Below are 220,405 nucleotides of genomic sequence, written 5' to 3'. Positions count from 1 at the left end.
TATTGTACTTTAGATTCTGGTAGGTCTTTGTACTGTTTCCACCTTTGATTAAAACTGAAGATGTTTCCAACTTTTAGAAATCCTCTTAAAGCAAAACAACTTAATGTGGCTATCTGCTGTTGTCTTTTTATTTTATCTGGAAAATTAGGATATTGACACATTTCTTTTCCCAAACTTTGATTGACTGAGGAGCTTTCTGACTGCTCATTGAGGTCATATACTTTCCATTAAATTTTGGTGTACCTCAACCCAGAAAAATACCAGCTTACATGCAATTTAGTGAATGATATGACATTTTTTCAACTCAATATATCAAGAGAAAACATGCATTTTCTTGTTGCAAATAATGATTATGCTCAATCACTGCACATGGCTGAATTATTTTTTTTTAGAGGTGGCATATTGCAGAGTGATGTAGTGGTTAATACTGTCTTCCAATGGCAAGAATGTGACTTATTTAAGTATAGGTTGGGCTTAATGGCCTCTCATGTGCAGAGATTGCATGTCTACATTTGGATGTTCTTAAATTTCTTTACACAGCCCCCAAAAAATTCAAAATTTCCTGCAGGTGTAAATGTGTTTACTTGTCTGTCTCTCCATATTTATACTTGGATTGACTGTTGACCTGTACAGTGTGTCCTCTGCCTTCACCCACAGCCAGCTGGTATGTCTTGGATAAAACTTTACAGAAGATGGATGACGGGAACAAAGGTGACATGAAAAACATCAGCATTTACTGTTTAAATGCATATTCAGATTTTTTTTCCTTAATACACTGGAGCTGATACTGTTACCCTTCTCTCTGTGTTTTCTGTCATCTCTCCAAAAACACACAGCATATAAAGCACATTCAAAGTCGGATTTATGTATCTACACAACATACTTTTTTTTTTTTTAGCATTTTCTATGGTTTGTAGAAAGTTTTGAAATCAATTATGACGAAAACAGCCACAGGTCAGAAATACACATATTAACTTACAAGGTTCTGTGGATTACTAACTATTCACTGGTGAAACAGATTTTTTTTTTCCTTTCCTATGATTGGTAGGACACTGCCTTTGTTGCTGCTTGGTGCAGCTTTAAAGTACTGATCTTATTGTCCAGCTCATCCATAAAGCCTTCATCCACAGACTCGCTGTCTGCCTCCTCTCCATCTGTCTCACTGGGAAGAAACACATGAAGCTGAGTGCAAGCCACACCACTGGCAGCAGGTCCAACAGCAGCAGAGCGATGACTGGAGCTCAGGAGACACGGTTTCCCGACAACAGACAGAGGCTCTTCCTCAGATGAACAGTTACGATACTGCACGACCAAAGGTCGCAGGTCACCTTGCACCTTTTCTGAGCTCAGGGTTGGGTTGTGCGAGTGTCGTCTCGCTGGTCTCGGCCTGGTGCACGGCTGGATGCCATGGGAGAAGTGAATATAGGTCGGTCTGCTGGAACTCTGAACCTGCAGGGGCTTCGGCTGATGAGGATTGCTGGTCAGTGGCCGGGGAAAGTTCTTGCTGGGGAAAAGTGTGGATGACTTGCTCAAGGAAAGGAGAGGTGCTTGTTGCTTCTTTAAGACACTGGAGCGACGACTGCAAGAGAGTCCCTCAAATAGGTTGTTCTCCTTTGGAGTGAAGAGGGATGGCTCACTAAGGCTGTGAAGACAAAAAGAAAAAAGTTATCAATAGAGTATAGCACAAGCAAGATTTAAAGAACAAAGTCATGGCTGTCACCAGCTCAGTTCCAGAGAAACTTTCCAGATTTCAATTTGTGACTAATCAATACATCCTGCATGCCGATGTTTCCCAACTCAAGAGTCATGCGGCATTGTAGCCCATTGTGCGGGTTATGGGTGAAGGCAGGGTACACCTGGGGCAGTTCACGAGCCCATCACAGGGCAAAACCACAGAAATACTCACATGTTTGTGGAGGACATTGATGAACTTGTAAACTCCACACAGACAGGCCCCTAAAGCATTTATGTCTGACATGAACAGAGGACAAGAGGCCAGAGTGCTAACCATTCTTCCACTTTGGTAGTCCTGACTTCGTGATGTGCCTCACAGTTGAATATCAATGTAAGACAAAGTACACAAAAATTTACCAATAAAATACGAAAAAATTCAAGATAAGCTGGTGATAAAGTTGAGGAAAATCTCTACATTTTTTCCCTTAATTAAATTGAACTTAACAATTCTTATTGGTCTGTGCATAGAGAGTATTTACAGACTGATTCATACTGGGGACAACTAACACTTCTGAGTACTTCAATTCATATCAATCAATGGTTACATTTATATTTTAGCTACTTGTGTATTGAAGAGAATGTAAAAGAAATACAGTTAAAGTTCATTTCCATTCAATATTAATGAAATGAGATCATATTAAAAAGAACTTACACATCAGAGCTTTTAATTCCACCTCATTTATGTGATGGTTATTCAAAACCTGCTTTGCTTGGGTGCCTGGAGGCCATCAAATACTCTACTGAACACCGAGGGAGGTGTGTGTTGTTAGTGTCTAAGAATCAAGGTGTGTGTGTGTGTGTGTGTGTGTGTGTGTGTGTGTGTGTGTGTGTGTGTGTCTGTCTGTGAGTCTCGCTCAGGTTTCTCCTGTGAAGCCAGCCAAAACCGCTGGGTGCTGCATCAGGCAACAGATCAGTTTCCACACCTGAGATTTATGACACGTGTGTCCCTCAGCGCTGAAGTGGCCTACATGAAGCCGTCAAACTGGGACACAGCAGAGAGGAAACAATTACAGTGTAATTCCAGTCAGGCGTTCAGCCTACGCTTTGACAGCTACTTTTGCTGAAATAGACAGTGGAGGCGGGAGGTGGAGATGACATACGGCAGATTAATCACATTATCAGAGACAGTAACTCAGGTGCATGGTGGTTATTAAAGGCAGCTGAGTCAATTGGACTTCCAGGTATCCTTTATCTGATATCCTGTGTTTTGTAGACTTTTGAAAGTTTAATGGAGACAAAAAAAAGAAAAAAAAAATCACATGACATGTGAAACATTACATTTCATAGAATCACAACATTATTTTCTAGGTCATTTTTATACCCGAGATGGTTGGAGAATATGAGAAGTCAGGTGAAAGTAGAACATTTTACTTGGATCTTCACTGCAGTGTTTGTCCCACCTACAAAAAGAAATCTTTGATTTTCTGTGTTTATTGTCTACTCTCAGTGGATCATGCCACAATGAAAGATGAGTATTTATTTGATCCTCAAGTCTTCCAGCTTGATAACACACATCCACATAAATAAATTGATAACTGAAACTTCATAAGATAATAAATATTGGATCCGCCAATGGTGCAGTACATTTTACCAATTTAAGTTAGCAGGCAATTGTGGCATTATTTTAATGTTGTTTAAGGTACTAGTACTAATTAAGGAATAAGGAAAGTAAATTAAGTAAGTAAGTAAATCACCCAAAAGCACAGGACAGATATCAATCCATCAATATCCCATTTAAGATTAAGTGTAAAGACAGTTTATGTACTGTATAAACACCATTTTCCAGTTTGAAAGGATGCAGGCTGTAGACTTCATTCTGGAATGTAAAAAGCATATGCAGGGAAAAAAACAGATTGAAACATGTGACTAATGGTTTCCTGAGAAAATGTGCATTTTTGCTATTGCAAATGTAAATATAACTGTTTGATTCTTTATAGGTTGTTGACTAGTGAAAAAAAAAATACTCCAGATTAGGTGCAAATACAAAGCATAACCTTTTCCTCCTCTCTAAAATCTAGGGAGCCCAACTTCATTATCAAGTATTTAATGTTTTGAGGAAATTGTACAATTTCTTTGTACCGCCTTGTTCCTCTCACTTGCATTCTAGAAGATTATTACTTCACTGTGGCAACTGAATTAAAACGTCTGGTCAATGTATTCAAAGGTGAAACTAAGCCCAACTCCACCGACAGTGATATTTTACATAATAATAGAAATGACATTTTAATTGATATCCATAGACAGAATTTGACCTCGGCTCAGTGCCGTTGTACTGCACGAGACAAAAATCACCTGAGACGAGCCATGCTGCTTTTCCTGCGGGGCCCGACGACAAGAGACGGCAGCCTCAGAGGGGTCTTGGTGGGCTGGGTGGTCGCTGCGGAGGCGGGAGGGAGCACGAGGGTCTGCGCGAGCCGTCCGCTCCTCTGCTGCCACGCGCCTCTCACGTCCAAGCCCAAGCCGAGCACGGCTGTCGGCGGTGCAGCTCCGGCGGTGCCGCTCATTTACGCTCCGGTGGGCCACACCTGGTGGAGAATGTGCCCGAAAGCGTTTCCCTCAGAGTTCAAGTATAAACTGCTGCTGTCACTGACGCACAGCCTTGAAGTGACCGCATGGTCGTTATAGAACCGTGTAATTTAGAAGGGGATTAAACCATGGACCTATAGTCTGTCTGTACAGGCTGTAGGGGGTAAATGCAAAGGGGATTGTAGCGATCCACCCGCGGCCAGCGGACGCCATCAATGTTGCATGCTCATGAATGATGCATGGCGAGAAGTGGCCAGGTGGATGCCACCGACTTTACCTCTTGTCCCTCTCTCCCTTTCCCTGCTGCCCGGGTCGGTTTACAGAGGAGGGGACAGCTGGCGACTGAGGAGTGGACGACTGAGCTGGAAACTGCGAGAACGGTTCTCTTACTGCGCCAAATAGCGACTGAGGTTTGTTATTAAAACTGAGAAGTCAGAGAGAGAGAGAGAAAAAAAGTGTTGTTCGGAAACAAATTCTCTACCAGTAGTGAAAATATGTATAAAAAAAATTTAGACTAAAAATTTAATGATGCAGAACAATGGTTGAAAATTAATGAAATTTGGTTTATGAACTTACATTCATATTTTATTGAAGTATTATTTAATATATGTATTCTATAAAGGATTTTTGATTTGCTATTTTTAAAAATTCTCTTCCTTAACCCCTGACATACCTTCAGGTACCCCCATTCAGAACCACTGATGGAGAACACCGTCAGAGCATACATTCAAATGAATATAAAATATATATTCAGTGAATCACATGTGCATTCACTTTTGTGTGTTCTTGACAGTTAAACATTTGAGAACTTGATGAGACAAAAGTCAAACCCATCCGATTCCTGAATCTAAGAACTTGATAATCTGAACTGTAACAGAATAACCAAGGATATCACACAATGGTTCAAGTCCATGTTTAGTAGCCTAATCGTGGCCACTTGTCCACTTTGCAGATCCAGATATGGAGTGTGGAATTTCATTCTCTCGCTTGGTTTTGGTAATATGAGAACACAGAGTGAAAAAAATAATTTAACAGGATTGTGTGACTTCAGGTTTCAGGTGCTCCTTTGTCTAACCAACTAGTTTTGTTATATTTCAGCCACTAAAACATTTGGTGTCGACTGTGTGGTGAGAATGCAAACCTGACCCACATGCAGCTTGTGCCACTGGGGCTCCTCCGGATTGTTTTGCTGCCTTTGGGTTGGCCAGTCTCCAGGGCTGACAGCCAGGCCTCCAGTGTGGTGGAGCAGGGGATACATAGCACCTTTACCCTTAATTGTATCTCGAATGGCCAGAGGAGCTCCAGCACAGAAGTACTGAGGTAAATGAACAGGCAGGTAGTTAATCCAGAGGTGTGAAAACTGTTACGGAATTGGTACATAAATAATTATGAGATACATCGGGATTAATAAAGTATCGATCTATAGTGTGATGAGGACAACCATCACTTTTTATAAAGATTTACTTTGGTTCTACATGCCTGACTAGACAAGCAAGAAAAACTGAACACAAAGTAATTTTTTTCCCTTATTTTATTAAATGTCAGAACCAGAGACAACAGTGCATCCCTCCTCTGGACAGCAGCCTGTCAGGTCCTCTGCTGGACGTGTCCTGGTACTGCATCAACACCTACCACTGAGTCTGAGAAGGAAAAGAATACAGTGAAATAAATTCACAAGGTCTCAGTATGACTTTCCAAATAAACCATTGAACTGAACACACACCTTTGACGTCTTCACAGTAGATGAAACGGCACCGGCGGTATAAGGCATCACCACGGTGTAGCTGCTGTGACTATTGCACCACTGGCAGTCAGTCTTCATTGAACCTGAAAAATAAAAAAGGAACTACTATGAACAATAATCTTTCAACAAGAAACATACCATAGTCAGCACAGGGTATGGAATCTAGCACTAATTATTACCAGAGTTTAAAGTATGCTAATATCAATATGGCAGCCAACAATGTAGTATGAACTCAAAACCATGACCATCTGCTAAAAAGGTTCTTTTAATGAGTTCAAATAAGAGAAAGATGAAGGGAAGGCTTAACTGCCAAAAGGACAACCCTTCTATTCGTATGTTTTGGGAGTACATGTGGTTGCCGTGTGCTACTGTTGAATCGAAAGTTCTAGTATTAAAGAGAGTACTCATCATAGTCTTTTCTGCCCTATATGCTCACACATAAGCTGGAGGAGTGGTGGAAATTTGTTCATAAATGTAAAAATACTTCAGCATCACTGTGAACTAAGAACTAAGATTTTTTTTTCTTTAAAAAACAGGGGTCAGTTTGGTAAAGCTTAAGTTGTAGATATTTATCGAAATCTGTCCTTGAGGACATAAATCTTAGGGACGCTTCAAAAAAACTGACATAGAGAACATAAAGTTTTGAAAGAATGATTTAATTAATGTATGGCTAGCAAAGTTACTTGCACATAGTGCCAACTGTACTATGAAACTAAATTCAAGTAATCATTTAATACTTGTATAAAAAAAAAGATCACATACAATAAACCATAATGACAGAGCTTACCCTGGATTACTGCCATTTACTCTCAGCCTCCTGCAATCAGTTGATGATCCTGCGGTGAGAAACAAACAATGAGAGCCCGGCAGTGGACTGGCAAGTAGGTTTACTAAGAAAAACTAAAGCATTATGTATTTGAATCTGCCAAGTCTAAAAGGCAAGTGTCAGCAAGAGAATCAGTTAGTGTGTAGAAGTTTTATCTGTCCTTGTGTGAGGTGTGAGTAAGGTGAAAATTATGGTCATGATTTTACAGTGTTAACATGCACCACTGGTGAACATCTGTTCAAGTGTATGTCATTGTGAGCAGAAGTTCTAAAGTATGAAGTGTGTCTGAAAAAAATGTCAGCTGGGTGAGGTAACTTTTCTTTTGAAACTGCAGAGGGGACGAGAAATTCATGACAACCACACTCAAATCTATTACAATCCTCGGCATGTTACAAGTTGAGTCTGTTACAGCATGTGGCACGAGGCATGTGAAGCGTCATACTGACACATCAGGGGTTTAACTGCAGAACTACCCCAAGAGGAGCTGCACCATAACGTCGCCCAGCAGTACACAGGGTCTCTTTCAGTGTCAGAGTTTGGGGCGGTACCCTTTCGGATGAGGCCATTGGAGGCTTAATGGGACATTCTGGCATCACACTCAAAGAGGACATGAACATTTGGTCCAATCAGGGCCGATAAATTTATTAAAAATGGATCACAGTGCAGAAATATATACCCCCACAGCCTTCGGTGGCTGAACCCAATGCAATCTCCTGTTGACCATGAGAGTAGGTGAGAACCATGAGCCGCGGGTGTCATCTAAGAGAAAACTTCTGAGACAACACAAGAATGGCCACAACCACAATATAGTGCACCATATCACAATGGAGGCTTGTCACTGGCACCATGCAGCATTCAGGTGCAATAACAGCAGTGAATAAATCAGAGGAGCGAGAGGTACTGAAAGATAACAGGGAAGGAGGTCAGCGTCAAGGTCTACTGCACATGACGGACAAAATCATCTGACACATCTGCACTGAGAGCAGAAACTTCTCTGAAGGTTTTTCAGAAAGTCTTTCCAGTAAGTAACCACTGAGTTCGAGGTGTGTCGTCGAAAGACGAGTTAAGCAGGAGAGCAAACTTGATGGAAATAAGATTAGATTGCAAGAGTTTTACCACAGACAGGCAGTTTTGACAAATGCTTTATTGTACATTTCTCATTTGGTATCAAGGAACTGCTGCAAAAGCATGTGAGAAAATGTTGCATTTCTGCACAGAACTTAAATATGAATGGAATATAACCAACGGGAAACAATGTCATGAGACAGAGCAGCTAAAGAGAAAAAAGGGTGTTGAACCGAGAAAGTCGGAAAGTCCTCCCATAAATACGCACACACCGTTCGGACCAACTCAAAATGTCTGAAGCCAAAGACAGTACAAAAATAAAAAAAAGAAGAAGAAGAAGAAAACTGCACTGAGCACTTATTTGGAGACGTTAAAATTTCCCACCCAAACAGACCCAAACCGTACGATAAATATTGTGAAGACTCCCAACCCAGTACCAACATTACATGTTTACGCATTATCAGGTTCATTTTACAGACAGACATGGCACGTATCGACAGGAAAAAGGGGGGAAAAAAGTTGTAAATACTAAGAAAAATGTAAGTTTAAGGTATAACTTTACCCACCAAATATCTGTGGGGATTTGGGGAAATAGCTAATAATGCTCACTCACCAAAAAAAATTACAGAGCTAAGTATCCTTGATAACCCTTTGTAAGAATACTTGGTAAGTTTTCATGTAAAAGATTCACCAATGTTTAAAAATTCTTTAACTCCCACAGATTTATGGTTTCCAGAACCTCTCAACTAAACTGTTTTTTTTCTAGTGTCCATGGATGTACATATGACCTGAATGTTTCACAGAAAAAAGCAACTGCATAGAAAGAGAGATTCAGACTTAGTAAGATAAACAGACATGTCACAACACAGAAACCCAGAGCTGAACAGCTGACCACAGCAGAATGCAGTTGTGGAAGCCCGCTAGCCTTTTGCTGGTGATTTCAAACTGGCATGAAAGACACATTATGAGGGACAAGCTTTTGCAAACATTCTGCAATGAAACTGGAAAACATGGCTACAATTAACACTTTAACAGTGAGGGTTTTCCAAAAAAGTGCAATGTTGCAATTTTTTTCTCTGTGCTGTTGCACAAAGCTACTGTTCAGATTGAAATCAGCTTGAAAGCTGTTTAAAGTATATTTCACTAAGATAAAACCCTGCCAGAGTTGTCTTTCAGCAGAGCAAATTAACACATTCATATGGATTCACATTGCACAATAAAGCTCACTCAACAAACACCATTATCAGTGGCAGCGAGTTGAACTTTTTAAAAATGTTTCAGCAAACCAGTTTGTGAAGGAACCTCCTCTGAGATGATAATTCACTGGGCGTTGAAGAAACTTTTGACAGGAAAGGCAGGAAAAATTCCAGGACAGCCATTTTTCAGACCAAACTTTGTAAACTACAAAAAGAAAAAAGTACAAACAAAAATGAAGCCACACACTCACTGCATGAGAACATCATTGTGGATATTATAATGAATTGCCTTTTCACGGTCTGGCAATTTTCAACCAGCAAATTTCCCAGCAAAATTTCCAAAAAGTCAACACATGACAGCACAGATTTCAGTTGTCTTGTACAACTGTACAAGATGTCTGCTTTCAAATCATCAAAAACACTTCACTATGACAGCCAAAAAAATAGGTAAAAAAAGTGTTATAAAAAGTTCATTCAGCAGCATCTTCCACGCATCTCCATTTTGAAGGTTATGTTGATCCAGCGACTCAACCATCCACACACTGGTTGTCAATCACACGGGAAGAGAAGCCAAAGAATCCCCTTCCATACACACACATACACGCACTCTGAAAAGGCTCAAGAGTTTCCCCCCTCACAAAACGCACAACAACAGATCTGCACTGTGATGCCATTATTTTGGTCAGTGTGATGCCAGAAGCCCTGAAGGTGTCACCATGAGCAGTGACGAGGAATGACAGCAGAGGAGTAAAGTTGTGGGATAACTGTGCATCTGGTATTATAAACATGGATGGGAGACTTACCTTTCTTGTTCAGCTGTTCTGTGTAAGCATACCTCTGGCTGCAGTGCAAACAAGTCCAGGCTTTACTGTCCACTGACTTCTGCAGAACTACTCATCGTCAATGTAACCCAACTGCAGAGAAGAGCTTCTACTGTTGACTTGGGCAGCCTGTCCTTGACAAGCCCTGACAGCAACTAATGCACCTCATTTACCCAAAGACATGAAACACGCACAACCACACAGGCACAACACACCATCTGTAAGGTGCATGGGACTTCCTGCCTCAGGTATGCAGTAATACCTACACCAGAAGTCTTGATTGGGTTTATAATCAAAGTCAGAAGTTGCATTGGATGAGAGTCGGATAATGGCATGGTCTTTGAAGTTAATCAGAGAAGCGTAAAGTGTGTAATTACAGGTGGAGGCAACGGTACACAGAATTCACCATTCTCAGACAAGTTGGACGCTGAAACAAAATGTGTTGAAAATTGCCAATTAAAAAAAAATAAATACGAATATATAAAAACAGGAGTATGTAATTGATCAGCCAAAGTAGAGCAGCCCCACCTCGACATGGCATCAGGGAGAAAATCTAGTTTCTTCACTGTATAGCATTTGTCTTAACAAGTGCAATCACTTACTGGATAATATTTCGAGCGGAAAGTGCAGTTTGATATTTGCACAAATAATTGAAGTCCTTATTAGACAAAAGCCAGTACTCAACTTCAAACAAAAAAGAAGTATTGCTTAATCACATGCACTGGGAGATCAAAAATTTAATAGAAAAGGAAAAAAGAAAAAGAACTGTAGTGAATACTGGTACCGTTACACCCCATGGAGGCACATATCTCCCTATGGTGTTTGGTGCTGCCAATACAAAGTGATGTTAAAAATAGGTTAGAAAGCTTTGATTTCATTTGTAGTTATTCAAAGTGATGCTGTCTGTTCATAGCAGTTGCCAATCTGTAATCCAAGTCATGTTGTTTTTTTTTTTTTTATTAAAAGCTGTATTATTGATATGTGCCATTTCAGACACCCCTGGTGTAGCTGCAGCTCTATTTGATAAACTGAACTTTAGTTGTTTTTTTTTTAATCCAATTTCATTAAAATCCTTTTGCAGTGGGATCATATCTGTACTTCAATGTGGAATTCAAAATGAAATCAGGAAGTCTGTGGTGGACTGTCAAATGTCTTTAAAGTTTTCAATTTTCGGTCTGAGTAGGCAATTCATAATTGTATCTACTGCGAATGAATTGCCGGAATCCTCTACAATGACTGAGTCTTGTGTGTGCATTAACGTTTTCAATTGGACAAATTCATGAATCACAGATTATGAACCGATTCTTAATCGCTACTGAGAGGACTTCATCATGCTGTCAATTATCGTTACATAATGTTGAAGACATTTCCTCTATGAGTGCAGCTAATCAGCATGTGGTAAATGAAGGCCCTCCAGGTCTCGGGACTTCTTAATATAGCGACTTTAACCTCTTTAGTTAAAAAAAAAAAAGAAAAAAAAAAAACTTTTTTTCAAAGTCCTCTGAATGTCAAATGTCACATTTCTTGTGAAAAATGGAGGTAAATCTAGAATATTTGGGTTTTTTTTGGGAGTGTATTTAATTATTCAGTCATTAATACCGTACTTGCAAAGAGCAAGTATTTATATGTAAAAACCATTTCAAATGGCTCCCTCTGGTCCAACCTTTAAATACACCAATTAGGAAATACATACTTTTTTAAAGAGATGCCAGTGGATCCTTCAGTGTGGAGGCATTACAAATATAAAGCTAATCCAAAGGAATACTACACTTGCAATGTCTTTGGAAAGTTGCTTTTCATAGTCCAACACCTTAATAGATGGTCAAACCTGTTAAAGAAAAACAAATTGTACACAACACCAAAACACACATGACATTACAAGCTTCAAAGTTTATGCTTAGTGTTAGCCATCTGAACTGTTCTGCAACAAAGTTTAAACTGTAGAAGTTCTTCAGATTAAATACACTGACCTAATGATTCTATGGTCAACATTTAATATTGACTGAATATAATTTTTTTTTTATTATGGTAGTTTTATATGAAGTTAAATATGACATTGAGGTGTCCTTTAAGATTTTCAGTCTGGACTGTTTTGTTTGGGCTTCACTTGTGAAAATCCAAATCACTGTCACCCTCTCAAAAAGATCATCTACAAGGAGAGTCCTGAATACCAGTCATCACACTTCCATGATGGTTGATTCTTTCCCTAGAAACTTCAAAATCTTGAGTAAATTTCTATGTTCATGGTCTCGAAATATTTAACTGTATTATAGAAATTAATTACCTGAAAATAAACCTAACAAAATATGTACATATTAAAGATGCAAAAAGTAAGAAATTTACTTTAAAAAAAAAAACCTGACCATAACATTGTTGATGGAGAAGACTGAATTTTTAAAAGGGAATGTTTCTTTCACATCTGGCGACAGATGGGAACGTTTTGAAATGTTTTTAAAGTTTTTTTACAGTGCGAGCCCGTTACTACTTCAGGGTTCAAGAGACAATCATATGCGAGTTTCTAAGGTTGCCAAACAAGCAGTGGTTTATGTCTACGCTTTCCCTAAACAGTCTAAACTCTCTTAAACTGGCAACCTGCGCGACCCTGTGAATGGGAGGAAGAGGAAGAAGGTTATGTTATGCAATATTACTTATCTCACCTTTATCTGAAAAGGTTGCTTTGGTGCTTAAACTTGAGTTTTTGCAGATGTTCTAACATAAATGTGCTTTATTGCAAAATGCTTCTTAAAGGTGTATTTATATATAACAAACTTTTAAGATGAAAGGTTCAAGTCGGCGCTGCTGCAATTTTGCTGAAGTCAATTAATTCTGAAAATGATAACAGTTGAATTTTTCAAAGAATCGCTTTAGGGAAAGAGCACTCTCTCCATGCAATAAAGGACACCATTTTAAGAATGTGCTATCATAGGATTCACTGGATATGGCTTTCAAAAGATAGTGAAATTATTTGACAACACAACAATATAAAAAAGCTTTTACCTGTGCAATCAATTAATTTTCTGGCTTAAGAAAAAAAAAATGCCAGAGGAGGAAAAAAAAGCTGCATCAGAATGCCAGCCAACAGCCAGTGTAAACAACATCCATCCACAAACTATGGTTATGTTGTTTAAATTGGTTATCATTTTCAAAAGATCAGTTTCGAGTTTCTTAGCTAAACCACTTCAGCGTCCATACGACAAAGCCACAACTTCCTCCATACTCCATAATCTTTAAAGTTGGTCAGACCTGTTAAAGAAAGAACGTACATAACACAAACACGTAACATTTGAGATCAACAATTCATATCATTTTTTCTTTTTGCCAAATTCATGGAAGCAAGTAAGTCTTTTGCTTTGCAATCGGTGTAATGCAAGGGGATACCAAATTGGTGAGGATACTTACTATCGCTGGCATTTGCTCATGATAGAAATACATTCGACAAGCAGAAGCCTACCGACGATGGCATATCATGAGATTATACTGTTGTGCCATCAATTTCATTAAGATTAAATAAAAGTTGAAAAGGCAGAACAGACAAGTGAGAATAGTTCTGTGAAAAGCAACAAAGCTAACGATGCAGTTCAATGTGCTTCGAGAGTTGCAATTCAGAAGAGTACTTACACTGACTTTAGGAGGCATCTCCTTTTATGAAAACTTCGACCCATTACTGTGGTTCTTTTGGGGTGAATAAAGATGCCTTTTTACTCCGAATCATGCATGGATGCAATTAGTTCAAATTAGATTACAGTGGGACAAATCAATCTAATAAGCAACATGACATTTACAAAGTGTCGCATTCTTTCCTCTATAATCAACCAATGGCTAAAATTGACGAAGACCAGCTTTTGCTATGTGGTCTTCTATTCGACGGGATATCTGCATTTACTGTACGTTTCCTTTTGACAGTGTTTAATGCTCCAAAAGTGCTATGGATAAAATATGACAAATACACCTGCTGAAATGGAACACTGGTCAAATGACACCAACACCACTCATGATGGCTCCAAACAACCGAGAGAACAAACAGTTCCGGGAAAGAAAAGGATTGATCCTGTCAGTATAGATGTCGCAGTACTTCATGGTTGTCTTTAGTGATGCCAAGGGACTCTCCTCAAAGCTGACATCAGTCACATGTGCATGTTCATCGGCACAATATGACTGACAGTCATGGTGTGGTACATGATGGCCATAAAACCTGTTGCTGTATGAGCCAGATATATGCAACTTGAAAGCTACCAAGATCTTCAATAAAATAACATTTGTCATCTTGCTAGTTCAGTTCTGATGAATTCCTCTATCCAATTACTCTTAATGAAATTTGAACATAAATTCCTTCTTTTCAAAGCCAGTATTAACTCTGCTCAGTAATTAATGCACACTTGTGCCATGTACATTCAAACTGAGTCCAGAGCATCGTGGACATTGCAGTTCTCCATTTGGTCAACCAAATAAATGATAGCATTGCGAGTCGAATCACTTATTACAGAAGTATATTTAATTGGTCCTTTTTTATTCAAACATTAACTTGACCTCTGCTATACTCAAAATAAACTAAGAATTGAAAAAAGTGTCTTAGTTGAGAGTTATTTTGTGCACTATAAATGTGTTTACTACACAGTAACCAGGTGCACAACTATATTTTTTCAAATTCAGGGTAATTTTAAGGGTCTGCTACATGTTGACAAACATCAGAGGAGCAGACACAATGTACAACTTGGATTGATCAACTGCCGTTAACTCGACCAGAGGCAAATTTGGGGCTGATCGCTTCATTTCAGGAACATTTCAGAGTGAAATTTGCCATACAGAACAACTTTGAAAGTCCTTTTCCATACGTCAGCAAAACTAACTGCATTTTTAATCCATTTGTTAGGCCCTGAGGATCTAAATAATTGAAAGCAATATTTAGTATATTACGGAATGAAGTGTATGTAACCACAAACTAATTTTCAATCATGCACATAAGATGCACACAAGCAGTTTGAATACTGTAAGCAGAACATCTTTCAAGAGATCAGAGTTTGTCAGCTAGTGAAAAAACACGCACACATTTTAAAGGGTCTATGGGTATTATTTCTGCTGTCCTGAGGCACTGCATGTCAGTGAATAAACAAGGTCACTCAGTCGATGTGTCCATTTTACGACAGTCTCGGATCTTAAATAAAGAATGCTTCACAGTGACAGGAATAAAGTAAAATGACTGTTTCCGTAACAATTATCCTCCTGGATTTAAGTAAGCTTCAGAGTCGCACAGGCAATAAAGTTACCAATTTTTTTCCCCCCAACATGTTTCAACCTAAAAATGTATTCATCATGACAGCTGTGGACAAGCACTGCTCATCAGAAAGCCATAGGGAGAAACTACAGAAGCAAATAGGTTCTGACGAGCCATACAACACTATCTGGCAAACACATTGCTGACGTGAACAGGTCAGGAGAAAGATACCACATAGACCCTTTAACACCTGTCATGGCACACACAACCATTTGTGCCAACAGCCCACCGTTTAGAACTGGTAGACATTTTAGCATTGTGCGGGTTTTAATTTAAGTAATAAAGCTAAACGGTGTGTCCGGATTCAACCAATGTGACTTTATTATAGTACATGCTTTGAGTCCAAATATCTGGCACAAAACAATGCCTTAGGAAATTGAGAAAATGTAACAATTATCACTTCACGATGACTCACAGAATTATACATCTAGAAAAGAAAATACAAGGTCAGATTGAACTACTAGAACTACTAGATCACTTCGATGTAATCTCTATTCATACTAAAGACAATACAAAAAATAAAATGAAAATATTGACGTCATTAAATGAATAAATTTGCTAAAATGTTGCAACATCGTAAACTTAAATACAGAAAAAAAATGACTCAACATGTTCACTTTGGAGAATGTATACAAATGGTGCTGCGGGAAGCATTGTAAAGCAGCTTCTAAAAACGAGGTTTCTTAGCGGGACCGTCAAACTCCTCGCGGACCCTGCCGTATCCGGGGTTACCTGGACCCATCCCCCTAGGACCGCCCTGGTTGAAGCGCTCATTGCGCTGCGGGGATTCAATTTACCGGGAAGGTAAAAAGAGGGGTGGGGAATATGTATGAGATGGGGTCAGTGCAAATGCACACAGTTCATGTCCATGTGGAGGTGTGTAAAAAGGAAAGGTAGCAATAGGTGGTTGGTTTTATATTTAGATTTACAAAACAACCAGCAGGAGACACGTCCGGAGAAAAGGTTCGTTCCATTATGAAGGTCCACAGGTGCCACAGGTTCCATACAGAAAAGGAAGAAAGGGTAATGCTTTCGTTAGTCAGTGCCTACCTAGTGTGGTCTCTCTTCTCCAGTACATGCCAAGCTAATCCTTTAGCCCTTACTCCTCATAAGGTCTTGCATTCATAAATGCTGACCACATTGATCATTTTAAACTTTTCATTCATTATGGCATTAAAAACATGCCCATTTGTCTAAAAGGAGCAGTTCCCAAACAATAAATTACTCCCAATATTACTGCAATTGGTTAAATTAGGTTTATTCAGTTATTGCAACTAGAATTCATGAGCTCTTACAAACAAGCATTGTATATAATATTTATTAATCATTATTAAACTATGTGACTTACATTTTCGAACAAAGAGGATGGTTTATAAATGACTCACTCCACACTAAACTGTACCATTTTGTTACAAAAAGGTCAAATTTTAAATTGTTGATTTTCACATTTCTTCTCTATTTTTGAAGCTTTGACTTTATAGGATGAGAAAATTTTAAAAAGATAACTCTTACTTTTCGGATTTATATAGAGTAATGTAGTATAGAAAAGACGCATTTTTTTGGATGTAACAGGGGCACGAAATTGAGTACAAAAGTGTATATAATGTAATTTTTAGTCGGGCATCCCATTCGGGCAGCTATGGGGTCCTAGTGAGATACTGACGGAGCTAATCTCCGGTGCTACAGCTGATCGTTTAGTAGAGAATGGTTCAGAATTTGCAATAGCAAGTGAGAAAAATGTTTGCAGGACGTAACTACTTTTGGACGTAATGAAGTGGACATAAAACAAACAACTTACCTCTTCTAAACATCATACGCGCCAGCTCCCACCATGTTGTACGTGCCTTTGCGTAATAACAAATAAATAAGCGCCTCCATGTATTTTCTGGTTTGCATTAAATAAAGTCACCTTGTAACTGAAAATGACCCGAAACAACATTCCAAAAATATCAAGACAGCTTCAGAAAAATGTACACGCTCTCTGCTCTGCATTTTAATCAGTTTGTCAACTGAAGAGGGCAGTTCTGAAACACTGATCAGCTGCTCACCTCGTAACCCCTGGGGGAAACAAAGGATTCCACAAGGGGTCACTGCCCCTGCAGATATTAAACATCTTATTACATTATGCAGAATCCTTTATTTGAAATTAATTTTGGATATTTCCCCTACCAGTTAGCAACCAAAAAGTCATCCCTGCTTTGTTAATTAACCCGTACACAAAGTCCTAAACATGTTTGGCCGTGCATGTAACAATTCTAACCCCAAAATTCAATACAATTTTTGGAAAGGCATGCAGATTTCTTGAAATGTGTTTTTGCTACCCATCTCATTTTATTATAAGTATATCTTTGAAGTATATCGTATGAAAAAACAATAAGATTCAGACATTTGTGTATCAGATTTTTTTTAAATTGATCCTTGAAGTAAAGTGTTATGTTTGGTACAGTTTAGTGTGGAGTGAGCCATATGCTCTTGTGAGTTATCATAAAAGCAAATGTATGATTTCCACAATATGGAAAAATCTAGATTGTGGAAAATTGCAAAATACAATTGTATTTTATTTATATATAGAGCTCATTTTTAAAAAATTGCTTCAGCTTCAATTTTTTTTTTTCAGCCAAATGAACACAAAAACATGCAAAACCTTCACTCAGTCTAACATGTATCTACCTGTGACTGAGTTCATCCTAAGAAATACTTTTCAGTTTCAGACTTCTGCTTATGACAGGGATGAAAACCAAACCAAATTTAAATCATGTGACTGTGACTAGAAATCAAAATTCAGGAAATGCACCAGAAAGGTATAGAATATCTTGGCAGTTATAGCATGGTAATCATCTCACAAAATACTCAACTGTTTTCAAACCAGAAAACAGTTTATGCTTTTTCCATTTAAAATACTCATTCAGACAAATCCCGGGGGAAAAAAGAGCTATTATCTTGAGCATCTCACAGCCTTATTTGCAGAGGAAGAAGGCTTTGATTGAAGGAAAATATACTGTAGTACTAGGAGTTTACTTGAGGGAGATCTTGATTATTAAGACCCCTGATGAGTTTCACGTTCAATGGTGACAAAAACGTTCTGTTAGGGATGCACCGACACCAGTATCAGTAACTGCACGAAGTAATCCTACTCGAAAAAAGGTCCCCGATACTATCCGGCGCGCATGTGGCATCATGCCTCAGCACTGCTGCCTGCAGGTATGCAAGACAGTGTGAGCACTGTCAGTGGTTTGGACATTCTTATGATTAATGAGAATGAAAAACAGAAGACCGACTCAACTATGGTCACCACTTGAACAAGCAGAGTTGAGCAGATGCCGCTCTGCACGTAATGCCAAACCATGCAACATGTTAAAGAGTTTCAGGGCTCATGCCTGCTCAGTGAGAATCCTACACATGATTTAAGTATAACTGATACACTAATTAACGGCAATCTAGAGAATGTGGCAGCACAACGAGCTTGGTTCCTCAGTCTACTGTATGCACAGATCAGTATGCAGATGGACTGTTGGAGGCGCGTGTAGTGTCGACGCACAGGCTGTGTGGAAGTAGTTTTTGGTGGCACACGGCCTTCACAGATCACTTGTGTTATGTAGCGAGTCTGAATTAGACTTTATGGCATTTAAAAACTATCAGTATAGTGTATCAGTAAGAAGTTGAAGTTTACTGCTTGTACTCATTCGTAAAAAAAAAAAAACAAAAAAAAAAAAAAACGATATCGGTGCATCCCCACATACTACCTGTCAATGTTCAAACTTTGATATACCATTCTGCTGCGATCCACAAGGCCAACAAACCTGACATGAAAATAAAGTAAATTAACCGGTTTTAAAAACAATACTTTTCTATTCCAATTAGTGAATTAAATTCAAAGAAAAGCTAAAGCCTTTTGGAATTTATTGATATAGGTAAAAGGACAATTTTTCCGATACAATGATAACTGGCACATTGCTGTGGTCTGGGAATAAAGCTCATATTAATGAGACAACTCTGCCAGAATCATAGCTCGAAGTCACGACCTCGTGTCCACCTACAAAACCCTGATGACAAATCACTAAATGTTCAGCCCACCCCTGTCAGTTACCCAACGCTTCATTAAACAAATTTGTTCCAATTTGATGCTTTTGTCGTCATCCTGCACTAAACAAATTAAAAATGCTCAGTTAGAAAAAAAAAAGTGATGAGAAGGTGAAGCTTGTCCAAAAAAAGCGAAGTACAACCTTGACTCATGTCTGAAAACTGGCTTATAGAGCAAAGGGAGGTTTCCACTTGATTCCACACATAATGCACATAGCCTGTTTGTACGCAACATCATGTTTTCTCAAACAGATCCAAGTGCTGACAGAGATCGAAAAAAGTGATACGCACACTGTCGACACTAAAAGAAAAACACGCTGCTTCATGCCATCCGTTCTTCAGTCAGCAAAAGTGCCTGTCCAGCTCACAAGAGACAGGGCTTGCAATGGAGTCCAGTACCAACACTGTGTGATAAAGTGAGCAGAGCCACTGCAGTTTGCTTTCAAACTTTCGAAAACACACTTAAGAGCAATTTCTGATGGTTTAGTGCAGGTTGACGATCATGTAGCTTGGGAACACTGCTCAGTTGGGAATAACTGGGGGCTCCACTTTCCATTGAAAGAAAGGTGAAGGTAGGCAGCATCCCTGTCTCAGTCAACAGTCAGCAAGCCATTCAAATATGACAGCAGAAACGATTCACATCCTGCTCAGCCAGGTGGCCTTCATGTTTAAAAAGAGCTGGGAATCTTTCCAACAACAAAAAAAAACAAAAACAAAAAAAACAACAACAACAAACAGACGATAGCTAATAATCTTCCCAAAAGCGGGATACGTTACCATTTCGTTGCCCATCAGTCCTGCAGAAGATGGTCCCTGCTGACCCTCAAATCCCATCCCGCTCATTGGGAACTTCTGGTTGGACCCAAAGGACATTTCTGAAAGAGATATCCATTTTTTTGTGTTTAGCCAATCCCATAATGCTGTCTGTGGAACCCCATTACAAATTCGTCATACAGTTGACCAAATGACCACAAATAATGTCATAAACTTATACATATACGACACATGCACTTTTTAAACCTTAAAGAAATAAATGGCCTCTATGCACAACTCAACCACTCCCTGAACTTCAGGAGGCTCCTTGTTTCCTGTCTTTCATGATAGGATGAGCTGATTAATGCAGGTGTGTCTGACCTTTACTGTTGTGGTTACAAAGGTCAGGGACACCTGGACTAATCAGCTCGTCCTATCATGAAAGACAGGAAACAAGGAGCCTCCTGAAGTTCAGGAAGTGGTGAAGTTGTGACTGGAGTCCATTGCAACAAAACTATTTCGACTACGAACCACTCATGCCCATAGCCCCACCTGGGTGCATTCTCAGTTCCCTCTCCCTCTGTGAAGAAAGAAACAAAAGAAAGAAGAGATAATTAGTCAATGCCAACTCTAATTAAGTACTTCCTGTTAAAGCTCACCAAGAAACTAAACTCACATCCATGAAGTTGCCCATTCTGTAGTTCTCTTCACGCTGGCGGCGAACCTGCTCTTCCATCTCCCTCTTCCGAATCATCTCCTCTTCACGCCTGCGTCGCTCTTCCTCTTGTCTTTGAAGTTAAGACAATTGTATTTGTACAGCACAACTCAGCAACGCCATTAAAATTCCAATAACATTTTCAAACAAACAATAACATAAAACTGAATTAGATGAGGAACAAGAACTTAAAAAAAAAAAAGAGAGAGTCAAGAACAGCGACTTCCCCCAGAGTCAAATAGGATCCTGTAATTGAAACCGAATGAAACCATCATTCTGCTGCCATGCTGAGGTCAGAAATAACATGTCAGAAATTGAGACTGTGGTAGCGATTCTATAAGCAGATGGTAGAACTTGTCTCAGAACTTGCAGGATCAAGGACAGTGGAATTCCACTGCTACGTGAAGCTTTTACCAAGCAAGCATTAATTGGCAGCATTCCTGAAAGTGCAAGTAAGTGAACATAATTCAATACCGGAGCTGCATCTCCTTTCTCTTTTGCATCTCCTGACTGTGCAACTCCTCCATGCGCCTGAGTTCTTCTTGGCGTCTGAGTAGATCTGGAAGAATGAGTAAAACGAACATTTAACCGTCATCCTTGAATACTACACCTTAATAGCACACATTTTCAGTAGAATGTAGACAGCTTCCAAGTAAACAGAAAGCAAGTATGTGTGTATGAGAGATGTTTTTACCTTGTCGGAGCAGGTTAGCCTGGTGCTCGTGGTAAGCATCATCCATCTCACTCTCCAGCTTTTCGCGAGCCTCCTGCATGTTTTTCTCCACTTGCTGCCTTTGCTGCTTTTCCATTTCATCAAGGGACTTCCAACGTTTTGAGTATTCAAACTCAAATGTGCCGGGGCGGGCAAAACGAGGTGGCTCATCACGCTCTCTACAAATACAACACATATAGTGTTCATATAACGACATTGTTAAAAGTGTTCAGTCCAACAAATTCAGAGTCAAAGCCCATAAATGGTCACTCATTAGAACTAAAACCCAATGTAATTTTTTCACCAAACAATAATAGACTGAAGTATGCAAGTTGAAATTAAGGACAAGCAGGTTAAAACGAGCTACTCAACAATCCTCATCTTGATTAACACAAGTAAATATCTAACTCACAATGGCCCCCGTTCACATGAACCCCGTATAATCGAATTGTAGGGTGAAGAAGACTGCAAATGTGTCATATACACGCCTGAGTGGATTCGCGTCCTAACGGATTGTATTTCGGACCCGATTGTACGAGGTAATCTACACCCATCGATAATCCGCTCCGTGTCTCATATATATTGTCCTTGACAGAAGCTCAAAAACATAGTATTTAAGTTTGTTCGCCCCAAATTCATCCTTTGGAGTTTCAGTGGACTAAAAGGTTGCTCTGACGAGCCCTCCTCAGAACAGGCTGTTTCTGAGTCTGCTTTCCAGTGTGCACTTGAACGTGTCTGCGCGCACACACACACACACACACACACACACACACACACACACACACACACACACACACACACACACACACACACACACACACACAGGTGGATAAGCAGACCCAACTCATACTCGACTGTTTCAGCAGGCATTTTCCCAAAATGTGTTGTTGCAAGACAGGGAGGAAACAGACCATTTTAAAATGTGAACGTAAATGAGGCTACGGCAACACATACTACTATAAGAAACTCTTCACAAAGTGAAAAAAAAGCATTATATGTCGCCTTTAAGATCAAATAAGAGTCGCCACTACAAAAGGAAAAGAATAAGATCAAAGGTGATGTGCTTACGCCTGATATCTGGGATTCTTTTGTGCCAGTTTCTCTGGGAGACCATCCTCACTGTCAAACTGCTCCAGCGGCTCAACAATAACAGGCCGAGGTGACCTAAAAAGACAGCAAAATCTATTTCAGACATTTCCTTGGTATATGACATAACATCAAACTGTCAGACACTTTTAAACAAACAACCTATTACAAGTGAATTAAACTCTTACGTGGTCAGAAGGAAGACACCCTCATTGCACCGTTCCAATGCCTTCCTGGCAGCAGGCCTGGAGGCAAACTCCACAATCCCTCTCCCTGTGGAACGCCCACGATCATCCACAATAACAATAGCTCTCTCCACCATCCCAAACTGTGAGAAAGCTTCTTCTAAAAGCTCGTTGGAAACAAACGGCGACAGATTTTTCACAGACAATGCTGCAGAGTGTGTAGCAAAGCGAACACGCAGAGGTCTGCCTTTCATTGGTGTGTCATCCAACTCTGCTTTGGCAATCTCAGCCAGGGCACGAGATTCCTATGGATAAAGTATTCCATGAAATTACTTTGGGAATCAAAAGTTAAATTAAAACACAAATAAGATATCTTACCAGTCTGATGAAACCAAAACCCTTGCTTTTGTTTATGAAGACCTCACTCGGCTCTCCATATTTGGCAAAAAGCTTCCTGAAATCTTCTTCTGAAAGGTCATTGGGCAGGTTGCCAACGAACAAACGACACCGTTGGGTGTATGTCTTCTCCCCAGGCTTCAGTAACATGGACAGTGTTGCCTTAAACTCCTGTTGAACAATGAAGCAACATTACACTTCCTCAAAACGGACAATGGTAATAGAGGAACATATTCATGGATATAGGAATTGCCAGAGTGGTTTACACGAGACAGCTGAATTAAAACCGAGACGCCTTCAACCTTAAACACAATTACACAACTAATCAATCCCAACCCGCCCATCCCCCACCATCTTTGTGTCATAAACAAACATGACCTACATTTAGAAGTTCGGTATTTCAGACAAATTTTCGAACTGGACGCCTCCTAAACACTCGAAAAAACATTTATGGCGCCAGATAAAGCAGCTGAAGAACAGCAAACGTTGCTTTGTTGTCGTTTTCGCAATATGGCCGCTAGCTGTAGCCACAAGCTAACGTGTGCGTGGCCGCGGCACAGGAAAGGCTGTCATGGTATGAAGCAAAGACGATTTTTCAACACCCGTTCGGAAAAAAAGGTGAAAACAAAAGATGCAAACCTTGGTTTCCTGCTCCATTGAATCGTTTCCAGTGTCTTCCTCTAAGTTCTGCCTGGATTTGGACATCGGCGGCCCTAACTTCTGGCCCTGGTGAGGCCCAGACTTCTGGCCCTGTTGAGGCCCTGATCTGTGTCCCTGTTGAGAACCGGATCTCGCATTATGTTGAGGACCGGACCTCGGGCCCTGCTGAGGTCCAGATCTTGGACCCTGTTGAGGACCGGCTCTCGGACCCTGCTGAGGACCGGACCTCGGACCCTGCTGAGGACCGGACCTCGGACCCTGCTGAGGACCGGACCTGGGACCCTGCTGAGGACCAGACCTGGGACCCTGCGGATGGCCGGATTTCGGACCTTGCTGAGGTCCAGACTTCGGACCCTGCTGAGGTCCAGATTTCGGGCCCTGCTGAGGGCCAGCTTTCGGACCTTCCTGTGGACTAGATTTGGGGCTTGGTTGCGGTTGCTGCTTTTTTCCATTCGTGTTGCCGGCCGGCGACTTCAACTGCTGGTTCTGGGCGTTATTGGGCTGCTCCGGTTGAGGAGAGGTGACATTGGGCTTCGGTGGTGGGGACTGAATCTTGGGCTGAGCAGTAGCAGTCGGGGTTGTTGGTTTCTGTTTGTCCTGTAGCTCCTGTTGTGTCGGTTTAATATCCTGCTGCATCGGACCTTTCATGGTCAGAGCCGGGCCGGGACTCGGCGGAGGAATGATCGGAAGCGACTGGTTCTGCTGTGGCTTCTGGGGGGTCGTCTGTTCCCCCATATTTTGGGGTCTGTTGAAGTTGTTACCCGATCCTCTGCGGTTTTGGTTGTGATTTGCGAAAGGATGATTCCTGAAATGTGGGTTTCCCATTAGGCCACCACGCATGGGGCCGCCGGGGCCACCGCCTCTTCGTGGCTGAAATTGATTCATACCCAAGCCACCACGATTATTGTTGAAGCGAGACATTGATCCGTTGTTCCGTGAAGAATATCACTGAAACTCGAGAGAAAAAATAAAATTGTTCCGCGTTAAACTCAGCTCCCACTTGAAACGGCGAATCTTCAAAATGGCGACCAACGATCGAAAATTGTGATGTCTTTCTTTATTCAAGGAGAGAAGCTGAGCTCCACCTCCCTCCAGCTTTCGATGCTGATTGGCTAGAGGGTGAAGGGGCGGAGTCATTACAGTTTTGAAAGATCTATCTTCCTGTTTAAATTATTATTGATAGACGTTCATAAAACATCAATTAATGACACTAAACATTTATTTAACAATCAACATTTTAATAAAATATTATTTCTTTAATACTGTTAAGATACTACTTATGGTGGCCAGAAAGAAAACCCATGCACAGCACATATACAACAAACAGGCTATAAATATACAAAACATTAAGTGTGTAATTTAAAAAAAAATAAATAAATAAAAAATTTCTCTTGCTTTGCGATGGTCAATAAAATAAGGTAAAATTAATCCTTGATATGATAAAACAAGGCTGACTGATTCCTGGATAGACGTTTTTTCAGTATAGGGTTTGGATGTTCGACTGTGCACGTTGAGTTTTTCTTTCCCAAAGATTCTGGTTCCCTGCCTTGCATGGAATTGGTTTGACTATACTTTCAAGTCAACAAACATGTAGCTGTGTGTATGCAAATGAAAGCTGATTTCCCAGAATAGTGTGAGTTCGGAGCATTTTTTATCCGTGATTTGCATGAATGCTAGTTTAAGGATAATATGATTACTGATTAATATAACTGATTAGTTTAACTTCTGGCAACAAAATTGTGCACAGCAGAAAGATATTGTGTGTATTAACCGTGTATTAACCGAGTAATAGTTTTAATGTTCTGACATTGTGTTCATACTTGATGAAGGCAGTTGTCTAGCTGCATAAAAAAGTACTCTCCTCCAGTACTGTTTCATCTAAGAAAAAAATGTCCTCTTGACCTTTCTAAAATACTCTAACCCTACCATCACTTGCTGTTTTTTAATCAATATCGATTTTCAAATGTATAGATACAATTAAAACAAGTAGATGTAGTACACAATTAAAAGACACTCGATCAGCCTGACTTTTTATGTCATTTATTCTGCATACAGGTGTTTTGGAAAAAAAAGAAGACAAGCAACATCCAATCTCACCTCAAGAAGTTTTCTTAATGCTTATTTTAAACACACAAAGGGTGAAATGACAATGACAAAACACAATCAAACAAAGAAAGCAAATGCAAAAAGATTCATCAATGACAATATGCAACTCAAGAGAACACACATTAGATGAAAAACACCAGATTAAAAAAAATGAAGGTGTCAAAGAGGACAGAACCTAAATAAAAGGCAGGGTTGTAATCAGAGATTCAGACTGACAGAAAAATAACAATGGACATAAGAGAATAAGAGAGACATTCATTGATTGCAAACAACAATCTATATTTCCTGTTTTAAACGCCCCCTCTCCCCCAAAGAAATTACAGCAATAAAGAAAAAAAAATCACGAGAGTAAAATTAATATTCACAAAGGAAAATGTAGTACACCTGATATATATATTTTAAGCACACAAGTCCTTTGAGTTACACTTCTATATCCAAGGAGCACAAGTTTTTCAGGATTATTTTTTGTCATCACCCTTTTTCAATTGTTGGAAAAGCTTTCAGCCAAAGCACTCCCTTTGGATAGCCATTTTAACATAACAGTGTAGAGTTAGACATTGAATCTGGCCTTTTTATATTCTGAAAGTGAGTTACAGCAGGAAACAAAAGGAGGGTGCCAAAAAGTTAAAATGTTTCTTCTGAATAAACTGTATACATTGGTTTTAAACTCAGGACTGTTTTGGTGACATGAAAGAAAAAATGCATTTTGTTTGTTTTTTTTTTGTTCCAGTTTCAAACAATTGTACTTTAAATTTTAGCTGGGACTCATGCAGAGGAGGCTTTCTGTGGGGTGAGTGGTGCTGAAATCGATCAATGTAGATGGTGTTGGTGGGCATTACGATGAAGTAACTCAATGTGTAGTCTGAGCAGATCTGGGAAGAGACGTCATTTCATACAATGCCTAGAGACCATTTATGCACCGCAAAGTCTTTTCTTATCAAAAAAAACCCAACAGGGGTATGTTCACAGAGTCACGTGAAGTTAAAGTAGACCACAAACAAGCAGTTGTGAAAAAAACAGCACAGGGTAGAAACAAATAGTTTTGTTTTCTTTTATTTAATTTGAGTTTTGATCATGACTGAAGATATTTATCACACCCGATATAAAAACAATATGTGTTTGGATTTGGATAGTTCACTCAATGGACTTTTCATGGTTAGCTGGCAAAGACTGAAGGAATTTGACACCCGAACAGGCGCAAGTGCTCATTCAGATGGTGGAATGGTGAAAATATATCTGAAAAAAATAAAAATAAAAAAGTGAAGTCCAGAATTTAATACATTGAAGTCAGACTTTCTATTTGTATTGTCAAATGATGCAGAGGTCCAATAATGCACATCCATTTTGAGTCCATGTCTTTTAAACACACCAGGAATCATCCAACAGGGCTGGAATCCTCACGAGTGTAAACTGCGGCTAGACTGAACTCATGAATTTAGAAAAGCCAATCTATATGTCAGCAAGAGAAAATGCTGCCTCATCAATAATAAATAAATGGGAACCACAATTAGGTTTTTTGGTAATAAGTACAGTTGAAGACCGTACCAGGAAAATGTTAACCAGATTATCTAATTCAGTCATCAAAAACAAAAACAGCAGTGTAAGAGGGGAAGGTGAAAAAACAATGATTGATAAAATTAGGGAAAACAGGGTAAAGAAATGCTGTAGAGGCAACAGACAGTGACTGTTCCAAACCAAAAGGAATGTTTTGCATCTCGGTGTTTCTCCCTCTAAATAGGCTAAGACTTGTGAGAGACTGTTTTCAGTATGAAAGTTGTTGGACTGGATTATAATAAAAGCATCTGTTTTGTTAAGCAGTGTTTATTATTATCATTTATCAAGTGTGTGTTGTTTCGTGGAGGTGTGTGTGTGTGTGTGTGGGGGGCGCTAATGGCTGTTTCCTGTGGGAGAATGGCAGATCAAGGGTGAGCTCAAAGTAGGTCAGTGTCTTGGAAGGTCACAGTGGAGATGAGGCGAGGTCAGATCCGGGGCAAATACTTCTCAATAAAGTCCTTTACACTTGCCATCTCCTACAAGAAAGCAGATTACATGTTGATACAGATCCTACTATATTATAGTTTCACCATCACCACTGATTTATACACCAGACATCAGAATCGTTCATGATCATTAGGCTAGTCACAGGAAGAACAATGGTCTTAGCATGAAACTATGAGAGAAAACCAACACTAGAGCATTAAATATGATCAAAATTGGTCCCAACGGATAAAACACTCTGCATTTTAAAGTTAAAAAAACTATTTCTGGAGAGGAGTATTTTATTCCAGAATGCAAGGTTCAGCTCTTATTGTGCTAAAGTGGACCGAGACTAAAGTGAGTGAATGAATGTTGTATGATTAGTTCCATCCAGTGTTTTCATTTCATAACAACTTTACACATGGCTTCCCCACGGTCTACAGAAAAAAAAAATATTCGCAAAGTTTTTTTCCCCCCTTTCTTCCTTGTGTGTTATCAGTCACTTTTATGATATTCGGTCCTACCATTCAGAATCTGTATGATTTTACAGTGAAAATTATAATGCCATAAACTGTTATCCCAATATGAAACAGTACAAATAAAGCAAACCTATGAAAATACAAATAAAGCAAAGTCTACGAAAATTGCATAAGAAACACAGAAATAAAATTTGGTGCTGAAAAATTACACTGACAACAACACTATGATTTGTTTAGTTTGCAGTGGAGAGCAGTATTCTTATCAAGAAGCTTTCTGTTGTGAGACGGTAGGCAGTTTGAATGTTCTCACTATGCAAGTTATCTCTGCCCCCCTTTTACTGTTCAAGCATAGCTGTTCTTAAGATTGGACGTCATTAATTGCTGGTTGCTTGAGTGTGTTTGGTTGATTGTTCCGTCTGTCCGAGTCCGTTTTCAACTGCCGACCTGGGCAGAGGTTTAATCTGTGTCTTAACTGGAGGGCTCCAGCCTTCCTTCAGTCCTACCATGGAATAACTGATCATAGAAGATGGACGAAAAACGGATGTCGCATCTCCGACTGGATTTCATGAAGAATTCTTTTTCTTTTCTTTTTTTTTTTTAAGAGGAAAGATGTTTTGGCTTTTAAAAATGGTCTAAATTTTATAGTATGTGTTTGAATAATAATTATTGTGGATTTCATATGAATATTATGTTTGTTCATAGAAAAAAAAAAGATTTGCAACAGGAACACATTCCAGCAATTTGTTACTGTTCTAATGATAGGCAAAAAGTTCCATATAAAACATAATAATGGCTTTTACCTGAGGACAGGAGCTATGAGAGAGCCCTGGGTAGGTTTTGAAAGAGATCATGTGTGTGTCGACTATGATTTTGAGCTTTTCCGCTGTCATGGCACCAAAATGACAGGGGATCATGGCATCCATCTCACCATGGCACTGCAGGATCGGGAGGTTCTTGCTGGCATTTGACGCCTACAAAATAGACATCACAGAATGCAGCTACACAATGAGGATTCAAAGCTTATACCTTCTTTAGCTTGGTCCAAATAACTTTAAAAACATATCAGTGTATTGTGACGAGAGACATAAAGGTAGCCGGAGAGAAAATAAAAGCAGCAAATGTGAAATTGAGGGAGGAATGGAGGAGTATGATGTATGTTATCTGAGACTGTACCGATGGGAAGGTCCTATGGAGTGGAAGCCAGCAACTGAGAGCCACAACACCAGCCAAGTTGTGCTGACAGGTCAAGGCAGTGTACAAGGCCAAGGCCCCACCCTTGAAAGAAAAAAGAGAAAAAGCAGAAAACACATTGATACACACGCTTAATGTTGTTTGAAAAGTAAGAGCTTGATATTACATTGTGAAACTTCCCACCTGAGAGAAGCCACCAAGGATGATACGGTGCGGGGGAATCCCATTTTTGGCCTCATGTTCGATAATGGCCTTGACTGGAGAACAGGAAAATAATCATGTGTGATAGTTCTTTTTGGAATAAATTATAAATTCATTAACCTTGAAACCAAATTCTTCAAATGTTTATTGATAGTTTAAGTAATTATTAAATGGAAAAAACAAAAATGCTGCAGTCAGGAGTTAGATCTTTGCCTTGACAGTTCAATGTCAAACGAGGCATTACTGACATTATGAAAAACATGCAAACCCTCATTACTTGTTTGGTATTAAAGGGGCTGTATCATGCAAAATTCACTTTTTGTATGTTCTAACCTTGTTATGTAGTTACGTACTCACCTAAAACACCCCCAAAGCGTTTTTTCCTTCGTGCCTGCATGTTTAAGCTTTCCTAGTGTTTGTGCTGCTCAGAGAGGCAGCCCCTCCCGCACCCGTGAAAACGCTCCGTTTCCCATGTTCACGTCACACAGAGAAGATGGCTCCCTGAGCCTGAGCCCCCACCACCACCACCACCACCACCAGGCCCTTGGCAATCAGCGTTGCTGCTTTTTGTAACTCCGATTTCGAGGATAAACTTTGACCATCGTCTGAAAGCAACAGTCAAGCAAGAGCAAGAGTCTGAAGGGTCTGAAGGGTCTGCGCTTGGTGAGTTTCTAACAGGGAAAGACATTTTTGTGTGTGGAGAAGCTAGAGCTAAAGAGCTAAAGCTAGCTAGCGTATTTGTTTTGAAGCGCTGATTGGTTGAAGTAGCTGTCAGTCAAAGTCCACAGGGGGAGAGGCGGGATTTTCAATGAAACGGAGCGTTTTCTCTTCCGGGTTTCAGAATTAGTCCCAGAAAGTCTTTTATTTTCACACAAAATGACTTTTCCTTAGGGCCAAAAATAAACTATTACCATGTTAATGCCATTTCTAGGGTTTGGATTAGCTAAAAAAGCATGATACCTTTAATTTAAAAAAAAAAAAAAACTCTACTTACTGCTATCTGCTGCCTTCTTGATTCCAGATTCGTCCTCTGGAGAATCAGCACTAAGACCCATAAGGTCAAACCTGCACACATGGAAAAGTCAGTGTAAAGAAAAAAAAAAAGAAAAGAAAAAAAAACCACACACACACACACACACACACACACACACACACACACACACACACACACACACACACACACACACACACACACACACACACAGAGTACTGTCGGGGGTAACATGGGAGGTGACATGTGACATGAAGGGAAACAATCACATCCAGTGTTGAGCTAAATGCCACTGCTTTCATGACACCCACTCACCACGCGGGCATCGTCATTCTCATGTTGAGAGTGACAGGCATCTGGGGCCTGCAGTCGAGGAGGGGAAAAAAAAAAAAGAAAAAAAAAAAAAGAGGAAAACATGTCCGTCAAAGTATTAGCGACAGAGTCATTCACATTCGTAAAAGACAGAACGATCGGTCCGTTCATTACGGTCACTGTTGGTTTAAGACGGCTAAAATAGCCTTCATGTGGAAACAGAAAGTTAAGTGAAGGAAGAGAGGAAAAAACACTTACGCGTGGGGGCAAATAAACTTGATGTAAGGCGGCTGGATCCCTGTCAAAGTGTCTGCCCACCCATGCCTGACAGGAAAAAAAAAAAGACAGCAACTCTTAGTTCCTCTTTCAGTAACAGCAATAATTCCCAACATGGTGAGCATGTAGTATAAACAAATGAGACACCTAAAATTAATGTGGGGTGTCTGCGAGCCTTATGTAATGTAAAATATATTTTAACTATGCTGTATTCCCTTTATACAATTGGCAATATTATTAACTCTAAAATGTGTCTAATTGTCCAGGTCTCTTAAACTAGACTGCAGCCCTGAGGAGGATTTATTTTTCATTTCAAGAAACATGCAGTCCTTGTTGCTTGGATCGACTACGCACCTTTTGAAATTTTATTTGCAATTGTACTGTCGTCTTAATTTGGAAAAAATATTTTTTTTACTGTAGGCAGGCAGCAATAACCTTTATATATCTGTGTAAGGACGAAACTAAGGATAATTTATTTTTTGAATTTGTACTCTTTTTGAATTTGTATTTTAGCATGAGCGAAGTAATCCTAAAATATAACATTTAACTTATCTATTTTAAAGCGATACTTCAACATTTTGGCAAATTGGCCCATTTAGCGCAATTCATTAGTCATTTCGAACAGCATACTTACTTTTTTTTTTGTGAGGGCGAGCTGTTGTTTATTCAGAGGTGAGTCGGGGAAGGTTTTCGGGACGGACACAATGGAAGTGGACGGTATTTTGGTTCCCCCTCGTCAAACTCATCAAATACACAATCCAACAACCCCAAAACACTTTGGTGGGCAAATTATAATCCGCACATTCACTACGCTGTGAAATATTAATGCAAAATTACCAGATTGAGTTGTTTATGCGAAGATTGCTAAGACGGAACTACTTGTCTGGGCGTAGTGATTTCAAAAGAAAAAGTAGTTCCCAGTATTTGCTCTAGTGTCGTAACGCTACAATATTATTTGTTGGTGTTCCACAGCGTAGTGAATGTGCGGATTATAATTTGCCCACCAAAGTGTTTTGGGGTTGTTGGATTGTGTATTTGATGAGTTTGACAAGGGGGAACCAAAATATCGTCCACTTCCATTGTGTCCGTCCCGAAAACCTTCCCCGACTCACCTCTGAACAAACAACAGCTCGCCCTCACAAAAAAAAGTAAGTATACTGTTCGAAATGACTAATGAATTGCGCTAAATGGGCCAATTTGCCAAAATGTTGAAGTATCGCTTTAAAGATGAGACTGGAAGAGGATAGCAAATTGATTGATTATGCACATAGTTAATAGACTGAACAAAACAACCAGTTTATTTCAGTCTGCCTTAATTTGAAACACAGTTCAAAATCACTACTAAGATCAAATTTTTTTGACATTGTCCGTTATTAAAAAACATTAAAAAAAGAACCACCGAAATTGGTAATATCACATTTCATTCTTTATTTGTAGCGTACAACAAATTTTTTATTTTAAATTGCTTTTCATCAAATTTGTTATCTTCATCATGTGATTTTCTTCCATTTTTTATTTCGCATTGTGAGTACTTCGAATCGTTTCAGAGCTTAGCAATTTGTTACACCTTGAGCTAAAATGACACATCTTAAATACTCACCCTGAGTCTCCCAACCCATGAAGAAAGATCACCTGCAGCACAAACAGAAAGGGCAACACGTTAAAGTCAGCCAGATACAAATACACTGGAAACGGTTCCTTTTCAATCCAGTTGTAGGTTCTTTTCTTGTCATGTGTAGTGACTGACAGAATGGCTGATGATGAGAAGAACAGTGCATTCCAATTTCATAGTGCACTTCATAGAATGTAGAAGCAACTGAAGAAAATTATTATTGTGCTTTGAGACAAATTAATAGCTGTCTGTACAGGGCGTACTCCTGCCACAGGTGCCAAAGTGGCATTATTAAAAAATGAAAAAAAAAAAGAAAAAGAAAAAAAAAAAAAAGAAGGCTCACTGCCAGTCTCCACATGTACTACTCCCAGAGAGAAACCATGAGAGGGGATGAGGACAATTTAGAAAGCTGGCAATTCTCAGCTCGCAGTTGGCTCTAAGTCAGAGTTATGTAGATATAAATACTCTTCTTCTACGAGCTGGAGCGAGTGACAGCCAGCTTTGGTTCTTCAAAGCATCTGGCAGATGCTCGATAAAAGAGACGTTAATTACTTCACACGGAGACCTTTCTATGAGCGCAGACACAATGTGCTGCTTCGCCTGTTGAGCCTAAAGGTGTAACCACAGGCGGTGCCTCTGAATAATTACACTAAAGTAAAATGGTAGGAATATTAAATAGGTGGAAAACTGTTAAGTGACATGAATTGGATTATAAAGATGCTGTCTGTGGTCTTCCCAAAAAAGCAATAAACTCTCCGTAAGTATAACTCGGGCTGGAATGTTGACCAACACCAGGAGTAGAGAAAGCACATTACACCCGTTTTAAAGCTCCCAGAGCAGTTACCATTCCCTATTAAGAATGAGAAGTTTTATTTTATTGGTTTTTAAAGCAGTGGCTCAGCTAGTGCAACTATAGGACGCCCCAAAACAACAGACCCAAAATGTCCTTCAGCTCTTCCATTACAATGGCAGAAAACCCAACTCTTTATATTGTTAAATAATTAAAGGCTTATTTATACAGTTGTATTTTTTTTTACATTTTGATTCACTTTTTTTGCTATTATTATTGTATTGTTACCCTGAACTGTATTTATTTATATATTTTATTCCATAACTGTGCTTTGAGTTCCATTTGATTTTTAAAACTATTTTTTCCTTACTTATTTCATAACAATTATTGTATTATTTTTAACACTGTTGGTTTCACCTTCTTTGAAATTTTCATAATTTATCTTGTTTAGAGTTTATTATGTTCAATTAACTTGTAAAAATGTTTTTTTTTTTTCCATCCTAATATTATCTTGTATTTGCTATTTCAACACAACAAGCCAAACTGCCATTTGTTTCTTAAAATGACTATTGCAGGTTTTAAGTGGGACTCATGTTTAATCTTCGGTTTTACAGTGAATTAGTTTGCCTTCATGTGCTTTGAAACAGCTTTGCGGTCATTTTTGAATCTGGGGCGAATGAAGGGGAAGTTAAGCTGTCCACACACCAGCCAGGCAGCTTCAATGCCACACAAAACATCCCTTTGTCCCAACACTGTGTTAAATGCACACAGAAAGAAGCTTAGGCCAGCACGATGGTGACTCCACACCACCACCAATTCTCAAACGAGCTTCTGAGGTTGAATTTTAAAAATCCCCAACGTTCAAGATTAACATTAGATTAGGCATTGTGACTTGACTCACCGCTGCGGTCTCCTTCTCTGTCCCGGACAATGTCACGGCCTCGGCGAGCAGCGGCACAGACATGTTGTTGCCACACATACACTGTAAGAGGTGCTGGAGGTGGGAGAGACGCAGAAACCAGAAGTCAGCTGACTGCCCGACACACAAAGCGGAGCTGCATGAAACATGTTGTCATGTGCACTGAGGCCAACCCAAAACCTGTTTCTTACTTTCATACATTTTCAGACACTTGGCGGCTATTTCTTATTTATGGCTTACCGTTAACCCAAAACATTTCACATGGCAGATTGAAGAGGAATTCTGGTCACAGTTTACTACATTTAATTCATTTGACGGTGTTGATTTTTACATGTCAAGTTTAACACACAGATTGCTGCACTTTGCCCAACCATAGAGTAATTTCATTATGTTTCTTTATTGTCAGTTTAAGCTCTTCCATCCAACTAATAGTCTGCATTAGTTGAACTAATACATCAGTGTTGACAATAAAGCGCTTCTGTCTCTCAGTTGCAATTCTGTCAGGTTATCAATGCAGTTATTCAGTGAGCAGACGAGAACAACAAAAGGTGGAGGTCCCACTGTTAAAGAGGCTGCTGCTAAACGCAAAGTAGCTGCTGCCAGGGATGGAGAGAGAGAGACAGAGAGAGGGAGAGAGAAAGAGAGAGAGAGAGGGGCAGGTTTCTGAAGTCAGTGACGGGATTCATTACAGAAATTAACCCCCCCTCCATACTGCATCATGCTCTTTATTGTTGCTATGACTGTTACTAAGAAGATATTTTTAGTGCCAATCGAGTACTTTCACATTTTAATTTACATATTTATTATATTTATGTCAGAGGACCTTTTGTGTGTGTTGCTAGAAATTAAATTTGAAGGAGTGGGACTTCACCCAATTACTGAGAGAGTGTTTTTAGTCTGGGGAAAACCCCAATCTGAATGACATTCTTTAAGTTAGATGACTAAAAGGTTAAGGAATCTGTATTAAATGCCCTTTATAAGATTTACTGCCAGCACAGTTTTGTGTGAGCCACTTTCAGCCCACAGTGAAATTTGTCCGGGTTGAAATAGCAGGGCCTTTCTGTTCGGAGTTTGCATGTTCCTCCCCCTGAGTGCATGGGTTTCCTCCCACATGTGGATGTGAGAGTGGGAAGGTTGTTTGTCTCTCCGTGTTTGCCCTGTGATGGACTGGCGACCTGTCCAGAGTGGTTCCTGTCCTTGCCAATATTAACCTGGAATGGGTTTCAGCACCCCATGACGATGCACAGGATTAAGTAGCATAGAATATGGTGGATAGTTTTGTGTGGAAGAAAAAAAACCTAAATGAACTAATGCCTTTAAATGTGCTTTGATCTCTGAAACAGAATCTCAGGCTCGATGATGAAGAACGCTAAACAAAGATATAAAAACAAAAAATAAATAAATTAAAAAAATAATCCTACAAATTGTTGACTTTGGTGTAGAGTATAAACACTGGATAATCTGAAGAAGTCGGGAAAGCACATGTTCTTATCCGCCTGTTATCGTAACAATCGCCCTCACACAGAGAGGCAGCATAAAACACTGGGTTTTCAATGTACGCTCTAAGAAACAATAGCTCACTCTCTACAATCCTGGAGGAGGCTGATGGTTAAAAATAGTGTCAGGCTGTGCATCTGAGCACTTTGTCCAAGTCAGTGTGCAATAGAAAAGAAAAGAGGAAAACTTAATTTCATGCATCACTGTACAGTTTCTCTCTGCATACATTTACTTTCTAAATGAAAGGCTAAAGGAATGCAAATACAACCTGCAAGTTAATTACTACTCAAGTTTTTCAGTGGGCTCATGCCATAGAGGGTCAAAAGGTTAAGATGCCAATGTGTATCCATGACATTCAAAAATAATTCTGATTATTCCTAAATAATTGTGGTTTATTTGGCTGCTCACCTTTTTACAGGGATCAGCACAGAGAGTCACTAAAACATGAACTGAACTGTAGAACTACCCCTCCAGCCGAGATCAACATCTAATCTGGTGTGCTTTCAGGGAGGAAACATTTGATTAGCATAGAAATGTCATAAATTACTTGATTGATGATATTGCAAGACTGAAAATGATTTTTTTTTGCATTAGTGTGGTTGAAAATCTTACAAAATTGGTAATAAAACAAATTCCAGATATGATAGAAATAGAAACATATATTGGGTCAGCAGAAACATTCTTTTTAGAAAATGACTTTCTGACAATGAGAACATTAATTTTCTTAAAGTGAGCTTTCAAGTACTTCTTTCATTTCTTTTTAAAGCACTGTGAATTTCCTTATGTGTGAACAGTGCCATATCAAAAAACATTTAACTTGCCTTAATCAATTTCAATAGATTATCAAACCACATTTTATTACCAGTAAGCGCTGAAACAGTTGAAATCTGTATCTGTAAACAGGACATCATGTTTTGCATTCCTGCTTGCGGACCGCCATGTCTTCAATGCTGTCAGATGACTCAGTAATAATATTAAGTCAGTGCTAACGGCTTAATGCAATACTCTTTTTTTTTTTTTCCACGAAACCGACTAAAAAAGACGGTAAGTGTCGCCGGTGCTGCAGTCAACTTAAAGCACATCACGAGGCTTCACTCTACGTGACTTTAATTCCATGAAGAGCAAAAAACAAAGACGTGCTGCGGTCTGTGTGGACCTCAAAGAACAGGCTACTGCACTCCGGCTGCTCTTTGCTCAGTGGCTCCGGATGGCTGGCAAACAACAGGATAATATGCGGCACTGAGTGACAGCCCCCACCCCCCGACCCACCACCACCAACAGCGCCTCACACACACACACACACACACACACACATCATACAGCGGATCGCCCCACTCCCCATACACTGCCACTTATTCTGTGCCAAAGAGGCTAACAGTTCAGTCAAGGGGTAAAATAAAAATTTACATAATAATAATAACAATAATAACACGACCAGAGAAGGAGAATTAGCATACGTGGTTGCAAGTGAAGCTGCGGGCGGCGCGGCTTGTCGAACAGGAAGGGCACAATGAATGGCTGAGACCTAAAAACGATATCATCATCTCATCCTCCTCATTCTCAGCAGTGATGACATTCAGCAGGGCAAAGCCTCTACTGTCCCCAAAACACACAGTGATTGACTCCTGAGCCTCGCTGTCGGCTTAATCCCGGTTTATCTGGCCGCGCGCACATACACACATTCACACAAACACACGCACACATCTACACAATAAGCAGGCTGCTGCTGGCGGAGCGGCTGCTAGCTAACAGCACACACATTAATTGCATTGTCTCCTGTCGAGGTTCTCCCTTATGCAACCGCTACGATTCGAATTCACGCATTAAATATCGACTGATTGTTGGAAGACTGTTTCACTAACAGAAATCTGCGAACAGGTTCAACTCCTATGTGGATATTATGTAAAAAAATCCACAATAGAGGCCCGTTAGCCGACACAGATTCATATACTCACCGCTTGCTGTCCCAGTTCACGACGGAGCGGAACTTCCGCTACTGTCCGCCGCACACGAGCAGAGGGCGGGGCAACGGCGTGATGACGTCTGCACGTAGCAACGCCCTATCGACCTTATCTCTTTGTAGTTGTTATTTAATTCTGGCGCTAATTTCTCAAGATAATATCAAGAAAATAAATTCAAGTCCCTTTATTTCCGCTACTGAAAGTCAAAAATGTATCTCATTTCAGGGACATATGAGAAAGGAGTGAGAATAAATGAGTTTTACTTGTTCATAGTTGATGATTTTTAGTATCATAAAAAAACTATAAAAATATGTCCACATATTTCTAAGCTTTGGTTTCCCTGAGGTGTTCATCTTTTAATCAACTTCACTGCTTTTAAAGTTGAAGTTGAAATTCAGCACAATGCGATAGTATTGATTACAAAAAGATTCTGAATTGGATCTTTCATTGTAAACTGTGACAGACCAAATGAGATAAGACGCAGAGCTATCTCAACTACAAGAGGATTAAAAAGCCTATCATGAAAATGAAAATGCTTAAGATGAGTGTTTTTGTTAAAAACAAACTTTTCAAGAATGTGATCTTATCTGCAAAGCCTTAGTTGCTCTGCCTGCAGACCAGACATTTCTTTCACCAGTAGAAAACTTTTGTCATATCATAAAAATCCTAAGGCTGCTGACATGTTGACAATTCTTTTCAACATTTGATTTGTAGTTCCTTCATTTGTGACTTCATAAAATTGTTGCCAGAGTTTTATTTCAATTTACGTAACAGAATGCTTTGCTGAACTGAAATGTTGTACATAAATACTTGCAAGCTAATTCAAACTTGAACCACTGGAGTGGTGTAGTGGTTAACCGGTCTCGCCACTCTGTACACAACCCTGGTTCAGCTCTTGGTTTGGGAGCCTTTCACTAATATTGCATAATTTTCTTTTGTGCAGCTTTTCTTTAGGGACTCTTGCATCTCTTATCAATCCAGAGAGGCTGATTGGTTGCTATAAGTTCATGCAAAATTGTAAGTGAACGTATGAAGTCATGTCTCCCAGTGTCAGGTCTGTTGTGGACCATCAAACTGTACAGACAGCATCTTGCCTTGTGCCCTGAGTAAGCTGAGATTAGCTTGTGATCCTTGTAACACTCTGTTGGATAAAGAGGGTGGAATACATGGATGGTGCTTTTACAATTTTTCTGCAGGAAGAGGCAGCATAATAAACACTTCATTTCACTATCTCTACTCTGTGTGGGTCTGAATAGTTTTCTCAGAAAGAAAAACAACCAACAAAAATATGACAAACTGTGTTTTAATTATTGCATTTTATTATACATTTGCTTCATTAAAAGCCCCACCTTTGGAAAAACACTCACAAAAACGGCCTTCCATACTCATCTCACACATTCCCATCTATAACTCAAATGATAGATGACATGGCTGTATCATATTGACATCACATCTTTGCAGTTAAAATGGAAATGGATAGAAATGAGATTATAACAAGACACAAAAGCTCAAACACTCTGGAAAATGTCAAAGTGGATGTGGCATGGGTTTGTGTTCTCTTTTCGTAGAAAATGTTTAAAATGACAGTTGACATATATTGCTGTTTTTCCTTTTTTATATAATTGAATTTCCCCCTTGGGGGCAAATAAAGTATCTTGAATTGAATCTTGAATTTCCACTAAACTACGATCCAATAAGATGCCTATAAATGTAGTTATGAGGAGAGACAGAATTTCAGAGTAAAACACCCCCTACTGCTGCTTATAGAAAATGCAAATGACAGATTATCTGAACAGTTGAACCTTGCGGCTTGTGGAGTATGAAGTACGAATCCTGCCAGGGTGTAAACGTCACGCCTAATGTCTTGAATTGGAAAAATACTTATTTAATTCCAACTCTTGTCTGTAGTGCACTGCTAAAAAACTTAAAGGGAACACTTGCTCTTGATGAATGGAGTATTCTAGTGTAAAATGCTTTATCGATCATACTGTGTAATTAGCCGAGAGGATGTTGAAAGCCACAAAACATTCTCCATGGTGTCTCCAGACTCTGTCGTGTCTGCCATATGTGCTCAGTGTGAGGAGAAGGATGCCAGTGGCAAATTTCATACTTTGTGTTTTTTGGTAAATGCAAATCCCACTTGTGGATGTTTGGCCTTCATGCCACATTCAGATTATGTTTCTGACAGTTGGGGCAAACACATGCGCAGCTGTGGCTTGCTGGAGGTCATTCTGGAGGGCTTGTGCAATGATCTTCCTGTTCCTCCTTGTACAAAGAAGCAGAAGGCAATTCTGCTGCCGGGTTGCTCTTTTACAGCCACCCTCCATGTCTCCAAGCGTACTGTCCTGTCTTCCAGTTATCTCCCCCATTCACGGCAAACCTTCTGGCTAGTTATGCTACCCGAGCAACTTCTGCGAGTCAGGCGATTAAACTAGTGGCAAAAGCACAGGAAAAATGTCAAACAGTCAAAGTATCAAACGGAAATGATGTAAAGAGGGAAAAGGTCTGTGGCCACAACATGTAAAATCTCTCTGTTGTCTTGCACATTTCCTCTCATTTCCACCTGGTTTCACCATTTCCAGCGGGTGGAGTTGATCATGATTGGTATTACTGATTAACTGGAGAAGCCGACTTTCCTGGAGTTTGATTAACTTGGAGTCACACTGCTGTGTTGGTCACGTATTCCCTTTAGTCTTTGAACACTGTGTTTTTCAATTGTATGATAATTCTACAAATGTGCCGAGTGCATTACCTCAAAGATTCACATTGAGAACAGAGAACAGTGTCAAATATTTCATGCGTTTATTAGTAAGTACTTTGGCCACAAGAAGCCTTCACTCTTAATGACCACAGAAAGGAGACACTTTCAGACAGATCTGAAGCGCTATAGTTTCCAGGTTGCTGAACTCGGTGTTCGTCCAGCGGGACCAACCTGCTGGTGCACAGCGCAGAAACTCATCTTTGACTTGCGAACAGTCAGCGGACGTCACTGGAAAACTCCATTTTTCCCTTCTCCTCTGCCTCCTCTTCCCAATCACCCAATCATCGTCTCATGAAATGAAGTTGGTTTGTGGGATGATGCTCTCCACTTTGTGATCCGCAGGGTTTGCTGCCGCCTCATAGTTACAGATCGTCACTTCATGTCTGTGAGCCTAAAAACAGAAGATGGGAAAAACACTGTGGATGGCAGGATTTACAGTGTTTACAGTCTATTCATCCCCCCGGCAAGCTTTTAAATACAAGTGGAGGCAAAATCATTCATTCATTCAACTCTGACAAAAAAGTCAATCACAATCTCAATGCAAAATAAGGTATTTTACATCCAGTTGACTCAATGGTGTGATATTCCTTTAGGTTATGTGCACATTTCAAAGTATTTAGAAATTGCCGAGATCTCGTGAATGTTGCTATAAATAAAACACCACAAGAGAAAGAGAAACTAGATCTTACAGGTTACGAAAGAAACTAGAGGACTGGTGAATTCTGATCTGACAAAAATCCTACTACAATCATCTCACATGATTTGTGTTACATTCAGCTACACACGCAGCACTGTTATGATGCAGAACATATCTCCTCTGATTAAGACAAAATTCACTTTCACCGAATTATTTTTGTCACTGGAGAGGACAAATTATACGATTAAAGCCCCTTCACTAGCAGTCTAGGCAAAGCACACGGAATTCATCTATTTTAAAATCCAAGTAGCTCACAGACAACAGTGAAAGTCAGATTATTAACTGCCAAGGTCACACAAAATCTCTTCATGTGAAAAGATTTTGCTGTCCGCAGCTGTTGATCTCTAGGAAATCAAAAGAATCAAAAGCTAATTAGACGTTTTAGCTTTGAAAGGAGGAAGACATTTAGATCCTTATTAACACCAATCTGTATGGAGTTGCATGTTTGGGTTTCCGCCGGTTTCCTTTCACAGTCCAAAAGCATGTTTGTTTGTTTTTTTAGCAAAATGATTACTGTAATATTATCTGGACATGTGAATGTGAGTGGAGGATTGTCCATCTGTGTGTGTGTGTGTGTGTGTGTGTGTGTGTGTGTGTGTGAGAGAGAGAGAGAGAGATTGTCCAATTACAAAATCCCATCTAATCACACATAAAACAGAAATTAAAAAAAAAAAAATCTGTAAACTAAGACTGATTGCGACTTTCCACTCCCATTGGTGCAGTGCAGCAGGAGGGATAAAATCCTGCTGTCCTCTCACAGCAGCTCTGCTTTCATCAATAGTCCTCAGTCAGCTGGGATGGGTGAAGGTGATTAACTATGGCACTGCTTCTCAGACATTTACCATATCCTCGTGTTGAGAAAGGTGTCTTAAACCTTTAATATTCTAAAAAAAAAGTTTATTTCAGTGAGATTTCATTGATATTGGTATCTTAAATGTTTGTTTTAAAATAACAGAGGATTCAATTTGAAGCACAATGTAATAATCACATAAAATAAGGAAACAACATACATAAATTGCTTTCTCGGCTGCATTGTTTTATTTGAGACAGCTAGTCAATCTCATCTGACATGTGTAGAAGCCAGTGTTGGAAAGCAAAGGACACGCAGACAGGATTCATCTCACCGATACTGTTTCATGATAAAGGATGCAGTTACCTCTGAATACTCTCCTCTGAGACCAATGTAGTACACTCGGGTGCTTTCTGCGCCAAAGTTCTTCGATATGTGGATAGAGAGGTGATTGACGTTGGAAAAACGAGAGATCCTAAAACATGAACACAGATGAAAAGACATTTCAGATCAAAATGGCAACGAAAAATACGCAAATCAAGCAACAATACTGTCACTATGGGGTGTGTCAGAGAAAAACGTGCATTCAGCTGTGTGGATTAAAAGGAAACTGGCTTTTAGTAGTAAAAAAAACTGATGCAATACACTTTTATAGCTGAACGCAGGCATGAAAAAGAAAGGACGATCTGCTTCTTTTCCTTTAAAAGCTTCCTTGATCTGATTTCACAACACAAACGGCATCAGATCTCCATCTGGATCATGTTGGTCCTTCACAGGAGGAGATCGTGAGCATCGAAGGGAGCATGAAGCCATGTTGACATGGTCCAGCTTCAAAAAACATCAAATCTGTCTCAAATAAGGACTTTTCAAACTAACAACAAGGGTGAAAAATGAATATGTCAGGAAGGAGAGCAGACTGCTGCCTCCAGCTGAATGACGATTCTTCTTCTACTGTCAACCAGAAAGCTGCAATACCAGTGACGAATGCCAAAACCAAACAGAGCCCACTCAGGTGTCCTGCGTTAACAGACAGATCTCACAATATATTTTTAAATTAATTTATTTGAATTAAACCAGGGGGCAGCCTATTGAGATGCCCATGTTTAATGCCCATTTTCCCCACAAACAGGTGATGGAAACAACATCAATAATGACTTTTATCAGGGGTCATAATGTTATGGCTGATGGACCTCTGTGTGGTTTCTTTGTCAAACACTCACTTTGTTGGGTACTCCAGCTCTGCGGCGGGGTCTCTGTTCAGCCTGAAGGCTTGTTCAGGCTCTTTTCCCGTGTCGTCAAAAGACATCTGGGGGATGTTTTTGTAGCTGGGAAAAAAGAGCAGGAGAAATTTGCCTTCTGCAGATAGGCTGGCAATTTTTATTGCCTACTTATACAAATGCTGGATTTATAGTTTTGATCTTAAACTAAAAGCTCATGCAAACAGATTACACTCATCTTAAATTCACTTTGCAGGTGACCTAAGAATAGATAAGAATCATCCTGTTGTTGACTCTGCTTACTGCTGTCTCAGCCATGGACAGACTGGATGGAGGGGAAATGAACTTTGATAAGACGGAGTTTAAAGTGATGGTAAACTGTACCAGAGAGCATGCCGATCTACATCTTCTCTTCAACAGTGTTGACACAATCACATGCAACAACAGTGCTCTCATGTGTTTCAGATAATTTGATACGAGAGCTTAAATGCCTCCCAATATTTCAAAAGCAACTTTTAAGTTGCTTCTAAGCAACTTCTAAACCCAGGATGTCTGCTTTAAAAATGTCCAGTCATCTCTGCGTCGCCGACCAGAACGCTGCAGTGCAGCAGCTGGTTAATATCCATCTGCTCGACTTTCGACAGCTGAGACACACACAGACACACACACTCACAGTCGTATCTCAGCAGGATGAGAGTCGTCGTCTTCTCCAGAGATGATGATGCCTTTTAGCTTCACGCTGCCAGTGAAACTGAAAGAAGAAACAGCAGCTACTTTCTGGATGCTACAGTTGTGATAACGCAGTGGGGGAAAGCTTCAAGCCGCTCTCAGCCATGACGAACCAGAAAAAAAAACCATGTTGGAGCCAAAACACACGATGTGAAGGGTTTTTCAAGTCTTCAGACTGGGACCCAGCTCTCTGAAGGAACAGAGGATCTGCTCCTTTCTATGAACTGTTCAAAAGACTGGCTCATTTTCAGAGTTCAGTATTTTTAAGAAAGTCGTCAAAGTAAGTCGTATAAATTGCACTACCAACAGCTCGTTTCTGCACTGAATGCCCCTCCTGTCTCTACTGGGTTTTGATCAAGAGTCCCTCACAGTCAAGGTCAAGCCTTCAGCTGATGCACCGCAAGAAGACAAAATAAGAACAATATTAGTTATAAATAATAATACAGTAGTATGAAGGAGCAAATTGCCATGGTGGTTTTGTTACTTACGGGATGTTGAACAGTAGCTCTTCATCTGCATCGCTCTCAACAAACTACGAATGAAGAACAGACAACAGTTTATACAGTTTCCCACCCACAGCTTTCAGTTCAGAGTTGATCATACAATCATCTCATATTACCAGTATTGTTTTTTTTTTCCCCACAGTTGGCAAAAAACTCATGCTTGCCACTTCAACTTACAGTAAATTAGAGCTGCAATAATTAATCTTAATGACTTAAACAGTCAGTGGAAACAGACATAAACAAGCCTTCACAGATTAAAAGACTTCCTACACTGAATGGCAACAACAGTTGATACTTTTTGACAACTTTATGAGTCAAGCTATGGTGTTTTGTTGCATCTTCCATGTTTTATGGGGAGTTTAATTCAGTGTTTTATGTTTTCATCAGTATTTATTTGAAGTGTCTTTTAAAATATTTGTGGAGATTTCTGTTGGTCTCTGTGATCAACTGAATTGTTCCTTTAGATCGTTTGAGATGCGATATAAGGGGCCTCTGGTCTACGGGTGCCTGTTAATTAATGGAACTACCTCCACTCATTGCTTTGTTTACCTTTTCCCAACTGTTCTGCCTGCACTCCCTTTATTTCAGTTTAATACATCTGCTTTAAACAAAAGTGTTAGACAACACAGAACATTTGGAAACTGGAACACAAAACCCGTCAGTGGTCTTTTCTGTAGTAGTTCCTTATATTTAGGTGTTTTGGTCCTGTGACTGCTTCAGCCTCACAGACACGCTGTCCCACATGCTGGCCTCTGAAGCGGGGCACAGAGCTGCGAGCTGCCCGGCACAGGCGCTCCTCCCTGCGGTTACCTTGTCCCGCTCGTTCCGCCGGTCCCAGGGTTTGAACACCTGCTTCCCGTCTCCGTCTCTGCTCTCGTTCAGACACTGGAGCTTCTCCAGGTCGATCCGCTGATACAGTCCGTACTCCAGGCCCCTCTCGGCGGGTTCATGCTCCCCCTCACACCCGCAGCCGTGACTGTGTCCGTGACCGTGTCCGGACATCGTGGAGCTCAAGCCGCCGCTGCGTCCCTCCTCAGCCCGGTGAAGAAATGAAACGGACGCGAACTTAGCAGACCGCTTTTATTAACAAAATGAGCTCAGCAAGTTTCACTTACAGCGTGCGGCGTCATGACGTCAAACGCACAGAGTGATGCAGCTACTTCCTGTAAGGATTATTTCAAACTAAAGTTCTCTACTTGATTGCATTAATGTCTGCTGAGTTTGTTTGACTGACTTTAGACGAATTCTTATTTGGAGAATGGAAAAATAAACAATCATAGTTAGTGAGAAAATAATTAGATTTTTTTGTGTTGTATGTCAGAAGATATTGGAAAATATATCGGTCTTTCATTAATTTGTCTGAATGCAATGAATTGTGCGTTATTATGCTTAATAGTTCTTTTCACTAATAAAAATTACAATAGTTAAGTCGTATTTTATTCAAATTAACAAATATAAGATATGAGACATTTTATATTTCAGTGAGGCTGTTGTGAAATTTTGAATTTGATGGTAACAGCTTGTGAAAAAGCAAACACTCGAATTTAGATGAGCGACATGTTTGATGATTATGCAGGGCTACCATCATCTAATGCAGTGGTTCTCAAACTGTGGGGCGCGCCCCCCTGCGATGCCGGGGGGGGGGGGGGGGGGGCGTGTGACCGTGTGGAACATGCCTTTTTTTTTCCGCCGGACTAAAATAAAGTGTAATTGCATTCAACTCCAGTAGTTGGCAGTGGCGCTCTCGCTGTCAGAGTGCGATGCTCTACGGTGTAGGGTTTTTTTTTGCAACGAGCTGCGATGTGAAGCGCAGTAAACAAACCCTGAGACAACATGAAGACATTTTTAGCAGGGATTAAAAGAAAGGCAGAGAGAGACGAAGATAGTGAGTCAAAAGAGAATTCTGGCTGAGTGTAGAGAGGCAGGATCCACTCTTAGGGCACAGGTCTGTGGGCATTATGCTTCCTTTTGCAACATCTTACCTTTGTGAAGCCAAACCTCGCTTTGAGAAGCTGTGCACTGCAAAACGTCCTCGATTTGAATTTGTTATTATTTATTGATTTTGTTTAATTTTATTTTCCAGCAGCAAATGGTGCAATAATTCTGTCAAAAATGTTTACAGTTTAAACAAGGATAATTATTTTTTGAATTTCAGGCAAATTGATGCTCTTAAAATCTTTTTTTTTACAGAATAATAAACAATGTTAATAAAGTCACTCTTGTAAGTTGAGCTATATCTCTTTCTTTTTTGTTTTCTTTAATGTTAACAAGGATGTTATGCAGAGGTGTACCTACAACAATTTTATAAACAAATGCTCTCATTTATAGTTGGGGGGGGGGGGGGGGGGGGGGTGAATTGTTTTGCTCTTGCTAGCGGGGGCGTAACAGAAAAAGTTTGAGAGCCACTGATCTAATGTTACTAACTACTCTGTTAGAAAAGCAATATTAAGCATCTCCATTTTTATAAATTATTTTGAAGTTGCAAAATAATTACTTTTGGTAATAGAGATTGATATATAATTTCATAATAAGTTGTATATTCCCTTTTTTTAGTCCATACTTCCATTTACCAGGACACTTGACAACAATTAGCATAACATTTATAAAGGATGTTGTCTGCCCTCTTGTGGCCACAAGTGGTACCTACAATTTGACGCAAAGTTGGACACAATACATAGCGTCTATCTAAATCAACATTCAACGTTGTTTCAAAGCCATGTCGCATAAGAACAAAGAATACAGTCTGTTCTACACTGGGAAATGAATTATTAAACCTAATGTATATCAATTCATGGGGATAAAATAGACATATCAGCAGCCAAAATTAGCTCATATATTGTATTCAATGTCACTCACGTTTTATTCTTTTCTTCTCTTTATTGTCTTTTACGATCTGCAACAGTTCGAAATTGAAAACGAATGAATTTCTTGATTAATTTCACATAATTATACAAAAAAAAAAACAGTTCCGCAGGGCCTTCAGTATTCGTCTGCCACCTTGTGGCCACGAATGGTAATTACATGCAGTGACAAAGCTAGACATAATATAAAACGTTATGACTTCCGGTTTAGTCATTCAAAGTAAAACAATTCGGCCGCGTGTGCAGCATTAAAACAGAATCTGTTTACACATTGAAATGGGTTTAAATCGACAAGCGTCACGCAAAACAATCAATAAGGACAGAAACTAGACATACTAATAGCCTAAATTAGGTATTATTTAGTCGTTAATGGGACTCGTGTTTTTTTTTTCATCTGTTCAAAACAAATGTGATTAATTTCATTTACTTCATTGAAGCCAGTGTAATCAGGCCACGATGAATTATTGGTCAAAAGAGAAATTATAGGAAAAAAAATTTAATGCTTCATTATAAAAAGCCACACCTCAGTTTAGGATTACAACTTTAAGATACCACTCAAAAAATAAATAAATAAATAAATAAAATTAATTTTTGGGTCAGTTTAATGTGGTGACTGAACTAATTAAAAAAAATCAAGTGTAGTTGGCTATCTGGAAGCCTGTATTTAAACCACTTAAAACTCATCTGTTTATAATTTGATTTTGACGAACTTGATTAACTTTCGCTTATATTGATATTCAGCTCGAATAATCACAGTATTCATGAAAAATTGAGATAAACTCAAAATTCCACTTTGTTATGATACGAAATCTATACTTATGGACAGATTTTTCTGTGAAGACAGATTTTTTTTTCTTTTACCTTTTCTAATTCCATATAGTGAATACAAACACGTTTTTATTCAAATAAACATTACAGTAAACACCTATCTGGAATTGTTGCTGATCATATAACTCCCCACCAGTCAGTTATTTCCTGTAGGAAATCTACAAGTGGATTTGAAATGGTGTCCCTAAAAATGAACATTATTCTCCCCTATGTACGAAGTGCAGAAAGGACGCGGCCTCCTGTATAGGTGCATCTGGAGCAGCCATCTGATACTACAATTAAATGTCACAGAACAAAACAACACAATTTATAACAATAATTTTCAAACAAATTCTAGGTAGTCTCTCCTGAAACAGTGAGGTTAGGGGACTTTTCTTTGTATTTAAAAAGGCCAGCAATCATTGGAAAGCTTAAGAATAATAAATCACCAGGGGCGGATGGGTTCCCCGGGGAATTTTACAAATGCTTCCAAGCAGAACTCATCCCTGTCCTACACAGAGTTTTTAACCATGCTTTGAGTGCTAAAGAACCTCCAAAAACATGGGCTGAAGCTATAATTTCGGTGATCCATAAGGATGGAAAAGACCCTACACATTGTTCTTCCTACAGGCCAATAAGTTTATTGTGTAATGATGTCAAAATACTAAGTGCCATTCTGGCCAAAAGGCTACAAAGAGTTATAAATAAATTAATTAACCCCGATCAGTCAGGATTCATTCCAAAAAGGCTAGGCATTAATAATATCAGACGCACCCTAAACATAATTTCAACAGCTCGAGAGGATATCCACCCATCAATGCTTCTCAGTCTGGACGCTGAGAAGGCATTTGACCGAGTGGATTGGATGTTTCTAAAACAGGTATTGGAAAAAATGGGCTTTGACAAATGTTTTACCGATTGGTTTGATGTACTGTACTCAGAACCCACCTCTAGAGTACGTGTTAACGGTCATATGTCGGAAAAGTTTCCTTTAAAAAGAGGCACACGTCAAGGATGCTGTTTGTCACCAATTTTGTTCGCTATTAGTATAGAACCTTTAGCGGAACTAATTAGAAATGACCCATTAATATTAGGAATAACAGATAAATTCAGGACACATAAGTTATCATTGTATGCGGATGATATCATATTGTACATTAGAGATCCTCAAACCTCTATTCCCGCACTTTTAAAATGTTTAAAGGATTTTACTATTGTCTCAGGATACAAGGTAAATGAATCAAAATCTGAAGCTGTGATGATCAAGGGTAGCTGGCCCTCAGAACTATCCGAAAAAGTGAAATTTAATTGGCCCCTCAACGGCTTTCGATATCTTGGAATTTTTATCACCAAAGATGCTTCGCAACTGTACAAGTTAAATTATGAAAAACTTATTGATCAAATGCGAAAGGATTTAGAAAGATGGGAATTACTGCCACTCTCCTTTTTTGGACGGATTGAAACTGTTAGAATGAATATACTCCCCAGATTTCTTTATTTGTTTATGTCCCTTCCTATTTGGATCCCAGCAGTTAATTTCAAAAAGATAGAGAAAATGATTTCAACTTTTATTTGGCAACGAAGAAAACCGAGAGTGAAATTTGTACAGTTGACAGGAAGTAAAGCAAATGGAGGCTTAAATTTACCAAATTTAAAACTATACTACTGGGCAGCTCAATTACAAGGCGCAGTGGAGTGGGCAAAACAGAGTGAAGAAACAACATGGTTAAGTCTAGAGCAAACTTCATGCGCTGGACTCTCACTGCAAGCTCTTATATTCTATTCTAAAGAAGTATGGAATAAACACAAAATTTCGAATCCATGGATGAAGTGTACTCAAAAAGTTCTTGCAACAATTAAGAAAAAGATAAAAGCACCCCAATTAATTTCCAGAGCTACAAAAATTTGCGATATTATAGATTTTTTACCAGGCCAACTGGATTTAAGATTTCAAGGATGGAAATACAATAATCTTATCTTTATAGATGATTTATTTGAAGGGGACACTCTAAAATCATTCAACCAATTGCAGGAGAAATTTGGACTGACTTCAAGTGATTTCTATCGGTTTCTACAGTTGAGAAGCTACTTAATGTCACATAAAGAATGGTCACAACTACAAGCACAACCCACAGACCTGGAAAGGTGTTTTATCAAGGTTATGAAAGAAAGGAAAAGTGATAAGATTGTATCATATCTTTATAAGTGTTTACAATCTACTATTTCGGGGAGTGCTCTGGAGGCAAAAGAAAAGTGGGAATTAGAGATGAACGTTTTGATTGATGATCAAAATTGGGAACAAGTCTGGGAAATTGGTCACAAACTAACCAACAGTCCATCTTGGAAAGAGTTTTATTGGAAAGTGAACGTGAGATACTTTAAAACGCCTTTTTTAATTTCTAAATTTGACAAGACAAAAACAAATTTGTGCTGGAGGCAATGTGGACATATTGGGGATCATACACACATTTTTTGGGACTGTCCAAAACTGAAAACATTTTGGGAGGGAATCAGGGGGGAAATTTCAAAATTATTTCAAATTTATATCGAGTTCGACCCGCTGATCTTTGTGTTTGGAGTACTCCCTGTAAAGGTGTTAAATAAGGATGAAAACTACCTTCTAAATGTAATGGTTTTGGTGGCAAAAAAAATGATAACAGTTTTGTGGTGCAAACCATCTCCCCCTACAGTGAATCAATGGAAAGAGAGGATTACAAAGGTATATTTGATGGAAAAAATTACTGCACAGTTGAATTTGAACATTGAATTATTCAAAAAGAGATGGAATCCACTGATAAAACACTTAAATTTAGTATGAGGGTTATAAGTTCTAGTAAGGAGAATTTAGGTTGAACTGGGTATCATATGTGTATTACTTTATCAAAGTGCTATTTGTGAACACATTTTCATGACTATTTTGCCGAACTGTTCATTTTTGGTTACATTTGTTTTTATTTTACTATTTGCACTATATTGAAGCTGTTCTTGAAGCTTTTTCTTTTACACTGAAACAGAATGTGTATGAGTGAAGATTGTGAAGCTTGAAATATCAATAAACTTTGTTCCAAAAAAATAAAAAGGCCAGCAAAAATCACTGGTGACGTTTAAGCTCAAGGCAAGAAGGAAATAAAATGTTATTTGATAAGTCGTGGACACCATGACCGGAATCTCTCTCAAATGACCAAGATCCCGTTTTTTTCCTTCTTTACTTCATCTGTATCGGAGGATTTGTCGTATTTTCTGTCATGTTTGTTTTGATTTCATGTCTGTTATTTAAGTTCAAGGTTAATAAAACATTGGTTTAAAAAAGACGGCTGGTGTTTCTTTTATTGTCAAGGCGGTGACGGGAAGTACTACCCTTATGTAAATAATTGAACTTTAGTTGTATTTGTAGTTGCAGCATGTAACCGCAAGAGGGCAACATTACACATTTTTTCATGGCCGTCACATTAGACAGTATTATATTAAAGAAATCAAAGTTATCCTTCATTTTAAAAAATAACTTGTTTCACAGCATTAAAGCAATTCGTGCTAACAGAGAAGCTAATAATCATTCCAGCTGGCCAGAGGCCAAATGTTGCTGGACTCGATATTCTGCTGCAAGGTGATGCCCATTAAGAAGATATGTACCCATCACATGCATGCACTATTAAAGCTAGGGTTGGCGATTTGGATGAGATACATTTTTTTAAATACTGATTAAAATGATCTTTATGACTCGATGGGGAGCAATTAATAGCGTGTTTTTAAAGTAGAGCGGAAAATATCCCGCTGCCTACAGCAGGAGTAAAACGGGAAAAACAGCAACCAATAGTCTTGAGGGGACACCTTTTTTTAAACCAATCAAATCCCTTCGCCGTTCGACCTGCCCCCTGCGCGTACATGTCAATGGCGTGCACTGACCCTGGTTCAGTGCGCGCGTAGAAGGATGGAGCGTCGTTGCAGAATGGCGGAGACGAATGTTTGGGACTGTGTCCGCGCAGCAGCCAGATTTTGACACCGCGTTGCGCATTGCGCGCAGGTAGCGGAAGTGTACGCATGCGCCAGAGCGCCAGAGCGAACAAAACATGACGGTAAAAGTGAAAGTAGACGGAGCTCTAGCCTGATGGCTCCACTTAAAGACACGGAAAGAGTGAAAAACTCATAGAAAGATTGAGAGACTCTGTCTGGAGGGAGGAGAAGGTCCGCAGACAGAAGTGAAAGCAACTAATCGCTCCGGCGCCGCCCCCGCGATTCAGAAACAGAAAAAAAGGCTAAATAAACTTTAATACTTAATGATAATGTACTGACAGTGTATGTGCTTAATTTTCTCTAAATAATCCGTAATAAAGGAGCAGGCAAACAGTCTGTAGTTCCCGGAAAAGCTTCTCGAGGCTGCGTGGATCACCGCGCCGAGATGGGACGCGCACAGCGGAGCTCAAAATGTAGAATGGGAGAAATCGCGTCCGCATCGGTGGTGCGCGGACCTTCCAAAGCGGACGCGGAAACGCGTACATGTGAAACATGGACCAGCCTTTATACCGTTGAGTGCGCCATAACTTGGTGTAGTGCAAAGGAAGAAACGAAGCGCTGAGGACAGGTTACGCCAGGGACGCACTGGAAGCGGAGGAAGTGCCGCGCGCGCCGCGAACGTCTCCGCGTCTCCGCTCCCAACGGGAGCTCCTCCAATGGGGTGGGAGCTGGGCGGAGCTAGCTAGGCGGAGCCTTGGGGAGGTGCTGCATGCTCATGCTAGTTTTCCAAGATCGCCAACCCTGGCTTTAATAAATACGAGTCAATATTTGCATTGAATCAAACATGTTATTGCATCAATATTTCGAACTTCAACAGCCCAGGTGACGGTGTGAATAAAGACTCAGAAGTCACTCACATTGTCCATTTCTGACCAAAAATATGTTTGGTCATTTTTCTTCCATATTTTAAACGGCTCCATCTCTGCATAACACAAAAAAAAAAAGCACACTCTTTCAGGGCAAAAAGTCAATTTTAATAAAAATGACCATATAACATTTATTAAAATCTAATAAAATTACAATTTTTATTCTACTTCCATTCGGGCCCATGTTGTGGGGTTCCAAGGTCCCAGTGTTGAAAATAAATATATCTCTCATCAGGTTGAAATGAAGCTGCAGACATCCTATTGACTTCTTTCCTTATTGATCATACAGACTTCTCATCCCTCCCTCAATCCTGCCTGTCACAGTGAAGCACACAGAGAGAGAGACACATATTCAACAGCAGAAAGAAGGTGATCTGAAGCCACTGGAGGGAGGAAACGAGTCTATGATGTGTGTTTGTGTGAGCGTGTAGTTCATCGACACCATGTGAGGCTTCCACAACCACACCAGGAAAAACCATCTGTTTGTTTAAAAAAAAAAAAAGAAAGAAGAGGAGACCAGAGCTGTGTACCAGCCGGTCAGCGTGTCAGGAGGAGCACCATGCAAGACACCAACGTACGAAGAACAACGGAGGCTTTATAGCCTTTCAATGTAGTTTATCATTTGGTCATAAAAGAAAGGAGCAAATGACGAAAATCTCTGCCTTTTCAATCAAAGGACGAGTTTGAAATTTCGGAAAATTCTTATTTACTCTCTAGCAGAAAAACAAACGAGTCGATCGGTAAAACTCTTCAAGCTCCATCGAGCAGGAAAAAGGACTGAAAACAAAAAGAAACAAGTGATCGGACTCAGTTCAGAGAGCTCGGAGCTGCTGAAGTCTTCCTGCCGATAACTCCACAGCTCACAGTCTCACACGGTAAAATGTACAGGAAACAAAGTGTAAAAACAGAAGATCAGTATTGTTGTCACTTCACATGAGAAAGTGACCATAGCCGGCACCTTTAAAAAAAAGGATATTCTTTTTTTTTTCTTCTTTTTTTTTCCACTCAATCTTCACGCCTGTCTCTTCGAGGTCAGGTGTAACATTTCTGCATTTCTACTTTTAAAACTCAGTTGCAATCATTTCCCATCAAAGACATAAAAAAAAAAAAAAACAAACAAACTGGAAATCATCTAAATTGAGTGCGATCGTATTTCACTTTATGTTGTGGCTGTCACCGCTCAGGGCTACAATTAAATAATAAAGAATAAATATCAATCTAAGAAATGGTATTACTCTCCCGGCTGTGAAGCGTGCTTCTGTCGGTGTTCTGTTCGCCCATTTCCAGTTTTTACTTTAGTCTACGTTTGTGAGTTGCTGGAGAAATACAGCGAGAAATGAACCCTGTGACACTGAACATTGACTTGACGTCATTAAACAAGTCTGCTGAAAAAGCAAGGAGACGTAACAGAATTCATGGTCGTCCATTTTCTAAAGGCGGACGTGACAGGAGTCGACACTTCGTGATTTAAAAAAGCAACCGTTATTTTCACTGAATCGTGTGAATTCGTCTGGCATGTTGGGTAGGTAGGGTGTGTGTGTGTGTGTGTGTGTGTAGGTTTTGAGGACCTCCAGTAAAATGCTGCTAAAATTAAATTATAAACACAGTTGGAATTCAATAAAATACATTCAGTCTCTTTCACACTATCGACGGGAGAATCTATTCTTGAATGCTTTGATAGTTTTGGCCATCATCGGGGCGATTTCTGCAAAACAGAGAACACACCACATTAAAAAAACAAACAAACAAAAAAAAAACTGACATTTTCAGGTCTGACTAAAACATCAAATGTTTTTAAAGTAAGGTCAGTTTGAGGCAACTCAAAGTGCTGCAGAAGAACTTGTAAATGTGTAAAGAATAAAACTAAAGGATTGTTCACCCTTATTTTAGCATATCTGGTAACTTCCACATCAACACAACAGGACAGAACTTAGTTCAAAACATTTTACAAGCAATCAGTGAATTCCACTTTCACCCCCCCCCCCCAAGAAAAACGTAGAAAAAATTATAGGATTTTTTTTTTTTTTTTTTTTTTTTTGCATTTTCAATTTTGCATTAGCGGTATTTTCTTGAGTGTCCTATCTTGGATTAAAGTTACATTTCAGCTGATTAACAAGAAAGGTAAAGTCAGAGTAGGAGTAACGTGTTTACTGCAAAATAATCAGTCAAATGAGGCGAAGCAACAGCGATGCTGCTATTTTAAAACAAAGAACATTTATATTTTCAGCAAAAGCAGAATATTCACTGGAATATACTCAACATTATCAAAACATAGAAAACTTTAAGAAAATTGAATCAACTTACTTTTGACCTGTGGCTTATCGCGGGCAGCGTGTCCTCCTCCGCTGCCGCCGCCGCCGCCGCCGCCTGGTGCTGAGGAACGGGATGAGCTGGGAGACGGGCTCTCCTGGGATGAGGAAAGGCGGCTGGATTCACCAGAATAATCTGGAGCTGGCCTCATTCTGCAGGACACCAGAGGAGGAGACGGAGGCTAAATGAGCCGTGATCAGCATCTCAAGGTTCCACGTCTCTCCTGAGATCTGGGTGATTCATGTTTTTTTTTTTTTTTTAATTTCATTTGAAAGTCAATAAAATGCTGCTAAAGTATTGAGAACACATTTCTTCAGCTTGCTGACAGAAGAAGCAGAGCACAGCCACATCCTGTGGATTTCCTCACTTGATGGGCGCGGCAGCAGCGATGGAGGAGGCCGACGAGCCGCTGGTGGTGCCAAACTTCTCCTGCCGGCGCCGGACGTCACGCGGCGGCTTGGCAACAGAGTTCACGTACGCCATCTTCACCTGCCGTCCTGTGGGAGGAAACACACTCATTCAAACGCTGGATATGGACTTTCGGCTTCTGACTGACTGTCTCCATTCAGAATCCGGAATCCTTCCTTCTTAATTAAAGGTCATTTAAAAAGTGAAGTCCCTATACCTAATTTAACAGTTTACATGATGTGTGTCAAATATTTTTTTTTTAAATTACAAGATTATCATCAGAAGATCTTCCATTTCCATAAAATAGAAGCGGAACTGAAAATCAATCAAATCTGAAACACCTCTATACTTCCAAGGGTTTTACTGGAAATGTGGAAATACATGAACTCAAGCTTCACTGGACTTCACAGGATTTTGAAAGACGGGATGTTTTGAGTAGAAACTAGATAAAAACACAGAGGAGTTGTTGATTTGTGCAGAGAGGTGCAGTGGAAGCAGCGCTTGCCTTTGGGCTTGTTGGCGTGCGCAGACGAGATGTGGGACGTGAGCATCCTCAGCCGCTCCTCGCGCTCGTCGTGCAGCCGCAGATACAGCTCCCTCCAGGACTCGTACTCCTGAGGAGTCTCCCGCTTGAAGTCACGCTTGCAGTGACGCATCCAGAGCTCGTCCGAATCCTCAGTGAAACACTGGCAGAGGGAGAGGAGCAGACCTGTCAGGACGGACAGCTGGCGGGCTCAGAGCGGCCTTGACTGTGGGCAGGCGGGGATGTTCAGTTCAGCTGTGTGTTGTGAAGCGGAGACAGAGGGCGAGCTGGGTCGCCGTACCCTCTGTGGACACGTACTTAAGATGATTATGAGTTTGTGCACGCTTTAATGAATTGATTATTAATATTATTATTTATATTTTTAATAAATGCGCAGTGAATTCCATGAGAAGCACGTCAGACAGTAACAGGCCCGCCGTCAGTCTCCCGGCGACTCTGTTTCCTGAAGTCGCTACAGTTTATTTTTCCTAAATAAACGCTCTTCAGTGCGGTCCTATCACAAACATTTTGTCAACTTAGTTTCATCCAGCAGTTTGTAAACAGATTTATTGATGACAGCGATGCTAAATAGCCAGTTTAACTATATTCTGACAAGAACTATTACTGTCAACATGTGTAACCAGCCTAGAGTGATATGCTTTCCTTTCAATCCAGCCAATGAGCAAACATTTAAAATCAGGATGTAGAACACAAAGTCCAAACTCCAGAGCACTTCAGCTCAGCCTGTAGTCTGTCACCACCTCTGCTATCATTCCAAAGCCCTGAGCTCGTCCCGGTGGAGGCGTCTTGTGGTCGGAACGCAGCTAACAAGTCACCTGGTTGCTCTGCTCGATGCGGTACAGCTGCTCTGGGGTGCATCGCTCCAGGACCGGCTCCAGGATGTCGAAGGGGACCCCTCCCACCTCCGCGATGGCTGAAACACAACATGCACCGCAGTGTTTGTGCAGGTTCACTTTGGGAAGAAAATGCAGACGAGTAGATTGGGCGTTCTCAAAACTGCAGGCATTACGGCTGGCCTTATTGAGTCTGGGGACCGGATGCAGTGCAGGTTTGAGATAGTATTTTGATGTGCACTAAAGAAGACGCCTAGACCTGGAAAAGCTCAGGCAGCTTCAAAGCGGCTCCAGTTGCTCTACTGTATGGTGTGATAGCGTAAAAGCAAACACTCTGAAATAACAGCAGTCAGAGACACAAAAGCATGTTATGGAAACAAGATGAGAGCTCTGGCGCCACCTGCAGAAAGGTTCTAGAACTGCATTCAACAGTCAGGCGACAGTCAGACATAAAAACAGCATGAAGCAGCTCCACTCACAGTTGATGTTGTTCTGCAGCACGCGGATACACTGCTCGTACAGGGTCATCATCCTGGGCAGGTAGGACGTCTTGGAGCCTGAGTAAACCACCATCTTGGAGTTGAATCGCTTCCCTGTAAATCCGGCGCTGTCCTCGTCGTTGTACGCAGGAACTGAATGTGAAAAAAAAACAAAACAACATCAGGTTATATTGAGCTCTGCTCTGTTCTGGCATCATTCACCGTGACACGGCGTGCGGTGCTCTGACGCGAGGCCTGACCTTTGCGTCTCTGAGGGGAGAGCGGCGTGACATCAATTGAGGGCAGAGGTCTGTAGTTGGGTTGAATTGCCGGCAAAGGGATTTCAGGGAGAGTCGGAACAGCTTCAACAACCTGCACGACACAAAAAAAAACACTTCAAAAAAACCCTGAAACAACCTAAAGCAAAAATATAGTAGTTTGATTCAGACAGAAGGAAAGTGAAAATGTGATTCTTTTTATAATCTAAACACTGAAAGTTCACACGACAGCAGTAAATTATTTTTTTATTAACAGAGAAATTAAAATGACTTCCAATAAAACCAATAGAGAGCTGCAACCTCAAACAAATTACAAAGTGAAAAAGAATTTTGGATCTTTAAGTCAAGATCGTTTTGGCTACAAAGTATTTTTGAACCTGATCACTCAAGGTGTTAAATATCTCACAAAACTAAGCTTTGGATGGCTTAGATTGATTGATTGACTGATTGAATGCAGGGCTCCAGATGAAAAAGCGTTTTTAACGTCTCACCCTGCGGCGTTTCTCTGATGTTGCCCCAGCTGCTGATGAACTGGAGCCTGAGTGTGACCTCTTGTTGCTCTGCGCACCGTTCGCCTTGCTGGCTTTGCTCGTCTTGGAGGAAGAGGAGGAGGAGGAGACGGGCGGAGATGTGCGGCTGCGATGGGAAGATGATGTGGAGGAGGAAGACTGAGAGGGGCGACTGTGCGATGAAGATGACGACGACGGCGGGGGAGGCTGTGATGGTTTCTTCTTCTTCTTGACAGGCGTTGGGGCGTCGTACGTGAGGAAGGACTCAAAAGACATGGTGGGCGTCTCAAAATCGTCTTCCTCCTCCTTTGATGGGGAGTCCTTCGGCGCTCGTTTTAACCCTGATGGCACAAGATGGAGAAAATGGTTGAACTGTGGGGAAATACTTGGCCGGCTCTGATCTTTTCACAGACTGCTCCGCTACTTGGCTTCTGCTTTTTGTGAGGACAAATTCAAATCTCATTCAACATGGGGACCACAGCGGCTTTCAACTGGCCATGCGAGTAGAGCAGCTCAGGAAGAATCCTGTCCTGGCAGGTTGATTAAAAGAAAAAAGAAAGAAAAAAAAACCTTTGAAACTGATTAAACCTGGAAGAAAGTACAGGTATGTCTGGCAGCAGCTGAGCTGTGATGAAAGACTTGGAAAAGCGACACACACTCAGGAACGGGGACCAGGACACAGGTTTGTTCAGCTGGGAACTTGGGTAAAGGTGTCAAAATGCAGGTCAAACTCACCATCATCGCCTCCTTTCTTCTTCTCCTCCCTCCTGCTGTCCTGCAAGGTCGATTTCTTGCTGTGTTTGGCAGATTTATGGACTGGACTCTGCTGCCTCTCCCGCTTCTTCCCCTCGCCTCCTCCTCGATCGGCACTCGTCTGTGCGTGACGTTGTCGCCGTTCCTCATCTTTGTCCCTGCTGTGGTGATGATTCCTACCGGGGTCCTTGTTTGGTTTGGCATGGCGTACCTCTTTGCGAGGAGGAGGAGGGGAGGGAGGTGGAGGGCTGGGCTCGGGCTCGGGCTCGGGTTCAGGCTCAGGCTCAGGGCTCTCGTACTCATCTGAGTGGTATCCGGCTCGCTGCGGGGGGCTGTACTGGTTGTGTCGAGGTGGTGAGGGTGAGTAATTGGTGTGGTAACCTCTCTCCTCTTCTTCTTCTTCCTCCTCCTCCTCCTCTTCTTGTTCTACTTCCTCCTCCTCCTCCTCCTCCGCCACATAAGAGCGCTCTTCTTCTGGTGAGGGCTCTCGGGGATGCCTGTGCCCATCGCCTCGAGAATGTGCATACGAACGAGAGGCCTCTTTGGTGTGGGTGTTAGACCTGGGAAGAAAAAAAACTAATGGCTTAATATATCTATTAGACCTTAAATCTGCATGTCAAGGTCTTGATCAGTGGATGAAGCGTGCTGCGTTCACTGACACCGCCAATCATCATGACTACTTACTGCACCAAACACTGAAAAAAAGGCACTGAAAACATGAGAGCCCTGACAGAGATATCAGAAACGGAAGTGTTATGTTAATGAATTTCCCATTGAAAGGTTGAAATCCTCAACTCAGGAACAGATTTTAAATCATATTGAACATTGAGAGATGAAACATAGGAAGGAACCGACTCTCATTCATTTCATTTGCATGTTGAGACACGGGGAATGCAGAAAGTACCTGTCGGCAGATTGAGGAACCAGTTTCTTCCATTTGGCCACAAGGCTTTTTGCAACTTCTCCGGCTGCTTCATGTCTCCGAAAAGAGTTCACAGTTTTTCCCACCCCAGTTTCCTACAGGTGAGATAAGAAGAATAAAATGAGACTGGAATTAACTTGACACTATCCTCAAACACGTGGGAGACATCAAACTTTCAAAACAAAACAGAAACAAAATCTACTGTGAACAGAAGCAGCATGATCACAGCATGATACAAACACTCTAAACCTGTACAGCGTGATAACACAAATCAAAAAACAACAACAACAACAACCACGTCATCTGGGTTTGTGACTGCTCTGTGTTTCAGTCTTCTAGACTTGGTCCCCTGTCAAATGAGCGAGAGGCCTTATAACTGCCTCATGCGTGTTTCTAGCAGCTTGTTTTGTTGTAATCTGTCCATAACAGAGAAGTAGATAATATCTCCAATCTGAAATACGACTGGATTTCTAAACAGCTAATCAAAATGACATTCCAGATCTGGAACCAGTTGGAAAAACAGACTTATCTGCACTATAAATCCAGTGAAGCTATCAAACGTGCGAACAGGCTGATAAACAGTACAAACTGCACGAGGAGTGTGTGACATTCAATCTGCACGTGCTCACTTTACAGCTGCTGTCGTATCTTTGGCAGCTTCAGCTGAGAAATCTGATTGGTCACAGGCATGTTGAGTCTGTGCTGACTGAGCCAAGCACATATTCCTCAAGAAATACTCCTACGTCTTCCACTACCCAGTAAGTGTGTGTTCAATCCTCCTGGCCCATCAGTTCAATATCACAATGAGCCTTTGCAGCTTCACGGATTTCACTTTGGAAGTCCTCTTTTCTTATAAGGAGGATATTTGTGTTTTACAAGTTGTGATGAACACATTCTTACCACCAGTATGTCCACAGTCATAGGAAATTCCCCCAGTCTTCTGAGAGTTTTCAGTAGCTAGAAACACAAAAAGAAATTATTCAAGAAAAGAATACACATCAAATACAGTGCTCAGGATTTATATTCTTCAAGAATTTTTGACAGTTTGATTAATTAGAAAATATCCTTTTGTCATTTCCATTTACCTTATTCCTTTTTTCATTGGTTGATTGCAGCTCAGCTGTTTTTCAAATATCTATGGAAATACACACCTAATTTCTTAACTCTTATTTTTGTCAGATTTGTTTTAATTTGTTGGATATAGCACTGCTGTATGACCAACATGTCCTTTTTAAACATGTTATATAAATGAAGTGATTTCTTCCATCCACTCTTTTACCATACTACTTCAGTGAACTTAGGATCGTAGGGTTAGGGTTAGCATCGAGGTAACCGTTGCTGACTATGGATGAAACAGTTAAACACCTTGGACAGGTCAAGAGTTCTTCACATAACAAAAACCTGTGTGTCTGGCTGTGTGAGGAAAGTGGAGCAGCTGGAAATAAATCCATGCACACACAGCTGGACACGGCCATGTGTCTTGAGACATTTTGCCCCTTGGTTTATATCATGGTACCAGTGGCTTCATCAGTTCAGGATGAACTGAGCGATTTCTTTTTCGATGCATCCTATCTCGACAAATGAGAATATGCACAGAAAACAAACAAACTCCAAACAGTAAGGCCTCAAGCCTGGAGTTGAGTCTGGGACATTCTCAACACCGTGCAGCCTAATACACTCACTTGAAATTATTTGTGTTTTGTACTGCAAAATCTTTACCAAAACATAAGTGCCACAACGGAAGAGAAGAAATAAGGGAATGTGAAGAAATAAGAGTGGTGTATATTCAATGCAGCTGCAAGAAGCAACCACTCTTGCTTCAAGGTGAGAACGAAGTGATTCAGTTTGTGGCTCAGAACCTTTTTGGGCTGAGTCCCATATTTATTCTACCCTATGTACTGTATATGCGAACATATGTTTCATTCTGGGTAGCTGACTTTCATCCTTCCATCCAATCACTGTTAATTAGTGATCTAAATTGCCCGTCAGTGTCTTAAATGGTCTATTATTGTGTGTTTGCCCTGTGATGGGTTGGTGTTCTGTTCAGTTTGCACTTTGTGACGCAAAGGAAAGAAAACCTGTGCAAAGTGTAGAGAAAAGATTAAAGATGGATGGACGCACAAAAATAGGATACACCCTACACAACTGTGCTCACTTGACAAGGTATTAAAACGATTCTTTACCCAACATTACAAGATATGCTGTACTCAAGGCCCATAAAATGAAACATTTAAGTTGAGAGAATTTTATTCACTGTTATTCTTTCTATATGCAATGAGGTCTTGTGATTCTTGTTTTGGGAAAACTTCAATTAATATTGAAGAAACATAAAACCTACTTATTTGAGTTTGAAAAAACTAAACAAATAAACAACAACAAAAATCATATCATACAAAGCAATTTGAGGGTCCTAAAACCAGAAGAGTAATTCATATACATCCATCTCTTCCCCTTCCTCACTTTCAATGAAATAGCTAAATAACCACATCCAAGCTTTGTACCCAACAAAAATATTTCTAACATTTTTCTCCTGTTTAATGGCATGGAATAAAATACAGTACCTTTTGGATGTTTTCCTATTTTACAACAAATCTCCCCAGATCTCAATTTTCTGAAAACTTTTTAAAAAATCATGACTCAGACTTTCCCAGTATTCTGAAGTTTTAGTGGCTCTTTCCTGTCTTCATTTTAGTTCAAACTGGATTCACTGTTCTCACTGTTGGTTGATACACAACAACATGAAAACAATCAGCATGAATCACACAGGCCGAATAAATCTGAGGCAGAGCGTGGCAGATTTGTAGTAAATATATTAAGATCTCTCTCTCTCTCTCACACACACACACACACACACACACACACACACACACACACACACACACACACACACACACACACACACACACACACACACACACAGCTTTGTTACACCTCAGCAGTAAACAAAGGGGACCCCAGAGGTGGCTATTTCTCACGTTAACGTGGTTGAACGTGTGTTTTCGCAGCAGACCCGGGTGTTCGCACCGGAGAAGCCGCGGTTCCGCTCAGATGACGAGCCTCGGCGGAACACCAGCGGCCTGCTGTCGCTCATCTGTCAGGACTTTCGTTGGTTAGCTGAACGGCTAACGGCTACTACAGCTCCGACTTCTGGGACATAAAATGTTGCGTTTGTGGGGTTTTTTTCAATTAATGATGGGATGTCTATAACCAGTTCTGAAAACGACCCGACAGGTGACAGCTGAATCCAAAGCGAGGGTTTAAACAGACACGTTATAACAAGTTAAAATCCTTTAATTATACTGACGTCTCCTATGACGGGTTCAAGAACTGTCGGACATTTTTTTTCCACTGCAAGACGAGCTCCGAGTCCCAATTTCAATTTGCCTCGACATAAATGCTCCCAAAATTCTTTCAACGAAATGCCCCCCCCCCCCCCCCCATACCTCATTAATTATTTTTCTTCTTAAGATCCATTTAACTTTTTTCCAGCAAACCAGATTGTACTTTTTTTTTGTCATTTTAGATTTAAAAATCAAACTATAACTTGCAGGTTACTGTTACATGTTACATCAGTTACTGTCTTGTTAAAAAAAAAAAAAATCATCATATTCTTTAAACCTCTGAAAATTAGGGTTTTTTTTTTTAGTCTTGACAGCATGTTAATATTTTCTAACCTGGGCCTTAAATCTGCAGCTCAACTCCAGATGTGAAGGATCCAATTTCTTGTTTACTTATTTAGCAGCTTCCAGCTACATTCATATGAATGTTTCTGGTTTCCTTTCTGCAGTAAAAAGAACGTCCTCTGAATACAGCCTAGGAAACATCCTTCATCTACTTAAATTTTAGGAAATTATTTTCGACATTTTCACCATCATTTTATTTTGTTGAACTACTCAGGGGAAATAGATGATTTGCACTACAGTTATTGTTTGCATCTTTTATTATAATGCAGGTAACACGTAGGTACTGCCACAAATTTTGTTTCTTTTGCACTGATAAAACACGGAGAGCAAATGAACGCTCCTTTAAAAGACCGAACCCGACTAATGTCCCTGAACGCAGCATTTAAAAACCATTGCGACTTTCAGAGAGCCGCCGTGTCCACGTCTTCACGACAGACATCTGCTTTAGCGACACTCTGGGGCATGATCACTGCTAAATCAACAAATCGTGCTATATAATCCTGCTCAGTTTTTACCTTTCGGGGCTCCGGATTCTCCCGGAGCCGGGAATGAAGTCTCTGTGCTGTTTCCAGCAGTTCGTCCGCCATATTTACTGCTGGCTACCCTGTCGCCCGGAACTGATTTCCCCGCAGAGCGAACAGAGGAGAGAAGTTCCGCTTCATCTGCGAGGGGGGGGGGGGGGGGGTCAAAAAATAAAATGAAATCCAAAATAAACAAAGAACTCCAGATGGTTATTCATCAGGTTAAATATCAAACAATACCCAGCAACAAGACAGGACATGCCTTCATTCCAATCTGAAAGTGTTTTTTTTTTCATCAGAAACATAGAATAGAATAGAATAGAATAGAATAGAATAGAATAGAATAGAATACATTTTTTTTTAATCCCAGAGGAAAATTCTTTGCTCCACACAGATTAAATAGAAGTTAAAATATCAAGGCAGAATACAAAGTAAATCAGTAATAATAAACATCAACATATACATGGCAAAGTGGTGACTGGTATAAGCATAAAACAATAACACAGAAAAAGAAAAACACAGCAAGCACTATCTATAGGAAGATGGTATCAGGAGAGTTTTAGAGTCTGATAGCCACAAGAAGGAAATATAAGAGTCGATTTGGGAATCATGGACGGGGTGAGGTCATTGTTAGGGACGGACTTCCAGGACATTCTGGACTGGCTCCTCTTCGCTGAGACCACCTGTACAGAGCCCATCTCCGACCCGATGGTCATAGAGTTGGAGATGGACTCTATAGGATTCTCTTGGCTTTCTTCTGATGAGTTTCTCTAGTGTTTTGTTGTAGGCCACCCTCAGGCTCATAATTGCATTTTATTTATCGCTGAAGAAAGTCACACAATTGTTAAAGTGAAAAGACTCAGATTAGAAGTTCATTACAAGAAAAAAAAGTGAGCAGCACAAGGAATTCAAGCCCAAAATCTGAAACCTTGAGGCCCCCCTGGAGAGTTGGGAAGAGGAGGGGCCACATGGGATATAGCTGGTCTGGTGCAGGATATATTTGGAGTAGGCTCTATTTGGAAATGGAGGTGGAAAATGAAAGAGGAGGGTCAGCTGGAGGCTGGAGGTTTTGGGGGGTGTCTAAATCACACGTCACAGATTTGGATGGTACCGTGATACTGACACATGAACCCTCACGCACACAAACACACACACACACACAGCACAGCAAGACGGACAGAGGACTTAAGGACGAAGCAAAGAGGAACCTATGAGAGAACATACACAAAGAAATAAGAAAGAAATTTAAAGAAAGAGTAAAGAGAGCCACTGAGAGAACCAAAGAAGGGAAGAACAGCAGGAATCACATAGGAGAAAGAGGTAAAATTCTTAAAATCTTCTCAAATTGCACCTTATTCACCTTATCAAAGTTGAGAGTTTGTGCATCTCAAAATCTAAACTTGCACATGTTTTGACTGCAGACAAATGAGCTAAAAAAAATCTCAGAACATGAAAAGTAATGGCATTACACTGACATTAGTGCACTACAAAGAAAAGTCACTTAAGTTAAATTAAATCATACTTCTTGAAAGATAAAGAAAGTAACAAAAAAACTCCTCACATTAAAACTGAAATGCAGAATGGAAACATGTGAATCAGCTGCCAGTTGCAGCTGGGGCAGCATTGTACTGCAGAGGGTGTCAGTTGATCTCTTTACCTTGTCAAACACTCTCCAACACAAATATAATGTGTGTGTCTCAGCGCCTATAAATACTCTGGTGAGACACACAGAGGCATCCAGGCACAGATGAGAACTGATAATAGAGAAGGGGCTGTTGTGTTTTCTATATGTTTAAATGTGTAAATGCCAAAATGAACAAAGCTCAGTTACATTACCGTCTTGCTTTGCCGTCACCATGCAAATTTCAATGACTCTGTATTAAATCTTGACTCTTTTGTGTTGGAAATGCAAGGATGAGTTTTTCGTTGTTGGTTACTTTCAACTCTGCAGAGCACTTTAAAGTCACTAAACACATTCTTTTTTTCTCCTTCTCCTTATAATCAACTATAATCTAACCCCCACAACTGAAAACCACTGTATCTGATGATATCAGTCCAGATGAATTGTTCTTCTGTTGTTCCTGGTTAGTTCTGCAGCCCATTGTCCCGGTATGCAATTTTTGTGGCATCATCATATCAAACATGTTATAGTTTGAATATATTTCATCAAATTTGTGAAAGCCCACCATGGGCCCATTTTAGTGGCTAATAGCTTGGTAAAATGGGAAAAGAAATGCTGCTTTTAAAAACCTGAGTTTGTAGAGAAGTTTCAAGTGATCTGGACTGTTGCGCTGAACAGCGATGGCAGCTCATGGTTTGATGATAATCAGCCGAGCCAAGGTCAGAAATGATCTCAGAGTTTTGTTTGTTTGAAGGAATTGAAAGTAAACACAGGACCACACCTCACAGTCAGCTTGGATTTTCTTATACAGCATCTGCTTTATTGTGCAGGAAAATGTGACATCAGGCAAAGATGCTATTCAAGCAGTTTCAGGGTTCTGGGGAAAATATAATCATTGAAATACCTCACATAACTGTTTTGTTTACACATATCATCAAAAAAAGAATTTAATGAAAGTTCAAACAGAATGTTCCTGAAATATAATCTTGATATCAGTCTCAAACTGTAATATCTTCCTTTTCAATTGAATTTACAGTCACTAGATATCGATATAAATCTTTATTACATTCTGACTTTAGGTGCAATTGTACTCTGTTAACTCATTCAGCTATATATTCTTTTCAGTTGATACATTTTCAAATCTTTCAATTTTGGAGTTCTTTTTTAATTGAGATAAACTTGCTTTTTTTGAGAGTTAACCAAAGTTTCACATGTAAAAGAGAGGACAATATCCATGTAGAGCCACAAGAATTAAGAAAGCTGAAGAAAATTGCGAGCAGGACATCACTTACCTGCATGTTAAGCTTGCTAAGCAGCCAGTTAGCATATTTTGTCAGTTATGACAAAAGTATGTGGACAGCTTATATTCAGGTATTATCCCATGGAAAGATTGTGTAGATAGGATCTAAAGAAGCTAATTCAGATGTCTTTGTAGTTCGTTGCCTGTAGTAAACTTTGAGCACAAGTTAAAACATTAATTGATGGCAATAGTTGTAGAAAAAGGGAACAAAAAATGTGTTTTTAGAGCAGGTTAAGGATGTGAATCTGTAATGAGTCTGTGACATCAAGATTATGTTTCAGCAGCTGGTAATGACTTAAATGCTCCTCTATTTCTGTGAAGCCTGACGTTAGCATTAATAGATTTAGAAAAGATCTGGAATACATATTGAACAACTTCAACCTTGTAGTTATTTCATGCTCAATAATTTCCAGTTAACTTCAGAAAATTTGGATTTGTGATTTTTGAGCCTTGGGGTGGACGGTGGTGTGGTGGTTTGTATTTTCATCTCATGGAGGTCATATCCTGAGTTTTAGTCTGACTTGTCTGCGTGGAGTGTGCTGGTATGGGTTTCTTCTGGTTGCTCTGGGTTCCTCTGAAAGTTCAAAACGTGTTGAGTATAAGCTGGGCATGGGTGTGATTGTTCATCTCAGTGTATTCGCTCTGTGATGGACTGGTGGCCAGCTCAGGGTCTATCCTGCCTTCGAACATAGTCAGCTGGGCTGGACTTGTTCCTGCTCCCTGCAAACAAGTTGGATAAAGCAATGAAGAAGATGAATATGGACAGACTGATGGATGGATGGATGGGTGGATGGATGGATGGATGGATGGATGGAACTTTTTCTCTTCTTGTCACTGTGTTGTTACAATGTATGTTTTTAATGACTTGAGTACTACATTTAATCTCGTTCAGGTATGTGTGGATGTTCTGGGTCAGCAAACAAACGTCTGTCCTGCTGGTGACATCTGTCACCTTTCAGGGTTTGGTTACACTTTCAAAAATATTCCAGACTGAGCTTCTAAGATTAAATTAATAGAGTAGTTTATGAGCCTTTATGATATGAAATAATGCAGTAATAAATGTTTTTAATCATTTCTTACGGGAATACATCTTTTACAATGGTTTATCAAACGTTATAGTGCTTTAGTCATTTTAAGGGGTATTTATATGCAAGTAGATCATTTTCACTTCTACGTTAACCAAAATAAAGCTTAACTTCCAAGGTACTAAAATAACACTCTAGTGAATACTTCAACAACAACAACAACACAAATACAATGTTGATAGCAATTATTGTACGCACAAAATTGATATAATTTATTCATTGACTGTTTTTCACATGTGGCTGTTTGTAGTTTTTATTGCGATTGTTCAGAAGGAAGGTATATTTGTCTGTGGTGATGATGACGATGGTGATGATGGTCAGAGGCGGGAGGCTGAGGTCTGGTTCTGGTGGATGACGGAGCTGATCCTGGCTCCAACCTTGGACCCAATTATTCCTGACAGCTGATCCAAGCAGAGCAGTGATCATCTTATCACCGCCAAATTGCTGGGGTGCAAAGTTTGTTTGAAATGTTACACTTTACTTGAGCTAATGCTGTAGATATGCGAGTGACATAAGTGAGCATGTTTGTTTTGCAAATACATGATTTGTTCGTCAGTGATCTATCTTGAGTGCAGAGTGGAGTGTCAGTCTGGTATTTATTTCGTTTAAACGCAGATTTTATCTGAATATCTAAAAGGAATGAGAGGACAAGTTACAAATTTAAAAAGTGCACAGTCATCAGATTTAATGCCCAACTATTGAACATCTTGATAAAATACTATAACTGTGTTTTTACAGTAAAAAACAAACTGTACAAGTCTTCCTGAAATCCAATTTATTCTCTGTAACTGTTAAAATACAATCATGTAACTATATATTCTTATATTTTATTGTGAATTTACAGAAATTAAATAAATAAATAAAACCGCAGGTTTGAATATGAGATTGTGGGTCTTTCTGTGAGAAATGTACATGTTCTTTCTCTGCTTTTCTGCTGGTACTCTCAGTCTACAAACATGTTTTACGTTAATTTGTATCTCTATAATTGCCCGTGTGTGTGAATATGAGCAAGTGTGGCTGGCTGTCGATCTGATTTTGCTCTGCGATAGACCAGAGATGTGTTCAGGTTTTACCCTTCCTTCACCCTTTGCCAGCTGGGATCGGTTCCAGCAACCTGCAGCTGAAAGTTACATAAAGTTTTGCAGAAGATGGATGGAATGAAGGATGAATAGGTCAAATGAAAAGCCATGAGAATTAATACAAAAAAATAATTAAAATAAAAGACTGACATGGCATGAAAGAAAACCTCTTGAGGGGGTTTCAAAAGTTCCTCAAGAAGATTTTTTCAGTCCCCGAACCGGCCTCATCTCGCTCAAACACAAAACATGTGAACGCCCTTTCTTCAAGTTCTACATGGATCTGAATCTCAGGATTGAGGGAAAATTCACAGTCACAGAAATCTCCCCACAAACCTACAAATGCAAAGTTTCATCTTTTATGTCTGGATTGCTTTACGTGTCTGTTGCACTGTTTTAGTAGGGATTGCAACATCCAGAGCAGCCTATACCCTCCGCTTCATATGATACCCACAACAGGTGCTGCTGCTCTGTCCTGTACTGTCCTGTCCCTCACCCTCCCTGGCTCGGTCCATGTGTGGAGCCTGCTGGCCTGTCAGCCAGTATGTGCTATTTCAGGGAAGTGGAAGGAGGGAGGTGAATCATTTGTGTATCTGTGGCAATGATGGTTTTACTACAGCTACTACAGCTGTGTTTGACTTGTCTGTATCTCGGTCCATTTTCAGCATGAATAGAAGCTTACAGCTAATGTCGCAGCCACTTTAGCGGAGAGATCTGAGAGATTGAAGTTTCAGAATTTATTCAAATCATTATTAAACAATATTAATAAAGGGAGATTCGTCACCTTCTTCAGCTAAAGACGTGATGATATTAAAATGAAGAAAATACATGCACTGAAAGAGTTATTTTTTGCACCGCTCTCTCGTGTGTGTTTTAATGACAGCCACACGGTAGAGTTCAGGACACAAACAAAGAAAGTCCATGTCATAGAGAAGGCTGGCTTTGATTTCACTCAGGAGTTGGCGGAGGAAACCAAAACCAAAAGTAAATATAACATTTTATTACACCAATTATTATTGATAAACATGTCATGCTTTCCTGAATGTAGTTAAGTAGTTTTGGCCTCTATTGTCACGTTAGAGAGTCGTGAGACAGGTTAGTTTTACTCTGCTGCTGATGTGTGTGGTATACAAAGGTAATTCTGTCTTTCAGTTTTTGGTAACTACCAAATGAAAGGAACTTTCTTGATTTTTTTTTTTTTTTACTTTAATAGCACTTGTTCATTTTTGTCTGAGTCAAACAAGTTAAACAAATAAAGAAGACATTTATATCCCTTCAGATACAGGATACCCCTCCACACGGTAACATTTGTTTATTGAAAGCCACTTTAACCCTCCTGTACCACCCCAGGACTCTGGACTGCTCTGCTGCAGTTTGCAGACCCCGGATCATTAAGAGCATGAAAAAGATTCCCCAGTTGCTCTGTGCTGGTGACACCCAGCAATGAATGCTGCTATAAACCACAAACCTGACCCTGAGCTAAGCTTAACTACCGGGCGGCCTTGCAGAGGACACTCGCAGCTGTCATTCACGACAGACTGAGCAGCAGACACACAGTGTGTCCTCTTCTGATCCTCGCTCGGATTCAGGAAAGGTTGTTACTCAGCCGGTGTGTGTTGTGTTATGTTGCCTCAGAGATTATCACAGTCATGTTCCTCTGATGAAAGCATTGGTCTGCCCCTCAGCAACTGTGTAACAACACTGAAATTAAAGTGTGATGATTTCTGGAGTCTTGTTGATCAAGAGCGCACCATCTGATAAATTAAGAAGCTCAAGATTTTGTTGAAACAATATAACCCCACTGATCATTCAGCGTTGAACCCCAAAACTACTCTCTGCTGCACCTTTTCCTCTCCGGTGCGATGGATCTCCCAATTTTAACAAAGTTTATTTGTTGTGTTTTTAACCTTTATCAAATGAAAAGTAATCTGTGTCCACCTTAAATAAAAGGAAAAAAAAATAAAGAAATTATTTTGTCCAAAAAAAAAGAGAAAACAAAAAGTGATATTCATGAATGTTGTTCGGTGTTTCGAGGGGCAAAAATAACATCTATTCATAACAGTTGAGTTCATTTGACCAACAAGATTTTATCTCTTGTAAAGCTGGAAATTAAAAGTTTATACACTGGAAGCCTTAAGACAATGGCTGTTTTCCCTCTTCCTCCAGGTGCTGTGTGCTGTGTTGAAGTGAAACTTCAAAAGAAATCCCAGACTATTTCCACACATTGATCTAAAGTCATCAGCCCATTGAGTGCTCAAGACTCCGAAAAGGCTGTTCTGTTTTTTGTGAAGGTGAGTTCGTCACTGTTTGGAAACCCATTAAATAAACTACAAAACCGATCAATTGAAGCAAATCGTTTAATCGTCATCCTTAGTCAGTCAATGGCTCCGAAGAAGAAGGCATCCCGTCAGAAGAAACCTGCAGTGGAAACCATTTCCCAGGTCGCCATGGAAACCGCCTCCTCCGAGCTGAAGGTGGAGAGCCGCGGTGACGGCGTGGTGGTTGTGGAGAGTGGGGTGAAGAAGATCGAGCAGATGGCTGCGCTGGACATCGCCCAGCTGAACAGCCTGAACCTTCCCCTGCCTCCGCCTGTCATCAAGCCTGGGGAGCGAGGCCTGGGCCTGGGCAGCGAGCTCACACGACCCCTGCACGGCAACGCACTGCTGGAGGAGCTCAGCAAGATGCGCCAGGAAAAGTCAGTCCTGACAATAAATCACTGCTCGCACTATAGAACAACTTCTCATAGCCCTCCCCTCTTACAGAGCTTATCATTGTGAGTTTTTTTATTGCTGTTTCCTTCACAGATTCCTGACTGATTTGGAGCTGGCCTGTAAGACAAAGGCCTTTGACGTCCACAAACTGGTCATCTCCTCAGTCAGTCAGTACTTCAGAGAGATCCTGGCCAAAGATCCTGGCATGAAGCGCCTGGAGCTCCCTTCTCTGTCTCCTCTGGGTACTTTCGTTTTTTTCAAAGTCAAAGGCCATAGAAAAATTACAACAGTATGTTGCTCTGAACAACAGCACCATTTTGATGAGATTTTTCCAGAAGAACTAAGAAAAAGAAACAATAAGGTGCTCTATCTTGTTTTTATGTCAAATATTGCTCATATAGATTCAACATAAAGAAGTAAAATACTGTGAAACAGACAGCTGATAATCATTTTAATATAGATATTGTGAAAGTGAGTATCTGTCTCTCAGTATTTGCTCTTACAGGGGGTGAAGGATCTGGTTATCGGCTGCAGTACTGTAAAATGTAAAGAAATCCATTTCAAATGTTTCATTCCTAATGAGCATTATAAAGGACAAGGGATGGAGAACAAGTTCAACTGCATTCATTCTCCCCCAAAAATATGTAACTGAAAAAAAATGTGTAAATGTAAAAGCTTTTGTGAAGCTTTCTTTCCTGAAGACAGTTGAGTCGAACGTTGCTGTTGTCCGTCTACAGGCCTGGCCAATGTCATTACCTTTGCCTATCTGGGACGTGTCCACATGTCCCTCTACACCATCGGCTGCACCGTCTCCGCTGCCGCCACCCTGCAGATCCCACAGCTCCTCAAGATGTGCGTGGACTTCCTGCTGGCCGAGCTGAACGTGCACACCTGTGTATACGTCTGGAATATCGCGGCCGCCTATGGCCTGCTGCCCGTGTGTGACGCGGCTCGCCGTTTCGTCCTGGAGAACTTCGTGCAATTCGCCGAGACGCCGCTGTTCACCCAACTGACGCTGGAGCAGATTTCAGCCTTCCTGCAGGACGACTCACTGATGTTGCCTTCAGAGGTCACTGCCTTCCAGGTCAGAGGTCACATAACATTTCATATCTTGAAATCTGAAGCATAACTTTCACAGAGTGGTGTGGCTGAACTTCTAATACAAATCTGAATCTGAACCCTCTTTCTATGAATAAGTGAGGTAACACCCGCTTTCTTGAGAGGAAATGCCAGGTCCTCTAGAAGGCCACTGCCGACGCTTCCCGTATTAACTCGTCCACCCTCTGGAACTTCCTTCTATTTTCATCCAGACCTAAAAAAAAAAACCCAGATCAGCTGCTCAGGGCCCGACACAGAACCACAAATCATAACCTACAGCACTCACTCATTATAGCTCACACTGTATACTTGAAAACCCTTCATATTAATATAGAAATCCAGTACAGACTTAAATATAGAAGCATGTATGAACTAGTTTTGTATTTATAAATCTATCTGTATGTGTGTCTGTCAGTAACCCAGCTGCTCTGGAGAAGTAGGACTGCACTCTGAAGGGTTAAAAATATCTTTTAAAAACAGCTGAGGAGCCATTTTTCAAATTCTCACACTGTGACAACCTAAAAATAAATGCCAATTTATTTACTTGTAAAATGTCAATAAAGTCAGGATGCAATAACATGCAACCTTCAAGCCCCACAACACTGCCTATGTAAGTCTTTTTATTGTTTTATTTAAAATGTTAAGTCATTTTTAATTTCAAAAGGGGGCACGATGAGACTTGCAGAAAGGTGAAAATAGAGTTCTAGAGATAAGAAACAGAAGAGAATTTCCCCAACTAGCAAAACTCAACAGCTCAGTGACATACAGGTAGAAAGAATAATACATGGGTGTGTGATATTTGAAAGGGTTGGATTTTTCTTATGTTGGAATTAGTGCTCCACTTAACTCAGGGTATCAAACGTAAACTCCCAGCAAAGCCAAGCCTAAAATTTTCAGTCGCAACTACAAACACGTCCATCTTTGCAATTCTCAATAAACATAAATGGATTTACACATTTGTCCACTGAGTCACCCTGATGAGATTGGTATCACCCTATCCATCTCTGACACCAGTCTAATTCAGTGCAAACACAGGGAGACAGCCACACACACTCACATTCAACCCGACGGGCAAATTAGAGGCACAAACTAATGTAAAATTTGAGAAAGCAAACAAATGAATATACGAAGAATATCAAAGCTCCACACCGAAATGGCTCTAATCAGTCTCAATCCAGGGATGCTCTGGCTGTGAAGCAACAGACCTGACTAGTACACCATCCAAAAGATGAGCAGACCTTCTGTAACACTGAGACCCAGAGAGCATCATCGTATTGCAGCAATTTGCTTCAGTGAAATGAAACGGCTCCATGCCAGCAGAAACACTTCAGCACCAAATCCATATTGTGACGTGTTACTCCCTGAAAACAATCATTATGGTATGGAAGATTTCACAGTGAACTTTTAATGTCTGTGTAATTGTTTTGAACCTCTGTGTTTCTCCAGCTCGCCATGAAGTGGCTTGACTTCGAGCCGTCTCGTCAGGCTCAGGCCGCTGAGCTTCTGTCCCACGTTCGCTTTGAGACCATCCCTGCCACTGAGCTGGTGAGCCAGATCCAACCAGTCCCTCGCATGATGCTGGATCCACAATGCCACCGCCTCCTAGTGGACGCCATGAACTACCACCTGCTGCCGTACCAGCAGAACACCCTGCAGTCCCGCCGGACTCAGGTCCGAGCCGGGCAGCAGACTCTCCTCACCATCGGAGGCCGTCCGTCCCTCACCGAGAGGGCTCTGAGCCGGGAGGTCAGTCTGAGGATGAACTGAAACAACACTGGATTCAATTCAATTCACACACTGTTTTTGAAGCACACAGCTTGAACATCCTCTTAACTCAGTCATGTTCCAGAAATATACAAGAAACGAGGAAACACGGGCAGTCCCTAGAGCATTTTATAGTAACACTGCACCAACGTAGAATGTGGAATTCATCCATCTAATTATAACAAAGAACTTATCTGAGTTTTGACGCTGCTGTCCAGGTGCTGTGGAGGGACCCTCGTGATGGAGGGGCCTCCTGGCGCCACCTGACCCAGCTGCCCGCCAAGAGCTTCAACCAGTGCGTGGCTGTGATGGACGGGTTCCTCTATGTGGCAGGAGGAGAGGATCAGAACGACGCGCGAAACCAAGCCAAACATGCTGTGAGCACCCTGAGCAGGTGAGAGGACAAGAAGTTCTTCTTCAGGCCTTTTCTCATTTGGGTTAGAGCAGATCATCTTTATTCAGATGATCTCTGCATGTGACAGCTGACACAGACGACTTAAACTGAAAGGAATGATAAATAACATGCAGAGGGTGTTGTTATTATCATTTATTAACACTAAGATGTCTTCTCTCTGCCTCCATCAGATATGACCCTCGCTTCAACACCTGGCTCCATCTGGCCAGTATGCGTCAGCGCCGCACTCACTTCTCGCTGGCCGCCAGCGGCGGCCGCCTGTTTGCCATTGGTGGGCGTAATGTGGAGGGTCTGCTGGCCACCACTGAGAGCTACCTGCCCTCCTCCAACACCTGGCAGATGCGCGCGCCCATGGAAGTGCCTCGCTGCTGCCACTCCAGCGCCACCCTGCCCTCCGGGGACATCCTGGTGACCGGTGGCTACATCAACTGCGCCTACTCCCGCTCGGTGGCCTGCTACAGCGTGGAGACCGACACCTGGACCGAGAAAGCCCCCATGGACACCCCTCGCGGCTGGCACTGCTCCGCCACCCTCGGAGACAAGGTGTACGTGGTGGGAGGAAGCCAGCTGGGGCCCGGTGGCGAGCGGGTCGACGTGCTCTCTGTGGAGGTCTTCTCCCCCGATAGCGGGGCGTGGAGCCGAGCCGCCTCACTCCCCCTCGGGGTGAGCACTGCCGGCCTGTCCCCGCTGGCTGAAAAGCTCTACCTGCTGGGCGGCTGGAACGAGGCGGAAAAGCGCTACAAGGCGGCGGTGCAGAAGTACGACCCGGCTACTGACAGCTGGTCCCAGGCCGAGGATCTGCCCGAGCCCACGGTGGGAGTGTCCTGTTGCACCTTGACCCTGCCACCCCGACACGCTCCGCGCCGGCAGCAGCACCGCAACACCCCGGGCAACGAGGAGCAGCAAGGCGGGAAGAACCGGAGCAGAGAGAGCAGCACGGCTCCGACACAAGCCACCACGGCATAAACCAGGAGAGGAGAAGCCAGGAGAGAGGACAGACGGGTCAACCTCAGCACAACATCTGGATCATGTCTAATATTTTTTTCTGTTTGTGTTTATGTGGAAAATGTAACTATAAACTTTAGTATTCTTATGACACATATAAAAAACTGAGGTAAATACCTGAAATTAAATTAAGATACAACCAAAGTTTTGCCAGAAAACAAACAAATATAAAAATCTATTAGAATGTTCTGTCAGAGAGGTAATGAGGGAGTGAGGCTGCTGAGCAGAAACACTTCCTGTGAATGTTTTTAACTTGGATAAACTGCGTTTCTCCCGAAGGGAGAATATATTTGTAATTCAGGAATTTAACCCTACCCTTGAAAAAATTCAATCTGATAGTTCCTACAAACACATTTCCAGTAAATACCAGTCTTTACTATTACAATTCAAACAGAAAAAAAAAAGTTTCAGGTTTATTAAGACAGTGAGCAACAGAGCCACAAAACCAAACCCATCACTGCTGGTCTTGCGTTGAAGAAAAGAGAACTTGCATGGTCCAAAGTGGTGGTTTCAGGCTGAGAGAAAACAAATAGAGGCTAAAGGTGGAGGAAAAGAAGAAAGGAAACAGGGTGCAGCTGAAGTCAACAGGTGGATGATGAAGGATAGGAAGATGGGAACACGGATAGCGATCAGAGTCGGAGGTGGTGTATAGTCACTGTGAGTCTACTGGGAGTTCATGTACAAAGAGCAGAGTGTGTGGATGTAACAAAACAAATAAAAAAAGCGTGAATGTGAGCGCGTGAATGACCGCAGAAGCGCGTGCTGGATCAACCTGGTTCGACATCGAATAATTTGTAACCTTGCTGCCTAAAAAGAAATGTGATTTCATCCTGGATTCCCCTCAGTCAAATAAAGAAGATATGTTAAAATATCTTAATCTCAATCCGCAATTGCAACTGAAAAATGGAATTATATTTTAACTGTTTTTAGTTATCAATAGAAGCTGCATTTTGTAACCATCTCGTTGAATGAAGTTCTTTTCAGGCAGTCCGGTTACTTGCTTAAGGTTTTTTTTTTTTTTTTTAATTCATTACCTGGACTCAGGAAAACTTCAAATCCACATTGCTTTGAAGCTGACTGATTTACTTGTGAATGATAAATTCTTTTTTAACAAGACAAAGAAATTTATTCAAACTTGTTATTAGGAAACTTGTGATATCTCTCATTAAATAAATAATGCAGTTTTGTGGGGATAGGTATGTGAGTAGAGTAGCTTAAATGTAGAAAAATAAACAAAAAAATGCGCTTCAAAATAAACATTTCGTAAAGGTAACAGCAAGGAGAGAATAAATGAATGTACACACATTGGGTTCAACGGTGTACAGATTACCTGAACATGCAATAAAAATAAACAAAAAAAAAAAAAGGAAAAACTAAAATTCTAGAAATAAAGAAGGTAAAATAAGCTGCTGCAGCTTTTTCGTCCAACTAGAGTTGCATTTTTATTGGAACAAAGAAAAAGAACCAGTGAGACTCCTGCAGATGAAACGAGCTGTGGAAGACTTTGCTAGATATGAACTAATCTTCCTGACAGAATGAAAAAAACTTTTTTCCAAACTATTTGAAGATAACGCAAACTGAAACTAAGTGCAAAACTTAAAGGAACCCACCAAAAATAAGTTCTGTGTAGATACTGAAATCCCTTTAAGCAGTGTAAATGAGACTGAAACAGCTAAAATGTCATAATTAAACATTATTTGGTGCACCTTCAAAGACTTACTGCAAATAAAATGAGAAGAGTTCTGTCACAACTTTGGCATGTTTGTTATCTTGAAATGCGGTGGAAAATAGTTCTTTTTTGGTTTGCTGATTCTTTGTATCTGGTGGTTTCTGTGGAGTTTCACTGAATAAAGGCAATCTGATCAAAAAGCCCTTTATTTTCATTGTGTTCAAACTTCAGAGGCCTGCTGCGCCCATTTGAACATGTAAATCTGATTGGCTGCAGTGTCACATTAAATGCAGAGAACACATTTTTAAAATCCCAACATTTCTTGCTCCAAATCTCTTAAGTTTAACCTCAATCTTCTGTCCAGTTCAAAGTCTCCTCAATGCGTCACAGAAATGGTTTGAAAATTAAAATTTTGTTTCTCCTTCAGCATCATCTCTTCAGACCACATAGCTTCGTGCCTCCATCCGATGAACCAAGTGCACCAAAAACTGGTTTTGCTTCAACAATTCTTTGAATTCAACTTTTCAGTTGATCGTAAGCTTTGAATTCTCTGAAACGCTCAGCGTTTTTTTCCCACTCACTTCAAATTGCTGAAGTAACACACACAGGACAAAAATTGTTTTTCCCATTTTATTACTTTGTTACAAACAAGATGAAAAGGTGGTCCTTTACTTGCCGGGGAGGATGATGCCATCATACTGAAACAGAAGAGAGACAAGATCAAGTTAAATCTACAGAAGACAATTTGTTCACTTGACCTCAAACGAGATCCTGGGGAAAAAAAAAGGTCAAATTGACACAATAATTAAGAAATCCCATTCATTACATTAACAAGCTCATCAGTCATTTATCAGGTACAATCACCTCAGACGTCCTGATCTGTTCCAGTTACTGAATTGGATTAAATTCTGGTATTTTGTCCTGTAAGAAGTGTGGGGTGGTGTTACACTGAGTATTTAATACTGCCTCGAGTACGGCAGCATTATTTAACAGATATGCCGATGCCTGATTGTGCCAAAATCAGCTGCAGGGTAAAGCAGCGGCTTAGTGATCATACTGCTTGGATTACAAGCCAGCATCGAGGTTCTGAACTTAGCGGTTTACAAGCTGTTCAATGGCTTGTGGAGAAAAAAAAAAAAAATTCTTGCGAAATCCAAATCCAAATAGACTTGTAAAAAAAGGCACAGTCTTAAGCTCCGTGTGGTCCTATCTTTAGATCAGTATGGTATCACCAAGTCTATCAAATATAATGAACAAGAAACCAGGTTGTCTTTGGAAATATTTCCCGGGAAAAGTTTCCTATTGGCCCATTTTTCCAAGTCAACTTTAAGACGTTGAAACCGGATGCTGTGACACCAGTGTATTTATACGGTACATTGAAAAAATAAATGTGAGATGAGGGGGGTAAATTAATTCACATGGTCTCACAGACAAAATCCACTAAGACAACTGGCTGCATCCTGCCTGCCTGCGTACTCACTTTCTGCTGGAACCAGCGCATGGCTTCCTCCTTGCGGATGCGGTGCTTGAAACCGATGCGGCCTCTTTTCCGCTTCTTGTCGGCAATGCTGAAGCCGGGTCTGCCCAGAACCTTCACAGGAGAGAGGGAGGAAAAAAGCAAATCAGACACATTTCAAGTCAACATAAAAAAAAAAACTAAAAATAACTGGGAGGGGTGTTCAGAAAAGAATCACATTACATATTTACAGTGGTTACACATTTCAAACTAAAGAAACATTACTCCAAAATCCCATATGCAAAAAAAGCATTTCACCCCATTTGTTCAAGCTGCTTGAGAAATAAAAGGGCAGAAAAAATATGAATTCAGTACTCAAGTCCCAAATTCTGGGTGAATACTCCTACCACATGTTTTGAAAGAAGTATGGAAACTAATGTGAAAACATCTGTTTTGATCACTGTGCCTGCATATCAGTCTTGTCTTGAAAAACAATAGTCATCTGTAATAATTTTTTCAACTGATATCTGGCCACAATGTCCTGAAGATGACCATCATCAACATGAAAATAATCACAGAATGTGACCCACATACAGCCAGTTGTCCAAGTCTCTTCAATTCATTATCAAATACTGGATGAGTGCACTTGCTCTGCGTGAAATAAATGTCTCAATTTAAACACCCTTAATTCCCATTTCAAAGTAACCCTCAGATTCCATATCATGGTGTAAATTATTAATGTAAATCCACATAAATTACTTGCTGTTTTGATGTAAAGATGTTCAACCGCCGCTCCACACCAGTGTCAAAATCAATCCATCTTTTTACAAAGTCACTCACCACGTAGAAGTCCAGTCCGTAGATGCCAATGCTGGGGTCGTACTTGATGCCCAGATCGATGTGCTCCTGGATACCGAAACCGAAGTTTCCGGTGTCTGAGAAGTTGTTCTTCCTCAACTCATATTCACGCACCTGGAGGCAGGAGCAGTCAAAAAGCCTTTTAAAACTAACGTCCTCCAAGTTGTGCCACTACAAAGGTTCCTTCTCATGCTGGAGATGGAAATCGGAGGCAGTATGTTCACACTATTTGTGAAGCACATCTTGCAGAGAACATTACATTTGCATTGCATTTTGGGAATGACAAAATGAAAGAATCACATACATAAACCTTCACTTCAAGTCCGAACAGCCAGACTGACACTTAAATTTGTTTAACAGTTTCAAAATAATGAATAGTTCATTTTGCTAATTGTGAAAATGCTTAAGTGAGAGAATGACAATCATCTTAGGAGGTGACGTTACACTTTCGCTCCTTCAGCATACCTTCATAAAAGTGAACGAAAAGACAAGATGCCAAGTCATGCTGGTATAATGACATTATCATTTTGTTACTTTTAATAGATAAAATACACCTGCACTTCTGTACAAAAATAACACAAAGCTAATGACTATTAACTATTTTGCAAAGACACAATGCGTAATGAAATACCTTGAGTCCTTTCTCCAGGATTTCCTCTGCCTTGGCTCCACGGACGGTGCAGTGGACAGCAATCTTTTCATTTCTGCGGATACCGAAGGATCTCACGGTGTAGCGGGCTGCAAAGGAAGACAGAGGGTAAAATAACTGATTTGACATCAACACAGCAGCGTCTACAGAATTTCAGTTCACATCTAAGAAGAAAACAGAGAACATGTGCACTTACCTTTGGAGAAGACAGGGGTCTGTCCGGTGAGCTGCTCCAGCACCTTGGCAGCTCTGGTCAGTCTGTCTCCACTCTCACCCACACAGATGTTCAGGCAGAGCTTGCGGATGCGGAGCTCTCGCATCGGATTCTCCTTCTTTTCACCCTGGTCCTGAAGGAGACAGCGAAAAAATAAAGTAAAATAAACACCCAAAAATTAAACAACGAAACGAGTGGAAACTTCTCAACTTTATTAGCTAAGAGCCAGCGCACCTGGTTAACCACAGCAGGCATGCTCATCAACTACAGAATACTAACAGGCTAAGCGAACCAACCCAAACTTAACACATCAATCGCGGGTCTTTACTCTGTGGCGATGTTTTTCTTCAGTTGTCTGACGTTCATTGAGGTGCTTCCAGCAATCACAGAGCAACACATGCCGACAGGAGGACATGTCTGTACATAACCCTGCTAGCACCGCTGTAGAAATGGAGTTCTACTACTTAAGACAACTGAAAATCCCATTTAATGAGACAACCCAGAAAGAAAATGCACTGACTTGATCTCGTATTCACGCTGTCGCATGACCAACAAAATTTTTTAAAGTGGATATTTTTAAGTATTGCACTAGCTTGGGCTAATCAATTAGCATCATCCGGTAAGCTACAATAACCTCATCCTGTGACGTTTATTGTATAAATATGACCTAGTTCCTACAGTTCAGAGTGGAACACAACTCTCGGAGTAACACATAGATTATAAGATGGCCATGACGCTTCGATGATTGTGGATTTTGTCGGCAACTTCACAGTTCATCGTCATCGTACGATGTGACAAGCTACTCACCGCCATGTTGGATCACTAGAAGAGGACGTGACGTTTCCGGCGACAGTCTTTTATACTACTGTGTTCGAGGAAAAAAATATCCGCGAAACGACGACAGAGACAGAAGGTTCCGCATGGTCTATCAGCGATTCCCAAAATGTTCCCAACCATTTGGTGGGGGCGGGGGTGGGATGGGATGGGGGTGTCGGGTGCGAAAACGCGAATCCCTCCTGATTTCAAAGAGTATAACATTTGTTTATGCGTTAAAACTGGGGTTGTCGGAGTTAACTGCTTAAATCGTGATTATTATGGATTATAATGTGGAGATGACCAAAGATTAATTTTTTTAAATTAGAAATAAAATCAGAAATAATCACATAATTAACCCGTTTGAAAACTGTATTTTTAACATAAACATTGTATTAAGTTGGTCCACATGGCACTTCATTTTGAAAGACAATCCAACAAGGTCAAAAAGGAAATTATTTCTCTGTGTCTGAATCCCAATCACGATGGTCTGGTAAGAAATCAGTCACTGCAGAAAGCCGCAACAATTACAATTTCAACAACTACTTTAAATTCAGTTTTGAACTGATTGTTTGGACTGATGAATGCTTTATGTTATGGGCTGAAAACTGCCTTGAAATGCAAAGCAATACAATTTTAAAAAATGCCATTCAAAGTGTGATTAAAACTGTCATTAAAGGTGCTGTAGGCAGGATTTTGCTAGTCAGTGCTAATTTTTCTGTGTTTTCTTTGGATTAAATGTTAGAGTACCCATTGATAATCCTTTAGGAGTGTAGCATAATTGCACTACCGCGAGGGCACAGCGTTTCCATCTGTCTCTGTTCTGAGCTGAAAAGGAATCTCGACAGTTCCAGGTATCTTTGACCAATCAGAAGAGCACCTGAGGCTCTAACCGTGATTGGTTGAGGGGCGTTTGTTGCAGGTTCTTGTGGGAGGGGCTTAACTTGCATAAGGGCATGATGTCAGAGAAAAAAAGACAGGATTAGCTGTGCTGGGTCTCAAATCACCATCTTAGATGGGTCAAATCGCCATCTTACTTAGGTAACCCTAAGCAAGATGGCGGAGATGCGGAATCCTGCCTACAGCACCTTTAACTATGGAAATTGTGTTATTAATCTTTTGGAACCCCTAGTTAAAACACATAAAACACATGAGCTAGCATGTAATCACTTATGTCCTAAGATTATTCAGTTTAGGTGTTTTGCATTAGAAGTGCATCATTCATTTAAAGCTAGGGTCGACGATCTTTGAAAACTAGCATGCAGCACGAATGTAGCATCTCCCCAAGGCTCCGCCCAGCTCCCACCCCATTGGAGGAGCTCCCGTTGGCAGCGAACGCACTGGACGCGGAAGCGCCGCGCGCACGCACGCGGGAGTACCACTCGCACAGAGTTTGTGATCGCCTCCAATGTTATTAAAGCTATAGTGCGTAACTTTTAAATGTCTATGAATGTCTGTTTTAGCCAAGCCACTGCTAGTGGAGATGACAAAGTGCAGATTAAGCCGATCGGCTCCTCTAACATGTCGCGGGATTTTTCAATATATATAATTCTTGCTTTGCATGTCGACCGGCGACATTCCCGCGCTGGCGTGCAGGAAATTACGCATTTTACGTCATAACAAGAAGGGAGGGGGAGGACGCGCAGAGGGTCTCATAGCAACAGGCAGAGCTCAGGCAGAATGAGGAAGCGGCATGGCGGATAATCCAAAGAAACAGCCGAGAAAGAGTCCTGAAGTGGATCCTACCACCAAAAAAAAAAAAAAGCCTGGATGGTTGGGAGAAGGAAAGTGACCGACGGAGAAGGCAAACCTGTCAGGCACCTTGTATCCCGTTTGTAATAAGCTATTTGCGTTTCTGTGGCAAAAAAAAAAAAACAACAAAAGCAAGAAAACAATAATTACCTCTTCGGAAGAGTCCATCTTTTTTTCACCAGCTGTCCTTATTCACACAGAATAAAAACCGTTTATTCCAACCGATGATTCGCGCTGTGGAAACGCGAATCACCGTGGCAGTGGTTGGGGGGGGGGGACGGACGACGACGACGACGACACCGGGCGTACATCATGTGGAAGCGCCGGCTTTATTGTTGTAAGAACGCAGAATTCCGCTAGAGGGCGCCCGAAGTTACGCACTATAGCTTTAACCTTTCTGATTGCCCGCACACAAGGCGCATAGGAGCGCAGTGCACCCACTCCGCTTCGTTCTATTTTTCACGCGAGCTGCGAGAGCGCCTTGGCAACGCGCGCGCGCACTGAACCAGGGCCAGGGCACGCCATCGAAATGTACGCGCAGGGGGCTGGTAGAACGGCGAAGGGATTTGATTGGTTCCTGAAGAGCGGTCCGCGCCTTCCGATTGGTCGGAGTTTTTACTGTCCTTTGGCCGCTACTGTTGTCAGATTTTTTCCGCACCCTTTTCCGTCCACATAATGTATTGACTTCTCCCAGAGGGCAAGGAGCATTTCATTCAGTATGACTAAAAGTGCTTTTGGACAACATCGTCTACCCTAGCTTTAACACGCTCAATAGTTTTCAAAAGTGTCTACAATGCACACATATAGGGGCTATCAAAGTAAACTGTAGGAGGAACAATAGTGGCACATCAGGCCAAAGAGAAAGATCAATCAGTCAAAAAGAAAAAAAAGTGTCCCAAGAAAGTCTTAAAAGAAGCAATGGATAAAAAAATTTGGGAATAAAGTGTTCAAGAGGATCAGATTCAACAAGCAACAGCATCATGCAAAATAATTTATTTCACCTCATTTATTTCGTCAAACTTTATTTGTATGAACCGTGTGTGGTTTATAGTGTAGCAACAATTTCTTCAGATAGGCTCTAATAATTATTAAAAATTTTTGTAGCAGATGTCGTTTAGGGTTCATTTAGGGTTCATTTTGACAAGATTTTTATGGTTCAGTCCACTCAAGATCAAATCGGACTTTATGCGGCCCCTGAACCTATGAGTTTCACAGCTGTATATGTAATGTTTTCCTGTGTAATAGGACACTTCACCCGATGATTCATAGACAGTTTCTGGAGGCAACCTAAGCTGTCCTTCAACAACATGTTTTTGCCTAAAAATCCTTTTTGGGAACATTTTTTTGGAAGTTTGAGCCAATAAGTCCTCCTCTAGAAAGTTTGATTTAGAAAATGTGTAAGGTTTGATTAAAAACCGGTAGTTGTTGGTTAAGTTGGCAAAGTTCACACTTCCATAAAAGGGATCCAATGAGACAGCAATCACACAATACAACACACTGAGATGAAAAAAGAAAACTTCTTTCACTAGAAATGCATTTTTCCACTTGAATGATATATACATTGTCAAATAGAGCTTTCCATAAAAATGTGAAATTTGCCCTTTTCAAGTCAGAAATCCAGTGACCCAAGAAGTTATGGATCAGTGATAACACAAATGAAAAAAAAAAGCTATCCAAGAATGAGACATGAAAAAACCAAGGTGAAAGGAGAAAATACAAAAGTGTAAATAGACAAAAAGGCAACAGCAAAAAGCAACTTCACCCAAAAATTAGACATGAACCGAACGAAAGCAAAATATCTGCAAAAAAAAAAAAACACTCAAGTAGCATAAATATTTCTTTCATGCAACTAGAGATCAAATAAAGGTGAAACATAATGATCATGAAAAATAAAAAAGTGACACAGAATGTGTTCAAATTTATGTAAATTCACCATATGAACAATGAGTAATCAAGAGCTACAATGTAACTGTTTTTGAATTTTTGGTGAATTAGAGCCAAAGATGACGATCAGTAACGACGGAAATAAGAAATCAGATATCAGTAACTACACTGAGAAGTTTTCAGTTGACCGAAGAGATGGTCAACCAGGGAATCTTTCAGGAGTTTGATTGAGAAAACATTGCTTCAAAGGAATGCATACTACCTTTTTAACTAAATGTCCACAGTTAGAGCATGATCGCAGGCGTCATAGACTTCACCTGCAGTTTAACCACAGCCAGTGTAAGGAAGTGCTGTTCATCTTCAGGCTTTAAGAATTTCTTGGGCCAATTTCAGCCATTCAGTGTCTATCCTGATTTCCCTTCAGTGCTACATGAAATAAAACAGCTAAGAAAACCAACATTAGCACTGGGATTATTTTTGTGATGAATGAAGAATCCACTGAAGGAAACCAACTGGGCGAGAAGGAATTTTCAGCGGCCAGCTCAGCAAACGTCTCCGCTGAAACAGTCTCTGGTTTTAGAGGTGGAGCTGGAGCTGGAGCTGGAGGTTTCAGCAGAGGCAGACCTTCTTTCTTCTGCTCTTTCAGGACATCAACAAGGAATGTCAGCGCCTTGCGGGGGAACGCATCCGGGGAGAAAAGGTTGCATTGAGGGACGAAGAAGTGAGGGAGGACACCTCGGTGCGCATGATCCTCGAAAGCATCAACAAGGTGAATGAAGCAGATGGGGAGGTCCTTTTTAGCCCACTGGGAGTCGCTGTATCTGATGAAGAAGGTGGAGAAATAAAAATTGTACAACAACTGGTATTTAAATTTTGACAGAAGCCCATTTACATGGTATTGATGGATCATGGTCTGAGTATGTTTTTTAAGTTGTGCAGCATTTTATAAACAAAATCTCTCTGTGGTGGCTTTATTTATTTTTATTTTATTTTATCCAACTTTTATTTATACAGGTGGGCTCCATTGAGACCCAGAGACCTGTTGGTAGTGGTTGACTTATTTATGATTTAGATGGTGTAAATTGCACTTACTCGTGAGTGAAAGTGCAAATGTCTCAAAGCAGTACTTGCTTACTGGAGATCACACTGTTTCAGGAATAGCAGATGTAACGAGACACTGAAACCCCGCAGGGCTCCAGCGGTGAACAGTAGATACTTCATCAACGCCAAAGTAGTATTTTCATCAAATTATGCTTAGCCTGGGATGGTTAGTTTGTGAAAACCAATTGAAAGCTGCCAAAACTGTCTGTCCTGAGAAGCATCAGGTTTTTTTCAAATACAGTGTGAAGAGAAACTTGATGGGGGACGAGATTTCAGATCTTTAGGCAGATAGGGATGTTAAAATATCATTTTTGGCGACATACAGTTGAAACTGAATTTTTTAAAAATAGATTTTTCAAGGCTTTGCAAAATATATTTCAGTTAATGCATGTACTTGTACTTCATTTTACCTAAAAAAAAAGACAATATGCAGAGTTGATTATGACATTGACATTGTTTTGGTCTGGTCCAGTCAAGATGAAATTGTGTTGAATGTGGTCCCTGAACTGATATGAGTTCAACACCCCTACTCTATGTCAGCTCTTACTGCTTAATACGACACTTTACCTGAAAAATGTATCCATAATATACTGTTTCTGGAGGTGACCTAAGCTGTCCTCCAACAATATTGGAAAAAAAAAACCTGAAACTTTACAGCTCAAGAATACCTAGGGCGTGTTATTCTTCACCATGTAAAGGGAGATCAGAGTACCTGGCAGAGAGGGTGTGGAAGAAGGCCGTCTTTCCATGGTACGAGCAGAGAGCGTCCAGCTCTTTGGGAAAACAGTGTTTCAAACGTTCAATCAGCAATTTCAGCAGCATCAGGCACTGCTTCCTGTAAGTCACAAAATAAATTTAACAAATGAACAAGGTCGTTTGGAAATTGAAGTCAAATCAATCTTCTTTTTATTGTACAACACTGTTGTTAATTGTGTGAAAAACATTCAGAATACTCTGTGAACTCGAATCATGAAGTCAAAATGTTTAAGACGTGTAAACACAGAACTTCAACTACGATCAGGACCAGATAGAAACTGGGTCACCAATCCCAACGTAATCTGTCTAAATGCGTGACTTTCAAATTGAGGACACGACAGCAAGAACAACCTAGTCAACTCGATGATTCTATGCAGGACTTTATTCCTTTATAATTTTGATAAGAAAATTATTCAGGCATTTTCAGAAGATATTTCATATGACTGTAGTGGAGATTAATTGAAATGATAACTCTTGAGCTTGTGCAGCACTGAGATTTATATCTGACTTCAAAAGTTTGAGAAAAGTTGATTATTGTTTGGAAGGGGATCAAGATCTGTTTTTCAAACAAACTAAGTCGGCTATGCTGTAAATAACATGGTTCAAATGGACTCCAATGAGTCAACCATCACACCACGGATATGTTTATTTTCCAACCAGTGTGAACAAAATTCTTCAAAAACCAACAGTTCAGTCTCACCGGCAGCATTTAGTGGATTTACTCTCACAGCAGGTTTTCTTGTTGCCATGTGCCGCCATGAACCTCTTCTCAATGTGAGAGAAAGATATCCTCCAACTTTCTGATGAGGAACAACAAAACAAAAATGTTTGATACTTTGTTCAACAACCAGGGAGCTGGGGTGGTGTGTGGTGCATGGTGACACTGAAAGGTGCACAGTGTAGTTATATACACTTACATTTTGGTGAAGGATAGAAGGAATTTAGATTGTACCTTTGGCATCACTCTTGGCTTCCTCACTGAGGTTTCGTGCTAGTTTGCGCCTCTTTGGTACAAAGTAACAGGGCAAACTTCTGATCTCTTGGCGAGCTTTCTTCCCCAGCCAGTTTTCCACATTTGGGCCACCGCGAACGGCATTCGGCCAACTTTGAACCTGGAAACAGATACAAAAATGAATGATAATCAAACTGCATTCATAGAAACTAATATTTCGACTCTTTCTCTTCAGCAACCTAACAACTTATTCCAGTGCTTTGAAGCGTGTTTGCATGGGTTTCACTGCAGATCTGAGCTAGACCATTGAAAAATAACAAAAGACAAAAAAACAGTCATTTACCATATCAAAGCCTGCAAATTTGTCTGGACTCTGGTGGTTCATGAATGAAAGTATGCATTTATTACAACCAACAGTAGTTCATTCAAAACTGATTTCTGTAACATACACATCAAGATTATGTAAAAGTATGTACTAGTATGAATTGATCATCAACATCAATTAATATTTTATTTTCTAAAAAGAATATACTCTGTCAAATCTGATTTTTCCAGATTATCTGCCCAAATTGTTGCCACATTAAGGGCTTAAATCAAATGTGAGTAGTAACTGTTGGTGTTTAATTAGCTATTGTCAGAGTTGTTAACTAAGATTTAATAAAACATGACATTTTTGTGTTGGCCAAGAAAGTGAATGAATGAGTCTTTTGGTGTTTTCTCACTGCAGAACCTTTAGCACTATTTTGTGGAATAAGAAGAAATCCTGATCATAAAGCACTGCCACTCAGAGTATCTATATACTCAGATAATGTATTTCTTCACTACTGAATACAGTTGAATCACAGATAATCCATAAATCTCCAAGGTAGATCAATAAAACATTTCTTTATGTTCAGGTGAAGCAGGCCTTTAACTTTTAGCAGAATGATCCACCTGACAAAATGTTGAATTCTTCAGATTTCTGCCACTATGCCCACCCTGAACACACAGCAGCAGAGTCTTAACTGTATTAACTGTGGACAGTTTTCAAAGGAGACATGTTTTCTACCAGTATACAGCATATTGATCGGTAATTTCTCCCAATCACCGTCACAATTATAACAGAAACTTAATGCGATGAACGAGAGAGAGCAGGCTGATATTGAGAAAAATGTGAAAGATTATATTGCTATAAATATGAATGGTATGCTTCATGTAATTTTTTTATTCAAAGTTCTGTACTATTTTGATAACGTTGTTTTTAAGAGTAATATTATTTAACTCCAGGGACCACTGGAGGGAGCCTGTGGTCTGATCAGGCACATTGGGTCTGGCCTCCTGTTGTATTCTGACACTTTGCATACTCTTATACGTCACTTCCTGTTTGTCACTCCAGTGATCATCATCTCATTACTAGTCAGTCACTGAAGCTACTTTTAAGCTCACTCGCCTGTTGTTTGCCAGATTGTTTTTATGATTTTTTTAATTAATTAATTCCAACTTTTTTGTGTGTATATCTTGGGTTTGTCATTTTGCTTGCCCTTTTCATTTTGTCTTTTGGATTTTTCATCCTTTGCCTCACGGACCTTGAATGGACCTTAAATAAATAAAGTTACATCTTTTCTGGATATTAAACTGATCTCTGAGTCTCTGATATCACTTCCATTATCATTATCACTATTTTGTCAACATTCAGTCGTTGTGCTTTAACGGGCAACCTGGCGGATTGAACGTTCACCTCAAGCGCAGGAACCACGTCCACAGAGATCAGCTCATCACTGCCGTTCTCAGGTTTGCACAGGGACAAAGTGACGGCAGGAGAGTACGGTTTCTTCTTGTTCACCTCCCAGTGGTAACAATCGTTCGGCACTGAGGACAACGAAAAGAAAAGTCAGACATGAAAACTTTTGCAGTCCATCACAGACAACCACACTCAGGCACTTTTACTAATCTCAATAAAACTAGAAAGTACCAGGAGAGTATGGACTGAGAGTCACGGCACTCTGGAGGCGGCCATTGTTGCAACTGTCCATCTACTCATGCATGTGCTGGAGAATTGTGGTGCACATACACAGTTACACGAGTCGTAACTAGACTAGCTGCATCGTCGGTGACTCTGAGGACCATTTTCGAGTAAAACGTTTCACATTTTCACTTAATAAACATTGTGTAAAGGGAGCCACTGTGGGGCAATCTGAGGAGAGTAGTTTCGCTTAGAAAAATGTTGTCCAAAGCCAAACCGTGAGCAACTGAAGAAAACCCATGTGCACACAAGGAGAACCCCATGTCCCCTGAATTAAACAGGGTATCTTCTCAGTGCGGGGTAAATACTAAGAACCATCAAGACAGTGCAGCCCCCATTGTGATGATCGACACTGATGTGGAATAATGCTTTGTTTTCAAAGTTCTCAGGAACACAGTGTGAAGGCCGCTCTGTTTTGTCTGAAGTCACTTGGAAACAGCGTCTGCTAGTCTGGTGAGATCTAGCTATATGAGATGGCGTGGCCGGAAGTCATGCCAGAGTCGGGTTGGATTCTCCTCGGAGCAACAGCCTTGCTCTCAATCAGCTGATTTGTGTGTGCTTCCTCTGCAATCCTCAATAAATCCTCCTTGTGCAGTGTCAACACCTTGACTCGTCATCTTTGGCTCTGATTCACCACAACAGACACATTTAAAACCTGTTCAGTTTTATCATCTTTCAAATACTCTGCTTCAGACGGAATCAGAATCATTTTCAAACAGAAATCTAAAAGCAACTGAATCAGTACAAGTGGACGTGGTTGGTCATGTCTTGAAAGATGTTTCATCCCAAGAAAGAGGAAAACAATCACATCTACAGATTTGTTAAAAAAAAAAAAAAAAAAAAAAAAGTTTGGCTTGAATTAGCATCCAAATATAAAAAAGGATGGAATGATTATTGCATCTTATGAAATGCAAGATAAACACTATCAATGGCAAGTTTTCCTTCATGAATATGATAAGTGTAATCCAGATTCCAGAAACACTGGAAGGACTTTCTACTACATGATCAATGGGCACAATGTGATTTACTACCTCTGAAAATGTTTGTGTTTTTGTTTTTGTTTTTTTTTAAATATGGCCTCTCTCTGTTTTTTGTACATTTGAAAAGGAGGTTAAAGGAGGCCCAGTTTTCAGCAAGCATGCTGCTGTGATTGTGTTATAATTTACAACTGATCTTCATATAAATGGGTATAAATCACATAAAGTCATCATTTGTGCAAAATGCCACTCATGGTGTTGTTCTTAGCAAACCATGTACAAAAAAAAAATAAATACAAAAAAAATACAAAATTTAAGAGTGATGTCTCAGTGTAATCTCCTTGCTCCCTGGCAGCGGCCATGTTTGCAGTGACCATGATTGATGTTTCAGCTGGGTCAGCATTTTTTTTTTTTGAAGCAGCAGCTCATACAACTTCCAATCAGAGTCAGGTGTGATCCATTCTAGAGGGCAGACAAGTCAGCCGATCCTGCTCTCCATGCTGATTAAACCCACTGACTTTAACTTCTCACCCCACAAGAGGGGTTAGAATTAGTATTTTCTTGGTCCAATGTGAAAACGAGTTTAACTAGTGACAAAGAGCTAGAAAGTGAGGCGAAGTGAAAACCTTTGTAGGTCTTGAGGAACTTGCGGACCAGCCTATACATCTCTCCTAGGATCCTGCTTGAGGACAACGTGAGCTCATCCTCCATGAGAAAGGCCTGTATGGGGGTCCGAGTCGGTCGAGTGAGGTCGATGCGGTAGAAGAGTCCATCATCAAGTGGCGTCAGGTTGAGGCGCGTTGACACCTGAAGCGTCAGCATCATATCGAACTCATTTGGACTGGAGATCTGCGAACAATGAAATGAAATTAATCCAGGTTAGGAAACTGTCTTTTCTTTACCGCTTGTCTACTTTATCAAGACTACATTGAACTTTAGGCACATTCAGTACCTTCACCTCATCTGGACTTACTGGAGTAAAGAAGTGAAGCTTCTCTGTTAACCAAGTTATCATCACAACAAATTTAAAGTAAAAAAACCTTTATTACTTCTGTATTTATGGGACTGATGATGGTCTCCCTCCTGGGGCAGCACCATTACTACTGAATGATACAACCAATCACAGTTCAAATATTAGTGGTCATTTTTCATAGCAGTTTTGACAAATGCAACCTAAAATAGTCTGTTTTTTTTTCATCTGCAAAGGCTGTGAACTCAGTGTAGCTATGTGCACTAAAATAAGCACAATCAATATAGTTATAAACACAAATTTGTTGCTATTAGCACATTTGCCTCACTCTAGGAACCTCACTTTCTAAGCCTGTATGTTGTTTTGCAGGCTTTCTATTTGTTTTCCTTGTGAGTGTCTGGGTTTTCAAATGTAAAATATTTGTTTAGTTTAACTGAAAACTCTAATTTGATAAGTGTATGTGATAGTATCTTTGTGTTTGCCCTGTGATCTACTGTCCGGGATGTGGTCTGTTTCTGGCCATTGTCAGCAGGGATTTGGAGAAGATTTCTGTGACCCCAAGTTGGATAAAGTTAGGACTGAAGATGGATGAAACTGTGAGCTCTAACTGTGATCCACCCACCTTCACTTTCTCAAAATAGCTGCCAGTGTTGAGGAAATCTGCTGACTGGAAGATGGGTTGATCAGTGCTGCTCCTCAGGAACTTCAAAAGATTTTCCCGGAAGTCGTTGACCAAATCTGCAGCCCAGGACCGATCTTCTTGCCGGATCTTCAGGTCATTGACGGTAGATTTAATCTGATCAGCAAGTTGTGGGGAGTTGAGGATCAGCTGCTCAGGGTCCAAAGGTTTCTCTGCAAAGTGGAAATCATCAGAATTCTGATGCCTGCTTTAGGAGAGCATATTGTTATTTTTAATTCCCAAAGAACAAGAATCATTAAAAAAAAAAGAAGTCCAAAGCAGTAGTAATTTCAGAGACTCAGTAGCCACTTCAGAGTAAAGGTGATACATTTGTTAGTTTCATCACCTGATTGTTCCTGTTGAGCTCTCTGGACTGGTCTCACTGGTGTGACATTAGGAGGACTCTCCTTTTTATTGGCGTCCCCATTTTTCTGCATCGTCCTGTTTGACTTAACGATAGGGCTCACAACTCTCAGGATCTAGAAGATATAATAGAAATTTACCTGGTTTGTAATTAAAACAGTTTACAAATCGACAATAAGTTTGGAAAAGAAAATGGCAATTTCACAAAACAGAAACACTTTTAATAGACATGGTCAGGTCGGAATAAATCAAAAGACAGCACAAACATATCTTTTAAAAATGTGAAATGTATATTTATGATTACAAAAAACCTTATCTGGATTGTGTTTTGCTTCAAGTAGGTCTGAGTGTTTTCATGTCAGTTGTGGATGCACAGGATGTACATTTTTACATTTACACATCTTAATTATTCGGTTTGTTCGAGTATATCCTGCCTTCACCCACAGTCAGCCTCTGCAACCAGAAGCAGGACAAGTGTTATAAAAGCTGGATGGACGGAAATCCATCAATAAACATGCTACAGTGATTATTATTATTATTTAACATTTATTTATAGAGGAGTAACCCCTTGAGATGCATCATCTCGTTTTCAAGGGGTTCCTCTGAAAGAAATGACAATTAACATAAAGAACATGACATAAAAAAGGGCCAACCATAATAAACATAATTGTTTCATATAATTTCAGTTACTCATCTGTGAAACCGTTTTAGTTATAAAGCATTCCTGTAAAACATGACACAACAGCAAATACAGTGTCACACAGGGACAAAAGGACATACAAACATTTCCTTATAAGGTTTTTTCGTCTGATGCTGTTGCTGGTTTTTCACAACTTCACACTTTACTGTGATTGTCTGGGTTTAAGCTGAATTTGGAGACAGAAAGATAGCGTTTACATGTCCATACCGACTGATTTCAAATAGATTATCAACAGACTGACATCTAAGAAAATAGGAAACTCTGTTTTGTCAGAATGGAGTACAATCCTCAGAAATAAAAACAAATAGAGATTTTTTACTGAACAGCAAAAATATTAAAAGACAACGAATATATTTCTGAGACAAAACGTAATAATGTGGCACGTTTAGATTTTCCCCTCATGAGGAGACTGTCTCATTCTGTCTCATGAGAGACAAATTCCTACGCGTGGGTGGTGGAGTGCGGTGAAGTGAAGTATTTAATCACAATCTCAGAGGATCCTGCTGTTGATACAGTTCTTTAAACGTGGTATTAATCAAATTTTAGAAATCAATTTAATTTTAAAGTGCTTTTGGGTGATTTGCGCGATGTACCTGCGCACTTACTGGATCCGTTGTTTGCGCAATGATCAGTCAATAGCGCTACATTAAACACAAATTATCATGCGACCACAATCTACCATCGATAACCCTTGGGTAACCTATCGATCTCGCTCATTTCCTTAATTTTGTATGAGGGTTGAGGATCTATTTTTTTGCGGTAGATCCAGCACTTCAGCAAACGCCCGGGACATAAACACGGTAGGAATTGAATAAATGACTTTAAAATGCAGTGATGTCAAAAGTCATCAACGTTCCATCGATCCATCGTAGTCACAAAGCACAATTTCAATTGAATTGGACGTTAAAAGCTTCTTTTCAGATACAAAGCGAACTCACCTGAGAAGCGTCCCTAGTTTCTTTTGTTTTCTCCTTAATGTTTTCCTCCTTCTGGTCTGTTCCCCGGTTGATCCTTTAAATATCACCTGTTCTCCACTTTCACTTTCTTTTCCCAGGAAACCTCTTCCTCCCTCTGGTCTGACGTTCCCTGTTTGACGGTTTCGGCTGAACAATTCCGAGGGACAGTTCGAGAAAACTGAGGGCACAACTCAATATTCGCATGTTTAAAATAAAATAAGACCCTTTTTAGCCAGGGTTTTGTCTAATTTGTATTTATTTGTTTTACTGTTAATTCTCCGCCAAGTATAAACTTTGCAATCTGATTCACTGTTTTAATGTTATTTCATTATCAGTATTATTTTGCTTTAAATCTCAGTTAATTATCTAATTTCTATATTTTTTTTCTCTATAATATATTCAACGTGTCGTTCTAATCCCTTGTGTGCGTGCGCGTGCGCGTGCGTCCGGCTCAATTTGCAGACTGGGTCGTCTTTCATTCCCAATTTAAAGGTAATTAATGGAAACATGCTTAAAGTCCGAGTTAAGCAGAAATAAATTTGTGTTATGAGTTTGTCACACTGCATAAACATGTGTCATTAACCACTGAGCCAAATTTGAATGATTAAAAAAAAAAATTGCCAAGTATATAAAATAAGGTCTCAAAATCATGTAAAAACAAGCACTTCTCTCTGCTGTGAAACGCTGGGGGCGTGTCAGCTAGAAGCGCTGGAGTGACGCCCACAGCGGGAGGGGAGCCGCCTCCAGCTGGGTCCGTCTCGTGAGGCTAGCGCCAACAGCCTCATGAGACGGACCCAGCCCTATCAATTTGAGCCATCAGAGCAAAAACTGACTCTGAGTCAGATGCTGGGAGTGCTCAGCCTCGTTCCTCACAGTGTCCATCAGAATGGTCATTTATTTGTTTTAATTAAACAGTGGGATTCCCCCGGTCCGCACCAGTTCGAAGCCAGCTGCTAGGCGCCAGCCGAGTCGACCCGCGGCTCCGGGCGAGGGAGGGAGCCGTGGGTCCGCGGCTGGGGAGATCCGCGGGAAGGGCCCGGCGCGCGTCCAGAGTCGCCGCCGCCGACCGCCGACCCGACCCCCTCCGAAACCGACCCGCCTTCCGCGGCGGCGGCGGACACCGCCCCGCGGAGGAACCTCCGGGACCCCCGGGGAGAAGGCCTCCTGGGCCCGGGGTGAGCCGACGCCCCCCGGGGACGAGGGCAACCCGCGAGGCGGGCCGTGCGGGTTTATTTAGCTAACGGCATCGTTACCCTGCACACTGTGGCACGCAGGGAAGATGCACGGGTGACGTGGAGGTGACATGCCTGGTTAGCTGACTGGTTGACTGGTTAGCTAGCTGCAAACTGTCGTACGAGATGCTATCCGAGACTCGAAAGCTAGTGGGAAAACCACCGATGCTAATACGCTAGATGTTTTTATATCGCTCAGCATCCGGGGGGCGGGGTTATGCCAATGAGGGCCGCGTTACGTAACGCGGCCCTCATTTCTGACCCGCCCATTAAATCCTGAACACAGAAGCGGTGAAAAAAGTCTGTGAAGTCTATCTCCAAAATTAAATCATAAATGGAGGAATGGCTTTTATATGTTGTAAAGAAACACATTTATGACTTATTTAAGGTGTTTAGAAGAAAATGGATGATTTTGGTTAACTCGGACTTTAATCTGAGGAAGAATGCCATGAGGTCAATTCCATTTCACATGTTTACTCTTATTTACTGCCTGAGCATTTAATTGGCATTATCAACCCAATTTGTTTGTCTTATTAATGCGTACTCTCGACAGCTGTCGTCACTCTTTATTTTATTCCATATTTGATTTTCTATTTTTACAGTAAATCAATTTACTGTAAAATCCACCTTTAAAAGTCATGTGATGTTATCAGTTTGTGATAATGTCATGTTATCGGTGCCTGTCATGACTTTGGGGAGGAGTTCTCTGAACCAACATCATTTTTGAAAAGATTTTAAACTATTTTTGGTGCCATTAATATTTAAAGAAAGATTGATTTAGGCACAATCAGTTAGGCTTGGTATCCTTTGAGGATCCTGAATTTGTGCCATTGAGTTAAAAAGACATGAATTAAGGTTGTAATTGTAACCTGGTAATTGTAACTGTTATTGCGGTCTGTGGGAGGATGGGAGGAGACTGTTTCAAACATGTAAAATATTTTGTGCTGAATTTTTATTTGACAAAAAGTTATTTACAAATAAATTTCTTTCTATCACCATCCCTCTTTCAAAACAACTAGAGAAGAATAACAAGGTGATCAATCTTGAGCTGAAACCATGGAAGACCAGGCAACTGTGCTGAGCAAGTCAGTGAAATAAAAATATGACAGTCAAACGCTTGAGGAGTAATTAAATGTGATTGCAGTATTTAGAACAGTGCTTTGTATCAACATGTTAGTAAATGTAATTACTGCCTGTGAAAATCAGGTGTTTGGGGCAAAACAGGTGCATTTCCAGTGAAACTGGTTTAGTGTGATTTAAAAAAAAATGCTTTTCAATATTATATAACTTCAAAAAGTCCTCAAAATCTGGCCTGGAAGTTACAGCAATGTACAACTGGTCTGAGTGGTATGTGAACAGTATACATTACATGTGAGATTCTTCCAACACGGACCGAGCACCAAGCATGAGGCGGTGTTCTCAGAATACAGATTTTAAAATTGTCTCCTAATTCTCAAACTCTCTGATTATGAGAACATTTACATTTAGATATAACATGTTCAGGTCTCTGCACGCACACACACACACACACACACACACACACACACACACACACACACACACACACACACACACACACACACACACACACACCATTGTACCAACTGTAACAATCTTGAAGCATCTTGAGAGGCACAAAACACAAAAGAAACATTTTCACTTGTAAAGTTGAGGATTTTTATTGTTCTGGCTTCAACTAAATCAAGATCCCTTATCACTGAAGATGACATTCTGTCTTGTGGAAACTTTTACGATGGCACTAAGCTCCAGGACAGGAAGGGAAGGTGCAGCCCACTACAGCTAAGACTTAACTTTTCAATAAAGGTCTTGCATGAAGATTCATTTCCTCTTTTCGGCCTTCTGTGCGGCTTTGGTGACCTTTCCCTGTGTGGCGGTAATCTTCTCAACTTTCTTGATGACACCGACAGCTACGGTCTGCCTCATGTCACGCACAGCAAAACGACCTAAGAAAAAGAGAGAGCACAAAGCACAAAACAAAGGTTTAAATCTTAAACTGCTGTGACAGTTCTCCTGAACAGCATTGTTAGGCATAAGTACACCGTTAGTAAGCCCCAAAGTGACACCAAAGTACCACAAAGAGACACAAAACAAAAAACACAAATTTATAAGACAAAAAAAAGAAAAACAAAAAAAGAAGAAATTAATTGTCCTGAACCAACACACTAACACTGATTAACTCCAAGCAACTATTTAACACAGAAATTAAAAAAAGACAATCATGACATTAATCACATACAAGAACATACAGAGGAGGAGGATGAGCCTTTCCTTTTGCCTGTACCTTTTTTCTTTATGCATGTGTTATGAATGTTATTGCCACTGACAACAAGCCTTCTGATTGAAACCTTACACAAAAACAACAACGACGACAAAAGTTTAATAAACACTCTCTCACATACCGAGAGGAGGATATTCAGAGAAGCTCTCAACACAAATAGGTTTTCCAGGCACCATGGTGACAATGGCAGCATCTCCAGACTTCAGAGCTTTGGGGTTGTCCTCAATCTTTTTGCCAGAACGGCGGTCAACCTTCTCCTTGAGCTCGTTGAACTTGCAGGCGATGTGAGCAGTGTGACAGTCCAGCACAGGGGCATAACCCTGGCAGATCTGCCCGGGGTGGTTCAGAATGATGACCTGAAGAACAAAGTGTTGATGAGCTGTTTGGTCCAGCAATGAAAGACACTGATTCTGAGGTCCCTCATGTTTAATTGTCAATTGAAAGCACATATGCACCCTAAATCATGTAATAACAGACATTTGGAGATATAGTGTCCCCTGTTTTACTGACTGCATGATATGAGAATGGCTTTCTCCAGCAGCCAGAGCCAGCTCACTGAAGAAGTCACATTCATGGGTGTGCAGTGAAAATAGTTGAGGAATGTAAATACTTTGGCACTGTTTTTGCCCACCTTCTTCAATACACCTCAAACACTGAAGAGATTCTGAGGAAATGTGTTTGACGTCAATATCACCTAACAAAGCTAAGGCCACTACCCAGTCTCTCAGATCACTGTAAGCTGTTAACTATTAAGATAAGTCACAGGACATTAGAGGACCAGTCATATATCCAGGTTCTCATGTTTCAGTAGAGCCACTGACTGCACAGAGGTTTGTCTCTACTGTCCTGTCTCCAAAAATGAGACGAGCTGGTGAACTACATTTATGGACCTTTTTAGAGGACAAAAATGCCTTCTCTTTCTTTATATCCCAGTGTATGAACAATGTTTTTATGTCCCAATGCATAAACATTGTTTAAAAATATCTCCCGCTCACCTGAGCAGTGAAATTTTCTGCTGCCATCGGTGGGTCATTCTTACTGTCACCAGCCACGTTTCCACGACGGATTTCCTTGACGGACACGTTTTTAATGTTGAAGCCGACGTTATCACCGGGCAGAGCCTCGGGCAGAGACTCGTGGTGCATCTCCACAGACTTCACCTCAGTGGTCAGGTTGGGAGGAGCGAAGGTGACAACCATACCAGGCTTGATGATGCCGGTCTCAACACGGCCAACAGGTACGGTTCCGATACCTGAAAGCAGGAGGAGGTAAGGCATTTGTTTTTGGCTCTAGAGATTATTGTAAGTTAAGACCAGGCATCCAACCCTAGCACCTCAGACAAAACACCCAATTGTGATATGAGACGTGGTGAAGTAAGGTAGGGAGGCTGCAGGTGAAGACATGGGCCCCCAACAGAGCATTTGATGAGATATTATACATGAAGCACATTCAACGTTCAATTTGCTTCATGAAAAAAACTTTGTGTCTTTAAGAGTTGACAAACTTTTCAATTGCAACACACGACACTGTCGTTCACTCATGACAAAATCCATGTCTCACTGTCATTCTGTTATTGATTTCATTCACAATTGTAAAATTAATTGACAACTCTACTCACCACCAATTTTGTAGACGTCCTGCAGGGGCAGACGAAGAGGCTTCTGAAATGGCCGTGTAGGTACCTGGATGGAGTCCAGGGCATCAAACAGAGTACCGCCAGTGACTTCGCCCTGCTTGCGGGTAATAGACCATCCCTTGTACCAGGGCATCTAAAGACAGAAAATAATCGAGTCAGTGTACAATTAAGATGTTGACAAATACTGCATGAAATTGTTGAGCAGAGTTAGATCTATTAACCTTTTCAGTTTTATCGATCATGTTGTCACCATGCCAGCCAGAGATGGGGACAAACACAACCTCGGCAGGATTGTAGCCAATCTTCTTGATGTAGGTGCTCACTTCCTTCTTGATCTCATTAAAACGATTCTCGCTGTAAGGGGGATTAGTGGAGTCCATCTTGTTCACTCCAATAATGAGCTGCTTGACACCCAGAGTGTAGGCCAGCAGGGCGTGCTCACGAGTCTGACCGTTCGAGGAGATACCAGCCTCAAACTCACCGACACCAGCAGCAACAATCAGCACGGCACAGTCAGCCTGAATGGAGTAAAGTTTTGACAAAGACAGATTTTTAGACTTTCTTGCTTCATATCCACAGACTACAAAACGAGTTCAGGATTTGAATCGAACATGACACGGTGGTACGGTGGGGCAGTGGTTATGGCTCACACCTCACAGGGAGGAGGGCCTGGGCTCAAATACCAGCTGGGGGTCTATAGTAATGTTTACATATTCTCCTAGTGTGTGCAAGGAGTTTCTTACAGGTTCTTCAGTTTCTTCCCACCATGGATGTGAGTGTCTGTGGTTGTCCGTCTCTGTTTTTGTCCTGTGATTGACTGGTGAACTGTCCAAGGTGTATCCTGCTCTGACCCAGAGTAAGCTGGGTTTGGCTCCACCGCCCCGCGATCCTCAACAGGATAGGTGGCATACAAGATGGATGGGTTTGAAAAGGAACAGTTACCTGAGAGGTACCAGTGATCATGTTCTTGATGAAATCCCTGTGTCCAGGGGCATCAATGACAGTCACATAGTACTTGTTGGTCTCAAACTTCCACAGAGCAATGTCGATGGTGATACCACGCTCACGCTCGGCTTTCAGCTTGTCCAGCACCCAGGCGTACTTGAAGGAGCCCTTGCCCATCTGTTGAGTTAGAGACAAAGTCATTAATAGGTGGAAAATAATTTATAGGGTGCCATTGCCCTTACATCAGATGGGTTGTTTGAGCAAATCCATCAATGCTATTTTTGACACAATCTGACAATTGACTGATAAAGAGTGTTTGCTCATGCAAGATATTTATACAATGAAAGGAGTGAAGACATGAGACCTCAGAAACAATGTGGACATTTCTCTAATTTATTCATTAATATATCATGATTAATTGTGTCAAATGCTTTTTTTAGTCTGTAAAATCACCAACATTATATTCCGTTTTATCTATTGCTGCGGAAACCAGTTCCACAAGTTCCATCACTGCCATAGAGGTGGAACTTTTAGCTCTAAAGCCATACTGGCTGTCACTTAAAAGACTGTGCTGCTTGTCAATAAAAATGCCAAGTCTATGAATAAATAATTTTCTAGGATTTCTGAGAATGGTGGGATTAGGGATATTGGTCTGTAGTTTTGAAACTGATACTTTAATAAAGTAAAAATCCTTCTGATTTATTGTAAACAGACTAGAAAAATAAGCTTTTTATTCAAAATGATATTCTACACCAGTGAAACTAATACAGCAAATATAAAAAGTCTTCACACCCCTGTTGAAATGCCAGGTTTTCGTGATGTAAAAAAATGACAGCAAGACAAATAATTTCACATCTTTTTCCACCTTTAATGTGACCTATAACCTGTACAATGCAATTGAAATAAAAAAAACTAAAACCTTTCAAAGGGGAGGATATAAAACAAAAAACTGAAAAAACCTGGTTGCATATGCAACTTTAAACTAATATGCCACACCTTTGGCTTTTATGACAGCACTCAGTCTTTTCGGGTAGGAGCCTATCAGTGTGGCACATCTTGATGAGGCAATATTTGCCCACTCTTCTTTGCAAAGCCGCTCCAAATCTGACAGATTGCGAGGGCATCTCCTGTGCCCTCTTCAGCTCACCCCACAGATGTTCGATGGGATTGAGGTCTGGACTCTGGCTGGGCCTTTCCAAAGCCTTAATCTTGGTGAAGCCATTCTTTTTGTTGATTTTGATGTGTGCTTTGGGTATTGTCGTGCTGAAAGATGAATTTCCTCTTCATCTTCAGCTTTCTAACAGAAGGCCGAAGGTTTTGTGCCAACACTGGCTGGTATTTTGAACTGTTCATAATTCCATGCACCCTGACTAAGGCCCCAGTTCCAGCTGAAGAAAAACAGCCCCAAAGCATGATGTTGCCACCACCATGCTTCACTGTAGGTATGGTGTTATTTTGGTGGTCTGCAGTGTTGTTTCTGCACCAAACGTACCTTTGGAATTGTGTCCAAAACCTGCAACTTTGGTTTCATCAGACCATAATACATTTTCCCACATGTGTTTGGGAGATTTCAGATGTCTTCTTTCAAAATGAAGCCTGATGGGATGTTTTCCTTTGTAAGATAAGGCTTCCGTCTTGCCACCCTACCCCATAGCCCGGACATATGAAGAAGACGAGACATTGTTGTCACATGTATGACACAGCCAGTACTTACCAGAAATTCCTGCAGCTCTAACTGCAGTGTTGCTGTTGGCCTCTTGACAGCCTCCCTGACAAGTTTTCCCCTTTGCCTTATCATGAATTTTGGACGGACGTTCTGTTCTTGGTAATGTCACTGTCGTGCCGTATTTTCTCCACTTTATGATGACGGTCTTCACTGTGTTCCATGGTATGTTTAATCCCTTGGAAATTCTTTTGTAGCCTTCACCTGACTGAGATCTTAGAATAATGAGAGCCCTCTGATGCTTGGAATGGAATGCTATTTAATGTTATTGAAACAAGTTACAACAAGTTACAAGTGCAACGAAATTACTGGGGTTTGAAGACGCCCAGGCAGCCAATTACGGCGCTCCGTCTTCGGACGCTTTGGACGCTCTCTGGCTCTGTGGCTTGTGCTGGAAGATGCGGCTACAAAAATGTCAGGAAAAGCCTGCTAGAATAGCTGAACTTTATTTGGGGTTGATCAGAGGCACTTTAATTGGTGACAGCCGTGTGCTGATGTAGTAGGTATATGTTGCAGACATTGTTTAGAGGTTTGTGGAAGTTGTTGATTATGGGATATTTCATGTTGTTTTTTTCACATTTTGGATTCCTGTCTGATTAGTTTATTTTATATGCATGATTAGAGGGAGAAAGCCATCAGGGCCTCCTGCGTGTTTTGCTTGTTTACGTTTGTGGTGTTACCTCGGAGTTCCAGTAGAGGGGAGTAGCGTCCTTCTCCCGCCAGACGAGTGAACAGGAGAGTGCCTGCCTGCTTTTTTCACTTCCCTCATTCTCACCCTTTTACAGACTCCAGTTTAACCTGTTTGAATGTAAGTGGTTAATGCTGAACACTGCCACATCACCAGTTAAAAAAGGGTGTGCCCATTGTGCAACCACATTAATTCAGTTTTTTTTTTTTTTTTTTTTTTTTACTTTCCCTCTCTGAAGGATTACTGCTTGTTTTTTCAATTGCGTTATGAAGCTTATAGGTCACATTAAAGGTGGCAAAAGTTGTGAAGTTATTTGTATTGCTGTTATTTTTTTACATCATGAAAACGTCGCATTTCACTAGGGGTGTGTAGACTTTTTATATCATGTATATGTAAAATACATAAACTTCAGACCAACCTCAGCTGCCTCTTTCTCGAACTTCTCAATGGCTCTCTTGTCGATCCCTCCGCACTTGTAGATCAGGTGGCCGGTGGTGGTGGACTTGCCGGAGTCCACGTGGCCAATGACCACAATGTTGATGTGGTTCTTTTCCTTTCCCATTTTGAGTCACTGGTAGTCAAAAAAGCATTATTTGCACATATGTTGTGTAAGACAAACATCTAAAGAGATGGTGTTTCCGGGATCGATTGAGGAAGTGAAAAAAAATCACATTGCAATAGAAAGAATGAGTTATTTAAGTTGTCTCAAAACAGCATTAGCTTTGTGTGGATAAAATTTGTTTTGGAAATAATTGGAGTTTCACATGGACAATTCTTTAAGAGTGACAAATCTAAATTCCCCCAAATTTCCCCTGTGCCTTTTATTTTGATCAAAACCTGATGCGGCATCTTGTGCATAAGAATCCATGTGACTTTCTCAAATAAATTTGAAATGTTAAACAATTATTTTTAATGTAACATGAGTTTCTGTCAAAACATACAAACAGTATACAGAATAAAATACTGCATGTAACCCAGTCCAGCATGTTTCAGATCGCTCCCTGTTTCACACATGATCATGTAAAAAAAACAAAAACAAACAAACAAACAAAAAAAAAAGTTTCTGTCAAAATAAGCCATTCTTCGGTTTGACTCACCTGCGATGTGTCCAATGCAAAAAGACTGTCTTTGTGACTACTGATTGAAGATATCCCAGCAAGGACGCCTGGCACCTCCCCTTTAACTCCTCCTTTTCATTCCAAAAAGACTGCAAATTCTTATTATCATACCAGCAGAGCAGCGCTTTTAACCACTCCTTTACTTGTGTGATGTCAAAGTTGCCATAGCTCTAAGTTGTGCAAGTCTTCATCTCCTGTGTCTCAGACTTATGAAACGGCTAATTTAAAGCAACGCAGGAAGAACAGACCTGCACAAAAGGAGGAACATGTTACTGCCACTCACCTACTTTAGTTTGGTTGTAAAACAGGTTTGGGTTCAACCGTTGTTTGTTTTGCTTTGTTCTGTTGTTTTTGTACTATGAGCTCATTACAAACTTGTTCTACCATAGAGGTATAAAGATTGAAATATATCATTTTTATTCACATTTATAAAAAAAAATGCCTTCATGCACCTTATTCATCAGCTAGTCTATTCCTGTAACAGCTAACCTGAGTAAAGTTCAGACACACCTGCACGCATGTTCATGCATGTGTATGCACACACAAACCCACGATTAGGCATCAAACAACCCGCAACCCAAGACTCAAAAAGAAAATGGAATGGACACCAAGCAGCTCATAACAGCCACATCCTCACACTTGGAGAGCAGCAGGTGAAGCTGGTGCTGAGGGTGTGAGCCTAAGGAAGGCCGCAGGTCCTGATGGCATCTCAGAAGAACACTTGCTGAGGGAATGAGCTGATCGGCTGTCTGGGGTCTTCACCAACATCTTCAACCAGTCCATAAGCCAGCCTGCTGTCCATTTAACACCATCGTCCCCAGCAGATTGGTAACAAAACTGTCAGGCCTGGGAGTGTCTCACTCGAACTGCTCCCAACTTTTGGACTTCCTGACAGACTGCCCCCAGAGAGTGAAAGTAGGCCCCCACCTCTTCTCGACCATCAGCCTCAGCACCAGCTCCCCCCAGGTCTATGTGTTGAGCCTCCAACTATTCACACTACACCCATGACTGTGCCCCCCCCTCCACCACAACAGCAGCATCAAAATTTGCAGATGACACCACGGTGTTGTGGCTCATGTTTTGGGGAAGGAGACTTCTTACCAGGAAGAAGTGGAGGGACTGTCAGTGTTGTGTCAACAGAGCAACTTGATCTTGAACACAACCAAAACAAAGGAGATCGTTGTGGACTATAAAAAGAAGAGACACTGTTCACTGGTGGGGTCTCTGTGGAGAGAGTTTCTGGTATGTGCTTCTTGGGTGCACATATTGACCTCACTTCGAGCACAAACTCTATAACCACTGTGAAGAAGGCCCAGCAGAGATTACACATGCTTCAAAGACTGCCGGTGGAATTTTAACTTTGCTCCATCGAGAGTATTCTGACTTACTGCCCGTGTGTTAGGTTTCCCAGGTGCACAACAACAGACAGGAAGGCTCCAGATGTTTGTTAAAATGGCCCAGATAATCACTGGCTGTCCCCGGCCTTCCCTTGGTAAACTGTACAATTCTCGTTGCCTGAGGAAGGATCAAAATATAATCAGACACCCCTCCCACCCCAAACACCACTGGTTTGAACTTCTGCCATCAGGCAGACGTTACAGAGCACAAAAAACAAATACACTCAGAAACCGTTTATATGCTGAGGCCAATTACGCACTAAACTCAGGATACATATTCTTGTGCTGATGGCTTTTAATGGATGATTTTATGATCGCTTTTATTTTGCATGTTGAATGTTATATTTGTTCTGTTATTCATGCACTTTAAAGGTTTACTGGAAGATGTTCTATTCTATTTGCTTTGAGTTCTGGGTGGATCGTCAAAATAACTGGTGGTTCTGTTTGTCAATCATTCTGCTGAGCTGCCTTCATAAAACCGTTGTACGTGCGCGCTCCCAATAAGGTTCTACTTGTTGCGCATGCGCATTCAGAGTGTTTATGTAGCCGGTGAGCTTCGGTTTCAGCTAGTACTTACCGATGGCGAGTCTGACATAATGAAACTGTTACTGTTTCTGAAAATAAGCTTTATGAGCGAGGCCGCTCGCAGAAACTGTAAACAGAGCCGTGCACGCCCGGGGAAGATGGGCTCGCGCTCGCACGCTTCCGACATTTGATATGCGTTTCCTCGGAAGAAGCAGTAGAGCAGGTAGGATGGTCTGGCGCATGCGCGTTTTTCAAAAAGCGAGTAACGGACGTTTGGCTTCGTCTTTTTGAGAAAATCGTCCACTATACCTTTAAGGATTGCACTTTCAATTTAATTGTTCTCATACAATGACATTAGAGACATTCTGATTCTGATTGGTGCTTTCATTGTGGTCTATGGCAGGATGGGAGGGAACTCTGTCTTCAAAATGTAAAACACTGTGCTTCATTTTTATTTTATGAAAAGTGCTTTATAACTAAAGCTGTATTTAATTTGATCACCAACCCTCTTTTAAATCAGAAAGAGCAGGATGATTAACCATGAACATCTCTGTATGAGGCCAGAATGCAAAACACTACTTTGCTGTGAATGCTCAGAAATCAATGAAACAAAAATGTTACCGTCACAAACTGAACAGCATCTATTGAAAATAAAACATTCAAGAGTGACTATAATCACAACATTTACAACCCATAACAGTAGCCTACTGGCAAGTCAGTAAATGCAAATATGCAAATACACACCCAGCCGGTAAAAAAAACAGGTGTGGTTCTTTTCCAATGAAACCGGTTTGCTGACTCCAAACATGCATTCAAGTACTAAACTGCTCCAAAATTTCTCAAGGTGTGGCCTGAGAGCTCCACTAATGTAGCCACTTGTCTGAGTAACATCTGAACCGTTTGCATTTCAAAAGGCTTTCAAAACGTCTAATCCACACACACACACACACACACACACACACACACACACACAAACAACCTAGAAGGAATCAACAGGAAATCAAAAGGACACAAAAAGATTCAGGATTACCACAGACATCAATCGCTTCCTCAAAAATATCAAAAACCTTTTACTGTCTCTTGAGGATAGTAAAAGGTCACTTTTTACATTTTTATTGCTACAGGTTTTCCTGTATCAACGTGTCAAATTTGGAATGACACGACGTTCAGGCCACACCTTCAAACAGTCAAAACCAGAAGGATGACTTTCATGGAGGTTGATTTTGCTCAGCTTGACACGAAGATGGAGGCTTGAATGTTCACTCGTGAAGGTAAGTGAAGCTGACAATCAGTCTCTTTTCTTAAGGAATGCTTGTTTTGGTGAGTCAAACTTATATTTTTATATGAAAGATTTCCTTTGACATAAGATGATGATTGATGACATTAAAAATATGAAGAAAGATGAGGAAATTTGAATGATGTTTGCAGAATACTGTTGGCTGCAAACTGTAACCAGATGATTACTGCTTTCATTGTGGTCTATGGGAGGATGGGAGGGGACTTTGTTTTTAAAATGTGAAACACTTTGTGCTTCCTTTTTATTTTTTGTAAAGTGCAAACAAAGTTGTACTTGATTTGATCACCAAGCCTGTGTACAGTAAAACAAAAAAACTCCACAGTCACAAACTGATTTCCATCTTTTGAAAATGAACCGTTCAAGAGTAACCGTAATTGCAATGTTTAGAACTCGTATCTGTATTGGGTCTCAACAAGTCCGTAAAAAAAAATATTCATACTCTGTCTGTAAAAAAACAAGTGTGGTTTATTTCCAGTGAAACTGGTTTGCTGATTCCAAAAATGCATTTAAGCATGAAATAACTTCAAAAATTCCAAGTCCGGCAATGTGCTTGTCGTCTACGTTTTACTTGCAATGTAATTGTCAGAGTGACATGTGAACAGTGCACATTGTGAGTTTTCCAAAACATCTAATTTTCTGACAGCCAAAGGATGGCGCAAAACGCAAAGAATGACGCATTAAGGGTGCCTCCTCAGACAGTCCAGGTGTCGGCTTGTTATGCGCCCCAGACGAGCCAATATCTCAGCCAACCGTTGTCCATGCCTGAGGAAACACTGGACAGTTTTGACCTGGTTGACACGAGGACTCTTGGTCGCGTTTTCTCCCAAGTAAAATCTACAACCTGCCTTTTAGATCCCATTCCCACACCACTTTTTAAATCATTTTATAGATCCCTTGAGGAACAGATTTTAAATACCATGAATAGCTCTCTTCAGACGGGTGGCTTCCCCACTGCCTTTAAAACGGCGGTGGTGAGGCCCCTTCTGAAGAAGAGCAATTTAGACCCTAATGTTCTTAATAACTGCATACCAGTATCCAACTTCCCATTTTTAAGTAAAGTTTTAGAAAGACTGGTTTTTAACCAAGTCAATGAGTTTTTAATGATAAGTAACATTTTAGAAAGACATCAGTCTGGTTTTAGAGGGAATCACAGTACCGAGACGGCCCTATTAAAGATTTTAAATGATATCAGGTGGAATTTAGATAAGAAAAAACTCACAGTGTTGGTTCTGCTGGAGACCATCACATTTTAATAAATAGATTGAGTCACCTGGTGGGCCTCTCTGGTACTGTTCTTAACTGGTTCAGTTCTTATCTCACAGGTCGATGTTTTTATGTAAGTATGGATACTTGTTCGCCACAGTCCGCCCGTTTCTCTCTCAGGCCAGTACAGAGGTGCTGATGCATGCTTTTATCTCCTGTAGATTAGACTACTGTAATGCCTTGCTCTCTGGTCTTCCCAAGAAGAACATTTTTAACCTACAACTGTTACAAAACTCAGCCGCACGCGTGCTGACGGGGACCAGGGGGCGGAGCCACATTACACCGGTTTTACAGTCGCTGCATTGGCTCCCTGTCCGCTTCAGGATCGACTTTAAAGTTCTCTTATTAGTTTTTAAATGTCTTAACAGCCTTGCGCCTTCTTATTTAGCTGATTTGTTTTTACCCTATCGACCCTCGCAGGCCCTGAGGTCCTCTGGCAGTGCCTTACTGTGTGTTCCCAAAGCTAGAACAAAGACCCATGAAGAGGCGGCTTTTAGCCACTACGGCCCCCGCCTGGGGAACAGCCTGCCGGAGAACCTCTGGACCGCAGAGACCGTTGATATTTTTAAAGCACACCTTTTCAATCAGGCCTTTGGCTGACCTTTTATAGTCCTCTTATTTCCATCATTTTTTATGTAATTTTATTGTATTTTATTATATACTTTCAACTTCTTTTACTTTTTTTACTTTGTAATCCTATCTTATTATTTTATTTTAATTTCGTATCATATTTTATCATGTTTTAGCTGCATGTTTAACTCCAGTGTTTCCTGAGGGGGGTCCTTCACACCGGGAGTTGGTCCTGGTCCAGTGTTGGGGTTACTGTGCCCGGGGCCTCTGGTCACGGCTGGCCTGGGAGGCTCCACACTTCGGTGTGAGGGTTCCCTTGGTATGACGGGGTTGGAGGTCGGGCGCTGGAGCCCCAGTATTAACGACCCTCGATTTCTCCTGGTGTGGGTGGCCCCACTGGTGGTGTTTTCCCAAGATGCTCAGTGCCATGCCATGTCTCCTCTGTTCTGTGCAACATAATGGGAGTGTGTGTGTGTGTGTGTGTGTGTGTGTGTGTGTGTGTGTGTGTGTGTGTGTGTGTGTGTGTGTTGCATACTGTTTGATGGCGTGGTTTTTTAAATTCTTTTTGTTTTTATGACTGTTTTTACTGTTCAGCACTTTGCATTGTTTTTATAAATACGAAAAGTGCTGTATAAATAAAATTTGATTTGATTTGATTTAATTTTTATTTTTTGTAAAGTGCTTTACAAACAAAGTTGTATTTGACCAAGCCTGTGCACAGTAAAACAAAAACTCCACAGTCCCAAAATGATTTGCATCTTTAGAAAATAAACCGGTCAAGAGTAACTGTAATTGCAATGTTTAGAACTCATATGTGTCGGATCTCAACAAGTCAGTATACTCATACTCTGCCTGTAAAAAACAAGTGTGGTAATTTCCTGTGAAACTGGTTTGTTGATGCCAAAAATGCATTTAAGCATGAAATAACGTCAAAAATTCCAAGTAGGGCAATGTGCTTGTCATGTAGCTACTTGTCATCTACGTTTTACTTGCTGCAATGTAATGGACTCTATGCACAACTTCACCACTTCCTGAACTTCAGGAAGCTCCTTGTTTCCTGTCTTTCATGATAGGATGAACTGATTAATCCAGGTGTGTCTGGCCTCAGTAAATCGCCAGACACATCTGCAGTCAAGCCAAAGGATGGCGCAAAACGCAAAGAATGACGCATAAGGGTGTACCTTCCCGGCCCGGGCTTGTTATGCGCCTCAGACGAGCCCAGGACGAGCGTCCTCACCGACCCGGACGCGGGGGAGGATGGGTGGGGTGCTGCTGCCGCACAACACCGCCACCTCGCGTCATTCTCTGTATTTGAATGCACTATTCTTCCATGCATCCACTAGGGGGCGCAGGATGATGTCTGATAATAACAGCCCACCTGTCAAAAGAACATTTCAGAAGGCAATTCGGTTTCTAAATCCTCAAACTCTATGATCATGAGAAAAATACATTTTTATCGAACATATTCAGATTATGACACTTAGTAAACACATACACGTGGTCAGTGTGTGTTTTGATGGCTTTGCATGACTGCAACAGCTGTGTTCAACCTTAAAACATTTTGAGACGCACAAAACACAAAAGAAACATTTTCACTTGCAAAGTTTAGGATTTTTATTGTTCTAGCTTGAATTTAATCACGATCCTTTCCCCCTGAAGATGCACACCTTCCTTTCCTGCGGAAACTTTTACGATGGGTTTTAATCAGCATAAGCCAGTCCTTGAGTAGAGAGCTCTGCCTCAGAGAAGACGGCGCTGGGTGACAGGGGAGAGGAAGGGAAGGGGCAGCCCACTGTTGCTGAGACCTGACTTTTTGATGTAATCCTTGCATGAGGATTCATTTCTTCTTATCGGCCTTCTGTGCAGATTTGGTGACCTTTCCTCCGGAGGTGGCCTTCTTCTCAACTGACTTGATGACGCCAACAGCCACGGTCTGCCTCATGTCGCGTACGGCAAAACGACCTGAGAAGAAGGGAAGGATGACGTGAAACAGGAGTAAGTGGGAAGCTCAGTGCAAAATGTGTAGATATAGTAAAGAGGAGTAAACTGCACACAACAGCCAAAAAAACTTTCCTCTGGGGTGACCATAGCATATCATCTGCCTCCATCTTTTTCCTCTTCTCATTAGCCATCTCCATGCTCTGAGGTCTTTTAACATCCTTTGTCTAATGTACTCAATTTCTTCCTCCTAACATCCTCAGCACATGTCCAAGCCACTTAGCACCTTTAAATTGCTTAATCTAAGTTGTACCTCTGATCTCCTCATTTTGAATTTTGCTCATCCTGATGTCCCCACAAAGGAAATCTGAGCATCTTCCTGTCTGCCAACTGCAGTTCAGCCTGCTGTCTTTTTTCGACACTGCCACTATCTTCCAACCACAACATCGAAGCAGGTCTCACTCGTGTCCTCTTCATTTTGGTCTTGATTCTATCTTTCTGTCACTCATGAGCCCAGAAACTTGTCCCCACCCACTCCATCCCAACTATATTTTCTTATTCACCTCTCTTGTGTATTGCCAATATTGTAGAGATGCTCTGAATGGTGTAGCCCAGGTGCTTTAACCCAAATACCTTTACGATTTTCACTCTTCACATTTCTACCTCTCATAGACTCGCAAATATTCTCTCTTGTGTCCACTGACCTTCAAAAACCCAATACAGCAGTTTACATAGAACAAGTTAAGCTTCAAGGCAAAGTTTTACTATCGATCTGTTACATACCGAGAGGAGGATACTGGGAGAAGCTCTCAACACACATAGGTTTTCCAGGCACCATGGTGATAATGGCAGCATCTCCAGACTTCAGAGCTTTGGGGTTGTCTTCAAGTTTTTTGCCGGAACGGCGGTCAATCTTCTCCTTGAGCTCGCTGAACTTGCAGGCGATGTGAGCAGTGTGACAGTCCAGCACAGGGGCATAACCCTGGCTGATCTGCCCGGGGTGGTTCAGAATGATGACCTGCAGGAAAACAGGGACAGGTTTGGATTGGTGATTAGAGAAGGAAATCTTCGATAGGATGAAAGCGGGTGCACTGACAGGTCTCTTAGTAAAGTATGTGTGTTTCATGCACCACATCTTATGCTTAATTTTTAAATATTGGAGGCAATTTTTAAATTATTCAGATACAAGATTGTCAAGTTCTCACCTGAGCAGTGAAATTTTCTGCTGCCATAGGTGGGTCGTTCTTGCTGTCACCAGCCACGTTTCCACGACGGATTTCCTTGACGGACACGTTTTTAATGTTGAAGCCGACGTTATCGCCGGGCAGGGCCTCGGGCAGAGACTCGTGGTGCATCTCCACAGACTTCACCTCAGTGGTCAGGTTGGGAGGAGCGAAGGTGACAACCATACCAGGCTTGAGGACGCCGGTCTCAACACGGCCAACAGGTACGGTTCCGATACCTGGGAGAACAAGACGCAGAGTATTTGTGTTCGGTTCTTTTGATTATTCACTATATGCAGCATAGTCAGTTCCAACTCCTGTGTGCATCAGTTTTAGGACAGTCATGCATTATTAATTACTAAATATCAGTGAAATTACTGGCTTGTGTCTCATGGCAGCCTTGTGAACAACATTTTTTATTTTCTGACCCCATCAGATCTCACACTTACTTTTAAGAAAGAAGCTGAAGTACTGTTTTTTTTTCTTTAATTCATAATTCATTTCAGACATGTCCAAATTCACACAAAACACACATCTACAGTAAATGAATGGTAATCACACCACAGCACAAAATATACAATCATACACACTTATGCAATTGTATTTACAGTGTTACAGACATAACCACAGGTTTTCATTCCAGTTTCTTGATTCATATTTCAAGATTTATCGTGTTATTTTTTTTCTTCACTTTGCTTTATTAATCCTAGTGATATGGATCTTTGTAATCTCAGTCTGTTACCCCGTAGCCACATTGGCTTTAAGACAGCATTTTATGCTTTGTCAATAAATTTATCAAGTCTGTAAATAAAACCTTTTTCTAAGATGTTGGAAAATTGTTGGAGTGAAGAAACAAGCCTGTGGTTATTGAGCTGGTGTCTTTCTCAAGTTTTGTATACTCTCAATCAAGTGTGCTTTCAAACATTTGTTGAACAGACAGCACCATCCAGTGGCTAATCCAGGGGCTCATTTGGCCAACAGTACTTGTGTCTACTAAAGTAAAGTTTGTCATTCAGGAACAAACTTTATCAACTTTACTCACCGCCGATTTTGTAGACGTCCTGCAGAGGCAGGCGAAGAGGTTTGTCAGTTGGCCGAGTGGGTGGCAGGATGGAGTCCAGAGCCTCCAGCAGGGTGATGCCTGAAGCGCCGCCTTCCTTACGCTCAATCTTCCATCCCTTGAACCAGCCCATCTGAAGTGTGATTTAACAATGAGTAGGTGAAGAAACCAGGAGAAATAAATTTGAAAATGACATAAGAAATCAGATCGATATGTATGAATGTATGTATGATGTACATCTGCCTCCCCTCACCTTGTCACTAGCCTCAAGCATGTTGTCACCATGCCAGCCAGAGATGGGGACAAAGGCAACCGTGGCAGGATTGTAGCCAATCTTCTTGATGTAGGCGCTCACTTCCTTTGTGATCTCCTCAAAACGCTTCTGGCTGTAGGGAGGCTCAGTGGAGTCCATCTTGTTGACGCCAACAATGAGCTGCTTAACACCCAGAGTGTAGGCCAGCAGGGCGTGCTCACGGGTCTGACCGTTCTTGGAGATACCGGCCTCAAACTCACCGACACCAGCAGCAACAATCAGCACGGCACAGTCAGCCTGAAAGACAGGTTGCATTTAAGTTTTTGCCACTGAATTGAATTTCATTCTCTCACTACAAAATGATGTGACAATTTCAGCTGAAAAAACAGTTACCTGAGAGGTACCAGTGATCATGTTCTTGATGAAATCTCTGTGTCCAGGGGCATCAATGATGGTCACGTAGTACTTGCTGGTCTCAAACTTCCACAGAGCAATGTCGATGGTGATACCACGCTCACGCTCGGCCTTCAGTTTGTCCAACACCCAGGCGTACTTGAAAGAGCCCTTGCCCATCTACAAGGTTGAAAGGACAATTATTTTGATATTTGTCTTTGAGAAGAACTTTGAGTTTTAACAGACACATTGCATACATGAAATTCAAGATGTTGCCAGCTGTAAGCATGGGGAATATGAAGCATGATGTGTGATTTTCTGTCTCTTTGTATTTGAGTTGTTTATCTGTCAATCAACCTTTCCAGGGTTCCTGCCTTCACCCACAGCCGCATGGGTTCAGCTCCAGCACTCTGCAATGCTGAGCTAGATGAAGTCATGTCAAAGAAGACAAGATGGATGGATGGTTGGAGTTCAGGTAGAAGGTCAGTGACTATTTTCATCATTGATTTTAAGCTGCAGTGTAGAAAATGTCTGACTCCATCTTAAACGACTGCTCTGTAGATCTGAGAATATTGATTGTTGATCAAATCATTTGACACTCCAATATGCTGCAGATATCTTGCATTTTTTTCTAGAAAGCCCAATATTTAAAGAACTGACGATATTAGACTTTATCTTTTCTTTGTGGCCCTGGAGCCATAAGTCAGAAGAAACTGGAAAATGAAAATGGTGACTATATTTTATTTTTATAGTACTGCACTACCAGTAACTCCCTGTAATAAAATATGTTAGTCAACCTGATTACAATGACAAACAACAGTAATCACTGGGTGTATCTTGAAAACACATGCCAACTGGTAGGTCATGGCATGTTATTCTTCTCATTCTTTGTGACCTGCAAGCCATTTTACAAAAAATATTCACTCATTAGTTCCTCGGGTAAAAGAAAGTGGAAATCAATTGCAAGAACTTGTTTGAAGAAGGAATTATAATTACTATGATTAATCTGCTTTACTGCATCATCTACTTCAAATGAAAAGATCAAATATATGCAAGGTGATTTATCAAACCTAATTTTCAAGCATCCATTTGTCTTGTGTACATGTTCAGACTTGGGAAATTCTTGTATTCTTTTAAATTTCTGTATATATTATGCTATACTATATTATATGGGGGGAAGGGGAACATTTAACACATTTACTTTATTGTCAAAGTGAGGGAATAAAAATGTAGGGTTCATTTTTATATCATTTAAATGAAAAGGCTGCTCCAAAATACACAATGAAAACTAATTAGATCTTCAAGTTTTCTCTCAGTAACTGAGCCAAATGCAGACCTCCTTCAGTCATGCTGAAAAAAGCTCCACATTTTTTAATGTGATGTTTCATTTTTCACAACAATAGCAACAATTTTTAGACAGTTTTTCAACGAACCACACAAAGTGTGATTCTTGGATGGATATAAGTAACTTTAAACTTCATAATTAACAATTATTACAATATTATTTACTTTGAGGATTTAAAAAAACAGTTCACATATTCAGTCAGTAGGTGGCAATTTGAGACCAGGCAGCTCCTTCCACCACACCTGCTCATTTTTTTTTCAATGACAACACTGCCCCCTTCATACCAAATGTAGTGAAACGTCCTGATATAAAAGACAATTACATCAACTTCAGACCAACCTCAGCTGCCTCTTTCTCGAATTTCTCGATGGTTCTCTTGTCGATCCCTCCGCACTTGTAGATCAGGTGGCCGGTGGTAGTGGACTTGCCGGAGTCCACATGGCCAATGACCACAATGTTGATGTGGGTCTTTTCCTTTCCCATTTTGAGTCACTGGTAAGAATAATAATAACAATAATAATAACAAATCATTGTACATGCGTTGTCATACACATGTCTACATAAGGTGGGGTTCACAGGATCGATTGCTGATAGTCGCTATAGGGAAATAAATCACGCTGCAATTATAAAAATAAGTATAAAACTATTGTACTGAATTTGTCTCAAAAGAGCATCACCTGTGTGTGGACAAAATCTACGGGATATTTGCAGTTACCGTGTTTCACATGTAGGACGATTCTTTGAAAAAAATGTAAAAAAAAAAAGTTATTTGTGTTTTGAGATCTAAACCTTGTTTTAGAATTGTGCACATGACCTTGTCAATTGTGAGAATGTTCAAGAATTAATTTCATTGTAAACATGAGTGAACATTGAAAATGCAGTATTTTTTCTGTAGCGTCAGTGTGAGGTCTTCAGTGCAGATCAGACATAGGATGCTATTTGTAATCATTCCAATGACCCTGAACCCAGACTTCTCCCTCCTTCAACACTCTTCAACCTAAAGTTTATGCCGCCATTCAATTTTATTTCTATAGCACCAAATAGTCTCGCCCAAGCAATTTAGCAGAAGACCAAAAAATTCCACATGAGCAACATAAAGGTGGGAAGGAAAAACTCCTTATAAAAAAAAAAAAAACTACACACCCAAACTGAGATGTTGTAAACGGAGTTATAGAAATAAAATTGAATACAATCCGATGTAAGCACTAACCTAACACCCATTGTTAGACTATATGCACATCTGAACAGGTCCGAAGTCAAAGCCATATTTTTGTGGTTTTAAACAAAACGTGTTTTCTGAAAGCTGATGAGTCAGGACATCCTTTTAACTTCAGCTGGGAAATGACCGTTCCTGAGTGAAAACTACCCGTGCAATCACCGGATAAAAGTACTGCCAGAATTACTGTCTATATTAAGAATTTTTTTTCCGACTACATTTCTGCTCGCTCCTGATGCGCGCTCACACACCCAGTCAGACGCGGGCGGGGGGGGATGAGTCACGCGCCATGTGCTGCACCTCCATGTTGCGCCGCAAGCGCAGAACCGCCGCCATGTTGTTAACTGATGTAAGCGCGCCTCACCCAGACTGCACAGTGATTATGCGCGTTCACGAGAGGAGAGAAACAGCACCAGCATGACTGGCAGAAACAATCAGACAATTCAAGTCCAACACCATCTCCCCTTCCTAGAATTTAAGATAATTTTGGAAAAAGCAGAATAAAGAAGTGGAACGTTTGGATAGATTTTAAACAAGGTGAGCAGGCATGTTTTTACCTTTTAAAGAACTATTTAACTGCATCCGATTCAATTCAGATCATTCTGAAATCTAGGGATTCAATTCACATCATTTTGAAATCTAGGGATTTAACTGCAAGAAGACAACTCCCATTAGAAAGCATGCATCTTTAATTACCAACCTGTGCCAGGCAACTACCAAGACGTCCCCTGATTTAGAGCGGAGGCGAAAAAGGACCGAACATGAGCTGTACAGAGTTTTTATAGCAAACAAGAGGAGAGGGAGGGCTGTGCATGCGCTTCTCGGTGTCAGGCTAAATATAAGGGGTGCTATTGGCTGGGGCAGCGTAACTCCTATCAAGACGATTGGACAGCAAGTGCATCACAGACAGAGTCTAAGACAGCTGCAAGGGGGTCGCATCTGTCACAGCTAAAAAGCTACACCAACTGCAACACTTAAGGATGAGAAGAAGCCCATTTCAATTTTTTCAGAGATATTTATTTTATTAGTTACCAGCAGCTTCCTTTCCAATTTGTGGCATTTTAACTTTGAGATACAGTTCTAAACCATTTCCAACTTAAACTTAACTGAGAGGGGGCACTGCCATGTCATTCAGGTAAGTGACAATGCCACAGAGCTTGTTTTTCCTGCGAAAACTTTTGCGATGGGTTTTAATCAGCATAAGCCAGTCCTTGAGTACAGAGCTGTGCCTCAGAGAAGATGATCCAGGGTTGGAGGAAGGTATTGGGGAAGGTGTGGCCCGCTGATGCCGGCACACATCTTTTTGCTGGATGTCCTGCACATCCATTCATTTCTTCTTCTGGGCCTTCTCTCCAGCCTTGGTTGTCTTTCCGGTAACTTCCTTAGTCTCAACAGACTTGATGACACCAACAGCCACCGTCTGCCTCATGTCACGCACAGCAAAACGACCTGAAAAGATGGGAGAGGAATTGTACATGTCAATATTGTGACGCTTCACCTTTAACCTAATGAATTGCTGTTGATGACAAAATTACCAAGGGGAGGATACTCCTGGAATGACTCAACCACCATGGGCTTCTGGGGAATCATGTTCACAATGGCAGCATCCCCAGATTTGACGAACTTGGGGTTGTCCTCAAGCTTTTTGCCAGAACGACGGTCAATTTTCTCGACAAGCTCATTGAACTTGCAGGCAATATGAGCAGTGTGGCAGTCCAACACAGGTGCATAACCTGCAGAGATCTGGCCAGGGTGGTTCAGGACAATGACCTGTGGAAACAATACAAGTTAGTAAAAAAGGACTGCAAATATCTTATATTAGAGCATTGGGGCTTTAGAGCTTTAACACACCTGTGCGGTGAAGCTAGCAGCACCCTTGGGTGGGTCGTTCTTGCTGTCACCAGCCACAAAGCCACGACGGATTTCCTTGACGGACACGTTCTTGATGTTGAAGCCAACGTTGTCACCAGGGACAGCCTCCGGCAGAGACTCGTGATGCATTTCAACGGACTTGACCTCAGTGGTCAGGTTGGGAGGAGCGAAGGTGACAACCATACCGGGCTTAAGAATGCCAGTCTCAACACGACCAACGGGGACAGTTCCAATACCTGAACAAAACAAAAATAATCAACTATCCACTCAAGATTAGGCTGCCAAATAATTCTCTTTCGATACTGAAGAGTTACTTACCGCCAATTTTGTAGACATCCTGCAGGGGCAGACGGAGGGCCTTGTCGGTGGGGCGGCTGGGAGGCAGGATGGCATCCAGAGCCTCCAGCAGGGTACCACCTGAAGCGTTGCCCTCCTTACGCTCAATCTTCCATCCCTTGTACCAGGGCATCTAAAGATAAAAAAAAAAATAAACACAGAAATAGAACAGAGTCAGTGTGCAATTAAGAAGTCGAGGAATAATGCATCAGATTTTTCAATAGTCATATTTCCTCACCTTTGAGGATGCCTCGATCATGTTGTCACCATGCCAGCCAGAGATGGGGACAAAGGCAACTGCGGCAGGATTGTAGCCAATCTTCTTGATGTAAGTGCTCACTTCCTTCTTGATCTCATTAAAACGAGGCTCGCTGTAAGGGGGCTCGGTGGAGTCGATCTTGTTCACTCCAACAATGAGCTGCTTGACACCAAGTGTGAAGGCCAGCAGGGCGTGCTCACGGGTCTGACCGTTCTTGGAGATACCAGCTTCAAACTCACCGGTACCAGCAGCAACAATCAGCACGGCACAGTCAGCCTGAAAGACAGGTTGCATTGAAATTTTTATTATTGAATTTCATTCTCTCACTACAAAATGAGACCGTTTCAATCTGAAAAAAAAAAAAAGAAGTTACCTGAGAGGTACCAGTGATCATGTTCTTGATGAAGTCTCTGTGTCCAGGGGCATCAATGATGGTCACGTAGTACTTGCTGGTCTCAAACTTCCACAGAGCAATGTCGATGGTGATACCACGCTCACGCTCGGCCTTCAGTTTGTCCAACACCCAGGCGTACTTGAAGGAGCCCTTGCCCATCTACAAGGTTGAAAGGACAATTATTTTCATTGCAGACTGAAATATATTCATCTTATGTCATTTGTTTTGAAGTTTATAAATTATAATATCTAATTTATGAGGTTCTGCTGTGAAGCACTGTGAGTTACAATATATAGGTGCACAGCTAATAAGATGTATACCGACATTAAGGCTTAACTGGTATATCTAGCATGTAACCCTTTAGCAGGCAAAACAAAATCCCACTGAATGATTAACGTTAATTTGAATCGTTTCATTGTGTTTTCCAGAAGCCAGAGGACTCTCTTGGACAAACTGCACAGTCACGACCAGCGGCGCTGCCTGCGTTAAGCCCCGCCCCCGCCGTGCGCGCTCCCGACTGCTACACCCTGATGCCGGGCAGCTGAGAGGAGGCACGCTGACGCCGCCATCTTGGACTCCGAGATAACGGTAGTCGCGAAAAGACAAAAGGGGACTAAATAACGCACAAAATCACAATAAATAGCGAGCGGTTTACCTCAGCTGCCTCTTTCTCGAACTTCTCGATGGTTCTTTTGTCGATTCCACCGCATTTGTAGATCAGATGACCGGTGGAGGTGGACTTGCCGGAGTCGACATGGCCGATGACCACGATGTTAATGTGGGTCTTTTCCTTTCCCATTGTTGTAGTTTCTTTGAAGAAAAAAGAAAGAAAAGCACGTTCATATTTGTATAACACATTAAAACTGAACCACACCGCATTAAACCGTTACAGCGGAACATTGTGTGACACACAGCATGTCGGGCCCAGCTTAATGGTTTAGCGTTTTCAACATGACCTACATTACAATGTTACAGTTCACAAACACTTAAATATCTCCCAGCAGTCTATAATGGTTCGCTTATGCAGCTTACGTTTTGCATTAAGCGCTATGAATGCCGGATAGGAGCCGCTATCAGGCGGCTCCGACTAGGCCGCACTCGGCCACAGGCCAGTAGAGACACGTGTTACCCCGCGGGCCACGTCGGATAAAGTTACAAAGATCGCCAAATATTCCGGGGCTATCGCCACCAGTCCTCAGCACCTGTCGCTGGCAAATGCAAGAGGTCGTTTCCCGGAGGAGAGTCAAGAAATGCCTTTCAAGCATCCCCACATCTCCGCTAATCAGCCTCCTTCTTTGTTCATTTTCTCTCACATATTCTCCTCCCTCTTCAGGGTTTTTCGGAAATTGGATATAATCTCGATAAAGACGAGCATCTCGCATCAGATATCGACATCAGGCACCAAAATATTAAGGACTAATATGTAGCATTCATATGACATTCACAATTCCTTAAAAAAATCCACAGGTTAGTGTAAAGTTACATAACCAAAAAGCTATAAAACCGCCAAACTTCAGTAAAATTCCGCACGGAAGTAACAACAAACCAAACCGCATCCGACAAACAAAGTTCCCGGTTCGCTGTGGTTCAGATAAATCAGAGCTTGACTCACCGGTGTTTCTGGGTTTTCACGGCCAAAGCTGCTGCCCCTTAGCCAGGTAACAGAAAGAGGAAGAGCTTGGTCCGACCGGGAGGTTTTATAGTGAATGGGAGGCGGCCTGACTTCCCGTCCCCCTCCCCGGTGCAGACCCTGCAAATCACACACATTCCTGCAAAAAACGTCAGCAAGCCGCGGCAGGAAGCGCCTGAAACATGCATGAACTCTCACCGGGAGGGAACGATTACAACGCCAGAAGAATAAACTAAAGCGACGCAAAACAGACAATAACATTAAGTCAGGATGGAAATCAAGCCCGCCAACCTCATTCTTCAAGAACAACAGGCGGTTTCTGGCTCTTTAAATACTGAAGATATGTACTCCGCTAAGTTATAAAACTTGAAATCAACACCAGATTGAATGTATATAAATAAGTTGTGGTGCAAAGTCAGTTTATGGCGCAGGATGCATATGAATTTTTACCAACTAAAATTTAAAAACTAGGTTGTTTTCCTCCCCAAATTTTCCTGCTCGTTTTTAGTAGTTGATACGTTGTTTGCTTGTTTTTTTTTTTTTGGTTTTTTTTGTATTTCACATTTGTTTTGTCAGATAGATCAGTCCAGAACCAGTTATAATTTGCAACAACAACTTAGCCCATGAAACAGCAATGCGGTACATAGGAAAATCATCAAAACAAATATGTCAGTGCAGAGTGAAACTAGGTCACATAATCTGAAATGAGAAGACGGAATATTTCCAGCATTTACATTGATATATGTTGAGATGAGAAACAAATTGAGACAAGCAAATAACGTCTGCAGTGTTCTGTCACTGTATTTGTGAAATCGGACAATGGGATAAATATATACAAATGCACAATATTAGTACTTTTTTTTACATATAAAATTTATGGGTTTATTCCGGGTTTTTTTTCACGAGATTTAATCAAATCTCTGTCCCAGAAACATATTTTTTTTGTAAATACTGCTCAATCGTTAAAAAGTCAAGAAAAAAAGTGTATATTTAATTTAACTCTTGGTAAATAATTCTCTCTCTCTCTCTCTCTCTCTCTCTCTCTCTCTCTCTCTCTCTCTCTCTCTCTCTCTCTCTCTCTCTCTCTCTCTCTGTATGAGTGTGTGTTTGTTTTGTTTTTGTTAATTTCCTTTTCTATGCTTAACCTTGTCACCATTTAGCCCTCTATATATTAACACTCAATATAATTTATTTATTTTTATTCTGTTTCATAGATATTTTAACTTATATTTTTGTGTTATACTCTGTGTATTAATTTGAATTAATAAATGCATTTTTATTGTATGTGTTATATTCGAGTTTCAATGTAAAAACATTGCCATTGATTTTGACATGTCAAGTATATTTCATAGATTAGATAATTTGTTGGTAAAATTCCCTGTCTTTTCATTAATTCATTGAATAGTGAAAAGGAAGAATGTGAGTTGGAAAATAATGTATGCCTTTGCCTATGGATATGTACCTAGAATTCGAATAGCTACAACAATGACCTTACTTCCCCTCCAAATAACCCACCCTTCCTCCCACCGACCGGTAACACCAGGATAACTCGTCTACCTGATGAGATTATCTAAAGACTGTAGAGATTTACATTCAAACAGGAGCTCGACTGCATAAAGATGAACTCCTGCTGTTTTCTAGACACTATCTCCCGATCATTCACATCTATAGTAGACAAATAGTCACACCTTTCTTTGATTTAACAGTGTTGCTGAAAACAAGGCAGAACATTACTGATTGGATTATTCACGGCTGATTAATGATACTCTGACTCCTCCTGATGCAGATCTATTTCTTGCCCAAACAATGTGGTCACTTTGAAAACATGACCTGAACAATTTTGAAATCCATACAAAAACAGGAATAGATCCTGTTGCTTTGATATTGCAATACATCAGGTAGCATAAATCTGACAAACAGTCCTATCCTGTTGTTGGGATGCTATTAAGTGGTCAGGAGGTTAGATCTGGCCTCTCGACCATCACTTTGGCAAGCTGCCCAGTAAGGATCAATATACTGACACATTGATCACTTTATTAACTGACTTTCTTCACAGTTCAGGTTCTGCTCTGACTGGGCAGCTGCTGTTTTCTCTCAGGATGAAGTGGAGCTATGACCAAAGGGAAAAGTAGAGCAGGGCCCCATGAGGTGGGGAGACAACCAGGAATGATTAGTGGAGCTTTTGAATGTGTTGCTTTGTGATGCATTTAAGCTCAGATCTTGTTTGACTGGATACAGTTCCTTTACTTTATTTCACACACACACACACACACACACACACACACACACACACACACACACACACACACACACACACACACACACACACACAGGTTTGTATTTCTATCCTTGTAGGGACCTTCCATTGAAATTAATTGATTTAGGGTGATTGATCAATGTCAAGTTTTGCAGGTTTTCTATATCAACCATTGCAATAAATTATTTACTTTTTCTGAGATGCTACTTATCCATGAATGGAAGGCTTTAAATAAGACTTTTTTTTTTTTTACTGCAGTATTAATTACTAACTTTAATAACAACCCAAACTGTGAACTGTGATACTTCTGTGGTTTTTTTGGGGCTATTATAGATAGCAATTAATTTTGTGCGCAGAAAGAAGACAACAGGCCTCTTTTTCCTCAAGGCTTAAATGACACCATGACTGTGAAGTTATCCATTAACAGACATTTTGGTTAAAATAAAAAGGTCTTGAGCTGTCTCACTGTATATAATAAAGTACATTTACCTACCATCAAAAACTGGGACTCAATGCTCAGGGTGACACAGATTTAGTTGCCGGATACAACCAGGCCTGTAGGACCAACCCCACTTTTATGACTGTCATTTAACACGTATATCAAGATCTCACGACCTTTGCCCTCATAATTTAGGTCAAGAACTGATCTGTGCTAATGTGGTGAAGTCACATTCACATGTTAGCTCACAAGTGTTTATGGTTTCCGGGAGCTAAACCAAGATGGCCTTTAACAAAGAAAAGTGAAATAAAAAGAGTTGTTTCTTGCAAAGTCATAGCAGATTCAAAACAAGCTCCAAACTCAGTCTTAAGTTAATGAAAACTGTGTTAAACTTTTTTTTTAAGAGACACCTCACTGAAAAGCCTAAATGTGTGTGAATTAGTAAAGTAATAATTCATAGTTACAGATTGGGGACTTTCCCAGAGTCTCAAAATACCTGAATGTAGCCTTTTTATATCTATGGGTAGTAAAGCTACCTGAAGAGCAACACTGGGCAGATTCCAACTTTGGAGTCTGTGAAATCAAACATCATATATACTGACAGTGCTGTTTTCCAAAGCTTTGTTGGAAGAATTGCTTTGTGTTTCAAATTGTTTATGACGTTAATTCATCCAGCATTTTGAAATTTAATTTTAGCCCGTACCAAAGATAATATGTAACTTTTCATTGAACATAGTTCAATACAACACATCACTTAAAATTATGAAGTGGAGTGACTACTTTTCAGACCATTAAACACTGAAGTTGTTTGAAATTCACAAGTCATCATACTGAGCAAAAACATCATGAGTTATTTTGGAAATGGACCAAATTTATTAGAGTTCTTATTGGGAGACAAGTTTTCAAAATATAATATTGACTGTCTGGCATGTATATATTCCATATGTAAAAAATAGTAAACATTTTCCCAACAACATAAAATAAGTCTGTTCCTTTAGCTATTTGGTCATTGTGTGTGTCATTTTATTTTATTTTCAGGAAAATAAAAATGAACGGGCCACATTTGATGGATTTCAGTAAACTAGCACATACAGTACTTGTGTTTCACGCTCCCAGAAACTAGCTCATGAAAGCCTGTCAATGAGTGAACAGAGCAAAGTACAACAGCTGTGATCTTATTTCAGGCACTTCTTGGGGAGAGCTTGCAGTGTGAGGGAGGAAGTGTCTGTGTGTGTGTGTGTGTGTGTGAGTGAGAGAGAAGTGGAATGTGATTCAACACAGTCCGACTGGCAGTCAATCCATTCAGCACGTCATTGATGAGTCATCCCGTATGAGCGGTGGTCATGGCAACAGGAGAGCTGAACATTGGTGATGGGGAAATAGATAGATAGATAGATAGATAGATAGATAGATAGACAGACAGACATAGAGCATTGCATATTTAACACCGTCTAAACCAGATAGATCATAAATCAGAATAACTTTCTCGGTTCTCACACAAAATATTTTAGATTGAAATGATGAAGTCATTTCATTGAAAATTTTAATCATCATTATCAAAACTTTTCAGGAGAAATCATTTTGAATAATCACAGAATTGGGCAAGTGATCTGAGGAATCACAGCTTTTCAGATTTTAAACAATGAATAAATAAAAACATACGATTAAAAAAACCACAAAGCGTATCTGCATGGTACCTCAATCTTTGGTAGGGCAAGTTGTGGCATACCAAGGACGAAGTCAATATTTTACTTGGATATGATCATTCATAAAAATGTTGGAAAGACGAATAGCAAGAAGTAGAGTTACTATTTTTCTTTATAAGTGTAACATTTATCTTCATTATAATACTTTCAAACTATGAAGGTTTCCAGACAAAACCAGTGATGAGTGGGCAGCTGCATCTTTGTCGTACATCAGACCATCTTTATCTGCCAGTTTTACAAAACTCGGCTGCCTGTCTGTGTGGGTGCAAAGAAAAAAAAAGGCTGACTGTGATCTATGCCAACACCCTTAAAAAAAACCCACATGTTCTGTATTCACTTGTATACCAGCAGTTTAAAGGTAAAGTACCCTGAAATGCAGCGTCAGCATCACACATGCAAATCTGTATCAGAATGACAGTTGATGCGAATAAAGCACATTTGCAACAAACTGCCTGACCTATAAAGAAACAGTTTACACTTACAAATATCATGCCCAGACTACCGTCTACATTTGGTTGCTCTCACAATCTGAATTCTGAAGGACCTTTCATCATATGTATATCACAGCTTCCAGGGTTGAGTGACTACAGGACATTTCTTCTAGCCCTCTCAGGTTTTTACTACATGGTCTTTGTGTCACTGTACTGAAATATTGTATCTGACAATAAACATAAATTCAACACTAATACTGTTGTGTAGTGAAGTGTGTTGCTCTAAATGTGTTAAACATTGTATTGCATGAAGGAATAGTAAGTTTGCAATAGTTAAATTGATTCATGTATTTTTGGTACTCAAACTGTTTAAAGGTGTTTTTTGGGTATGTAATGAAGTAAAATCGCAAAATGCATAAAAAGAAGAAGAATATATGGATTGAATGAAGATGTCATTTACTCAACAGACATTGCAGATTTGTTATGAGTCTGGATCAAATATCTAAAAACACAAAGGAATTTAACAGGTCTGGTTGAAAAATGCCATGAAAAAGTAATTTTTGATCCAAATGAGCTCATGGAGAGCAAGCTATCTTCATATATTCATATTTCTTAGTTTTAATAATATACAATTTTATAATATACAAATATTACAAAAGTATAACTAGAAAAAATGAATAGTCCTAAATGAAATTAACTGAATTTGCTAGGATGTGGAATTAAACGTGTCACTGCAGTTATTTCCCATATAGTAAAAGATAGTGCCTGGTTAATGAAATATGGATTAAGTTGGATTAGTGTGCTAGTTTTTAGTCTTAATGGGGGAAATAGCTCCAAGTGAGACTAAAAGTTCATAAGTTAGATGCCTAAAACAGCATTTGTACAAATTGTTCATTTTAATAAAAAGAATAATCTTAAAATCGTCACGGAAATATGTATCTGTTGTAATGTGAACGTTTAATGGGAAAAGGAAAATAGCTGAAATTAAAATAAACAAAAGAAAAACCATGACTGAGGACGTCATGGGGGGCGATAATAAGTGTTACACCGCACCGGCCGGCTTCGTCACATGCTCCGTCACAAATGAACGTCCGGGTCATTCCCGGTGTCGTGCCAAAAAGTGATTCCCTGCCATAAAGTGATTTCCGGTCCGCGGGCAGCTGAAAAGCGCAGCTCCTGTGGCTCTGCAGCAGTCTTAATCAGGCTCAAACAAGTTTGTTTCTGATCATCCAATGATGTTTATTTGTGTTTGCGTTTGACAGCCTCCTGTACGTCCAGTTGCCTTATGTCGCTGTTAAATACCAGTAAGCTAGTTGACGATTTTAACCGGGCTTGTTGTTATGCTAATAAAGATATGTCACGGAGGTGACACGTTTTCTTTTCTTTTGTTTTTTTGCACCAAAATTGCTAGATTGCTCGACAGAGTAATTTCATCCCAAGCAGTGCGTTGTACGATTTGAAATTTAAGAAAAGGGACATTACAATGTCAAAATCAGCTTATTTTGCTTGCCAAAGCTGATTCATGCCTCCGGTATTGTATATGGATTGATATTTTGCCTAAAAATGATTTAATATAACACAGCAGAGTCACATTTACAACATTTGAGTAAAACCAATACTTTATACTACTTAAAAAATGAGTAAAGGCACATTACAATGTCAAAATCAGCTTATTTTGCTTGCTAAAAACTGATTCCGTGGACTGGAATCAGCCAAAACTTGATTTCTGCCAGAAAGTGATTTCCGTACGACGCACTGCTTGGGATGAAATTACTCTGTTGAGCAATCTAGCAATTTTGGTGCAAAAAAAAAAAAAAAAGAAAAGAAAAGAAAACGAGTCAGCTCCGTACACATCTTTATTAGCATAACAACAAGCCAGGTTAAAATCGTCAACTAGCTTACCGGTATTTAACAGCGATATAAGGCAACTGGACGTACAGGAGGCTATCAAACGCAAACACAAATAAACATCATTGGATGATCAGAAACAAACTTGTTTGAGCCCGATTAAGACTGCTGCAGAGCCACAGGAGCTGCGCTTTTCAGCTGCCCGTGGACCGGAAATCACTTTATGGCAGGGAATCACTTTTTGGCACGACACCGGAAAGTCTGATGCAAGTTCCAACTCTGTCGTGTAAGAAGGGTTCCGCCCTCAGAACAAACAGTCCTACGTATTAACAACATACCTGTTTAACAGAAAACATCTAATCGTATTCAAACGTCTATTTTCTAAAGTTCTTGTGAACTTTTTTTTTTTTTTTTTACAAAAATATCTTCCCTATCTTGACTAAACGTGAGGATATTGCTTCTTGAAACGTCTGTGATGGTTGTGATCATGTATTTAAACAATCTTCATCAACATTTTTCCATCCACATTACGAAGTTTTGAAAAATCAGCTTAGATTAATTTCAATTGACTCCATTAATAGTTTTAGTTCGTCTTTTATTAATTTTTCCACTCAGAAAACTCATAGATCAATTCTGTGTTAAACTATGTTCTTGTCCCATCTAGTGGCCATATTGAGCAACAGGTCAGATACACTGAGATTAAACACCATTTATTTACAAAGTACAAAGGCAGGAAAACCAATCCACAGGTAGATAAACTACTCTTTGTTGTAATGCAGCTGCTCAGCAGTGGTATAGATGCTGGTGTAGCGGTGAGCAATCTGGCTCCACAAAGGCTACTGTGTCTGTGTTTGGGGGCATTCCTGTGCATGATTTGCATTTGAATTTCTTTTCTCCCCTACTTCAAAAACATACCCTCAAGGTTCATTTGTGGCTTTAGGAAATGCCTAACGTGTGAATGAGCGCAAACATGCTTTGGCCTATGGCCTACATAAGTGAAGGTATGAATTGATATGGCCTGGTCCTTTTGCAAAAAAAGCTATACTTCAGTGATTTCTCAGTAAAAAAGAAATAATAACTATATGCAGCACATTGTATGCTGCATACATCCAACTTACACATTGCATAAACTAATCACAGCTTTTACTCTCTAGCATGATTTGTTTAACAATGATATCATAAGGGGATGCTGGCCTGTAGGCACTTTCAAATGATCAGTTAAAAAACAGACTATTTTACAAGGAGGTGCAAATGTTTTTATTTATTTTTTTCCAGTGCAGAATACTGCATAAAAACGTAATACAAAGATTTGCGAGAACCCCAACACCCCCCCCCCCCCCCCAAAAAAAAAAAAAAGAAAAAAAAATGTAGCAGAACAATTTGCAATTTGCACTATGGAAATACTTTTAAGATATTTCACTGAGTTTGATAGTGGATAAACAAGTTATTTCACATACACCTCACGCAATATTTTCCAAATAAAACATTGCATTCTTAAAACAAAATTGCACACAAAACTTAAAAAGATATATAAATTATTGTATCCTTTTAAAGACATCATATATTTACAATCACAGCATACTGAGATAGAATGATACAAGTTGACAGAGATGAAGAGACATTTAATACAAATGAGAATATAGAAGAAGTTTATAACAAGATTATGATGTTGGATTGAATAGTGAATCAACATCCATAATTTATGCAGAGTAACTGGAGTGTTAATGTTGAGCTGCTGAAAGTGGAAGGTGCTCTTTAACACATGTAAAAACCCCTGTGCTAGAACCAGGGGATCAAACATACAGCTCTGAAGTTAATACTGGCCTGCAGGGGGGGGGGGGGGGGGGGTCTATTGCAGCATAGTAGCAACAATTATGACAAGAACATTGAGTGAGCAGCAGTAAAGCTAAAGCTACCCCATTATTATCTTATTCAAGTCACTGTGAGGATGACTTTGCATCAGGAGGCACTGTCAAAATTGCATACTGTCGAAATTACACTTACTTTAATTTAAAACTTTTAAATCGTTATGGTTTTATACTACAAGACGCTTTTGTCCAAAGCGACATACAACACTGAGGGCAATTTAGGGTTCAGGACCCTTCGACATGCAGACAGGGGGAGACGGGAATCAAACTCACAACCTCCTGATGGAGGGACGACCAGTCTCCCCACTGAACCACAGCCGCCCTTTATAATTAATTGTTCACTCAAATGTCAACATTTTTATTGTGTATTTGTACTTCTTCAAACCTAAGAGAAAATCTGAAGAAGTCATTTAAGCTGTTTTAACAGGTTGTCTTGTAAATAGGCTCTAAACAAAAACGTCTGACACCCCTGAACTGGGGGTGCCCATAGCTAGAAAATGTTTTCAGCACCGGTATTAGATGTAAGGCCTTTGTTAGATTTTTGATGGTAAAAAGTGCTGCTCTTGGTCCAACGGGACAGTCTGCAGAAGTGGTCAGGAAACATGTCGCTGTGAAAAACAATAGCCGAAGACCACTCCTGCTGTGTAAAGTGGCTCTATCTACAGAAGCTTTAAAACATTAAAAAAACAAACACACCATGCACTCGCTTGCAATAAAATGTTGAAAGAAACTAAACATTCAAAAAAAATAAACAACTTAGATTTATTTTGGTCTCACTTTTGGTGCCAAACAAGTACAAAACACTACAAATGTCACCCATTCTTTTTAACAACAGCAAATATATTTCCTTATTTTTAAAGGCAGTGTGAATCCTGATCATGTAACAACTCTATAAAAAAACAAACAAAAAAAAACTACTGTAAAAAAAAAAGTGAGTGCAGCACCAAATGTGAGGCAGAACATATGAGAAAGTAACATTTTTGTTGCGTGCACTGTCATTACACAGTGTTTTAAGGCTGAAATGTTAAGTTTGAGTCTTTCAAACAACAGAAACAACTCAAAAAACAGCAGCAGCATGCTAACAGTTGTTTACATGCATAAAACGAGACTCTAAAATGTTAGTTTTAAATTCCTTGCTATAAAAAAAACACAGGAATTTAAGTTTAAAGGAGTGGACCACTGACACATCATAAAAAGTAAGTACAGTGGTGACTATAGAGACACACATTAAAAAAAGAAGTAGATACCGCTTTGCTCAAACTATCATAGAAAGTGACAAGTATTAATATTGCTGGTTTTGATGTGAACGAGATGATAAACTAGTCCTCAGTTTTATATGAAAATGTTTGGTCTTTATAATTGCACGTCTTTTCACACTTATCATTACAAGTAGAAAAAAAATGCTGCTCATGGAGATAGTTTGTCTTAAGTATTTAGAATCAAAGATAAAAATATTGCTGAGTTTTCGTTAGAAAACAATAATCAATAGTCCAGGTACAGTGATGTCAAAGTGCTGTTCTTGGCTCCTGTTGTCTGAAAACTGCATGTTTGCCTGTGACAAACACATTGATTTACAGAGGCTGAATTCCCTGAAATTAAGTTAATAAACATTCCTCCATGCCTGTGTTGTTCAAACCTATTGTTCATTCATATTGCCTGTCCTATGTAACGCTGTATTGTCCTATGTACCGCTGTATTTATGTTCTGATTTCTTGTGGGATAGACCTGCTCCTCGTCCTGTCTGTTTCTGCTCTCTCTTCCTCTGTGGCAGCCCATGGTTGGACCTCGCCGCTGCCGAATATTGTGTAGAAGAGTGCTCCGCCCGCGTTGATCCCAGCAGCGACCCAGAAGACCTTCTTCCAGCCCGCCAGGGTGTGCTGGCAACACAGAGAAGAGGCCGTGTCAGCAAGGAATTAACTGCGTCTGTCTATCACCATCTACCACTTCACCAGTTGATGAGTAGACATAAACGCGTGAAGCTTGTCAGCATCCAAATATCTAACTGATATTCAGATTGGGAGCATAAAAGAATAGCATGATGTAAGGATGCAACAGCTTTTTTCTTAAATTTCAAATGAGCTTTCACATCGTCTTAGCTGTGTGTGTGCATGTTGTAAGAGTTTTAAAGTAATCCTGGGTTTGGATTTTATGAAAAAGGTTTAGATCAAAGTCAATAAATCAAACTTGACTGAAGCATGTGGTTTATGTCAGTAAGGTTTAGCACTGTGTGTGGCTGGCAGTTTGACTCACATCTTTGGTAAAGTACCCGGTGGCGATCGGAGCCACGACGCCTGGAATGGTCCCAAAAGTGTTGGTAATGCCCAGCAGGAACCCTGCATATCTTCCCGGAGAAAAAGGAAAGATCAAAAAGCTAATCTTTTTGTGTGATTTAAGCTTTGCACCATTATATTTACCAAAAGCAGTCAAACGTTTTATGCCAAGTGTTTATCAGATCTCTACTAACACTTTAGTTTCAGTGTGAGATCTGTGGAGTGAAGTATCATTTACTGAACTTATCGGCACCCACCGAGGAGCGATGTCTATCTGATTGATGAAGACTCCCGAGGCACTCATCCCTCCTGAAGTGGTGGAGAGCGTGAGGAAGGTGACGGTGAGGATGTGATTGCAGCCGGCACAACTCACAGCTACCAGAAAGGCGGCAGGCAGCAGCAGACCTGCAGGAAAGGTGGAAGATAAACAAAAAAAACTAAATGTGAGACTACTACAAGAGAAAGTTGTACATTGTATATTTGCAGGAATTAGCCATAGTCAGTTTTTTTCACTAATAAAAATGATTTCAGGATGTTTTAATTTCCCAGAGTGATCATAAAAGTGTAAAACCTATCATGCTTTCATTGACACATGTACATATCCCATTTACAAAAAAAAAATACGTACAAAAGAAAACAAAAAGAAAAATGTCCTTTACCGGTGACTGTGAAGAGTTTGCGGACTACAGTGACGCTGAGGAACTTCCTCTCGATGAGACTGTCGGCCACGACGCCCGACGCGATGGAGAACAGCCAGGCGCCCAGGTACGGCAGAGCGGACAGGAACCCGTTCTGACAGCAAGACGAAGACAGGGAGATAGCAGGGAGGGAATTCGATATGCACAATTTACCTCAGCAGCTGTGCGTCTAGATTGTGGAGGAAACACTGAGAAAAGCCATGCGGACATGCAAACTGCGCACAGAACACAGGAGCAGGTTTGAACCAGAAAAGCCTTTTCCTTTTTCTTTCATTCATTCATAAATAAAATCAATTCAATGCAACAAAACAATGTGAACATTGTAAATATTTCAATTTTACACAACAAATACACAAAAAGCTGCAAGCACATGAATATCTGGGAAATTGTAATAATGAAAGGACCATCTCCAAAAAACAAAACAAAAAAAGAGTTAGCATGTAGCCTCAGCATCGATTGCTCACCGACTTCAGGTCAAAGTGCAGGATGTTGTCCATGTATGTGGGCAGGGAGGTGAGCAGCGTGTAGTACGCCCAGTTGGAGCACATCTGTGTGATGATGATGGCCCACAGAGGGACAGACAGCAGCATGGACAGCAGCGGCAGGGACCAGCCGTGACCTGTGCCCTGAAGCAGCAGCACAGATTATTCAGGACATTTACTGATTTGAATGAAAGTAACTGGGAAACACAAAGGGAGACTGCAGAGAAACGGTCCCGGTTCAGCAGCTGAACACTAAACAGATGAAGCATCAAAATCAAAAAGCTGCTCTTTGGATGCATTGAGCCAAGTAACAACGAATATCTATCTATATATCTATCTATCTATGGAATGAAAAAAGGAAGTGCCATGAAGGAAATGATGAGTTCTCTGATAATCACAATTCTGAACGATCAATTAAGTTGTTTAGCAAATAAAGCCTTTCCAAAAAAATCAAAAACTGAGCCTTAACAGGACAATATCATTAAAAGTTTCACTATGTATAGAGATCGGATGCATGATTACAAGTTGTTTTTCTGTCCTGTAAAACGCTCTCAAACTGTCACAGAAGTGTTTTTCTACATCATGTTCAACTGCCATACGTATTCTAAGGAATAGTAAAGTGTGTTCTAATAAAATTACCTTCCACTTATTGACTTTTTATCATGTCTTTGTGAAAATTGAAAAACTGCATCCCTCTGACCTTCAGATCTTTGGATTTTTCCACATCGACAAATCAAACTTTTAAAAATGTAGGATGGGGAGAAACACGGACGAATGTCAAAGTCTTTAAAATTCCCGTTGATGTTTGACGCGTACCTGTGGTCCCAGTGACTTTATGATGTAGTCTCTCTCCTCTTTGCTGATTCGACGATGCTTACGAGGATCATCCGAGACCAGAATAAACCAGAACACAGCCCAGAGGCAACCAGCACCACCTGAAAGAGTCACATTCACATTTACTGGTTTTATGTGCAAACACCAAAGAGCAAAACACAGTTTTTTTTTTGTCACAGTTAAAACATTTTTTGAATTCAGTTGTCTACCGTTTAAAAGGACAAAATTTGTGTCATTGGAAAACTTTAACTTTCAAATGAGCAGGAATTTACAGCATTGCATTCCAGTTTTATATTATATTTATAAATCTCTCCCAAAGTGGAGTGATACTGATCAAAATCAAACATTTTTAACCATTTCTAAGTTGAAACGTCAAAAACTGATTTTTTTTTTTTTTTTAATTATGTACAAAAGAAAAAAAAAATAAGATTTCTGTTTGTCACAAAAAAGGGGCAGCTGTGGCTCATCTTCCAATCTTCAGGTGTACATTTGTCCAAGTGCCTTTGGGCAAAACACTGAGCCCCAAACTGCTCCCAAAGGAGAGTGACATTTTTTCAGCCGAGTGTGTTAACAGAGCTTTAATGTCTTTCTCACCACAGAGGTAGAAGACGGCGGGCCAACCCAGCATCTCGCAGATGTACCCGGTGAGCGGCAGGGCCAGAAAGGCGCCGAAGCTGGCCCCGGATCCTGAAAGGGTCATGAGGCGGGACCGCTCCAGAGGAGGAGCCCATCGCGCCCACATGGCCATCATAGCAGGAAATGTCACGCCCTGCAGAGACACGCGGACGTCAGAGGGCAAGAGGCAATGGTTCACCTCGTCAGATCTCACACGTCACCTGAGGAGTTTGGATGAAGAAGCTCGAAAAACTCGTGAGATCTCTGTCTTGATGTTGCAAATGTTCACTATCGTGTTTTCTCTTCCTTTTAATGGCCTGACGAAAGACTAGAAGCTAGAAAAACCTAATTCATCATCATGTCCTACAAAACATTATTAAACAAGATGGCCTTGTTCAAGTCGATACCAGAGATAAGATTCCTGATACCAGGAAATTGTAAATGACTCCTGTTTTGAAAGGAGGCAAAACACAATAAATACACTGACACAAGTTCCAAACGTGTATGTATGCACTTCATGTGATAAAAAAAAATGCTCAGAAATATCTAATTACTGAAAAACACTCATAAAATTTGTGTTGAAAGTGCACTTTTAAGCTGTTGCGAAAGATGTCTCTTAGATTAAATAATTTGCATGTTCATTACAACAAGCCTTTAAGGCAGCAAAAACAAATGTGGTGTTGGTGTGTTTCTTGTTGCACGAGGATCCTTGTGCCAGCCTCCTCCTACCTCTCCAAAGCCCTCCAACGCCCGCAGAGCAAACAGCCAGTAGGATCCCCAGGAAGCAGCCAGGGGGGTGAGCAGTGTGAGGCCCGCCGTGCCCAGCACGCCCAGGCCAAGAAAGAGGCTTCCTCCATAATGACCTGCCAGGTATCCGCCCGGGATCTGCGTGCACAGGTAGCCGAAGAAGAAGGCCCCCAGGAGCCAGCCCTGAGTTTCAGAGTCCCAGGGGTACTGCGGGATCTGAGAGAGTGGAGGTGTCAGACGTGTTAAAAACAAGGAGTGAAATCTGTACATCAGGGCTCTGCAGTGGGGGTGATTTTTCATAGTCAATAAAGAATAAACTGCATAATAAAATAAGATACGCTGGGGATCACCTGGTGCTGTTGGGCAGCTGTTGCACAGTGAAATTATCACCTGTAGCTTTAGAGAGTCCTCGTTATGGAGTTTGCATGTTCTCCCTGAGTGTGTGGGATATGCCATGTATGTGGTTCTATTTCTCTATATATCTGACATGAAATGGACTGGTGATCTGTTTTGGATGCCTTTCCTACAATATCAGCAAGAATCGGTTAAGATTACTTTGAAAACAAAGACAATAAACCCAATAAAAATAAAAAGAGACACGCCATAACAGCCAGCAGGCTTAATGATTCAAATGACAAAGTATAGGCTTATTTGAGACAACCAAATAATTATTAATAGGTATCCGTATCTTGTAAATGTTTTTTTATTCTTTCCAGATCAGAGTCATGCAGTCTGGAGCTGAACTTACTCAGATAACATGAGCAGTTACAGCAGATACACTCTGTACACACCACCAGTCCAGAAAAAGACACACTCACACAGGTCTCAGAGCTTCCTTGCTCTTGCTGTGACAATCAGGAGCTACATCTGTTGGCCTATAAGTCTCATCTCACACTCCAGACTGCCACTGGCATGAACCGCGCTTTCGCTTGGTCTTCAGCCTCTGCGTACTGCTGCCGGTTTTAGGAGATCCACTTGGAATCCATGACACTTCATCGACGGGACAGGTGAGAAGAAACTGTACTGGAGCGAAGAGCTTCGCTGTTTCCAGGTTAGAGAAGCTCCTTACCCCATCTGGCTGCTGTAAAACATCACTGGCGTTATCTGCTCCCGACGGCGGCGGACAGGCGTGGATGATGGAGCTGTTTTTGGATGGTTCGGGGTCTGTGGAGTTCACCATGGCAACCATGGCAACGCTGAGGTTGACACGGAGACCGTAGACCACCGAGAAGCCGAAGAACATGAGGACAGCCAGGTTGAGGCGAGCCGAGCAGCACTGGGGAGGAACTGTTCACACAAAGAGTCAGAGCACACCTTCACATTTACCTCTGCTGAGAAACCCATCCCTCTTTTTCAATAAACATCAGAAAAAATATCTTTCTAAACACAAATCCAACAAACTGAAAAAAGGCAATGAGGATTTCCCCACAAAAATCACATAAGATTGATTGGATCCTTTTTGGAGGATAAAATTTGGATGAGCTTTAATCACTCTACAATATTTGAACAATTGGGTTGACACACATCTCGTATTGATATCCAAACTCATATTACTCAAATTGTTTGGCGGGTTTCCTTGAACTAAATGTAATTTTTTAACATCTAAACTGCACTTTTACCCTTTTTATTTCAGTTGCATGTGATTTCAGTTCACCAGCAGACACCTCATTAAGTCTTACATAATATGTAGTCTTTATCTTTACCCAGAACACTGCTGGTGTGTGTGAGTGCGTGAGAGAGTGAGACTGAATATCTGTAGCTCAGTGTTTAGTTTTATTTTTCTGCACTAGTACCAGCTGCAGCAAACCGTTACTGTAGTCACACTCACTCAAGTGTTCATTAAATGTGACCCAGCTGCTGTGCACTGAATTAACAAGGGGACAAATCCAACATTCTATACAGATTTAACATATAATTTAACATTCAGAGGTTAGGTCGCTCCCTCTTACATTTCCCAAATTGTTGATAAACTGACCTGCATCACTCTGGATGAGCGGCTCGCTGTCCTCGCGGTCTTCTGAAGCGGCTGTGTTGATGGAGTGGCCATCTGGCAGTGGCATGGCAGATGTAAAGACCAGAAGAAATTGAGTCTATCGAACAATGTCAGTGAGCCATCCAGTCGTGGGGATCCGTCTGGGTCGCGAACAACACGAATAAAAAAACACCACACATGAAAGAGGATGTGAGATAAGCAGCATGTGACAGATAAGTAAACAGAGGAGGTCAGGTGAAAGAGCTCATCATCAGCACATTTAAATAGTTATTAAAAGGCAAAGACAGCAGGTTTTTTACATTACCACTGCTTTCTTGGTAACATGCTGACACATAGATAGGAACACTTCCTGATTTCACCAGAGGCTTCAACACATTTGAAGACAGCTCAACAGAATACACCCCTGCTCTGAGTCGCTCAGATAGAGATGAAGACGGAGATGATCTCTTCAAAAACATTACATAAAAAAACAGGCTGAATATGTTGTAAAGAGTAAAATGTTCCCAACATTATTCGAATATTTAGGAACTAAGAAAACTTATTTTCAGAGGACCATATGTATTAACCTCAGATACATTCTATGGACTGAGGAAGAAAAGAGTATCTGGAGAAAACCCTCGCACATACAGGGACACCATGCAAACGTCACACAAAGTACTCGATGAAGAGGCTGAGAAGCTGTGGAGGAGGCTCCAGAGCCAAAGCCACAGGTCACAGACATCCACACTATTTTTTAACAGTCAAGTTAAAGATATTTACAGAAAACGGGTAAAACGTTTAAATCTGGTGTCATGCCCCTTCCTTCATAAACGCACAACTTATAACAATTAGTCTTAGTAAACTGTAAAAAATATCAACAAATGTTTTAAAAAAAAGAAGTTTGCTTTTTTCCTCATCTGTCCAGCTTTACAGTAAAGGTTTGTTGGATGGGAAGTAAAGAAACTAGAAAAACTGGCTGCGCGAAATACATCAGACGCCCTAAAGCACTGAGCTCTTCCCCATACAATAGATTTTCTTTCATTATGATGACCTTCTATCTGAAGTCGTGATTGCCATTTACAAAGATTTGAGTGTTATTTTAATGCAACACTTTTGTCAGCAACATATCTAACATAAAAGCAAAAAAGATGAAAGAATTGAATGAAGAACACCATGCTAAAATGCTTAAGATAGCCGAATACAATACAGAAATGCTCACAGGTGAGAAATTTGAACCTCAAAAATATCCCAAAATGAATACTCAATGACAGAGGAAAACTGCTGGATTTCAATATTTTTACCCTACTGTGTGGCAAACTATTGTATGAGCTATTTCCTGATAACCATTAAATAAGTGCTTGTACTTAATCTTTTCGTAGCTTTGTGTAAATGACAAAAGCATATTTACAGTTTGGCCACAGCATGTGACACAAGTCTGCATGTCTGGGGAAGAAAGTGAATGTGAGGATATCATGAGACCCCCTGGGCTCATTTCACTTCTCTGGGACAAATAGTACATTATTGATCTGCCTATTTATGCTCGGACTGATTGAGATTGAGAGGGGACATCAATCCATTTTACAGCGAAAAAGTGGATATTGACAAGGACAGATAAGATAATCTAACACTGTCTCTTTGTTTGTACAGTGGCGAAGTTGACAACCTGTCCAGGCTGGACAATGTCAGTGACCTGAGCTGGCTTCACACGACGGATGGACGGAAATGTGACTTCAGATGTGAACTGTTTTCAACAATAGGCATAAACAACAAGCATCAACAAACGGTAGCGAAACACAAACAGGTTATGAACATGACTCTTCAACTATTAGCAAGCTTAACTAAAAACGATCTTCAACGTTGATCAAAGTATGATAAAGTTGATATATGTGTCTACTGTCAAAGCGATTTCAGTAAACTTTTTTAATCAGTACATGCTGAGATCAAAACCAGTTATTTATAATGAATATTAGCTGGTTAACTGTCCAGCTGCGCTTAATGTATTAGTCTTAAAAGACAACCATATGAATATTTTTTGGACACAGCTTACCTTGTAGTTGACTGGAAACAGGAGGCACTTGTGTAGGTGAAAGCGGAACCACATCAAACTGAAAAATCGATGGACACAGCCGGCATGACCACAAACAACCTGCGCTTCAGTTTTTTTCACAACCCGAGAAAAGCAGTCACATGAACGCCGCATTTCACATGCGACGATCTATAAACAACAGGAATGGTGACGCCCCGTTTGAAATGTCATGGTGTAAAGTCCACGGTGTGCTTTACAGCTCTGTGCTTCGGTGCTAACCGGAAGCATGTGACAAAGTTTTCGTTTCTCGTTCGTTGCCAGGTTTGAAGTCAAGCCACAGAAGTTTCTAATTAAACTGTCACAAAGCATTTGAAGATGACATTTGACAGATACATTTTATCTTTAAAATATAGCATTTGTTTCATTTTCAGAAACAGACTCCCAACTAGAGTGCTTTCCCAGTACGTCAGTTTAGAAATCAGGACATCTGATGGACTGGAAGAATGATCCTGACAGAAAACTGGTCAATTTTAAGTTGTTTTGCAGCATCAACATAATTTTGGAGTAGTATAGGACTCTGAATACTATATTAATATTAATAGATCCCAACTGAATAAGCTGTAGTTGTGTCATATCTCAAATTATTAACAAACATTGGGAGTAAACAACAACGCCTTCGTTATTCAAACCTGGCAACGCAGCCACTTCCGTAAGTTAGCTTGGAGCTCGCCGGTTGCTGCTGCGTTGTCATAGGGTTAGCTGTAAACTTAATGAGAGTTATCATAAAGATATACATTTAAAACTCTACCATTTTGAGACCGTTCCGAATTGGTATTTTTAAAAACAGTAATCATTACTTTCCTTCGAAAAAAAACCCTTCCTCTTCCGTGTTTTTTCAGTCGCTTTCAGGTGTTGTTATGGCAACAGATTTACGTCCCGTGCGGATCAAACGCTTCCAGCAGCTGTAGATCCGAGTTAATTAGCCAACAACTGAAAACCTTACTGCTGCCATGGCACATTACAGGGTAAGCATGTTCGCACATTAATCCTGAAGCTTTTTTTTGTCATATTTTACACGCCAGTCCCCACTTTGTAGTAAAACCTGTGCTAACTAACTAGCTCTGTTCTAATGTGGCTGATCTGCATGTTGCCAGGCAGTGAACACGCCACTGTGCGTTAATAGGTCATCCGTTTAAAACGAATGTTCCCAACGGTTCGTGCTTACAGTTTTCAGTTTGGAGGTGTGCTGATAATTAATAAGCCAACTGGTTATGTCTCAGGCAATAGAGTCGAAACGAGACCAATTCAGACGATATCTTGAGAAGTCTGGAGTCCTTGCAACTTTAACCAGCGGTGAGTGGAACCACGTTTTAACTCCATGTTCAGCTTGTTAATGCATGATGGTTATACAGGCTTTTTTTTTTAAGGTAAACCCAGGCTGTTTTTGTCATAATTTCTGTCTTACAGTTTTAGTGGCGCTCTATGAAGAGAACGACAAGCCCAACAATGCACTGGAGTATCCTTTGTTTGTACGAGAAGCCTTGTACATGTGGGCAAACTTTTGTGTTATCAAAACAGAATAACACCCTAATACCACAACATGGATGAGCTGAAATCAAAGAAAATCCAAGAAAAACCCGAAGACAATTACTCAATTACATTCCTGTAGTTAACAGGTTTGAAAATGCAGAATGGGCCCAGCTGGCCCTTAATTATAAAAATGGAAAAGAAACAAAAAAGACCTTGAAAGTGGGTTGATTGTTGAACTTCAGAGTTAAGATAAAATGGGGGTACTGATTAAACCTGTAAGAAGAGAAAAACATTAGAAAATAGGGTATGAAGGAGTTTATCAGTAAAAAAAAAAATCCCATGTTTGGGATGATTGGTCTCAGGTGTACACAAGTTATTGTTTTTACTCCCCTTCACTGGCTGTAGTCTGTAACTTTATAGAAGTCAACATTTTTTAGACACTCTTAACCACCACCACAGCTTTATAAAACTTCACCTGGGAGCTGCTGGTCTAGAGCCAGCGGACACAGAGGCTCTTCGCATGGAGGTGGCTGATCTGCAGCAAAAGTGCAATCTGCTCATGGAAGAGAACAAGGAGCTGAGGAACAGGGTGAGATGACTGTCCAGCACACAGATTGCAATGGCTCAGCTCGACCTGCTTATTTAATGTTTGCTCTGTCAGACAAAATTGTGGATATTGTTTGGCACTTCACCGTGAGTATGCTGGAAACATAAGGCATCTTCTTAACTCATCACCATAAAATAACAGATGCAAATGTTTTCATTATATAATATTAATACCAAAGTTGAGCGAAGCTATTGTATAAAGTCTGTACAAATATTCACATGAGAATAACTGTACATATTATGCTGAAAAATGCTAACCATCTCTTATTCTCATTTTTCAGCTGATGCAGTACGAACCATCACCCGAGGAGGGGGCGGGAGAGTAGATCTTTTCTTGTTCTTTTTTTTTTAATTGTTTTAAGTTAAAAAGAAAAAAAAGCATGTATGTAAATGTTTATTACATAATAACAGATGTACAGTGAGAAATCACTTAACTTTTGTTACAAAACAAGAAACATTTGCTTTCTCAAATAAATTTTTTTTCCTCATCAATGAGATGCTCCTTTGACACACCTTGAATTCTTAATTCCACTGCAACATTGGTTTGATATCAACTGCATGCCTGAGTATGCCTTTAAAAAAAATCTACAGCACAGATTCAGAAGCTGCCATTAACAACTGAGAGGAGGCTGAAATTGTAATGAGGAAATGTTTACGTTCAATGTGAGAATGGCTATTGGATTCATGCAGACAGTGTTAGTGATTCAGAAGTGGTGATTGCATAACGGCATGCTGCTGTCTGAAATGACATTATGGATCTGTGGCAGGTTTCCATTCCTCTCTGACGATTGAGACCGAGTTGTGGCAGTGTGGGGGGAAAAAGGTTAAAGGATCTCTGTGATTAATCTGGAAATGTAAGAAAAACAAAGAGTGCCTTGAGAGCTTTCAGATAACGAATTAGCTGTTTTTGCGTCACATTTTTGCAAATCTGGTTCTGAAAGCATAATCTCAACAGCAATCGATATCAAAGGCTTTTTGTGAGTTTCTGTCATTTGGGATATATTTACACAGGCAGCACTGTGATTGAGATGTTCCACACAGTTGTGGACTTGATTTGTAGCGGTGTGGTCTCTGCCATCAGAATCGAAGAGTACAGCACACAAATGTAGTTTGATGTTGTTCAGTTAAAGAATGGAACAGTGTGACAGACATCTGACCTTGAAGTAGACCTTCCTTTTTGAGAGTTATATTGATCTTTGCTGTTTACTCCTTTTTATACCTAGGCAGTCCCAAGAGTCAGAAGAGTTTTGTTGAGAACTTTCAACACAGCATCTGTGCAGAACGCTTATTTGTTCTGCATCATTTTAAAAGTCTGAATGGAGCACAGACATGAAATGACTTTACAAAACAAAAACAGGATGTTGCAGATTTGGAGTTCCTGCTGATGCATTGTGTCATTAATCCACATTTTCATTGTTCTTGAGCTCTTAGCAGATTAAAAACAAAAAAAAAAAAACGGCATAACACTACTATGATTAGCATTATTATACAAGCCATCACAAGTGTGTCACAAAAAGACTTGTTTTCACTTTGCATCCTTTATCTGGCTGAAAAACACTATTCTCTTTGTTTTCCTGCTGGTGTAGACCAGAAACTGAACCAACTCATAATACAGTCTGAAGGTGTAGAACAGGGGTGTCCAAAGTCGGTCCTAGAGGGCCGCAGCCCTTCATGTTTTCCCATGCCTCCCTGCTCTAACACAGCTGATTGCAATGAGGCTCGTTATCAGGCTTTCTGCTGGACTTGGCCATGAGTCTTCATGAGATTCAGCTGTGTTGAAGCAGGGTGACATGGAAAACATGCAGGGCTGTGGCCCTCCAGGACCGACTTTGGACAACCCTGGTGTAGAGGGTACGTCCATGGTGTGTTTCCACAGCTTGCATCCAAACACGTGTCACGGAGCGTCTGAACAGTCGTCCTTATATCTGTAAGTCAGTTGGAGCTCGTCTGCTGCTGCCGCTGCTGGCAGCTGACACTCTGCGTTTGGGTGAGGAGGTCGTGGGGCTGTTGCTCTCCCGGCTGTGTCGGGATGCAGAGCTCAGCTCCCCCATAGAGTCTGGGCTCTGCGACCTGCTTGACCTCTTGGTGTCTGATTTGGAGAGCACCCTGGCTCTGGGCCCCACGCAGCTGCTGCGGAGCTTCATGCTGCTGCTCCCATGGTAGGAATCTCCGCTGTCTGAGCCGTTCGACTCCATCACTGTGGAACAGTTCCACGGCGGACTGATCCTCCTTGACTTCCTCACCATGGCTGACAGCGTGGTGCATGAGGAGGTGTCTGCCACAGGCAGGGTGGGATACTCGGAGCTCACACACTCCAGGTCATCGGGATGGGGGGAGGACGCCTCCTCAGGGTCGTCCTGTTTGTCCACAGGGGGCGAACGAGTCTCGCTGCTGGTGTTGTTGGAGTTGCTGTTCTGCTCTGTGGGGCTTGGCACTCCCTCTTTACTGTCCTTGTGGCTCTCCGGCTTTGCACCAGGATCTCCTTGAATTGGGACAAAGGCTGAGGAGGCGTTCAGGAGGGGGTAGTTGGGTCCGTTGCCCTGCTTTTCTAGCAGTAATGTGTATCCACTCGGTGCTGTGGGAATCGTATTCTTGCGTCCGACTGAAGTCCCGATGCAAACCTGATGCACAACTGAGTTCTTTTTAGGCTTGTTGACATAATAATCGTCCATGTCGTCTTTGAGGTGTGGACAGTAGCCCAGAATGCCCTTTTTAATCTTCTTGTAAGCCAGATGCATGATCTCCAGCAGGCTGAGGAAGAGGGAGAGGCAGGCGATCACCTGCATGAACATCATGAAAACAGACTTCTCCGTTGGTCTGGACACAAAGCAGTCCACCACGTTGGGGCAAGGTTCCCTTTCACACTTGTAAAGCGTGCTCAGGCGGTGTCCATACAGGATGTACTGTCCCATCATGAAGCTGACCTCCACCACAGAGCGAGTGACGATGTGGGCCACGTAGGTGCACAGCAGGGAGCCCCTCAGCGGTGCCTTATTGAGCTTCCCCTGCTCTAACTGCCTCATCTCCTTCTCGATCCTCCTCTTCACCTCCACCAGCTCCGTGTCCACCGCCTCCAGCTCTCGGCGCAGAGCCACCTTCTTGCAGTGCCGCTCCTTCTCCAGAGCGCGCAGCTGGTAGATGGCGTGGCCCATGTAGACCAGCGAGGGAGAGGACACAAAAATGACCTGCAGCACCCAGTAGCGGATCAGGGAGATCGGGAAGGCCTGGTCGTAGCAGACGTTGCGGCACCCGGGCTGCTCGGTGTTGCAGATAAAGTCAGACTGCTCGTCGTTCCACACGTCCTCTGCAGCGACGCCCAACACCAACATCCGGAAGATGAACAGGATGGTCAGCCAGATCTTACCCACCATGGTGGAGTGGATATGAACCTCCTCCAAGATCCCTCCGAGGAAGTTCCAGTCTCCCATTTCTTACATGAGGAGGGCTGTAACAAGTGAAAACAGAGTTTTAAAGCCTGCAAAGATATGAACACTACTAGTTTTTATGAAAAGCCAAATGTATTTATTAATTTGTTCAATGTTACTACTCTCACTACAGTATGAAACAGTACAAGATACAGTTTTACAGTTGATTGAATAATCTCATGGTTGTTCTTTAATTTTTTTTCTTTTTCTCCAGACATTGACTTGCCATCACTGCACATCACAAACATTACGTCTCTCTGTCTTTTCTCTGTAACCTCCTGCATGTTCTGTGAATGTGGAAGCTGGAAGCTTGTGATCCGTGCTTCCTGCTCCTTGCTTTTTGTTTCAGTATCTTTGGTTTTCATTTGTATTTTTTTAGATGTAGGAAAACAGTGAGATGGGTATGGTGTAATTGGTGCCAAATAAACAAAACTGAATTATTTTAATTGAATGATTCGATTTCTGTATTGAAAAAGTGAATTGTTAGACTACACATTAAAGCTAGGGGTTGAAGTTCTGTACCAACAATAAAATGCTTCACATGTACTGAAATAAAATTAATAACTTTAAGACTTAAGTAAGGCTGTAACAGAATCACTTTTACTATGGATGGAAATTCACATTTCTGTCACATTTGTAAAGTCTTTCTAGAATCTTTCTTGAAAATGGAGGCAACCAGCTTGTGTTCAAAATGAGACTCTAAAGGTATAAGCAAATCAGAATAAGCTGTAAAGTTTCTTTTCTGGGTAATGCTTCATACTCACATTTTTAGGGTAATTGGTATCTCTAAATTGCCCATAAATGTAAATGCACATATGAATGATTGTGTCTCTATGTTCGCTCTGTGTCCGACTGGTGACCTGTGCATGATGTACTTTGATATTGACCTATTGTTAGCTGGGAAAAGCTCCAGCCCCCGACGAGCTGGGGGAAAAAAACAGTATATGCTGGTGGATGTTAGTGCTGCTGAAGCGGATCATTCTACATAGAGCGTATGGTATAAATTATTGAGTTAATAATAACTGAGCACAAGCCTTCAGTGAAGTCATTTTAGCTGCACGAAAGGCATCAAACTTTACAGAGGCGTGGTGCAATCTTGATTCTGGCCTTGAGGTCATGTTTTAGACTGCAGCAGCTTCAGTATACTAGACTGTAATCAGTGTTTTTTTTTTTGCCTGGATGATAGCACATTCGTTAGATTCAGGTGCAGCCTGGGTTGTATAAATATACTGGACAGAGCTGTCATGGATCTGGACCCGACAGAGAGCAGAGCGAGCTGCAGTCCTGCATGTTTTCAATGTCTTCATGCTCCAACACAGCTGAAAGCTCTGCAAAAAGACTGATAATAAACCATTCATCACAGCGCGGCGCACTGAAGCAGGCAGAGTCTGAAAACAGGCTGTCAGGACTTTAAAGACACCTCTGGTTCACAGACGAGAATCAATCTAATTTCAGGTTTTAACTGAGGCGGTTTGGATTATGTATTTCTCAGTCTGGTATGTTGAACAATCACATTTCAGTACTGTTGTCTGATTTTTTTTTCCAATTTTGATTGATCAACAAAAAGTAGAATATCTCTTTTCTTTTTCATAAAAGCCTTCAAACCAGTCTTAAAGTTTGAATTTGTCCAAAGTTCTGATTTCTTGCTCTGAAAATGCAGGTGAATTAGTGCAAATGTATTAAATTATACCGATTTAAAAAACCTAAATGATTAACTGCAAGTGAAAAATCAACATTTTGCATTGTTACTTAGTTATTTTAAATAGTTTTCAATACTGATCCGATAACATATATAACCTCTGAAGAACCTCAACTCTTAACAGTATTGTAATCAAACACTTTTAGATAAATAGGTGAAAACACAACACGCCAACATTACACCGCAGATACAATTTAAAAGAATTTACTTCACCTCTCATCTTGGATATGAAATGTAACAGTTGAAGGCCTTCGAGCTCTGCTGATGCCGTTTCCTGCAGTCCTACAAGCCCATCTTTTCCCGTTACAAAAAGTAAAAAACAAGAAAGAAATCTTCACATTGGGAGATATTTCTCCCTCTGCTGTTTAAAAAAACGTGGCATCAGTAATGACCCGTACCTCGTCTGGGCGTTCATGAGTTATAGGCTGTGAAACATCCCAGGGATCGATGTGTGGCTGGACTCTGCTGCCATTTACCTTGCAGCAGTGAGAGTGGACGGCCTGTCCCTGCCAGTCATTAAGGGCTGAAATGTGTTGGTGGTTGGTGTTGAACACAGGCTATCCTGAACTCATTTGATCCTGTGACACGACACGTAAAGCAGGGCAGAGAACGGACGCGCCGGGGTTTGCCTGTTTGGTACTGGCCAGCGTCGTTGATGTGACGGACATCCTTCAATCCACAAACAGACATTACCTCCACTGTTACGTGACGTGAAGCTCACAGCAGCTGGCTCACGTGTGGAGTTTGCATATTCTCCTTGTGCATGCAAACTCTGGATTTCTCCCACAATTCAAAGTTGCACTTGTTAAGATTAACTGGCGATTAACTTGTGTGTTGGACTGGTGACCTGTCAGTTACTATCGTACAGCAATGGATTAATGGTTTGTTTTTGTCCACAGATCAGAGATGTGTGCAGACCGACACTTCACACAGATTTGTATTTACAGTAGTTAAATTCCAACACAGAAGCCCATTTCTACTAGTGTTTACGCTGTGGTGGATCGGTGACCTGGGTACGATTCAGATGAAGCCTCCTTTGTTTCAGGAGCACTTCACCTTTGACTTCTTTCTGAACAGATTGTTTTTTTCTAATGCCCCCTGACATATTTTACCCCGATATTCTGAATATTATTTTTATCTCAAGCCTTACCTTCTTTTTAAGTTTTGTTCACTTGTGTCTCTTCTAATTGCTGTAAAGCTCTGAGGTCTCATGTTGCAGAGCTGTGCTAGGGTGAAGCTGCCTTGGCTGAAAATCTATCAATCTATATGCAGCAGCAGCAGCAGCAGTCTGCAGCACATCACATCCTGTTTAATGAGCTGAAGAACTGAATGAACACACTACAGAAGTGGAAAGGGGGAACAACAACATGCGTTTGCCGATGTATTTAGTGGGAATTAACAGTCTATAGCTGTGATGAGCCTCTACGCTTCTGGCTTGGTGGACATATTTTGATGCAGTGATCAATGGGGCACGTCCGATTTCACGCATGGTCACGTCTTTGCCGGGTCTAATTTCGAGCTACAGTTCCATTAAAAGGTAATCAATGAGTGAACTGACAGACAACGCTGCCGTTTCTCCATACAGATGACTGCAGACGAAGAATCCACATCTGGAGGAATCAGTTACTTGATCTTATTAAAAAAAAAAAAAGAAAAAAAAAAAAGGACCAAACATATGCTCGCATCAATTTGAAAAAATTGAGCCACAGGCAAAATTATACTGACTGTTATCCATTTATTATTCAAAATAACAGTTTCTTCCTACTAAAGACAGGTTAGACTAAAACATGCAGTGACATGAGTCAATCTGAAAAACCATCAACACAGTCGAGTAAACACTGATGAGAAACTTGAGTTTCTCCTCTCAGAACTGACAAATATGACAAATGTTGAGTAAAATGCCTCTTTGAAAAAGTGAACTCTCAAAAAAAAAGAATAAAAAAAAAAAACACCACAAAAAAAGTTTTAACAGTTAGTCATCAAAGACTAAACTAACAGTTTGAGGAGCACAGCATCTTTTCTCTGCATTTTAGCAACAACTCAGTACGCAACAAAACTGCTAACTCCAATCCACATCAGTTCTAGTTTTAGAAACTTCAAAGTGATTTGAAGAAAATCACCACAAAGAGCTTTCCAGGTTGAGCTGCTGTTTCAGGATTACTCAATTAAACTGGATTATCATGCAATGATTCCTTATCAAACACTTTTAAATAAGGTTAAAGTCGTGTGATAAACCGTCAGCAGTGAAGTCAGAAGTACGTGGGTTTGCTTTAGATGTGCTAAAACACAAAGAAACACAGACAGACCGGTTTCCTTCTGAAATACTGAACATATGGAGTTTGTTTTTTTCAAAATTAATGCATAGGGTTTGGAAATCAGAATTATCAGTAACTGTTATGCAACCAAAAAAGAGAGAGAGAGAGAGAGAGAGAGAGAGAAAAGAAAAAAGACAATATATCATTCCTTTCAGGCTACAACCAAATATAGGAACGGTGGTTTCTATCGGGAGATATCACCAAATCAATTTTACAAAATGGAGTCACAAAATAAAAGCTTTCTACAAAGAGATCAGTGGACGTTACATTCAGGTCAAACAAACGGCTTTTCTCAAATGACCAAAGCTGGTCCATCTGACTTAACGGGGGTTAAAAGGAGGGAGAAGAGGGGGGGGCTCTGCTCAGCGTCCTCCAGACTTGTGTCCCGCCCAGGAACGAGATCGAGACCGCGAACGAGAGTGTGACCTTGATACAGATCTGGACCTGGAGGGAGATTGCGTCCCCCGAACCTCCTCCTCTATGTAGTGAGACGTTGACGCCAGGTTCATCTCCCCCCGCGGCGATCTGGACCTGGAGTGCGACCTGGATCGCTCTCTGGACTCTCTCCGGGGCCGCTGCTTGTACCTGAAGATACACAGAGAAGATCAGGCTCTCCTCTCTGACCACTTACGACACTACACAGCAGACACTGGCAGTTCCTTGTGGCTGTGGGAGTTTACAGCTTTACTTCAAAAATCATTTTCATTTTTGGCATCAAATCATGTGTACGTGTGAGTGAACTTCACTCATGTTACATGCTTACATCAACATCCTTACACTTAACGCTACAGCTGGTCCCGGCTCCTATTCATTTATAGATCAGTCCAGATATTGTGAGGTCAGTGTGGTGATGAGTTGTGTTGTCTGGTCAAACCCGACCGGATAACACCGTCTCAAACTGGTTGCGCTCTACAGGAGTGACTGTCAGTTTTTTTGGTTTTTGTCTAGACATTACACCGTTTTCATTTCTAGATGAAAGAATTGACACGTCACGCTGGTTCTGTGCGTACCGTCTTCATCTACTGTCTCCTCAAGCACTGCTTCTGTCTTGAAGCTCTGTGGAACTCACTGATGAGAAGCAGCAGGGCATGAACCGAACGTGTACATGAATAAAACTCAAGTCTCTTTCTGAAAGGCCGGGTTTCCAAAATTCTATTTGGCCATAATACACACATTCTGATGTTATGTGAGGGTCAAAATGGAGATTCACCTTTCATCTTCACGGCTCCTGCTTCTTCCACGTCCATACATGCGTCCACGAGTCCTGGACAATGGCAGAAAAATGGTATCATTCTGTTCAATTTGAGGGGGGGGGGGGGGGGGTGTCAACATTGAGTCTGAACAAGCTGCTTCAACACTCACTCGCGAGGACTCTCTGACCGTCTGCGCCGGCGATCGTATGAAGGGCTGCGTGATCGGTATCTTTCGTAACTGCGGCTGCGTGACCGCCTGCGCCGGCTGTCTCGATCGTAGTCGTCATACCGAGAGGACCTGCCAGGGGAGCGCCTCTCCTTTGCTTTCATCTGGTTTGGTGCTGTCACATAAAAAGAAAAAAAGATAAAGTAAATCTTTTTGCACAAAAATTTGTGATTCCATGACACTTTGAGGAGGTTCAAGGAGTCTGGTGGAAAGGAGTCGGGCACTTACTTTTTCTGTCGCCCTGGGCAAACTGGATTTCAATCTGCCGGCCACAAACCCACTTTCGGTCCAGGCTGTGAAGAGCATCCTCTGCGTCGCGCACATCTTCAAACATGCTGAGTGGTTAAGGGTTTTGCTTGCTCTTGTTTCTGGTGTGAACTTACAAATTTAAATACATTTTCTTCCTCACAAATAAGTGAAAGTGAACAAAGGAATTCGTTTTGCCCTCATAGAGGATCAAACGTTTAAACAATTCTTTTAAGGCTTTATTCATCGTATTTGAGTCATTCCCATCTTCCTCTGAAGCAAGATCGAACCAGATGTTCACCTAACAGTTTGTGAGGTGTCTGGATTACAGAGAGAAACATATAAAAGATACTATAGACAAGTGAGAAGACGATTTTTTCAGATAGAAAAGATGAAGTGAACTCTTTAAATACATTAATTGCTTGTTGGATCAGGACAACAAACAAACCAAACAGTAAAACTTGATTAAATAAGTACTTCTCAAAATTAAAGTGTCATTGATGCCACAGGGAAAGCTGATTTGGGTGTCATTTTAAATTTGTGGATTTGTCTTGGGAGGATACAAAATAAATCAGACTTGTTACCTTTGGCCATGCTTGACTTTGAACTTCATCTTGATCTTTACACTCTTTAATCGACTCCCAGAGAGACTTGGGGGTTTTGCTGCTTGCTTTTTCCTCTTAAACCTCTTTTCTTTTCACCATTCTTTGCCGTCATTTCCAAGCTTTGTCTCCGTTCCCTTTTCCTCTTCATGCTTTACTTTCTCTTTTCAATCTTTTCCCTCTCTCTGATCCTGAAGGTCTGTGTGTCACTTGTCTTTACAGCTATTCTACACGGGTCTTTGTAACTCTTTGTGGCCGGTTCCACAACTGGATGCTTTTACATTTTCTGAAGCAATAACAGAGAAATATGTGTGTTAGATATTCAATCAAATTAGGTGCAATAAAAGAAAATAAATCAAACATAAAGGCACATCTTCTCTGCTGAAAGAAAGTCATTTGTTAGCAGAATTACACAGTTAAGACTTATTGAGAAAGGATATTGAATGTATGCAAATCCTCTTGGTTGACGCGTATAGAAGTCAAGTGGGATGTAGACATCTACTATTGGCCCATAGCGGCCAAACTCACGCCGCAAATCCTCAGGCCTGAACACCGTAAATACAAGTATGACTCAACTGACTGTTATGGGCAACGTTACACCTACATCATCAGCTAATAACAGCAGCTGGGAGAGCAGCAGCTGAATCACATAAAGGGACAGTTCACCACAAAACAGACTGGCTCACGTGTTACCCAGAGCCAGCCACTCAGTGCCAATGAAACCAAAGAATGTGTTTGATGTATAGTTACAAAGTGTAAGGATGTTTTCGTTGTTGTTGTTGGTCTAATCCTCTCAATCTCAAAAAATTTCCTCATCAGCTTAAAAAGGGCAGTGAGAAAACAAAACAACAGAATGCGAAGTAAAAGCTGATGACCTGCTCCAATTTAAAATCAGTGTCAGTTTGCTGGTATTGTAGTTACTGAGACACTCATTCTTAATTTACAGCTGTTGCAACAACTTCACTCACCAATTCAATTCAGAAACCTGGATGACAAGAAACTCACAACAGCAGGAACACTTTGTCTTTCTTAAATCAGTTATTAAGCATAAAGAAATAGAATCTGGAAATGTGAATGACTCCTCACAGTTTGCAACTCTATTTAGGTCAACTGTCCCCTTAATTTCTACACATTTAACATGCAATTCACAAACCTGACACTTTTATACTGGAAACAGAGACAAGACCAATGCTTCAATAAAAATGACTCACAACATCAAATAAAATGTACGTTTTAAATTACTCTGTCGCTGTAAAGTGAAAACAAAGCAATTACATTTATTTCCATTTTTTAATCAAATCTGCAAGATAAAATCAGATTATAATAAACAGCAGGATTAATTTTAAGCTGTTTTGTGGTCTCTGCTATAGTCTGTAACTAAAACAAAAAAAAACATTTTTTTAAAACACATCATAGTTAAAAGCAGACTCCATATAACATTGTACTCCGTGACTTGCTCCAAAAATTGTGATTTCAAAAGATTATACTTTAACAATGAAATTTCTAGACTTTATTCATATTGAAGTTATCAAAGTAAGCTTGTTCCAAAAAGTAACATCAGCTTGTAATATTGGTTAATTGCTCAGTACTAAAAGGAACGATACAACATTCCACTTATCATTTGTTTAAACATTTGACTTGTTAAACTTATTCATAAATACAAAAACCATTCGTATTATTTGTCAATGAAGGCATCAAATCAAAGTAAACATTTCTGTGGATAAAAAGAGGCTTATAAACGTTAAATATTTTATAGAATTTCATCAAGTCACAACACCAAACAAGCCCACCTTTGTAAACCATGTTAACGGTTTCAAAAATCTGAATTTTTGCCTGCATCAGCCTTTGGACAGTTTACAAAAAGACAGGCACAAAACTGCATTAACTCCACTACTGGCAAGAGATCAACACTAATACAAATATATTAGAGAAAGTGGTCGAAGACTGATACATCTAGGGGAAATAATCCACTGTTGTGCATTCCTACTGTGATTTACAGTCTTAATTAAAAGACAGTCTTTTTGTCCACACCACCTAAAATGCACTTAAACAGTTTCAGTGGAGTTGTGTACGTTAATGTAAACATTTACAGTGATGTCTGTTTTCAAAATGCGAACTTTGGCGAATTAAGAAACGTTCAAATGTGTATTGATCATAATTTCTAAGAGCGGGATATTATAACAAAGGTGGACTTTTTAAATAATGCTGTTTTTTTAACTCTTTATTTACAAACTTTAACAACAAAAGTAAACTACAAAACATAGTGGGGTATTACTGTAAATAAAGCTGTTTTAATGTGGCAGTGTCCAGTACTTACAAGCTTCACATGCAACGTTTACGGTTCAAAGAAAAAAATGGAAAAGGCTTGAATTAACACGTTTAAACACTTAACCGAATAAAAATAATCATTGTACTCCAGAAACTAAGAATTACGCACATGTCAACATAAAATTTGGTGGTTTTTTTTCAGATTTGTGGCAGATTCTCCTTGAAAACACACATCACTTGTGTACGATAGGACGTTAGCTTGAAAACGAGCAACAATCAACTAAAACCGCCACAAAGCTACATAAAACCCAGAACAAAACCCATTTCCAACTTTCACATGGGCTAGCTTCGAATAGGTATGAGTGGAAATACTTTAAAATACCGCCACATTCACCGCAGCTGCAGCTTTAACACAACTTGAGGCTCCTCCGAGGAGGCTAACGTTAGCCGCTAGGCTAAACAACGGGAGTGAGTTACTGAGCGAGGAGCGGCGCGTTTCAAGGACTCACCGGGACTCATCAGAGATGTTCCTGACAAACAAAGACGTATTTGGAGGCCTCATGTATCTGGACATACACTTTCACACTGCCAGGAGAAGAAACGTGTTTCAATCGAAACAGAGAAATAAAAAAAATGTGCCACGCACGCGCACTTAGAAGGCGCCTTTTCCTTCTTCGCAGGAAACCAAGAAGACGAGGGGGAGCCACAGCGCTCCCTGCAGGTCAGAGCCAGAAGACCAAGAAAGTGAGTTTGTTCAGTCAACATGCATGGAAGATGGTCAGAAACATGACATGCATTCACTGAAAGATAGCAATTAAAGCAGAGATAAGCTCAATCCGACAAACTGAGGAGACACTATCCCACCCCACAGACAAACTTAAAAATGCTGTCAAATGGCCTTTTGTTCATAAATAAATTATAAATAAGCCACTTTATTCAACTGGGGATTGCAGGGCCACTGGAGTCAAACCCATGTGTGTGGATGAAGTGAGGGTACATCCTGGACTTCCCCAGTCCACAGTACCGAAAGAAAACCTGTGTGCATATGGGGGAACAGGCTAATTCTGCACAGAAAGGCCCAACAGCACAGAAAAGTGATGGTGCTAACCACTACAACATTGTGAAGCCAAGAAAGATTAGCTTTAAAAAAAAAGGGAAAAAAAAGGAAAAGTTTTGATCTGTATTGCTATTACATCTATTATTAAGTTATAACTGATGAACTATAGCCCTGCATTCCCTTGTAAACCATTGAGTTTGAGGAAAATTTACAAAACAGCTGGATTTAAATTACTCCAACTTTTAAATAACTGCACCGGCTGAAACTACTGAAACACCAAATATCAGTCAATAAATCAAGCACATGTGTTTTTAAAATGTTTATTTATTTCTTGAAATCTTGTATAATAGTAATTTTTCTGGTATGGCTCCTTGCTTCAGGATGAACAGGTCTTTCGATCGATCCATGAGTTGATCAGACTCGTTTACTTTTAGATGTGAGCGTGACAGAGCCACAAGTGATGGTCTGGAAAAAAGACAAAGAAAGAAAACATGACTGACACAAATGAACGACAATCACATTCTTTGCATGTCTGAATTTACCAATTTTGATATTTAAGGTTAGTCAGAACACCGTAATTCTAGATCTTTTAATCCTTAAAACTGATTGATTTTCCTAAAGTGACCAAAAACAAGTTTTTTTGTGTTTGTTTGTTTTCAGCCCTTATCAAGGTTTTCTATACTGTGCGTGTTGTTCTGTTTCAAATGTGAAAATGTTTTTCATTTGCTTCATGTTTACATTTCTTACTGTATGTAAAACCAACAATGGTGTTGCAGAATAACAGGCAATATTCTGCAGTAACAGGTGTCATGAAACATTAGAAACACACACCTACCTGCTTTCAAAAACATTTATTAAGAACAAATCAGCCACTTACTGATGTCAGATGTCAGACTGTTTATTAATTTACATTATGTTTCTACTACGGTGAAATTTCTTGCTTGTATCTAAATTGACACACACCAGTACAGCAAGAAATATAAGCAGCTTTATAATTCTTCTTTAAATATAAAGCGTTAAGCCACTGACCTCAACCATTTCATCTCCTTGTATCTCTCGGACAGAGGTGTACTTCTCTGTCACAGAAATCAGCTTCCCGTCTTGCACTGTGAAAGTGCACTGTGCAAAAAGAAATAGAACACATGGACAAACCGCTCTCTGATTCTAGAGAGATCACGTTATTTCTTCAATCCAACAACTGAATTCATTTTAAAAACAAAACAAACAAACAAACAAATAATATTTGTCAGAGACATATCTCTCGCCCTGCTCCAGCTGTCCATTGCGACTCAAAAACATTTATATTTCAGTTAAATCCACAAAAAATGGGGAAATGCTTCCCAGGCTTCACTCCTCCTCAAAAAGCTCTCTCATTGTTACTGTATGTTTTGTTACCTTCAGCTTCCTGCCGTCAGGAGTGGTCATTTCTGTCTCCTTTCCCAGGGTGAACGAGTGGCTTTGAGTGCAGATGGCAGTCTTCAGTGTGTAGGTGAACTCATCTCCTTTCTGCTCAATCACTACCACGGGTTTTTCTTTATTTTGACGCATTTTGATGATCATATCAGGGGCACCTTAAGCATATATTCAAATATAGTTACATGCACACATATGTACGTACTGTAAATGTTTAATTGTTGAAATATTCTTACCCACTGCTTTGAGAAAGGCCTCAAGGTTTTCCTCAGAATAAATCTTCCAGGTGCCAGAGAAGTCCATGTCTGCTGCTTCTGGTGTTTGTTGGATGTTAGTTGGTCTTCTTGTTACCCCAGCTTACCTCTCTGATGCCTCACACTGCTGGTAGTTATGACAGGGACTTTTAACTCCCTGTTATTCCCTGCTGGAGTTTCCTGTTTGTCCTGGGAGGATCATCAAACATAACTCTGACAAACATAACTAAGTTTACACACTCATCCAGTTTTGTTCCAATTTGCCAATGGTTTTGGGTTTTTTGTTGTTGTTGTTGTTGTTGTTGTTATCTAATCTATTCGGATACTTTGCTATTCTGATCATCCTTTTGTTACCATTGGGATCTCTATGATTGTCTTTTTATGGCAGTTTTAGAGTCTAAATGTTTCATGTTCAAAGTCTTTTGAGTATTCTGTGTCACTTTTTATGCACTGCATGATTGTAGTTGTTTTTCTTATCTTTGCTACAAAAATTCTCATTTGTGGTACTTTTGCATCTCATCTTTTTTTGGTACTGTTGTGGTCTTTGTTTGTGTTATTTCAGTTGTTTGAAATCTTTGGTTTTCTTATATCACTTTCGTCCTTGTCATGTTTTTATATCGATGTTGTGTATCTTTGAAGTCATTTTGCTTAATTTGTTGTATATGTTATCTCGTAGTTGATTTAATTTGTTGTTGTTACTCTGCAGCTGGATGTTGGTTGATTTGCACCTCTGCTTGAGTTTCAGACTTTATCATTTTGAATTCATTCATGTCGAATACTATGTTTTACATAATCTGAAGGTAGCTTTAGGACCAAATGCTGCTTGTTTTTCGTTGATTCATCTCACATTAGTGTTGTGATTCCAAATGGTTTTGCATTCTTTCTTAATTGTTCTGTTCAACTTTAATCATTTAATCATCCTCACATGAACAGTTTTAACACTTGTTCATTCATGTTTATTTTTTATCCCTTTTTTTCCTTAAAATACTTACTACTTCCCTCCCCTTTACACTTGATGCATTTATGATTGCGTGCATTTTAATTTGGACTTCTGTTTTCCCCCCAGTACATTTTACTTTGCTGTCATTCTGACTTCTACTGTAGGTTTGAGAGGGACAGCTCCACACCTCTCACCCTTCCAAGCCCACTCACCCGGTCCACAACAACCACCGCCACACCTCTACCTGCACTTCAACCTGGCCCCCCTCGGCCCCCTCAGAGTGTGTGAAGAGGAGCTCAGCCGGCTGTTTCAGAGACAGAAGGTCAGAAAAGCACCAGGCCCAGATGGAGTGTCCCCCTCCTGTCTTAAAACCTGCGCTGACCAGTCTTCACCAGGATCTTCAATCGCTCCCTGGAGCTGTGTGAAGTTCCATCCATCTTCAAGCGCTCCACCATTATTCCATTCCCCAAGAAGTCCCCCATTACAGGACTGAACGACTCCAGGCCGGTGGCTGTAACGTCTGTGGTCATGAAGTCCTTTGAAAGACTAGTGCTGAACCACCTGAGGACTATAACAGGACCCCGGCTGGACCCCCTGCAGTTTGCCTACCGGGCAAACAGGTCGGTGGACGATGCTGTCAGTTTGGGGCTGCACTACATCCTGCAGCATCTTGACAGCTCTTGGAACTATGCAAGGACTCTGTTTGTAGGCTTCAGTTCGGCATTCAATACCATCATCCCAGACGTCCTCTCCTCCAAACTCTCCCATCTCAACGTGTCTCCGTCCATCTGTCGGTGGATAACCAGCTTCCTGACAGACAGGAGACAGCAGGTGAGGCTGGGAGACATCACCTCTACAACCCGGACTGTCAGCACTGGCGCCCCCCAGGGGTGTGTCCTGTCCCCACTGCTCTTCTCCCTCTACACTAACGACTGCACCTCCAAGCACCCAGCTGTCCAACTCCTGAATTTTGCAGACGGCACCACCGTCATCGGCCTGATCCAGGACGGAGATGAGTCTGCATACAGGCAGGAGGTGGAGCGGCTGGTGTTCTGGTGCAGTGGGAACAACCTGGAGCTGAACACACTCAAAACCGTGGAGATGACAGTGGACTTCAGGAGACAGCCCTGATCACTGTCCCCTCCATCGTTTTCTGGTCATTTTAATCCAAAGATCTTGCTTCTTTTACTCAAGTGAGGAATGAGGCTTGTTAATAACTCTGTCCATGGTTCTGATTCACAATTTTACAGCTCCAACTCAATCAGATCAATTATTTTGGTCATCCTGTAAACACTTCCTGCCTTTATTTCAAGACAAATGGTTACAACTTTAACACAGTCTTTATTTTTGCAAAATATAAAAATAGACACAATAAGCAGAACATTTTAAGGCAAACATGTGCAGGCAGTAAAAGCTTAGGCAGTCAAGTGCTGTGAAGTGCAGACATAAGTCTTCTTAATCTCTCCGTTAGTCATCTCTGCATGCTCAGTTTGCAGGAATGCATTTGATATAAAGCTCTTTTTTTCATCCCACAAATATTCACATAGAACAACCAGGATTATTTGACAAAATAGACGAATGAGGCTTGAATATGTCAGTCACATTATGAAGTCGTGTGTTTCAGTCCCTGAGGGAAAAAAAATCAGATAAATCATGCAGTTATAAGCACAGTGATAAGCTTATTCACAGAACTTGGTCAAACAATATCTGTCTTCTTCTTTTGCAAACTTTTCTTTTAATAACTTTGGGATAACAGATTTCATATTTTATTTTGAAGAGATGAGTTTGCTGAACAGCTTGACTAATGCAACCTCAGTTAAGTGTGGTGTCTCCCTTCTGCAACACACCTGAGTGCCATCAGGAGCTTGTAACCAGATTGATGGCAATAACCAAGGACAGAGACTGGATGCCACCGACTTAAGCTATTATCTTTAGTAAGGAATCAACCCGTCTCCCGAAAAATGCAAGTTTTGTATGTCTCCACAATGTCAGTATATTCTCAGCGTTTGGTGGCTGAAACCGCTGAAACCACCTAACTAAGCCAAATAATGGGGAATATTCCCTGCTGGGGGCACAGCAAAAAGGACAGGAATAATTATGGGACTCACGAGACGGACCTCAGTCCTTCAACTTTGCTGTTCATGTTTAAATAACAGCATGAAAGAAGTCTTGTAAGTTGGTATAGCTTTTTCTTTTCTTGAAAGTACTGGCTTCCTAAAGTCAACCATGTTACTTTGGGCCACAGATACAGGCACCGTGGTCTCCCAGACAGAGAAAGGTGGGCGAGGTTCACGATCTGGCTATCATGAAAGTGCAAATGAAATTTCTTCGCAATACTGCAATTAGCAATAATCCTAATAGTGACAGCATCGGGAGAGTTTTACCTGCAACTGTCGAACTATAGTTTGCAGTTTGTAATCCCTAGTTTGTGCTTCATGATGCAATCTTGACTTTGAATGTCAGGGACCTGGGTTCAAGTCCCGACCTTTTCCTCCGGGGCAGACTCCACCCATCAGGTGCTTTAAGCCGGTCAAAACAAATACTCCATTTTCGTTTGCACGTTGTTATGCAAAATACCGATCGGGATGTAAAAGAAGCCAGAAATTATGAGTAAACATCCTGTTGTGTGAGCTTTGGTAATACTGAATGGTACATGACAATAAAATGTATGAAATTCATGGGAACTGTTAAGAGAAAACCAACTTGGATAATCACATGTAACAGACACAACATTTTTAACGATAAATTCAGCTTTGCTACAGCGACCCTCCTCGAACGGACCTCCACTCGCTGAACACATCCTGTGGAGATCAGGTTTCAAGTACTGTAAATGTGCTTCGTCCCTCCGGGGTTTTATCCGTCGCGCTCCTCCTCTTCGTTGGGGCCGGGGTCGCTGAGGAAGCGCATCATCGTCAGCTGCTCCTCCTGGTCGTCGGCCTCCGCGGCCCTCTGCGCTGACTCGCTTTCCACCCGCACCGAGCCGCTCCGGCCGGGTGTCGGTGGCGACTGGTCCAGCAGGCGCAGGGCAGCGGGGGGGCTGGGAGACGAGGGGCCCCTGGGGCTCTCGCTGTCATCGTACCTGTAGACCTTGTGCTCTGGAGAAGGAACAGAGACAAGCAGCAGGTTCAGCTGAAGCAGTGCTTCGGGTGTCAGGACCTTTTGAACAGGCTCAATAAATAAAGACTTTTACCAGATGCTTTTCGTTTAAAAGGTCGCAGAATTCTTTCTATATAGTGTGAAAGAAAAATCTCTGTAGCTCCCCGCAGGGGGGGGATCTGTCCCACACTTTGGAAAACACTGCCCCAAAGCCACAAAGGAGAGATACTCCACACAAGCAACAGATTGCCTTCTCATTAAAGTTTAAAATAATCAATAGGTTGCTTAACAAACCTGTTTCAAAGCCCACTTTCCTCACGGGCGGTGTCTCCTGTCGGTTTGCAGGTACTGTGAGGTAGTGGCTCATCTGTCAGTGAGATATAAACACGTCAGCACGTTCACGCCAATTATCTCGCTTTTCAAGGGTTTCAAATGTGCAGATTCTCGTCCGATTTTGGTGAGACGCACCCTCCTCTCCATCTCCACCCTCTGCTTCCGGAAGCGGACCTCGCTCATGTCTTCCTCGAACGGGTCGATCATCAGGTCGTGTCTGCTGTACGAGCGGAGCTGAGAAGCAAATAAAACACAACCATCACAAACGGGACGGGAACGTTCCGGAATCTTCAGGACTCTCGTGCTGCTCCAATAAAGGAGAAGCCCCCGCAGCTCACCCTCTGTCGGGTTTTCTGCAGGTTGGCTCGCAGCATCTTCCTGATCTCCTCTTCGCGGCTCTTGGAGATGCTCGGTATCACCCGGCGTCTGACCGGCTCTTTCGGCTGAATGTTTCTGTTAGAAAACACATCAAGTCACCGGAGGTGGAGAGAGCTGGACGGTTTTGAATGACAACTGATGTTGCACTGTCTTTTCCAGCCTTAAAGCACAGAAGCATTGAATCATGGTTCCCCAGTTTGTAAGACTGATGTGTCAAATAATAATCTATCCATTCATCGATCCTTCTGTTACGTGGCTTTATCCAATTCAGGGTCAGCGGATTCACATTTTTGGACATTTCTGAGCAACTCCAAACAGGCAGATTTGATTTTAACTACGTTCCCCCATAGATGAGATTTTTCTATCTTATTCTTGACTTTCATATGAATATCAACTTTTCAAATGTCCATAATTTGTGGTGGAAAACTGGGTGGGGACTGGCGCGTGGCTTACTGCATGGCGACGAGGGACGGCAGCTTGGCCGAGCTTCCGCTCTCCGCCAGCATCATGGCCTGTTTCATCTCCAGCTTGTTGTAGAAGGAGATGAGCTGCGGCTCGGTGGAGCGGTCGCCGGCGATCAGCCACTTCTTCATGTAGGTCTTATTGAAGCGATTCAGCCTGGATGCAACAAAAATGTTCAAAATGTATAAGCTGTGTTTTACAGTTTTTCTACATTGGTTTGGCTCATTTCTTGAAACTGAAATTACATTTTCAAAACGCTAAGATGACTTAGCAAAACGGTCTTACAGTTCAGCATAACACTATAGTTCACTTATATAGAGGCTCATGTCTCTCCCAAAACGTTTCACTCATATTTCAAAGCCACTTATCATTCCCATATAAACAGTCAGAGCCACCAAAATGCAAAGATCCTTCTCAACAGTTTTGGCTCATTTTTCTAAACAGACCAGACATTCTCAATTCTCTTGGTTCTTTTGTCAAAAATAACCTGGACGATTCAGCAGAACCACATGGTTCACCTGTCAGAGATCAGATCTCTTCCAAAACAGTTCACTGAGGTGGAAAAACTACATTTCTTTCTCAAACAAATGGTCAGTGCCCTCAAAATGCTTTGTCCTTTTGGCATCATGTGACCACTGACAGTCAAAATGTTTAGATGTTTGTCAATAAGGGCAGAGGACCATTGAAATATCCCTCATCTACTGTCTGAGGCCAGTCCTTCAGTCACAATGGTTCCTGAGATCGTTTTTTTTCTTTTTTGGTTTGTTTAGCTAACAGAAAACATATTGTATAAGAAAATAAAGAAAAAAAGCATTTCACAGTAAGAAGAACCTTCGAGTTTTGATTCACACGTTGCTCTCATACTTCCAAGGAAACTGTTATAATTTTCAGTAACACACACAGTAACTTCATCCATCAGAGTTCGATTTACTGTAAAATAAACACAAAGAAACCAAAGAGAGAAAAAAGAGAGGGAAACTGTATGTAGCCCATAGTACTGTAAAAGAAGCTGGAGTTTCACAGCTCACTTCTTCACTGGTCCCCCTCCTCACCCTCCTCACCCTCCTCACTCATTCTCATGCAAACAGATCGATGTCTGATATACATGGTATTGAAGTGTCTTCTTGACTAATTTTGACAGTTGAACAGATGATTTTGCAGGTGATGACTGATACAATGAAATAATGCCGATATGCCGAAAATGTTGCTGTGTGACGAGAAAAAACACCAATCACGTTTGATTTGTAACTGTAGTCAGCATTCCTATATTTGTAAAGGAATAATAAGACACAACAGATGTCTGCACTTCCATTTGAAAGCAGCCTCTGAACGATCAGGGCTGTATCAGGGCTATGAATCTCCTGCTGGACTCTGCCGGAGGAAAAACCAAGCTGAAAGCGGTGAACAGCAACGGAACCAAGCCTCATGTTATTGTAATAATGATAACGGCGCTGGAAGAAGTGCTGGAAGAAGTAATTAGATTACTCATTACTAAAAATAGCAATGCTGTTTATTTCAATGCGGTTCCTCCCATCACTGGTCTCAATCAATTGTTAAGCTGCTTTCTGGAGTACAGATTTTTTTTTTTTCAATTCAAGACACTGTGTAAAAAAATACTGAAACAACAACAAAAAAAAAAAAGAGAAATAAAAGGAGGGAACATATCATCCAAATCTTACTTGTCCTTCCAGTGATGGTGTCCATAATGGCCACAGATGTCTTCAATTCCAGTCAGGAGATGATCCAGAAACTAGAAGCAGTTAACCATTTTCAGATTATAGAAGAAGAGAAATGTTTTCACCAAGTCTGACAGTGACAGCTGCTTTTCCCTTCATGACTGAATATCTGAGCTTCTCACCTGTGTGTGAATCTCTTCGTTGATTGATCTTCTGCTCTCTTTCTTCTTCTTCACTGCCAGAAGCTCCACCAGAGGCCTGATCGTCATTCCCTGAAGACAACAAAAACAGATACAGCACAAGCCCGTCCACAATTAAAAACTGGACAGATTTATGAGGAAGGCCATCACGACGTCTTCTGACTACTTGAGTCCAGATGAGATCATTGAGGAGGATCATGAGGTTTGTTCGGCTCAAAAAGGTTGTCACCTGCACGAACACGGTGAAGAAGATGACGGTGATGATGGCCGTCAGGAACATGGTCTTCATCTGATTGTCGGTCAGCAGGAACCCCAGTGAGAAGGCAATTGCCCCTCGCAGGCCACCGTAGGCCACGATGAACTGGTCCTTCTTGGTTAATTTCACAATGCGGAATTTATTGATGATGTACGTGAGACCAATGACTCCTGAAATAGACAGAAAAAAAAACTGAAAGGATGCAAAAACCCTCTGATAATACCTTTACTAATATTATACTCAATAAAAAATAAGCAACAGATTCCCAATGACACTGTTTCATACAATTCATATCTAATGACAACAATACATTTAAAAAATATGCATTTTTTTTAGTCGTTGTAATTTTTGTCTCTTTGCACACTTCAACCGAAAGCTCAATGATAAGGATAAATATAAGTCTAGCTGTTTGTGGGACTGACCCAACACCCTGGACACCAGGCAGAGGAACACCGTGAAGATGACGAAGGTCCAGTTCCAGACGTGGGGACCGGCCACGGTGGAAACGCCCAGGAAGATGAAGATGAGCGTCTCGCTCACGCTGCTCCACATCTTCATGAAGTATTTGATGGTGGTGTAAGATTTGTGGGAGATGTTGGCTTCCACATACGGCCTCATGACAACGCCGCACGCGATCAAACTGAAAAAGAAACAGAAAATGAGTGAATGACCAATAAGAGGTAAGATTTTGACAAATGCTTCTTTATGGAAAAAGCTGGAAGGAGATGCAAAACTCCAACTACCTACTGATATGCTGCATTTCATTGGGTTGTAGTATTGATTTTAGTCAGATGTTTGCTGTTGCTTAAAGTTTATTTACTGGGATAAACACCTTGAGATGTCAATGGGTCAAATAAAATGGAGGCTAGGATGACAGCAAACGACGAGAGACGAACACAAACAACTAAAACACTGAAACCACACGACAAACAGAAAGCTCTGACAGCTTTCTTCAGAGATGGACTCACGACATGATCCCGGAGAGATGGAAGACTTCGGCCGAGAGGTAAGCCATGTAGCTGTAGAGGAAGACGAAGAGCGGCTCGATGACGCGAGTGTGAGAAGTGAAGCGGGACGTGAAGGCTCCCAGGACGCCGTAGATGACGCCCACCAGGATGCCGCCCAGCGAGACCACGAAGAAGCAGACCACGCCCAGGAGGGCGTCCACCACCGTCACGGTCCCCTCCTGAGAAAACTCCTCGAACAGATGATACAGAACCTGCAGGCAGAAGCAGGAGTTTCCACTTTAGATTTGTTGATTCACTTTAACACAAATTGAAAAAAAAAAAGGATCATTCTATAACATCATCAACAGTTTTACTTTGATCGTCTCTTTGTGATAAGCACAACTTTGGGCATGTCGGGAGGGGTCAGGGGTCACGCTCAGGGGCCCACAGTGACACCCTGTCGACAGTAGGATTCAAACCCGTGAACCTCCGGGTACAGTAAGGCGATTCCTCACCACGGTGACGGCGTCGTTCAGCAGCGACTCGCCGAACACCAGGATGTGCAGCAGCTCGTTGATGTGGATCTCCTCGAACACGGCCAGGACGGCCACGGGGTCCACGGCCGAGATGATGGAGCCGAACAGCAGGCAGGACAGCAGGTCCACGTCGCCCAGCTGGGCCACCTCGATCTGGCAGACGGCGTACATCATGCCGCCGATGAAGAAGGCGTTCCACAGCGTGCCCACCACGGCGAACACCAGGATGGTGCCCATGTTCTCCGTGAAGGGCCGGATGGGCAGGAAGTAGCCGGCATCGAGGATGATGGGGGGCAGCAGGTACAGGAAGAAGAGCTTGGAGTCGAGGACGGGGGCTGCGGAGGCTGTGGAGTCTGAGGAGTCGGAGTCGGGGGCCTTCTCATCCAGAGCCTTGATGACGCCGCCCACCAGCAAGCCGACGACGATGAGGAGACAGCTCTCTGGGACGATGTGCGACACTCTGGGAATAATGTGAAACCCTGCAGACACGATAATGACAAACAATTAATTAAAGGCTTTCTCGTAGCAGAGAATTGAATTAAAACTACATCAATTAATCAACAGCAAATATGTGAGTGACGGATGATTCCTTCTGCCTAATACGTCTCATGTCATAATGTTTTGGAAATTTGACATTCAGATAGTGAGCTTTTTTAAAAAAAATACTTGTGGAAATGAGTTCAGCTCTTATAATATTCTCCAGTATGACCCTATAGACACTTGAAATCCTCAAGTGTGTCAGAGCTCACTAAAAAGAGAAAAATGTCATTTTGGGTTTGGTTTCATGAGATCATTCCTGGTCTGAGTCCAGCTGTGGCTCCTCCTGAGTTTAGTTTGTGCTCCCGATGAAGCGTGGCTCTTCTCACATTTTATTCCACGGTACAGAAACAGGCACATGAGCATAACAGGTGGTTCTAAAACCCGTAGATGTGAAGGTGTAATCAAACCAGCCCTCAGTACGCCAAAACGCAGGCCGCTCACAGGGTTAATCCCGCCATACGCAAATGCCAGCATGAATACGAGAGAACAGAGGAGAAGATTTTCACACAAACTCTCTGCAGGGCGTTAATATTCCATTAATCGATCTGTCTTGGTGCTGCTGTTTGTATCACAGCAGTAATTTATAATGACAGTATTAAAATCACTTTAATATAAAGTACTCATAAAATATGAAACAAGCTGTTATGGTGCCTGAATCAACTGATCTGCCCAGAGCTTCATTCTCAATACATTTCAGTGAGTGAACTGATCCAAAAATGAAGAAAAAACACAAGAATTTGACATGTGAATTAGACTGAAATGGCCTGCAGTGATACAAAACAGGAGCCAGCCGTCGAACGCTGAAATTTCAGTTTCGGGGTCTTGGTTTGTGTCATTCCTGAACTAGACCTTGACATTTGATCTCTGAATCATGTGACTGAGGTTAAGGCGGTCGTAGCAAGTTTCCTGTGCAGTCAGTGGTCTTGTGTGGAGCCGTCCTCGCCTCCTCCCCAACGCTGCACACTGAGATCTTTGTTATCGAGCAGTGCATTAGGACAGGAAGTCAGGCCGGCCCTCGGAGACAACAGCTGGACGCACAGATAAGAGGTCAAAGACCGGTACAGCCAATGGAAAACTACAAGACAGACTCCGGCAGCCAATCAGGGGCATCAAGGTTACACTCTCACACACGGTCGGACGTTAAAAAAACAGAAGAGACCTGAGACACAAGCTGCAGTGCATCTTCACTGAGCTTCATTTCCACGGAGGCCTCCGGCTTCACTGAGTTAAGAAGATCATCTGATATTCTAAATCCAGTTATCCTAAACATTATTCCAACACAACGTAAGAAATCAAATGATGGTCCGTAAACAAATCAGTTCATCTAAACAAGACTAAATATAGGCAGCCTTTCAAGAAAAGTGATCACAGAGTGAGAATCAGTAAACTGGTTATTACAGTAATCCAATTATAAAAATGTATACTTTCTCAAATATGTAACTCCTACTTCAGCCCTTTAACCTATTCTTTACTTACACTATCTGAAACCTTCCTCAATTCACCAGGAGTTTTCATTCACATTCAAACTTTTTAATCAATATCTGTAAAGCTAACAACTGAATCCTTTCAAGTGATAAATCCTGCTTTACATAAACGCTTTTGGTTTAAAGTTGTGATACTCAAAATGATATTTCATTCACTTTTTGTCTGTCTGAGAAATGCACTTCAAATGCAGATACTTTCTACAAATAAATTGAAATGAATATTTGACAGTGGCATTGCAAACAAAGAGTTCAAAAGTAACTAATACTTTGAGGATTTCTACTTTGTACGTTTATCAGTGTAACTTTCTTTGTAACTGAATTTTATCCAAGCATGGTAACACCAGTTGTCCTCCAGTGGAAAACTGAGATGATTTCAGGTCTTTTCAGAAGAAAAAAGGCAGAAAAGAAATCTGTGTTGTGTTTCTCAATGTCTTTTGAAGTAAACATACTGACTTTAATACTCAGTGTAACAGGATTAAAGGCTGAATTGCCTTTTTAAGTAAAATAAAAACTAAATGCTGTGTGCAGTCGCATTAATGCTGCTATTTCATGAATGCAAACAAATATACCAAAACATTTCTCACACAGTGTGGCTCAATAGCTCGATAAGCTGCAGTCTAAAGACTTAACATTATATACATATACAGCATTAGCAATGAAATATTCCTAACATGACAGCTGAGTTTGTCAGTGAGGATCTGTTAGTCTAAGTTGTGTCTTTCATATTGACGACATGGAATGAATGTCAGCTTCTCTGAAGCCCGCTTCTTTAAACTCCATCACAACAACAAGCAGGGGGACCCTGAGGGGGTCCCTGACAAACTGACAGTGTCTCAGTAAAGGAGCTCCATCGTATTGACATGGATATGCTCAAATATGATCCTTCTAAACCAAGGATATGTAAAACCACAAACAATCAAACAATCCTGACTTTAAAAATACTCCAAGAAGTAGAATACAGCATCTAAAAGAGGTTCAGAGCAGCTGTATGAAGTCTGAATGTCATGGCAAGAGATAAATCATAATAAACCACCGGGAGGGTTTACTTTATCCCTGCAATTAGTCTCAATATAAACTCCCACCACCCCTCAACATTTGCAGTCAACAGACGCTCCTCATGAGGCCTAAAATAGCTGAAGCTGCCTGTGGAAACTCTGTTAGCTGAAGATCACACAGTCCGGCACGAATATCCTCCCTGCAGAGCTCTCACACAAGCGGCTCATGTTTCAGCAGCTGCCGCTTCCATTAGGATGATTTCTCTGATAAAAACTATTAAAAAAAGTCTCAAAGCTAAATTGTCATATGAATAGTGCATGATTTCATCCCATTAAAAAAAGAGGCGAAAGTCAGCATAGCCTGCTGGGTGATAAAGCAGCAAACTGCCCCCTGTAGACACTGAAAGAGATTAATGATCCATTATTTGCGCAGTGCCATCCTCGGATGACAGCTGTGTGTTTCTGGCAAGTCTCTGAAGGATGAATGGCAGCAGGAAGCTCAGGCTCAAACCAGGGATCCTATCAATGTGAGGGGACAGTGCCAACCGCCGCAGGTGCTACATACCACATGAACTCCACTGATGTGGTGCATTTTCACCACTTCACCAAAGAGCTTAACACTAATGTCACGTTCACCCGTTCATCCCTGTGCACGTGGTGAGGGTGAGACTGAGGAGGAAACTGCTAAACCCACTCTGTTCACGTTCAGGAATCCACACTTGGATTTAACTTTCGCACCCAAATGAACTTTGAATGTAACTTTTTAGGAAGCAAAACATGAATGATGGGGTGCCAGTGTCTCCTCCAGATGAGGGCGTATCGATTATTGATTAGTGACACTCACCAAGTTTCATGAGCAGGGCCAGCAGGATCCACAGGGAGATCTCAAACGGCTTCCTGACGTGGTCGAAGTTGAAGGACAGGACGGGGAAAGCCTTCTTGTGCACGGTGGAGTTGGTGCGGTGATGCGGGTCCTCGTGCGTGGACCGGGCTGGGTTTTCCCACGAGTCCCCCTCGACTCCCGCAGCATCATCACGACTCGACACGGAGGCTGCGGCGGACACGAAGAGCAGCAACACGGCGCAGCAGGCGGCGGCGAGCCGCGGCCGCGGACGGAGCCCTGCCATTTCTCAGAGGCTCTTCTGGGGGCTGCGAGGCGCCGCTCGGTTCGACAGCCGAGGAAGATGAAGAGGAGGATAGGAGGGGGAAGCGAGCGCGCTGCGCCGCGGAGCGCCGCGCACTTTTACGCACAAACTCCCCAGGCGTGATAAAACTGCGCATCGCTGGTCAGCAGACGGCGGTTTGTGTCGCCTACCAAGAAACGCACAAATAGTGACATGGCATGCAGGGGGAGGTGGTTTCACATAGAAGTGTGAGGGTTTGACTCCCGCACAGTGCGCTGCTTTCAAACTACAGTGAGCGGCAGGCAGCTTCCATCCATCAGTCTGAGTGCTTCTCTGCTCCGCCAGAGGCCGTCTGCGCTACAGGGACACCTACTGGAGGGAGGGCTGAATTACAGGCGCTGCAACTGTTGATGGGAAACGAAACATTTTGTTCTTTAGTTCATCCCACCCACATCTGTGTGCACGTCTGGGTTAGAACCAGACAACTTCTACACGTACAGAACGAACAAGCAACTCAACATAGCGAGAGCTCTGACACGGAGTCCACTTGCTGTGAGCCGAGAGAGCTAACCACTACACCACTAGCGCACGTCAGTTTTAAATTATTGTATAAAAAAACTAGGCAACATTTTCTACCAAACAACGTACATAATGTACAAATATACATGCATGTTGTTTTTTTACTTTTGACATCCTTGTTAAACAGAATGAAACTGAAAGACGCTGAAAACATTAACATGTCTTGATGCCTTTCTGTCTCTGCAGTATGAGCGTGCCATTATAAAGATACAATTTATCTTTCCAACAATTCATCAGCAATTCAATTTCAAAATCAGAGATGTATTTTGATGTTGATGGAATTATTTGAATTGTTACATTGCAGTAAAATGTGAGATTATTGATCAGGTATATTCAGCTTTCTAATAGAAAACCATTTTACTATCAAAAAGGTAAAGTGAATCTGTTGTAAATATGTTATCAAATATATGAAAACTCATTATTTAATAATCATGTTTCTTTTATTCTGTCAAGTAAAGTGTTTGATTTTTAGCACATTTGCTTCAAACGCTAAATAACAGACCCTTGGATCGGACAACAAACCACTCCAGTGAACACAGTCAGCTACGTTAACGTGAAAATCAAAGTATGGTATTCAATGTGCATATTTGTCCGATTTGAGCATATTACACTTTATCAAATCCATCTACAGTCTATAATCAGTGGTTTACTCATCCATCTGTGATAGTGCCTGAGCCTGATTTGTGAATTAAATAATCCAGTATAGACATGTGAACACTGCACCAGAGTACAGTAAGGTGGTATTTTTTCACCTCTTGATGTTAAAGCATGTGGCGCGTCGTTCATTCGCTCACTGCTCGTGTCTCATTCACGCAGCAGAGGCTCACAGCAAAAAATCCCTCCCCCCGTGGGAGTTTCATTCACATGAATCGCTCCATACAGAGTGTGCAGTGGCCCGACAGCGTGAGCTTCCCACGCCGATGAAACCTGAGAACCAGAGTCTGCTTTAAAAACATCCAATCCAGCACAGACACAGGAAACGCCAAACACATTTATTTCAGGGACAGTTTAGACTTACACATCTGTGTCAAAACATTGAGCATTATACATTCACATACATTTCCTGTGCTAACATTAAATCAGAAGTACAGTTTGTGAAATTAAGCTTTTTGCCTAAGATGCTTCAGAATTGATAGAGTGTCAAAGAGAGGATGCTGCTTGGGGTTGATGATTTGAAAACGACTCTGGTGCTACAAGCTACACAACATGAGACTGAAGTGGAATCAAAATTTCACATTAAATAATTTTGTGTTGCTGGTGAAACGATGCTGAAGTGTTTCTTGTTGAAAGGTGGTTACTGCAGTAAAATCCATCCCCTGATGAACTGCGCCGTTCTGCCCTCATCATATTACAGGTTCACTCATGTTTGCTCACACATGCTGTAACACATCTTTCTGTTGACGCTGAACAGTGACTCACACTTTTCCTTCTGGGACACTTTGATTTTCCTTCCAGCAGCACCACAAACACACAGAAGCTCCTCTGCCATCACGAACCTGCTCTGACGCTCACAAGCACTCAGTCCGTCACACAGATCGCCCACAGAGTGGCTTTCTCTCCTCTGTCAGGCATGTGGCTGCTTCAGCTGGACCCTGTCTGCCATCTGCCTGGCGCTGTACACAGACACTCCCACCCCCACGGCGGCCATCGTCATGGCGAGGGGGTCGATCAGGCTGCCCTGCGGCTGCATGCGGACCTCGCCTGACACCTGCCTCTGCAGACAGGACAGAAAAAGGGTTAGATGAACAGGTGACTTCCCCATGATAATCATTTGTAACTGTTATATTATTGCATGAAAAAACTATCCAACTTTTTATTCCACCAGACTCGTGTGTAGCATTGGTTTTTCCCTGGTATAATAAAGATATCATAATTTCTATCAACAATCCAGTGATCACATCCAGACAGGAAATGTTTGACAACCCGACAACCAAACAACTGCAGGAATCACAAAACATGACCTTTTTAAAGAATAATTTTAATCTCTGGCAGCACAGAGTTGCAGTGGCGAACACTCATCATGTCTCACACTGACAATATTCTGGGTTTCAGTCCAGGTCTGGTGGTTCCTCTGTGTGTAGTTTGCATGTTGTCCCAGAGCATTGCGGGTCTTCTCCAGAGAGACTCTGGTGTCTTCCCACATTCTAAAAACATGTACTGGAAGTTCAGCTTTTCTTTAGGTGTGACTGTAAGTAAAATCCTTAGCTGAGCCTAAACAGGAATGATTAATTATACACATCACCCCCCCTTTTTTAAATCATGGGCAATTTTATACATTTTGAATTTCCTGTACAAGACAAACACATTTGCACAAGGTGAATGAATATCGAAGTAACTTGATTAACAACCTGCAAAGGCATTCTTGTGTTTCTGGTTTCTGTTGTTTGAGAGGTAAAAGCTCACTTGGATTATGTACAAAGATTGATGCATTCACATCAAGGAGGGATCAGCCTTTTGACAATTGACAACATAATTAACCTATATTAATAAATGAAGCTTTCAATGGAAAAAAGTTACTTGAATGTATGAGATAAAACCTTTTAAAATGTGATTTGTTTTCTTTAAATGTCTGAACTGTATTCACAGAGGATATCACACAAATGTTGCGGAGCTCATTAGAGGCAGAATTTCCATATACGGTATGTCTAGACATTTGCTTTCTTTGTCCTGTGCTTCGGTTTTGTTAATGTTGATGGTTTGTTACACTGTCATGGCACATTTACAGTCTCGTCTCTGTTCACTGAGCTGTAATGTTTCAACACTGCTTCTGTAAGTGTGTTGATACTTTCAACAAATTCATTCAGCTCAGGACCGAACTGAGGTCAGCTCAGTCATCTGAAATCCAGAGCAGGTTTCCATGTGTGCCAGGGTGAGGGGTATTCAGTGTTTTGCCCGTATTTACCTGTTAAATAACACCTTTAGCTTTCTTAACCTTGTTTATTGTGACAGAATACTGCGGTTAATAAGGTATAAGAACTAAAACACACTGATGATCTGACGCCCTCTGGTAACTTTAAGAAACTGAGACGTAACGTTTCTCATCCTTAGAGGCTCTTTCTTGTTTGAAGGGACATTTTAGCTTATTTTGTTTGTAGTTATTTCAAACCGCTGTTTAAAAGTTGGGTTTGTCTTAATAAAGCATTAAAATTGTGTGATTTCTTTCACTAAGTATTTCTTTTTGTTTCTGTTTTGCAATTTTAATATTTCCTAATGAATTTCCTATCTCCATCATGTCTCAAAAAGCCTTAAAGCAGAGCTGATTGGACTTGTTTGTTTCTCACCTCAATTTTACAGATGTGATGATCAATTGAACATTACCGATTGATATACTCATAAATAGATATTAAAATGTTTGGGCTGCATATACCACGATGATACAATAATATTCACAGCTAAAAAAACAAGTCAGGATAATAACGCGTGACTAAACATGATCATTGCCAATCTTGTAGCACATGAGGCTTCTCTAACATTTGCACCTATAAAAATAGTTTTCAAATAACATGTCTGATCATAAATCAGCAAGTAACCGACCTGCTGCAGTGAGTTTGATAAAAGCATCATTCTGAACCAAGAAATCACATAAAGAATAGCAGCTAACATGTTTCTGCTGTGGAAAGCAAAAGAAATGAAAGAAATGCTGGTATCTGGTATCTGTGTTTGTGCCTCATTCAGAACGTGCGGCAGTGAGGTAGAGTCTGAACAGGTTACATAACTTAACCCTCCTGAGAAAAGCCCCACCTCTCACTGAATAATTTAACATGCAATATCAGCATGATGGATTCACATTAAAAAAGAACAGTGTTTCTTAAGTCTTGGTCAAAACTATGAGTGGATATTTGTCATGAGGACAGCACATAGCTGCTCTATGAACACATCCAGCTGAATAAAAGAGGGACATGCGAGTGATAAAGACACAGTGGCATCACTGAGGCACAAACAGACACTGACTTGGAGAAGGCGAAAGTATCCCGGCGTCAGTCGGCCCAGTCTGAGGATCATTTCTGACTGCTGGAGCGTTTCACACAGTTTCTGTGGGAGAAGGAAACCATCACCATTTCTGCAGGCTTCATTAGGGGCACATTGTAATCATTCATGTCGACTGAGCAGAACGACGCTTTGCTGAAAGAATGGATGCCCATGCTTTAAATCAAAGAGAGTCTTATTGCCAAATGTTACTTTTAAAGGACAACAGCTGGATTCTGCAATTAACAAAAGGCAGATGAAAATGAAGAGTAAGGAAAAAAATAAAGGTGGCTTCATGCAACGGTGAGCATCACTGGCTTTGTGAACTGAGCTACTTCAATAAAAATATCTAATTATATATCATGCTGGACACAGCTTGTTTAAAAAAAATCAGAGATTATCAAACTACTTTGGAGTGATGAACAAAGAAAACTGATTGCTTTGATTCTCCTTGAATCAAGTAATTTTGAACTTATAAGTAAGATTAAAAAAATACACTGGAAAAATAAACTAAACTCTTAATTCAGAAGGGTTCTGTTCAGACATACATAGATCAATTCTGCATTTTCCAGCACATTTTTGGGAAAACTAAGACAGCAAAACAACCACGTTCATGCGGACATCATTCTTTATTGACATTAACATATTAATATATACATAATGTTAAAAAGATTTAATTATTTGTATACAGAACAATATAATGTAGTTTAAGGCATATTTGTTTATCACTTCAACATTACAAATTTGTGTGACAGGAGAAGTTTTTAAACTAAAAACACGTATCAATAGTGGTGATTTTCCTACAGCATGACCAGATGAAATATAAGCTTCCTCACAGTTTGAAGGGTCGTCAAAGAGTTGATGAGCAGCCAGCGCTGATCCAAAAGCAGCACCCAGACTCGTCCCCGGCTTCATCGGCGGCGGCGGCGGCGGCCGTTCAGCAGCCTCTGTCAGGCTGGGAGCATGTGAAGCTGAACAAACAGCAGGCAGACTGCTGCCCTGAACAGGCTGCGGTGTGTATGCCCACTCTTTTGTACAGTGACTGTCCCAGTGTGTGCCGGGTGGCCTCACAACACTCACAGAGCGGCATGAAAAAGCTCTGGCCTGTCAGGGAGGATTTGGTCATCCAGCCAGTGAAAAGGGTGAGGAGAAGAAGAGGCTCTGTGCAGCATGTTGTACGCTTGAGGGAACATGTGTGTTAATGTGCTGCAGTGACTTATGTAACTCAAAACAACACTAAAAGGAGAAAGTACTTTTAAAGGACTGTCCTGACTTCAACCTGGGAGGGAAAATAAAGTAACAACTGGCCTCTACAAAAACTGTTTCTGTCCCTAATTAGTGTTCACTGTTACTGAGCTTAATTTGCCTGCGGATTCTTTTGTTTGAAGATATTTAGATATTATGTAAGGCTTTTGTTTCCATGATGATGCTGCATTGATTGTTCAGGGCTGCTATGTAAGCGCTCTGTTGATTACGTAAATGTGTACTGGGGGAAGAGTTAAAAAAAAAAAACATCTATAGGTTGCATGTAAAGGTTTAATGATTTGAATATAGTGTGGACAGATGTAAAAATATTGTTTAAAAACATTTTTTTCATTAGTTTGTAGCTGATAAAATGTTTTGTTTGTAAAATGATTTTTTCTACATATTTTCTTAGTATTTTAACTAATTTATTTCCAGATATATATATATATATATACACACGTGTGTGTGTGTGTGTGTGTGTGTGTGTGTGTGTGTGTGTGTGTGTGTGTAAAAGAAGTGGGGAGATGAACTATAAGGTGCTGATTGTGCAGACACGAGCGACGTCACGTCTGCTGCAGATTCATTCAATACATGAAGACACAGAATGAAGCTGGAGGCCGGACAGAGACAGTCATTCATCGAGAACGTACATACATTTAGTGCTTTCTGAATATGTGCTACAGGACTGAAGACAGTAAGACAGTGTGAAAGTCACGTTTTGAAGTGGTTTCTTTGGAGGAATCAGTTTTGGACAGACACAGTGCTGAAGTACTCCGGGTCTGGCGCTGCTGGCTCCTCTCTGTCCTGACCTGCAGACTGGACTGGAACTCTGGCCAGTGTCAGCTTCACTCCTGCAGGCCCCTGATCGCCTGTGCTCTCCACTGCCACCACACGGCCAATGAAATGCTGCAAAACACAGCAAAGCACAGCGTGTGGAAGCAGTGATGGCACTGCATCATTTCTCAACATGTCAAATTTGTACAGGGGTCGTCACAGCAAGTCACTGCAACTAGCACACATGATCGATTCATTACAATGAATCCACTTCCTGTTGTAACTAGGATCCAAACCGCGGTCCCCATACTCAAGATGAAGACATAACCCCATTATGTGGGACATTTTATGTAACATAAAGGAATTATGATGTAAATGAGTAAATTTTCTTGTGACTGTCATAATAGCTTAAAGTTTTCAACTGGATTGGATTCTGTGTAAGACGTTTCTTGAAATTCAAGGCCATTTTCAATCAAGAAAATCAACTCACAAAGAAGAAATCTGTCTCAAATTGTGTAAATGCAGCTATTTCTTGGAATAAATAGAGGAGTGTGAAAAAATTAAGTGGAAATTTCTATTTGGTTCTGAAAAACTTTGAAATTCCTTTAGAAAATAGATTTTATCCGTGTCTCAGCTAGCTATAGTTTTTATCTTCCACCCACTCGTCCATCTTCTCATGAACAATACTCTCAACAGACACTCAAACAAGATCATATTTAAGCTGATAGTCAATTTAAAATTACAAATTAAGCTCAAACACATGTTTCTGGGATGTGGCAGGAAACCAAAGAACCCACAGGAAAAAGCCCAGAGGAGCAGAGGGGAGGACTTAGAAAGACGGACAGAAAGGCCCAACGGGAATTAACGTGAGGAAATTCTCAGCTCCAACGAAAACACGTTTTATCTGATGAGGCTGAATCCTTCAGCCGTACGTTACTGTGAAATCAGACTGTGTGTTGCTGGCAGACCTCTGTAGGATGAACGGCAGCATCCTCGTGCTCTGGTTTACTTCTGGATGATTCACTGTGCTTTTCCCTCTGTGCTTTTACTTCCTGGACACAAAAACACAACAAACATTACCGTTCCGACTAGTATCGAATCAATTTTAATCTTGACGGGATCTGAGATTACGAAACCTTCAGGATCTCATAGTTTGAAGTTCTGGAAACGTAGTTGTCCCAGGACTTTGCTTTTAGTTCGCGTTGTTTCCAGTGAGACTTGATCTGTAATTAAAACACCAAATACATGGAGTGAACATTGAACATATCCCCGAAAATGTCATAAAAGATTCCTTTCAGCAGCAACATCCAGTGCTGGAATGTTACATGAATTCTCTGGTGTGTTTATTGATTTAAAAAAGGTGGTTTGAAGCGTCAGCACCTCAGTGTAGAGGAGCTCCTCCTGGCTCATGTCCTCCTTCGTCTGCTGCTCCAGGATGCTGTTTTGTTCTTCAGAGATCCATCTGGCCGTGTCCTCTGCGACCTTACAGATGGAGGTCAGAGCCCCCTGGTCGGGGCTGATCGGCCTCACACCATCCAGACTCAGCTCCTTCCTGATCTCGTCCCACACCTCGCCGACCTGCAGCACCATCACAAACGACACACTGGTTTAGGTCACCTCAAACTGAAATTTAGCTTTCGACTGCCCTTCCATTCATAGACACGACAAGGCAACTTCATATGTGAAACACATCTTAGCTACAAAGTGCTTTACAGTGATTTTAATGTTTCTGTATTTCTGTAAAATTTTCTTTTTGAAAACTGAACCATGCATTTCTACCAGAATATTTGTTAATCGTAAAAAAAAATCTCACAAGATCTCACAAAATATCAGCTTTTGAAGGAAAACATTTGTGATGTTGTTATAAGTGTCTGACAAACGTTCAGGCTGATAAAAACTGTGTCAAGTTAGATCTTGCTCCATGTTTGATGTGCTCAGTTAATGTGGAAATGTGTGGTAGTGGGATATTTCTGAGTGCAACACACAGCAATTTCAAAATTTAACAAGTGTGTTTAACACTACATTTAAAGCCAGAAGACATATTCTCTTGTCTCACCTTGAAGTCCAAATATCTCCTGATGATGCTGAGAGTCATGTAGTCTCTAGTTGACAACCCGGGAAGCTCCTGGAAACCTGACAACAAAGCCCGTTTGCAGATTTACCACCTCTTGTTGGAACAGCATTTCTTCATTTTTTGAAACCAAATTCTGTCTGTTTGAATCAGACTTTCTGATTTAGACGTGATAAATCACACATGATAAAGAAAATGCTGTGAGAGATCTAAATTATTGAGAATTGTTCATCCTATAAGTAGCGTTACATGAAGTACGTGATCTAAAACTGAAATGCAATATGAGACGTGATATGACCAAAAGGAAATTAAATCATAAAAGTATTCACAAAAATTGGCTCAAACATCTTCAGAAATAAAATGGTGTTCGTCTTTTACCAAGTTTGCAGAAAATGGAGTAGATCTTTGACCGCAGGTTTTCTGAGACCTCCAGCACAGCAGCGCTCGGCACGTGAGGAGGAAATGACAGCTGGATGTCGTCGGGGTGGAAATGACTGAGGACTGGCTTTTTAGGATCTTCGAAACAGGTTGATACAAAATAAAACAAACGATCAAAAATACATTTCAAATATAGATAAAAACAGAAGTGGCTGACCCAGAATTAAAGTCTCAATTGTGCAATTCCGGTGATAATAAACAGGTTTGAATGATTGTGTTGAAACCACTGCTGTGTTGAACCCCTCGCTCTTTAATCCATCGATCAGACAATCACACACACACACACACACAAACACACACACAGACTCACACCTACAGGCAATTTAGGTTCAACATCAAGTACAGGTTTTTGGAAACCAGAGGGCCCAGATAAAAACCCATAGCCCGGTAGAACATGAAAGCTTCACACAGAAAGACGCCCAAGTCAAGCCCAAAGTGAGAGCGTGAATCTGCTTCTGACTGCTGCCAAGGTCAGTTACTCTGAATAACCATAAAGAGCCAATACTCCAGCAGACGTGTGTCGTCAGCTTCACATGACAGACCTGTGATTCCTCCGTGTTGGCTACGTGGGACGCCAAGCGCCTCCTCCTCCTCCCTCCACAGCTGCAGCAGGAGTCCGGGAGCCGTCTGACCGCTGCTGCCCCTCCAGTTCAGGATGTGACACAGCGTGTTTGGGTTGTCACACAACTCCAGCAGGGTGGCGAGGACGACACCGTGCACACATTTAGGACTCATCTGAGAAAAAACATACATGTCACAGGCGGCAAGTCTTTGGTAATGAATATGTCTCAGAAAAAGGAATTAAAATTTGTATTATCCTAAGGATTTAGTTAGAAAAAAAGCTAAGTTTTTCTCCACAACATAAACCTGAGGATGAAGCTACTTACACTGAGCAAGTCTAGCAGAAGAAATATTCCCTCTTTTGCCAAAAAGTAATCTTCTGTGGTGTAACAGCCAACAATACAGGACCTGAGGGACATCCCAAAGGGCGCACATAAAAAACAAGGTCGACTCAGTTCCACGCTGTATGTCGGCTTGACATGGTGTAAGTTCTGTCAAGTTCTTGTCTTTTAAGGTAAAATAAATACACACAGAAAAAGCTGCTACAGTTCCAAACCACAGCACACAAACATTTTCAGCTGCGCGAAAATATGTCTTTCCACCGACTTCAGGCGCTACAAATTGATCTCTAGGTAACAGCATATACTGCAGCAGGTACAGAGCCAAAGGAAAGATACAGATCAACAGGGAAACTTTCCTGAGCTCAGATATAGAGGAATCCTGCATTTCTATCTCAATGGATGAAAATAACTTAGCAAGTTAATCTATCAGAGTGTTTAATTAACTCACCACACACAGTCGATGGTCGAGAGGATCAGCTTGTTGTGTCCCAGGCCGCTGTAGAACTTGTCGGAGCCTTTTTTCAGGAAATGAAGAGTCAACTCAACTCCCTCTGATCCAAAAAGTTCCTGCAACATAGTGTTACAGAGGGGTCTGCATCAGAAGATCCACCCATCCACGGCGGTTTTTGGGACCGATCATGGCTGGGCAGAGGCAGAACACGCCCTGGATGGGTCACCAGTCCAACACAGGGCAAACACTGAGAGGCAGATAGTCCAACGCAAACATATCTACACCTACAATCAAGTTCAGTGACTAAAGGCTTGGACTCAGGCTTCTCTCCATGGATGTGTCTGCATATCCAACCTGCTCGAGTGCTTCTCTCCAGATTATCCGATGTTCTCCAACAGTCCAAAAACGTGTGTTGGAGGTTAAATTGGTGATTTTTACAAGTACATTAAAAAGCGAAAATGAGTTTGATTGTGTTTACTTTTTTTTCATGTTTACCCTGTGATAGACTGGTGATCTGTCCAGAATGAATCCTGAAATAAAATAAAAAAAACAGCAACAACACACAAACACATTCATAATTCTAAAAAGTTCCTGCACAGGAAAGAAGTGTTTTTATTGAACTCTCTGCCTCACCTTTCTATGCATGTCGGGATCGCACAACGTTGAAAGGATCAGCTGAATATCTGCTTTAATTTCCAGAGAGATTAAGTCATCCTCATCAGGATTTGCTTCCATCTGGGTCAGGATCCCTGCCAAAACCACACAGATCCAACTTTGCTGCATTCATTACCTGCTTGTTCACGGTAAATGTTGATTTGAACGGAGCTACCCAGAAGCTGGTTGATGACTCCTTGATCACACAGGTCCTGGTTTACGCTCTCTTCACCGAGCAAGGCCACAGATCTCAGCAGTCTGATGCAATGTCGCAGCTGAGCCTTCTTAGTGCCTCTGCCTCCGGTGCTGTGAAAGCTGTGACCCTGACCAAAGTAAGCATCTGGTGTAAAGGAGAAAAGACAGTTTTGGAAAGTTTGAGCTTATTTGGGCTTAGCGTTACAGACAAAATATGATAAATGAGTATAATTTCTTCACATTTCTGACAATATACAAATGATCTGAAGCAGTGACTCTCCTTTGTGACCTTTCTTAACCAGATCCTCTTGTTTTTCTGTGTCCTGACCTGGTCCCACACACCAGTCCAGCAGCAGCAGCAGACAGGTGTTTCCCTGACACGACATGTAGTCATCCAGCATGAGCGGGGCGACGGTGTTGAGGGTGGCCAGTGCCTGCAGCTGGAGCTCCTCACGCTGGACCACGGACCAGTGACGCACACCCGACCGGCGCTCCGACGAGGCAGCGGGCGGCTTCACGAGGGCCAGCAGGGCCGGCATCACTCGCTCTTCTCTATAAAGCTGTGACATTAAAAAAAAAACAAGTCAGATTTATGGGGATAATATTTCAAGAAACTGTTGAAAGCTGTGAGTGAACGTGATGGACCTCCAGAGCAGCGAAGTCACGAGACATTAAAACCAACAAGTTTAAGAGCAACTTCTTCATTTTCAGGTCTTCACTGTTGAAGGTGAGCTTCAGGTTGTGAACCAAAGAATTGCGACTTTTCACTGAAATTGAAAAAAAGAAGCATAAACCACCTTTTCTGCTTGACCAAAGGGAAATACAAATGACTTATACAATGAAAAAGTGTTCTCACTCTCTGGAAATGTGGCAAAAACCACAAGCTCTTTTGCAAACAAGCTCTCCTGTAAATCAGAAACATGCTGTTAAGATAACCAGTCAGGGCACATTTACCACAACTCATAAGCATGAGACATAAGCTTTAACTCTGTTTCCTAATTAAGCGTCCAGGACTCACAATAAGCGGAGCATTTGGATTTTCAGCGATGAGAGTTGTGACCACAAGCAGATCATTTCTGAGCTGCAGGTGAAAATTCTGAGAGCTATTCAGCAGCTGGTTTAAAAAGGCCTCCTTCAGAGATCTGAGACAAAAACACAGAAAGTAAGACAATCAGAAAAAAAAAACCAGTGTGCAAATTTAGAACAATTCACAGGATCAAATGTGTACTGATATGCAACAACTGTAAAACTCTTGACATTTTAGAAAAGTGAACAGCAGGCATGTGCTGTCTGGCCACACTGGGCAGAACGTACACGACACACTCCAAGCTGCTGAGCTGAGCGGTGACCACGTCCTTGTTGCCTCTCTCCAGAAGGTTCCAGAGGATTTCGGTGGATCGGAAAAGGGTTTGACCGGACGGGTCAGCTTCAGTCATATGGAGACATATCATCTCCGCTCCTCTTACATGCAGTATTGAAGCGCAGTTCATATCTGTGGTTGAAAAACACAATGAAGTCATGAAGATGTGGTTCATAAAAACAACCCTGTGACCTGTTGACATTGGCAGAGGGACACTTAACATCAATGTTTGATTGTTATTCTTGGTAATATGGTGATTCGCGCTGTTGAGAGTGTGCCGCTCCCCATAATGAAGGAGGTAATCTGCTGGACTGACATGTTTGACATGTTCTAAGCACTCACTGCAGCCTTAAATCAGCAAAATCAGTGACTGACCCGAGGAACTGGAGAGGAGCTGGAGTGTCTGCAGGAGCAGCAGCTTAATGACTGGCTGGTTCTCCGTCGTGGCCATGGAGAGGAGCAGCGTCTGAGCCAGGTCGCTGAACTCCAGCAGCTGCAGTCTGTAGCCGGGAGAGGTCGGCTGGAGCCCTGCGCAAAGGTCACCATACAGTACAGCTATAAAACCAATCCCGTGCAGAACGGATTGACAGATTGAAAAAAAATTTAAAAAAAAAATAAATAAAAAAAAAATGAGAGAATGACGATGAAGGAAAATGGGATTTGAAAAGTCACATGAATAATAAAGTGAAAATAAAAAATGTACCGTTGGACATACACTATTGCACTTTTTATTCTACACTACAGTGATTGCAATCAAGTAAATTTAAGAAAAAGTTATGTAATTTTTGTCCTATCTTAGAATACATAAATCAATAAACTGCTCTGGTTGGGAGGAAGAGATATATTCAAACATGTATTCTGACTGTCATCAATTCACAGTTCAGCATTTGGAAGAAAAATGAATCGGTGCAGAAACAGAGTAATGTAATCACAAGACATAACAAAGGATTACAGAGAAATAAAAGCCAATAACTAAAAGTCAGATGACATCAAGAAATTCTAGAAAGGGATTAAACATCAAAAATGAAAAGAACATTAAAGCGGGCAAATTGAATCTGCAGCTTCACATCAGTCAGTGTGAGTTTATCCACTGTTGGCCTTCATGCTGCTCAGAGGAAGGAGCCTCACTGATGATCTTGCGTCACAATTTCATGTTTTATGATGTCTGATCAGCTTTTCAACTAAATGAATCTTATAAGTTTTATTAGGGAAGATTTTTACAATAAATTGGGCAAAATTGTACAATATTAACTACATTATATTCCTTTCCTAATCACAAAACAGCAGAACAAACTTTTGTGACGATGACAATTGAATGGTTGATTGCAAAAATCTGCAAAATTTCATCTTAACTCACTATTTCTTTGTTATAGCACATGAAACGAGAACAATCAAAGCAAATTAGAAGAAAAAACAAAACACAAGCATGCCACCACAGGATCCATTAGAGAGTCTCACTTAGTGAAAGTCTAGAAAATCGGTTGTTAGAGGGGAAAGTCCGAGGCTTTGGCTTGGCCGGGCGGTCCGTACCGTCGAGCAGCGGTTTGGGAGCCACACAGCTGTAGAATGATTTCACAGATTCAACTAGGTGCTGCCTAACGTCAGCATCTGACACTCTCATCAGACAACCTGCCAACAGAAACACATCCATCAGTCACTCCTCATCAACTTTCTTTTCTGTAGAATCATAACATTAATAGACTGCACTGATCCACTATTTGGGCTTTACGCAGCATCTATAGTAACTGGCATGTTTGGACCCCCGTTTGTCACATGTGATCAAACAGCAGAGACATTAGATGTACATTGCATTGACACTGAATTGACTGACAGTGGGGAAACTTCGAACACTTAACTCACAATATATTGTACACTGTAAAGCCTCAGTAATTACTGCAATTATCACCTCTCTAACTGGCTCAACAAAAAACTGGCCTTCATGGAAATTGTTGTAAAGTTGTTGTATTTGATCACATTAAATCATAGGCATGTACATAATGAAAAGTCAAAGAGAGTCCACATCCTAATATTAGACAAGCTGGGTATTCTATCGTGTCTTTGCCACTTTTTCAAGGAGTTATTCATTGGAGCTTTCAAAAAGATACAGAGTAGAGAGTTACCAAAACATTAAAGGTATTTTATTGCAGGGCAAGTTTCTACTTCATTTATTTTCACGTCTAAGCATAATTTTCATAAGTCATAATTAATTGTAGCAACACAAAAACATTTAAATGCAATCTGTGCGTATCTATGTCTGTTGTGCTGTGTACCCATGTGACAGAGGAAATCAACGACATCCTGAGCGTAGTGCAGCTCGTCTGATGCCCTCTCCTTTAGAAAGGGAAGCCTGAGATGGAATGAATACAGTGATGATTAGATTCTTTATTGAGGAAATAAAGCTGTTTACATGTAGGTTGGGACTGTGTGAGCTTCTTACCTGCAAAGTTTAATTGCTTCACACAAAATGGGCAAATATTCAGGATGCTCTGTTGCTTTGTCAGCGCAGATGTTTAGTATTTTGGCCATGTTCGTCAATTCCTTCAAAATCTACAGATAGCTAAAGAAAATAGATCGCTTTTTTAATTTTTTGGTTCATACAGATATGAATCCCTGAGACAGAGAGGATTTGAGGGGATAAAGAGTCATCGGGATCAGTGAGTGTATTTCAGTGGAAGGAAAATGCTGACGGACACAGTGAGGCAGCATAAATTAGAGCCCTGGGAGCAGCGTTTGGCCTCATGTTCAGGTGGCATGAGATCAGCTTTATTTCCATCATCGCACCGTGACATTATAATGAGGGAAAACTTGACTATCTGCTGTAGTCTGGAACACCTCATCCTGCAAGTGATAATGACGTCCTGCATCAGGTAATGACCAGGAGAAAGGATACAAATCCAATCTGGCACCTTTTCAGGAGTTTCTTCAGCACAAAAAGGTGTCTTTCTTTCAGGTTGGCCTTCAACAAATGGACAGAATATATTATATCATGAAATAACCAAGCATAAAAAAATGATGAATGAAGAACAGGTTTGACTTACAGTTAGTGGGTCTTCAAGAAGACGAATCACTTTACTGAGTTCAAGACTTTTAGTGGTGGACTGCCATGTAAAAACAAACAAACACCTGATGTGACAGCTGCATTTGCATTCAGGAAAAATGCTGCAGGCTTAAAACACTAAGATAACAATTTATTTATCTCACATGGGAAATTCGGTCATCACAGCACCTCCACATTGCACAAATAGCTAAAATTACTGAAATCAAGAATTACTCTGGGGTAGTTTCATCAGTATTTTCTTCTGGTATGTCTCAAATATTATTCATGTTTCTGCATACAGTAGTTTAAACACTCTGACTTGCTATTTAATTACAGTTGCATTTCTAATATTATATTAATAAGGGGATTTCTTTTATAGGCAACATAATGGTTTTAAATCCAAATTTGCTTTGAAACAAATTGCCCGAACGCTGAACAGGATAAAGTGAATGGATGGATGAACAAATCACCAGTAAGAGTTTCACTGCTCACACAAGGAATGAGTTTTGAACTTTAATATTTCTTACAATTAAAGTGACTCAAATGTCTGCTATTTAATTAAAAAAAAAAAGTAAATTTGAGTAATTCAGTACAATCTAGGCAATTTAACAGGAGTGGTGAATATTGAAAACACAAACATAAATCATCACCAGGTTTTTTGAAACGGTCATGTCACTAAAACTTACTGGAAGGAAAGGGGATGCATAATGCAATACAACAAATTTTCGGAAGTCGCTGCTTCCTTGAAGTGAAATTTCAGTTTGTGGGTTCATCCCCCAAAGATGGCCAGAGAGACAAACATCTGTTTAGTGTTTTGTTGGTAGCAAGAAAACAAGGCTCTCACAAAAAACTAAACAACAAAAAAAAAGCTTTCAATGCAGAACTCAACTCTGAATATGTGGATGGACCTCACAAAGGAGGTGAGCAGGATGGAGAGAATAACAGTGATGTGAACTACAAAAGGATCCTATTTGTTTAATGGTGGAAGAAGCAGATGGACTGTATAATACCACACAGCCTGGCCTTGAACTTTACACTGTGTGCAGCACTAACCACATCTCACTCCCTGTGTTAATGTTCTATGTTTCATTATTTCAGTTCTCTCTGTTCTAGACAATGACGCAGCAGTGCTGTGATTGATTACTGAAGTGGATGTATACACTACATTTGTCACTGAATGTCAATAAAAAAAACAGATAAATTAAAAGTAGTACTACATATTTTTAGTAGTCGTTCACCTTTGGATGATGGTGAAAAACACTAACATTTAAATGAAAATTGGACTGCAATGTTTTCAAAAACTACAACAGATGTTTACGTACAATAAAACATTATTATCAAAACATCAGCAAAACTAATTTATACCATGAATTGTTTAATACATTTAAACAATGATAATGTGCACAAATATGTTATCACTTTTTGAAATGCTACAACAACTATTTAGTCTGCTTACCTCCTGATACTGGCTCTTCTGTGGAGCTCTCAGACTGGTTGCAGGAAAGTCCGTTTTTCTTCGGTGAATAACTTTGTTTGAATCCATTTGTGACTTTCAAGATAGTATCCTAATAATTGAGTGTGTTTTTTAAGATGAACAAAATATCCTCGCAGACTTTTTTTCCCCACAGCGTTTTAGTTTTTCTGTCAATAACTGTCGCCTTCCCTCGTGTAGCATGAAGGTGGCTGTTCAGCAATGAGTTAGCGTTAGTTTTAAACCTCTGCCGAAAAGCAACTCAAATGAACCTGTCGTCTCCATCGTTTGTTTTTACTCCCTGTGCTCAGGCGGCGTGCGGTCGTTGCCATGGTTACAGTGTAGTACGGCAAGCACCGCAGTTCAAAGTAGTTGCACGCTCGAGACGCCCATTTCCTCCTCGCAACGGGAAGTGGTATTCTGGTAACAGCGACACATTGATTTTCTTCCCCCACAACAATAAAAGGGAGGCGAAACCAACAGTCATACAGAAATCGTGTCAGAAACTCAAAATACGTGAATAAATCCCGGGTTTTACAGCTGCACGAAGGGCAGCAATGCTGTCGGACGCAGGTCAGTGTTGTTATTGACGCGCTGCAGCTACAGCCGCTACATGCTAAAGTGACATGCTGACTTTGTTTTGCTGATTTAAAGAGCTGTCTGATGGGTACATGTGTCTTCACCTTCACCGTGACCACCTGCTTCACCACCTGTTTCATTGAATGTAATCAATTCGTAGTTCAGAGCTTGAACTGTCTCAATTTGAACGTTCATTTCTCCAGCGCGAAGAGCTTTGTGGGTGTTTCGGATTAAGTCGTCCCCCTGTTAACTGGCGACTCCCTTCCTGTAGCGTCCGTCGTTGCTGTTAGTAACAGCAAATGCTAAAATAAGACTCGTCAAAGGTCCAACACTTCGAATTGTTATTGTAAATACGGCTAAACGATGTTCGCTATGACAGCTGCGGAGTTCTGTCGGATTTTTAACACCTGCTGTTACTGGCTGCAACACCTGACGCGAAAGGAAGGGAGTCACTGGATAACTGGGAAACTGCTTAATCCGAAACATCGGGCACAACAAAGGCCTCTTTTGGACTTAGCTGCCGAAAGATGAATGTATCTGACTTGTGATTCATTATTAGACTACTCCGGTAATGCTCCAGGAGCTCGGAGAGCCAAGAAGAGGAGCTCTGGAGAGTCACCAGGCGACGGACAGACCCTGCGCTCCTCTGGGCGGCAGATCAACGTCCGAGTGAAGCGCACCAACAACCCTCCACCTGGACAGGTGAAGTTCCAGCCTCTCCCTGTGCAGCTCCTGCACATCAAGAGATAAATCATTGGCTGCTCTTGCCACAGCATGATCTGTAAACTTGACACTGGGTAAATTAATTTATGGCTTGAATTCTGAATTTCAATTGAAAATTTTATGGAAATTTTAAATTTGAATTATTTTCCAATTCAATGCAGATGCATGGTCTTTGTTTTTTTTTTTTTATGTTCTCTATGCATAAAATCTGTTTTGTGTGGTTGTGTCTCTCTGTAATGCTATTCTCATCTTCAGAGTAAAAGAAAAGCCACAGACACTGAAGAAGAGGATGATCAGTCTGAGAAGAAGTACAGGAAGTGTGAGAAGGCAGGATGTTCAGCCATGTACCCTGTTTGTTTTGCAAGTGCCTCTGAAAGGTAGTACAGTAGAAATTACATATTCATTGGTTTTGCTGGTAGCTTCCAATGAGATCATGCCTCTGTCTTCTCTCTGTAGGTGCGCTAAAAATGGTTACACATCTCGCTGGTATCATCTGTCGTGTGGAGAGCATTTTTGCAATGAGTGTTTTGATCACTATTACAGAAGGTAAAAGAGTTGTTGACTGAAGAACTGATCCTGCTGCCTCAGTGTCCAAGTGAATTTACTGTAACATGACAGTGTTGGTTTTAAATTCATAACCGATCGTTCTGCTGATTCAAAAGCAAATGTTGATTGTTTGATATTTTCCAACATTTTCAACAAAAAGTGTAGCACACTTTGCAACACAAACTCATGTTAAAAAAAAAAAAAAAACATGTCCCAAAGAATTTGTTTTTCATTCTCTTGAATCAGTCACAAAGATGGTTATGAGATCTTTGCATCGTGGAAGAAAGTCTGGACTAGTAATGGGAAAAGTGAGCCCAGTCTCAAAGCTTTCATGGCAGATCAGCAGCTTCCTTTCTGGGTAAGTGTACAAACACTCATCAGTGGGGGTGTTTGACTATTTTTTTCATTTCTTTATTCACAAATGCATTAATGGTCATTTAAATATGTTCATTTTAGGTTCAGTGCACCAAGCCGGATTGCAGGAAGTGGCGACAGCTCACCAAGGAAATCCAACTCACTGCCTCTCTTGCAGCAACATACCGCTGTGGAATGAAGGTCAACAACATCAAGGTTAACAGGAACTGCAACAATCAGCCATTTACCAAGTGTCTTTGTGTATACTTTGTTAAGAAATAGTCTGTTTGCTTGCAGACTGAGGGACCTGACCAGTGCTCCCAACCAGAGGACTTGGTAAGCTTGTGATGTGTGTTATAATCTCTTTGGTATCTCAGCACATATCATTAAAATAAATTAATACAGATGACTGGAAATAGTTACTTATTCTACATTCAAAGCTAATTCAGTGAATTGTTTACTGTTTAACCTTGTGCTGTTTCATTCCTGAAGAGAGTGGCTGAGGTGACCGACAGCTGGTGGCATTCAATGCTGATTTTGCCCCCGCTGTTTAAAGACAGTCCAGCCAGCCCGTTCCTTGCTGCTTACTACCCTGACTGTGTGGGAATGAGTCCATCGGGCTCTCCCAGCACCATGTCTCTGACCGAGCTGAGAGCGGATCACTGCAGAGCTGTGCAGCCACAAAGTAAGTCTGTGTGTGCTCAGAGAGTCAGCCTCCCATTTAGAGATACTCACATAGGAATAATTATGGTTTTGTTCCTCAGTTCCAGGCCTGTGTCCATATTTCCAGCCATTCTATCAGCCTAATGAATGTGGTAAGGCTCTGTGCGTGCGGCCAGACATGATGGAGTTGGACGAGCTTTATGAGTTTCCAGAATTTTCCCGGGATCCCACCATGTATCTGGCTCTACGTAACCTCATCCTGGCCTCCTGGCACAGAAACTGTGAGGTATACTGCAAATTATGACCAACGATGTCATGGCAGCCAATAAATTCTCTAATGTAACTTTGACGAGGGCTGCGTACTGTCACCACAGTGAGATGTTTTTTTGTTGTTGTTTGATTTCTTTAAAGGAGGTGCTGACGTCTCAGAAATGTGCCCTCCACATCATTGTTCGAGGTCTGGTGCGTGTGCGCTGTGTACAGGAGATGGACCGGGTTCTCCACTTCATGACCAGGAAGGGTCTCATCAACACTGGTGTGCTGGCAGTGAAACAGCCTCTGCTCCCGGAGAGATACTGCTCTGTGGGTGTCCTTTCAGTCACCTCATCCTCACACATCTGAGCACTGTTGTTTCTTTGTACAGTGACCTTTGGCGAACTGAAAGGTGCTTTGTAGTTAAATACATTTTTTTTTCTTATTCTAATGTGAAATTTTTCCAATATTTTATCATTTCATGCAGAAAAACATCATCGTCATTGGTGCTGGGGCTTCAGGTCTGGCTGCAGCGCGGCAGCTGCAGAACTTTGGTTCAAAGGTAGGAAATTGATCCAGCGCTAACTGCTTTTGTGATTTTGTATTTCATCCTGTGTTGAGTTCTGCTCTTTGAGCCCTTCTTATGCTCCTCTCTTTCTGTGGTTTATAGGTGCTGGTGCTGGAAGCGAGGGATAGGATTGGCGGCCGGGTGTGGGATGATACTTCTCTGGGTCTCACTGTGGGTCGAGGAGCTCAAATCGTTAATGGCTGCGTAAACAACCCCATTTCCCTCATGTGTGAGCAGGTAAGAATGAAGGTTTTCAGACACTTTGAAAAGTCCAGATTAATACTATTTATGTAAAGCGGAGCTGTCACCTCTTAACACAACAAATGAATTCCATTCTGAACTCATACACATGAAAAACTGAAGCTGGAATGACTGTTCCTCTTCTTGACTCCTCTGTTGCAGATGGGAATCAAGATGCACAAGCTTGGAGAGCGTTGTGAGCTCATTCAGGAGGGAGGACAGACTACAGACCCGGCCATCGACAAGCGCATGGACTTCCACTTCAATGCCATCCTGGACGTGGTGTCGGAGTGGAGGAAAGACAAGTCACAGAGCCAGGACACACCGCTGGGAGGTGCTGCTCTGTCACTGCTAACAACGTGTCCACAGCAATATCACGAGCTAAATATCTTATATTAGCGCTGTCCGTTTAGGTTATCAAAATCAAAACGATGCACAATAAAGTACTGGAGTTTATTCACCAAACTAACCTGAATTCTGTTATTGCAGAAAAAGTTCAAGAATTAAAGAAGAACTTTCTTCAGGACTCTGGGATCCAGTTCAGCGAGCTGGAGGAGAAAGTGCTTCAGTTTCATCTCAGCAACCTGGAGTACGCTTGTGGAAGTACATTAGACCAGGTCTGAGCTGCTTTCATCCAAATAGTACTTTTATAAATAGACTTTGTTGTGCTGTGAGTAATTTCAGCTGAAAACTTGTAAAATAGGAACTTTCACAACTTTATTTTGTCATTAAGATCAATTTGCGTCACCCGCTGCTTGTGTTTACTACTTAAATTGCATACAACTGCAACTTAAATATCAATTTTCATTCCTTCAGTGACACTGCTTCAGTCCCAGGCTTATTGCTTCATTTGAGTGCAGGTGTTGGTTCACTCTGTGTTACAGCACAGGATGAGCCAATAAGCACAGCAGTTGCTGTTAAAAGATGCAACATTAACTGCCTGGCTCGTTAATATTCACATGATTTAAAGGCCGGTCTCCTTTTAAATGAGTTCTTGTGTTTGTCGGTAGGTATCGGCCAGATCCTGGGACCACAATGAATTTTTCGCCCAGTTCTCAGGAGATCACACTTTGCTGACGGAGGGCTACTCCGTTTTACTCCACAAACTGGCTGATGGCCTCGACATCCGCACAAAGACTCCGGTTCGTAATCCTGTATTTGAAATCTGGAGTTGGTAGATTCTAAATTACATAAATGGATAAACTGAGGCATCCCTTGTTTTGTTTCATAGGTTCAGGCCATCGACTACTCAGGTGATATTGTCAAAGTGACTTGCTCTGATGGTTCCCAGTGGACGGCACAGAAGGTAGAAACATGTGAAATGCACTCAGAGATACTCAGAGACACCCAATTAAAAGTTTTACAACTATTTTTTCTTTGTTTGTTTTCAGGTCCTTGTTACAGTCCCTTTGACTTTGCTTCAGACTAACGTGATTCAGTTCAAACCTCCACTTCCTGAAAGGAAACTGAAAGCGATCCACAGTCTCGGAGCTGGTATCATAGAAAAGGTTATTAAGGTTTACCTTTGATCTGAAATGCCTTTTTATGTAATCAATATATTTTATAAGAAGACATCACCAGTGGTTGGTGAATTGAACCAAAGTTTATTATGATACTGAGCCTAAGGAACTTAATGTCAAATTAGAACTTCTTTTTGTGTTATTTAAGGAGATTTTTTTCTTCTGTAAAGGAGAATACAAAGAGATTGATCACTCCCTGGTTATCTATCGTTTAAGTATTGCAAGGGAAAAAGGTCTTGGAATAAATATGTACAATAGGAGAAATCTGTTACGCCCATATATGTTACAGTTTAATCTATTCTGTGTTATTTATAATTCACCTCATGGCCCTCAGAGCTTCATGTTTGACTCTTTGATTTATTTTATCAACTGTGTTTTATCCAAAATGATTATTTGATTGATTGACACCTCCAGATTAATAATTAACCAATTTTCCGCAGATGGCTCTTCAGTTCCCGTACAGATTCTGGGACAAAAAAATCCAAGGAGCAGACTACTTCGGTCATATCCCTCCAGGTCCTGAGAAGAGAGGCATGTTCAGTGTCTTCTATGACCTGGATCCTCAGGTTTGTGTTTATTCCCTTATTTTATCCTATTGCTCATCTGGACGAAGGCCCTATTTCAGAATTAGCGGGATAACTTTGAGCTGCTGGTGTCACATTGCCAATAACAAGAACAAGTTACATGTATTTGATGGTCTTTAGGCCAGAAATGGCAGTACGTCAACCTTTTTTGTGGATTGACTGGAGCATACCAGAGAAAAACAAGCCATCATTTCAGCAGCGCTGCGTAACGTGGTCTTATTGCAGAGGAAACAGGCCGTGCTGATGTCCGTCATCTCTGGCGATGCTGTCCCTGCTGTGCGGGACATGGAGGACAAGGAGGTGGTGAATGAGTGCATGAAGGTCCTGCGTGAACTTTTCAAAGAGCAGGTAATGCCATCTGTTGGAATGAAACTGTTACTGACTTGCTTTTGATGTGATCTGAATGACCAGTGAAGATTTAACAGTATTCAGTTTCCACTTCATTTAATAAGATGTTGAGATTAGATAACAGATGAATATAGTCCAGTGGTCCCTCACCTACTTATTAATATTCAATATCTGATACAGACTCTCCCATTCATTTATGTTTTTTTTTCCTCATAGGAAGTCCCTGAGCCAACAAATTTCTTCCTCACACATTGGAGCAAAGACACGTGGTCCCAGATGTCCTACAGTTTTGTGAAAACAGGAGGCAGCGGGGAGGCTTACGACATCCTTGCTGAAGACGTGCAGGGAAAAGTGTTTTTCGCTGGCGAGGTAACAACACCATTTCCTTTACTTTTACCAAATCAGTCCCCAAATCTTCTGCCTGTATGAGGAGCTTTTCTAATATTTAACTTGGACAGGATGTATTTCGTGTTCCACTGTTGTCGTCATTGACAATTCATCTCTCTGTATAAATGACGGACAGATTAAGCTTTGTCAAAGTTCACATTTTAAATGTATTGACACTCCCTGAGCACTAGGTATTAAGTCTTAAACACTATTGTTTGGCATTTTCTTGTACTTTCACCATGAGACGACTGGATAATCAACAATGGAGTGTGGACTGTGGAGCAGTTATGGCCTAAAGGCTTCCTGGTTTCAATCCCTCTGCTGACAGGCCTCTGCTGTAAGCTGGAACTTTATGTTCTTTCTTGCAGGCTACCAACCGACACTTCCCTCAGACTGTGACAGGAGCCTACCTCAGCGGGGTCAGAGAAGCCAGCAAAATGGCTGCTGCATAACCTGTCAGTCCCACAAGACTCCCAAACACACCAGCACAGTCTCCCGGACTGCACTGAGCAGCAGACCTTTGATAAACTCGGGACTGCGGCGCCTGAATCGCTCCACTTGAAAAGATGTTTAGCCGTTCCAGGGTTAAGTAGAGGCTCCCCGGGGCTTGGTTCTACATATTTAACACAACAAAGACTTCTGAAGTGCTTTTTATTTATATCAAAATCCATCAGGTAAGAGGTTATCTTCTGGTGAAGAGATGCAACTAAAACCTACTTGCAAGTCATAAATGATTGAAAATCCTTATGTAGCTTTGCCTGAGCTCCACTGTGCTAGGAAGCAGGGCCATGTTGACTTCACACGTGTTTGGACTTCTGTGAGAGAAATTTCAAAAAAATAGGCTGCATGAGACATTGGTAATCTCCATCGTGTGATCCAGATTCAACGGTATATTATTGCTTTCCTATTTAAAGATCAGACATTTTTTTGAGGTTTCTGACATTTACAAGATCTTGTTTGAGAGTTACCAATGTTTTATACAGCTGTAATGTTTTTGAATTGTAGGAAATATGTTGTTAAAAAAAGATACACCTGAATGAAAGGATGTACACTAGGAGTATTTCTGTGGTAGCACTTTTGATTGAAAAGAGTAAGACGATAAGTAAATCACATGGATGACAAGTTGAATTACCTCTAGGATCGAGTTGATTGAAAGAGATTTTGTCCCCTTGCTTTCTCAGGGATGTGATCAGAACAACACCAGCAATCGAAATGATGATTGGATAATTTTTCAAGAATGCAAATAAAGAACAGTCACCACCTAAAGGAGGAAATATCCTCCGTGTTTCTATTTTGTATCCCGAACAACAATTTTGCTGAGTTTTGAAGTTGGGGAGCAACACAACATTGTTCACACTGCACTGTCTTGGATTGATGTTGCCTAACTAAGCTTTCTGTGAGTCAAATCTGTGTCTGGATCTCCACATCTGTATGATCACATCCTCTTTGTCTTACATTACAATGCTTGTGTATTTATCTTGTACGTGTCTAATAAAACGAGCTATTGACTGCCATAAATGTTTTAGTCAAACATTTCTCTTCCAAACATTTATGACTGAGTATTACAGCACAGCATCACCATCGCCTCGTTGTGGCAGTGGCAGCCTAGATCAGTGATTCCCGACCATAATACAGCCTTATTGACACAATGGACAAGATTAGATTTGAATCAATCTTTTGTTTTGGAAAAACTGGCAAATGAAAGCTTTAAATCATATAAACTGAAGCAGCAGCAGTCCACAAAACACCCCAAGGTGGTGTGTAAATCCTCAGACAAGAGGAACTCATCATTATATCATGACTTGTGTTTTTACTGCTTCATTTTAGTGTTTGTATATTTTAATGTTTTATGTTTCATGTGTCTGTCTGATATTCATGTATTTGCCGCTGCACAGGTCTCTCTTGTAAATGAGACCCTGGGTCTCAATGGGATAACCTGTATAAATGAAGGTTAAATAAAACATAAAATAAATTATAATATCTAACAAACTGCATTTCATGTAGAATTTCACAATGGTAAACATTTTCGTCCCGGAAGAAAAAGATTGGGAAACACTGATCTTAGAGGCTTTGAGGCTTGTGAATCCAGGCATGTGTTTGACTGCCTCTCTCCAATCTGCCGACCTGTTGACCTCTGCAGGATTTTACCTGCCTCCCTCCCAAAATCAGCTGTGACCTGCTGCAGTGTCCCAAGAGCCCGGGTTTCATGAAGCAAAGAAGCTGGAATGGATGGAAGGATCTGTTATTTACAATGTACGGTAGCAGACTCATACCACCAAGTACATTTCAGCAGACACTTCATTCCTGTGACCAGACTAACTCAACCCAGCAAACAGTGTGTTTGCTGTTTTTCTATTAATGTGTTGTTACACCAGTCACTGCTTAGTTATGTTATATTATATTCCATCCTTAGTAAAATTGTTATTGTTCACTGAATGTACTTTTGTACCGTTGTAGATGTGCTAAAATAAAGATTTACAGGAGGGGGGAAAAAAAACAGGGCCTGTGACGTAAGACGTCGGCCTGCGTGTGGACCAATGAGGTGATGAGCTTCTTTCACGTTCGGCCTCAGCGCCTTCCTCCAAAAACCGAAGCGGAAGATAGCGTGAAGCTGATTATCTGGACCGTCTGTCACGTCTCTGATCGAAGCAGAACCGGGTCCTCAAACCGACCCGGTGGCTCTCTGCACGGCAGGGACCGGACCTGCAGCCGGCAGCTCACCCGAGCGGGACGCCGTTCAGCTAATGACCGGGAGCAGCCGGAGCGACCCGTGAACTCAGCCAACAATAGATCGAGAGGAAGCTAGCAGCGAAGTTCGGATGAGGAGCGTAACCAGAGCCTCGCACGAGCTGCCAAAATGGATTTCAGTACCGTTATCTGCCCTGCTCGCGTTCACGACTCTCCAGGTATTCCAAACACCCTCGCCCCACAAGAAGCGGGAGAATCAGTTATCTGAATCACACGGCTAACAGCTAAGTTAGCTAGCAATTCACCCGCTTAGAACAGGGGCGTCCAACGTAAGTCCCGCGGACCAAAACAAGGCCCGTCCATGGTCCAACCTAGCCCCGTGAACCAGCCCCGCCCACTCCACATTTGGGTTGTGGAGCTAATGTGGGTCTGGGGGAAAGGCAACGCAAACTTCGTGCAGGGAGTGTCGGTTACTCCTTTGACTGACAGCGCACGTCCGCCAATCAACGCTTCAAATCAAAAACGTCATGTTTTTAGTTTCTTTACACGCAAAGACACGCGAAAACGTCCTTTCCTGTTAGAAACTCAACAAGTGCAGACTCTTGCTCTTGCTTGATTGTTGTAATACTTGGTATTCTGGCTATAACTTTACTTATTGCAGCGTTCAAACTATGGCTAATGTTCATCTCCGTAATCTCCGCTATGTCTGTTTTTAGAGAAGCTAGGTGCAGTGATGGCGTCACTTCCGGATTTTGCCACTGGAATTCGCCAAAGAGTATAATAATGTAGCTAAAAACGTGGAAAATATAACAGCTAGCAGATAAGTTTTTATATTTTTTTGTGTGCAATTCACTGTATTTTGCATCAGAAAAAAAAAAAAAAATTAAAAGTAGATTTATGATGATTGTAGTCATTTTTGGTAGTAAGTTGTTTGGTTTTGCAAAAATTTAGATAATTTTCATCACAGACATTTGCATCATGTATTCTCTGGGCCAGTACAAATCAAAACTTTACATTTCAAGTTTAAAGGTTATTATGGCATTATTAATTTACTTGCCCAATCCACTCAAATGAAATTGGATTTCAAGAATTTCTGTCGACAAAATAAGTTAATTTTGTGTGAGACTGTGGGAATTGTCTTTGCTATATATCTATATGAGCGCCAGTATATATGGTATATGCTGAGGACACAACAACAGCAATAATAAATATGAACATAGTTATAATCTATGTATACTCATTTTACAAAGTTTACAACAATCAGATAATCAACATGTAATAGCAGAAAAAACAGCACTCATTAGTTACAAAGGCAGAACTAACAGGAATAAACAATGAAATGGAGCAATAACAATTCAAAAAGTAGTGTGCACTAAACATTGTAGAATAAAATGAAACAAGTGGTGATCTGTTTTTTGTTTTTTGTTTTTTTATGATGTTCATCTTACTGTCTCCGATTGATCAGGGAAGGAAAGCAACAGCTCTGAAGAATTCGTCCCTCTGTCAACGTTACTGTCAGGCGGAAATGGAAAAAAGTCTCGTGGCAACACTCGCAGCCTGAACTCAAACTCTGAAGGTAATTCAAAGAGCACAGAGATGATATGAACATGACTGAAGAGACCACAGAACTCTTGTTCTGTTTTGATTTTAAGTCAAAGCGTATTTCTGTGTCTTTTGTAGCTTTGGAGGATAACTCAGCTGATGAGCCGCCAGCAAAGATGAGACCAGCTTTTGTGCAACTTAAGAAGATGACCGAAAAGAAACCACCCAAATCCAATGGCACGAATAAAAAAGCAGGTTGGCACATGACCACACGGCAAAGAAGCTTCTGTCTCAGGTGTACAAGCACCTTAATGCTGTTAAAACAGCTGAACTGGCCTCTGCTGGAGGGCTAAACATGATTTCAAAATGCAGTGACAGTTTTCTGATAGTCAGCATGTTGACACTGTCGATACCCAGAACCCCCGTCCCCGATGCTGTCCAACATGTTTTCTTTTATGCCTCTGTCTCACTGGGTTGTGACGTCTTATTGAAGACACAAAAACTGGACAGTATCTGATATTGAAGGAGTGTCACAGAGTGATTACAGTTGATTACACTGAGCCTCCAAGAAAAAAATGCCAAACGGACGAAAACACAATTATCAGCAAAGAAATCTACTGTTGGTACAAAGAAAGTTGAGATAATTTAAACACTCCATAAACATGACATAAACACCAGCAGTAACAGACCGTACTGCACATTTCCGTCTGTTTCCCTTCTTCAGAGATGTCGGATGAAGAGGGAAGTTCGGACGATGAACCTCTAGCAGCTATGAAGAGGAAGAATGAGTCTTCAGCAAACAAGAGAAAGACGACACCAAAACGTACAAAAGGTACTCTGAAAAGTGAGTGACTTTAACATTAGACTGGCTCGTGTTAATTGTCGATTACCCTGAAATGCAGGAAGATGTATTTTTAGCCTGACCAACAGTGCAGAACATAAGAAACAGCCTGAATGTAACTTCACAGAGCTGGAACTTCTTCTTTGGTCTTTAAAATGACAGAATTTTGTAAAAAGTGTAATCAACTGAAAGAATTAACTCATGCTGAAGGAAGACTTGCGCATATTTTTCTTTCAGAGTCTCCAGATTCAGACAACAGCTCAGATGATGAACCTCTGAGTAAAACCGCCAAAAAAGCACAGTCACAACAAAAGAGAAAGAAATCCGACTTGGCGTCTGAAAAACCAACTCCGTCCGTCAAATCCAGGAGGACTTCAGCGATGAATAAAGGTAGGAGTAAAATTAATAAAGGGAATTTTCTCGCACTGCTTCAAGCCTAATTCCTGTTTATTTTCCGTCCGTAGTTAACTATCTTGAGACATTCAGTGACAGCTCAGATGATGAATCGCTGGCGTCCAAAAAGACCAAGAATATCCCTAAAGAGGAAAAGGCTTCGGGAGACAAGAAGACGGCCACAAAACGTACGTACAAACTACTCAACGATTGTTCCAAAAAGTGAATATATCTATCATCAGTAAGGTAATCACAAGAAATCAGTGTAATTGACCCTATAAACACCCTTTCATAAGAGCGCAATTGATTGCAACTCCCACTCGCTTTGTATTACGACTGTTGAATCTGTCAGGTTTCCTCTATTGTGTTAAGTTGTTTGGTCTGTAAACTGGAAGAAAAATTGTCAAATGTTTATCAAAGCTACTGAAATGAAGCTGCAATTTCTAGTTTTACTCGGGTAAAAACTCCACAATCAGCAGAAACGCTGCTTTATAAACTTGAGCTTGACGCCTCTTTTCTTCAGCAGAGTCTTCAGATGAACATGCCGACTCGGAGGATGAACCGCTGGCAGCAACAGAGAATGCAGATGTTGCTACAAAGGAGAAACGGACAGACCGGTTACTGGAAAGTGAGGGGATTCTTTATGAAACTGGCTACAGCTGACAATTGTTTTCATTATTGATTATTATTATTATTACTGTCTGGGTGAAGGATATAAGCTATAAGTGAGACTGCAGTGTCTTGGACTAACCAGATCAACACTCTCAGCTATAAAATTCCCTGAAATGTTGTGTGCTTTGTGATTTATTTAGCATTTAAGGAATCGGTCCATCACTTATTATTGTGTATTTAGTCACAAATTACCTCCAGATCCAGATTTCTGCATAATTTTCACTCATGATTCATTTCTGAATTCATATATTCTTAAGGAACGAGGTTAGGTCTTTAAACAAATCCTGCTTGATATCAAAACTCCACACTTTAATCAAAGCCGGCTGTATTGATCACTCAAGCTCGACTCTTTTCTGCCACAGAATCTTCAGACGAAGACGGCGGCTCAGACGATGAACCGCTGGCGGCGAAAAAGAAGAAGATGGCGGCAAATGTTTCAAAAAAGAAAAATGCATCACCAGCCAAGAAAGCTGCGAAAAGCAAAGCAACAAAACGTATGTATGAATTACTGAAGCATTAGATTATTTTGACTGTTTAGAGGGAAACAGTGTTAACTGGATCTGTAGCCAACGTTTATTTAAAGAATGAACCGGCTGTATTGAGCTCGACTCTTTTCTGTCCACAGAGACTTCAGATGAAGAGAAAAACTCAGATGATGAACCGCTGGATGAAAAAAAGAACGGTACAAATGATAAACAAACAAAAACAAAAAACGTGTACCAAGGAAATATAATGCAGCTTTATTTTGTTTAAACCAATAAGTAAAACCTGCGGTATCGGACACTTACATCAAGCTTATTCTTCTTCCAGACTCTGCGACAGAAGGTGAGAGCTCAGACGACAAGAGAAAGAAGAATACTAATGTGTCCAAAAAGCAGAACCCTTCAGCAAGTAAGAGAAGGACAAATACGCGCACTGGGAAATCACAGAAAGGTGAGTGGCTTCTGCATCAGAAATACTCACAGGTGCAGAAACGTCTTCTAACAGCAGCGGCTTGTTTCTCCCCGTTTTGCAGTTGACCCTGTTGAGAGATCCAGCGGCAGCTCAGACGATGAACCGCTGGCTTCAGTCAAACAGAAGAAGACGACGAATGTTCCTAAAGGACGAAAGACTTCCAACAGGAAAAAAGCAACAAATAAAAGTACGCACAAGTTGGAGGAGGGGTGGCTGCTTTAATGAACATGGCGGTTTGAAAAGGGGTGCCTCTAACCTTTAGTAGGATAATTATGATCAATCTGTCAACAACAGTAAATGTTTAGCTTGACCTTAGTTTTTCTTCCACAGAGTCTTCAGACATGGACGAAAGCTCAGAGGGTGAAAAGAAGGCAAATCTTCCTGAAGAGCAAAACGAAACCCCAACAAAACAACGTACGTACACACTAGTGAAAAACCTCACAAGAGGATGGTGAGAAATACTGATAAACGATGAAAGAAGTGAAATGTTCCTAAAATGTCTCGTTTTATTATATAAACCTCGACCAAAGGAAACCTGCTGTATTTCACACATGAACTCAACTTACTTTGCTACAGAGTCTTCCAATGAAGAGGAGAACTCAGACGATGAACCGCTGTCGAAAAATACGAAGAACACAAAAGCGCAAAACTCTTCAGTAAACAAGAAAACAGCAACAAACAAAGGTGCGTGGAAAAGGCTGAAAGGTGGGAGCGTTTTCATCAGAGTAGTGAGAAGGAATTGATGGAACAAACATCTGTTTTTATATGAACGTCTTTCATTAGGGCTGCACCTCATTACTTTCTTCTTAAATCAGTTCATTGATAAATGTTTGCCTGATGAAATTATGAGTTTGTTGGTTTACTGAGCATTCCAAGAATTAGGGGAAAATGTTATAAATGACTATTATATACAGTATATCCCAAATAAACCCATAAAAACTTCCCCAACCAACACAAACCTGCTGGATCTAATAGTTACTTTCCTCCAAGACTCTTCAGACGAAGATGGCGGCTCAGACGATGAACCGCTGGCGGCAAAGAAGAAGAAGATGGCGGCAAATGTTTCAAAAAAGAAAACTGCATCACCAGCCAAGAAAGCTGCGAAAAGCAATGCCTCAACAAGTATGTATAATTTACTGAAGCGTCACATCATTTTGACTTTTTAGAGGGAAACGGTGTAACTGGGTGTGTGACAGTGTTCTCAAGGTAGTGCATTTATTAACGAATCAATCACATTGTTTTTATTTTTCATTTATAAAGTAATATATTCTCATTAAATGACGAGTTCCAGGTGCTTGATGTCAAAACGTCACAAGATAAAGAAACCTGCTGTATCTGGCTCCACTCTTTTCTTCCACAGAATCTTCGGAGGAAGACGGCAGCTCAGACGATGAACCGCTTTCAGCTAAAAAGAAAAATGCATCACCAGCCAAGAAAACTGCAAAAGGCAAGACGGCAAAACGCACGTACAGAGCTCTAGATTACTTTGACTGTTTGGAAGGAGAGTGTAAATGGACCTTTAATAAAATTGAGTGTATTAATTAAACCATCATTCACTTTATTTTTTATTCTTGATTCATTTCTGAATTCATATTTTCTTAAGAAATGAGGTACAGTCTTTTAACATAATCCTGATATGAATCAAAACTCCACACTTTAATCAAAGCCGGCTGTGTCGATCACTCAAGCTCGACTCTTTTTCTTCCACAGAATCTTCACACGAAGACGGCAGCTCAGATTATGAACCGCTGGCGGCAAAAAAGAAGAAGATGGCGGCAAAGGTTTCAAAAAAGAAAAATGCATCACCAGCCAAGAAAACTGCGAAAAGCAAAGCAACAAAACGTATGTATGAATTACTGAAGCATCACATCATTCTGACTGTTTAGAGGGAAACGGTGTTAACTGGGTCAGTGACAGTGTTCTTGAGTGAGTGAATTCATTAAAGAATAACAATCATTTCTGAATTATTTTCTCATTAAATAACGAGTCCCGTGTGCTTTATGTCAAAACTCCACACTCTAAAAAAACCCTGCTGTCTCAAGCTCGACTCTTTTTCTTCTACAGAATCTTCAGAGGAAGACGGCAGCTCAGATTATGAACCACTGGCTGCAAAAAAGAAGAAGATGGCGGCAAATGCTTCAATAAAGAAAAATGCCTCATCAGCCAAGAAAACCCCCAAAAGCAAAGCAACAATACGTATGTATGAATTACTGAAGCATTAGATTCTGACTTCTGAGAAAGAGGCCGTATAATCGGGCCTGTAAAAAAAAAAAAAATTGTTCTCAATAAATCATGAGTACAATTTGCTTAACATCAAAACTGCAAAACACAAAGAAACTGTATTTAGCTCAACTCTTTTTCTTCCACAGAATCTTCAGATGAAGAGAGAAGTTCAGACGATGAACCGCTGGCTGCGAAAAAGAAGAATTCAAAAGTTTCTAAATCGCAAAAGTCGTCAAACAAGGAGACAAGAGCAAACAAACGTACAGAAAAATCACAGAAAGGTGAGCAGCTTCTTTATTGTGCTCTTCACTTTCTTGATACATGACTTGATTTTCTGTAATATCTGTTCACAGGTTTAAATGATACTCGGATGTCTGGAGTTTGAGTTTAACCCTTAACAGCATAAATTTGGTGAGATAAAAAAATATTTTAACAATAATTCCTCTTTTCCCGCTGTTCATAGTCAACTATGTGGAGAGTTTCAGCGACAGCTCAGACGATGAGCCGCTGGCTTCAATCCAGAAGAAGAAGAAGACAAATGTTCCTAAAGGACGAAAGACGTCAACAACAAGGAAAGGAGCCAATAAACGTACGTACGAATTCCTGAAAGGTGACTGGCTGCTTTGCTAAACAAAGGTGGTAAACTGTTTATTACTGAACTAATTTGGTTAGTTTGAAATTATCAAGTTGTGAAATGCTGCAATTTTTTTTTTTTTTGTTTAAGTGAGTGATTGTAACAGATTTACTCTTCAATCTTCAGCGTCTCAGGATGGAAACAGCAGCTCGGACGACGAACCGCTGAGTAAAACGGTCACGAAGCCACGGTCCCGACCAAAGCAGAAGCCGTCCGCCGTGACGTCTGAAAGCACAGTTCTCAAATCCAGGAGGACGGCGGCGATGTTCAGAGGTAGGAGTCAAACTATGGAAACCTTCAAACCACCGGAGGCTCATTGCTACGTCTGAACTCGCTTGTGTTTGTTTGCAGTCAGGTATGTTGACACTTCCAGCCACAGCTCAGACATCGAGCCGTCGTCCTCAGTGAGGAAACGAAGGGCTTCAAGAAAGAAGAACACAACTACAAGTAAAAACAAATTACAGAAAGGTGGGTTTTGTTTTTGTGTAGGACTTTGGTTTCTTCTCACAGTCCAAAATCATGTGTTTGAGATTAACTGTTGACTCTTACAGCTGACATAGAGAGTTTTAAAAGCAGTTAATATCTGATTTATTCATGCTGAAGTTCTGTGATCCTGTTTGAGATCCTTCAGGCAGCAGCTCAGATGACGAGGCCTTAATCATAGCCAAACACCCACAAGTGACCAAGGTGGTGAAGGTCATGGTGGAGAGGTGCAGCATTGAAGACATTAAAGCCGCCACCGCCGCGCGGCAGAATCCGACCAGAACAGGTACCGCTGACGTACTAACTCTGCATAAGTGACAGAGCAGGAGAATCCCTGATGGGAATAACATTTTATTTATCCTCCACAGAAGAAACAACTGCTGAGACGCCTGACGGAGATGATGTGAAGAGTCCAGAGGAAGTCCCGGAAGAAGAAGCAAATTGAACTAACTGCTGACAACATACCTGTTTGTAATCCTGTTAAATGTATTCTTCTTTTATACATTAATTACCTCCGCCAAGGAGGTTATGGAATCACTTCGGTTTGTTGGTTTGTTTGTTAGCAACATTACGGAAAAAGTAATGGACGGATTGCAATGAAACTTTATGGAAAGGTGGGTCTTGGGCTAACTTAGAATCCATTAAATTTTGTCGATGATCCGGATCACTGTCTGGATCCAGGAATTTTTTAAAGGATTCTTTATCATTGAGAGATAGGGCAGTCTTTCACTTAGTTGAGCAGCCCCGCCGACAGGGGGCGTGCGGCATGCGGCGCGGCTCGGTGACCGATTTGACCTGTGGCAGAGGTCTGCACTCTCTGAGTGCCAAATTCTAGTTTTTTTTTAAGATGGTTGTGTTTTTTTACTTTTTGAGGGAGATCTGGCATATCATTTTGCCGTTCTCAGTGACTGGGCTCTGCTCTCACTGATGTTAGCGTCCATTGTTTCCTCTTGTTTTACTGTTGAGGATATTTTAATGTCTTTTGAAAGTTACAGCCTTGCTTTCAGATTTCATTTCCACTGAACACTCTGCATGCAACACTTAGTTATAACACCTTTTCACACTGATGTGGTTTCACATTAAGCTGTTTTAATACATTTTATTTTTTTAATCCGTAACACTCTCCCACTTATTGCTATGATCTTGTTACTGTGGGTTTATGTCGACGTCAAGGGTTGCACCTGTTCTGATGTTAAGGATACATTTTTTTTTACATGTTCAAGAAAAAATAAATTGACACTTACACTTTTTGGCACGCCGAGAGACTCAGTGATTTAACAGCAGACGTTCTTTCATTGTGATTGTCATACAGATCTTGTTGGTAAATTCTTATTTTCACATTCATCTTATTCCTTTCATTGATAATTATTTGAAAACCTCAAAGTGGCTCAAATTTTTCAGTTTTTCCAGTTTTGTGTCAAAAGCTGTTGAAGACAGCTCGAAGGGTTTGGTGATGTTGGAGGTTCATTCCTCAATCTAAACCTTGCCTTTCTTTGTTGTCCACACTTCGAAGAAGTTGGGGGAAAAACTAAAATAAACCCGATTTACTTCCTGAGTACCAGCAGCCAGAACACGTGACCCTGGTACTGAGAGAGTCTGAACTTCAATATGGTGCTTTTTGGTACATTGAAATGGGAAACACTGAGAAACACACTTATTTGTTGGGCTCCTGTATCTCCACACACAACTGACTTCTGTAGGAAAACACTTTGATCCTAGGTTTGGCTCAGGAGACGATTTGATGTTTGATATGGCTATAGGTGTAACAGAAGCTCATCTTTCAACCAAACGCCTAGCGGACTGAAAATAAAGTAGACGACATCACAGGGGAAACATAAGGAGACGCTGGAAATTTAAATAAACACAGACTGAGTCACTGGAGTGCTGCGCACACAAACCACCTGAATGGACAACCAGAACACACAGCGGAGCCCCTCTATAAACCACAGCCAGCAGGTGAAGACGATCACACACTCAGGCACAGGTGAAACGCATCAGTGATCAGAAGCCTGAAAACTTCAATCAGCATTTTAAAAAAGGAAATATTGAAAATATTTAGACCTTCTTGAAAGTATTCAGGACAGAAAAGTCAAGCTTGTCAGTATAGGCAGGCTTTTAGCACCGTTTCAAGGTCTTTTTTTCCCCTTTTCTCAGGCACCCTGTGATGTCCTGAAGTTACAATAAAATACAATATTTCTTCCCAAAAAGCATTTGGCAACTGAACAATTACAAAATACATTCACGTTGTACTTTGTTCCACGGCATCTCATGACGTAGAATATTTTTAACATCTTTTCAGTTCCTGCTGTGAGCACCAGAGGGAACCTTTGGGGTTGAAATGTTTTTCAGGACAGCGGTTAAGCAGGATGAATCAGGTCACCCAGAGGGCTCAGCACTTTGACTGATGGTTGTTTGCAACTTCACGTCGCTGCAGGGATCCGCTAAATACAACCTGATGAGGACATTTCATCAAGCAGCTCCAGCCTCCCGGAACTTCATGTCGGCTGGTGCACTGTGAAGACGGCGAGGGTCTGAGGGCCCGGAAAAACATCTGGAGAGTGTTCACGTCTATGTCGTTTGTAGGTTTTGTGAAATACTAAACCAATTTAACACTTGACCTTTTTCATGTGATGACCTCTTTAATTGATGAACTCTTTGATTACCTGGGTGTATCGGCTCTTCTGGATTCATCTCACTGCTTTCATATTTTGTAATCTAACATGAAACATGGGAATTTTGTAACTTGCTAAAATATTTTTTCACATCCTGAAAGGCTTCATTTTAAATATAATGTTCCAGTAACAGGATTTATTCCAAAAGTCAGGTGGTGAATATGACATTTATTAAGATAGCTTCAATTCACACAGAAATAAAACAGAAAACAGATTGATGTGTGATGCTGACAGCTTCACTGACATTATTTGTTCCAGTGTGAGTCGGTGGGACACATGAATGAAGACAAGGCCGTGTTGATCAGAAACCTCTGAGGTCTGCCTGGGAAAGAGGGATTCGGCCACGAACGGCTAAAACTCCCCGAAGCCCCACAGAGAGGACAGGATGGCTGCACAGAGGGCCGCGGTCAGGGAGACCTGGACGGACGTGGCTCCGTTACACAGGTCTGTGCCGCAGCAGGTGAAGCTGCTGGTGTAGCCGGCACCCAGGATGGAGCCCGTTATGGTCACGTTGCACACGTCTGAGTCAATGCAGCCGCGGGTGTGCAGAGAGAGGGATCCAGTGGCATTGAACTCTGCAAGCACAATGCATGTCAGTGTTAGCTGAGGGAGACATGGACGCTCACGGAGAAAAAAAATATGTTTTTAAATAGTTTATTTGCTGTTGGTTTGAATGAAGCTGTGATTGCGTCACATTGTATCCTCTCAGATTTTGTGTGACTGGATGTTTCAGAAATCCTGCACAGGTGAGATCAGTCTCAGCTGTTTAAAGATATTATTTACCATTACCGATTTTCCATCAGTTTGAAAGAAACAGAAAGGTGTGGATGTCACTATACTTAGTATATTTTCCATGAAAGTTTTAACTTTGCAGTGGACTTTACAGTGAAAGACATACCAGTTTCTCTACAGGCTAATGTCAAATCAGCCCAGACGTCTTATTGACAGTAATGAAATAAATCACCTGTTCGTTCTAAAGGGACGGCATGAAATGAATGCCTCAAAGAAACCTTAGATTAGTGACAAAAAGTCAGGAGGAAAAAGACCTGCAAAGACGGGCCTTTCTCAACCCAGATTGTATGAAACGATGTCATCTGATCGCAGGCGCAGCTCTTCTCTCTGTCTCACATATCTAAACACAAACACTCAGATGCATTTGGGCTGCTATATGAAAATCTTTTACACAGTTATCTATGTGACTCAAAAATATATTACAGAACAATTCTCAGTCACAGCCAAACACTGCCTGAGCCCTCCCGTTGTTGTTGTTTTTCATTTTTTAAAGCATCCAGTCATGTAACACTTATTGCTCAAACACACATTCCAACGCTGTAAAGTTTCAAGTTTTTAAAATTCAAATTTGTAAAGCTGTAATGTCCAGTTTTGTAAAATACGCCTTGGAAAAGCTCACAGACGCAGAATGGTCATACAGATCATAGGAAGAAGTATTAGTCTACGTAACAACCTGTGATTATCGCTAATAAGTTAAATTAAAAAGGCGCTTCATGAACCCCTCCTTCATCGTTTGACAACTACTGAAAGCATCAATAACTCTGAAATGGATACAAATGACCTGAAATGTCTGTTTTCACTCATATTTTCCCTTTTTTGAGTGTCGATAGTGTTGTTTTTGATTTTGTGTGGTTTGTGTAGATGAGTTTTCCCTCTTCCCCATGCTAAAGACGGTGCTGCGCATTATTCTTACGTGCTTCTCCTCTGAAGCAGCTTGACGTTGCGTTGTCACAATTGACCTCGGTGGGAAAGAAGCATGTAGAAAATGTACCGATGAAGCAGGACCTACAGGTCAGACTGTGTGCTGTTCAACAGGGGGGGGGGGGGGGGGGGGGGGGGGGGATGAAGAAGCAGAAGAAACAGGTTAGAATTCAGGCTGCTGCCCTCAAAGTCAGGCTGGTGAGAGAAAAAGAGATCTGCAACATCAGAGGCTAAAAAGCCACTCACCAATACCCACAGGAAAAATTAACACAGACAAAAATGGCGGATTGTTTTCAGCGATAAATTGACTGTTTTGCAGTATGATCCTGTTCTGACTGAAGTGTTTGCAATAGTCATGCTTCTGTGTGAACAATCATTCCCAATAATACTTTTAAGCATAGTAAATGTTAGAAAATACGGTCTGAGTTACATCTAACTTGTAGTTTATAGTTGGATCGATCTGCTTCAAATTTGTACAACTAAAAGAGAGTGAGCCAATAATCAAGTTATTTTCAACCACTAGACAATGGACACAGGACAAATCAACACTTATTTTTCTGAACCCCCTCCTAAATGTTTCACGCTGCTTTTAAAATTTTGCCAAAGTCTTTGAAGTGAAGCAATAAATTCAAATCTCAGTCTATACACTGTGAGTCCTCCCAGACCAAATGTAACCAACCACATGAGATATAAATCATGAACCACAGCTGACATTACAACCGGTTAGAGTTTTGTAACCCCACATTTTCAATATTTACTTGATTCCTACTCTTTTAAGCCCATGGGGGGGTTTTAAGAAATCAGCTCTGGCATTTTCACCCAACAGATTTGACATTATTCAACACTCACCTGCTACGATCGTGGCACTCAGGATGATCAGCGCTTTCCAGGTGTTCGTCATGATTGTTGAGTTGGAAGTCCACCGAACGCTCTCAAGAAACGGATCACTTTGGGATGAAGCAACCTGTGCCAGCCAAGAAAGCCTCTTCTTAAAACAATGGCAGCTCACTTAAGAGTCACACTCAGTCGTCATGCCTCGAGAAAGAATGAGGTTTATCAGGTTTTCTTTTCTTACAGGGAAGTTTCTTAACAATTGCTAAAACGGCTCACACTCACATGCTTTGAACCAGTCATGCTGCTGAGCATGAGCAGCTTATTCAACAACTTTACTGCAGTTAAACGTTACTTGAGTGTGATACAGTATGACAGTATAACACTGATTTATCCGTTTAACCCTTTATATTTCAGAAAATATGTGTAGTTCCATTTCAGATAATGCCAAGAGCAATGCTTGTGATTGTTGTGTGTTTTGTCACAAATTAGCTCAAAGTAAGTGAAAACATCAGGTCTGAGCAGAAGATCGTGTGAATCATCTATTTTCAGTGACCTCTGTGTCCTGATACTTCTTCTCTCTCACCTTCCCATCAGTGTATTTCCAGTATTTATTCTTATTTATATTAGGGAGCCACCGTACGGACGACGCTCATTTCAGGCGCTTGCATCCAGGATCTTGTCCTTTCAGTCATGACCCAAAGCTCATGACCATAGGTGAGGGTAAGAGTGAAGATTGATCAGCAGATCAAGTCATCTTAGCCACAACGGACCGTTACAATGACTGCATCACTGCAGGTGCTTCACTGATCCGCCTGTCAATCTCACTTCCATCCTTCCCACAATTGTGAACAAGACCCCAAGACATGTGAACTCCTCCACTTGAGCCAGAGTCTCTCCACCGACCTGGAGAGGGCAAGCCACCTTCCTCCGGTCGAGGACCATGGCCTCGGATTTGGAGGTGCTGATCCTCATCCCTGTCGCTTCACACTCAGCTGCAAACCGCCCCAGTGCATGCTGCAGGTCCGGGTTAGAAGGAGCCAACAGGACAACGTCATCTGCAAAAAGCAGAGATGAAATCCTGTGGTCCCCGACCCGGACCCCCTCCAGATTTGCCTTCTCCAAATCCACAGAACACATGTGAACTGGTCAGGCGAACTCCCACAAGCCCTAAAGCACCCTATGGAGGGTTTAGAGCTGGTCCAGGTTTCCAAGACCAGAATGAAAACCGCATTGTTCCTCCTGGATCCGAGTTTCGACTATCGGCCGAATCCTCCTCTCCAGTACCCTGGAATAGGCTTTCCCGGGCAGGCTGAGGAGTGTGACCCTCCTATAGTTGGAGCACACCATCCTGCCAACCTTTTTAAAAAGGGGAACCACCAACTAACTGACTAACTGGTACTCTGAGGGTAAAACCACGAAGCAGCAAATTACCTCAACAGAGAGGTTTGCTGATCTGTCCACTCATTTCTATTATCTGACCTGTGAAGCATCACAGTACATTAAGTGCATGACGGGGTGCGGCAGAGCGATGATTCAGAGATATTCAGACACAAACAGTGACAACTAAAGTGTTTGAGACCTTGTAACTGTTTGAATCTATCCAGTGTTGACCTTAGTTCACTCAAAAGTTGCCATAGAAATACCACAATATTATGAAATCAAACAATATGCTGATCGATTTTGTGTTATCACGAGGTCCTGGAAACAACTTAAGACAGACGTCTGAGCACTCAGACTCAGTGTGCTTAGTTTTTATTCAAATTTAAATTATTTTAGCATAATACTTTAGCACAATACTTATGACACAACCATTCCATAAAATGTTATTCTTCTTTTCTTAAAAAGATTAAACAAACTCTTTATTTTGTATTATGTGGTGAATCGGTTCACATGATCAAGATTATTGCACAGAAATAGAAATCTTTGTACGGTAAAGATAATTTCTTGACTTTCACAAGTAATTCTCATCGTAAATTAGCCTACTATATCTTTGAGTTCCAGGTACATGTTCATTGTTAACATTTTCAAAATGAATCTCAAAGGACACTGAGCCATGTTCGATTCACAGGATAGCATCGTACTGAGGTACAGTTGGGAGGAACTTGTTCTCAAGCAGGAAGTAGTCAATACAGGATGAACGCTGTAAAAGAAAGAACGCTCCATTTTCAAAGGGTTAAAGTCATGAGAAAAGGTCAAAGACCGCAGACTGGGTCTCTTTGGCAGACCTTGAGGATGGACAGCAGTTAAAATCTCCTGCAGTTTGTTCCTCACTCCAGAGCAGGAAAAGCCATTTCTAATTCAGACAAAGATGGTTCACCACAAGGCATCAGAATTGTTTTTGTGGGCCTAAAATGTTCATGGCATAGTAAAGAAGCAGTCAAACTTCTGAAACACCTGTCTGGGTAACCCGGAGCTCACCTATTCATCATTCTTCTCTCTGACATAAACCAGTCCTTCCTCAATCCAGCTCCCTTTGCAATATCCTTTGTTTGTAAGAAACAGAAGATCGGCTTATCTGATTTCTGATGAATCTGGCAATGAAGAGAATTTGAAGAAGAAGAAGAAGAAGGAGGAGAAGAAGTAGAAGGCTCTTAATTGGGGAGGAATTCACATCTCGTGTGGGACTGGAGTTTCTTTCCTCCAACTTCAAGCCAGTCGTGCAGGTTTCAGCACTCACGCTACAGCAAAAGGCAAATGTACAAAAATCTCACTTTTTGCTTGCAGGGCTGAATTCTTTTCACTTCATGTGACAAAAATGCATGTGGGTGGTGTGCTCTGGGTTCTTGGAAAATCTGTCACACACACATTCAAAGCTATGAGTAATTTCTGATCAATTTTAAATATCATGCTTTTTTTTGAGAACACCAGACTACTAACTATGAGGCTACACAGAAATTCTAAATACAACCCACTTTTCCAATATTTTGTAGCCTTAGGAGACAGTTTTCAGAAACAAATTGGGAGGAGAGGGAGGCTCATTTTAATCCAAAAGCAATTATTCTGATATTCCAAATGCATTTTTATGCATATTGATACACGGAGACACACAATCACACAGTCAAACCTCAGAGGCTGTTTTAGGTTCTTCAGTAAAACTGTGTGGTGTGGTTCACACAAAGGGAGGAAGGAGAGGAATGACAAATAAGGAAGTCGGGTGGAGCTGCACCAGTCTCAAAAAAAAAAAACCCCAACAACTCCACCTGGGGACTGTCGGCAGGAGCAGATGTCAAACACACTGGAACTCCAAACCTCCATCACCAGCCGGTAAACTGGCCCACGACAAAGGAGTTTGTCACAAAACCAGTTGGCTGACACAGGACAAAGCCAGGACCAACAAAGGCAAAACAGCAGCTGATAAAAGCCTTGGTATGGGCGGGCAGACTCGGCATGGCTCAGCCCAACACACACTAGTATGACAGAAACAAGAGGTGCACATGTGGCACACAAGCAGAGGCAAAAGAGGAGAGCCATGATGGCACAGGTGCTTCAAATCCCTCAATCAGATCCTGGGAACAGGGAGAGTTGATTCTAATGCATTCAAAAGCTACTGGGAAAAATCTGACTTGCATTGCTGATCAATATGCCACCACATTTTTAGTCATTAAACTTGATTTAGAAACATGAATTCAATTAATTTCCTAATTTGGAAACTATCATTGAGCATGTATTAGACAAGCTCATGGTAGAAATGCTTGTTACCATTGTGACCCCAAAGAGGAGACAATGATTTACCTGTGGCTCCTGACAATGATCAACCATGTCTGTTTGCTCTTCATCATCCTCTTGGTGAATTGATAGAGCAGCACGGGGAACTAGTAAACTCATATAAAATAAGTCTAAGTATAAAGAAAAAGCTATTTTCAATTATTTGCATTTTGCATTTTACAGGATTTGATCTTTTGCTTGAATCAGGCTGGATTTTAGTGGAAACTGAATCTCTTGCAGGTTTCTGCCGTTGCATAATCAAGCTTTCTCACTTCATATTCAGCATGAGGATTTAGAATGTTTTGAAGTATTTCACCGAATAACAAGACAAAACAGTGTGATAAAGTGGTTGAAGGCTATCTGTGGTTCTTGACTGACAGATCCAGTGGTACATCTGATAGTTTTCAGTGAGGAGCTTTATCTCAGGAGAGCATTCATTCTTGGCATGCCTCTTCCCTCAGTGACCACCTGCTGTCTGAGAGCCACAGAAGATTGGAATGACCCCCTTTTGTCTCCTCCCTACACCCGGCGCACCTTATAAACCTCCCGTCTTCATGAAAACGGTGACTGGATTTGACTTCACCCTAAAGACAGGAGCTGTTAGTTGTGTGCGGAAGAATTGCTTTTCGTGCTTTGTTTTGTTTGTTTCTGACTGAAATCTGCACGTCGAGATGGGGAAAATCTTGTTTGGAGTTACTTTAACTGCAGCTTTCATCCTGGGTGAGCATAATCAAGCATTAATCATATATGTCAAGAGGTGAGTTTCGGCTGCTGGCTTCTGCTGCTGACCTCTGAAACAACACTCGTCCACACACTTGAAATCTGCAGATATTTGGTCTACATTGCATTAATCATCTTGCTTCTAGACCACTCGGGATCTCACAGTGTTGAAGCCAATTCATCAACTAACATTTACTCTTTTGTACTCTGGGAGGGAAACAGTAACTGGCGAAGCCTCATGCACAGGGAGAACATGCAAACTCCGCACTGAAATGGCTCCAAGTCCGCCTGGAACCAGAAACCCTCTGGCTATGAAATAACTGTTTCATGATGCAGCGTCATATATCAATCTTAGACTTTAATGATTAAAAAACTAAACGCCCCTCATGTTTTTTCTCAGCCTTTTTGTTGACTCTTTATCATAATTTGCACAAAATTGTGTGTGAAGTTCTTTTTTTGATAGTCATGAGGAAAAAAAATGCACAAGCAACTGTGTTTTAAAATGAGTTCTGTAATCGCTTTGTTTGATACCATGTTGCAAAAACTGGTGGAAAAAGGAGTGTAAACACCTCCCTTATTAAAAGTCAACTTCACACTAAAATGAAGTTAGTTTTTTGGTCCAGAAACATTTACTCTCTGAAGCCCGAACTGGGCTGATGAATCCAGTTTCTGCTGTTTCTGGAGGGAAGTCATAAAAAGCAACTTTTCATTTAAGACATCTGAGGATTGTTTTGCATGATATAATGAGGCTTTCTGGATTTTTGTTCCACGTTGTGATGAAAGCTGGTGCTGTTTCATAATGTATCATCATGCGACCAGAGCCTCATGTTGCAATTTCACTCTGAGGTGGAGCAGTCAACCTGAACTCTTCAACAAAAATCCCTACAGGATGAACCTTGAACAGGAATGAACCTATTTCACGAACAGGCCAGACCAAAATGGGTGCAATGAGTTTCTTTAAATTCAAAGTGAAGTAGAGCTGTCACCTCTCACTCAGTGAACGTTACACTCACATGTTAAACATTTTTAATGCTCCAGCAATACCTCCTCCTTTGCCACTTTATCCAAATACCTATAAAATACTACAACACCAGACTGAATTTTCAATGGCTGACCATGAAAATAAATTTTCTTGACTGAGACTGACTTTGAGTAAAAGTATTAAGTCTCTGTAACAGAAGACATATATCATATTTTGTCTGTTTTACATGATTGCGATCATTAAATGTCTGTCTTCATGTTGTTCTTTGATCTGTTTTTATGGAGTATAATCAACAACCTGCTCAGACTTTTCGATAGTTATAGTGATATTCACATGGTCTGCATCAGTAATCCTCATGTAGTGTTAAACCTTGGCCAAAAATCCACACACGTGGTCATCTTCTGTGTTCCATCCTTTTTTTACTCCATAGACTACAAAAATTAAACTGATTTTAGTCATGTTAGTGTTTTGTGTACATATTAATCTTTGTTTCTGTAGAAAATACAGAAAATATCCGATGCATCTTTCACTGATTTGAGTACAAAACGCTCACAGGATCACAAAGCTTGAAGTCATTTTAAAGGAGTGTGATTTTCTCTTTGTATCAGTCGGTGGTGTGATTTCCTCACATGCTCATGTTGGACAGCCTGTGTCTCCTGGTTGTTCCAAATAAAGTGAAAAAAACTGAAGGAAATTGTTGGAGCCTGTCCAAGATTTACCTCCAGCCTCCAAACCCCGTCACCCCATGATAAATATGACTTTTTTAGACAATATTGGTTTTATTGGAAGTAAACAATTACAGTAATATGAAACATGCTCACAGGCACTTATCTGTCTGAAGATCATGTTGTGTTATTGTGTTATTGATGGTGTTTTTTTGTTTTGAACTCATATCTTTCGATACTGTTGTGGTTGATTTCCTCTGTTGATGTTTGTGTGTTTCAGTCGAGTCTCTGACCTGCAACAAATGCTCCTTCGGTCTGTTCGGCCTTTGTATGAATTCTGGCGCCGACACCTGCTCCACGAACACCAGCGTCTGCTACACAGGAAAAGCAAGTGGGTCACAACACATCAACTCTCATACGTCACGTAAAAAGAAAAGACGTGAATCTCTAAGATCAGACCTAAATACAGCGTGACACCCAGTCAAACACACAAGTTTTATTACATGAAACTCAAACCACTGTGCTGGATCGTTTGTAAAAAGTTAAATTACACCCATGAAGATCCCCTCTGGCCTGACAGGAACCTTCCTCCTCAGCTTTCCCATCAGTCCAGACATTCCCTGGTTTCACCATCCAGGGCTGCAGGGAGCCGCTGGGATGCAACATGACCACCAACGGCACCCTGCTGAGCATCAGCTACGAGATCGCCATCGAGTGCTGCTCGGCAGACTTCTGCAACCCCATCCACCTCAGCGGCGCCACGGCCAACAAGATGACCCTCGCCGCGGCCGTCGGTGCAGCCGCCCTGGCCTCCCTGTGGGGAAACGCGCTATAATGAATCATGAGATTGTTCCTCAAGTCAAATTTAACGTTTGGATTTTTACAGGGGAACAGCAAACTGAACTCTTTGAATTACAGATATAAACCAATATTGTTAAGTATGATATAGTATGTGCAAACAAAACAATGAGGATGAAAATAAACAACAAATGCTAAGAACATCCTCCAGCTTCTCTTTCACTTTCTTGAATTTTTCTGGGTTTTATAACATGGTTGATCGATTGCAGCTAGTTACCGATTTGGTGCTGACCTGATGCCGAGTTCTGTCACGCCTTCATCTCGTTCTCTGTTTTACACCATGGATGGACATGAAAAGAGAACCCACACACCGGCAGAGAGAACACGCAAACCCATGACCTTATTGCTAATTTGCCACAAATGCTTCAGCATTTCTCAGCGTTCAGTCATTTTGTGTTATTTTTGCTGCATCTTTCGATTCATCTCACAGTTAAAAAGAACCCAGTGGCGTTCTCAACTTAGTGAAATGTCCAACAGATTTGTTAAGTCTACCATTGTGTGTAAATGGAGCAAATCTACCCACCAAGCAGCTGTTTTTACACTGAAATAGATTATTTTGTGTCATATTAACGAACTGTGCATGCATCAGTTATAGTGGAATTAGAATAACACAGTCACATCCATTCAGTGTAGAGTGCTCCTCGATGTCGTCGTCTAACGAGAGAACTGCACTCGATTAATGCTCCAAATCTGAACAAACTGCTTCAGTCGGACTTTCAATGATTGCATTCATTCACACACATCGGAAGAGATTCTGGGACATTTCTGACATTTCAGTTTGAAGTCCAGACTCTTCTCACATTGCAAACTATGTTTATGAGGCGTGGAGGTGAAGTAGCCTTACTTATTGTGCGGGAGTGAGACTGAAATTACAGTCTGATGAAGTTCGTTTGCCATTCGTCACTATACTCAAGTAGTCCCACACACAAAATATGGGTTTTTTTTAAGATATTCTTTTATTTTTACATTAAAATTGTGTACAGACACAAAGTGAATAAAAGGATAAATTAAAAAAAGAAATTAAAAAAAAAAAAAAAACAATAACAACAATAGAAAACAACATGGAAGATTTACAAGCTCAAAGTTTCCCAGAAACGTCTCATCGATCAACTTCCATGCCGAGAACCCCTGAGTTTAACGTTTATTTCAAGCTGAAGCCAGACAGGACAACATCAGAGTTACGAAGAAGACCGGTTCACAGCGTGAGCACATAAACATAGCTACGTAATGACTCATTCAATCTAAAGAGTAAAGCTTAGGTGTTGATTCTGTTTTGAACCTTTCACGAAAATACATGACGCAAACATTGATTTCGTTGCACATGATTTTATTGCAGCATGCTTCCCCACACGGAGGCGAGGATGGCAGCACTGATCGCAGCGGTCAGGCTCATCTTGATGGATGTTGCGCCGCTGAGATTCACGGGGTTGCACCTGTCTGTCGAGCAGCACTCGGTCGTGTTGGAAAGAGTGGTACCGACCAATGTGATGTTGACGGTAATATTGCAGCCTGCCGGCTCCGTGCATCCCTGTTGGCTGAGGTCAGGAGTAAATGTAAGACTGGGGAAGGCTGTGGAGAGAAAACAGGTGACAGATTATTCCAATGTGGAGAAAACGTGTTGAATTTATGTGTTTTCAGTTCAACTCTCCGCTAATGCATGAAACATTCACTAAGGTCCTCACTTCCTGTTTAACTTCCTCCTGAGCTTTAATAGTATGAATTCATATATTACAGAGCTGGACCAGCTCCATGTGTGACTGTGTGTCTCTGTATTGAGGAGACATGAATGTGATCCGGGTTTGTGCAGGTCTGACGAACTTACTTGCAGTGGAAGTGAAGCAAACGCTGGTGTTAGTCGAACAGGTCACGTCTTGAGCATTGATGCAGAAACCAAACAGGCTGGCAGAGCAGCTGTTGCAGATCAGGGAATCCGCTGAAAGACACATGGAGAAAAAACAATCCAAGTTAAAGAAGCAGTTTTAAATCGGATGAAGATGAAGCAGCCAGCCTATTTTAATAAAGTGATATTAAACTAAAATAATGACTTGCTGTCGGGGGATTTTGAAGACCTGAATGTGACTGCGCTGTCCGACAGTCCGGTGAGGTTACTTTTTACTGGTGAAGATGAGTATTCTTTCCAGAGGAGGTTCTCGGACAATGCCTGGCCTTTTGTTCTGGTGGGTTGGGCTCGGTCAGATCATCTGAGGTGAGCGAGCACCATGTTCAAAGAATTTCATACCTACCACCACCCTGCATTGTAGCGCAAACAAAGCCTTTCAGCTCCTCCCACTGTGACTAAACAAGAACGTTTCAACTGACAAAAACCAAAAGACTGCTGATTCACTTTGGACATCACACTGGAAAAGGTGCCCATCAGCTTTTACCAATAAGGAACTCAATCCAAGGTGAAGGACTGAAAATGAGTCTGATTTTACTGGAAAGGCATGCGCAGTGCACCTAAACACACCGCGTAGGCCCACATAACTGTAGAGCATCCTGTCTGGATCAGTGTTCATACTTTTGTTATTTTTTGTCAACTACTTCTGACACATTACTTGAGTATTCCTCAAATCATTGCAATTCTCATGTTTCCCACCAGAACTTATAATATAACAGTTGACTAACGTAAAGAGAAGTTTTCCACCACTCCTAAAATGTAACTTGTGCTTTCAGAGATTCTTTCACAGAGATATTTTATTTGGAATGAGCAGCCATAATGTAGCTCGGCTTCCATAACCATAGGTTCATTGAAAAAGTCTCTTTTTTTAATCTTTATCATAATAAAATGTGAAACTGAAGTTTGGTATCTGAGATTTTCTTTTTTGACCTTGTTTTTAATGAATTTAAAAAAAGTACATTTCTCTATAATATCACTTTATCTTGAAACAAGGAATTTAGAAAGGGAGATTTGACTCTGGGAAAAAAAGAAAAAGTGATAATCTTACCGAAAATCACAGATGTGATCGCCACAATGACTCCAAGGAAGATTTTTCCCATCTTGATGTTTTGAGCTTAATCAAAAGACAAATAATGAAAAAAAGAATACTACAATCCGTCCAGACGGAGAGAGAAGCTTGTGGTTTCCTGTGAGGTGGGATGCTGCTTGGAGGTGAACTGATGAGCCTGCTGGGTGTCGGCTGGCGTTTTAAAGGCTGAGGTGCAGGGAGGAGACCGGAGGAGGATGGTCCAAACCTTTTGTCTTCATCCTGATGTGAAGACTCAGTAGAGGAATGTGAAAAATTAATGATGCTGCTGAGATGGAAAATCTGACGTGTGTGAGTGTGTGCAGGTTCGTGCGTGCCAGTCAATATGAATACATAATTCTCCAATTACAAGATGATCCAACTGAAGGATTGGTCGTGGATTAAATTGTGAATCCAGTCTTACTATACTGGATTTCTATAACTTCAGATCAAAATATTCATACCAACTGAAACATCCAGTCCATTATTGAATTTAACTTATACAAGCATCAGATCTTCCGCTCAGAGCAGTGGAAAACCGTTGATTTCCAATATATTTTTGTATTTTCCCCTCTTTTCAAAGACTCTCTTGATGTTTCTTTTGAATCTGCATCGATAATATATTCAGAAAGCCAGTCGAGAAATAGCTACTTTTTTGAAGAGTCTGATTCCTCCTTTTCCTCAGTGATATATAACAGTGTTTTTGCTCATTTAGCTTTGCAAAAAGACTTATAAAAGACAAAATTCAAACCGCAAAGTATACATTGGCCTATTTTTTTGTCATCCGAGTTGGAAGTCCAGTTTAAAACAGGATAAGTACATACTGATGTGACATTTCGACTTAAAAATGAACAGAAATTAGTAAATGATGGTGTTTTTAATCAAAAAAAAAAAAAAAAAAATCAGGAAAATACTTTGTTTAATTAAATCCTACAGAATTTAACTTAAATTTAGGCCAT

General features: G+C 41.0%; 20 protein-coding genes and 2 long non-coding RNA genes across 31 annotated transcripts; 6 read left to right on the top strand and 16 right to left on the bottom strand.

Annotated features, from left to right (window-relative positions):
- Positions 1 to 5,773: 5,773 nt before the first annotated feature.
- On the bottom strand, positions 5,774 to 24,813 carry sfpq (splicing factor proline/glutamine-rich). 4 transcript variants are annotated; one of them, XR_003933876.1, is made up of 12 exons: positions 23,751 to 24,813; positions 23,094 to 23,282; positions 22,719 to 23,020; positions 22,513 to 22,608; positions 21,427 to 21,623; positions 21,207 to 21,291; positions 20,694 to 20,805; positions 20,549 to 20,597; positions 20,042 to 20,139; positions 6,792 to 6,840; positions 5,984 to 6,087; positions 5,774 to 5,900 (listed from the first exon to the last, which is right to left on the bottom strand). XR_003933876.1 is itself a non-coding variant. In XM_030119965.1 (10 exons), the coding sequence occupies exons 1-10, from the start codon at positions 24,690 to 24,692 to the stop codon at positions 15,852 to 15,854; spliced, it is 2,181 nt and encodes a 726-aa protein (XP_029975825.1). In that variant the 5' UTR covers positions 24,693 to 24,813; the 3' UTR covers positions 7,146 to 15,851. The 4 variants fall into 4 exon arrangements, 2 of the variants coding, with proteins under 2 accessions (XP_029975825.1, XP_029975826.1); XR_003933877.1 differs by having other exon boundaries at positions 20,570 to 20,597; XM_030119965.1 differs by lacking the exons at positions 5,774 to 5,900; positions 5,984 to 6,087; positions 6,792 to 6,840 and adding an exon at positions 7,146 to 15,962.
- A 982-nt stretch (positions 24,814 to 25,795) lies between these two features.
- Positions 25,796 to 38,139, bottom strand: lypla2 (lysophospholipase 2). Its single transcript, XM_030119967.1, has 10 exons — positions 38,078 to 38,139; positions 34,608 to 34,700; positions 32,905 to 32,936; positions 31,287 to 31,352; positions 31,032 to 31,079; positions 30,720 to 30,790; positions 29,708 to 29,781; positions 29,507 to 29,608; positions 29,134 to 29,304; positions 25,796 to 27,907 (listed from the first exon to the last, which is right to left on the bottom strand). Exons 2-10 carry the CDS (start codon positions 34,683 to 34,685, stop codon positions 27,857 to 27,859), a joined length of 693 nt encoding a protein of 230 aa, XP_029975827.1. The 5' UTR covers positions 34,686 to 34,700; positions 38,078 to 38,139; the 3' UTR covers positions 25,796 to 27,856.
- Positions 38,140 to 39,389: 1,250 nt separating this feature from the next.
- pithd1 (PITH (C-terminal proteasome-interacting domain of thioredoxin-like) domain containing 1) lies at positions 39,390 to 45,931 on the bottom strand. The gene is made up of 7 exons (XM_030120959.1): positions 45,896 to 45,931; positions 45,591 to 45,812; positions 44,766 to 44,809; positions 44,222 to 44,299; positions 43,552 to 43,656; positions 42,698 to 42,806; positions 39,390 to 41,235 (listed from the first exon to the last, which is right to left on the bottom strand). Exons 1-7 carry the CDS (start codon positions 45,908 to 45,910, stop codon positions 41,134 to 41,136), a joined length of 675 nt encoding a protein of 224 aa, XP_029976819.1. The 5' UTR covers positions 45,911 to 45,931; the 3' UTR covers positions 39,390 to 41,133.
- LOC115409691 (uncharacterized) lies at positions 41,990 to 57,483 on the top strand. Its single transcript, XR_003934011.1, has 3 exons — positions 41,990 to 42,000; positions 50,812 to 50,816; positions 57,391 to 57,483. It is a non-coding gene; the product is annotated as an uncharacterized LOC115409691 (long non-coding RNA).
- eloa (elongin A) lies at positions 53,423 to 64,656 on the bottom strand. Its single transcript, XM_030120957.1, has 12 exons — positions 64,560 to 64,656; positions 61,262 to 61,318; positions 60,344 to 60,456; positions 59,422 to 59,999; positions 58,669 to 59,027; positions 58,160 to 58,271; positions 57,900 to 58,052; positions 57,403 to 57,500; positions 56,549 to 56,729; positions 56,003 to 56,132; positions 55,630 to 55,787; positions 53,423 to 55,030 (listed from the first exon to the last, which is right to left on the bottom strand). The coding sequence occupies exons 1-12, from the start codon at positions 64,629 to 64,631 to the stop codon at positions 54,969 to 54,971; spliced, it is 2,073 nt and encodes a 690-aa protein (XP_029976817.1). The 5' UTR covers positions 64,632 to 64,656; the 3' UTR covers positions 53,423 to 54,968.
- Positions 64,657 to 65,717: 1,061 nt separating this feature from the next.
- Positions 65,718 to 78,074, top strand: klhl43 (kelch-like family member 43). Its single transcript, XM_030120701.1, has 8 exons — positions 65,718 to 65,885; positions 71,814 to 71,938; positions 72,022 to 72,342; positions 72,452 to 72,600; positions 73,096 to 73,442; positions 74,903 to 75,202; positions 75,439 to 75,614; positions 75,806 to 78,074. Exons 3-8 carry the CDS (start codon positions 72,029 to 72,031, stop codon positions 76,599 to 76,601), a joined length of 2,082 nt encoding a protein of 693 aa, XP_029976561.1. The 5' UTR covers positions 65,718 to 65,885; positions 71,814 to 71,938; positions 72,022 to 72,028; the 3' UTR covers positions 76,602 to 78,074.
- An 851-nt stretch (positions 78,075 to 78,925) lies between these two features.
- rpl11 (ribosomal protein L11) lies at positions 78,926 to 82,340 on the bottom strand. The gene is made up of 6 exons (XM_030120704.1): positions 82,294 to 82,340; positions 81,469 to 81,619; positions 81,255 to 81,361; positions 80,606 to 80,737; positions 79,790 to 79,900; positions 78,926 to 79,007 (listed from the first exon to the last, which is right to left on the bottom strand). The coding sequence occupies exons 1-6, from the start codon at positions 82,297 to 82,299 to the stop codon at positions 78,978 to 78,980; spliced, it is 537 nt and encodes a 178-aa protein (XP_029976564.1). The 5' UTR covers positions 82,300 to 82,340; the 3' UTR covers positions 78,926 to 78,977.
- Positions 82,341 to 85,549: 3,209 nt separating this feature from the next.
- On the bottom strand, positions 85,550 to 95,509 carry LOC115409494 (cyclic GMP-AMP synthase). Of its 2 annotated transcripts, none has more exons than XM_030120703.1 (9): positions 95,374 to 95,509; positions 93,719 to 93,851; positions 93,316 to 93,545; positions 92,350 to 92,572; positions 90,462 to 90,592; positions 88,745 to 88,904; positions 88,493 to 88,592; positions 87,749 to 87,871; positions 85,550 to 86,756 (listed from the first exon to the last, which is right to left on the bottom strand). In XM_030120703.1, the coding sequence occupies exons 2-9, from the start codon at positions 93,807 to 93,809 to the stop codon at positions 86,333 to 86,335; spliced, it is 1,482 nt and encodes a 493-aa protein (XP_029976563.1). In that variant the 5' UTR covers positions 93,810 to 93,851; positions 95,374 to 95,509; the 3' UTR covers positions 85,550 to 86,332. The 2 variants fall into 2 exon arrangements, with proteins under 2 accessions (XP_029976563.1, XP_029976562.1); XM_030120702.1 differs by lacking the exon at positions 95,374 to 95,509 and adding an exon at positions 94,516 to 94,534.
- A 2,774-nt stretch (positions 95,510 to 98,283) lies between these two features.
- LOC115409113 (elongation factor 1-alpha-like) lies at positions 98,284 to 105,153 on the bottom strand. The gene is made up of 8 exons (XM_030120110.1): positions 105,012 to 105,153; positions 104,333 to 104,485; positions 101,501 to 101,680; positions 100,780 to 101,076; positions 100,541 to 100,691; positions 99,918 to 100,174; positions 99,044 to 99,278; positions 98,284 to 98,587 (listed from the first exon to the last, which is right to left on the bottom strand). Exons 2-8 carry the CDS (start codon positions 104,474 to 104,476, stop codon positions 98,463 to 98,465), a joined length of 1,389 nt encoding a protein of 462 aa, XP_029975970.1. The 5' UTR covers positions 104,477 to 104,485; positions 105,012 to 105,153; the 3' UTR covers positions 98,284 to 98,462.
- A 6,520-nt stretch (positions 105,154 to 111,673) lies between these two features.
- Positions 111,674 to 118,321, bottom strand: LOC115409114 (elongation factor 1-alpha). Its single transcript, XM_030120112.1, has 8 exons — positions 118,213 to 118,321; positions 116,636 to 116,788; positions 114,952 to 115,131; positions 114,559 to 114,855; positions 114,288 to 114,438; positions 113,228 to 113,484; positions 112,806 to 113,040; positions 111,674 to 112,046 (listed from the first exon to the last, which is right to left on the bottom strand). Exons 2-8 carry the CDS (start codon positions 116,777 to 116,779, stop codon positions 111,922 to 111,924), a joined length of 1,389 nt encoding a protein of 462 aa, XP_029975972.1. The 5' UTR covers positions 116,780 to 116,788; positions 118,213 to 118,321; the 3' UTR covers positions 111,674 to 111,921.
- On the top strand, positions 113,332 to 121,185 carry LOC115409116 (uncharacterized). Its single transcript, XR_003933901.1, has 3 exons — positions 113,332 to 113,469; positions 115,317 to 115,433; positions 120,802 to 121,185. It is a non-coding gene; the product is annotated as an uncharacterized LOC115409116 (long non-coding RNA).
- LOC115409115 (elongation factor 1-alpha) lies at positions 118,513 to 122,107 on the bottom strand. The gene is made up of 8 exons (XM_030120113.1): positions 121,986 to 122,107; positions 121,029 to 121,183; positions 120,353 to 120,532; positions 119,959 to 120,255; positions 119,703 to 119,853; positions 119,364 to 119,620; positions 119,048 to 119,282; positions 118,513 to 118,961 (listed from the first exon to the last, which is right to left on the bottom strand). The coding sequence occupies exons 2-8, from the start codon at positions 121,170 to 121,172 to the stop codon at positions 118,840 to 118,842; spliced, it is 1,386 nt and encodes a 461-aa protein (XP_029975973.1). The 5' UTR covers positions 121,173 to 121,183; positions 121,986 to 122,107; the 3' UTR covers positions 118,513 to 118,839.
- Positions 122,108 to 130,272: 8,165 nt separating this feature from the next.
- On the bottom strand, positions 130,273 to 140,358 carry LOC115409862 (sialin). Its single transcript, XM_030121149.1, has 11 exons — positions 140,218 to 140,358; positions 138,174 to 138,331; positions 137,268 to 137,485; positions 136,181 to 136,414; positions 135,431 to 135,605; positions 134,819 to 134,937; positions 133,985 to 134,146; positions 133,482 to 133,614; positions 133,080 to 133,227; positions 132,803 to 132,893; positions 130,273 to 132,429 (listed from the first exon to the last, which is right to left on the bottom strand). The coding sequence occupies exons 2-11, from the start codon at positions 138,256 to 138,258 to the stop codon at positions 132,250 to 132,252; spliced, it is 1,545 nt and encodes a 514-aa protein (XP_029977009.1). The 5' UTR covers positions 138,259 to 138,331; positions 140,218 to 140,358; the 3' UTR covers positions 130,273 to 132,249.
- Positions 140,359 to 140,915: 557 nt separating this feature from the next.
- mycbp (MYC binding protein) lies at positions 140,916 to 142,816 on the top strand. Its single transcript, XM_030121150.1, has 5 exons — positions 140,916 to 141,221; positions 141,477 to 141,549; positions 141,664 to 141,712; positions 142,186 to 142,315; positions 142,614 to 142,816. The coding sequence occupies exons 1-5, from the start codon at positions 141,207 to 141,209 to the stop codon at positions 142,656 to 142,658; spliced, it is 312 nt and encodes a 103-aa protein (XP_029977010.1). The 5' UTR covers positions 140,916 to 141,206; the 3' UTR covers positions 142,659 to 142,816.
- A 1,435-nt stretch (positions 142,817 to 144,251) lies between these two features.
- gja9b (gap junction protein alpha 9b) lies at positions 144,252 to 147,753 on the bottom strand. The gene is made up of 2 exons (XM_030120594.1): positions 147,670 to 147,753; positions 144,252 to 145,777 (listed from the first exon to the last, which is right to left on the bottom strand). Exon 2 carries the CDS (start codon positions 145,758 to 145,760, stop codon positions 144,252 to 144,254), a length of 1,509 nt encoding a protein of 502 aa, XP_029976454.1. The 5' UTR covers positions 145,761 to 145,777; positions 147,670 to 147,753.
- A 1,425-nt stretch (positions 147,754 to 149,178) lies between these two features.
- On the bottom strand, positions 149,179 to 154,974 carry srsf10b (serine and arginine rich splicing factor 10b). Of its 2 annotated transcripts, none has more exons than XM_030121105.1 (6): positions 154,816 to 154,974; positions 152,479 to 152,583; positions 151,419 to 151,522; positions 151,134 to 151,305; positions 150,982 to 151,035; positions 149,179 to 150,356 (listed from the first exon to the last, which is right to left on the bottom strand). In XM_030121105.1, the coding sequence occupies exons 1-6, from the start codon at positions 154,878 to 154,880 to the stop codon at positions 150,134 to 150,136; spliced, it is 723 nt and encodes a 240-aa protein (XP_029976965.1). In that variant the 5' UTR covers positions 154,881 to 154,974; the 3' UTR covers positions 149,179 to 150,133. The 2 variants fall into 2 exon arrangements, with proteins under 2 accessions (XP_029976965.1, XP_029976966.1); XM_030121106.1 differs by lacking the exon at positions 152,479 to 152,583 and adding an exon at positions 152,021 to 152,324 and having other exon boundaries at positions 151,419 to 151,525; positions 154,816 to 154,950.
- Positions 154,975 to 155,719: 745 nt separating this feature from the next.
- Positions 155,720 to 157,106, bottom strand: fabp10b (fatty acid binding protein 10b, liver basic). Its single transcript, XM_030120936.1, has 4 exons — positions 157,013 to 157,106; positions 156,759 to 156,934; positions 156,393 to 156,482; positions 155,720 to 155,828 (listed from the first exon to the last, which is right to left on the bottom strand). Exons 1-4 carry the CDS (start codon positions 157,077 to 157,079, stop codon positions 155,778 to 155,780), a joined length of 384 nt encoding a protein of 127 aa, XP_029976796.1. The 5' UTR covers positions 157,080 to 157,106; the 3' UTR covers positions 155,720 to 155,777.
- A 2,146-nt stretch (positions 157,107 to 159,252) lies between these two features.
- slc9a1b (solute carrier family 9 member A1b) lies at positions 159,253 to 170,213 on the bottom strand. The gene is made up of 12 exons (XM_030120934.1): positions 169,718 to 170,213; positions 165,834 to 166,333; positions 165,340 to 165,590; positions 164,794 to 165,011; positions 164,345 to 164,541; positions 164,098 to 164,187; positions 163,919 to 163,989; positions 162,231 to 162,395; positions 161,738 to 161,852; positions 161,535 to 161,633; positions 161,361 to 161,433; positions 159,253 to 161,065 (listed from the first exon to the last, which is right to left on the bottom strand). Exons 1-12 carry the CDS (start codon positions 169,998 to 170,000, stop codon positions 160,824 to 160,826), a joined length of 2,304 nt encoding a protein of 767 aa, XP_029976794.1. The 5' UTR covers positions 170,001 to 170,213; the 3' UTR covers positions 159,253 to 160,823.
- Positions 170,214 to 176,442: 6,229 nt separating this feature from the next.
- cfap69 (cilia and flagella associated protein 69) lies at positions 176,443 to 187,217 on the bottom strand. Of its 2 annotated transcripts, none has more exons than XM_030120810.1 (23): positions 187,126 to 187,217; positions 185,671 to 185,730; positions 185,523 to 185,588; positions 185,070 to 185,179; positions 184,903 to 184,979; positions 184,091 to 184,261; positions 183,008 to 183,160; positions 182,587 to 182,764; positions 182,291 to 182,414; positions 182,129 to 182,177; positions 181,918 to 182,039; positions 181,601 to 181,832; positions 181,253 to 181,417; positions 181,057 to 181,172; positions 180,421 to 180,539; positions 179,958 to 180,039; positions 179,613 to 179,805; positions 179,011 to 179,148; positions 178,618 to 178,694; positions 177,942 to 178,139; positions 177,698 to 177,784; positions 177,530 to 177,613; positions 176,443 to 176,693 (listed from the first exon to the last, which is right to left on the bottom strand). In XM_030120810.1, the coding sequence occupies exons 1-23, from the start codon at positions 187,210 to 187,212 to the stop codon at positions 176,529 to 176,531; spliced, it is 2,853 nt and encodes a 950-aa protein (XP_029976670.1). In that variant the 5' UTR covers positions 187,213 to 187,217; the 3' UTR covers positions 176,443 to 176,528. The 2 variants fall into 2 exon arrangements, with proteins under 2 accessions (XP_029976670.1, XP_029976671.1); XM_030120811.1 differs by having other exon boundaries at positions 184,163 to 184,261.
- Positions 187,218 to 187,531: 314 nt separating this feature from the next.
- On the top strand, positions 187,532 to 194,986 carry kdm1b (lysine demethylase 1B). Its single transcript, XM_030121067.1, has 21 exons — positions 187,532 to 187,713; positions 188,279 to 188,421; positions 188,698 to 188,819; positions 188,899 to 188,988; positions 189,235 to 189,346; positions 189,445 to 189,558; positions 189,640 to 189,678; positions 189,835 to 190,027; positions 190,107 to 190,291; positions 190,417 to 190,587; positions 190,745 to 190,819; positions 190,928 to 191,062; positions 191,228 to 191,399; positions 191,555 to 191,682; positions 192,076 to 192,207; positions 192,297 to 192,371; positions 192,457 to 192,573; positions 193,026 to 193,151; positions 193,395 to 193,517; positions 193,734 to 193,886; positions 194,273 to 194,986. The coding sequence occupies exons 1-21, from the start codon at positions 187,698 to 187,700 to the stop codon at positions 194,354 to 194,356; spliced, it is 2,505 nt and encodes an 834-aa protein (XP_029976927.1). The 5' UTR covers positions 187,532 to 187,697; the 3' UTR covers positions 194,357 to 194,986.
- A 1,493-nt stretch (positions 194,987 to 196,479) lies between these two features.
- Positions 196,480 to 204,966, top strand: LOC115409528 (nucleolar protein dao-5-like). Of its 4 annotated transcripts, none has more exons than XM_030120756.1 (23): positions 196,480 to 196,810; positions 198,058 to 198,168; positions 198,273 to 198,389; positions 198,859 to 198,966; positions 199,213 to 199,365; positions 199,440 to 199,556; positions 199,892 to 199,996; positions 200,403 to 200,534; positions 200,666 to 200,722; positions 200,851 to 200,973; positions 201,056 to 201,181; positions 201,325 to 201,408; positions 201,571 to 201,678; positions 201,985 to 202,116; positions 202,355 to 202,441; positions 202,705 to 202,836; positions 203,059 to 203,190; positions 203,364 to 203,498; positions 203,681 to 203,806; positions 203,978 to 204,124; positions 204,203 to 204,319; positions 204,474 to 204,620; positions 204,703 to 204,966. In XM_030120756.1, the coding sequence occupies exons 1-23, from the start codon at positions 196,762 to 196,764 to the stop codon at positions 204,777 to 204,779; spliced, it is 2,622 nt and encodes an 873-aa protein (XP_029976616.1). In that variant the 5' UTR covers positions 196,480 to 196,761; the 3' UTR covers positions 204,780 to 204,966. The 4 variants fall into 4 exon arrangements, with proteins under 4 accessions (XP_029976616.1, XP_029976614.1, XP_029976615.1 ...); XM_030120754.1 differs by having other exon boundaries at positions 198,859 to 198,978; positions 199,895 to 199,996; XM_030120755.1 differs by having other exon boundaries at positions 198,859 to 198,978; positions 204,483 to 204,620.
- Positions 204,967 to 207,154: 2,188 nt separating this feature from the next.
- LOC115409884 (protein Bouncer-like) lies at positions 207,155 to 209,735 on the bottom strand. The gene is made up of 3 exons (XM_030121176.1): positions 209,569 to 209,735; positions 208,712 to 208,822; positions 207,155 to 207,581 (listed from the first exon to the last, which is right to left on the bottom strand). Exons 1-3 carry the CDS (start codon positions 209,618 to 209,620, stop codon positions 207,358 to 207,360), a joined length of 387 nt encoding a protein of 128 aa, XP_029977036.1. The 5' UTR covers positions 209,621 to 209,735; the 3' UTR covers positions 207,155 to 207,357.
- Positions 209,736 to 220,405: the final 10,670 nt, after the last annotated feature.

This window comes from Salarias fasciatus, chromosome 22 (genome assembly GCF_902148845.1).
Source record: "Salarias fasciatus chromosome 22, fSalaFa1.1, whole genome shotgun sequence".
In the NCBI taxonomy this organism is placed as follows: domain Eukaryota; kingdom Metazoa; phylum Chordata; class Actinopteri; order Blenniiformes; family Blenniidae; genus Salarias; species Salarias fasciatus.
This window is presented reverse-complemented; position numbering and strand designations above follow the sequence as displayed.

Bases quoted from the DNA above. Each gene is read 5' to 3' on its own strand.
- sfpq (XM_030119965.1), bottom strand. From the start codon at position 24,692: ATGTCTCGCTTCAACAATAATCGTGGTGGCTTGGGTATGAATCAATTT. The intron at 20,806-21,206 runs GTATTGAATTAT...TTAACTTCAAAG, and splicing joins AGAAAGGAGATGCAGCTCCG to ACAAGAGGAAGAGCGACGCA. The intron at 20,140-20,548 runs GTTCGTAGTCGA...TATCTCTTTCAG, and splicing joins TGGGGCTATGGGCATGAGTG to AAATGTCCTTTGGGTCCAAC.
- lypla2 (XM_030119967.1), bottom strand. From the start codon at position 34,685: ATGTGTGGCAACAACATGTCTGTGCCGCTGCTCGCCGAGGCCGTGACA. The intron at 31,080-31,286 runs GTAAGTGTTTTT...CCTCGACTGCAG, and splicing joins AAGTTTATTTGCCCCCACGC to GCCCCAGATGCCTGTCACTC. The intron at 29,782-30,719 runs GTAAGTAGAGTT...CCTGTTCTCCAG, and splicing joins CAAGAAGGCAGCAGATAGCA to TCAAGGCCATTATCGAACAT.
- pithd1 (XM_030120959.1), bottom strand. The intron at 43,657-44,221 runs GTGAGTGTGTGT...CTTTTTTCCCAG, and splicing joins CATCCTGCTGAGATACGACT to CTACAAAAACATCCCCCAGA. The intron at 41,236-42,697 runs GTAACTGCATCC...TTCTGTTTTTAG, and splicing joins TCAGAGGAGAGTATTCAGAG to GCTCACAGACATGAAGTGAC.
- eloa (XM_030120957.1), bottom strand. From the start codon at position 64,631: ATGGCGGACGAACTGCTGGAAACAGCACAGAGACTTCATTCCCGGCTC. The intron at 59,028-59,421 runs GTGAGTTTGACC...TTGTGCCATCAG, and splicing joins GAAGAAAGGAGGCGATGATG to GGTTAAAACGAGCGCCGAAG. The intron at 56,730-57,402 runs GTGACTTGTTAG...TCCCTCTGCCAG, and splicing joins GCATCGAGCAGAGCAACCAG to TGTTTCACTGAGGATTCGGA.
- klhl43 (XM_030120701.1), top strand. From the start codon at position 72,029: ATGGCTCCGAAGAAGAAGGCATCCCGTCAGAAGAAACCTGCAGTGGAA. The intron at 73,443-74,902 runs GTCAGAGGTCAC...GTGTTTCTCCAG, and splicing joins CAGAGGTCACTGCCTTCCAG to CTCGCCATGAAGTGGCTTGA. The intron at 75,203-75,438 runs GTCAGTCTGAGG...GCTGCTGTCCAG, and splicing joins AGAGGGCTCTGAGCCGGGAG to GTGCTGTGGAGGGACCCTCG.
- rpl11 (XM_030120704.1), bottom strand. The intron at 81,362-81,468 runs GTAAGTGCACAT...CTTCCTTTGCAG, and splicing joins GACCCCTGTCTTCTCCAAAG to CCCGCTACACCGTGAGATCC. The intron at 79,008-79,789 runs GTGAGTACGCAG...CTTCTGTTTCAG, and splicing joins TGCGCTGGTTCCAGCAGAAA to TATGATGGCATCATCCTCCC.
- LOC115409494 (XM_030120702.1), bottom strand. The intron at 93,546-93,718 runs GTGATGAAACTA...TCCACTTTGCAG, and splicing joins AGCTCAACAGGAACAATCAG to AGAAACCTTTGGACCCTGAG. The intron at 92,573-93,315 runs GTGGGTGGATCA...CATTGTTCGCAG, and splicing joins GCTATTTTGAGAAAGTGAAG to ATCTCCAGTCCAAATGAGTT.
- LOC115409113 (XM_030120110.1), bottom strand. From the start codon at position 104,476: ATGGGAAAGGAAAAGAACCACATCAACATTGTGGTCATTGGCCACGTG. The intron at 100,692-100,779 runs GTTAATAGATCT...TTCTGTCTTTAG, and splicing joins TGATCGATAAAACTGAAAAG to ATGCCCTGGTACAAGGGATG. The intron at 99,279-99,917 runs GTGAGCGGGAGA...TTTGTTCTTCAG, and splicing joins CAGAAAATTTCACTGCTCAG to GTCATCATTCTGAACCACCC.
- LOC115409114 (XM_030120112.1), bottom strand. From the start codon at position 116,779: ATGGGAAAGGAAAAGACCCACATCAACATTGTGGTCATTGGCCATGTG. The intron at 114,856-114,951 runs GTAACTGTTTTT...CCTGTCTTTCAG, and splicing joins TGATCACTGGTACCTCTCAG to GCTGACTGTGCCGTGCTGAT. The intron at 112,047-112,805 runs GTATGTAACAGA...CCTTCTTCTCAG, and splicing joins CTCCCAGTATCCTCCTCTCG to GTCGTTTTGCCGTACGCGAC.
- LOC115409115 (XM_030120113.1), bottom strand. From the start codon at position 121,172: ATGGGAAAGGAAAAGACCCACATTAACATCGTGGTCATCGGCCATGTC. The intron at 120,256-120,352 runs GTAACTTCTTTT...CCTGTCTTTCAG, and splicing joins TGATCACTGGTACCTCTCAG to GCTGACTGTGCCGTGCTGAT. The intron at 118,962-119,047 runs GTAATTTTGTCA...CCATCTTTTCAG, and splicing joins CCAGGAGTATCCTCCCCTTG to GTCGTTTTGCTGTGCGTGAC.
- LOC115409862 (XM_030121149.1), bottom strand. From the start codon at position 138,258: ATGCCACTGCCAGATGGCCACTCCATCAACACAGCCGCTTCAGAAGAC. The intron at 132,894-133,079 runs GTGGGTGCCGAT...TTCTCCGGGAAG, and splicing joins CAGATAGACATCGCTCCTCG to ATATGCAGGGTTCCTGCTGG. The intron at 132,430-132,802 runs GTGAGTCAAACT...CTGTGTTGCCAG, and splicing joins CCGGGTACTTTACCAAAGAT to CACACCCTGGCGGGCTGGAA.
- mycbp (XM_030121150.1), top strand. The intron at 141,713-142,185 runs GTATCCTTTGTT...CCACCACCACAG, and splicing joins AAGCCCAACAATGCACTGGA to CTTTATAAAACTTCACCTGG. The intron at 142,316-142,613 runs GTGAGATGACTG...CTCATTTTTCAG, and splicing joins ACAAGGAGCTGAGGAACAGG to CTGATGCAGTACGAACCATC.
- gja9b (XM_030120594.1), bottom strand. From the start codon at position 145,760: ATGGGAGACTGGAACTTCCTCGGAGGGATCTTGGAGGAGGTTCATATC.
- srsf10b (XM_030121105.1), bottom strand. From the start codon at position 154,880: ATGTCCAGATACATGAGGCCTCCAAATACGTCTTTGTTTGTCAGGAAC. The intron at 151,036-151,133 runs GTGAGTGTTGAA...GCCATTGTCCAG, and splicing joins CGGTCAGAGAGTCCTCGCGA to GACTCGTGGACGCATGTATG. The intron at 150,357-150,981 runs GTGAATCTCCAT...GTGTATCTTCAG, and splicing joins AGGAGCCGTGAAGATGAAAG to GTACAAGCAGCGGCCCCGGA.
- fabp10b (XM_030120936.1), bottom strand. From the start codon at position 157,079: ATGGACTTCTCTGGCACCTGGAAGATTTATTCTGAGGAAAACCTTGAG. The intron at 156,483-156,758 runs GTAACAAAACAT...CTTTTTGCACAG, and splicing joins CTGACGGCAGGAAGCTGAAG to TGCACTTTCACAGTGCAAGA. The intron at 155,829-156,392 runs GTCAGTGGCTTA...TCTTTTTTCCAG, and splicing joins AAGGAGATGAAATGGTTGAG to ACCATCACTTGTGGCTCTGT.
- slc9a1b (XM_030120934.1), bottom strand. From the start codon at position 170,000: ATGGCAGGGCTCCGTCCGCGGCCGCGGCTCGCCGCCGCCTGCTGCGCC. The intron at 165,012-165,339 runs GTGAGTCCATCT...TTTCTTTTTCAG, and splicing joins CATCTCTCCGGGATCATGTC to TTTGATCGCGTGCGGCGTTG. The intron at 162,396-163,918 runs GTAAGATTTGGA...TGTTGCATCCAG, and splicing joins CACCATCACTGGAAGGACAA to GCTGAATCGCTTCAATAAGA.
- cfap69 (XM_030120810.1), bottom strand. From the start codon at position 187,212: ATGGATTCAAACAAAGTTATTCACCGAAGAAAAACGGACTTTCCTGCA. The intron at 180,540-181,056 runs GTGAGGCAGAGA...ACTATGTTGCAG, and splicing joins ATCCCGACATGCATAGAAAG to GAACTTTTTGGATCAGAGGG. The intron at 178,140-178,617 runs GTGAGACAAGAG...ATGGTGCTGCAG, and splicing joins GGAGATATTTGGACTTCAAG to GTCGGCGAGGTGTGGGACGA.
- kdm1b (XM_030121067.1), top strand. The intron at 190,292-190,416 runs GTATACTGCAAA...ATTTCTTTAAAG, and splicing joins CCTGGCACAGAAACTGTGAG to GAGGTGCTGACGTCTCAGAA. The intron at 192,574-193,025 runs GTTATTAAGGTT...AATTTTCCGCAG, and splicing joins GAGCTGGTATCATAGAAAAG to ATGGCTCTTCAGTTCCCGTA.
- LOC115409528 (XM_030120753.1), top strand. From the start codon at position 196,762: ATGGATTTCAGTACCGTTATCTGCCCTGCTCGCGTTCACGACTCTCCA. The intron at 201,409-201,570 runs GTACGTACACAC...ACTTTGCTACAG, and splicing joins CGAAACCCCAACAAAACAAC to AGTCTTCCAATGAAGAGGAG. The intron at 201,679-201,984 runs GTGCGTGGAAAA...CTTTCCTCCAAG, and splicing joins GAAAACAGCAACAAACAAAG to ACTCTTCAGACGAAGATGGC.
- LOC115409884 (XM_030121176.1), bottom strand. From the start codon at position 209,620: ATGACGAACACCTGGAAAGCGCTGATCATCCTGAGTGCCACGATCGTA. The intron at 208,823-209,568 runs GTGAGTGTTGAA...CCTGTTGAACAG, and splicing joins GAGTGCCACGATCGTAGCAG to CACACAGTCTGACCTGTAGG. The intron at 207,582-208,711 runs GTAAGAATAATG...TTGTGCTTGCAG, and splicing joins CTGCTTCAGAGGAGAAGCAC to AGTTCAATGCCACTGGATCC.